The sequence below is a fragment of the Dermacentor andersoni genome, chromosome 1 (genome assembly GCF_023375885.2).
Source record: "Dermacentor andersoni chromosome 1, qqDerAnde1_hic_scaffold, whole genome shotgun sequence".
NCBI classification, from domain to species: Eukaryota; Metazoa; Arthropoda; class Arachnida; order Ixodida; family Ixodidae; genus Dermacentor; species Dermacentor andersoni.
The window spans coordinates 196,408,503-196,696,860 of record NC_092814.1 but is presented as its reverse complement, the minus strand read 5'-3'; the positions used below and the strand labels follow the sequence as shown (position 1 = coordinate 196,696,860).

The following is a 288,358-nucleotide window of genomic DNA, read 5'->3' as shown; positions in this document are numbered from 1 at the left end:
TCACATTGGTGATGAACCACCACACAAGTGGACAATATTCTGCGATTCTAAGGCGGCACTGCAGTCTCTACTGTCACCTTTACGACGCGGACCGCACGAACAACTAATATTGCATATTACAGAGACGTTACAACATATAAGTGATGCAGGCCATGAAATAACCTTTCAGTGGCTTCCAAGTCACTGCGGGATTATCGGCAATGAACGGGCGGATCACGCTGCCCGCTCAGCCCATACTGAGGAGCGCCACGTCCCAATTCCTTTTTCTAGAACTGACGCAGCACGGAAGCTCCGCCTACTTGCTCGGCAGTGCACCGCGTCGCAATGGAATGAGCCACATTTAAGAAATACGCGACTGTACTCACTCGATCCCACACTAAGTCTTCGAGCGCCATCACAGCTTCGCGGTAGAGACGCCACGCGTTTATATCGACTTTGGTTGGGCGTTGCCTTTACCAAAGCCTATGCATTCCGCATAGGGATGACCGATAGCCCAACCTGTGACCACTGCGGCCATGAAGAATCAATTGGCCATATTCTGTGCGCCTGCCCGCAGTACAGTCCACAGAGGGCATGCCTTCGACACGAACTTGACCAACTAGACGACCAACCGCTATCCGAAACAAGAATTCTACAACATCGAAAGGACCTACCGTCACAGAAGAAGGCCGTGCAAGCGCTATTGCGCTTTTTGCGATCTACCGGCCTGTGTGAACGACTTTAACTGAAACGCCTTTTGTGTGTGTGTCTCCACGTGTGCGTGTTTTTTTTCCTTTTTTTGCGTTTTCCTCTCTGTCATCTTTCTAACCCCTATCCCCCATCCCCAGTGTAGGGTAGCAAACCGGAGACTCATATCTGGTTAACCTCCCTGCCTTTCCTCTTCATTCTCTCTCTATATATATACTTTTTAAAGACGTGAATAAATACGTAAGAAACAAATTGCTATCGCTTGAAATCCGGTGCCTACATCATAGAACTCACGCACATGCCTACATATTTCTGCAATTTCTATAGCTTTAGAGAGAGAGAGAAAGGTTGTACCATTATAATACTTTGCCAGATATTTGGGTATGTTCTTGAGTAAGGCTGCGCAATATATTGAAATAAAAAAAAATCAAATACCGTGTTCATAATAACGACGCCTGCTTTTCGGTTTGTTCACTACAGACCAATACTCTTAAATTAAGAGTGGTGTTCCAGACAAACAAATATCTTTTATTCCCGCCCTTGGTACAGACAGGAAAAGCTTGTCGGAAGTTCTAGTTTAGAAAGGTAGAGTGGTTACCTTGTGAAACGTTTTTGAGCCTTTGGAATGTTTACAGTATTGGAAGGAGAGGCACTTTTCTTTTTCTTTTATTTCTGCACATCGAACGCACACATCGCAAGCTACGTAAAGTGTAGCTTTGTCTATTGGTGCTGCGAATTTGACAATATGTAAAGACTGGTTTGGTTTGCCGAGTTTTATGTAAGAATCGTAGTGGCCCAATATGGAGTATCGGCCTACAACAGGCACACACCCTGAGTGGCTAAATTAAAGAAAATAAAGCACATAAAAGAGCCCGTTATATATAAATCACCAGTCCATGAAGAGGTCGGTTTTCTTAGAGATGCTTGTAAGCCGACATTATATGCTCTGGTTTTATGTAAGAAGTTATTATTTTGTCCTACAGAACCGAGATGGGCATACTAAGCAAGCAAGGGTTGTGTAAGCCAATATATTTTCCAAGATAGCGACCCATCCACCAGCCGGACAGTCGCGCCATACCCGTGAATTTAGGCAAAGCAAGCGCAGCTTCAATAAAGGTAAGGAGTCGGTCTGTAGTAAAACTCCTCTAGCTTGCTGCTTTCAGAATCAGAATCGGTTTTTATTGAGATGATTAGAAATATTACAGTATGTTAATATACAGAAGGAGGTCCCGAAGTCAAAGACATGTAATCGTTATAATAGTGTAATTATTGTAGATAAGTGGTAATGTTAGAAAAACAAACTTCTGATAGGGATTCGAATCATGAACCGTGCTATGGCAGGCAGATGTCTGTCAGAGCCACACACACACACACACACACAAATGGTTACGTCACTGTCTCCGCGTCAAGGTCGTAACAAAAAAAGAAGCTAACAGACGTAATCGTTATGATAGTTTAACAGTAGATGATTGGCACCGTTAGAAAAAAAATCTGGTTACGTCGTCGCAGCCGCGTCAAGGTCGTAACAGAAAAGGAAAACAATAAACAGGAACAAAAATCTATGGTATAGCAAAAGAAAAAAAGACAGTTGGGATGGCGTTCTGGCTAAGTAGATACGATATATTTCCAAAATAAATGCATAATTGGTCAAGTTAACACGTGTAATCGTTATAACAGTGTAATAGTCGATTATTGGTAGCGATGGGTAGACATGCATAAGCAAGCTAAATAAGTCAGCAAAAGCGGAGTAGTAGACGAGCCAATGAAGGCTTATGCAGTAGTAGACAATTCTCAGAATTTCTGTAGCATTTTTTATTTATTTCGCAGCGACAGCACTTGAACATAGGTACGTTCATCTCCCCTCACGAAGAAGCAGCTTGTGCAACGTCTTGTGTTCCCAGAAGCATAGGCGCCCACTACGGGGGGGCTTCGGGGCCCGCACCCCCTCCGAAGATTTCCGGGGGGGGGGGGGGAAACGAGCCCCCCCCCCCCCCGCGCGATGCCGCAGCCTCCCCCGCCCTCCTACGCACACGCCTAGAGTGCCATTACCAGAGCTTTGTCACCCACATCATTTGAGGTTTCTTTTGACTTTCCTCGACCTTCTCCCTTGAAATTTTACTGGTGCTAATAGCTTTCTGCATAATTGTTGGTGCGGATGTGCATGGGTTTTAATTCATACTTTCGCTTTATTTCTGCAAATTCTGACAATAGGAGAACCCGCTCATTAGAAGCACTAGCGGTGGCTGCCTCATCCGTATTTTCTCACTTCAACATTGTTTTATATTTCCACATTAAACACAGTGCACATACACATTACATTTAAATATACGCACAGGGCAAAGTTTATTATATTTTGAAAGAGATGAAGGTAGATAGAAGAAAAAGAAACCTTATTAATGAAGTCGCTGGAGGCAGCCAATTGAAAATTATTACTAAAGGTGTAGACAGCCTATGCCTAGTAATGAATATGTTACTGTATGTTCATCACGCTTCACACTGCTTTGCGTGCTTTTTTGACCATGTAAAAAACCTATAGACTTCAGTGACCCCTTGAGCAGAGTATTTTTCCAATGGCGTGTGAAACGCACATGAATGTTGTGTGTCTCATTATTGCTTCTCTTTCCAGTAAGCAATTCTAACGACTTATATGAAACATTTACAATAATATACCACATTTATTATGTATGTAAACATCGTCAGTCGCATGCAAATGTCATAAATATATGCAGGGTGTAGTGATTAACTACGATGCGCGAAGATTAAAAAAAAGATAAATGCATTATGAAAGTAAACCTAGTGCATGTTGTGTACAGTATAGTGAAGTAGCTGCCAGTAATTTTTCTTTTACTGAGATTTAATTAGGTAATTGCAATTATTTATCTAACTCGACACGTACTATCCTAATTATCAAGGTATCAATGAGGCGTTTGAAGGCACAGCCAAGAGACATCTAACTACGGTATTTTCAGCGACGTACTAATTGCTTACTCATTTTTTTCGTGTGATAAATAAACCCCACGAAATATGCAGAATACCACGTGACTGCGCTCCCACACGGATTATAAAGCAGCGCCCTCGAACAGGCTCCCTCTGAGTTATCCAGAACGAAATAAAAGAAATAAAGAAAAATCGTGATCGAGCTGTTGTTTTATCTGCCGTGCCCCGGCCAAAGTAACACGTCGCATTTGGTGTTAGTTGGAAATAAGCTGTGATAGCTGTTGTCTTGCGTAGATAAAGTGCACCGATGTTGCTTTTTTTCTTTTTTCCACAAAACCTATCACTACAAAAGCGAATTGACAACGTCAGGGCAAAGTTTTAAAGGTGGGTTTTGTTTCGTCCCAGTCGCCATGTCTTTCTCTAATGAGCAGAAGGCAAACATGATCCTGATGAACAAACAAACAATATCTGATGAAGCGATTGCTAGGGCACATCGTCTTGGCTCTTTTGTGGTCGGCAAGACTCGCCCCATTATTATCAAGTTTTCATCATTCAAAACAAGAGAAAAGATCCTGTCACTGAAAGGCCTAATAAAGGCCACAAAAGTATCGGTGGGAGAAGATTTCTGCAGGGCTACACGCCAATCTCGAAAGAAACTAATTGAATTCGGAAAAGCTAGCGGGCAATCATTTTCTTTGCGGACAAATAAATTAGTCATGAACAAGAAAACCTATGTGTATTCTTCTGTCACCGATACTATCTGCGAACTTCATTCTTCCGATTTCGCCGCTGAAGTAAATAACGATGCCACAGGTCCTATAAATCCTTCCTCTCATTCTGCATAGCTATCTTCGAGTCGACCTTGTCAAAATAGCCTGTCTGTTCTTTCCACTAATGTGCGTAGCCTTTCCAACAAGCGAACAGCTTTATCTTCAACTATCGATTCTTGCTCCGCTGACGTCATTGTCCTTACTGAAACTTGGCTTTCCGCGAAAATAAAGAACAGTGAAATATTCGACTGCGAAAGTGCTTATAACATCTACAGGTGTAACGCGATATCCGGTCAGGAGGGGGCGTTTTGATTGCCATCAAAGATAACCTAAATTCATCTGTTATTGACATTACATCACCCCTAGAATTAGTCTGTGTGCGCGTGAGCATTTCAGACCGTCCCTTTATATTCTATGCATGTTATAGACCACCAAATTCGTCCTCTACATTTTCTGCAGATTTCCATGATGTCCTTAACAAATTGATTGTTAGGTTTCCCAACTCTCCGTTATTTATTTTGGGGGACTTTAATTTTCCAGATATAATATGGGAGACTGACTGTGTTAATTTTAAACGTGCTTCAGCCGAGTTCATTGAATTCTTAAATTTGTGCTTTGACTTCAACTTAACCCAGCTGGTCCACAAACCAACCCGAGTCACTCCAACATCTTCTAACACACTTGACCTAGTGCTGTCTACTACCCCCGACCTAGTTTCCTCCTTAACTTATCTTCCTGGGATTCATTCATTGCTGCAGCTTGATTTAAAAACACGCTTTTCTTACAAAAAGAAGGTTACGACAATTCGCCATTATTCCAAACCTGATATTCCCGCAATTACGCAAGAAATGGAGCATTTCATGGATGCAGTGATGCCCGATTTCGACCAACGAACACTTGAAGAAAACTGGTCCCTTTATAAATGCAAACTGTTATTCCTAATTCGAAAATATGTTCCGCAACGAAAAGTACACTGTAATCCCCAGTCGCCTTGGTTTACGGCCGCCTTGCGCCGTCTTCGGAACAAGAAAAAACGGTTATTTCGTTCCGCAAAAAACTCTAACAACCCGATTCGTTGGTCCGAATATCACCGCATCAACGATGAATATTGTAGCGCCATTTCCCAAGCTAAGCAAACCTTTTTCAACATTACATTACCATCATACTTACATGTCAACCCACGTAAATTCTGGAATGTTGTTCGTGGTAATACACCAGCCGCAATACAATTGTCCCAGTCTAACACCCCTGTTCAAAGTGATCAGTGTTGCACAATTTAATAATATATTTGCTTCCTTTTTTCATGACGCTGCACCTATGCTTTTGCCACCTTCAACGACAGTTTAAGATACCCAAATGGATTCAATTCTTATAGACTGGGTGGGCATTAGAAAACTAATCGCTAATTTGAAAATATCTTCGTCGGCGGGTTCAGATGAAATTATTTCAAAAATACTAAAGTGTACTGAACTGTATTCATCAAATTTTCTTTCTAGGATATTCCAACAATCATTACACTGCTCATCACTACCAAGCGACTGGAAGGTGGGGAAGGTGGTTCCTGTTCACAAATCAGGTAACACACATTGTCCCGAAAACTACCGTTCCATATCACTAACCAGCATTCCCTGTAAGATTCTGGAGCACATAATATATTCCCACATAGTTGATTTTCTTGAGACGAACTCTTTTTTTGACAACAGTCAGCATGGCTTTAGGAAATCCTTCTCGTGCGAAACGCAACTATCTTGCTTTACTAACGACCTCTTTTCTAACACGGACTTAGGATTTGACACCGATTGCATCTTTATCGATTTTGCTAAAGCCTTCGATACCGTATCCCATAACCTACTAATCTATAAACTTAGTCTTCTTAACATTGACCCCCTAGTACTGGACTGGATTAAAAACTTTCTTGCTGATAGAACACAATACGTAATCGCTAACAATTCGTCGTCTGCGCCCCTCGCGGTAAAGTCAGGCGTGCCGCAAGGGTCGGTTCTCGGTCCTCTACTTTTTCTAATCTATATTAATGATCTTGCTTCCTGTGTGAAATTTTCAACTATTAGACTTTTTGCTGATGACTGCGTTATACATCATAAAATTACTCACCTCAATGATTCTCGTAAACTCCAAGACGACATTAATAACGTTCTATTATGGTGTAACAAGTGGTCTATGAAGCTTAACTTAAGCAAATGTAAATGCATGGGGGTATCACAGCGTACTAATACTACTAATCTGCATACATATTTCCTGAATAATAGCCCTCTCTCAGTTGTCTCGTCGTACAAATACCTTGGACTAAACATCACCAGCAACCTTTCCTGGCACATGCATGTCGACATTATATGTAGCAATGCCAATCGCATGTTGGGCTATTTGCGCCGAAACTTCTCATCCGCACCATCGTCACTGAAACTAACTCTCTACAAAACATTAGTTCGCTCCAAACTAGAATACGCATGCGCCATTTCGGACCCGGCTAACATTACACTCATAAACAGCATAGAAGCCATTCAAAATCGTGCAGCGCGTTTCATCTTATCAAACTACTCCCGACATGCTAGCGTTACCTCAATGAAGACAACACTTAACTTGCCAGAACTTTCTTTCCGTCGTAGATGCTTCCGCCTTTCGCTATTCCATAAAATCTACCACCACAACCCTTTGTTGAAAGAACAGCTTATCACCCAACCGTCATACATATAATCTCGCTCTGACCATAGTTTCAAAGTTGGTATGCCGTCTTCACGTACTAAACTTTGTAGTAATGCATTCATCCCTAGCACAAGCAAAGATTGGAACCACCTTCCCGCCACCGTTGCAGCCATCCTGGATACCGACACCTTCAAAACCAGCATTCATGAAACGCCACGTTGAATCTGTCTTTGTATATTGCACAAATGTTTTGTTATGTTCACCCACTCCTTTCTGTAATGCCTTCGGGCCCTGAAAGTGTCTTAAATAAATAAATAAATAAATAAATAAATCTGCAAATGGGAGCAAGAGGAAGGCCGCAAATATATTTATCATTCATGGAAGTGTGGTGGTAGACTAAACGCATCGACTATCATCAGAAATGATGAAAACTTGAGACAAGCCGGCAGCTCCAAGAAACAGCGGCGTAGGACTCCATCTTTGAGTCCTAGCATACGCATGGATGTTCTAGCATTTATGGCATCAAACCCTCATGATAGCGTGCGAAGACGTGGCCGCCCAAGTATCAGTTTCCAAGTCATCAGTTTGGAGGATCCTAAATGACAACCTTTCGCCCGTACCACCTTAACTAGCACCAACGTTTAGAAGATAGGTACCGGTAGAATCGTCTAGATTTCTCGAATTAGGTCCTCACAAAAGCCGATGTGTCAGCGGACTTTTTGAGCAACATCATGTGCACACATGAAGCCAATTTTCAGAGAAACGCCCTGTTAAATTTGCATAATGCGCACTATTGGAATGACTACAGTGCACACTGGGGAAAGCGCAATCGGCCCCAGTACCAATGGTCGTTAATGTGGGATGCGAAATTTACGGCGGTGCTATAATCGGTCCCATCTTCTTCGATCACACACTGAACTGGAGGGCGTTCAAATCCTTGAAGGAGTGGTGGATGAGTTTCTCAGCGAAGTCCCGCTGTCACGTCTTCCATTTCTGTGGTATCAGCAAGATGGGGTTAGGATGGATAGTTGGGCGTGTTGGTTAAGCATGATCTGAAGTGAAGGCGTGACAACAACGGTGGACGAAGAGGGAACACACACACAGAGCGCCACTTCCACCAATGTTTAATCAGGAAAAAACGCCACTAATTTATACAGGGAGCGCAATCACAGTTTCCCTGTGCGCACTCGCGTTCAGGTAAAGCAGTTCTTTGCGTGATACTGACATTGATGCAGCACTTACGCACTTATCACCTGCCTCAATGATCGTTTTGGCCTCAATTATTAATCGAACCCATTTGCCATGGCTTCTGGCAACCACCATGTGTGTTCCCTCTCCGTCCACCGTTGTTGTCGCGCCTTCACTTCAGATCAGCAAGATGGGGCATGTGCACACAGCAGCAGCCAAGCACGAAACTGGCTGGATACGACATTTCATGCGCAATAGATTAGAAAGCATGGGCCTGTAAATTTGCCGGCTAAGTCAGCTCACCTCGTTCCACTCGTTGTCTTTCTTTGGGGTTATGAGAAAGATCATGCTTGCATAATCGAGACGGACGTCAGATTAGTTCAAGGCAAGGATGACGAATGTCTGCCGTAGAATTCTGGCGTCGGTCAATAGGAAAGCCACTGAAGATGTGATAAAACGAACGTAGTACTGCGTAGCTGCACAAGACCTATATGAACACGTCCTATAGGTTGGTGCTCAACGGAGCTTGCGAATTCATAGATAATAAAGGTACACGGAAATATGATGTTCTTTCCTCGTCTTTTTTTCTTTTTTTTCTTTTTTTGTGCAGACATCCTGATTGCCAATTCGGCTCATCTATAAGGGGCATACTTTCTGTCTTGAATGCATCCGTTTTGCCTTTTATCTACACGTGAATCGCTTCCCGGTCTATCTATTTCTGTTTTATTTTTTGCCACGAACTTGTTTTTCCAGCACCGTATGAACTCTACTGAAAAATAAAAAGCAACACTTGTCTTCAGTCCGAAGCAAGCGTCTGGCGCGAAATCTAGCTACGCGCGCACTCTGTCGATGCGGTGCGAGCAAATCCGGGATTTCTAAACATTCTATGCCTATTCCATTGCTTTTCTCGTTTCGTGCGTGGTCAGAGCGGTGCTTCAGCCGCGTTATCAAGCGTCGTTTTGTTATCAATGTGATCAGTCGGCCTTGAGAGACGGATAATAAGTGTGACGTAAAAATGAGAGGAAGGAGGAGGAGGAGAAACATTTATTTTAAAGAAAAGAAAGGACAAGCAGGTGTCTTTCTTCTTGTGCGGGAGGCGCCCTTAGTCCAGGGCTCCTGCGGCTCTTGCTGTCTCCCGACCCCGCCGCACCAGTTGCTGCTGGTTACGAGGGTCCGAACTAGTCAGCACGGCCTCCCACTGCTCGGGTGTGGGGTTGGGTATTTGCAGGGCCACCTTCACGTCGGGGGAAGCCCATGTGGTGTGATACAGGGAGGCGTAATCATTACAAATGGGACATTTGTATGAATATAGTGTAGGGTGTATTGCGTGTAGTCTGCTTAAATGGGGGTATGTATTGGTTTGTAGTCGCCATGTTATGGCGTCTTCACGTGAGAGAGTCTTGTGTGGAGGTGGGTATTGTCGTCTGTTCAATCTGTGGTGTTGTAGTATGGTGTTGTATTGTAAATACGCGGGCTCCATGGATGCGGCCGTATCCCTCTCTTGTGGCGCCCGGGAGGCATGTGCTCGGGCTACAGCGTGCGCACGCTGATTTCCATGGAGGGACTCGTGTCCTGGAGTTCACACTATTTCAACGTCCGGAAATTGGGAGGCTTGTTTCAGGAGTCGGTGGGCGATTGAAGATATTCTGCCTCTCGCTTAGCTACGGCAAGCTGCCTGGGAGTCAGTAATAATTGTGACGTACTCGTTGGTCAGACTAGAGGTGATGGCCAAGGCGATGGCTGTCTCCTCCGCTACGAGGGCGCTGGTACTGCGGACCATCATCGAGACCACCTCTTGTAGGTTATAGTCGACAACGGTGGCCGTCATGGCTGCTTTTCGGGGTACTGCGCAGCATCTGTGTATAGTGTGGTGGGGAGACTGCCATATTTTGTCTGCAGAGTTCTTGCGCGAGCTTGGCGACTATCGGCATGATGTTCCGGGTGCATGCTTCTGGGGATAGGGGCTACCTTGATGTGCTCCCGGAAGTTGGGGGCAAGATGCATAGCTTGTTCGTGGCCTTTGCCGTGTGTGGCGTAGCATAGGCACGCTAGGACTGTTCTTCCTGTTGGTGTGAGGGCTAGGCGTTCTCGTTGGCTTGTGAGGTGGGCGTCTATAATTTCTCTTATAGTATTATGGACTCCTAGGGCTTCAAGCTTGAGTGTCACTGTTCCCGGGGGTAGGCCGAGCGCTTGCTTGTAGTCTTTCCGAAGAAGTACGTCTAAGTGAGCTATCTCCTTGGGAGTGAGAGGCAAGTACGGAGCAGCGTAGGCAATGCGGCTGATTATCAGGGCCTGGACGAGCTGTATTATGCAGTCTTCTTTCATTCCGAATTGTTTGGTGGTGATGCAGCTGACCACTCGCATGATTTGGAAGGTGGTCTCCTTGAGACATTGGATGGTGTATGCGCCTCCGCCGTCCTGTTGTATGTGGAGGCCGAGAATGCGGACGCGGTTTACTGTGGGTATTTCTTTGTCGTCGAGGGTGAGCATGATGTTGGGTAGTTTATTGAGTTTTCTTCGTGATTTCTGTCGAACGACGAATAGTTTTGACTTCACGGGGGAGCACCGGAGACCACTTGTTTTTGCATATTGCTGGACGACGTCGGTCGCTTGTTGAAGGGCGTCCTGTTTCTCTCCTTCGGAACCAGTGGTGGTCCAGATAGTGATGTGATCGGCGTATATTGCATGCTTGATTCCTGGTATTGCGTTGAGTTTGTCAGGTAATTTCATCATAGCAATGTTGAAAAGGGTGGGTGATAGAACAGCACCTTGCGGGGTTCCTTTGTTGCCGGTAGGTAAAGTAGGAGTTCTGAGTGAGTCAATGTCTATTGTGGCCGTGCGGTTGCTTAGAAAGGTGCGCATATAATTGTAAGTATTACGACCACAGTTCGTGAGCCTTAGGTTTGTAAGGATGGTATGGTGAGCCACCTTGTCGAAAGCGCCTTTGAGATCGAGTGCTAGAATCACTCCGGTGTTGTGCGGTGAGATGTGGTCAAGGACTTGTTCCTTCAGCTGAAGAAGGATGTCGTGGGTAGAAAGGTGGGGCCGGAATTCTAACATTGTTTCGGGAAAGAGGTCGCTGGATTCTAGGCAAGGTTGAAGCCGGTTCAGAATGACATATTCCAGAAGCTTGCATAGGCATGAAGTTAGTGAGAATGGTCTCATATTTTCTAAGCTGAGAGTTCGCCTGGCTTCGGAATAAGTATAATGTCCGCGTGCTTTCAGTCTGCTAGTAGCGTACCCGCTTCCCAGTGATGATTAAATAGGTCAGTAAGAGATTGAATGGTGCCATCATCCAGATTGCACAGGAGCTCGTTATTTATTTTGTCCTTGCCTGGGGTGGTGTTTGGCTGAGTGCATGGAGTGCTTGTTGCACCTCAGTGATAGTTATCGGCTTGTCGAGGTCGTAACTGTCGCTCCCGCTGTAGGTTGGAGGTTGTCGTTGGGCGGGTTCGAAATCGCCTACGTACCGCGCCCGCAACTCCTCCAGGATTTCGACATCAGAACACGGATTGTTGTGGAGGATACGTTGGATTGTTTGTTGGCTCATTGCTTTGCTTCGTGCGGGGTCAAGAAGATGGCGTAGCAGCGACCATGTTTTGGGCGTGCTAAGATTGCCCTGAAACTTGTTGCATAGTTGTCGCCTGTTGTGACCGGTGAGCTCCCCAGCATAACATTCCGCGGTTGCCGTGAGTTTCGCTATACGTAGTTTCAATTTAGGATTATGTTTTTGGTGCTTCCATCTCCTAACAAGGCTTCGACGTGCTTCCCAGAGGTGAAGAAAGTGCGGGTCTACGGCCGGTATGTCTGTGGTGAGTGTGATCTGTTTTGAATGTCAGGCTACGTCTTGTTGGAGCTCTCGTACCCACTGCTCGAGATACGTAATACCCGTTGAGTAGTCATCCGCTCACTCTTTGCGAAAAACTGTCCAATCTGTGAGTGTTTTTTTTTTATCGGGTCGCGTGTATGCGTAACCTTCAATGGGGTGGCAAGTATGCAGTGGTCACTGCCCAGAGTTGCCTCCGTGTTGTGCCAGGCACTAAAGGGATACAACAAGCTGCCTGGCTCAATGAGAGAAAGGAATAGCTGCGAAGCCACGAAACCTGCTTTTGGTGCTCCTTCCATACCGTTATGAAGTTGATGGGCTGTATCTTCGGGTTTACGATAGGCGAAGCAGTTGATTTCGATCAGCTTATTTGATGGCGCTGCTTTATGATGCGAGGGCAGCGCAGTCACGTGGTAATTTTCATTTCTCGTGGGGTTTCTTTACCAGTCGAAAAACATTTTACGCAATTAGTATGATGCTGCAATCACCGCCGTTAGATGTCATTTTGGGGTGCCTACAAATGCCTCATTGACACTTTGAACATTAGAACAGTACTTATCGAGTTAGATAATTAACTGCGATTACCGAATTAAATCTCAGTAACGAAAGAATTATTGGCGGCTACTTCACTGTAGTGGAAACAATATGCACTTGGCTTTCTTCGAGTAACGCAACCGCTCTTTTTCTAACTCTTGGTGCATGATAGTTGTCGAACACTGTGTAATACACTCAGTAACCGAAATAGGGCTGAGCCAGATTTACTCAAAATCACAATCAACAGCAGTCATGCGCAGCAGTGCTTATACTCGGACTCACAGAAAAATAAAAGAAAAAAAAGAGAGAGAGAGAGAGAGGCAGCAGTATCGCCGGAAAGGCGAAGCAGTATTAGTGGTAGCCAAGTACGCGACAATTACACGAAGGAAGATTACGCCACCGAGAGGACTCAGGTTGTCCTCCTGCCTCAGCCTGTCTCCTACTATGAGGTCTTGTATATACTGATATAACGCCGTCACTTCAGCGCTCAATTCTTCGAGGACACAGGAAGTTTCTTCAAGTGCGATATAATATATATATATATATATATATATATATATATATATATATATATATATATATATATATATATATATATATATATATATATATATATATATATATATATATATATATATATATATATTGAAAGGGGGTTTATTGCAGCTCGTATGCGGGATCGCAAGTGGCTCTTGATCGCGAGTCCTAGCTGTTCGCATCAGCAGCCCGAGCTCGGGTCTCGCGCAGCAGCGGTGGCAGTCCGCACAGCGCCACATGCATGTTACCCACTACAATTGCCCCCGCGGTGAAGAGGAGCCATCCTGGCGACCTAAGGTGATGACACGATAAGGGGGTCGTGGTACGGCTTCAGGCGGCTGATGTGAACCGTCTCGCGGCCACGGCGGCGTTTGTCCGAAGATGGCGTCACCGGTTCGACCACATAATTCACCGGCGATGTACACGCGACGATCCGGTACGGACCCTGATATTTCGGAGCGAGCTTTGGGCTAAGGCCTGGAGATTGGAAGGGCAGCTGAAGCCAGACGTGAGAGTCCACGGCGAAGGACTGTGTGGGCTGCCCGTTGTCGTGGCGTTCTTTGTGGATTCCTTGGGTATTTGACGTGAACGAGCGAGCCAGTTGGCGGCACTCTTCAGCATGGCGAGCAGCTTCGGAAAGAGGGGTGAATTCAGAGGCATCCGGATGATATGGTAGCATGGTGTCGAGGGTAGTGGATGGTTCACGTCCATAAAGAAGGAAAAATGGGGAGAAGCCTGTGGTAGCCTGAACGGCGGTGTTATACGCGTACGTCACAAAAGGGAGGACATCGTCCCAATTGGAATGATCAGACGCAACATACATGGTGAGCATGTCACCAAGAGTGCGGTTGAACCGTTCCGTTAGACCGTTAGTCTGTGGGTGATACGCCGTAGTGGTGCGGTGAATAGTGCGGCAAGCGGCGAGTAGCTCATTAATAACTTCGGACAAGAAGACACGGCCTCGATCGCTGAGCAGTTCTCGTGGTGCGCCATGCCGTAACATGAATGCGGCGACGTCGCGAGCAGCAGCCGAAGCAAGTGCAGCAGTTTCGGCATATCTTGTGAGGTGGTCTACTGCGACAATTATCCAACGATTTCCTTTAGCAGTGGATGGAAGAGGCCCATAAAGGTCAATGCCAATCCGATCAAAAGGACGTGCCGGACACGGTAAAGGTTGCAGAGGGCCTGTCGTATGAGGAGATGTCTTGCGTCGCTGACAGGCTACACATGACCGAATGTATTTGCGGACATAAGAATGCATGCCGCGCCAGTAGTAGCGCTGGCGGAGCCGCTCGTAGGTTTTCAGGACGCCAGCATGAGCTTGTTGTGGGTCGGCGTGGAAATACGTGCATATGTCGGAGCGCAAATGGCGAGGGATGACTAGCAGCCATTTGCGACCGTCCGGCTGATAGTTTCGGCGGTACAAGATGGCGTCCCGTAGCACGAAATGGGTGGCTTGGCGACGAAGGGCTCGAGGGCATGTAGCCGTCGAAGAACTGTGAAGAATGTCAACGAGAGACACAATCCACGGATCTTTCCTCTGTTCAGACGGCATGTCGGTAACAGCAAGCGTAGCAACCGGGCACTCTATGGGTGAGGGTGGCGTTTCGTCGGATCGCATGGGCGATCGGGAGAGTGCATCGGCATCAGAATGTTGGCGCCCGGATCGATAGATGACGCGAATGTCAAATTCTTGGAGCCGAAGAGCGCAACGTCCAAGACGGCCTGACGGGTCTTTCAGTGACGCAAGCCAGCAGAGCGCGTGGTGGTCGGTCACAACATCGAACGGATGGCCATACAAGTAAGGGCGAAATTTGTTTAACGCCCAAACTATAGCCAAGCATTCTTTCTCTGTGACAGAATAATTGGTTTCTGCCTTCGTGAGGGCACGACTCGCATACGCAACCACATATTCCGGAAAGCCAGGCTTGCGTTGCGCAAGGACGGCTCCAAGACCAACGCCACTGGCGTCCGTATGAACTTCGGTCGGTGCAGTCGGGTCATAGTGGCGTAGAACAGGCGGTGAGGTAAGCAGACGACGCAAAGTGGTGAAGGCTTGGTCACATGCCGGAGTCCAATGGCGAAGGTCACCGGGGCCAGCCAGGAGCTTCGTCAGGGGAGCGATGATGCAGGCAAAATTGCGCAGAAAGCGTCGAAAATAAGAGCAAAGGCCGATAAAACTTCGGAGCTCTTTCAGTGTAGTCGGCCGCGGAAATTCGGCGACAGCGCGAAGTTTGTCAGGATCGGGAAGGACGCCGTCTTTGGAAACGACATGGCCAAGTATGGTCAGCTGGCGGGCGCCGAAGCGGCACTTTTTTAAGTTAAGTTGAAGGCCGGCGGTGGCAAGGCAAATAAGGACTTCGCGTAGACGAGAGAGGTGAGTGGTGAAATCAGGGGAGAAAACTACCACGTCGTCTAAATAACACAGGCACGTCTTCCATTTGAGGCCTCGCAGAATATTGTCCATCATTCTTTCGAATGTCGCGGGCGCATTGCAGAGGCCGAATGGCATTACTGTAAACTCACACAGGCCATCAGGCGTAATGAAAGCTGTTTTCGAGCGGTCGGATTCATCCACTGGCACTTGCCAATAGCCCGATCGCAAGTCCAAAGAAGAAAAGAATTCAGCACCATGTAGACAATCCATGGCGTCATCTATGCGCGGTAGAGGATAGACATCTTTTCGTGTAATCTTGTTGAGGCGTCGATAGTCCACACAGAAACGAATCGAGCCATCTTTTTTCTTAATGAGTACTACGGGCGATGACCAAGGGCTGCAGGATGGCTTGATAACACCACGGTCAAGCATGTCTTCAACTTGCTCGGCGATGACACGACGCTCGGTGGATGACACGCGGTACGGACGCTGGCGTAATGGTGCGTGATGTCCCGTATCAATGTGGTGAGAGACGGTACTTGTGCGGCCTAATGATGCTTGGTTCCAATCAAAAGAGGCGTGAAAATCATTTAAAAGAGTAATTAGTCGCTCACGTTGTGTCGGCTCGAGGTCATCCGCAATGGAGCGACAAAAAACATCCGGTGGTACTCGGTTAGATGGCACATGGGGTGTCACTGCTGCTACGTTGGCAGTATCTACGTCGTCGGCCATAGGGAAATGCACAATAGCGTCAATGTCGACAGACTCGACGGTACCAATAGTCTCGCCACAGTGCAAAGCCAAAGTGTATGAATTTGGGTTTGAAATCAGTATTTCTGCAGCACCATGGTGAACCGTGAGGAGGGCGAAAGGCAACAATATAGGTTGGCGGCGAATGAAGACGGCAGCGGGTGTAAACATGACCGTCGCTTCGGCAAGCGATGCACATGAAAGAGGGACAAATACAGCACTGTGAGGAGGAAGGTCAGTATCCGAAGCTACACAGATCCTGCTAAGATCCTGAACTTGAAAGTCGTGACATGGCAAATCGCACAGAACGGAGAACTGAACCTCAGCACGTGCACAGTCAATGACGGCATGATGGCGCGACAGAAAATCCCAACCGAGAATGACATCGTGGGAGCAACAAGTTAGCACAAAGAAATCAATGGAATACAATATGTCTCGAATCAGCACCCTGGCAGTGCACATAGCGACTGGCTGAACTTGTTGTGCACTGGCTGTTCTAAGCAATGGAACCGAAGGTTTCATGGTCACTTTCCGCAATGCACGACAAAGCTTCTCACTAATCACGGATACAGCAGCACCTGTATCGACGAGCGCAAGGCATTTGATGCCATCAACGGACCCTTCAATAACGTTAGCGGGGGGAAAACGAGGACTTTGATGTTCCGACGATGACGCAGTTCGTGCCTCAAGAACTGCGGAAATCAGTTTTCCGCCTCAGTAGTACTGGCACTGGGTCTACGACGCATGGGTGAGAGTGAGCGCCGACGAGGGGAAGGCGAGCGACGAGTGCCGTAGAGCTGTGACTGCGGTGCCGGTATGTCATCAGCAGCGTAGACTTCCGGTGGTGGTCGCTGAGGCATACGGAAAGGTCGGAAGTCGGAGCTGGGTCGTCGCGGGGTGCCCACGAAGGCCGGCAAGCGCCGGCGGCAGAAGCGCACATGACCCGGGGTACCGCAGGCATAGCATATTGGGCGGTTGTCAGCAGTGCGCCAAGGATGTGGCCCCTGCTGCTGTGCACTGGAAAAGGGATCCACCGGCTGGCGAGGCGAAGGCGGAGGAGAGAACACCGGCGGGCGAGGCGCTGAAGGCGGAGGAGAGAATCCCTGTAGACGAGGCGCCCGTGCAACGGCTTCAGCATACGTCAGAGGCGCGGCCACGGGAGCCGGCTGACACGGAGGTGGAAGAGCTTCGGTCACTTGCTCTTGAATTATCTGTCGGAGCGCTGGAGCCAAACATTGAGAAGGCTTCTCCGTGGTCGGCAAAATCGAGAGCTGTCGTGCGACCTCCTCGCGCACAAATTCTTTTATTTGCGTCAGCAAAGTTGTGTGGTTGTCGCCAATAATTAATGCGGCTAACGAATCTTCCGTAGGCGGTGGGCGCCGAGCTAAGATGCGCTGTTTCCGTAGCTCGTCAAAACTTTGGCACAAATTGATAACTTCGGCCACGGTACGCGGTTCCTTCGCTAACAACATCTGAAAGGCGTCCTCATCAATGCCTTTCATAATGTGTTTTATCTTGTCCTGTTCTGACATTGACGGATTCACGCGCTTACACAGGTCAATAACATCTTCGATGTAACTTGTGAAAGTTTCACCGTGATGTTGCGCACGCCCACGTAGGCGTTGTTCTGCGCGAAGCTTGCGCACAGCGGGGCGCCCGAACACTTCTGCGAAACTTGTTTTGAATGTGCTCCATGTGGCGAAATCGTGTTCGTGGTTTCGGAACCAGAGGTTCGCGACGCCGGTTAAGTAAAACAGCACGTTGTGCAACTTGGTGACGTCGTCCCACTTGTTATGCTGGCTCACCCGTTCATAAGAAGACAACCAATCCTCCACGTCATGATCATCGGTGCCGCTAAAGATGGCAGGATCACGCTGGCGCAACACACCGGAAACGATGACCGCAGGAGGCTGTGGTGCATCTTCCTGGGTGGTTTCGTCAGGCATGGTCGTAGCAGTCGGTAGCGTCCGGCTTCGGAGTTCCAGTTTCCGAGGTCTACCCCGCACCTCCACCAAATGAAAGGGGGTTTATTGCAGCTCGTATGCGGGATCGCAAGTGGCTCTTGATCGCGAGTCCTAGCTGTTCGCATCAGCAGCCCGAGCTCGGGTCTCGCGCAGCAGCGGTGGCAGTCCGCACAGCGCCACATGCATGTTACCCACTACAATATATATATATATATATATATATATATATATATATATATATATATATATATATATATATATATATATATATATATATATTCTTAAAGACACTGTGTGACCTCGACGAATTTTTCACTGAAGTAACGGACGCACATTGGGGGCACGTTAAACATCAGCTGGTGGCCAAAATTAATTCAGAGACTCCCACTAAGGCCTGCCTCATAATTCAATCGTGGTTTTGGCAAGTAAAACTCCAGAATTCATTGTATGTTTCGTAAAATATGCGTTGTTGGGAAAGTCGGCACATATGTAGAGGGTGGGAACGAACATAATATCCCCAGGACAAGTGGTCACTTGCAACTGGGCCCATATTCACAAAAACGTTGTTGCACTATCACTGTTCTTAAAGGTGCCCTGCACCACTTTTCATTGAAGAGGAGAAATGCATTTAAAGTTAAAATAGGCCCATTTCAGAAATACTTTGCCACAAAAAGTACTTCAATGCCTTCAGCAGAAGCGGAGTTATGGGCAATCAAACACGGCCTTCGCAGTGCTTTCGCTCAATCTTCAATGCTTTGCACTGCGAAGGCTACGGCGGAGCGGGGCGTGCCCCCAACGCTCCGCCTTCTAAATGTCACCGTGGCGCGCAATTAAAATTTGATTTTGGATGTTAGCATAGACGCCACTACTTCTGATGTTGGCGCCTATACTACGCTCCAAACGTAAGCCAAACGCGGTTTTCCTCAGCGATTCGCAGTGCGCTTAGCCAGTGGACTCTTCGCGACACCCCGCGTCGGCCGCGGTATCTCCGGTACGTGGCTGGCCGCAGCTACATGCAACGGTAGTGCGCATGCGCAGCGTTTGCTTTGTGTACGACAGGGCTTGAGTGCGCGCTCGTGCTCATATGCGGCAGTCTGACCGTGCTACGTGGTGCGAACAGGCTTCGTCCTGCACCAGCTTGACCAACGGATAGTTGCCACATCCAACTTACGCATTTTGAAGTGCTATCAATAGCTCTATACTAAGTGAAATCTGCCAAGTACCTACAAGGAGCGGCATAGAGAAATAAATTCAACAAGAGGGGACACTCGGCGAAAACTGGCAACAGGAAATACGTCACGCTAGTATTAATGTCGACCGTTCGCTACCGCGAGCATCGGAAAAAAAGATAGAATGTGAAATGAGGTTAACAGACAGTTTCATTTCTTTTATTCTTTCACTACCAAAACTAAAATATCTGTATATAAATTAAGTTACACTTTGCGGCTTACTTGCGTTGCCTAGCGACAGGTCAATGACGCGCCAGGTGCATGCGTCATGCGTCAGACACGCCGCCGAAGCGAGCGAGGCCGGCTGCGGATGTGAGCGTTGGCTTGTTCGGCGACCCGTCTGCTTGTTTTTATTTTTGTGGATTTAGCCTGATTTGTTGAGCTCCCGGCGTATTCTTGCAATTCTTCTTCACGACATGGCACCACTGCACGACTGGACAAAAGCAAGGTGAGAAAGTTTGTTTGAGAGTCTACGGCGCATTTAATGCAATTAGGCTTGCGGCACGGAACCTAGACTTGAGACGCAGTTAGTGAAAAACAGCTCAGCTATCCTGGCGCAGTTAATTTGAGTTAATGACTTGAACTGGGAGATGTTTTCGACGCTTTCTGTGAGTCCCACTTTATTGTAACTAATTTCAGTAGTTCTTGGGCACGCTCGCCGCGACTGGTTTTGTGATGCAGTTACTGAAAAGCAGTTCGGCCATGTGACGTTGTTAGTTTCGAGTGTACTGAATCATACTAGGACAAGTTCGTGATGCTTTCTCTGACCCCGAGCATTATTGTAATTAATTTTGTTACTTTTTGCGATACTTTTGAGGCACACTCACCGCGCCTGGCGTTGTGACGCAGTCAGCAAAAATCAGCTCGGTCGTGTGACGCAGTTAGTTTCGCGTGTACTGAATCATATTGAGTCAAGTTCGTGACTCTTTCTCTGACCCCCAAAATGATTTGCTACGTTTTTTTTTTTTTCGTTTGGTATAATATTGAGGCACACTCGCTACGCCTGTCGTGGCGCAGCAAAAGGAAACTCGGCCTTGGTGACATAATTTGGCGAGTACCTAATCACAATGGGACAAGCTTGTGACGCTTTTTATGGCCCCGCAATTACATATACTTCCTTTCGCTACTCACGCTTGTCGAAAACGCGACGAGCGATTGCCAAGAGTGATAACACGGGAGTGTGTTGCTTGCACCGGCAGAACTCGCAAAAGATAACGCCAAGGAGCTCAAACACCAGGAACTTGAAAATTTTGCCTTCTGAACGACTGAAAACAGGCGTTGCACCCACGCATTTGTCTTGAGTGCGAGTAGAAAGAACTCCATAGAGTAACATAGTAAACAACAAGAGTGGACACTCGAGCCGTTCCGAAGCTGAGCTATGGAGCTTCGCCGATTCCGCTAGGTGGCAGAGCACTTCAAGAAAAATGTGGCTGTGGCTGCGGCTAGCAGTTTGACATGCGGCAGGCGGCACGACCCAACATGTACGAAGCCTATTCGGGCGCCATCGCCGGACTCTTTCTGTAAAATGCGCCCGAGGATCGTTGTTGGGGTCTACTGCCAGCGTTTTGCATTACTGCTTCGTCGCCTTTTCATGGTAAGGCCATAGAGTAACATAGTAAACGTAAAGAGTGGGCACTCTCCTGGGCGCCTGCGGCCGACTTTAGAGTCACTGGAAAAAATTTCAGAGTACCGCATTCGTTTTCCCCGTGCCGCCGACGCGTTCATTGGCCCAACCATACCACGTGACTTTGGTGTGCCATATACCTTCCAAGCGCCGGGCGAGCTGGCTGAGTTAGAGAGCAGGCAGCGCAGGTACCCTACGTTTTTGTGTGTTCCGATTGTCGCGCTCGCGTTTGACTGCAAGGAAATCATGCCTGGCTGCTGCGCCTTCGGACGCAGCAACCGAACCGAGTCTGGAAAGACTTTTTACTCGATTCCGACCAGGAAAAATGACCGAGAGCGTCGTTCTGTGCGGTGACAGAGAATCCGCCGGGAGAACTTCAAGCCTACAAAAAACACCCGCGTGTGCGAGGTACAAGTACACCTTGCTTGTGCTTTTCGGCACTGTTTTAGAAGATATTTAAGCGAAGTGCACGCGGTGTTAGCGATGCTACGAAAATAGGAGTTCATTGCAGGGATCGTTCGCGTCTTGCACGCTTGACGCAGGTACACGGGTACGCGTTTGTTGCTCAACACACGCGGTTATTCCGTGCTCGTGGCACGTGAAGGCACACTTGCCGCGCGAGAATTCCGCGTCCTCACGTGCACCAGGTACTCGCATGATTTCTCCGCGCATGTGAGCGCGCTCTCGCCTCGAGTCACTCGACCCATATGGCACTTGTTTTTCGCAGATCGTGAGGATCGCAGTCAATAAAAACATGGTCAATACGACGCCCACGATACTTCCTTTTTTCCACTTATCCTTTGCTCATTTATACATACGCATTTCGAGCTTGAAACCAATGGCCAGGTGATATTCACAACACATGCTTCAAATTTTCAGCTTGTAACCGAGCACACGCAATGAACTGAAGTCAGCATACATATTATGTTCTATGTTGAAATGCTACGGCGCATACCCAAATAACGTTGTGCTTGATGCATAGCAAGAAATACAAAACAACAGAACTTTAGTTTCACTCTCACTCTGCATGTTACATAAACCGCTCTAAAAGCACAAGAATGTTATATATCGCCTATGTAACTTAGAAAAAAGGTGCTGCGTCACCAACGGGCGTTCCTGCTTTTTTTTTTTTTACGCAGGCAGCAAATCTTCGCAGTCTAAGAAAACAGTCATAAATAAGTTGAGAAGAGTAGCCGCTCATGCACGCACTAGACAGCCGCGTTCATAAATCGCAATGTAGCAAACTCTCGCTCATTATCAGCCTACAGAAGTACTTATACGTTGCTGTAATCACGCAAATGGCTCATATTGGCCTTCCACAAGATTTAGTGCGCAAAATGGTCATCGAAGTTGGTTTTTACGCCTGCTGTGCACAGATCGTCTTACGATCACGGCCAAACACATGTGCGCAGACGGCAGTCGCAGTGTGTCGTGCGTATACGGCGGACGAAGTCGCCCGGCAGAATCGAGAACGCGCGGTATCCATTTACAAACTAACTTAAATGTATAAGATTTAGCTTGTAAAATTATACAATGAACGTACGTGCCTGTGACACTATCACGTGTTAATTTCGTCCTGCTTAGAAAAATTAAATAGAAGCCGACGGTGGTCCACGATGTTCCTGCCCAAAAGCACAAGCTTGCCTCATTCCTGCTCGAAGTGACGAAATGTTTCCTTTGTAGCTCGCTCCGCGGAAGTGAAAAAAACGCGTGCATGAGCTCCCGATAGCAGCGCTAAGCTGCTGCCCACAATCGTAGCACAGTTCCAGCAGTAAACACGATCGGCGTGCAAAACAACCACCGGCTGCATTACTTCGCACGAAATAACATTTTATTTTCGTTCTTAGCAACCGTTATCTCCGGGCACAAAGTATTTATACTTCAGTAAACACTCAACCCGATGTGTCACCGAATATCAAGCTCTTCCAACACGGCGGCCTTCCCGCGACGCAGTCCGCTTGGAAGGTAAATGGCGGTTGCTGCTCAGTGTTGCCAGTCAAATCCCAACCTTTGCGGTACTCTGAAATTTTTTCCAGTGACTCTAGCCGACTTTGGCTCTCAGCGCACCTAGCGGAATCGGCACAACGCACCAGCCTCCAAGATGGTCGCGCACGCTGCCAAATCTCGGAGGCTCCAATTTCAGTTTCGTTTCTTGTAATTTTTTTGTGACCCATACCTTTGCCTAAATCGCGTGATTTCATGGCGGCGCTTGTGCCGTTGTTTATCTGTTGTGACGACGAGCGCACAAAGGTGTTTCACTCATGTTAGTTTCATTTAAATTCATATTTGCTGTTTCAAGCTGTAACCTTGCGCAACAATCATGCCAACTGTTGAAGTAGAACTTTATCGCTTATGATATTGTACGTCTAGTAACTCACGCCAAAAGGTGTATCGTAAATAAACGTGGCGTGTTCCTTAAATATAAATGAACTTGCTGCACACTCAAGAACACGAAAATAGCAGACAACAATTTATTGCAGCAAGATTGTAAGAGGCAGATACATGAATACGGGAAGAAACAGCGAAATGCAAATACGGGTGTCACACGGCGCACTTTTAAAGGCGATCCAGCCCAATCCAATTTGAATGTCTGTCACGATTGGTTATTTTGCGCAAGCTGCGCGAAAGCGCCAACATCAGTCGCGAATTTCAATCCGGATCGGACTTGTTCGTGATCGAAATTGGTCGTGTGACACCGGTATAGTGGATAATAGTTGGAAATGAATGGCGTGATAGCAATAACTTTGCACAAGCAAAACACATGGAAGACGTGTTGCAACAATCCAGATAATGAAAAAGAAAACTGCAAATACACGAAAGCAATTAAATCGCTCAAAATGTGATTGTTTTAGAAGGAAAAAAATAGGATGTTTTTTCTTGTACTTCTGCGAAGGAGGGTGAATTAGGGCCGCAAAATTATGTGAATGGTAGAGTGCCGAAATAAAATGGCTGCAAAAAAAGTTGAGCACGCACCAACATCTTCATCTCGAATGTGTAAGCCAGTGTGTCCGTCATTAAACAGCTGCAATTAAGCACTTTGTGTTGGGGGTCTTCACCTGCTGTCTTCGAAGCCTTGCAATCGTCTTCTGCTACTTGGAATTTTGCCCTTGAGTATGCATGATGTCCTTTGGCTGTGCAGTGTATATTGAGGAAATGGTGGAGATTCCTGCAATACGTAGAATGACAGACAGAAGGTAAGCAATACTGGAGGCTTCAAAGCTATTGAATGTAGACGCTACGTTCCTTCGTATAGGCAATACTGGAGCCTGCAAAGCTTTATAATGTAGATGCTGCGTTCCTTCATGCAATGCGTATTTTATATTATTTTCGGTTAAGGAAGCACTGTTATAAAGGCTAAGAAACAAGGAACTTTCTACGGTAACGACTCCATACACAATTAAAACATGAAAACACGTATTTTCAGCCCAATGCAGAACAGCTAACAATGCTCGAGCGCACATAGCCTGCTACAGAGGTTGGGAGCGAGCGCATTATTTCCATACTGCAAATATTGCACGTGTACCGCTTTAGAAATAACCACATGTCTTTTGCAGAAGTAGAGCCCCATACTCTTTCAGCAGCCACCACGCGTATCATGAAGCTCTCTGCCCCGAACGGCATGTGTTCATAGGCCATATTTCTTAACGAACCATTTTATTATTTAACTTCGTCATTGTCTCGAACGTGCATCGCAGCTCGGACGCTGCCGCATCGCTGTTATCGCTAGCATCGCCGCTCAATGCTGCGCATAAAAAAAGAATACGAAATGAAAGTCAGCGTAGCAATTAAATGGGCAGCAGCTGTTCATGGCTGCAAGGCCGCTGTCACTCGTTCGTGCGGCTAACAGTGACATAACGAAATGCGAAGAGAATAAGTCGTTAACAACGCGCAAAAGAACTTGCTGTGGCCTTATCATGAAACGGCGACGAAAGAGACGCTGGCAGAAGAACCCAACAACGATGCTCAGGTGCATATTACAGAAAGAGCCCGGCGGAGCGGTCTGACAAGGCTTCGCACATGTTGGGTCGTACCCAGTGGTCGTGCTGCCTGTCAAGCTGCTAGCCGCAGCCGCAGCCACAGCCGCATTTTTCTTGATAGGATCTGCCACCTAGCGGAATCGGTGAAGCTCCATAGCTCGGCCACGAAATGGCTCGAATGTCCGCTCTTGTCGTTTACTATGTTACTCTACGGTAAGGCCACAGGAAGTTCTTTTGCACGTTGTTAAAGACTTATTCTCTTCGTATTTAGTTATGTCAGTGTTAGCCGCATTAACGAGTGACGGCGGCCTTGAAGCCATAAACAGCTGCTGCCGATTTGCTACGCTGACTTTCATTTCGCATTCTTTTCTTTTTATGCGCAGCAGTAAGTGCTGATGCTAGCGATAACAGCGACGCGGCAGCGTCCGAGCAGCGAGGCACGTTCGATACAATGAAGAATTTAGAAAATAAAAGAAAATGGTGGTTAAGAAATGCGGCTTATGAACACATGCCGTTCGGTGCAGAGAGCTTTATGTTAAGCGCAGCGGCTTCTGAAAAAGTAGGGTGCTCCACTTTTGCAAAAGAAATGCAGCTGTTTCTAAAGCGGTACACGTGCAATATTTGCAGTATGGCAATAATGCGTGCTCTGTTAGCCTCTGTAGCAGGCTATGTGCGCTCGAGCGTTGTTAGCTGTTTTACATTGGGCTGAAGATACGTGTTTTCATGTTTTAATTGCGTATGTATTCCTTACTGTAGAAAGTTCTTTGTTTATTAACATTTATAACAGTGCTTCCTTGACCTTCCTTGATCTAACAAAATACGCATTACGCGAAGGAGCGCAGCATCTCCATTCTAAGGCTTCGAAGGCTCCATTATTGCTTATACGAAGGAACGTAGCGTGTAGATTCAATAGCTTTAAAGCCTCCAGTAACGCTTACCTTCTCTCTGTCATTCTACGTATTGCAGGAATCTCCACTATTTCCCCAAAGTGCACTGTACAGCCAAAGGACTTCATGCATACTCAAGGGCAAAATTCCAAGTATCAGAAGACGATTGCAAGGCTTCGAAGACAGCAGGTGAAGACCCTCAACACAAAGTGCTTAATTGCAGCTTTTTAATGACGGAGGCACTGGCTTATATATTCGACATAAGGACGTTGGTGCGCGCTCAATTATTTTTGCACCCATTTTATTTTGGCTCGCAACCCTTCACATAATTTCGCTACCTTAATTCACCCTCCTTTGCAGAAGTACAAGAAAAAGCGTGATATTTATTTCCTTCTAAAGCAATCCTATTTTGAGGAAATTATTTGCTGACGTGTCTGTGCAGTTTTTTTTTTTTTTTTTTTCATTACCAGGAATAGTTGCAACGGTTCTTGTATCTGTTTTGCTTGTGCAAAATTTTGCCATACCGCAAATAATTTCCGACTGTTCTCCATTATACCGGTGTCACACGACCACTTTCGGTCGCGATCAAACCCGATCCGGATAGAAATTCTCGACTGCTATTGGCTCCGTCGCGCAGCTTGCGCGACGGAGCCAATTCACATCGGATTGGGCTTGATGGCGTTTAAAAATGCGCCGTGTGACACCCGTATTACTTGCACTTCGCAGTTTCTTCCCGTTTTCATGTATCTGCCTCTTACAATCTTGCTGCAATAAATTCTGCCTGCCATTTTGGTCTTCTTGACTGTGCAGCAAGTTGATTTATGTTTAAGGAACTTGGTACATTTATTTACGATACACCTTTCGGCGTGAGTTACTACACGTACAATACCATAAGCGATAAAGTTCTATAAAGTGGAAAGTTGGGCTAGTTGGTGAGTAATCATCATACCTTGCTGGTGAAGCAGCGCACTGACACGGACACAGTGAAGACACACAAGAAAAGACGACACTCGCTGCACTCGCAACTATTTTATTTCAGAACACATACTTCATATTTATATACCTGCGTACCCTCAGGCGTCAAAGATGATCAAGGCAAGATTAAAGGCATTTTTTAAAAATCATTTGCCCGCGCATACTCGGGCGTCAAAGAAATGGCACCTATCTATCATGGTGTGCAATCCTATCGTAATTTGTTGCAACCCTAACAACCATTTTTATTACACCATTTTTTTTCTCCTTCCTTTTTAATGTGCTTCCAAAGAGGCAACCTCACCATGGCTTAGATGTCCAGATGGCTGACTGATACAACCCTGTCCCCTCTTGTGAATATGAAAGGCTTCGATTATTTCCCTGGTTAGCTGGTCCTTATGGTGCGATAAAACTGTGGTATCATTGTAAAGCGGCCAGCACCCATGTTGTGAGCAGTGCCCCTTAATGTGGGAATGAATGTTTCCCCCCAGTGACCTTTTGTGCTCCAAAAGTCTCGTGTTTACACACCGACCCGTTTGGCCGATGTACACTTTTCCACACGATATGGGCAAACAGTCGCCTACGGATGACCTGCACTCGACAAGTTTTTCTTTATGCTTGACCGTGCACTTACGACCATCTACTTTTACTTTTGTTGAAACTCTACGATCCAGTCCGGCACATATTTTTCCGAGTTTGTTCGGCGGTGAAAAAACTACTCCTAGACCATATCTGCCACCTACGTTTTTTCAGTTATGCGCAATTTTGTGTGCATATGGTAGTGACACAATTTTTTTGCTGTCAATCTCTTTTCTGTTGCGCTCTTTCTGATGGCCATTGCGCACATAACGAATCAACTTATAAGCTGATGTGCAGAGTACATGTTTTTCATATCCTGCATTCTTTAGTCTGATAACCTGTTGGCTGAAAGTGTCTTATTTTTTTCCGGACAAGACTTAGTTAAGGCCGCCCTCAGGCACGAGAAAGCTATGCCACTTTTTATAATTTTAGAGTGTCCCGAATTATAGCTAAGCAAGGGTTTTTTCTGATCGTGGATTGTATGACCAGCAAACGTGGTCCGGTGTGGAAGTTAACGCCAAATCTAAAAACTGTAGCTTGCCATTCTTCGGCAACTCTACAGTGAAAGCCAGTGCTTGGCTGTTGTCCTTGAACACTTTTAAGACTTCATTCACTCTTACGACCAAAACACCATGTTCGACTAAAACCAAGAAATCGTCCACAAAGCGGAACACCTTTACCGCTAGGCCTTTAATGTTTGCATCTATCGCTTTGTCTATGCTAACTAAAAAAATTGTGCTAACTACCGGAGCTACGTTTGAGCCTATACATATACCGGACTTTTGTCTGTACATAACATTATTCCACATTGCAAAGGTGGACTCAAGGTAAAAGTTTAATAGTTCAAGAAATGTATTAACTGATACGCCACATTTGCTGACAAAATCCATCTCGTCGTTGTCTTCCGTTATACAATGCCTAACACTCGATAATAAGGGACCATGCGGATTATTGTAATACAGATCCTGTACATCTATGCTGAAGAATTCACATCTTCCAGGGTTAGACGTGCTTAAGTACGTTACTAACGTTTCAGAGTTTGGTAAAACGAACGGATCGGTAACTATCAAGCCATTAAGGTGGTTTTGAAGAAATGAAGAGACAACCAATTGCCACGAGTCCCTTTCTGATACTATGGCTCTGAACGGAACGCCAACCTTCTGTGTTTTTTCCACGAATCTTGTGTGTCTTCACTGTGTCCGTGTCAGTGCGCTGCTTCACCAGCAATGTATGATGATTACTCACCAACTAGCCCAACTTTCCACTTCATTTCCATTACAACGGGCCCTTTTATATGTTCGAAAAACTTCAAGCAATATGACCCTAGCACCCTGGCTACAGTTATGGCGATATGCGTCTGCAAGGCAAGAGTGGCATCTTGGCATGTAAGGTACAACGTGTGCCCCCAGGAACTCGAAACCATGTGCGGTTTCCTTCAGCCATCTTCAACACACTCAAAACGAATTTGTAGGATTGTGAAAGCCGAATTATGGAGACAAGCAAGACATTACAAGGATTCCCTGAGAGTAACGTGCGCCTTGCTTCACGATCGAGAGCACAACAGACGCTTCAGGGAATGGTGTAGGACGTCCGACAGTTTGGTGGAATGGTTGTGGGCGACCACGAGACCACACCTACCTAGACCAAAGAAGCACAGACCACCGGAAGGCAGGGTAGTCACCTTGGGAGACACCACCGTTCCCGAGAACTACAAAAGGGTTCTTGGACTCGGTCCGAAGTTCTGCTTCGAGCCGGCCTTCACTCCACCAGAAGAAGTATCAGGGACCAAGACCATGGCACGTCGTGTGGCCGAAGAAGAGCGTCCACGTTTCATCACAGAGTGTATGGATGAGCTTTCCAGGACAATGACCGCCGACAGAAAAGAGCAACACGTAAGGAATCTAGTGAACTTTGGCGTGAAGAACGATTAACGGTTTCTGACTTCTGATAAGGAAGGTTGTTTTGTAGTCGTGCCTGAAGGTCTTTTCCAAGAGAAGGCGATGACAGCGGTCAGAAAGAATTTCGTACGTGAGCGATAAAAAAAAAGGTGAGGGATAAAGCAGTCACATTACTGGCAAGCAGCAATGTTGAGCGACTTGCTTCAGCAGTTAAGCGCTCGTGCAACCTACACCTCGAATCGTTTTTCGTGGCAAAAATACATAAGGTTTGCGTTCCGTTCAGAGCCATAGTATCAGAAAGGGACTCGTGGCAATTGGTTGTCTCTTCATTTCTTCAAAACCACCTTAATGGCTTGATAATTACCGATCCGTTCGTTTTACCAAACTCTGAAACGTTAGTAACGTACTTAAGCACGTCTAACCATGGGAGATGTGAATTCTTCAGCATAGATGTACAGGATTTGTATTACAATATTCCGCATGGTCCCTTATTATCGAGTGTTAGGCATTGTATAACGGAAGACAACGACGAGATGGATTTTGTCAGCAAATGTGGCGTATCAGTTAATACATTTCTTGAACTATTAACCTTTTACCTTGAGTCCACCTTTGTAATGTGGAATAACGTTATGTACAGACAAAAGTCCGGTATATGTATAGGCTCAAAAGTAGCTCCGGTACTTAGCACAATTTGTTTAGTTAGCATAGACAAAGCGATAGATGCAAACATTAAAGGCCTAGCGGTAAAAGTGTTCGGCATTGTGGACGATTTTTTGGTTTTAGTCGAACATGGTGTTTTGGACGCAAGAGTGAATGAAGTCTTAAAAGTGTTCAAGGACAACAGCCAAGGACTGGCTTTCACTGTAGAGTTGCCGAAGAATGGCAAGCTACAGTTTTTAGATTTGGCGTTAACTTCCACACCGGACCACGTTTGCTGGTCATACAATCCACGATCAGAAAAAACCCTTGCTTAGCTATAATTCGGGACACTCTAAAATTGTAAAAAGTGGCATAGCTTTCTCGTGCCTGAGGGCGGCCTTAACTAATTCTTGCCCGGAAAAAATAAAAGACACTTTCAGCCAACAGGTTATCAGACTAAAGAATGCAGGATATGAAAAACATGTACTCTGCACATCAGCTTATAAGTTGATTCGTTATGTGCGCAATGGCCACCAGAAAGAGCGCAACAGAAAAGAGATTGACAGCAAAAAAATTGTGTCACTACTATATGCACACAAAATTGCGCATAACTTAAAAAACGTAGGTGGCAGATATGGTCTAGGAGTAGTTTTTTCAGCGCCGAACAAACTCGGAAAAATATGTGCCGGACTGGATCGTAGAGTTTCAACAAAAGTAAAAGTAGATGGTCGTAAGTGCACGGTCAAGCATAAAGAAAAACTTGTCGAGTGCAGGTCATCCGTAGGCGACTGTTTGCCCATATCGTGTGGAAAAGTATACATCGGCCAAACGGGTCGGTGTGTAAACACGAGACTTTTGGAGCACAAAAGGTCACTGGGGGGAAACATTCATTCCCACATTAAGGGGCACTGCTCACAACATGGGTGCTGGCCGCTTTACAATGATACCACAGTTTTATCGCACCATAAGGACCAGCTAACCAGGGAAATAATCGAAGCCTTTCATATTCACAAGAGGGGACAGGGTTGTATCAGTCAGCCATCTGGACATCTAAGCCATGGTGAGGTTGCCTCTTTGGAAGCACATTAAAAAGGAAGGAGAAAAAAAATGGTGTAATAAAAATGGTTGTTAGGGTTGCAACAAATTACGATAGGATTGCACACCATGATAGATAGGTGCCATTTCTTTGACGCCCGAGTATGCGCGGGCAAATGATTTTTAATAAATGCCTTTGATCTTGCCTTCATCATCTTTGACGCCTGAAGATGCGCAGGTATATAAATATGAAGTATGTGTTCTGAAATAAAATAGTTGCCAGTGCAGTGAGTGTCGTCTTTTCTTGTGTGTCTTCACTGTGTCCGTGTCAGTGCGTTGCTTCACCAGCAAGGTATGATGATAAAGTTCTACTTCCTCAACAGTTGGCATGATTGTTGCGCCAAGTTTTCTTTTGTTTATTTGTTTACAGTACACTCTGCAGCGCCGAAGCATTATAGCAGCGGAGTGGGTACAACATAAAGTGACTAGCACGAGAATATAATCACACAAAAGGGAGGGATGACAAAGGAGCATTGCAAAGAAAAGTTACAGCTTGAAACAGCAAATATGAATTTAAAGGAAACTAACATGAAGTGAAACACCTTTTCGCACTCGTCACGTCGTCACAACATATAAACAGCGGCACAAGCGCCTGCATAAAATCACTCGATTTAGACAACGTTATGGGTAACAAAAAAAAAAATAACAAAAGAAACGAAACTGCAATTAAGGCCTCCGAGATTCTGCGGCGTGCGCGACCATCTTGGAGGTTGGTGCGTTTCGCCGATTCCGCTAGGTGCGCCGAGAGCCAAAGTCGGCCGCAGGCGCCTACGGAAGTGTCCACTCTTTACGTTTACTATATTGCTGGAAGCTATCTGGAAGCTATCTATAGCGGTTCCACAGCCACCGTAATCCTCCACAAAGAAAGCAACAAAATCCCAATAAAGAAAGGCGTCAGACAGGGAGATACGATATCTCCAATGCTATTCACAGCGTGTTTACAGGAGGTATTCAGAGACCTGGAGTGGGAAGAATTGGGGATAAAAGTTGATGGAGAATACCTTAGCAACTTGCGATTCGCTGATGATATTGCCTTGCTTAGTAACTCAGGAGACCAATTGCAATGCATGCTCACTGACCTGGAGAGGCAAAGCAGAAGGGTGGGTCTGAAAATTAATCTACAGAAAACTAAAGTAATGTTTAACAGTCTCGGAAGAGAACAGCAGTTTACGATAGGTAGCGAGGCACTGGAAGTGGTAAGGGAATACATCTACTTAGGGCAGGTATTGACCACGGATCCGGATCATGAGACTGAAGTAACCAGAAGAATAAGAATGGGCTGGGGTGCGTTTGGCAGGCATTCTCAAATCATGAACAGCAGGTTGCCACTATCCCTCAAGAGGAAAGTGTATAAGAGCTGTGTCTTACCAGTACTCACCTACGGGGCAGAAACCTGGAGGCTTACGAAAAGGGTTCTGCTGAAATTGAGGACGACGCAACGAGCCATGGAAAGAAGAATGATAGGTGTAACGTTAAGGGATAAGAAAAGAGCAGATTGGGTGAGGGAACAAACGCGGGTAAATGACATCTTAGTTGAAATCAAGAAAAAGAAATGGGCATGGGCCGGACATGTAATGAGGAGGGAAGATAACCGATGGTCATTAAGGGTTACGGACTGGATTCCAAGGGAAGGAAAGCGTAGTAGGGGGCGGCAGAAAGTTAGGTGGGCGGATGACATTAAGACGTTTGCAGGGACAACATGGCTACAATTAGTACATGACCGGGGTAGTTGGAGAAGTATGGGAGAGGCCTTTGCCCTGCAGTGGGCGTAACTAGGCTGATGATGATGATGATGATGATGGTGATGATGATGATTATGATGATGATGATGATGATGATATTGCTCTATGGGAATTCTGCGAGCGCCTAGCATGGTCTGGTTAAGCGCCTGTGTTGTGGCCACCTCTGTGTATACGTAGCGTACTATCGCGTCGGTTGAAGCCAAGCTGTTTTGGAATTGCGCAGTCACCCGTGCATTTGTGCTCTTAAAGTACAGGAAATAAGGCCCGCAGGAATGGGGTAATGCTTGGAAACCGGGGAACTCGGATGTTTTCGTGATATGTTATGCGGGGTGTTGTTAAGGATAACGGGTATTTTCTACGCCATGTATGTAAAAGCGAATTGCTTTTGTTTGTTATGCCACCCATTCACCACTTTCGCATGCTTCGCCTCTACACGCATATTCCTATAAGGCCTAACTACCAAAATGACACATGCTTGTAATTTACTTTTTTCAGCTGACGTCGTCCGGTGCAGCTTTGTTCGGGAACTGCTGCTGCTTACGGGGTGTCACAAAGTTGGATGACGGCACAAAACGCCCGGAACGAGCATTTATATAGAGCAAAATTAACATTTCCTCATTTCAAAATGCGTCTTGCGTCTTGCGTCTTCTTCGTGAAATTTCACGTGGCACATATTCGATGCAGGCTTGTAAAAATCATCCGCAATCATTTTTGCTTCTTAATACAACGATTCCGCACCATGACCGCGCGAGGTTGAGCAACAGAAGTAAACAAAAAATAAGGAAAAAATAAAAAAAAATTCCTCACTGATCAGCGCAGCCGGCGTAACACGCTCCAGCTAGCGTTGAGAACACGCGCGCCTAAAACCGAAATCGGAAGTGTGGGCCAGGTGTTAATGCCGGCGGGTTGGAGTGCTACAGTCAATTCGCCCGTTCGGCTCTATGAGAGTGTCCACTCTTGTTGAATTCTTTATCTATGGGAGCGGTCACTAGTAAGCGCGCGTGGTAAGCGCGCGTGTGGTCTGACCTGCAGTTTCGCGTCGTTCAAGGCTAGTTGCCCGTTCAAAAACTAGTCGAAATTAGCGAGACCCGACGGCTACGACACCGATAAGCAGGGTGGTCAAAGCTTCATTCCTGCGCGGGTGGCTGCGGCCGAGCGTGAGCAGACAATCGTCGACTTCTTCCAGAAGTATGTAATTATTACTGGAATTCGAAAGCACATTTTCACTTACTTCGGCCCGTTTATTGTACGTCAATAAATATACACAATGACAGTAGGAAGAAGCACACTGATCCAAACACCCTCCTTGATTGACGTCAGCTATTGGCCAATAGCAGCCGCGTGTGGGAACGCGCTTCATTACGAAATATAGAGTCCAGAAGAGAGTGAGGAACAGGCTTTTGTTGAAAAGAGCGTTTGAGAGAAAGGTGCCTTGCGCTCCGTTTGCGAGCTGCACGCGCTGCGCATTGACCTTTTTGGCGAAGTAGTTTGCTCTATATAAACGATATGGCGCTTTCGGCGGCACGCCTCGCGTTGCGTCAACGAAAGCGCGCGAATACGAAACCATTACCTCTTCTGCCCTGGTTTTGTGCGATCAGCTGTAGAAAATGCAATTGGGTTTTCGCTAACGCACTATGCTCCAATCATGCTGCAAAATCTGGAGCGGTGGAGGGAAGACGTGCGCAATAGTTAGCTGCAAAAATTGTGAGTGGCATATTCAGGCATGAAATGAATCTGTGTGTCCAAGTTCACGAAGCGCTACTATACATAAGGACTGGCTGTGTTGCCGGCTCTTCGCGATGCACGGCTTCTCTCGAGCATAGAAATAATCGCTCATGCGGCAGCACTGCAGTGCTAACCTCCAAAGAAAGGACTTCAACTCCAGAACGTCTGCACGAGTGAGTACCGCTCGCTATACGGTGACAAAGGAAGTAGCACCCCACCTCACACGCAAACTTAAGCCCACTCTATCGCCAGCGTATCACGACTAAGTGAGCAGGCGCACACTTGAGTCAGTGCGCCGAAGCATAGGTGAACGCGATTACACCGACACCGCTCTAATGTTCGAAGCTGAACGTTTCGTAATGGTCCATACAGTAAGCTATTAAATAGCGATAATACGTGTTTGCTACGAGCTATTACAACGTACAGAACATTTCGGTTACAAGCCTTGTGTACAGCAAAAACAAATGTATCGCAACTGAGCACACCCGCGAGCGATCAGGCAGAAAATAAACAGATAGTGACCGCCTGGGGAACTTTACCGAGTGAAAAACGTGACAAGCCCTTGCTTAAAATTATTTGCCAAATAAAGAACAAAGAGCTTAAGATTCTGATACTGATTAAATTCATAAGCGGAAAGATTGGGTAGCTTCGAATATATCGTTAGCCCCGCTTTTATTGGAACCTCCGTATACGCTTCTCGCGCCGTTTAGACAAAGCGTGATGAGCTCCGAAAGCGCTTACATGTCCTTTGAAGCTTTAGCCAAAGCTTCGCGTGTCGTCCCCTCACCAAATTTTTATAGAAAGTCTATAGACAGTCTATAGACTCATGGCCTTACACTTTTTATAGACTTGTCTATGAAATGTCTCAGTCTATAGACGCTCTACAGACTGTCTACAGACTAATGAAAATTCCGTTTGTAGACAATTGTCTGCAGAATGTCTATAGACAAAAGTGTATAGGGTTATACAGTTCTACTTTTGTAGACTGAAGCCTATAGAATGTCTATAGACAAATGTCTATAGATAGTCTATAGACATTTTATAGACTTCAGTCTGCAAAAGTAGAAATGTATATTCCTATACACTTTTCTCTATAGACATTCTGCAGACATTAGTCTACAAACGTGAATTTTCATTAATCTATACACTGTTTGTAGAATGTCTATAGACTCTCACATTTTATAGACTAGTCTAAAAAAGTGTAACGCCATAAGTCCATAGAAGACTGTCTGTAGACAATTCCTGCAGATAAGTCTATAGCTAATCCATACACTTTAGCCTTACACAATTCGTCGATTATTGTCGATACAGGGTGTCCGAGCTAACAAATTCAGTGAAGCTGTTAAACGAAGAATAATGCAAAAAAGACGGTACAGTAAGATCCGAATTTAGGACTTGTGGAACTCAGCCGTCAGAGATCTGACTTGTAGGGTTCTTTATAATAGTATATCTTGCACCGCGTTCTTTTAAATCTTTTGTTTTTATTGCCCAGATTGGCTAAAGTAGCCGGGATCGACACCCTATATATTAGCTATATAAACCACATTTTGCCAACTATGTTTCGATTATATATGAACACTTGCTGCTGGGGTTGTTAATAAGCAGTGTATTGGAAATATCTAAAAATGTACTGCATCCAGAATGCATATGGGAGCGTACCCACCGAACTGTACATAGAAAATCACGCATGCGGATGGAAGCAGTCGAAAAATCTCAAATGCATGCAGCCGCGAATCTTTATGCAATGCTGCATGAGCATTTGTGCATGAGCACATTTAACAAATATTCCAGTTGAATTCAATGCATCCGCTTAAAAGAAATCTTCTAGCTGTCTGCTATGAACAAGTTAGTTAACATTTTGCTTTATATATAGCGGCAATAAAATTTGAATGTATAATGTGATGTTCACGTGTTGCTTCTTATCTGTACTTAGGCATTAATGTCGATAGCTTAATAATGCTCCTAAACCAGCTGCACTCTCATATGTTGCATAAACAGAAGAAAAAATTTAAGCAATTCCGCTAGTGCTGAATCATGCAGTGCAATAAAGAAAACAAGTGCACCGATATTGAATTAACTCGTTTTATTGCGTGGTATATTAATGTTCTTGAATGCAGGTCTTCCGCTATGATCTAAACAGACATTTTACATATATACAGACTATTGCCCCTTAGCAAGCAAGGCCGCCAAGCCGGCCTTGACCTTCGTGTCATATGTTCCAAAGATGCTGCAAGTGTATGCTGCATATAAGTAGATGCAACCATGTGAGGTAAAAATAACAATTGTGTATTCTTCGTATGCTCATTAAGCAGCTTAATATATCTACTCAAACCACTTCAGTCAATACTCAATGCTGTTTAAGTATGACTAATGGCTGCTTGTGAATACAAATCAGTACTATTATGCAATGTTTCATTTTATGGTATGATGAACAATTAAACAGACCCAACTGCGGCTGGTGCTACAGCAACAGTACGTTGCTTGTTGCTTTTAAGACAAGTCCATATATGACACATTATTGTAATGATCCCAAACGATGTCTATAATAATTGCTGAAACAAGGTTGCCGAATTGGACTGTCTGTGCATATTTTGGCTGGTAATTAAATATGCCAGCGCAGAGTGATATGCTCAGAAGAGTGACTAGAGTATTGACAGTATCAAGCCAAAGATTGTAATTTATTTTCCTTAATAAACATTTAAATGTCCTTCACATACTCTTAAATGAATGGGTCATTGACCATAACTTAAACAGAAGGCAGATAGATTAATTGTATTGATATGGTCACTTACTTTCTTACAGATAGTGAGACCTCTTGGGCATGCTAACATGGTTGCAAGTTAGGTATACAACATGGGCACTCGAAATACCACGCGAGCACTTTCTGTGTCATGGCACGGCAGATATGCACCTCCTGGGAAACAAAACTAAAACTATAGTTCGAATGAATGCTATCACAAATTATTTAAGGTGCTCTGAAAGATGAGTAATTTTTATAGGGTTTCGATGTTCAGGACTTTTAGTTAATGCAAAAAAAACTGAGTAAAAAATGCCATGGCCTCACTCTTGTTTTTTTTTTTTTTTTTTCAAAAAATGCGACCAATTTGTCTTAATTCTTTGTGAGGTGAAACGTTTTAAAAATATGTTTAATAGAGAGATTCTCTGGAAACCTTGTATGACATAACAAGACAGCATACCTAGGTAGACGTCTTCAAATTCCCCGATCTCTTTCCAAGTCTTCCCTTGCTGTTTTCATGAAAATTGCCTGGCAATCTATCACACCCGCAGCCTATGTTATGCTTATATTATGGCTTAATGCTTGCGAAGTACTGCCAGTCCATAATATTTCGATAAAACGAATAACACGTCAGTCACTTGACATGCATTGTTAGATTCAGTTGAATTGAATCTATTTTTTAATAAAGCTGACAAGGGCTTGGGCAAGTTCGTAATTCACGGCAACACGAGCACAGCACGGAAGACAAGGACACAGAAAGACACACACGCAAAGCAAATGCAACAATGTGAGGGAAAAATATTCAATGAGTTATGTTTACGGTTCATTAGTAGCCTTATATATAATTTGCTCTCATCGCTTATGACTCTAGTTAACTTGATTTACCTCCGACTAAAAACTACGTGTCAGTATGAATCAGTACCATTATGATGTCTCATTATGTTATACATACAGTGTGATGAGCAGTTAGACAACCGTAATGGTCGCCGGTGCCAGCAACGGTACGTTTCGTTTCAAGAAAGATTCATGTGACACACAGTGTACTCATCAAAATAAGAAACAAATGCGAGAATCTCAAACAATTTCCATAATAATTGCTTAAACAAAGATACCCGGCTGGACTGTGCACATTTTTCGGGTGTTAATGCAATATGCCCGTGCCGAACGAACATACTCAGAATAGTGACTGCAGTTTTGAAGAATCCCGTTAAGAATTGCAATTTATTTCCGCTTAGACAGTCTGCAATGTCTCTTTTCTCATACTCCGAGATTAATACATTTGCCACACTTTCAGTAGAATGCACATGAATGGGGTGTATTGATAAGGTTACTTATCAGGTAAAACATGTTACGATCTCTTAAGTGTGTTGATAAGGGTAGAACAAGTGCAATGTCCACTAAATTATTTGAATAATCTGTGCGATTATCTACTAAGAAAAGACCACCAAATGGATAATCTGGCTTTCTTTTTTCTTTTGTACAGCGCACGTAGTATAGTCTGTCCAAGATGACGACACTAAATGCAACAGTAATGAAAACCGGCATACTTAATACGCACGACAAGAGCTTCATACCATGCACGATTCGCAAAACGCAAATCTGCGCCAGCGGCTAACAGCACGTGAACTGCATAATGCCGAAGCATGGAAAGGCGCTTAACGCTTTTCAAATTGACCGAAAAATAACTTCTGCTGCTAAACTGCTTATATAAGAGACAAAAAAAAAAAAAGAAATCTTCCAACTATCGTCAAACCCAATGCCTTCAGTTTGAAACGTGTAGAGCTGCTTCCCCGAGCGACTAATTTATTGTTGTCTAATTTTTTCCGGCTAAGTTGCGAAGCTGCGAGTGACTGAGCTTATCGCAGGTTTCATGCTCCAAAAACTTTTGCGGTTGCATATATTTAGATTGGGTAAATCTAAATGTATGCGTGAACATATCCATGCACCTTATCGCTTCGGGTTGTCCCTTTATTCAAGTCTAGTGTTTTGCTTGCGCTAACTTGCAAAATTATTTAGACTGGTTGCCAGGAGCCTTTAAAATACTGCTACTTTACCCTATACGAAAACGGCAGCGCACGCACTGCTGATGCATGCCCCGAAAACACAGCCTTTCATCCGAGTACGCTAGCAGTTATTCAACTATACGTCTCTGTTTGAAAATTCCTCACACGATAACACAATTTCGAGATATATACGTAAAGCGTGTCACGAGAATTTCAGTACACATGCGGCGCAGCGTTCATGGTGGCCGGATCGAGCGCCACCAAATGAGATCTACCGACACTGGCTGCTCAACACACACAATCCGTTTAGTAGCTGCTCAGTATTAAGGTAAAACATGGTGTATTTTCTTTTTATGCGCATCAACTATGACGCTAAAATCAACAAGCATCAGCGATCGCTCGCCGTAAAACATTCCATATAGCAGAAGCGAGAACAAGAGCGCGTTATGAAATCGTGTAAACGACAAACCGACACCTTGTCTGAGTGCCTTACGGTACATGCAGCGGTTCGCGCTACGAAATGCGCACACCTGTTGACTATTGAGCTATTGACGGAAAACATCTCTGCTAAAACTTACCGTTCAGTGTAGCTAACGTGTGATGCCACAAAGAAGACACGCATGCACAGACACCAAGGTGCAGGCAGACACCGCGCTCAGCTGCACCAAGCGTTTATGAGCCTGGCGCACTCGTTGAGAATTCAAATTGACGCGGACAGATGGCGCACCACCGTCGCTGCCATTGCGCATGCGCAGGAGCTCATGGCGACGAGGGTGTGCGCGCTCATAGAAGTCCGAGAGCCTTTTCTCTCTCTGCGCGCCTTGCGCGCGGAACGGGTTGCTTTTCTTTTCCATTTTTCATTTTCTTTCATGGCTGAAGGAAATGCGCTGGCACATTGCATTATCAACGCTGTGGCCTGTTGTATGGAACTGGAACGCACACTTGGATGAATGCGCTGTTTGTAAAAGTCGTTACAGGGCCTGTCAGGCGTTTGCATTATCGCCAGCTACGATGAGTAATACAGTGCATTTCTAGCATATTTTCCAGCGTACCGCCAAATGTGATACCCGCACATATGTTAGTGCATATTTTCTGTTGCCATGATAGGTCAAAGCAATCAATACAGCAGTGACGTACTCATATGCGTGGCCACGCAGGCATACCGCCTGCGAAATACAGGGTGGGCTCAGAGGATTTGGCAAATATTTTAAGTGAATGAGAAACTTTGATGAGCTTATAGTGCAGGATATCAGTCAACGAAAAACCATCCGATGTTACTGATGCAGCTAAGATATGAGGACAACGTGAAAAGTATCTGAGAATCGCACAACCCAGAACGCACGCACCCCACGCGCGACATCGGTTCATCGCACACTCACAAAGTCTTCGTTGTCAGCTAAAAACATTACTAGTGTCTGTGCTGTTAGCCTGATGCCTGTTTGGAATCCGCTTCAAGCTAAAGCTGCCGTTCATAGCATCTATTATCACGAGTGGATCGGCGTTTTGTTTTCTGTATTCTACTGCCCCAATAGTCATGCTGTGACAACTGTGAAGACTGTCTTGGGATTGCCGATAGCGACTACGTAGATCATATGTCAACAAATCTGATATGTCTGACCAATGTCTACGAATGGGCTCTACAGCGATCTCAGCAGTATACAACTTCAGTGGCTTATATTTAACATAGCTCCGTATTATCCACCGGTGCCCTGCGCTTGGTGACAGCATATATGCACGGGTTGGGCTGAGATCAACGACTTTTGTCTATAGACGGCAATCTATAGACGGCATGTAAGCCTGACGCTTCACTGTCTTCCTTTCTTCTGTCCCTTTTCAAGACATGTGCTTTGCGCCACAAAGTATACCTAGGAAGCCTGTAGCAATAAGGCTTTTACAGTATCGGCTGTTTTCTAGTTCATCTCACGTACGCCTTACCAGAATCGGTGTACGGGCTGTTCACTCAAGTTAACATGACCTTTGGTGGCGTCCCACCCTATGGCCTTCATCGGCGGTGATATAGAAAACCGTGGAGAATAATTCGAATTGCGAAGAAGTGTACGAGGTGTTTCACTTAGAGCCAGACCTTAAAATATGCAAATGCTACATAGCTGGAGAGAACTAAGGTAATATTGTTTGCCGTCGCTTGGAGATGCTCAGATTATTTTTCATCCCCCTGCTTAGATCATTAGTAATAATTAATGAACTTCCCAATTATTATAATTAGATTAAAAGTATCGATGACAAAATTGCAGAGCAACATGAGAAACTCCCGATGCAGCTTTCGGTTGCTCAACACGTGCTCCATAAAAGTGTGTTTCCGAGCTTGAAGAAGCCCGCGATTACACGCAATGTGCCTCGAGCGGCCTTTCGCGCAGCCATGTGTGTGTGCGTGTGCGTGCGTGCGTGCGTGCGTGCGTGTGTGTGTGTGTGTGTGTGTGTGTGTGTGTGTGTGTGTGTGTGTGTGTGTGTGTGTGTGTGTGTGTGTGTGTGTGTGTGTGTGTGTGTGTGTGTGTGTGTGTGTGTGTGTGTGTGTGTGTGTGTGTGTGTGTGTGTGTGTGTGTGTGTGTGTGTGTGTGTGTGTGTGTGTGCGTGCGTGTGTGTGTGTGTGTGTGTGTGTGTGTGTGTGTGTGTGTGTGTGTGTGGGGGGTGAATATACGTGTTTGTGAAGAACTACGTAAACTGGGAGCAGACACAAATAAACAACACTTTATCGACTCTCGGCGATAGACAGTCTAAAGACCAAGAATGAACAACAATAAATATAGACTGTATCAACTTTCGTCTATAGGTAGTCTATAGAGGCGAAGTAGACAAAAAAAGAAACAAACACCTTATCGACTTTTTTCTATAGACCGTCTATTGACTGCGAGTAGACAAAAAGAAATGGAAACATTATTGACCTTCGTCTATGAAAAGTCTATAGACAAATAATAGACAAAAATAAACAGAGACTGTACCGGCTTTCGTCTATAGGTAGCGTATAGAGTGGAAGTAGACAGAAAAGTAACAAACACCATATCGACTTTTTTCTGTAGACAGTCTGTAGACTGCGAATAGACAAAAAGGAATAGAAACTTTATCGATTTTCACCTTTAGAAAGTCTATCGACAAATAATAGACAAAAATACATTGACACTGTATCGACTTTCGTCTATATGCAGTCGATAGAGGGGGAGTAGACAAAAAAGAAACAAACAGCTTATCTACTTTTTCTATAGACTGCGAATAGACAAAAAGAAATAGAAACCGTATCGACTTTCGTCTATAGACAGCCTATAGACTTTGTATCAACAAAAGACCAAATCTATAGAAAGGCAACGTAGTCTATAAAAAGTCTATAGACTTTTTATAGGCAGTCTAAACTCATTTTTGTAGGGGTCCATTCAGTCACCGTCTGCGATATCCGCCGAAACAGAGGTTTGAAGAGCTGCCTCGGCGTTATGTATATGCATTTTAAACACGGAGACAACGGAGGCAGCTGAGGGAAGCAATGGATGCGTCACCACGGGATCAAACATGGCAGCGCCTACGGGATCACCGTGAAAAGGGTCAATACGACAGCAAAACTTGGCTGAAAAGTTCACAGCAGCGTATGCTATCCGCTGCCTATGTTTTTCACCAAGCCCGAAGGGGTATTCAGGGGCGCTATAAAGTGAGTGAGTGAGTGAGTGAGTGAGTGAGTGAGTGAGTGAGTGAGTGAGTGAGTGAGTGAGTGAGTGAGTGAGTGAGTGAGTGAGTGAGTGAGTGAGTGAGTGAGTGAGTAAGGTAATTAAGTAAGTGAGGTAAATCAGTAAGTATGGTAAGTAAGTAAGTGAGGTAAATCAGTAAGTATGGTAAGTAAGGTAAGTAGGTAAGGTAAGTAAGTAAAGTAAAAGGGCTTTATTTCCCATAAACAACATACATTTGAATATGGACAGGTCTTGAGGCAAAAAGCTGAGTCGCCAGATTGACGAAGTCCTAAAATTCATTTTATGGCTGCAGCAGGAGGGACAACAGTGCATAAGGAATGGTAACAATAAAGCAGAATAAGACGAATAAAATAACGCGAAAGAAACAAACACAAGAAATGATAAACCAAAGCAAGTTACTTAGCTTAGATAATAATAAGAAATCAGCAATATGGAGAGAGAAAAAAAACGACGCTCAGATCAGTCATGTTTAATAATAACAGATTATGTAGCAGAAGCAATATTGTGATCAACAAGTGCAGAGTATTAAGCATAAAACCAGCGCTAGCAGCAATAATAATTATACAGACTAGTTAACGAAGACTGTAAAACATCGATATCATCTGCGATCAGTGTGCTGAGCAGGGCACGCAGCGCATTAGCAATCATTTGCTTTCGGGAATTAGTGCGCGGGTGCGTTACGTACCAGTATTCTGGAGATTGTGTTTGATAATAGTATATGTTCAGTTTAAGGTTAGCTATGGAACGGATATAACAATTATTCGATTTACACTCCCTAACGTATGCACGGACTAACCTGTAAGGGTATAAACTTTGCACTTAGGGTATTTTCAGTTCTTGGAACAGAGGTTCACTCAGGGAGTCTCATGGTACATCACACATCACACGGAGAATTTTTTTCTGACTGATAAATAATCTATCAATATTTGTCACAGATTTGGCACCCCAGACAAGGCTGCAATAATTCAGATGACTGATGAAAAGGGAGTTAAATATAACCATTTTTACGTTGCGTGGAAGGTACCTAAGGGAGAAAAGTAGTCCAACTATCTGCAAAAGTTTAGGGACAAGTGATATGTGGCTATTCCATGACATACCGTGGTCAAAAATGAGCCCTAGGCTGTTTACTGAGCTCACTAGCTGAATTTTCTCCGAATTAAGTGTGATATCAGCAGGTAGCGTGGCGTTTTTGTTCTTGGCTTGGAATATTATGGCTTTAGTTTTAGCAATGTTAATTATGAGACAATTTTTCACGGACCACACATGTAATTATCTAGTACTGCATTATCAGTCCTTAACAGGTCTGAGGTATGATGAGAGTAAAATAGTAGTGTAGTGTCATCAGCATAGATGATGTATTTGGTGTCATTGTCAATATTGACAATATAATTAACATAGATATTGAAAAGGAGAGGGCCAAGTAGGCTCCCTTGCGACACTCCTATTCTTGTGTTCCTTAACTGGGAGGAGACGTTATTGACGTGTGTAAACTGAACTCTGGAGTTTAGATATGATCTAATTAAATCAAGGGCAACGCCACAAATTCCATAGTTAGTCAATTTATTGAGTAGAAGTTAATGATTAATGTAGTCGAACGCTTTCCTAAAATCTAATAATACTGCAAGTGTGAGCAAACGCTCTCCATTGTTTTTGAGAATAAATTCTTCTTGATCCAACAGGGCAAGCTGTGTTGGCTGGTGTTTACGGAAGGCCTACTGACAGTCAGTTAAGAGGTTTTTACTTTCCAGAAATGCAGAAAGACGTTTAAATATAACCTTTTCCAGGCCTTTTGAGAAGACTGGCAAAATGGATATGGGCCTGTAATTTGTCATAAGAGTCCTCTCACCACGCTTGAATAATGGGATTACTTTAGCGGCTTGCATTTTATGCGGAAAGGCTCCGGCATCGAGGCATAAGTTGTATACGTATACCAGCAATGGGGCAACAATGTCTAGGGCATACTTAATTGGCTTCATCGGCAGATTATCTATATCCAGGCTACGGCTGTTGCTCAGCTCAGAAAAAAGGCATGTTAACTTTGATTGATTGGTCGGGTGCAGGAAAATCGTGTCTGAAACACTTGTTCTTATGAAATCGCAGGCACTCATGCATATAGGAATATTATTATTACTGACTAGAAAATCATTGAATGCATAAGGTAGTGACTCACCGGTTATTTGAACGTCATTACTGACAATGTGCACACGTGACAGGGAAATAGGTGCATAGTTTCGCAGAACATTCAGCTGTTTCCATGTCCTCTGGCTGTCACATTCACAAGAGTTGAACAAGTCAGTATGATAACGGTTTTTCGCGCTGCGTAGCTCTTTCGTGAGACCATTCCGAAAACGTTTAAACTCGTTCCAGTCGTTTGGATATCGTGAATTGATAAACTTATCGTAAAGGCTATTTTTTTTATTTGATGGAGAAGTTTTTTGTGGCCCATGGCTTGCGTATCCTGGAAGGTTGTTTTTTCTTAATTGTAAAGGAGAAATGTCTGTGATAGCATGAGAAAAATAGCCCAAGGAATCTTTCATATGCGACATGCGGAATTTGCCAGGCATAAACATCCGTCCCGTCCGTGCTTCCTAATTCGGCACGGAAATTTTCTAACGCATTCTGCGTAATCGCTTGTATGAAGGTATCAGTAGCACTTGATCGTTGACATGTATGATTCAGACTCAGAAATATGGCCATATGGTCACTAAGGCCGCAGGAAAACAGCCCCGATTTAATCTTACTGAAAGCAATGTTTGTAATAAATAGGTCGATACACGTAGGTGTATTATGAGTAGTTCTAGTAGGTGAGGATATGACATTGAAGCAAACATGTGCGTGTATAACAGCCTCAAAATTTCGCGTCATGGGATTGTCGAGCATCATATTGATATTGAAATCACCACCCAACACGAGCTTAAATTGTAATTCACCCACATAAAGGAAAAACTTTTCAAGAAACTGAAAGAAATGGTCTAAATTACCGCTTGGTGGACGGTAGAAAAGTGAGTAGACAGTTCGAGCACTCAAGACTGATAGGACTTCATAGTCATCAGTAATACAGCAAAATTCATTGATGCACTTTGCATCGATGTTATCACGGACAACCACTCGGACACCACCGCCGCGCGCCGTTTCTCTGTTTTTGGTAAAGCATTGATATTTAGGCAGTTGCCATACGACTGAGTGCTGGTCATATCACGTTTCAGGCAGCATAATGACATCAAACTGAAAGGTCAAGTTGCTGAAAAAAAGGTCAAGCATGTCATGCTTGTTTCGCACTGTTTGGCAGTTGAGATGGGAGCATCGAGTGGATTTTTTATGGTCTCGTTCAACAAAATGCACGAAGTCAGACGAGGATAATGAATTAACAAAAGCCATGTCAGAATGGGAAAACGTGTGGACAGCACTTCAGTATCACACTTTGAGGTTTTCGAGACCGGTTGCGGTCTTGATTACATGTACATAGGCATGTTCTTCTTTCCGGACCAATATTCTTCCATTGCGATGCCCCACAAGTTTGAAATTTTTTAGGAGTGGCCATTCCTTTGCAACTGTGTGCAACGATCTATTACACCCGGTTAGGTTTTCGGATATGCAGGCATCAGATTCTACCCTTGATATAGCTTTTCTTTCTTTCGAGCCATTTGTCTATTATCGACAGTCGCGTGAAGTGAACAACCATAATAACCTATAGCTATTATTAGCTTTTCTATAGGTCGTGGGATCGAATCCCGGTCACGGCGGCCGCATTTCGATGGGGGCGAGATGCGAAAACACCCGTGTACTTAGATTTAGGTGCACGTTAAAGAACCCCAGGTGGTCAAAATTTCCGGAGTCCTCCACTACGGCGTGCCTCATAATCAGAAAGTGGTTTTGGCACGTAAAACCCCATAATTATTAAGCTTTTCTATTCCGATTCTGCTATCAGCCCTCCACGATTGGTCAAAAACTTTTTTGGACCACCCCCACTTCTCCTGTCTGTCGCGCGACGTCACGAAAACCGCGACAGCTCCCCATCTGATATGACATGTACACACTGATTATGCGTGATTGCATCGAGCAAAAGAAAAATAGTTATTTCTCATTCGGTGAATTTTTGCTATAAGCCCACGGCTATCGGTCAAAAGTTTTCAGGTTGCACCCACTTCACCTTCAGCGTTGCCTGTCAGGCAGCGTCATAAAAACACGCAAATTCACCGCGTCAAAGTGACGGGTATGCGTTAAAGATATATTAATATGCCGAACAAAACTGAATGTTCTTCTGAATAGCCGTAGGCTGCCCCGTTCCGAAAGGAATAAAAGATGGCAGCCGCCGATCGCTCAGGCAGTGGCTACTTGCATATTTATTTGCGTATAATAAAGCTTTCTGCGTGGACGTGTAACGTTTTCGGGCACTTTCATCACGTTTAAGACATCGCTTTAGTGGCATTCTTAACCTTCCGTTGCACGCCGCCGCGATTTTCGACCAGCCACCGCAAGCTAAGTAAGGGAAAGCGGACCAATCGTAGACGCTAGCACCACCCTATTCATCCAGTTATCTATATTCAGTACGATGACTCGGCCCCATCGAAACCCTCTCCACTTTAGCGTGCTCCTCGCTTCCTGGCAGCCAATTGCAAACGAAGAACCGCTCAATCCATGTTATTCGTTTTGAAAGCAAAGAAAAGTGACCTCCTGTAAAGTAAGAGTGTGTTTGATTGGGCTGTTGAGGCAACACTGCGAGTCGCCGCCCGATGCTTGCGTCGGCGGTTGCCCAAATTTGACGTCAGGAGATTGGAATAAAAACACATTGGAATAGTTTTGCGTTATAGGCCCCGGGACCCCTTTAAAGGCTGATTCTAGCCAATCTTGGTGCGGGACGTATAATGAAGGCGGACGGCCAGTGGCAGAAAAGCACTTATGGACGAAGGGCTTTGCGAATTCAGCCGCTGCCGTTTATTGACAAGCACCCACTAAATGTATTCAAAGAAGCTTATCAGTCATATTAAAGTCATATTTTCTAAGCAAAACAAGGGTGTCGCTGATATACGCATTGTTCCCCGGAATAGTGATACGTGTATCAGTTACACCAGTGTTTTGACTAGAAAAACTGAGTTTGGTGATCAATAAGCTTCTTTGAATGCATCTGGTGGATGCTTGTCTTCTTTGTGCCCTTACCTGAGAATCACAGAGAATGTCATTTCATTTCATTTCATTTTATTACCTTAAAAGCCCCATAGGGGCACCACGTAAGGGGTGGGCATACATATATTTATTATACATCATTTTAAGAATAACACAGTATAAGTTAGTATAACCGAGCATAAGTTACAAGACACGTGAAAATTAAGTACATAATTCCATCTAGTACACACAAAGATAGCATATCCCGTTCACTTTTTTATTCTAAAAAATGGTCTGTTAGTTTTTGCATGAATGTAGGTGCACAGGTTATTGCGGCAATTTGGTGGGGCAGATTCTTCCAATATGTTGCTGCGCGAAAGAAGAATGAGCCCGAAAAAGTGGTGGTGTGAGTGCGAGGGCGGCCAACTTGGTACACGTGCCGAGTGCGATGTGATATAGGGGCAGCGGGAGTAATGTATGGTGGTTGAATAAGTGAAGTATGATAGAACTTATGAAAAAGAGAGAGAGTTGAGTTGCGACGGCGATCAGCGAGTGTAACCAGTCCGGATTCTTTTTCCAATGATGACACGCTGACATCATATGAATACGTTGAATGGATGAACCTTATGGCACGGTTTTGCACCGATTCAATTGCGTTGATTAGATGTGCTTGATGAGGGCTGCATACGGCACATGCATATTGGAGTTTAGGTCTGATTATGCTTTTGTAGGCTAGTAATTTCACATGCTTGGGTGCTTGCTTTAAGTTTCGTTTGAAGAAACCAAGAGATTTATTAGCAGATGAGATGAAGTAATATGTGTGCTCCAAGTCAAGTCATTAGTAAGGGTAACACCAAGGTATTTGTAGGACTGCGCAGTTTCTACGTCTACGTTATTTATTGTGTATGGGTAAGCTAGTGGGTTACGTCGGCGGGAGAATACCACTACTTTACATTTATTTGGGTTAAGTGTCATTAGCCAGCAATCGCACCATTGTTGCAAGCAGTTAATATCCTCCTGAAGGGAGATTTGGTCAGACATGTTAGTAATTGTTTGGTAAACGACGCAGTCATCTGCAAACATGAGAATATTGCAGGATACATGCAGAGGTAAGTCGTTAATATATATTAAAAAGAGGAGAGGCCCGAGGACATATCCTTGTGGAACCCCAGAAGTTACCGGTAGGGAAACAGATGGGCTGTTGTTAATGAGGACAAACTGTGAGCGGTTACTGAGGAAAGCTTCAATCCATCGCAATATATCGGGGCCCACGTTCGCCAGAGATAGTTTTAGTAATAGTCGTTGATGTGGTACCTTATCGAATGCTTTCGCGAAGTCTAGGAATACTGCGTCTGTCTGCTGGTTAGTATCTAGATTAGTGTGAAGATCATGAAGAAAAAGTGCCAATTGCGTCTCGCAGGAAAATCCCTTGCGAAATCCGTGCTGTGAAGAATGAAAAACGTTTCCTGCGTCTAAAAATTTCATAATTTCTGTATAAATGACATGTTCCGTGATTTTGCAAGGTATGCTTGTCAGTGAGATGGGGCGATAGTTAAGTGGAGAGTTCTTGTCACCTGATTTGTAGATGGGAACAACCCTCTCCCCCTTCCAGTCATGTGGTATGATGCCAGATGAGAGTAACTGCGAGAACAGCAAGCACAAATAAGCAGCACTGATGTCTTTAGTATTTTTTAACACTTTTGAGTTTATGTTATCCACTCCGGCTGAAAATGTTAGTTTAAGATTGTCAATTAGAGACAAAATACCATCGGCAAAGAAGGTTACTGATGGCATGACACAAGTTGACTTGTTAACTGTAGAGGGAAATGACAAGCTAGGTTCATGGGAGAAGACTGACACAAAAGCTGTATTAAAAAGATTAGCACATTCAACATCATCGACCGTTTTACCTGTCTCGTTAACTAACGCAATACTGCTTATTTCCCGAAGATTGATCACCTGCCAGAACTTTCTTGGATTAGTGACCAGCATGTTTGGTAGATCTTCGTGAAAGAAAGACTGTTTTGCCTCACGAATAGCTGATAAGTATGCACGTTCCGCTGCGTAGTATTTATCCCAGGCGCATGTCTTTGTCCTGCCGTTTGCTGCACGGTACAAACTTTTTTTTTTTTTTTTAATATTATCAAGTCTCTTCAAAGAATTGGTGAACCATGGCTTCTGAAGTTGCGTTTGAAACGTTATCGTTGGAATGAACCTGTCAGCTATATCATTTATTTTTTCTTTAAACCTTTGCCAGTTGGTATAGATATCGTGTTTGTTAAAAGATGCCTCGAATGAAATAAAGAAGTCGTACAGATTATCGCGTATAGCCTCATAGTTGCCTTCGTTATAAAGATGTATTGTCTTTTGAAGTTTCTGGCGTAGAATTGGCGCGAAGTGAAAGGAAGCGTGAATAACCTTATGGTCGCTAATTTTCTTCAGATAGGTAATCGACGATAAACTGTCTGGTCGACTTGTTAGTATTAGGTCTAATACGTTAGCTGTGTCTGGTGTGACGCGCGTTGGTTCATATACAAGTTGAGCGAGGTTAAAATTAAAACAAACATCAAGGAAATTTCTTGCTTCTGTCTGATTTACGAGAGACGGAGCTATATTGTGCCAATCGATATCTGGAAAGTTAAAGTCTCCGAAGAGGAGGAGGTCAGCTTTGGGGTACTGAAAAGTTGGTTTGCAGAGTACATTGCTAAGTTGGCAGGCAAAATCTGGGCTACTGCGAGGGGGTCTATAGCAAACGCCCAAAAGAACATTGTGGAGCGGCGTGACAATGAATGAAAGGATTTCTAAGTTGGATGTGACGCTAACAACAGAACACGATAATTGTTGTCTGACAGCTATAAGGACGCCTCCTCCTCGTGTTGTCGTGGGATCCTTCCAAAACAGGTTGAAATTCGGTAAATCAGTCAGCACTTCCGAGTCTGGAATGTGGTCACTAAGCCAGGTTTCCGTGAGCACCAGCACGTTGCTTTAGACGTCAGTGAAAGGTTAGACACGTGTTTGCGTTTTGCAATGAAGCTTCGTGTGTTAGTAAAGATTACTGAAATAGAAGTGCGTGACATATCTGCTATTCGGGGGCGTCGATTTATTTTTTGATTACGAAGTGGTTGCTATACTTCTTTAATCGTCTGCGAAGCTTCATCATATACGTAGCGCTTGGAACCTATGAATAGTGTTTTAAATCTTAGGGAGAACGGCACAGACTTAGCTTTTGCGAAGCGACAAGGTGTTTACGAGCATTCGTAACCGCCGGCGAAAAATCTTCGGAAACGCTGAAGTCGGTGCCTCTAAGATTACGGCCATTAGAAGCGACAGCTTCCTTTGTTTTAAAGAATACAAATTTAACTATAATTGGGCGCTTGCGATCAGGGGAATACCGACCAATTCGATGCGCTCGCTCTATTTCTTTAGGCTCAAGCGGTACTTTCAGATGATTCGAGCAGAGGCGTAAGATAATTTTTTCCGATTCGTTTGATGGCTCTGATACTGATGGATCGGGGAGGCCATAAAAAACCAAATTATTTCGCCTTAACCGGTTCTCAGCATCACCTATACGGGCATCCAGTTTATGAACCAGCTGCGTCGTTCGTTCACTGTCTGCCCGTATGGATTGCATATCGGCTTGCATGGATAAAACACTTCGGCAACTGCCCTCCAGGTGCGTCAGCCTCTCGCTCAGAGCCTCTAGAGATGCAGTCGTAGCCAAGTGTTTGCTTTTGAGATCTTGCATCTCAGCGATAATCGTATCTTGGCCATCAGATACCTTCTTCATTTCGGCAAGTAATGCGGCGTAATCCGGACCGGGATTACTTTCAATATCCCCACAGAGTAACAAAAGGTATTTGATAACACATAAGCACTCAGAGACAACACACAAACAGCACTGCGGGCTCGGTAGCTGCACAAGAGAATAATTATTGGTTTTCTTAGCGTAAAGAGAGTTTGGTTCACAGACCTGCATGATGAACAGCAGCGGGTTAGTGGATCGCATCGTGGCAATGCCACCGAGCCCACAGTGCGGCAGGTGTAGTCGCTCCTCTTTTATAGGCAGCTGGATGGTTGTTCACGTTGGTAGTAGGGCCAGCGGCTTTTCGCCGAGGATCGATTCTTTCACTGGCGCCGTCGCCAGATGGGTTGAATCCATGTTGGTTCTGATGTCCCATGTTAATACGTCATCGGAGCACGGGTGCGATCGTCCCAAAGTGACACTCGTTGATTTCACAAGAAGAAGCAGCATCATTCGCATGATAACTGACGTCAAAACCTGCATGAAGAACAGCAGCGGGTTAGTGGATCGCATCGTGGCAATGCCACCGAGCCCGTCAATTTTGACGGGCTGGTTTTAATAAATATATCTTGTAGGTGAGCATTTGTCATGTGTCCACTCGCGTCCCCGTCAATTTTATGCTCGCTCCCAGCCCCTGTGAGATATATTAAAATAAGTTTTCTTTTAATGAATAGAACTCGCCAATGTTTATTAATATAAAACACTGCGTTACGGAAGCTATCTTTAACGCAAACTGATCCGTAGCAACGCATACAAGCGTAATATGTGATCTATACAGCCTTGGTTTCTCGTCAACAGCTAGTGGTCCACTGTTTTCTTCATTGATAAGGCCGTGTTGACACTTCGAGTGCCAGCAATCAGTGAGGGTCATCCGATGAATGTAAGCCAACTGCGCACAGCTCTCAGATTTCCAGGAGAGTCGTATTGCATGGCCAGCCTCCCGGACTCGGATAGTGCGTTGATTCTACTGAGCGTAAGCTACGTTCCAGTGTCGCGTCCGACCCCCACTACCACATACCATACCTCACGTAGTTGTCAGCCATGTTGGAACACGTACTTTATTTAGCAGCCGCAGGGTTGATTTTAACGTTGACAGCGTTTTATATAAAACGTGTGTACTTTAAGTCTAACTGCATTCGTTCTTACCCCATGCCCGGTGATTACACGTCTAGCTGGAATTTTCTCGGAGTGGCAGGCAATCTCCTGACTGCAGGCTTTGATCCCAGTATGGGTAAGTGGCGAAGCTTGTAATTACATTACAATTTGTAATTACATTACTACTTTGTTTTGTGACCCTATAAGTGTTTTTCGCACTTTTCGTCGTTATGTACCCCTAAATGTTAGAGCGATAGGCGCGCAATTAAGGAAATAAAAGCGGATAACTTCTTTAGGAAGCCTGCACTTTCCACCGTGACTTCAGATTTTATACTGAGACACTGAAAACAAATGAAAAAATGGTTTATAGAAAGTGTGTGAATTTGTTGTTGTGACGCAAATGTGAAATTATGTCATGAATTCAGTTAACAAAGTAAAATGGATGCTATAGCGCATGCTGATGTGGTTTCTTGCTGGGCTGCGCAGTAAAGCTCAAAAGACAAGGCAAACTGCATCAGCAGGAACCGAAAGGAAGACAGGGAACCAAATGAGTCGGTGGCATGGCCTGTGTTATCTCAAATGTAAGTCTGCACGATCGAAGCATGGCCTGAAAATGCTGGACCTCCAGCAGGGTGTATCCCTTGTTTAATGGAGAGCTAAAAAGCTCGCACGCGAGCAGACAGAACATTGTCCTCAGTCTAATCAGTGATCGGATAAACTCGCGCCATGACACCATGAAACACAACTAATCTTTTCCACGCTATGCGCAGCATAAAGGTATTAGTAAAATAGCGAAGCGGAGTAGCCCTTCAAATTTTTCCTAAAGAAAGCTATTAGAATCGATGAATTGTTGATATTGTGAAACGTTGTTTAGGCATTTTATTAACGTTTTAAAAAGGCTATAGTGTCTATTTTGGCACAGAAAGAACAGCTCCCACTCGTGGATGCAACGAAGTTAGCATCATAGCATGTGTGAAAAAGTATGCAAAGGAAACGAAAACCTCGCTCCAAGCATCATACATTATACACGAAACATACACTATACTCAAATACTGAATGCAGCAGAGCATGCCCAGATGGGGCTCGGCCAATGCTTAGCGAGCGGCTTCTATAAAAGCACTATGCACCAATTAACAAAAGCATTATGCGGAATGTATGGAACTGCATTGAAGATAAATGGTAAGGTAAACTGTTACACTGTATATTTTAAAAAATAATCTTACATCCAATTCGGTGTGCGTGTGCGTGTGTGTGTGTGTGTGTGTGTGTGCGTGTGTGTGCGTGCGTGCGTGTGTGTGCGTGCGTGTGCGTGCGTGTGTGTGCGTGCGTGTTTGTGCGTGTGTGTGCGTGTGTGTGTGTGTGTGTGTGTGCGCGTGTGTGTGTGTGTGTGCGTGCGTGCGTGCGTGTGTGTGTGTGTGTGTGTGTGTGTGGTGTGCGTGTGTGTGAATAAACAAAATGGCTGGCGTCGTACTGCTGTGTTAGCGTCGCTTCCATATCTTTGACAGTGCAGAACGACTCCATGACGAATCGACTACTTCGTATCTCTCTTTCGTCCGCACGCGGCGCTCACGCCAACTCACAACCCCGCACAGGCAAGAAACTCCCATTCGAGGTCCACCGTAAAGATATCGGGTTATCTACAGTGGCGTGGCAAAGTCTTGCATTCAGGTGAACAGCCGACGCTGACCCCACAGACCGATTTACATACTGGATGTTTTGCTTCCACTTATAAGCACAAAACCTCCGCCAAACATACGAACCATGCAGCCAAAGATACCCAAGCAATTTACTTGAGTTCTTGAGCCACTAAATCCACCCTCCGCCCCCTCACTTGCTGACAAGAAAAGCTCCGAATTCTAAACGAATGCTGTGCAAGCAATACCACAAGATTCATTCAGCCTACAAAACCTCTGCACTAACGAACCCAATACAATGCATATATTTGTTTCTCTTTCATCATCCTTTCTTTTCTTTTTAAGAATTAACTTGCAGGTTACTGTCCTATCACGGACTCGCCTGCAGTTCTAGTAGATAAACATAAATACCCCAGAAAGTGGATGGAAAAACGGCTTAATTCCTTAATTGTTTAATTGCTAAAGCTTAATTGGTAAGAGCATCACACGCGTAATGCGAGGACGTGGGTTCGTATCCCACCTGCGGCCAGTCATTTTTTCATCCACTTTCCCTGCCATTAATTTATCATTTAATTATTTCCATTAGTAATGAAGTAATTTTTCATATGCTGTCCCTGGTGTATTTGTTTGTTGGCTTATTATGATATGACTAATAAAAAAATCAGGCCTCTCGGTTTCCTTTCACCTCGTTCATTACACAGCAAAGGCTTCGAATCCGACAGCATTGATACCTTCAGGTAGCATGTGTGGATTTATTGACCAGTTGCCTTCAGCTAAAAAATTCACGTACACGTGACTCCTCCGCCGGAAAGGACGTTGCACATCCGCCGCCATGGCTTGTGAGTGGTGGTGCTGGCTAACACTCCCAGAGTCAGTTCTAGTAGATAAACATAAATACACCAGAAAGTGGATGGGAAAACGGCGCCGCGGTAGCTTGGTTGGTAAGAGCATTGCGCGCGTAAACCGAAGGTGTGGGCTTTCTCCCGCCTGCGGCCAATTGTTTTTTTCATTCACTTAATTTCCGTTAATTTATCCTAACTTTATTTTAATTCAGAAGTATATATATATATATATATATATATATATATATATATATATATATATATATATATATATATCCAGCATTTACAGAATGTTGGAGGCCACCTTGGCAAGACAGCTCTATAACACAGCTTGACGGGGCCACTGGCAGGTGACAAACACAGCCAGACATAAAAACTGTAGTATAGTATACAACGGTATACAAGGTTAACAAACATGTGATTTCACATTACAAAATTCACTGACGATTGCAATAATTCCTAATGCGAAATTTGAGCGCAGCTCTCTACGTGGTTTCATTTCATAGTATATTGGGTGGCGCGGACAATCTATCTCATGCGGCTCATTGCAAATGGTGCGAAGTGTAGCGCGACTGCCTCGCTAATCGGGAGATCGCAAGGCAGCGCGTGGGCCGCGCGTGAACGCGATTCGCAGCAACCGCCGCAGACAGACCTCCGCTCATGCAGCTCTTTGTTTCCATATATGGTATCGGTGGACGCGCTCGCCGCATGCCATCGGTGAACAGACGACGGCGCGTTACTCTGGTGTCTTCTGGGAGCGGTTGTCGCCGCAGAGCTCGTCTTGCGTATCACAATGATTTTTTTCTCACGTTTTCGCCATACCCTCCTCCTCCGCTTTCCTCTTCGGACTGTCTTCGCTATCACCGTCTTTTATCCCCCGCTGCGTTCCGCGTTCACTCTTTCATCCTTCGCTGTGCGTGTTTGCTCGGTTACGCCGACAGACACCGACGCTAAACGCAGGAACGGGCGCCTAAGAGCTGCACTCTAAAAGCACATGCTATCCTATACAGGAAAAAATGGGTGCACTCATACAGTCACACATCACAATGAAACTACAGGTGCCGAGTTTATTGCAACCAATAGAACGTATTGTGTGCATAGAATGAACACACATATGTCATACATGTAATATATGTATTTAAAAAAAGAGAGCATGGTTCATTGAGACGTTTCTTTACTCAACGTTTAGGTGGGAGGACCGTCCTTTATCAAGATTGTTGATAAAGCCTCATGATAAACACTCTTGATAAAGACCGATCCTCCGGCCGAACCGTCGAGGGAAGAAACCTCTTAAGGAACCATGCTCTTTTTCTTTAAATAAGTTGTGCAGCAAGCAAATGCCCGTTGACTCTATTACTCTAAGACTACATATATGATTGAAAAGTTGATGCATGGCTTAAAAACACTGTTTACTATATCGATACGTCGGCCAGAAAGGCTAGTCTCCGGCCGAAACGTCGACCTCATAAAAAGTTGTTTTTAAGAAGTGCATCAACTATTCAATTATAACCTTGTTGCCACCGAAGGTATTCGTTGCACCTTCAAGTCATATATATATATATATATATATATATATATATATCAATGTGTTTTTAGACTGTGCAGCATAAAAAAAAAATACCTGTGGCAGATAGCATAGTTTTGATTCTAGAACTGGCTTGCCGGAAGAGGAGGACAACTTCCACAATAAACTGAAATGCATAGTTGACTTAATGGACTATTTTAGTTTACCCAGTTAAATTTATAAAATACTTTACTACGATGAGCAAAATGACAACAAGGTGAAAGCAGGCGCCAACGTTTTTACAAGTGAACTTGTCTTTTTAAAGGCCTTATGTCATCTTGTCAAAACGTTGGCTCCTGCTTTCACCTTGTTCTCATTTACTTCATCGTCTTGAATTTGCATCTCCCGCATTCCCCGTGTTTTCCCAAAATTAATTTATGGCACATATTGCAATTTATTAATTGTAGTTGGCAGGCACATACCCAGGATTTTTTTTCGGGGAGGGCCCAACCCAAGGTAACTTTTCTATGCAAATGATGGGGGGGGGGGGGGGAGGAACCTGTACTAGTACAGATGTGAATAACGTCCACCATTCACCATAAAGATGCGCAATACCGCAAAAAAGAAATGAAATAAGGGGCGCTATAACGTAAAACTATTCCAATATCTTTTTATTCCAATCTCCTGACATCAAATTGGCGTAACCGCCGACGCAAGCATCGGGGTTACCAGAAGGGTTGTCTGAATAGACCAATCAAACGACCTCCTCGTTCATAGGAGGTCACTTTTGTTTGCTTGAAAAACGAATAACATTGCCTACACTAAGCTGGTTGTCTTATCTAAATGGCTGGCAAGAGGCGAGGAGCGCACTCAAGTGGAGAGGGATTCAATGGGGCCGAGCCACTGCACTGAAAATCGATAACCGGACAGAGAGGGTGGTGCCGGCGTCTGCGATTGGTTCGCTTTCTTTTGCTTAGTTGCGGTGGCTAGTCGAAAATCGCGGCGGCATGCAACGGAAGCTTAAGAATGACGCTAAAACGGATCCTCAGCAAAGAAGATTTGGCAGAACGAGGTCGTAAATGGGCCGAAAGTGCTCAAAAACGTTACACGGCCACGGCGTGACTTCGCGTGACAGACAAGTGAAGTGGGGGTGGTCCAAAAATGTTTTTGACCAATCGCGGAGGGCTGATTGCAGAATTGGAATAGAAAAGTTTGGAATAGTTTTACGTTATAGCGCCCAAGGTGTATTTCACAGGTACGCCAGTGAGATACAACTCTTCTTTAATTGGCGAACAAGGAACCGCGTCAAATGGACTCACGCAGGAAAGAAGCGTAAAATAAAGATTACTATAGTAGAATACAAATTAAAGAAACCGCAGTTGGCAGCCAAGGCAAACGGACCGCGCGGGGTTGTGTTGCTCCGCCAGCCGATCATAGAACCTAACAATATCGTGGTCATGCGGCCTTTTCAAAATGGTGTCGTACTTGATGCATCTGGAGCTTCTGCACTCTTAAGCAAAATTACACCCTTTTGCCACACAACGATAATCGTCATCTGTCTTGTCCGCATTTCCTTTGTTTAACGCGGCGAGCCCGGTACTTCCCAGTAACGAACGGCCTGCGCGTTATCAGCGTGACATAGCATTCCCGACAGGAAAGTAGCGTGCGCGGCGTTTTCAAGAAAGGAAACGCAAGCAAGGGAGATGACGATTATCGTTGTGTGGCAGAGATACACCCCAAAGGGTGTAACTTTGCCTAAGAGTGTGTTGTCCTTGAAGAGTCTTTTTATCGGTGGAAGCAATGAGGTGTGCCACAAACAGGGACAAGGTGTATGGAGTATGAGCATTTCACTCTTCAAAAGTCTGCGGTACAGTTCATTTCACTACTGAACCCATTTTGTTCATGAAACTTCACTTCCAACTGAAGTGAAACTTGACAATAAATAGTTGCAGCGAAGCAAGCATTTTATTTCAGTTCAATAAAGAATTAGGCTTTGGCCATTCCACTATAATACGCGAGGGAAAACGTATAAAATTATGCTCTAATAATTTTATTTTTGAAGATACCGCCTTATTACAGGAAAAGTTTGAAGTACGAATTATTTGCAGCCTCGCGGGGGAACAGTGGCTGGCGGTTATGAAGGTGTGGGTGGGATTTCAGCGCCGCGGCGAGCCGTCATTCGGTGAAATAATGAAGCGAAAGGAAAACCTAAACGCAACTGGCGTTTTCTCCTGCCGCGCAGCTCGTTCCGCGAGCATAGAGACTAGCTCACCGCGAACCGAATCCCTTTCCTGGTCCCTGGATTAGTTTAAACAAAGAAGGTTGAACTAACGAAGCAACAGCAATGCGCGTGACCGTTCAATACATCGTGGCAACTTAACGCATCGCGAGTAAATCGCGTGGACGCCGAATCGATGAGAAAACTGGCCTTCACACCCCTGGAGATTTCGATAACTACCGCCATCCAAAAGGAGGGAAGAAAGGCAGCAAAATGTTGACTGCCGAATGGCTATGAAGTCTCAACATCGATTTGGCGGCGCTTTAGGAATGTGTGTGAGGAGTGATGATGTGGGTGGGGACGGGGGTTATGCTGCTGAATTTCGGGGGGGGGGGGGGTTGCCCCCCCCCTGGGTACGTGCCTGGTAGTCGGCGAATTTGCAAGGCTGTCCACTTGAAGCGAATTCTGAGGTTAAAGCGAGCTTCGAGATATGCGCGGCCCTACATGCGGTAAAAATGCGCGGTTGACCCACTTATTCTTGACAAAACACCGTTTTATTCATTGAATCATAAAAGTAACTGGAACGGCAATATATGCCATTGCCCATTTTATGAATGAATATTGGTAAAGTGGTGTCATCCTAAGATCTGCGAACTAAATTGATACGTCTTGCCAACTCACTGACTGCAGTTGGTCAATTGCAGCATGTAGCGTAAAGTAATTTTTTAAGAACTTAGTGAAATTTTGCTAATTAGTCAATTACGAATATTGGTTTCTCGTGCAATAATGCCCACCTCCCCTAAAAAAAACGTTCCATATGCGCTCCAATAATTTCATATGTTTTGTCGTACGATTCTTATATAAAGTATAACAATAGTATGCGGAATTCATAAGTAGTCCGTAAAAATTACAAAGAAGGCATACGAAAAATACATACAATTATTGAGCTGGCATACGGAAAGTTTCAGAAAGGTTATTGTATACTAATTCTAATGCTGCTAAGGAAGAGAATTGTGCTATCTGTCACCATGTGATTTTTTTAAAATTCTCTGTAGTCTTAAAGAATACCGCGGTGTAATGGGACATGACATGATAACGTCAGTGCTATGATATCAGTGCGCCCTCGAAAGGTACAAAGGAACCTTACGAGCTATCAGCGCGTTACAGGTAACTACGATGGACCAAAAGTACCATCGCCCGAATTCTGCAACTCATAGGTTAGCTACGTATCAGTTGTAAGCAATAATATAAAGTAGAAGCACATATCAGTATGGTGGTCAAGTGCAGGAAACGAAGCATACTATATCAGAAGAAACAAAAAAATGTAGTAATGATGCATACGGAATGCAGGCGGACGAAACGGAGCTTCGAGTTCAAGTAATTATGGTCGCGTTTAATGCGCACCCAATAAAGGCTCGCGGTTTTTCTATCTTTCTTACTCACACATGCATATACGCGCGCGCGCACACGAAGACGCAATCTCTCAAGCTATTAGGAAGCTGGCGTTACAGCATAGTATATTCAGAGCTGCGCGTTTGCGTTTTTGATATTTTTTTTTTAAATCCAGCCTACTTTTTTCCCGTCTTCTTTGACGACCATTTTTTTCACGGCAAAACTTACCAGAGTTTTGTGGTACTATAGTTCCCATACTTACTGGGGTCTTCCGGTAACTATTTACGTTGGCTTATTTTGTAAGTACTTCCAGATGTAATATTTCACTTAAAACCACTTACGCCCTATAGGTGCTTGCGTTTTTTTTTTTTTTTTTTTTTTTGCATTTGAGGGTTGCTGCGTCTACAGAAAACGCACTCGGAGTGGGGTTGGGGTGGGGGCGTCGTCAGACTGATAAAGCATATTGAATCTGTTGGAAAATTACTACTTAGTCATTAGGTAAATGAGAGGGGGGAAAATCCGCCAAGAAGAATCTGAGGCAGCGAAAAATCTACGCAACAAGTGAGCGGTCCACCTTGCCGTTTTCTTCATATTTGCCGCCCTGTTTTGTTGCCAGCTAAAATATTAAACTCAACCACCTAGTCCAATATTTCGTCTTGTTCTGATGAGTTCCACGTATACATTATAACGTCGCCTTAAAAGAGCGGAATTGTATGTTTGCTGAAATTAGCGTAATGCATTGCAAGAGATTTCACCATTTTAGAAAGGCAACCTTGCTCGAAGTTTTCAGAAACAGCTTCTTATACATATGCAGATATGGGAACAAAGGCCTTCCTTAGTGTTTTCAACCCTCACCCTCAACGCTAAAATCTAGTCCTCGCCTCACCCTTTCCTTGTAACGTTTACCTTCCCTCTCTTGCCCTAACAATGTACGAAAGTGTCGCATCCGCCCCAATCTCTTTCTCTCTCTCGTTTTTTTTTTCTTTTTGCGTTTCATAATCAGTTTACTCGTTCCTATAGAGTAGGAGCTACCCCTGTGTGTGGACATTAGTAAATAATAAGCACACTTATAAAACTTCGCACTAGTTAAACATAGTGCTATGAAAAGACGGTCAGAAAGATTTTTTCTAAGACTTTTGGTAGCCAACCGGACTCTTGACTGGTTAACCTCCCTGCCTTCCTTTCATTTCTTACTCTCTCTCAGCCCTGTCAGTGACGCACTGCAATATCGAACGGTTGGAGAAAATTCTCTTCGTACAGCTCAGGACAACATTCATTTGGGCTAGATGGTGCATACTTGAATTGGGAAGGAACAGCGCCAACTAAGACGATCACGAGAGGGATCGTCTTAGTTGTACAGCAGCCGCTTGATTTTAAAAAATGTGGTATGCTTTCATTCCATTGAAAATTCTAAAACATCAAGCCGGACGACGACGTCACTTAGCTTACAGGCGCCTTCACCAATATCTGGGTCCGTATCCACAGAAAGCTCTTGTACTAAGATTGCTTGTAAATGCAAATCCTATCCAATCCTGATGCTGGAGGTATTATTAGCGTAGTCAACAGCCGAGGAAAACGAGCCCTTACGAACGAAAATCTTTTGTGAATTTAGTCCATGCGTAGTCTGCTAGGCTCGCAACGTGATCACTGCTCCTGCTTCAATATATTCTCCATTGACAAAAATGTACTTGTCCAAACATGGAAGGCAAGAGGCGAAAGAAAACGTGACGTCAAAGTAAGAAAATTTTCGTGATTTAGGGAACCAACTGCAGCAAAAGAGGGAACGAAAGTAATGACGATCGTTCAGCAGAAATATCGTTAGAGTGCGAAGAAAAAGCACCCTTGTGGTCACGCGGATTGACTGGATGGCGCATCTTGCAATAACGACTGAAAACCATCATTTTAGGTCGGTAACTAGTCGCCGAATATTTCAGACCGGTTCTACGGAAGTTGCGGGAGAGATTAAAGAATTTTCATGCGAAGAAAAAAAACTGTCATCCATCTGACAATGACCAATATCCAAGGCCGGTATTCGCGAGAAAAAGTTATTACGCTAGTTTTGTTGGTAAGAGCATATGCTAGCCAATCAGGATAGTGAAAATACTATTTGCGAAGTCGGCCGGCGGATGGTAAACAGCTTTTACGAATGAAAAGCTTTGTCAATTAGGCCCCATCTTCATAAACAGTAATGAGTCAGTTATTCTTTAAGGGTCTACGTAACAAGAAGGTGCACCTTGGAGGCAGAAAGTTTACAGGCCATTCGCTAAGCAGAAGCGTTCTTTTTTTTTCTTTAACCATGAATATATATAATACACTGCTCGTTGTCTTTGAAATGCGAGTTTGGGCTACGTACTTAAAGTTGGCTGCATAAATACCTGATCCAGGACCTTGTTTCTTCGTGGCGATCCTCAGGTGTGCCTTAGAATTAGGGGATAAACTCTATTGTCCGAACCGCTTATTGTCCGAGCCGAGAAGAATAAATGACTGCGTCGTTTCACATCAGATCGGGGAATGCATTGAAAGTTATAGCATCACGAAATGCTGTTAACATACACATCTGGGGACCAAATTCGCAAAGCTTTCCGTTAGCAAGACTTGTTCGCCATTCAGCTGCCGCCTTTACTAACTATATACTCACTGCCACTATTGACTTGTGCTTGTTCTTACTATCTGATCTAGCGTATTAAGAGACAGAAGTAAGGGAAAATACACTCTCTTGTTTCATGAGTAATGGTTGCAGCTATTCAGAACCTGCTCCGTCGGAACACGCTCATTGCATGAGGAAGTTGGAAGCGCTATCATGCGTGGACACGAACATGTTAATCGTTTAAGAAATGAATGGGGTGTTAATTCTTGGAGGGCAATATTGCGATCCAAAATTAGAAACACGTGCACTGCATGGTTTACCTGTGACAGGACACTCGTAACGAATGACAGTGCATAGCCCTGGATTAGAAGACTTTTTTAAAGTGTAGTTCGAGATTTGCCGGCTCCATCACTGTTGTTTTGTTATCTCCTTATTCATTATCATACTACTCGTTATTCATGGGTCCACTAACTACTGCGGGCATTTGCATACTAGTCAGTTTGTATGTATGGCACCGGAAGAATTAAAGTGTTTTTTTTTTTCTTCAAGCAGCATGCTGACCAAATATGCTACTGACCAGAGCATTCTGTTTTAGCTCTCTATTACTGCTTACACATTCAGGCATAATCTAAGAGTGACGCACGAACTTCACCCAAAGCCCATGCTCGTGTCGCAAAACATACACACACGAACGCAGTTTCGATTACGCTTCCTCGATGACAGGCAGTGCGACAGTAAAAAAGATGCAACCACCTATTTTCCGGTGTGATGCTAAACAGTGCAAGGCCCGTATTCACAAAAACCTGTTACGCTATATAGAACTCTTCGCAAGAGAAATTTTCTGCCAGTCCGGAAGCTGTGCATTATTAAAATCATGAGATCCACCCAACCACAGAGAGCCCTTAAGAACGCAAGGCTTTGTGAATTCTGCCCCAGCTTATTTCCCCCCATACCAGAACACGTAGTCACAAAACTTCTCTTGCATAAGACCGCTTCCTCATTGGCCAGCGTTCTGACGCCAGCCGCTCATGGTAGCGACCGAAGTGATAACGAAACGATCATCGCGGTGATGGCGAACCGCAGAAAGCACTTTCGAAAGAGGACCCGTATTCACAAAATGCTGTTACGATATAATTGTTCGCAAGAGAAAATTTCAGCCATTCCTGGTGCTGATTCTACATTAGCGAAATCGGCCAACCAATGGGAAATGAAAACTTACGAACAAAGAGTTTTCTTTTTATTTGGCATGAAGACTCATATTCATAAAATGGTTCTAACGCTAGAGCGGTACGTAAGAGCAAGTGTCAGCCAATCATTATGTCGGACATCTGATTAACGAAGGAGGCCAGCCAATCGTAAACAGCACTTTCGAATGAAAAGATTTGTGATAATTTAGGCCCGATAATTTTTGTGATTATGGTCCATGACTACCACAAAACTGTACGGGAAGCGAACAAATTCCTAAAGGCCAAATCTCCAAGAGTAATTACCACCGCGCTGATTTCCTTGCGGAAATTACCGATCCGTGACGCCAGCGAATCGAAAACAAGAAACGTGCAACAAAATAACAAATGAAACGGCCGAGCACGAAAACTGGCGTAAATTCACAAAGCTGCGCCTTTCGCACGCAATTTCTTAGCCAAAAATTTCTTACGCTTAGATAAGGGTGCAACCGAGGTGTCAGTGCATTTAACTTACGGCGTCGTGCCAGAGCAAGGATGAAGCAAAGCTCGGATTAAACGAAAAGAAATGAAAGAAGCGCTGTCAGCTGATAGCATCATAGAACATCACGTATTTGTAGGTGGGGCTATATTCTTACGGTAAATCACTGCACACTCCTATTCGACAGTTTCCTTTTCCGGGCGCCTGGTACAGCGTCTACAAGCGCAACCGCGCTCGCCCGTTCACCGTACCACCGTCACACGAATCCCCGTCTAAGTGTAACGCATTCTTCTCACATTTCTGCGAGGGACAGGACTGATGGACACTTTGTGACATATTTGACGCAGAAAGGGACACTTAGGCGGACCAACTGCAGGCCAGGTCTAGCAGGCTAACCTGGTCTGTAGCAACATGACCACCACCACCACCACATTGCAAAACGACTATATGTCTTTATATCAATACTAATTACGGAAAGGAAATAGAGAAAGCTCCATAATAAATAGTTCATGTGGCATCAAGGAAAGGCCACCAGCATTAAATTATGGGGTTTTACGTGCCAAAACCACTTTCTGATTATGAGGCACGCCGTAGTGGAGGGCTCTGGAAATTTCGACCACCTGGGGTTCTTTAACGTGCACCTAAATCTAAATACACGGGTGTTTTCGCATTTCGCCCCCATCGATATGCGGCCGCCGTGGCCGGGATTCGATCCCGCGACCTCGTGCTCAGCAGCCTAACACCATAGCCACTGAGCAACCACGGCGGGTGCCACCAGCATCCGTACGCTCAACGGTGTGGTATGGGATCACGCTACACACGGTTGCAGGTGCGCTTCTAAAGCCGCGCATAGACTCAATATCAGCTCCCTTGGACGCCGGTACCGTATAAGGTGCAGGTTGGACGAAATACATGGGCGTTCCAGTTACTTTTGTGCTTTAATGCATAAAAGAGCATCTTCCTAAAAAAGTAAGTGGAACAAAATTTTTACGGTATGTTTGATGGCACATATCTCCAAAGTGGCGTCATTCTCGAAATTCATTTCAAGTGGACACGTCTTGCAAACTCACCGGCTACATTTCGTAAATTGCAATATGTGCCGTAAAGTAACTAATTCAAAAGATAATAAGTGAATATTTGTTAATTGGTTGAATATGTATTTCGATTTCTTGTGCTAGTAATGTCCGCCTCTTCCAATAATCCAGCTGAAGGACTAGAATTGTGTTATCTGCAGTAGGCGATCTTTACAATGTTCATAAAACTTAGAAATGACCACCCTGTATATTGAATCCCAGGCCGCTTTACGACGACACCCTGCTCACCTATTACGCTACGCTTCATGGCGCCATGAATCTTTGTAGTTCATCACAATCGAGAGGTATAGACCAACTTGACAGGCTATGCTCGCAAAAAAGTTGTCACCCACATAGAAGACGCTTTCCCTTAACACGATTGGCTCATGCGACGATTATTCGCTACGTTCGTGAGCGGTATTTTATTTCGTAGCATCACGCTTGTTCGAGCAGTCCACATGATTGTCGTATCAGTGGTGGTACGTGGTTTTATGCACCATTTCTCTTGTGTGTATATATATATATATATATATATATATATATATATTCAGTAACTCAGGAAAAGGACCTTATAGTGTTGAAGCAATGAACGACAATCTTATGGGTATCATTAAGGAGTGTGCAATAGAAGTCGGTGGTAACTCCGTTAGACAGGATACCAGTAAGCTTTTGCAGGAGACGAAAGATCTGATCAAGAAACGCCAGTGTATGAAAGCCTCTAACCCTACAGCTAGAATAGAACTGGCAGAACTTTCGAAGTTAATCAACAAACGTAAGACAGCTCACATAAGGAAGTATAATATGGATAGAATTGAACATGCTCTCAGGAACGGAGGAAGCCTAAAAGCAGTGAAGAAGAAACTAGGAATAGGCAAGAATCAGATGTATGCGTTAAGAGACAAAGCCGGCAATATCGTTACTAATGTGGATGAGATGGTTCAAGTGGCTGAGGAGTTCTATAGAGATTTATACCGTACCAGTAGCACCCACAACGATAATGTGAGAGAGGATATTCTAGAGGAATTTGAAATCCCACAAGTAACGCCTGAAGAAGTAAAGAACACCTTGGGAGCTATGCAAAGGGGGAAGGCAGCTGGGGAGGATCAGGTAACCGCAGATTTGTTGAAGGATGTTGGGAACATTGTCCTAGAAAGAATGGCCACCCTATATACACCATGCTTCATGACCTCGAGCGTACCGGAATCCTGGAAGAACGCTAACATAATCCTAATCCATAAGAAAGGGGACGCCAAAGACTTGAAAAATTATAGACCGATTAGCTTACTGTCCGTTGCCTACAAAGTATTTACTAAGGTAATCGCAAATAGAATCAGGAACACTTTAGACTTCTGTCAACCAAAGGACCAGGCAGGATTCCGTAAGGGCTACTCAACAATAGACCATATTCACACTATCAATCAGGTGATAGAGAAATGTGAGGAATATAACCAGCCCTTATATATGGATTTCACTGATTACGAGAAATCGTTTGATTCAGTCGAAACCTCAGCAGTCATGGAGGCATTACGTAATCAGGGTGTAGACGAGCCGTACGTAAAAATACTGAAAGATATATATAGCGGCTCCACAGCCACCGTAGTCCTCCATAAAGAAAGCAACAAAATCCCAATAAAGAAAGGCGTTAGGCAGGGAGATACGTCTCTCCAATGCTATTCACAGCGTGTTTACAGGAGGTATTCAGAGACCTGGAGTGGGAAGAATTGGGGATAAAAGTTGATGGAGAATACCTTAGCAACTTGCGATTCGCTGATGATATTGCCTTGCTTAGTAACTCAGGAGACCAATTGCAATGCATGCTTACTGACCTGGAGAGGCAAAGCAGAAGAGTGAGTCTAAAAATTAATCTGCAGAAAACTAAAGTAATGTTTAACAGACTCGGCAGAGAACAGCAGTTTACGATAGGCAGCGAGGCACTGGAAGTGGTAAGGGAATACATCTACTTAGGGCAGGTAGTGACCACGGATCCGGATCATGAGACTGAAATAACCAGAAGAATAAGAATAGGCTGGGGTGCGTTTGGCAGGCATTCTAAAATCATGAACAGCAGGTTGCCACTATCCCTCAAGAGAAAAGTATATAACAGCTGTGTCTTACCAGTACTCACGTATGGGGCAGAAACCTGGAGGCTTACGAAAAGGGTCCTGCTTAAATTTAGGATGACTCAACGAGCTATGGAAAGAAGAATGATGGGTGTAACGTTAAGGAATAAGAAAAGAGCAGATTGGGTGAGGGAACAAACGCGGGTTAATGACATCTTAGTTGAAATCAAGAAAAAGAAATGGGCATGGCCAGGACATGTAATGAGGAGGGAAGATAACCGATGGTCATTAACCCTTTACTGCACCTTGTTGCATTTACGCAACATTCTGATGAATGGCGTTAAAAACGGAAGCAAAGTCAGTTTGGAGCTGCACGTACACGTTGTTGCATATCCGCAACATTGGTCTGTAAAACGCGGCACCTTATGCTGCAATCTGTGCTAATTCTTCGCATGTTCTACCAAAACAAACGTGGCGGAGGCTGCGCGCGCCCGCGAGCAGTGATATAGGTAACTTTCACAAATTGTAAATGTATTTCTCCATAAGACAAAGCGCAAAAAAAATTCTTACGCTATGCTCCACATCCTTCTGACTCTGTAGGTTCAAAAAAACATTGTAATTTCGGAATAGTTTGTTCCTGGCGAACGAACGTTGCTATGTTGCACAAATGCAACAACGTGTACATGGTTTATTTTCTTCGGAATAGTGAAATAGCTCCGAAACGCTGGTATGGCCCAGCAATTCCTCCTGATAGTGAAGGCAGTGACTATTCAATTAGTCACGACAGCCACGAGTGTAAGTCCGTTTCCATTTAATATGTGGACGAGATATTCTCTAGTCGAATTTCCTTTTTTCTTTTGAAAAGTACGCTGCGCCTCCGCACGTTGCCGTGTCACGTCGTCACGGGCACAGCTTGACGTCTGTGCTTCGATGTTCTGCATTTTGACAATAACCCGAAAACACTGCATTGTTTCCTGGCTCGACGGGAATCTGCATGACGTACTGCACGAAGTGTGGGAACCACCTGTGCTGCACAAGCATGTACAAGTGCTTCTCTTTGTTCCACACTAAATCATAGGTGCACCAATGATTGTCTCGTGCAAATAAGCATCGGAGTATGAGTCACACTAAATCTATCTTTTACTTTCAACTTCTTCTTTATTTGCACGTTGTTGCAAATATGCAACATACCCTTTTTCTGCAAATTGAAACCACAGACATTCGCTAAAGTTAGTTTCTATGGGAGTACAGGTACTGTTATGCTTCCCTACAACTCCATGAATAATATTTTGAGGAAGCAAAAAATTGTGCAGTAAAGGGTTAAGGGTTACGGACTGGATTCCAAGGGGGCGGCAGAAAATTAGGTGGGCGGATGAGATTAAGAAGTTTCCAGGGACAACATGGCCACAATTAGTACATGACCGGGGTAGTTGGAGAAGTATGGGAGAGGCCTTTGCCCTGCAGCGGGCGTAACCAGGCCTATGATGATGATGATGGCATGACCGCACTCATCAAAGAGTTAAGTCTTACCTGCAAGTCCAAAATGCTAGCCGAGCAACGTATGATGCAGATAAGCGTAACGGGCATGAATATAAGCTTCCTCATGTTGCCTCACTGCCTCATGTCGCCCCCCTCGTCCTCAAACACCTCCCGTCACCGATCCTCACCTCACCGCTTGGGGGTGAAGGCAGTTGTAGGGGAGGACGCCCTCCTAAGTGCTTGCTCTCATGGTGGAGCTCGTGCCTTGTTACAGGATTGCCTTACTTATCTTGCAAAATGCCTTTTCATGTAACCAGTTCAAGCATTCTTTGTAGCGATATGGGAAACTTCGAAACTCTAAAGATAAGTTATTGAACAGGGCCCCGCAAGATTTCAATGCAGGAAATAGAAATGTACAGTAGGCAACGTACAACATTCACCAGTGATATAACAGCTTCTACACAGCAGTCCACCAGGTTCCTTGTGATTAGTCATGACGTGAGAAACCGTATATATATATATATATATATATATATATCTATATATATATATATATATATATATATATATATATATATATATATATATATATATATATGTACCGTGCAGCTTGGGCCCCATTGAGATAGTGTCACGTATGCTGGGTTCCAATGAATTATGATAAAATGAAGCCGTAGCCCGTCTACACACATCGTCTGAACGGCTTCGCGGCTGTGTGCAGCGCGTGCGGACGTGCTGCAAGAAGGCGCGTGTCCTCAGCGTCACAATTCCCTCTTGGCGACAGAGTGGAGTGCCGCGGCACGAGGCGCCGCGATTGCGTTCCCGGTACCTTCTCCGGCCCAACCCCGGCGAACCTAAGTGCCCGCACACCGTGGCGCGCTGGCGAGGCCCTTTCTTCGACGGCTGACTGACCCCGGAGTCAGCTGGCCAAGTTTACAACTGTGTTTCAGAGGCGCGCCGCTGAGCGGAGCACCGATCCAAGGCAGGCTCAGCGCGCGGCCGGCGCTAGGGCCGCGTTGCTTCTCCCGCGCGCCTTTCTCTTTCCCGCCGCCTTGTCGACGTTCTTTTTCTGTTTTGCTCTCGGCGGCCCCGGCGCAGTTCGTATTCATTCATTCAGAACAAGCTAGGAAACAAACCAAACCGGATAAGCGCGCCGAAAAGACCGTCCGCCGAGCGAGAGCGCACGAGACTCGGTGGCGAGCAGCGCCTAAACTTAGCTCCGGGTAGAGACGCCGAAGTGGGTCAGGCGGGGCCTACGTGCCTCGGGGACAACGAGGAAGGGGGCCAAGCCCCCTCGCCAGCCATCGGAGAACCCTCGCCTCCGCCGATAAGCGCCCGCTGCTATCAGGAAGCCAGCGCTATGGCGAGAAAGGCAGTACACACACATAGCGAGCCGCCGCTGCCGTGGCCTCCGGCGGCAGGCGGGGGGTGGCTGAGTGCGCGCGCGCGCGCTAGGGCCAAATTAAAGAACCCCGACGGGAAGTGCAGGCCGCCGCCGCCGAACGCGCGCGTAGGCAAGGTCTCCCCGGAGCTGCCGGTCGCAGGGGCATGCCGTCGCACCCGCGAGACGGCGCGCACAACGCCACCACACAGTATGGCTGCGGATGTCGTGCGCGGCAGGCAGCGCTTTCCTTCCGGACGACAACATGCTCTGGCATCTGCCCAGAAGATATCGCTGACACGTAGGAAAGGTGGGGAAGCGGAAGATGGTGCTAATTTGCACCCACAACAGGAATGACGATGACCAACGTTGCCACGTTTCTTTCTAAATAAAAAAAAGAAACTCAGTTTTGACCGAAAGACGAATCATCGATTGCGATAGCAAATTAGCAGACAGCTATACGAAGTAAGGATATTAGTGTTATCGTCCGTATAAACTTAGAAACATTGGCTTACTAACTGAATTTACAAGTATGGTGTCAGCGCGCACAAGCAAGCATGAACACATCACACTCGATGAGCGTGGACACTCGCGGTCAAAACGTTACTGTGAGCAAGCGCGGCAGCAACAGCGAGCGAAGTGACCTTCGTGTGGTCCATCGTTTCAACGGTAGAGCGGCGAGAACACAGCGCGCACAAAGTTATGAGCCATCTGCAGATCCCTTTCAAGATACGGCGCGCGCGCCCGCGCGCGGCTGTGCACAGTACGCACTTGTTTGCGGAGTCAAAGCCGCGCCCAACCACCCCCTCTCTCCTGCGCTGCATCCCCGCTTTCCTCCATATATGGTGCGTGAGATTTAGCCGCGGTCGTCTGTTCTCCTTTTGCCCGGTCGCGAAATGCGCAGTTGCTGCCGGAGCACAACGCCCCCCCCCCCCCCTCCCAACTTCCCACGGCCTTTCGCGCGACGGAAGACGGCGCGTTTGCTCTCCGCTTTGTTCCGTCGCGCGCGCCGGATTGGCCCGTGATCGTCGGCTTCCCTCGCGTGCTTTCACTCGCACATACAGAGTACGACGCGCGGCGGCGGTGTTATCGCCCTTGGACTCGATATGGACCATGACATCCACGGCAAAAAAGCGCTTAAAGGAATTCCTTATCGTTGTTAGGGAACTTATACTCCATTGCATGCATACAACGCTATGGAGGCTAGAGAGACTTCTTGCAATGGCTTCGTTCGCACTTGAATATAGTTCGATGTTTTTTGACCGCAACTGTGGCCGACTGTTGTTTATATATACTCAGTATTGAATGAAACAAGTTTTAATCCTTAGAAACTAACACACTGTGGTATACGGCTTCTAATGCGTTAATTTAGGTCATTTGTTATTTTTCTTGTTCTTTTTGTGTGTTTTTTTATTTGCAACCCGTCGCCAGGAGCGTCACGTGCAGCTTGCGCGAGCGAACGCTGTTGGCACGCAGAGAAGCATGGACGAAGCACAGACGGAACGCGCGAGGGGATAACTTTTCTTGACCGAACTTCTTGCGTAGCTTCCACAGCGTTGACTGCTACGTATGGAAATGAGTATAGTGCCCTCAAACCTACGGCCAAGCTGTAAAGCACGGGGGTATCCCTTACACTATTTAACGGTGAAATTTACGCGGCTTAGTCTTCTTCGATGGTATAGAGTATCTGAGCGAAACGCAACTTATCAAGGCTTTTATCAATATTAGATGCTCAGCAGGACAAAATCTGGTAAAACGCTCGCTACACAGTATTCCGCGGACTGTTGGAAGTCGAATGATTCCAGTATGCATTCAATGCACCTAGCGTGACTGCCGACTGGTTGCTTAAAGACAAAGTTAATAGTGCAAGAAGATTATGCGATTCTACTTTTTAGGCGTCCCACTGGTATCTATGCAAGACAACCAAAGCTTTGTGAGACAACCGAATGACAAGCGCAAAAGTTGTACTGTCGCACAGCTTCATATAATGGCTATCTCGTTTGGGCAAGATTTGTATCAGCTAACCGTAACCGAAGGGATTACAGTGTTACAAAGCGGGTAATTTTTTCGCTGCAATGCAAGCCGAGTACTTAAGCTCGACTACCGCAAGAACCAGGAGCGTTCAACTCTTGTTATAACTTTTTACCTTTCCATACACAGAAAGAACGGGTGCCCGTATTCACAAAGCTTTTCGTTCGTAAGTGCTCTTTGGCATTGGCCGGTCGCCTTCGCTAATGGTATGGCCAGTTTCAAGACCGGCTAGAGTTTCCCATTACGAAAAATTCTAGCGTAAGAGCTCGTTGCGAATACGGACCGGGATGGGCCTACACTCTGGCAATAGGTGTTTTAAGGTCTGGTATGTTGCGGTAGCATGTTGCATGGCGGTTGTGGTTGCGATGGTTGCAACAAGTGCAACATGCAATGTATAGATGGTCGCGTCACTTCGTGCTGCCTGAGCTTCTGTTCTCTGGACAGCTTGCGAAGAAGAGTGTTTTATTACACGTGTGCTGAACAGGTAGTCTTTCCTGAATGACTACAGAAAGTGCTCAAGGAAGTGTTGCGCATTCTGCTAACTTTCTTTTTTTTTTTATCGGGAGACTAAATTGATGGACTTGTAGTGTACACATATTCGTAATAGAGAAAGAGGGACTCAGGCGGAGCAATTGCCAGCCCAGTCAGCTAGGCTAACACCGCCTGTAGTAGCAACACCACCATTACATGACCTCCATATAGCCCCCCCCCCCTTTTTTTTTGTTCATTTTCCTAGTTAATGAGGAGTTTCCATTGCGTTGTCCTGAGAGTGGAGAGTCCAGAGAATGGAGTTACCACGCAGCTCCACCCAGAGAGTGGAGCTGCGTGGTAAACCGACGACCTTAGATATCAGTGCCCGTATTCACTAAAAAGTTCGTATGCTTGAACGTACGCAAGAGAAGATGCTGGCCATTTCTGTCGTTCGGCGTATAATTACTGAAAGCGCCGGCTAATGAACATCTCTTACGACCGAAAAACTTTGTAAATTGGGCCCCAGATATTAGAAGCTTTACTGATGCTTGAGGCAAGACATTAATCACCGTGAAAGAGTATGTAATATTTTTTTATTTTGTGCGTTCTGTGTTTGTGAGCTCCAATGCATTTTCTAGCCGCAGACTTTCAGCTTGCTTTGTATTGTGAGAGAGCGATTGAGTGAGTCACGACATATTTGCCGATGAACCAAAAAGCTCTACGCCTTACCTCAACGCTTCAGAGGGAAAAAGGTCGGGAAAGTGGTTAGGGCGATGAGTTGAACAATTGATTTATTGCGTCGTGAAGAGCGCCCAATTGGCTCTGCAGTACGAAGGCAGTGTCGATGATTCTGCCCTTCACATATCATTCGAAACGCACTTTACAAGCTCATCCGCGCTTGTTTCCCATTCCATTATTCTTCCTCTACTTATTTTTCTGGAAGATTGATGCCGTTATGTGTTTCAGCGAGACGCGTACCAGCGGTTTGCCCACGATGGCGGAGCACAGCGAGACCCCGTGTACTGTTCAAGCCACGGAACTGGCCGGTCGACCACCGCTGCTATAGCCCTGGGCATATAAGCGTGGTCACCCTTGCGTTCACGGTGACCTACCCCCTCGTTTACTGCTCCTGTACGTAACAGCACAATAATGCCGGAAGCATATCACTTAGGATCTATCCATGTGGTTCCCCAGTTGACCCAATCCTACCCAAGCAGGGCACGACGTGACTGGGGTCACAAGTAAGTACAGAAACACAGTGTCACTGGGCCTGCTCTTCGTTTCTTGAAGTGTTGGCGGATCGTTAGAAAACGGTCGTTTTCTGAGCGCACTATCATCGTGTGCACGCTTTCAACGAAGACGAAAAGAAATGAAACACTGAGACAGCGAGCGCCATGCACGCGACCACTGAGGATCAGGCGACGTCGCCATCTATTACGCTTCCATATGCGTTGGTGCAAAACGGCCAAATGGAAGGTGCACGTCTTTTGACCCCCGAGGCTAGCGTATTTTTCTCTCTCTTTTAACCCGTGCTTAGCGACTGCTGATGAAGTATCAGTCGGCCTACGGCTTCAGAGAAATAACCCTGCCCTCTGGTTTGGTTTCGTGGGCGCCGAAAGAGGTCACCGGTTTGCATCGTTGCTACCGTAGGCGAAAGTCACGCTTTATTCTCAAATAATGCGCGCCGAGGCACACAAAAAAAGGAGGAGGAAGAATAGTGCGTGCAAAAGGAACAGGCAAATGAAAGGGAGATAATCCGTCTACAGAGTTCACCCAGGGAGGAAGAGCGTATAGCAGAGGGCGCGGCTTTGGGCGTGCGGCGCATACGACCCATTGGTAATCGTCTCGCTGGGAACGCACGGCATGTCATACTTCTCATCGCCTCTGCAGCTTGGTGTGCAAAAATAGCCTCTTTCCCGCCGTTTTAGCCATCTTACATCTGAGTGATGTTTAAAGAACACGCACGCACGTGGTGTGAGGGAAAAAAAATGAAGAGTGAGAAACTTTCCTCTCACACGTGACGCGCTACTGTATAAGGGGGCTGCTGTCAAACTTGGGGGCTACAACCCAAGCAGAGAAGGCGCGGCATCTATTATGGGAATACTAATGAGGTATATTACTCGTGTTAGCTGGTGCGTCCCTTCACACCCCGAAAAGACATAACGATCTGCTGAAGGAGGCTAACGCCGAGTGAAAAGGAATACTTCCTGTGGCGAGGTTTTAGTGCTTACATCTATAAGAACGACAAGCGACGCCTTAAAAAGGAAGTTTTTAGCAAAAGATGTATATGCAAATAAAGCCGGCGCCCTGTTTTACGTTTCTCCTGAAAGCTTCGTTATGTACACAGCATGCAAAGCGCACATGATGTTAACACACCACCCCGACTCGCTTGCCGCGGAAAGTGCGGCACCTCAGTGTTATTTTTTTTTGTTGTTGTTGTTGTTGTTGTTGTTTTTTCTGGTACGGAGCTGTCGAGGAGAACACTGCAGCGTTTCTTTCCTTTTGAGAGTGTGCCTTAAAGAGGAGACCAAAAAGATTTCGAGTATATATATATATATATATATATATATATATATATATATATATATATATATATATATATATATATATATATATATATAAGAGAGAGAGAGAGAGGCAGGATTGAAAGCATTCATAGGATGGTGACCATTCCAACGTTGAGCGTGCGGCTCCTGCGCTGCAAGACGCACGCGCAGGGGCGGCAACGGTAACAGGATAAAATTATGAAGCAAGGTCTATGCCTCGCGGCATTACTAACATCCTCATGGATGTCATAAAGACATTATACGCCAGAAATGCAGGCAAGGGAAAGGAAAATGGAAGTGAGCAAAGTGCACAAGAAGCTCGTCGGCGCAATGGCATGAGCAACCATATCAGACAAATTGTTCATATAATATTTAAGAATGTCGATACCTTAGATAACGCTACGGGCGTTTTTCTGCGGTCACTTTGCAAGTGACAGCGGTACATCTTAGCCACTGCATGATAGACCTCAACGAGGAATGAGGAACAAGTTTAACCAATAACAATTTTGCTCAACAACGAAACAAGAAACTAACAAATTTTGCTGCGAGCAGATTTAGTATTTCATTGCTCAGAATCTCTTCAACACTCGACCTTTTGCGGTGGCCCAGTGCCTATTCCGTTCTGCTCCTTAGAACGACATCGTGAGTTCGACCCCAGGCCGCAATTTCGGTAGCCGCGGAATGCAAGAGCACTCAGGTACATAGATTTAGGAGCACGTTGGTGAGCCCCAGCTGGTCAAAACTAATCCAGAGCTGTTCACCACGGCGTCTCCAATCATCCTGGCATTGGTTTAAGGCGTTCAACCGTAGGAATCAGTCTCAAAATGCCGCAGACACTGCGGTATGAAGCTGTTCTTCTTTGGATCAATGACAGAATGTTCGAGTTACTGCCGCGCCACAGCTAGAAGTCGTAAACAGCGGGTGCTCAAGAAAAATGACCAGCCTTCATTTCACTTTCAGCAGGCAGAAGGTCGTCGCCGCCACCACAAGCACCTGTGCTAGAGAAGCGTGCCGGCATGAAACCAGCAGCAGCAGAAAGGAACGTGACCTAGATTCCTTTGTCTCAGAAGCTAAGCGCTGTTACTTCATGTTTAATACCAGTGTCCCACCTACGTCACGCCCTCGATCGTGCGTGGGAATCCTGAGTCAGGTGGATAAAGGAGCTTGCAGCACTGCGCTGTCCGGAGGCCCTGGTTAATCTGCTGCGCCCGGCGCTGGAAACAAGCTGTTATGCCATTAATCACAGCTTATACCCAAGGTCGCAGGGCTTGCGTACCCGGGTGAGCTGTATTCTAGCCGCGGGGATAAGTAAGAAGGCCCTTCTTGTTTTGTTTTCTTAGTGTCCTGTGATGCTATGCAATTATTCCCTAGCCTTGAAATCTGCAATTCTGCCCCACATTTAATCACGGGGGGCACTCCCGCGCTTGCCCCTCAAATTCTCAAGGAGAGCGCGGGCGTCCCCACAAGTTATCTCGCTACTGCAAGAAAACTACCAGAATCACCAAGCTAAGAAAGTAAAACAGAACTGCACGACGCGTGGGTTGCAAGCGGCTTACATTCCTGAGGAGTAACGCCGGTCACAGCCGCCAAGTGGCGCCAATGTAGGGCAATTCCTTTCGTCTACTGAAGCCATAAAATCTACTCGAGTAAAAGAAAGTACTGGCACAATAACATCCGGACTATGTGAACGCCATAATTTAATTCACAGCAATGCTACAAAGCGATGAAACCAGATATATAGACAAAACATTTCCAAGGATTGCGTTGTACTGTTTAATATGACGAGAGCATCATTGCTGTTTCAAGGTGCGGCTACTGTAGAACAAGCTTACATTAACTGCCGGCCTTTTTAGCCGAGATTGAAGAAAACACCACACAAATCAAAAGTTCTCTGGATTGTAAAAACAGTCATGTGCGATTAACAGTTTTAGTTGTTGTGTGTTGGAGCTCTGCGTATGTGAATACCTTGATTCATGAAAATGCGCATGCACAGAAAGTAGACAGCCTTCTCCTGTCTCTCGTACGTACGTTGAATCCGTTACCTCGCGTTGCTTGCCCTACGTACGTAAAGCACGCTACGTGCGGCTCTGGCGACAAACTGCCACTCAACATGGCTCAAGAGAGCGTCGATTAAATTAAATTATGGGGTTTTACGTGTCACAACCACGATATGATAATGAGGCACGCCGTAGTGGGGGAATCATGAATAATTTCCGTTTTAGAGTGGGCATGGTCGAGCGGCTGAAATGCAGCCTCCTAAAAGCCCGCGCCTTCTGTTGATCCAGATCCTGTTGCAGGCGGGGCCCGGCTTGTCTTCTGTCAGCTGTCATGAATCAGGCGCAGGAGGATATATGCTGTCGCCGGCAACGGTCTTCACACGGAACCAAGCATCACTGTCATCTGAGGTCGTACATATGGAAGTAGAAAAGTTGTGCAGCTTGCCTCAGCCGGTTCCGCCGTTGAATGCGCCTACGGCACCTACTTGGCAGTGTCCCGCTTCGTCGATGGCACATGAGCTAGCCTTGGTGCCCCCTTCGATGTTTCCCCGTTAACCGACAGCGCCATCGATTCGCGCCCAGTACAAAAGTTCCAGCGGTTCTCGCGCACCTTCAGTAGGCATGGTCGAGTGGCAGAAATGCAGTCGCCTAAAAGCCCGTTCCTTCTGTTGATCCAGTTTGGTAACGCTACATCGACTGCCACGGAGCTTGCTGCTATTCGTTGCGCACTTCGTGTAATTTCGGAAGAACTACCCAAGAAATGGAGCGTGTTCAGTGACTCCAAGGCTGCTCTTCATTGTTTGGTTTCTGCCTTACGCCGAGGACCCCACGAACAACTAATTATAGAAATCAGACCGCTGCTTCAACACCTCGTCGAGCAAGGACACGACATCACGTTACAGTGGATTCCAAGTCACTGTGGCATAATGGGCAATGAACATGCCGACGCAGCAGCACGATCTGCACATGAGGAGGGCTTGCAAGACTCCATTCCATTCTCAAGAACAGACGCTGCAATGAAAATTCGTGTGCTTGCAAATGAAGCCATCAAAACTTCATGGAACACACCAAGCTTGAAGCATACACATCTACACCGACTGGACCCATCCCTTCGACTTCGACCTCCATCTGGACTCTCTCGACTCGAAACAGCAGTGCTTTGCCGACTGTGGCTTGGTGTCGCCCACACAAGATCTTTCGCCTTCCGAGTCGGTATGGACGACAGCGCGGCTTGCAGTCACTGCGGCGGTGAGGAGACTATCGAACACGTGCTTTACCACTGTCCTCGATACAGCGCGTACCGGCTGTCACTAGCGACCGCGTTGGCACGCCTTGACGACAGGCCACTTTCAGAACAGTCAGTTTTGGAATGCCGATATGAACTGTCGTCGCAGCGAAAGTCGGTCAAGGCTTTGTTGACCTTTTTACGTGACAGTGGCCTATTAGAAATACTATAATGACCCCATTCTGTCCTTTTTCATATTTTTTCTCACGATTTCATTTTTGTCACGCTCTTCTTTCCCTCTTTACTTCCACTTTCCCTTCCCCTAGTGCAGGGTAGCAAACCGGAGGTTTGCTACCCTGGTTAATTTCCCTGCCTTTCTCTCATTTGCATCTCTCTCTCTCTCCTGGTAATTCTGATTCCTGTTACTGTAAAAAGTCAAACAATGTATTCCTGCTGCTCGTGCCATGCCCTGGCACTCTTTATGTAGTAGCCAAAGAATGCTTCGGTGCCGTAAAGCTTTTGCTAAGGTGTGGTGATGTCGGACTTTACCCTGGCCCGAGAGACAGTGCTAGCGGCCTATCTAAAGAACGTAATAACATGGTAAAAGCGATTAATGCGGATTCGGAGGCGCGCCACAATGAATTAAAACGAATTCTTGATGATGTCAAATCAACTCAGGCAGTGATGAAACAAGCAGTTGGTGATATTAACACAAAACTAGGGGCAGTCGAGACCAAGGTAATCACTCTATATCAGTCCCAAGTAACGGAATTTCAACAGGTTGTGGCTGATGCTATTCAACAACAAAATGCTGAACTACGAACACGGCTTAATGACTTCGAAGATTGGTCGCGTCGCGATAATCTTATTTTTTTTATGGCGTGGCTGACGGCAAAAATGAATATTGGGCACAATGCGAAGAAAGAGTACGGTCGCTTGTCGCTTGCTCACTTGGTGTTCAGATGCCTTAAGGCGGAATTTCACGGGCGCATAGGCTAGGTAACTATGTCACTAAGAAGTGTCGTCCAATAATTGTCATGTTCATCTCTTTCAAAATAAAAGACTACTGTTTCGGCTAGGGTGACGTTCAAGGCATGGAATCCACCAAGCCCATCGACTACGACGTCAAGTTCTGGGAAATGAAGGAGGAAGGGTTTATTTAGCTTGGTTACACGGCTCCAGTGCGGAAGCACTCCATGCAGGTCATATTTATGTTTATTCTCTTCTTCTCCAACTCTCCTCTAGAATCCTTTAATCCCATTCCCCATCCCTATATAGAGTAGCATGCCAGCGGTTGTATACGCACCGGCAAAATTCTCTGTTTTTCTAATAAAGAGCCTCTCTCTCTCCATGCAGGAGCAAGTTAATGTCTCAGTTCTCATAAGGACCCTCTGTCCACACTCTCGAAAAGTACCTGCTTTTAATCCCGTCGTCTTCTCTAAGCGAATCGACTAGGGGAATCTGAAGACTGTCCAGCAGCAAATCATATTCGTCGGCTGCGTTGCGATACCATGCCCTTGCTTCATAACCCTCAGTAACTCCGCCTCGGAAAAACTGGTTTGGAACTTTCGGAAGAAAGAAATGATCCGGCGCCACCTGGTTCGTTCGTCGTTTTCGATCCATCCCGTTCTCGGCTCAGCCTGCAAGGTGATGCGCGGGCTGAGGTCCTTTCGTGTATTGATTTGACTCGTCTAATTAACTGCGCTTATCCATTCGTTGTCGTGGTTCCCTCCCGTTTATCCTTTTCTCCGGTTTCTAAGTAATGGAGGGGTGAGCGCTTGTAGTCGTAGTCCGCACCGCGCTGACGTCTGGTTAGGAGGTGCGGTGGTTTGACACGTGGCAAACGTTCAATTAACACCCTTTGTGATGTTGAGACGTAACACTGCATTCTTGCGGAGGAAAGCAAGCTAACAGGAACTGGTGTGTCGGTAGGTGAAGACTTCTACGACGAAACACGCAATTCTCGCAAAATTCTTCTTGATTTCGGAAAGTCGAGTGGTGAGCATTATACTTTGGGATACAACAGGCTTTTAATTAATAAAGAATGTTTTGTATACTGCGCACAAACGGATAGCGTTTGTGAAAGAAATCGGAAAACTGAGCCAGCGCCTACAAATGGGCACGCGTCAAACCCGCGAGCCAATAGCACCGCCGTCATCATATCTATCGCACGTAACTACGCAGTCTTCAGAAGTCAACCAAGTTTCATTTGTTTTTATTAATATTAGAAATCTATTCAATAAACGAAATTACTTGTCTTCACTGATAGACGACTGCTCGGCTGATATAGTCGCGCCAACTGAAAAGTGGCTATCGAGCAAAATTTGAAATAGTGAAATTATTCATTACAAACAAGGATACAACTTTTACAGATCGGATCGAACTACAAGAACGGGTGGTGGCGTTCTCATTGCAGTATCTCCTCAGTTTCAGTCATGTCTAATCCCCACAAATTTTATGTTGGAAATTGTCTGTGTTTGTGTCCATGTAGAGCACTGTGATATAATTTTGTGTGTGTGCTACTTGTGTAAACAGGGTCTCAGCATATCACCAGAAAAATGCGCACTAGTAGCATTTACTCGCAAACCGATGACGCCTTATGTCATCTCAATCAATGGGCGGACCGTTTCCTTTGTCCGAAGCCACAGATTCCTTGGCGTAATTATTGACCGAGACCCCTGTTGGAGCCCGCACGCGGCCTACATGAAACGGCGCCTGACAGCAACTTCCCAGTTGGTTAAATACTTGACAGGAAAGACATGGGGGATGTCAGTAGACGCAATGCTTAAACTCTACAGAGCTCTCTTTCTCGGTTTTCTAAGATATAGCCTACCTGTACTGAACAACACCTGCAAGACAAATATTCGTGTTCTGCAGGCAGCCCAAGCTCAAGCACTCAGAGTCTGCCTTGGTTTGCCCAGATGCACGTCAACAGAGGAAACTCTTGCGATTGCTCGGGACCATCCAATGCGAACTCACATTACGGTGGAAGCCCTGAGAACGCACATCAGACATTTTGCACGTGCCCCCTATCACCACCTTGCAGCACTACCTTCAGACAGGCACCAATCATCATTCTCTAAAACTATCATCAAGTACAACGACAAACTTCCCTCGGGCTTCACCGCTGCATCTAAACCATCGATACCCCCTTGGTGTCTTATCAGCCCCACAGTCCATCTTAGTGTAACCCGCCGTGGTTGCTCAGTGGCTATGGTGTTGGGCTGCTGAGCACGAGGTCGCGGGATCGAATCCCGGCCACGGCGGCAGCATTTCGATGGGGGCGAAATGCGAAAACACCCGTGTACTTAGATTTAGGTGCACGTTAAAGAACCCCAGGTGGTCGAAATTTCCGGAGTCCTCCACTACGGCGTGCCTCATAATCAGAAAGTGGTTTTGGCACATAAAACCCCATATATTATATTATATTATCTTAGTGTACCAGGAATCGGGAAAAAGTCTGAACTGTCGTCGCCTGTGCTGAAACAACTGTCTCTGCTTTTTCTGCACGAGAGGTACGCGGACACTGAACACACTTATACTGATGGTTCCACAAACATCCAGTGTTCGTCCGGTGCTGTGGTTGTCCCAGCAAAAGCTGTTACCAACAGCTTTAGGACTGACCACCCAACAACATCGACATCTGCTGAACTAGCTGCTCTTCGCGCTGCACTTCGTTTCGTCAATCGGGAGCCACCTCGACAATGGTCAATCTTCAGCGACTCAAAGGCATCCCTACAATCTGTACTACCAGCTCTGCGTCGCGGGCCATTGGAACAGCTCGTATTCGATATTAGATGCCTACTCCATACATCACAGGAGAAAGGACACCACGTGACGTTTCAGTGGCTGCCAAGTCACTGTGACGTCACTGGAAACGAAGACGCCGATAATGCCGCTCGGGCAGCTCTTGAAGACGCACAAGAAGAGGCCATACCGCTTTCACGATCCCACGCAGCTAGCAGACTTCGAGTGCTTGCACAGGAGATCACGCTCTCTCTATGGTGCACACCAAACAGCCAGACCAACCAGAGCAACCGTCAATACCACCTGCCCTCTTTGATGCGTCTCTATATGCCTACTGGACTCCGCCGAAGAGAGGCGACTCTGCTTTATCGCTTATGGCTAGGGGTGGCTTTCACGAAATCTTGCTCCTTCCGCATTGGAATGACCGACAACGCTCTCTGTAATGCCTGTCTTTGCGAGGAGACGCTGGAACATATTCTGTGCGACTGTCCTGAATATAATGTTCAGCGACAGTCCCTGGCATCTGTTCTAGCGCACCTTGACAGTAAACCATTGTCCCTCGACACGATTTTCACATGCCGCCGACAGAATACATCGCAGGTGAAGGCGACAAAGGGACTACTTCGGTTTTTGAAAGAGACAGGATTGGACAAGCGGCTGTGACAGTGATATCACGTACCATGCCAGATTGATGGAGTCCAACGGACGATGTGTGTGTGCTGTGCTATGTGCTCTCTCTCCCTCTCCCCTTCCCCATCTTTCATCTCCCCCATCCTTCTCCCATGTGTAGGTTAGCAAACCGGTTAAGCTAAACTGGTTAACCTCCCTGCCTTTCCTTCTCTATTTTCTCCTTCCTTCCTTCCTTCCTTCCTTTGTGTGCGTGCTACCGGCCTCCTCATCCATCTGAATCTTTTGCAATGGCTTTCATGACACCCTACACAACCTTGTGATTTAGTACCCGAATTAGCTTATATTTATGTTGGGTGATTTTAATTTCCCGAACATTGTTTGGAAGTGTGATGGTGTCACGGTTACATGCCGCACACTGGAGAGTGAAACGTTTATTAATATCTGCAAAAATTTTAACTTGTCTTAGATTATCTATATGCCTACACGAACTAATGCTACTTGCTCTAATATTTTAGATTTGATTTGTACTACAAATCCTGACTTAGTGTCTTCTGTTCATTATTTAGATGGGTTAAGTGACCATCGTGTGATACACTTTATTTGTTCCCTTCAGTCGAAGCGGCGAATGCCTTTTACTACTATAATTAGAGATTATGGAGCCATTAATACTCAAATTGTAATTTTTACTGAAAACTATATATCGGAATTGTTACGTCGGAGTGTGGACGTGAACTAGACAATTTTTAGACATAAGATATTGTCACTTATTGATAAATACGTGTCCACTCGCTCTATTCATGCTGCTTTTCACTCTCCTTGGTTCACGTCATCCCCTCTTTGTTTACGGAAACAAGCACTCGTACCGCAAGGCATTATCATCTGACACTCCTGAAAGGTGGGCAGCTTATCGCTGCGCAACATTTTAGTACAAAAATGAAAGTGCCGTAGCAAAGCACAACTGTTTCAGCAAAACCCTGCCGTCTATTTTGCAGAGGGACCCTCGAAAATTTTGAAATGTTATTAACGGTCCCAAAAAACACGAGATTGTGCTTCGTGATGATCAGGGAAAGGCTATTCCAAACAACAGGTGCTGTGACATATGGCAAAATGTATTCAAATCATCATTTTCTAACGGTATTAGTATCGTCTTGCGTAAGTATGATTGTCCTGATTTAACTATAATGGATGCTATTATCATTGATGCATTCGGAATATTTAACCTAATACAAAAACTGAAGAACTCTGCACCTAGTGCTGACGGAATTACCCCCAATTTCTTAAACAAACCGCTCCATGTTGTTCAATTATTTTGGCACAACTCTTTTCACAGTCTTTAGAATGGGGAGCGTTACCTAGCGACTGGAAGGCCAGAAGAGTGATATCTATTCTCAAACAAGGTGACACAGCTAACCCATTAAACTACAGGCCCATATCGCTACCAGTGTCCCATGTAAACTCTTAGAACATGTTATTTACTCGAACCTAGTTGCCTTTCTAGAATCCAGTAACTTCTTCAGTAGAAGCCAGCATGGTTTTAGGAAATACTTCTCCTGCGAAACTCCACTTTTACTTTTTACTAATGACCTGTTTTCTTTGTTGACATTGGTTCTTTTATAGGCTGCATATTTCATGACTTTCAGGAAGCCTTTGATACAGTTTCCGATCATCATCTTCTTCTTAAGCTCACTACACTTGACATTGACCCGCAACTGCATAAGTGGATCAAATGCTTCTTAGGCAAAAAAATCCAATACGTAAGAGCCAACGGTAATGACTCGCATATTTCTCCCGTAACTGCTGGTGTGCCACAGGGCACTTTTTGGGGCCACTATTATTTCTCATTTATATTAATGATTTACCTGCGTGCGTTTCCTGAACTCTTAGATTATTTTCTGATGATTGTGCAGTTTACCAAGTAGTGACTAAGCCAAATGACTGTACCGCTGTTCACTTAGATTTAGATAGTATTTCTTCATGGTGTAGTGACTGGTCGATGAACCTATATATTAATAAATGCAGAGTAATGAGGATTTCGCGCTGCAGTGTTCCTCAATATTCGTTTTCTTACTCTCTTAATGGCTCGAAATTAGTTTCCGTCCATTCCTACAAATATCTTGGTGTCCACATTTCCAATGACTTAACATGGCATCAGCACATTCATTATGTAATTGAAGTAGTAACTTCTTAGCGCGATAAAAACACGTAAACAAGAAAGGCGGACAAGGACAAGCGCTGTTTGTACTGTTAATTATTATGTACTTAACAGTGTGAACCGCATGCTTGGTTTCTTGCGCCGCAACTTTTCTTCAGCCCTCGGCTCACTAAAGCTAACGCTCTACAAAACGTTAGTTAGTTCCAAACTAGAATACGCATAATCGATCTGGGATCCCCCATCATAAGTGCTCATTTCGTCTCTTCAGGCCATCCAGAAACGTTCAGCTCATATTATTTAATCCAATTATTCTCGTACTTCTAGTGTGTCTGCAATGACATCTTCTCTTAACCTTCCTCATCTATTTTGCAGACGAGCAGTTGACCGTCTCTGTCTTTTTCATAAAATATTTTTCATTAACCATGAGCTGAAAAGCGCTCTCTTGTATTTTCATTCATTCGTGCCAAAGACGTCATCGGAATGGAATCAACCTCTATCAACCGCCTCCATCGCCAGCAACCCTGATCAATCTTAATTCAAGGCGTACATCTGCAATAATGTGCCACAACTGTACCACTCCTCTCTGTAACGCCGCAATGGCATTGAGAGATTTTCAAATAAATAAATAAATAAATAAATAAATAAATAAATAAATAAATAAATAAATTGGACCACCTCCGATTTTTTTTAACGTGCTCTTAAATCACGGCTGTTTTTTTTTTTTTTTCAGTTCGCCACCATCGAAATGCGGCCGGCATGGCCGGGATAGGGCGTCGATTTCCTTCCGCAAGAACACCGATAGGAAACCACGATCACAAATGAACCTGCGAGGCATTTTGCATCTCGAAAGCATTCAATGACCACAATACAAGCTAGTACGCAGAGTGTATTTATTAAAAGCATGGCTCATGCTGGAGTTCGAGCCATGCCAAGTTTGTCCAAGACACAGGTCGGATCCTGCTCCTTCACGCCTGCCGACATGGGGTGGGAGCATCCCTGAGTCAGAGGGGACGGGGTCATAAGTCATTACCGCCACTGTCCAACCTGCATGCCCAAACGTTTGCGCACATAGAACTGCCAACGTGTAACGCACGTAGTAGTCCCCCGTTAGCGTGCACAAAGCTTCAACGCAAGAATTCAAACTGATTTTTTTTTAATTTGTGTTATGCGATACAAATAAGCAAGTATTAAATAGACTCTCGGAAAGCCGGCGAGAAAATATGATACTTGGCTATTAGTGCAACAAAATGGCCATACAAAGCGTATGAACGTAAAACAAGGCATTGTATATTTTTGCTAAGGGGTAACACTCGCATTGACACCGTTACAAGTGAATGCGATAACAAGCACTCATCCAACAAGCTGCGCAGTCGCGCCGCCTTGACGACATTGTGAGGATGTGTACGGTTATTAGCAACATTTGTATCAGTGCCCCTGAACAAGCGACAAGTCAGAGGGCCAGAATTAGGGAGGGAAGAGTGGGAAAGGAAAACAGACGTTGTTCAGTGATTATTTCTGTTCACTGGCCTCCTCTAGTAGTGAAAGTATGACAAAGTAATAAAAGAAGACTGCAAGCTACATCAATCTCTGCAATGGATATTTCATTTCGTTTTATTACCTTAAAGACCCGCGAAGGGTGTTACATAGATGAGGGAACATTCAGATGACTTATAGTGTTCAATACAATGAAAAGTGATTTACAATAATTTCCGCGAAAGTGGATGAGGACGTAATGACAGCGATGTCGTTGGATAGGTCATTCCAGTATGCTGGAATGACCTATCCATAGATCATCCATAGATCATCCATAGAAGGATGACGCGTGCGGTGAGATATGCGGGCTGGCGGGACAATGTTGGGTGCGCAGCATTGTGAACTGTGGAAAAACTTGTGAAATAAGCAAAGACGGCGAAGGCGTGAAAGTTGTAATAAACCCGATTCCGCTTTCAAGGACGATACACTGATGTCGTATGAATACGAAGAGTGAATAAATCGGGCTGCTCTGTTTTGAAGTGATTCAAGTGCATTAATAAGGTAGGTGTGATGCGTGTTCCAAATGAGGAATGCGTATTCTAACTTCTGTATGACAAGCGTTTTCTATGCTAGTAATTTTACGAGTTGCGGGGCATGGCGGATATACGAGCATATATATGTCTGTGTGGTGCGAATGACGGTGATTTGCTCCGGAGCAACGTCAGTTGCACTTCGCTCCTCGAAGAAGCTGGACTTGTGTCGAGTGAGCTCCTGAACAACACACTGCACTGCAGAGCCAGCAACAAGGGGTGTCTTTCGCCTTCTTATCGAGACTGAATAGTAATGGAATTGCCACTGACGGTTTCGCGAGCGTGGCATCACAGGCCAAAGAAGTGAGAAATGCGTTCCGGAAACGAAGCCCTTGCTTGCACAACTCTTATCAGCTTGAGATTCTTGTCTACCTGGCCGCGCGAATAGCCTTCGAAGAGAGTCCCCTCGTCCTTCCTTGCCCGCGCATCTGCCCCACCGGTTGCGAAAAAGGTCGCTGCGCCGGAACCTGTGGTTACGCGCTGAAACAAATGAGCCGTGAGACCGGCTGCCCGATGCTATCTGAACATCCGCGCGACATCGTCGTGGGCCTGATGGGAGGGGGACCCCTGTGTTGCTTGCGCTCGGGACGTGCAGACGCAGTTTCGAAAGGTGTAAGGGGGGGGGGGGGGGGGGGACCTTCTAGCGCTCTCGTCAAGCGCTGCTGCCAGCAGCCAGTGCGCACAGCCGCATTCTTGGCCCTCGCCCTGGGACAACCAGCTGCTCCCGCACTTTCTCCGACAGGCAGATGTGGGCGCGAGACGAAATCTAGGAAACTAGGCCGACGGAATTGAGGTCGTCGGTCTCTCCTCAGCTTCTACCGCTTCCTCCTCGCCCTCGCGCCGGTTCGTGGTCCAATGTCTTGGCGAAGGTCTCTCATCGGTGAGAAAAAAAAGAATTCCTAACGTTTTACTCGCCTCCTCGCCACTGCCAGTCTTCCGCCCCTTCCTCTTCCACCGTTTGTGCATACTCGCTCATCCATAGAGGGTCCCGCGAGACCGTTTGCGGCATCTACGTATATGCGCGCTTTTGGCTCATCCAAGAAGGGTACTTCACTGCTGCTCAGGTTCTTTACAGCCGGCTGTCATTACTTTCTGGTTCCTCAGAATTTGCTTTCATTTATTATTGCGTTCCGCGTCGCTTGCTGAAAGCTGCCGTGAGCGCACTGGTGTGCCTTTCCTCAGTGCATATGTGTGTGTGCGTGCGCGCGGGCGCGATAAGGGGAAAGTTCGCGGCTTGGAAATGTCTCGTGTACTGCTGTTGATCCTAAGCCGGTTCTCGCTCTATGGTCAATCAAAACGACGCCATCAGCAAAAATTTCGCCCCGTCACTGCCTCACAGCTACTTTGTTTCGTTTTTCTTTTGCTTTTCTCCTGGGAGCGAGAAGTGACTTCGTGACACTTCAGTGTTACATTTCTTTACCTCAACCATAATCATCCCGTCCCCAGAAAGGAATTATCCGCCATTGAGTTTGTTTTATCTCACTAAAAAGATAAACTAGACGAAAGTAGCACTCTCAGAAAGAAAGAAAGAAAGAGCTGACTCACGGCAACGAGGCCTCCCTTTTCTATAGATTACGTGCGTTCGCTTCTGCCTTCCAAATTATTTGGCTGAATGCACTGCTTCGAGTACTGCTATAACCTGCATTCGCAACAAACCTGGCACTGATAAACTATATTAGGCCGCAGGATCAGGGGCGTAGACTGAGCACGTGCAGCCACCCGCGCCACCCTCGGCCATAGCGATACCTGGCATAAAACAACAAGCGACATCACCCGCCTGCTCCCCTACCCCCACCTCCCTCTCTCGAAAAAAATTCCTGGCTACGTCACTGGCCGTGATGCTGTCTGGTTAAGCTCCGACAGAGTTGTACTCTTCTGGATCGCTTTCAATGGTTGTGCGGCCGGAAAATGTGCCTCATTGACAGAGGAAAGAACATCTTTTCCTCAGTTTCTATCGCTTCTACACGGTAATACCAATGACGTGGTTGCGTTACGCTCTCGGGTTTTCTTTCTGCAGGAATATCTTCAATCACTTTCCGGGTTCAACTTTTTCTAATGCTCGATTATTTTTGTTTCCGAAATTGGAAATTAGGCAGCCTCAGTCGAGACATTGGCATATACGATAGCCTGCCATGAGGATCTCGTTCAAGAGCTTAAATGATGTCACCTTTGAGTCGATTTCTGGCTTGTCAACCTCTATTGAATGCCAAGAGCATTGCGTATCTTATTAATCCAGCTGGGCGTTAGGCATGCTTTAACATGAGCTTATAGCAAGATAATGTTAGCTGTGCTTTGTAAAACTGCCATTTTTTTTTGCATACGCCACATACGCTGTTTAAAATTTTATATGGTAGAATCTAAAAGCAACCTGCAAAATGGAATAATCTACACCGTCAAAGTATCGCGCTCACATGTTTCACTGGTTGCAAAACTTGCTTTACCATCATACTCGTACTGCTTATGTCCACGCTGGATGAAAGCTTTTACCAGCGATCTCCAGTTACAAATGTCTTGCGCCAACTGAAACCACTCGGTGCCTGCGAATCTCCAGATTGCATCATTTTACCGAGTCCTGTCACGCCATCGACTGCGCTTCAATTATGTTGGCACCCATATTGTCCCATTAAGGCACCACAATTCTCCCGCTGGATGCATCATATGACCAGACCAAGGCTAATTATTTTGCACAACCTCAACTAGAAGATCATCTTCCCCAGACTGCTCTCTAATTCACGCTGCCGTCTTTCTTGCTATTAATGTTACGTCTGTCATTTGCCGTTCCAAGGCTCGTTGTGCGGTCCTTAACTTTTCTTTATTTATTTGTGATCCTTCATGTTATGATCCCATAGGTTGGTACTCCTAGAATTCACTAAATATACAGTTTTCTTCCCCGTGAAAGATGCCAGTAAGCTGCCGTTTATGATTTGAGAGTGACTGCCATATTCTCCACAACCAATTTTTTATTAGTCTGGAAGTTCCATTCTGATAACATGGGGATCCTGAGTGACTATTCGGCCTATAGATAAAAGTACTCCTTCCTCGCTTTTTGGAGCACGGCTACCAGTCACGAATTCTCGTTCCATATACAGGCGATTTAACGTTCATTTAGGTTTCAGCATAATAATCCTCAAACCTGCCATACTTATACTTAGCGGGCTTATGTGCCCTATCGTTCGTTGTAAATCATCTCTAAATTTACTGAACAGCACAATGTCATCTGCCACGCGCAGACTGCTGCGAATATTTTCCTGTTACTCACAACACCGAACTCCTCTTCATCTTCTTTCTCCTTTTATTCCCTTTACCCCTTTCCTCAGCACAGGGTAGCCAGCCGGTACTTACACTGGCTAACCTCCCTGTCTTTCCTCTCCTTTGTCTCCTCCTCTTGTCAATCTAGCATCTTGGGTACTTTTTTTGCAAGCGTGCAGTAAACAACAGAGCAGACATTTTGCCGTCTAGCCTTACAACCTCTTTAGCCGATGTTTTTCCGTTATCTTTGTAGCGAGTTACTATAGCTGCGCAGTCCCTGTACACATTTCCTTCCATATTCACGTGGTTACGTGCGTTTATTCTACGTCATGGCTGCGCTATGCTTCCATTAGTGATGGTACCTCTACTCAGTCGAACGCTTTGTTGCAGTTCATAAATATCATGCACAGATGTTGGTTGTATGCATTCTGGATACTTTTCGATTATCTGACGAATTATATAAATTTCGTGCGTTGTTAAAATCAACAAAGCCAAGCTGTTCTCCGGGTTCTTTGACGGTAAGTGTAACGTTGCTTTCCTGGGAAGTCGATATAATGAATATTTTGGTCATTACCGACAGCGAGCTAATTTATTTTGGCGTTTCCTTTCCTATGCATTAATATTGCTTTGACATCATTCCAAGTCGCTCTTGCATTTTGGGTCGTGAGGCACTGCACACACACACGCACACACACACACGCACACACACACGCACGCACGTACACGCACGCATACGCACGCATACACGCACACGCACACAAATGCGAGTTTTAAGAGTGTTATAACCTACCGTCGTCTATTAGATCCATTATTATCCCGTCTTCTCATGTGCCACTGAACTTCATATGAAGTACGCGTCAGTAAGCTGAACATTCCGACTTTCTAGTTTATTGTATTACTATCTTGTCTTTTTTTTCTGTTGACCTTCTTTTTTTCTTTGAACCGGTCTATCTGTGATGCGTCTGGTTTACCTAAGTGAGATGGAGTACTCTGAATATTCCATGATGGTAAACTCACCTACTCACACATTTATTAATAATAATAAAAAAGAATCCTTAGTCCGTATTCACAAACTCCTTTTACGCTAGAATTACTCATAGGAAAAAAATATTAGCCAATCTTGATGACGGATATTTTATTGCCGAAGGCAGCTGGCCATTCGGAAATAGCACTTACGAACGAAAAGCTTCATGCATTCGCCCCCTTGCAATCTTGTGTAGTTCTTACCCAAGAATTTTCATTTTCGAGCCAGCTGTTCTAAACAGTTTACCACTGCACCGCGGCAGTACCATTAAAGTCACTAATAGCAGGGGCCTGTTATGCAGCTCCATGTACTTGCGGCGAGGCGATTAAACACGCTACTTTGCTCATGCTTTGTTAAAGACCAGAGTGCGGCGTTGCAATACGGCTATACGCGACACTGCAATTGCACACTTTTTGTGTGTTCAGCCAGATTCTTCGTGAGATGAATAATAAGCTTGAAACACTTGCCACAGGGAATGTCAGTGAATGAGCAGTATCTAGGTATTATAGTATGCCGTCAACACCTTGTAAGTGACATAAACGCGCTGTGTGCTTGTGTGAGCAACTTGCTCTCAGGAAATATTAATGCCCCTCAGCTTTAGTCACGACATGGATTTATCTCGCAAAATCCAAGAGTCCCGTATGCTTTCAAAGCTTATTCTACGGCCTCCGTCGAATTGCGAAAGGAGGGTCTCAACCCACTTGCCCTATATATGCACATATACGGTATATTCGCTGCTGGTCTGCGCTCTATATTTAGTTCGGGAAGGGCGGGCCACGCTGGATCTAGGAAGTTCTTACGTGGTGCTGTCGCATTACGGCAGCCTTTATCACCTCTTTCCTGCTGCAACAGAATGAATTCAATCAGCTTCTTGATGATGCAACACCGGCAGAATCAAGTGATGGCAGCTGTGACTAGAATTACTGAAATTTATTTTTGGAGTAACTGATTTTTATCTGCCTTGTTTATTTACTGATTCTTGCATTTGCAAAAAACAAAAAATTAATGAAGCTATGTTTTTTGAGCGTGGAGCCGAATCTGTAGTATTTAAATAGCTTACGTGAACAAAATGTTGGGAGGCGATTCAACCGTTGACGTCGATCAAAGACGATGTCTTCCTGGCAGAGTTCAGGGTAAGAAATGGGTAGAGACACTGCGCATGACACTACACGCCATCCCTCGCATGAGGGGAGTAGGAGGAGCGTCAGAATGCTTAAATGTTCGGCAAGCACTTTATTCGGGGTAGGTCCAGATTTTTAGACTGCACTATCTCTAGGATCGCCCCACGAAAGAGGCTATACACACGCATAACCGATGCGGAAAAACTGGGGTGACTGGCGGTTAGAAAGCTAGTGCTTTTAAAAAAGAAATCATTAAACATTTCGTCTTGCTCCCACGGAATGCTGCTCCGGCGGCGGCCGCATATGGCGCGGCCACGCGGTCCCTATTTTGAAAGCAATCTGCGATGGGGACAGAGTTCCCCGAGTGCTGATAGCTTCGTGTGCGCTGCACTCTCACCGCTTAGTTCGCGTTAAAGGCTTCCTCACTCGAGCGTTTTGACAGCGAGTGTGCGCGGTCATCGAGTGAGATGTGTTCATGTTTGCTTGTGTGCGCGTGACACGATGCTGCTTAACTTAATTAGTAAGCAAATGTTTACCAGTTTATATGACCGATAAAACTACTATCCTTACTTCGTATAGCTGTCTACTAATTTGCTATCCTAATCGATGCTTCGCCTTTCAGGCGAAACAGCGACTTCTTTTTAAATTGTGTCATTGTTTAGCTGCTTTACTTATGTTTAGGAGCGCCTCGCACAAGCAAATGTTAAGAAAATTTGGATAGCCAGCGTCTAATCATCACCTTGTCTGAGTTCTAAAGCTATACTCAACCTGGTGCTCGCAAACTTCTTTTTACTGTTGCCCGAAGACAGGTAAAAGCAATGGCCTGCTTCATCAACTTAGAATGAACGCTGTCTTAAGGGCGGATACTGTTTTTAGCTCTGGGCCGATATGCCCAACACACGTGACCTCTGGAAGAGGAGGAAAACAAGGAAGGAAAGGTAGGGAAGTCAATTAGACGCACGCCCGGTTTGCTACCCTACACGAGAAGAGGGGGCTTAAGGGATGGAAAGAAAGAAAGTAGAGGGATGTAAGAAGGTATTCTCATTGTGAACACCTGCGGTTGTCCATTTTTTCAATAAAAAATTAGTCACTGAGACCGTTTACACCCTCTGCTGTGGCTTAGCGGCTATGGTGTTGCCGCTGATCCACCTCGCCCGGGATTTGGTCCCGCGACCTTGCTCAGCGCGAGGTCGCGGGACCAAATCCCGGCCGCGGCTGCCGCATTTCGATGCGGGCAAAATGCAAAAACGCCCGTATTCCGTGCATTGGAGCACGTTAAAGATCCCCCCAGTGGTCGAAATTAATCTGGAGTCCCCCCCTACGGCGTGCCTCATAATCAAATTGTGGTTTTGGCACGTAAAACCCCAGAATTCAATTCAAAGGCCATTTACTTGCTCCAACAAAGACTCAAACTTTGTGAAACACCACGATTTTCTCGAACTGTCGTTTCCGCCGGCTTGATCCTGCACTGAAGCTGCAGATTCCATTGCACTTCTCCCACCGTGACGCAACTTTACTGTGCCGCCTCTGTTTAGGGGTGGCTTCTACGAAAGCCGATTCAATCCATATTGAAATGTCCGACACACCTATCTGTGACTCATGCGACTGAGAAGAGACGATTGAGAACGTGTTGTGTTTTTGTAATCTCTATGACATAGAACACGACGTCCTTCGCAGTGTGTTAGACTGATTGTACAGCAGACCATGTTTAGAGGCAAAGACTCTTGGACCATGACGCCACGCTTTACAGGCTTACAAAGCGACGCGGGCATTGGTACTATTCCTGAAATCGTCACCTCTGGCAGTAAAAAATATATGAAGGTAGAGGAACTAATTGTTAATATTCTGAGGCATTTCGTGTGTGAAATTAGAAAGGAACAGTGCTCTGTCCGTATTTTGATTTTTCGCACCAATTTATCGCGTTGTTTCAAGTATAAAGATCGAAGGAAGGCAAACAACATAATCACGGCAAAACTGTGACACGCTTAAGTGAGTTCAGCACCTGTGAGCTCAGCAGTGAGCACCGCACCTACTTAACATAGAGCAATGTGGAGCTGGCTGCTGCAATGTCTATTACTTGTATTTTTTTTTTTTTGATTTCGCTGAGGCTTAATGCCTTCAAACAAATCTACCGTTAGAAATGTGCGTAACTCGCAAAGCCGCAGTCACTCCTACGAGCTCGCCATCGAGACTGGAGTTCAACTGACTTCTTTGCTGCACATAATTTCGTCTTAGTCCGCTACAGTATTGCCGGCTGCTGCTTCAGAAATACATCCATAGATGCCGCCACTTTCAGAGTCAGCGTGCCGCACAAAACCCCGCGGAAGTAGTCGAGTGCTGATGCTGCGCGATAGCGCAGTCCTTAGCTAGTATTTAGCTCTCAGCTGAACATCGCTGAAGGCCATGATATGTGGCAGTTCTATAGTTTCTTTATCGCTATTGTCGCGCCTGAATTGAAGGATATGGAGGTTTCCTGACGGACGATAATAATCGGGACGGAAAGGACGGATGGGTGGACACAGCAAATTCATTTCTAAGCCTGTAATTTTAGTAAAATACAAGGATATCAAAAACGTGGTTGGATTTGCTGTGGCAATTCATATGCTATGGTGGGCAAGAAGTTTCTTTTTCTCTCACTGTTTAACATGAACGGTCAAGCTTTGTTTCGATGCCCTGCGATTACCACAAGACAACGCAAGTTGCGTACAAATCCTGCTTGTCTCCACCCTGCTCATTGGGAGACCTGCCACCTTCTATAGGGACATGTGTCACCCTAAGGGCAAAGCCTTCTGCATAGGTGGAACATGTGCAGGATGATATCAAGCTCCCCAAGACAACGAAAATTAGTAAAACCATCACGCACACGTTGACTGTAAATATTACGCCCTTGCCGTTTTTGCAGGACTGGGATTTGCTGTAATTAATCTTCGACAAGTGGTCAAAGTTTTGGCGAACTCGGTAATTGTGATGTTATTCTCAGTGAAGTGAATAATGAATGTACGAAGATATGAACTTTTTGCCTCTTAAGTACACTTTAAACTCTGTCAATTAATTTATTAATCTTGTCCAGTTGAAAAGTGTGCCGGCCCTGGCTCTCACAGCGAAAGCAAGTGTGATCTTCCAAACGTTTCCGCGCAACCTTTCTCGCCCTTAGGAGATCCTCGACCGTGGTGTGAACGCTTGTGAGCGCAGGAACATGCCTCCCCCTTGCGACGTGTTTGCAGCTTAGTGTGAGGAGTGCTGGCTCATAATTCCAATGTTGTGAAAGATTCCTGCGAATGTCACCTCGTCTTTTACTCGACGGCAGCCAAAAGAAATACGAACACACCTGTCCCTAAAGGCCTGCTGCTTTGACTAGCTGCCCCAACAATGCCCACAACTTGTCATAAGCGTTGACAATAACATGCTCGACTTTCCGACTGTTTGAAGGGGCTTAAGCTCAGCCTGCGATGTTTTGCTGGGAGGAGTTGGGATTGCAATAAACGGATTTGCCACACGTATTCGCTTCTGATTAGAGAGTGCACCTAGGTCAATGGACGGCCGATAAGATGTATGACATATCAAACAAAAAAATAAAAGAAAATACTTCGAAGACAACCAATATTTCCATACACGAGTAGGTTGGCGAGTGTGTTTAAGTGATTAAGTGTGATTAAGTGGTGAGTGATTAAGTGTGTCGCATTCTGACGGCCAAGCAGAAAACTTCTAGCGTCGTGGCCTACGTCAAAGTTAATATATGGAGCACATATATAATGGGCAAAAATGCAATGAACTCGATGGTAGTTCTCTGATCTCAGTTTTGCAGATGCGGAGACTTCATATCTACTATATTTAGGTTGACAAAAGCACACATGGCAATGCTCTAAATTTTAAGACTTGAGGCATAAAGAAACTTCGCGCACAAATATGTTTATTTTTCTAGATAAATTTATGCTACTGCTGTCTGTCGTTAGTAAGACCGTTTGAATGCTAATTGTACTTTTAAATATTTAAAAAGAAAACCTGTAATTTTGAACTGAATGTTTTTTCTTTAATAAGTGCCAAAGCTTTCGCTCACGCATGCATTCGTACCTTTAAAACCGATTGCTTTATCCCATAATGGTTTGTATGGCTACCTATAGTATGTGCAATGAAATAAAATTTAAAAAAAAACATGTCAAGCGTATTATAGGAATTATGCAATTAAAAACACAGAAAAACTGCGTTTTCGCAAGGCGATACTTTGAGAAAACAGGCCGTAATATAAAATGAGTGGAATTCAATAATCCTAGGTCATTGGGCGCCTTGATATACCGTGTGTCCCAGTTAACTTGGACCAAGATTTAAAAAAAAAAACTCCAAGAGCTCTAGAGAAATCGTACCGACTGCATAATAGCCGCAGTCGTGTGTACTGACAGCCAGTATTTTTTTCATCACGAAGTAATAATTATATATTTGTTTTTAATTGTTGAACTTTTCATTTATTGATTGAATCGCAAACATGTCAATTAGATAGTTGTAGAGCACCTTAAGTAACCTCCGAATCACGCATTTATTTCGTGCTGAAGTGTGCCTGGTTGTTTTTTTCAAGAAAAAACAAAAGCCCGAGAAATACGCGAAATATTAAATAGATGCGCGCGCGCGCCGCTCCTCAAGCGCCTCCAAGCAACCTCTGAAAGACATACGGCTGCATTCGGTTATCGCCGCATGGTACAAGGCTTCGTCATGTAGGATGGCTCGAAAGCTTTCGCGACCTAACTAGCATGGTGCGATAAGCGCCAGCATCTGCGCACGCAAGAATGTTGTGCTCGAGCATGAGGCACTCGGGATAGCTTTTGCCTTCGCGTATCATAAAACAAAGCTGCAAAAGAAATTCAACAAAAAAAAAACGCTGCGCAAAAGAACACGAAAAAGGAAAAAAAAATGCAGCTGTGTGCATTTTGTGTGCATCTTCTGCAAAATGCAGAAAATGCACACAAAACAGCTCCTCAGAAGTTTATTCAAATAAAAAATTTACCAAGAGCACGTAAGGCGTCTCAGCCGCACACAAAGAAACAAAACACCCAGACATGCAACTGGTTTAGTCATTTGCCCTTTCTGTCTCTTGAACTCCGGCAAAGAGGAAAAACAAAGCAGTTTTTTTATCTATTTCTATCTTTGCCGCAAGCTTTTTTATGTATGGATAGGTTGACATCCATGACGGTGCATTAACCAGTCACGTCTTACATCAGTTTTGAGCGGTTATTTTCCACTGCCACTTATAGCACGCGCTCAAATAGGTCACCGTCTGAAGCCAATACAGTTGGTGCCACTTGCTTCTTTCCTATACTTGTGCTGTTGCAGCTTTGACCAACGACGTTGGAATCTCGCCGCAGACTCTGCTTATTTTTGCATTTAGGGCGTCCGGTGACGTAGTTTGGCTGCTATACAGGTGATCTTTCACGTAGCCCCACAAAAAGAAGTCCAGCGGTCTCATGTCCGGCGACCTTGCGCGCCTGGGTACAGGTCAATCCACTGTCCAGGAAAAAGCTTGTCGATGCACGCTCGCGATTGACTACAACTATGCATAGCAGTACCATCGTGTTCAAGCCAGATGTTCCGCAGATGCACAACGGGAACATTGCCACAGACGTCGTTCACAGGGTCCTCGAGGATGTCGGCGACGTAGCGTTGCGTCGTTAGTGTGTTACCAAAAAAAAGATGGGTCCGATGACGTTCATCAGTGTAGATATTTGGGCTTGTTGGTGTAACATTTTGCAGCTTTTCCTGTAGCAGAAAAAGCACCAGGACGTAGAAGAGAAAACATACATACGCAGGTGCTAACTTCCAACAACATGATGATGATGATGTTGCCATGAGAAATACCGCGCCACACATTAAACGACCACTGGCAGGCACGTACCCAGGGGGGGGGGGGGGGGGGGTCGAAATTAAGCAGCATTCACGCCACCACTCCTCACACACATTCCTAAAGCGCCGCCAAATCAATCTTGAGGCATCGCAGCTATTCGGCGGTGAACATTTTTCTGCCTTTTTCCCTCCTTTTGGATGGCGGTAGTTCTCGGCCTCTCCTGGGGTGTGAAGGCCAGTTTATTTATCGATTCGGCACCGGCGCGATTAACTCGAGATGCGTTCAGTTCTCACCATCTATTCAATGGTCACGCGCGTCACTGTTGCTTCGTTAATTCGACGTTCTCTGTCTAGACTGATCCAAGGACCAGGAGAGGGATTCAGTTCGTAGTCAGCTGGTCTGTATGCTCGTGGAGCGAGTTGCGGCTGGAGAAAACGCCCGTTGGTTTAATTTGTCCTTTTGCTTCATTATTTCCTCGAGTGACGGCTCGCCGCGACGCTGGCAGATCCTCAGAACCACATACTCGCGATGTGGGTTAAATAAGGTGCAAATTAAAATAATGCGAAACAGCGTTCATCATCAAACCCTGCAATAACCCTTAAACCCATAAGCATATGACTGTCACCCGTTACATCGTCTGGTTTTTGCCTAATTGTACAGCACTTTTCGTGCAAATTTGGCAAATGGAAACAAGAGTCGGTAGGAGTTGAGAATTTAAGATCTGCTAAGGGAGAGAACCAAGGCAACAGCCAAACAGGAAGGAAAGCGAAGATTAACAAATTTAACCGTTGTTTGTGAAAATATTTATGGATCAAATTGCTTATTTGAAAATAAAGTAGAAAAAACGCCGCTGCAAGTGGAGAATGCGTATGTGTGTGTTGAATGGCGTTTCTACGGTTATCAGTCGAACCGCCCGATACTCCTCTGCTGTGCTTATGTGGGTGTTTTTCTAACCTTCCGCGGTGGACTCAGTGCTTCTAAAACCGCAGCGTCCTGCGCTCTACGCGGTTGTACGGGACTGGCGGACACGCATCGTTACGCAACTTCCCAAATAACAATACGAGTCGGTTTTGACTCTTTACCTAGTAGAGCAGTAAACGAGGAATCCAAAAGAACTCTAATTGTTCCGCAAATATATATTTCTCTATAATTCTTCCAGAGCTAATCCAAAAAAACGCTACTAGAAATCCTTATTTTACACTTTCGCTTGTTTACTTGTGCTTGGCAGTGTTCTTCCTGCGGTCCTTTCCTGGGCGAGTCCATTTGATGTGGTTCCTTGTTTGCCAAGTAAAGGAGAGGTGTACCTCACAGGTACGCCTGTTAGATTTCATTTCTCTTTTGCGGGTTTACGCGTCTGTATGGCGAATGATGGGCATTATTCACATTTGCGCTAATTACGGTACCCCTCCCCCCACATTTGCATAGAAAAGCTACCTTCTGTTGCCCCCCCCCCCCCCCCAAAAAAAAAAAAAAATCCTCGGTACGTGCCTGACCACTGGTATTGGTGTTTTGTTTGTGCCAGCCAGTGGGGATTCCTATCACTCCAGTAGTGCGCGTTGTGAAGATTAACTTGTGCGTTTCGGGACAAATTAGCCTCATACGTGCAAAGCACGTGAGGGAGAAAGTCCAGCTCATCTTCACATTTCGTGAAAATCCAATTGGCAAAGTCAAGTCTGTTTTCAAAATCTGGGTCTTCAAGTTTTTGATGAAGAGGCACATGGTACGGGTGCATATGACCTTTCTTTAATATCCTCCGCACTGATGACCTTGAGATTCCGGCCTCCGCACCGGCGTCGAGCACACTACCGTGAGGGTCATCAGCAAAGAATTCCAAAACATCCGTTTCCGCTTTTGAACTACCGTCGCAGTCCTGTGTCGCTTTCTTGTGAAGCTACCCGTCTCGCATAAGACTTCGTACGTAGTATTGTCCTTCACAATGGCACATCCGGAATAGTTTGGCTGCCTTCCACTTGTCGCCGTGCTCCGCCCCCAGAGCCAGGATCATTTTAGCCTTCTGATCATTCGTGAAGGGCAAGACTGTCTTCTTGATGAGCCGGTCTCTGGCTTGGTATCGTCGAGATCTCCCGTTATTAGACAGTTTTAGTTTAGCGTTTGCAACCAAATGTAAACGCATTACGTACGTGAAGGAATAGCGTTGTCATCACTGCGCAGGCTCTGAATGTTATTGGGTTTCTGCTGTTTACGTGCGATATGATAACTTACGTTGTTTGGCTAGTTTAAAGTCCGAATTTTTACGTACGCTAAGAAATAGCGTTGTCGAACATGGCGGCACCCGTGGATTAAAAAATCGCACCCGCGATTTTTTAAGGTTTTTAGAAGGACATGAAGGGCCTTTGTTTAAATAAATGCTTACGTGGATGCCCTGTGTAGCTTTCGGAGTCTTGAGTCGGTTAAATAATTCTGCCTCGATATTGCAGACAACGCTCACTGTTATGGGTGTAAACACGCCCTACCAAATCGTCCGCTTCATCTTCAGACTGTCACTGACACGTTCTTATTTTTGGCGGTGTTTTTCACACGATCCCCCATAAAGAGCCTCTAGCGAATCGTCTAATAATGTTCCCAACAGATCCTCTGGAGACGCCTCCAGACCCGCTCTCTCCCATCCCCTCAGCTGCTATCCCACTACTGTGGCATCTCCCCTACATGCTCCCTATGCGGAGACCCTCATGCCACACTCTCCCACATCCTTTTTGGCTGCCCTGCCGATCCTCCCCCGCAGGGACAGCCCGCCATCTCAAGCTGGGAGGACTGGGAGGTCCTGCTCTCGTCGACGGACCCGACATCGCAGGTTACTGCGGTGGCTCGGGCTGCCGACGTCATGAACAAAAGGAGCATGAACGTTTCGACATAGGGCGGGACCGTGCGGTGGTCCAGGGACCCAGAGGAGTCCAAACTCACTTGCTATGAATAAAGTTTTTCTGTCTGTCTGTCTGTCTAATAATGTTGCCTGCGCAAATACCGACCACTTACATGCCACTGCCTTACCCTCGACGTGTTTCTGAACAACATAAAGGAAAAACATACACAGAAAAAGAAGGAGGAGCCATTCCATTCTGTGAAGGTGGATGACTAGCGAAGCTTTAGCACATCACACAGGGTTGTAGAAGGATACATGTAATAATTTTCATCATTTGGTAATGGTAGTGACTATAGTTTTGTGATTACTGTGATGTGTGCACTGATTGGTTCGGTTACAACCTTATAGACAGATTCTTGGCCAAAATTAAATCTATACACGACCGTTGTTCAGTAGTTGAGTGACTTGGATTGGTGTGGCACTTCAAACCAAACTCTTCTATATAGCACAAACTGAGTGAACCATTTTTGTCTGGTTTTGAAATGTCCACATTGAAGTCTCCAACGATGTTCATAGGGGTAATATCATGACGGCTAACCCCGATACAAAGTGTGGGGTCATGGACTTCTCGATTAATCGAGATACTTGGATTGGTGTGGCACTTCAAACCAAACTCTTCTAGCACAAACTGAGTAAACCATTTCTTGTCTGGTTTTAAAATGTCCACGTTGAAGTTTCCAACGATGATCACAGGGGTAATGTCATCACGGTTAGCCCATACAAAGTGTGTGGTCATGAACTTCTTGATATCAGACTTGGCTGTGCGTGGAGATAAGATGCACAGTGGATATCACAATTCCGCCATTCATTTCTACGGAACAGGCATCCCCACAGTCGGTGGCGTTGTCCTCTTGCGAGTCGAAGGTGTATGGTTGTACATACATTTTGTCCTTTGAGTAAATGACAATGCCTCCTGCTCGGGAGTCCATGTACGGTTCACAAACAATTCCAGTATAGCTATCGACTTGAATAAACGCATCTTTATTTATTATTATTATTATTATTATTATTATTATTATTATTATTATTATTATTATTATTATTATTATTATTATTATTATTATTATTAGGGGCGGAGGTCACACCTGCTTCACCTACGCTGCGGGTCGGCCCGGTATTGCACTGTCTCCGGGATCGGCCCAAACTCACCTTTTTTTCTTGTTGACGTACAAACACGAAAAATGTATGGAAGCCTAGCTATATACAGCTTCGCTGTAAAAGGACATTTTCTCTGAGCGCTTTAACGTTACCTATACCAGATAACAATGGATATGGTTAGGACTCTCGCTAGCGGTGGTTATCATGCAGTCAATAATTGTCTTAACTCTTGAGACCAGAGGGCAGCTCACGGATATAGTCGTTTTCCTAGTGGTTTCTTACAACCTACCGGTGTATACTAATGGTGCTGAAAACGGCCTCCATATAAGTGGGGAAATAATCATATTTTCATGTTTTACAGCTAAGCTGTTTCTGGCTCGCTGATTCGTTAATCCATCTGTCGCCTGTACGCCGAAAACTCCTCCGGCGCAACCCCATGCGCATGCGCGATAAGAGGCGCGCGATTGGCTACGCCAGCAGTGACGTCGTTGCTCTCCGTCGCAGCCGAGCGCACGCGCAGCAGTTTCTCTCCGACTCCGAAACGGGTACGCAAATTTTCATAGGTACTCCCGAGGAGCAGACAGCTTTCGATCATCAATGCCGCTTGCAGAACCGAGACAACCTCCTCTACATCGTGCCGATGCTGCAGCCCGGGCACAAGAACAGGCTCGTGCAGCTGAGCCCAAGCAGCAACTGCGAGGATCCGGCAGCCTACGAAGTCGTCGGTTAATTAAAAAGAAAATTAAATTATGGGGTTTAACGTGCCAAAACCACTTTCTGATTATGAGGCACGCCATAGTTGAGGACTCCGGAAATTTCGACCACCTGGGGTTATTTAACGTGCACCTAAATCTAAGTACCAGGGGTGTTTTCGCATTTCGCCGCCATCAAAATGCGGCCGCCGCGGCCGGGATTCGATCCCGCGACCTCGTGCTCAGCAGCCCAACACCGCAGCCACTGAGCAACCACGGCGGGTGCCATCTTTTAATGAACCGTCAGGATTAACCCACTGATAAATACCGGAGCCGCACGTTTCAGCTTCGCTGGTTAACCATCTCTATGGTGCGTTTTAGGCGGTGATTTTTTTAATTATGTTTATCAAACAAATATGCTTGCCTTTTATGATAAATTACTTTTTCTTTACCTGAACATGAAGATGAAGATGTACGGATCGTCTGATGGACTGGTTTACTTATGCTGCATCCGGAAATTGCATGCCATTTCGCGGTATTCATACGCTTACGGACGCTTTCCGTCGTCTATGCCTACACAACGGTCTAGATTAAATTAATGTCAGTATTTTCGAAAGTTGAAGGCCGCGCAAAGGAGTAACAGCACTTCTGCACAACTCCGCGTGCGTCTGACCATATCCGGGATCAATATCTTACGTAATCGCCTCGGCGTTAATTTTGAAAATGATTGAATGCAGTTAGCAATATAATGTACCATGGGTCTGAGGAGGTGAGCGTATAGCCCGTACAAATCTACTGCCCCGAGAGCAGGCGCGGTCTTCCTCCTCCTTGGACGCACACGCGACGTCCATCGCACACGACGGCTCGCCTTCGCGATTCCTACGTGCCGCTAGTGGCGGCCACGCGGTGTGCCAACGCGATCAGTTCGGTGCAACGGGTCGGGCGGTTCGACTGTCCGGCACCTCTCCCAGTTCACCTCTGGTTAGCAGCGCCAGCGCTGGGCACATACGCGCGGCGGCGGTGGTGCCTCAGCTGACATCATATGGAGGTCATGCACTTCCGCGTTCTGCCGTCGGTTCCGATTCTCGGCTATGTGGGTCAGCGGCGCTTTCGCACGTTCCCGCGGTATTTTTCCAGTCGCGTCTCGCTCTCGGGCCGCGCGCGCTTCTTTTTACACCAGGCCACTCCTCGTTGCCGCCGCTCCTGGGGGAGGCACATCGGAAAGTAGTCGGGAGGGGCGAGTGCTGGGGAACGCGCGCTTGACACGTCCGCAAAGTGGACTAGCACCCTTGTAAACACGGCCTTTCAAGGGACGCAGACACAGCGGTTTCCGAGAGCGGACTCGGCAGGTGCCCCCGTGGCAGCCCGGCCGCCCCCGCGTATCCTCATTGAAATACAATGCACGGCGGGCGCGTTCGTCCCCCGCGCAGCCGCCGCCGTTGTTCCCTGGCTGGGCACGCTCCTTGCGGGCTGAGCGTGTTGACCGGTCAGCGCACGCCCGGCTGCAGCAGCGCTCGTGCAATTGCGCGCGCGCGCCACTGCGTGCTCTTCGCGCCAGCCGGTCTTGAACTGAATCCTTTCGAGTTCAATGCTAGGAGCGCAGCAGCCGTCCGCTTGCCCCGTTCTAGGATATTGTTCACTGGCTTCCCTATTATTGCGCGGCCGCCGAGCAAGCCCTTGCCTGATTGCACTAGTTTCCTCCCAGATACGGGTATATGGGCGAACGCTGACGTAAGTCGACATGTTGAGCCAGAAAACGCCACCCACCGTGGCAGACATGACTTTTTCGTTTCTTGCTTTTCTTTTTGTCACGCAACGCGCAAAAGTGCGACGCAATAGCTACAATAGCATGGTGTATAAATATAACACAAAAACGCGGTGCAGATTTTCTTTGTAAAGCGAAAAAAAGAAGGGAGCTGCTCAAATTTCATAATAAATTTCACGTGTCGTTTGAGTCAGAGTAACTAAAGAAATTTTCGATCGTCTTGCATGTATAACTTCAACTTGAAGAGCAAGCTTCTCTTTGATTCTTGTCCACAGTACTTCCCAACTGCTATATTTTTACTCTCCGTTTTTGTCTTTGTTTTGTTATAGGGGAGGGGGGAGGTGGCTGCCACAAAGATAACTCACGATTGGTTAAAAAGTGCAAATGTCGAGAAATCTATTGAGCATTAACCAGAAAAAAAAATAGTAGCGTAAATGCAAATTCTGTAACCAGCGGCTAGCTACGGCAGCAGCAGCTTGAAGTCTGTTTTTGAGCAACACTTTAAAGGTAGTGCGCTAATGGGACGGTCCTTTTTCTGTTTTGTTATTTTGGAAGAAGAAATGAGCATTGTCAACTGCGTAGTCAAATAGAAGACAAAGTGACGCCTCGGTAATCTAACAATAACACATAGCACATCCCACTATTTCACCATCTTGTGCTTGAGAACCAAGCTTTACAAGGTAACTCTCTAACAATAAAAAATGAAGTGGTTCTAACCAGGGCCGGGCCTTAACGACGAGCAGTCGTCCTGGCCCTGCAAGGCATTGGTAGTCAACGGTAACGCAGGAATTCAAGGATGTCATTTTGGGCAATCAGACTGTGTTAGAGTTTAGCACTGACGAGAAAAGAAAACGCATGTAATGCGCTATCCGAGAAAGTACTTTTCTTCTCCCTTGATGCGTTAAGTTCGTTGTTTTGCTCTACGGCTTACAGAAGTTAGACGGTGGGTAGTTTTTCGAGGCCTCTTCGAAGGAAGGCCCAGAGGGGCTGCGAAGGTTATTCCATCTCTCCTCTCGTTAGCCACGTCCTGGCTTCTTTATCTGTTTTCTTTTATTTATTTATTTTTTGCACCTTATACGAGCAGTAGGAATTTTCGTCTTCCGCCGTGGTCGGCGCCGGAGTCATGTGGGTATACGCGCGCTTTGGTCGCACCTCCATACTTTGGTTGTTGCAGCACGCGCTAAACACTTTGAAGGGGCTGCATGGTAATAGAAATAAGGGCAAACGCACCCCTGCGATCGCGAAGATGAGGAGGTGTGGGGGGCTCAGCAACGGGTATACCCTCCCACGTGCGTCAGGGCGTGCGTGCTTGCAGGTGTGTTAAATCGGAACTTGAGGCAAGGAGGAGGAAGAGGGGGTGGGGGTCGCGTTTCCTGCACCGCGACTTTCGTCACACTTGCAGCATGAGGAAGTGGTCTTGTGACATCGGCGCGCCGCCCACTTTGGTTGGCGCGCGGGGGTCCTGCGGCAACTTTCCTCGTGTCGGCCCGGCGTGCAGCGCCGAATGCAGGAAGCGGCCCTTACCTGGCCGATGTGCGCAGCACTCTCGGCAGCCGTTTATTTTTCCTTTCGCTCGCCTTTCGCTTTCGTTCGGCATTTCGTCTTCCTGCGCACGCGCTGCGCGTGCCTCGGCGGCAGCGCTCAGGGCGTAATCGTGGAAAGAACATTTTTAGGCGAAAGATAAATGCGCCAGTCTGCCGCGGGCACGCGATTAATTCACCTCTCTCGGGCTGTAACGCTGTAACCGCCGGCGTTCTTTTCGGAGTCCCAATGTAATACTTGCGTTGACCTGGCATCGGACGGGAGCGCCGCGCGCGCCTCGTCGTCCTGCCCTCTAGCGGTTGAAAACGCTGAAGGTGGCGCACTGTCACAGCTATCTCCGATTGGCCTCGGTTGGGATTAGTTTCGAAGATTGCAGAGCTTGCGTCATATGGGGGCGCCTGCTTTTTGTGACTGGGCGCCTAGCGGCTCTCCTGGTTCCACGCGTGTTGTATACAGGGGGTGTAAATCACGCTTGTCTAGACATAGGGGAAAATAAGAGATGAAAGGCAGTGAGAATAAGCAGAGCAACTGTCCGCTTTGGTTACATACGCCCTTGGTGAAGGAGAAACTGTAGAAAAGACGCCGGAGAAATGAGAGGAATCTGACCGCAAAAGCACGAGGAAGGCAACTGTCAACAACTACGGTATTTTAAACTGTCCCAGTGCATTTAGGAAAGACACACTAGAAATTTCAGAGAAACTCTGGCTCACGTCGGCTGGGACCAGGGTCCAAGAAGTCTGTTTTCAGAAAGGGGAAGGTTTTCAAGCTTGTCGAGCGTGGTGCAGAGCCCTTTTACTTCTGCACAGAAACGGGGACAATCTAGAGAGGTCGAGAGACCGATTTGGTCGCCTTCGCTTGCGCGAAAGAAAAGCCGAAAAAAGAAAACTCACTGCCGAATCAGTATATAATTAACCGGTATTCGCTAAATAACTTTATAATCATCAATGGTAGGTCCAACCATTCGATGTTTGTAGCTAATGGCGAGCGCTCATTGCAAATTGCCTTCTACAACGTATCAAAAGCCCTTACATAAGGCGAGCTGGCGCGACGAGTTCCCACTAATTTTCTGCGTGAAACCGCAACCGAGCGCGTCAGGAGCGAGCGGAACCACGCTGCGTCAAATTGCAAAAGCCATGCGACAAAGTAAAAGGAAGAAAGCCTTGCGGCGCCTAAAGGCCGTTGGCTGGAGAAGCAGGCCTTGAATGCACAGTCATGTGAACGCGTTGTGAACCAGCAAAAATAACTCTTTGTTTCTATTTTTCTAACGTACAAGCACAAACCTAGCGTGGGCCGCCAACCGAGATGGCCTCGCATGGGTAAGTTTGGTGCTGCGGTCAGCGCGCCACGCGATGTCACATATCCCATTACGTCACCGCGTGACGTAAACCTTTAGGTGTGGTTGCTCGCGGTCCTGATGCGTACAGTTTTTGCTGAATATAGGTCGGAACTATTGGCGCCAACATGCTTTAAAATAAGGACTATTCTTTTTATTGTATCATTAGAAATAAATAAGACGAACATGTTCATAGACACATTGCAGAAAAGAAAATGTGCAGAAACAATCAACAATGATTGTCGGTGTAAGCGAATGGCCCGAACGAGTGAGTGTCTGAAAGAACGAGAGAAGGAGAGAGAGAGGGTGTTTTCCTTGCTCAGTCCGACCACCGACCACAGACTGCCGACCAACCCCGAAAACTGCCGAAAGAGTCGAAGAAAGCTATTCGCTTTAAAATCTACGCTGACGAATGCAAACATCAAAGGGCTTCAGCGGTAAGCATTGCCGGGCTTTCGTTCAGTACAAAAAGTGCGCTATTGAATTTTAAGACAATATATTATTCTCGAACCTTCCTCTTACGGTGCGACTGGAAATTTGCTTCCATAACTGTAGCCTTTATTTTATTGAATTTGTGACCGACTCCCAACAGGCGTGCCACAACTTTGCTAGCGGCAGAATTCATACCACTACGCTCAAGATCATCAATCAAAAGCCACCAACGAGATTAGTGATGATCATCTGGGCGCCAGCTCATCACGGCATTCCTGGCAATCAGGTCGCCAACAACGTGGCTCAAGATTTTACCCATTGAGCCGACGCCGACGAATCTCAACCCGAGCGCATGCACCCTCTAGTCTCGTACCAAGACATCCCACAACACTACAAGCTAACCCGCAGAACATATGCACCCTCACACAAGTCACTACCTAGAGAGTAGGAGGGACTCCTCCGAGCTCTGCAGGTTAATACATTCCCCCACCCAACCAGAAATCACATCACAGCCCCTACACAATTCTCTCCGCAATGCCCTCCCAGCTTTTCAAGTTTCTGGGCGGAAAGACTTGGGGAATGTCCGTGCATGATGTTGGAATTGTACGGGGCTCTTTTTCTGGGCTTCTTGAGATATAGTTTACCCGCACTAACCAACACTTGCCAGACAAATATTCGTGCCCTACAGGCTATTCAAGCTCGGGCTCTCGGAGTTTGTCTTGGTTTGCCAAAGTGCACGTCGACAGTAACGACTATTGCGATCGCCCGGGACCAACCCATACAAACACACATTACGGTGGAAGTGTTGAGAGTGCACATTAGGCACGTTGCCCGGGCCCGTTCCCACCTTCTGGCAACACTTCCGTCAGAGAGGCTGCAGGCATCATTTTGTACTGCAATTTCGGATTATTACACCTGCCTTTCATCAGGCTTCACCCCCGCAACCAAGCCATCGATTCCTCCATGGTGTTTGGCTCGACTTGCAGTGCACCTCACCGTACCAGCAATCAGGAAAAAATCTGAGCTGTCATCACCGGCTCCTAAACAACTAACTCTGCTCCTTTAGCACGAGAGGTACGCCGACCACGTACATATTTATACTGATGGATCGGCAGCTCTCCAGTGTTCCTCTGGAGCCGTGGTTTTCCCAGCGTTCGAAGCCACCACCATCAGTTTCAAGACACGTCACCCAACGACACCGATGGCTGCGGAACTTGCAGCTCTTCGCGCTGCACTTTGTCTCGTCAGCCAAGAACAACCTGGAAGATGGTCAATATTCAGCGACTCGAAGGCAGCACTGCAGTCTTTGCTATCAGCCCTGCGGTGTGGACCACACGAACAACTGGTATTCGAGATTACAGAACTAATCCATACCTTGACTGAGAAAGCACACCACGTGACATTTCAGTGGCTTCCAAGTCACTGCGGCGTCATAGGGAACGAACACGCCGATAACACTGCTGGGTCGGCTCTTCAAGGCGACGAAGAGGAGCCGATACCATTATCAAGGACAGATGCCGCTAGAAAACTTCGAGTGCTCAGCCGTGATATCACGTTCTCCTTGTGGAATGCAGGAAGTTTTCAAAAGAACCGGCTGCACAACATAGGCTCTTCTCTACGCCTTTGCATTCCAGCTGGACCCTGCCGTCGCGAAGCTACCCTGCTTTGTCGAATATGGCTAGGGATGGCGTTCACCAAGTCTTTTGCTTTCCAGATCGGATGGGCAGACGACGCTTCGTGTGATGACTGTGGTAACGAGGAGACTTTTCAACACCTTCTCTGTGACTGTCCTCGCTATGATTTAGAGACGAACGCTCGCAAACGCGATAGCGCGCTTTGACCAAAGACCTCTAACAGAGGAACTTATTTTAAAATGCCGCCATCACAAGGGGGCGGGGGGGGGGGGGAGGGCATCGCAGCATAGGGTGACGAGAGCACTGTTGCAGTTTTTAAGGGCAACAGAATTGGACAAGCGGCTGTAGCATGAACAGATGGTTCATAGTGCTGCAAGTGCTACTGTGCTGTGAGGTGACAGTATGCGGCGACGGTGACCGACTGTGATTGTGTGTCTATGCTCCTTTCTTTCTTTATCTCTACTTTGTTATCACTTTACCTCCCCCTCCCTTCTTTCCCCAGCGTAGGGTAGCAAACCGGATCTTCCCCTCTGGTTAATCTCCCTGCCTTTCCCCTTTCCTCTGTCTCTCTCTCTCTTCGCAATGCCGCTTCTGCGAAGAGCCCGGGTCCCTCAGGCACATAGTAGGGAGTTGCAGAGCGCCACCATTAAATCCTCCAAACCCTTGCCACACCAACGAGCCTTGGGAGAGAGCCTTGCCCACCTCCGACCTCGAGGATCAGCAACCACTGATTGCGAGGGCCCAGGACGCGGCCCGAGCTCAAGGCATTCTGGAATGAGGACGCCTATCCAAAGCTGCATTTACCTAATAAAAATGTTTATTGTCTCTCTCTCTCTCTCCGGAATACTGCTTGTTTACGTCCTCGGGGCTACTGATTTTGGCGGGAGATCAAAAAGAGTATGTCAGGCTTTCATTTTATGCGCTAATGTATAATCATTTCGCGACACAAAATGCAGTGCAATTTTGCGGTGCAGTAATCCACGAGTTAAGCTTGGTTTAGTTTATTTCTTTGGTGCCCGAGTTTGCAAAAGCTATTTTGAAGCGTCACATATGCCACTGTTTTATGTACACGGGACATGATGGCAGTAGATTTCTCTACGTGGTCTGCTGGCAATCAGAAAGCTCTGCGTATAGGCACATAGTAGGGAGTTGCAAAGCGCCAACATTAAATCCTCCAAACCCTTAACACACCAACGAGCCTTGGGAAAGAGCCTTGCCCAGCTCCGACCTCGAGGATCCGCAACCGCTGATTGCGAGGGCCCAGGACGCGGCCCGAGCTCAAGGCATTCTGGAATGCCATGGTGGCATTCCATGCCACGAGCCATGGTGGCAGTAAATTTCTCTACGTGGTCTGCTGGCAAGCAGAAAGCTCTGCGTGGAGTGAATATGTAGTAACCACGCATTATCGTGCGCAGTAAGACGCACGGCAAGCGTGACACTCTTGTGCTTCGGAAGGCGGCACGCAGGACGCGTGGGCGTGTCATGTTTTATAGGAAGGCTGAGGCAAACCGCCGTGGTTTTCAACAGAGCCAACAATCATCCGACGTGGCTGTTCAGTGATGGGCAGACGGCGCGACGCGTGCAAGATTCACATACATTCAACGTATTAGGATGAACATTGACCCTACAGTTTTTATACAGGTTGCTGCTTCCATGGGCTATGTTGCAGAGCAATTGTTATGGCTCTATGCTAGGGGATGTGCTAGTTTCTGTCAATACGCAGTGGGTTTCAGCTTACTTGTGCATAGCTTGAACAAAAGTATGTACACGCTACGCAAATGCCACCACATCAGCATTAAGCAAAACGTTTCCCGCGATTTGTTGAATTAATTAATTAGCAGATTAATTAAATCAAGAGTTCGACGAAAACTCGTCTGGTCTCGATTTCTCATAGTCAAAGGTAAAAAACGGACGCCCACCAAAAACTATAAAAGAAAAGAAAACAAGACGTTTCGGCTCCCATATGGGGACCTTGTTCACAGCAAGAGCAAACGAAGGGAGGAGATGATTATGTACGTGTGAATAGATGGCGCAAACAGCGAGCGTAAATGGATAGAGATGGCGCAAACAGCGAGCATAAACGGATAGAAGGCTGTCGTCATTGCAGTTCATTAGTAATGATTCGAGATGCAAACGCGAGGTTAGATTACTTCCAATGGCTAGCACATGCGCACTACTCCAGTCATTGTAATGCCTTCTGTTACGGAATGCTCGGCAAGAGCGTTAGAAGAGACTTCTTGTTTTTTGACATCATGACAGTGTTCCTTGATCCGCCTTTGAAGATTACCCGTCTCGCTGATGTAGACGTAACTACAGTCTGCAAAAGGAATATTTCACACAACACATGGGTGCCTTTCTTTCGGAAATTTGTCTTTGACATTTACAAGCACGTTTATCAGTTTTTTTCGCGGGCACTCAAAAGAACGAAGCACTTGGTATCGCAGCACGTTTACGAGGAACAAACGTGGTAGAGGAAGAACTAGGCGGGCGGCATACGTGGCGCTGCACTGAAGCCACGTGAAATAGGATAGTTGTTAAGTAAAACCTCAAGATGAATGGCCTCCAAGTATTTTTCTAAATCCTTAGGAGAAGTGTAGGTGTTTGTTGCGAATATTGTATCAGCGATGCGGCGAAGGAACGTTTGTCATAAGCAGGATGAATTGACATGAAGTTCAAGTCGTGTCCCGTGGGCGTTGGTTTTCGGGAACACATTGAAGCAAAGTCATGACCTTTCACGTTGCACCATAACATCAAGAATTGATGAATGAAAATTTGAAGTTAAGATTAAAATGTAAGAAAAACCTTCAATGGTGATGTAGAATTTATCTAAAAATACTCACTAGGATGTTTTCTCTAAAAATGTTTGTTGTCCGGCTCAGTTTTGCGCATATCTAAATTCCGTGAGTTCCTGAAATACCATCACGCGATCAAGCAGCGGTGCGCAGCGATGTCAATGCCCTTAAAGACGCTTCGAGCGAATTATTGGTGCTGCACGCAGGCACGATGTATGAATAGGCTGCCATTGGAAAAAGTGGTTCCGAGGCGACGGACAGCGTTATCAAAACCATCGCCATCCACAGCCAAAGCCTCCACCAGCGAAGCAGTCCCTTAATAGAATGGGCGCCGACAGTGTTCAGAAGTGGCCACGCATTCTTTATCGCCATCTTTCGCCGCCCGACCACTCCAGCAGGCATGTTGTCTAGACGAAATTGGGGTCGAAGACAAGTGTGTTCAATCCATGAGGGCCATCACCATTGCCTACGCCTTATTCTACATCATGTCTGTGTGCAGCAGCGATTGTTCATTCGAAGCACGTCTCAGGGCACTAAAATCCCTATGCGGAAGCACCAAGTCACGTGGTCATTTTTCAGATGTCGCACTCTTTCTCGGCAGCTCAGAAAAATTAAACCCAGAACGAATATCTTCATGAAAACAAAGACGTTTCTTTATGTTTCGTACCACGCTCTCCATCTTCATGCAGTGAAGCTTTTTCGTTTGAGTTGATGGTTAGAACTATATATAATTAATTCAGGCTGATTTGTGAATAATTGCTCTTCCACAAAAATAGTACAAGTTGGTCACGCGAACTGTAAATAATACTGTGCTTGCGGAATTCGCATTTTTCACACCATTTTTTTTTTCTCATAGCTTCACGGAATCTAGGGGAAACAGTGCACGGAGTGTCTCACGTAACTTTAGCCAAACATTAAAAATATGCAAATGCCACGTAGCTGGACAGAACCAAGGTAATGTGGTTTGCCATTGCTTGGAGATACATGTTTTATTTCTTGCGTTCCGTCTAATTACATAATTTATCTTAATTAAGTAGTCTCAAGTCTCAACTTCTCAATTGCTATAATTAGATGAAAAGTGTCAATGAGAAAACTGTAGAGCAATAGGAAAAACTCCCGGTACATCTATCTGTTTCTCAATGCGTGCTACAAAAGAGGTGTTTTTTTTTTGTCAAGCATGATAGAAGGTACACATGAGGCATACGTGAATATCTTGAGAAATATCTACAAAGATTCCGCAGCTGCCTTGGTTCTCTACAACAAAAGTAGAAAATTAGCTATCAAGAAAGGGGTCAGGAAAGGAGACATAATATATCCAAGGCTATTCACTGCACTATTAGAAGAAGTAGTGAAGCTATTAGACTGGGAAGCTTTAGGAGTGAGAATCAACGGTGAATATCTCAGTATCCTTCAATTTGCAGAAGACATTGTCCTGTTCAGCAACAGTGGAGGCGAATTACAACAAATTATCGGGGAGCGACCTTCACCGAGGAAGTGTAAGAGTGGTGCTGAAGATTATTATGCCGAAAACAAAGGTAATGTTCAATAGCCTGACAAAGGAACAACTTTCTAAAAGTGCCGAGACATTAATTCATCGACTGCGCCTTGGGAAAGCATACACCAAGCATTTCCTACATCGAATCAAACGGGCTCCTTCCCCGGCTTGCTCATGTGGCCACGACGATGAGGATGTCCGCCATCTACTCCTCGAATGGCCCATATACGAGATGCAAAGACGGCAGCTGGAACAAGAGCTACACTCCCTTGATCCTCATCGGCTTTTCTCACTCGCGAAATTGCTGGGCCCATGGCCATCGAAAATAGCACAGTGAAAAGCATTGAACGCACTTGAACATTTTTATGAAGACACAGGCATCATTAACAAATACTAGGTATTGCACTGAATAATCGCACGATGTCACTGTAACATTCTTCTATTATTTGTAATTATTAGTGCTTGTATATTACGTGTTATACATTTTTTTTGTGCGTGAATTGTTCCAACACGGTGTAATTCTCATCTCATCTGTTTATATGCTCATCGAAGTTTACATCACGGCCGTTTGTGTGTGTTTGTGACTTTGTTTACGAACTCATTGTGGTGCAACTTGCACTTGACTTTTATACTGTTATGTTCATGGGCGTATATGACTGTGCTATAGATTTCTGACCGTATGAAGGGGTTTCTGTTTATTTTCCTACATATTTTTTTATATTGTTGTTTCCGCTACGAGAAAAGGAGTAGCCGTCACCATTATAAGGTGACTACTTCTCTTTCTTTTATTTTCATTTCAATAAAAAAAAAGAATTCAGGATAGCTAGTCACCCAGTAGAGTGTACAGAGGAGTACGTTTATCTAGGTCAATCACTCACAGGGGACCATGATCATGAGAAGGAAAGTTACAGAAGAATAAAAATGGGTTGGAGTGCATACGGCAGGCATTACCGAATCCTGACTGGGAGCTTACTACTGTCGTTAAAAAGAAAAGTATACAATCATTGCATTTTGCCGGTGCTAAAATATGGGGGAGAAACTTGGAAGTTGACAAAGAAGCTCGAGAACAATTTAAGGACCGCGCAAGGATCGATGGAATGAAAAATGTTAGGCGTAAGGTTAAGAGACCGGAAGACCGCGGTGTGGATCATAGAGCAAACGGGGATAGCCGATATTCTAGTTGTCATTAAGTGAAAAAAAATGGAGCTGGTGAGGCCATATAATGCGTAGGGTAGATAATCGATGGAGTGACAGAACGGGTGCCAAGGGAAGAGGAGCGCAGTCGAGGACGGCAAAAAACTAGGTGGGGTGATTGAAATTAGTAAATTTGTAGGCGCAAGTTAGAATCAGCTAGCGCAAGACAGGGGCAATTGGAGATCACAAGGAGCTGCTCCTGCTGCTGATGATGATTACTATACGGCCGATAAAACTGCTAACCTTACTTCGTATAGCTGCCTGATAATTCGTTATCGCAATCAATGCAGACCCTTTAGGGTGAAACTTCGTCTCATTTCTTTTGTATTCTTCTTAATTGCATGAATAGTCAGAATTAATTAACCAACTTCGCAAGTACTAATTTAGGGCAAATCTTCCAATAAGAAAGTTGCACCGCGTTCTAGAAAACATCTAATTTAACAGCTTCTAAATTCTCTATTTGTTACTTCATATATTTTCTGTCCGCTAACGAAGCGGGGGAAATGTGAAAAGAAAAAAAATCTCGTGACGTACCCGCTTCGCGCGCTGTGATTGCAGTGATCTCAAACGTGCAGCATATGAACGAGCAGCGTATATTTAGCCTGGTGGGCTGCTTGGTCGGCTTATACCGTGAACGGCCTCGAGGGAAACACATCGCCGGCGTAAATCGTGCAGTCAACGCGTTCGTCGCTATCATGTCACTTTTTAAGCAGCGTCACACCAGGTTCAATGTGACTATGATAATCGGTGCATCAGTGTACAGAAGAACCGCAGAGTGGCCACTCGGGAATTGCAATGGGAGTGGAATTATGGTACTGGTCCGGTACATGGAATGGGAATGGTATGGAAGCCCAAATATCAAGGAGGCGCGGTAGAGAGCTGGGCTAAATATGTGTGTCCGTTTTTATGTCGGTAAATGTGAAATAAAAAAAAGCAGCCGACTTCATCGTTTCATTCGGCTCTGAACTCATTTACTGTGACAGCAACATTCTCCTTGAAAACCGCCATCTTAATTTTGCTTGCCTGCTTTTACCTCAGATTATTGCAATCAGTCACTACGGGGGGACATGGTGTAAGTATATTTGTATTCTGATTTATCCGAATGGTTAATAATTAGAGACTGCAAAAAACAATGCTCTGAATAAATAAGAGGCCACGCATGATGTTTCTTCTTGTGTAAAAAAAAAAAAAAAAAAACATAGTACGTAACATTATTTGTTGCGCTGCCAAGACTTCAAAAATCTGTTTTGTTTGTTTTTGTCGCTGGGCAGGCAGGCGTAAGTAGTAAAAAATTATAGAGAAAGCGTTTTATTTACTGGAATTAGAGGAATGAAATAGATCAGCTCAGCTACTCCAGGTGTGGGAATGGTCGAACTGTCACCATTGCGAAGAGTTCAAACAGAGTAAAATTACGGGAATCTCCACTCTTCGCAATGGAGTGGGATTGGAATTGGGGGCTCCATTTCGCAATTCTCGTGCACAGTCAGCTTTATATGCCTGTACGATCTGTCCTTTTCAGAGTGAACGCAAAATAAACGTTCGAAGCGAAATGGGTCGGGAGACTTGATTGTGTGACACCAATTCTAGCCAGATTAACAAAACGTTTCATAGGTCATTAAAATTCCTGATTTACCAGGGCCGCCTCTATTGACCAGTAGTCAGCACAATCGTCGGCTATTGGCCAGCGCTCAAGCACCGCCGATTATGACGATGCCCTCCCATGCGCATACAAAACATTCCGGGTACACCGTGCCATTCTTAAATAGATTGCCACATATGCACCTTCCTTAAACCCGAGCACATGGACACACGCGTAGCGCTCGGCTACTTCACACTGGAAGCCTGAGTCACAAGAAGCGTCCGGCCACCAACGCGCACTGAGTCACGATGAAACTGACGCATATTTTCCCGAGAATGACGTCATGGTTAGAAGCAGCGGTGTATCGGAAGCGGCGCCTCCCTCCCTCGAACGGCGCAGCCGGCGGCGCTTGCAAGGGCGTTCCTTCGGAGTCAGGGCTGCCAAGCAGCAGCAGCTCAGCCGACCACTTCCTGTCCGGCCTGGCGTCACGCTCCAGATTCCAGCGCACCACTAGCAGGCGACGCGGTACGGGCCGAAGGGATCTTTCCGCGGGAGAAAGCGTCCACACGGTCGAATCGGTACACCGCTCGCGGACGAACCAGGTCAGGCAGACGCGGCAGCTTTAGCGTGCGCCCACGTCAAGTTCATTTTCACGGACGCCACAGGCCGGCCTGGCCACTAGAGCACACCGACCCATTCGGGAACACGCGAGCGAGCACCGAGGCGAAAAGAAGAGCACGTGTCAAGGTTCACGTGCTCGGAACGGTACCGAGGGGCGAGGGGTCTTTAATTACCCGTCATCTCTGGTTTGCATGGTGAGTGAGAGTATATGATCCCGGAGTGCGAAATATGGTGGTGCAATGGCTGATGCGGTGTGGTTAAGCATTTCCGGAGGCACGAAGATTCACTTGCTCCACCGTCACACACTTTGTGCAGGATGATCTGTCGCAGCCAACATTTTAACCTTGAGAGCTTTGCTTTTCTCTTCTCTGTCGGGCGGATTTAACTTGCCTGGTTAGATTTGTGCTTTGTTCTGTGTTTCGTGCATGAACACATCAGGTGCGCTGCTTCCTCAATAAACGTGCGGTACCAACTGAAAATGATCTCTCGAAAAAAATAACGCTATTTGAAAAAGTTGTACTTTGCGTATTAAGAAGTAACGATGAGCCCCGTACTCGAGATCTAAAGCTGCGCAGCCAAGCTTAGCAAAATACGGATACCTGCGCCTGCACTCTAAGACAACCACGTACTCCTGAAGGTCAGGACAATAATAATATTCGGGCTGTTTCACAGGGCAAATTAGACCAAATAGACCAGTGTCTACCCGAAAATGAAACCAATCTTTTCCCATCAGAACATTACTTTTTTTTATTCAAAAATACCCCAAAATGCCCACATTAGGAGGGTAATACATGGGGCGGGGGGAGGCGATCACAGGCGCTGTTCATAGATTATACATCATTCAAAAACAAGAGAATATAACAAAGTAATAATAGAGTGAAACATAGGTAATATACAAGATAATTAAGTCATAATTATTACAGAGAAAACATTAGTACATATTATGAGAGCATTAGGAAACTGCAATGAAAAGCAAACAGCAACAAACATCGAAAACACTGTAAAAGTCCCAAAATAATAATAATAAGATTAGTTGACAAGTCGTGAGCGAATTAAATCTTGAAACTTAGTCAAGTCTGGTTCCGTGGCATGTCTGATGGTAAGGCGTTCCATTCAGTTATTGTGCGCGGTAAGAACGAATATGCATAATGGAATGACTGGCAGTTGATGCGTTTGACTTTGTATGGATGGTCACGACGTGGAAAGATAGCTGGTGGTGACTGAAAGAAATCTTCATGAAGTGATGGATGGTGATAAAGCTTATGGAAAAGTGATAGGCGAGAAATTTTACGGCGAAGTGCTCAGTTGTCCAACTCAGCTCTATTCTTTAACGAGGCGACGCTGGTGTAACGTGAATAATCTGAAAAAATAAATCGCGCAGCACGGTTTTGCAAGGCTTCGATGTTACTGATGATATAAGTTTGTTCGGGATCCCAAATGGCAGACGCGCGCGTATTCTAGTTTAGGACGGATTAATGTTGTGTACGCTAGTGTTTTAACATGCATTGGGGCTTCTTTTAAGTTATGTTTGATAAGTCCGAGAGTACGGTTTGAGGAGGCAAGGGTAAGATAAATATGATTATTCCATGATAAGTTTGACTGAAGATTGATGCCAAGGTACTTGTAAGTTGTGGCGAGTTCCACAGCATTGTTATCGAGGGAGTAGGTGGTTGGAATGCGTGGCCTATTGGTGAAAGACATGACTTAAGCTTTGGAAATATTTAGTGGCATTAACCAATTAGAACACCATGCACTTATTGCCTCCAGGTCAGGTTGTAGTAAGTGGTTATCCGTGTTACTTGTTACACATCGATAAAGTACACAATCATCTGCAAATATTCTGATTTTGGATGACACGCAACTGGGTAAATCATTAATATAGATTAGAAAGAGTGACGTGTGTATAGTAAAGAGTAAGAAGTGTATAACAGCTGTGCCTTACCACTACTCACCTACGGGGCAGAAACCTGGAGGCTTACGAAAAGGGCTCTACTTAAATTAAGGACAACGCAATGAGCTATGAGAAGAAGAATGGTGGGTGTAACGTTAAGGGATAAGAAAAGAGCAGATTGGGTGAAGGAACAAACGCGAGTTCATGACATCTTAGTTGAAATTAAGAAAAAGAAATGGGCATTGCAGGACATGTAATGAGATGGGAAAATAACCGATGGTCATTAAGGGTTACGGACTGGATTCCAAGGGAAGGGAAGCGCAGCAGGGAGCGGCAGGATGTTAGGTGGGCGTATGAGATTAAGAAGTTTGCAGGGACAACATCGCCACAGTTACCACATGACCGGGGTTGTTGGAGAAGTATGGGAGCGGCCTTTGCCCTGCAGTGCGCGTAACCAGGCTGATGATGATGATGATGATGATGATGATGATAAAGAGTGAAGGTCCTAGTACGCTGCCTTGTGGAACTCCAGACGTAACATCAGCATAACATGAGTCGGAATTGTTAACTGATGTAAACTGAATTCTAGATGAGACAAAATCGGTGATCCATGCAATTATAGTATGGTGAATGTTAAGCTGTGAAAGTTTAAGTAACAACCTATGATGTGAAACACGATCAAATGCCTTAGAAAAATTTAAAAATATTGCGTCAACTTGAAACCCAGCGTCTATCAGTGCGTGTATGCCGCTAATAAATCCGGCAAGTTTGGTGTCGCATGAATAGCCCTTGCGAAAACCGTGCTGATGCTTCAAAATGATGTTATGGTCTTCAAGGAAGTTGATGACTTGACTGTGTATGATATGTTCAAGTAATTTACAAATAGTGCTGGTTAAAGAGATGGGACTATAAGTAAGCGGAGAAGCACGATCACCTGATTTGAAAATGGGTATTATTTTAGCAATGCGCCAGTCAATAGGAATATCGCCAGTTGATAGTGACCGGGAAAATATATCGGTTAACATAGATCAAATACGATTAATAATACGATTAATAGATCAAATCAAATGCCACGCAGTTTTCCACCGGATTAAAAAAAATCCGCGTCTTGATAAAATTGCATAAACAGGCCTGGAGTGTGGCCTGATCCCGGTGACCAAACCAGTAACGCACTCCCTCACCAGAGCAGGATTGGCCACCCTGGTGCAGTACTTGGCCACAACCTCCTATATGAACACAACAATCAAACCCCAGCCCTCAGTCCCCAGCAGCTGCGAAGCAACTGACCACGGCGGCGGTCAGACCTACGGCGCAGCAGAGGGTGCTAAGAATCCCTGGTTCCGGACAGGCCGCCATTGGAATCTGAACCTGGCAACGTTTAACGCTAGAACGTTATCTAGTGAGGCGAGTCTAGCAGTGCTATTGGAGGAATTAGAGGGCAGTAAACGGGATATACTAGGACTCGGTGAAGTTAAGAGGATGAAAGAAGCATATACAGTGCTGAAAAGCGGGCACGTCCTGTGCTACCGGGCTTTAGCGGAGAGACGAGAACTAGGAGTCGGATTCCTGATTAATAAGGATATAGCTGGTAAAATACAGGAATTCTATAGCATTAACGATAGGGTGGCAGGTCTTGTTGTGAAACTTAAGAGGTACAAATTGAAGGTCGTACAGGTCTACGCCCCTACATCCAGTCATGATGACCAGGAAGTCGAAAGCTTCTATGAAGACGTGGAATCGGCGATGGGTAAAGTGAAAACAAAATACACTTTTAGCCCCGAGAACGAACTACAGGGGCGCTTCTGCTACAGTTCGGGTACAGTGATTATAGTTCGGGCGGTGTCCGTGTGCTTTCTGCAGTGTTTTTGTTTGTTCGCCCTCGTTCTCTCTGCTTGTTACTTATGGCGGTCGTCTCAAATATATTTTTACGACGTCTTAATTCGCAAAAATTTATTCAAAGAGCTCATTTCTTAGACGACAATGCAGCTCTCAAAGGCAACGCTACAGTGCCAGCCGAAGGAGCGCAGATCAGCCCATTGCAGGTTTTTCATGCGCGGATCGACAACCGCAAAAACATAGCATATAAGAACCCAGTTATGATACCATACCTGCCGCGGTGCAACAAGTATGTCACAATTAAACGCTGGCTATATATGACATCTACAAAAGTTACCTTGATTTTAATCCGCTAAAACAGGTTTTCTCACGACGAGTGGCTCATGGTATATTATCGAATGTTTACATTTCTTCACAGAAACGCTCGGCAGTAACACGAGGATTTAATGCTGCAGTTTAGATTCTAAAAGCACCACTTGCTTCTTTATCTGGTTCTCAAAATTAGACGGTTCTTCACGTGTTTATTTTAAGTGTCGGTAATTTGAAGTAGAGCTAATGAAGTCTTACAGCTATTTGCAGAATACGAAAAGGAATGTATCAATATATATTCCCTTTTCTGTGCTACATGTTGAACTCCCTTGAGAAATTTACTGGTGTTTGTTGCTTGAGGAATATACATGAATCTGTTTGGCGAACTGGCAGAGGCTGCTCGGCCCAAATTTTTTTGTGAAATAAGCCTTTTGGACCGTATGATTGCAGCCAAAAAGAAGTTGAAGTGTCAATCATTCGTAGTATGGGACATATTGAGGATATCATAGTTACCGGGTGGAGGGTCAAAAATCAAGTGAAATATGTAAGGCTTGTAGTGTTTTCTTTATGAATGTTTGCGAGGTTCTCTTTTATGTACCGACGAAACGAATAGTTTTCCGTTTGTATAATTAAACAACGCTGGATCGAGCCATGGTTAGGCAGAAGGTGCTTGAATTTTCCTTCTCTAGGCAATCTAAGCTACGCTGTAGTACTTCGAGAATACTTTAGGCATTCCAATTGGCGCTGTAAAATATGCTTTCTGGTATTAATTCGAAGTGGCAGTGAACTGATGGCTTTCGCGAAGAATGGGTGTCTCGCCATACCTACAGTCGGGTGCTACCGCTGCATGAGGGGTGTGCCATATTGTCGATAAAGGCTACTGAGGACCATCATGAAACATTTCATCGCTTGCAATTGATTGGTTCTCGATCTTAACCATGAAACTTTTCTCTCAGGTGTTTGCTACTATGGTATTTGTTAATTAACTACGTAAATTCTCTACATGACGCGCCGTCGAGTTAGCAGCAATGAGCAACTCGTTTTTTAGGGGCCTGTTTCAGAGAGGCATGAAAGTAGCAGCAAACGTTTGCGTAAGAAATGCGCGCCTAATTCTTTCTTTTAAGCATGAATAAATGGCCCTTCTTGACTAGAACAGCTCACCAGAGTAATAAGAATCATGAAGACAGCTTCGCTGGACAGTGTCTTTCTAACGCGGATAACATGTTGACGCCAGTTACCAAGATTTTTCTTCCATGTAAAATGCAATGTCTCTCATAGCTAAATAGCAAGGGAATGTTAAGTGTTTAGCGAAGCATCATACGCAACTTTGCGTGTTGAATTTGCAGACATTATTTTTACGCAAAATTTTTGGACAGACACGGCACATATATGCATTGTAAAACCAGTAGACCCCTTCAACGCTACATAGCTTGCCATATCCAAGCCGTAAATTTTCTCGACTCACGCGGTTTCGAAGAAAGAATTGTGGTTCAGGCATGGTAGCAGAAAGAAGCCGACATACCCTTCAATAAGTACAGCTCCAGCCATCCAAACGCCAAGTATACACGAAGGGAACGAGCGCGCGCGGCAGCTGAGCGAGCCGCCGCGAGTGGCGTCCTGGCCGTGACGTCACTCGCGAGAGGGCGCCACTCCAAATTCTCGCCGCGAATACTGATCGGCGACTTCAATGCCAGAGTAGGCAAGAAGCAGACTGGAGACAAGTCAGTGGGGCAATATGGCATAGGCTGTAGGAATAGCAGGGGAGAGTTATTAGTATATAGAGTTTGCAGAAGAGAACAATATGCGGATATTGAATACCTTCTTCCGCAAGCGGGATAGCCGAAAGTGGACGTGGAGGATCCCGAATGGCAAGTCTAGAAATGAAATAGACTTTATACTCTGCGCTAACCCTGGCATCATACAAGATGTGGACGTGCTCGGTAAGGTGCGCTGCAGCGACCATAGGATGGTAAGAACTCGAATTAGCCTAGACTTGAGGAGCGAACGGAAGAAACTGGTACATCAGAAGCCAATCAATGATTTAGCGGTAAGAGGGAAACTAGAGTAATTCCGGATCAAGCTACAGAACAGGTATTCGGCTTTAACTCAGGAAGAGGACCTTAGTGTTGAAGCAATGAACGACAATCTTATGGTCATCATTAAGGAGTGTGCAATAGAAGTCGGTGGTAACTCCGTTAGACAGGATACCAGTAAGATATCGCAAAAGACGAAAGATCTGATCAAGAAACGCCAATGTATGAAAGCCTCTAACGCTACAGCTAGAATAGAACTGGCACAACTTTCCAAGTTAATCAACAAGCGTAACACAGCTGACATAAGGAAGTATAATATAAATTGAATTGAACATGCTCTCAGGAACGGAGGAAGGCTAAAAGCAGTGAAGAAGAAACTAGGAATAGGCAAGAATCAGATGTATGCGTTAAAAGAACAAAGCCAGCAATATCATTACTAACATGGATGAGATCGTTCAAGTGGCTGAGGGGTTCTATAGAGATTTATACAGTACCAGTGACACCCACGACGATAATGGAAGAGAGAATAGTCTAGAGGAATTTGAAATCCCACAAGTAACGCTGGAAGAAGTAAAGAAAGCCTTGGGAGCTATGCAAATGGGAAGGCAGCTGCGGAAGATCAGGTAACAGCAGATTTGTTGAAGGATGGTGGGCAGATTGTTCTAGAAAAACTGGCCACCCTGTATACGCAATGCCTCATGACTTCGAGCGTACCGGAATCTTGGAAGAACGCTAACATAATCCTAATCCATAAGAAAGGGGACGCCAAAGACTTGAAAAATTATAGACCGATCAGCTTACTGTCCGTTGCCTACAAAGTATTTACTAAGGTAATTGCAAATAGAATCAGGAACACCTTAGACTTCCGTCAACCAAATGACCAGGCAGGATTCCGTAAAGGCTACACAACGATAGACCATATTCACACTATCAATCAGGTCATAGAGAAATGTGCGGAATATAAGCAACCCTTATATATAGCTTTCATTGATTTCATTTCATTGATATATAGCTTTCAAGAGAGCGCAACGACTGCTGATAGCCTTCCTGCGAGACACGGGGCTCATCGACACCTGGTGACACACCCCTGATCTCAACTCGAAGGAGGATCAGGCGGAACAATTGCCGGCTATGTATGCCAGGCTAACCCCGCCTGCTTCAACATCACCACCACCACCACCACCACCACCTTTGATTCAGTCGAAACATCACCAGTCACGGAGGCATTACGGAATCAGGGTGTAGACGAGCCGTATTTAAAAAGACTGAAAAGATATCTATAGCGGCTCCACAGCCACCGTAGTCCTCCATAAAGAAAGCAACAAAATCCCAATAAAGAAAGGTGTCAGGCAGGGAGATACGGTCTCTCCAATGCTATTCACAGCGTGTTTACAGGAGGTATTCAGAGACCTGGAGTGGGAAGAATTAGGGATAAAAGTTCATGGAGAATACCTTAGCAACTTGCGATTCGCTGATGATATTGCCTTGCTTAGTAACTCAGAGGACCAATTGCAATGCATGATCACTGACCTGGAGAGGCAAAGCAGAAGTGTGGATCTAAAAATTAATCTGCAGAAAACTAAAGTAATGTTTAACAGTCTCGGAAGAGAACAGCAGTTTACGATAGGTAGCGAGGCACTGGAAGTGCTAAGGGAATACATCTACTTAGGACAGGTAGTGACTACGGATCCGGATCATGAGACTGAAATAGTCCGAAGAATAAGAATGGGCTGGGGTGCGTTTGGCAGGCATTCTCAGATCATGAACAGCAGGTTGCCATTATCCCTCAAGGGAAAAGTTTATAACACCTGTGTCTTACCAGTACTCATGTACGGGGCAGAAACCTGGAGGCTTACGAAAAGGGTTCTACTTAAATTGAGGACGACGCAACGAGCTATCGAAAGAAGAATGATAGGTGTAACGTTAAGGAATAAGAAAAGAGCAGATTGGGTGAGGGAACGAACGCGAGTTAATGACATCCTAGTTGAAATCAAGAAAAAGAAATGGGCATGGGCAGGACATATAATGAGGAGGGAAGATAACCGATGGTCATTAAGGGCTACGGACTGGATTCCAAGGTAAGGGAAGCGTAGCAGGGGGCGGCAGAAAGTTAGGTGGGCGGATGAGATTAAGAAGTTTGCAGGGACAACATGGCCACAATTAGTACATGACCGGGGTAGTTGGAGAAGTATGGGAGAGGCGTTTGCCCTGCAGTGGGCGTAACCAGGCTGATGATGATGATGATGATGAGATCAAATACTATGCAATGTATTCTTTAAAATTTTATTATTGAAACCTAGGTGGTCGGCTCTAGATGACGTTTTAAGATTGGTTAGTAGAGTTAAAACACCAGACTCACTGATGACTATCTCGTGCATTGTGGTTCCCACTAATGTCTTTAAAGAAGGGAATGAGTTAACGTTAGCGAAAATTGTTAAAAACGTATCATTGAAAAGTTGAGCGCAATCTGAATCGTCTATAGGAACACCATAAGAATCAGCAAGACTGATGTCGGCGCGAATTCCAGGGTTCACAACACGCCAAAAGCAACGAGTATTATTTTTTAGCATGGTTGGCAAATCATGAGAAAAAAAGTTATTGCGAGTAGATTTTAGCAATGCCTTATAAGCCTTTTCACACGCTTTGTGTTTATCATGGGCACTCGCGAGACCAGTCAGTTTTGCCTGCCTGTACAGTTTTTTCTTTTTGTTATTAAGCCGCCGAAGCTTGTTGGTAAACCAAGGAGATCTGCTTTTGTAGGAAATGGATAACATATGAATGAACGTGTCAATGAGTGAACTGAGGGTGGCTTTAAAGAGGACCCAGTTCTGTTCAATGGAGCGTGAATGAAAATCATGCAGATATTTATCTGAAGATGTTGTTAATTCATTGTTAATTGCGTCGAAATTGGCTCTACCGTAACATCTTATTTTCTTTTTGGTAATTGCTCTTTTGCTCACGCAAAAGTTAATGCATCCAGTTATAACATCATGGTCAGCGGTGCCTTCTTTATGAGTTATGTCGGAAAATATATCAGCATTGTTAGTTCAACTAAGTCTAGTATATTGGCAGAAGTTTCAGTGGATCGTATTGGTTGACTAATAAGTTGGGTTAATGAAAAGTCAAGACAAGTGCTGAGATAGGTACGTGCGGCCGCATCCGTGGCCGATACGGAAAATTCCCAGGAACTGTGTAAGCTTCGATGTAACCACCTCCAGTATCGACAGTCAGTTATTATTTCTGTATTTATTGGAAGCACCCTGGACCATAGTCTTGTAATGGTTCGCACTTATTACAGCGGATGCTTTCTTGTAGAATTCACGCTTCAGAAATTCGGCGTTTTCAAGCAGCCCCCAACCCCGCCTTCTTTCAAGTGGGTAAATAATAAAAATCTCACTATCTGTAAATACGAACATTTTTGTAATAGTTTTAGAACACTTCACGTCGGCTGCGTTCAACCAAACATAAACTCGGAGCAAAAATACAATAACTTTCATCGGCGTCGTCATAGTAGGCATAAAACATGAGAAGTTGCGTCGTGGAGACGTCACTCAGGGAGCCTGACTTGACGGGATAAACAGCGATAATTTGCACTCTCCGAAGAATCTTGGGTGCGCTAACGAACGTCTTTGTTCCTAATGTTCAATTTGCGTTTTTAATCTACAAGCCTTTATAACGTGCACTCTAATGGCAAAAACTTTCTAACGTTAATATTATAATGTTAACATTGTGTGAATAAAAACAGCTGTTCATTATTCGAAAACTATTGAAAAAGTAATCAATATTAGATTCGATTAGATCACATTCTGTCACTATTCGATTAACTTACGATTCGGTCTCAAAAATTACTATTCGCACACCCCTAAATATTACTACTGGAGCCAGAAACTAGGTTTTTAGCTGCCGTAATGATTTTTAACCTTTTCGGAATTGATTCCATTGAGAAACAGTTCTCCACCGACTTCAAGGCAGTACTAATATAAAGTGATAGGCTGCAATTTTTCATTGACTAAAAGGCATACTAGTTTCCAGGTTCAAGTTTTAAGGCTCGATCCGTTTATCGCTCCCACCTGCGCGAGGAACTTCCATCAGGAAGATCTCGGAGGTCCAATGCTCAATGACACCTTTCTTGGTTGTAACAGAGATGACGGCCCTGCGGAATCACCGAAACAGTGCTTTAAAACATGACTGATACCCACGCTGGAATATGTTTATTTAATCATTGAACAATTTATGGGGTAGTGGTCTATATGGGCTCCTGGGAATGGTCTATGAAATTGGAACTTTATTTATTTATTTATTTATTTATTTATAGTACCCTCAGGGCTTACAATGAAGCATTACAGAGGGGAGGGGCTAATAAATACAGAGAAGTATGCAAGAAAGGAAAACACGAATACTAATCAGATGACACTGCATGGCACAATGTAAAAATAACGCAAGAGCGACAGAAAAAAGCATGTTACGGTAACAAAAAATAATTATACAAAGAAAAACGGTAAACTTCGGTAATACAGATTAAATATATAGATACATGGTATATAGGACAAGTTAGAGTGAGACAATAAGGACAGAATGATAGAAATAAAGCATAATACAAAATACACTGTTTGTAGATTAGGTAGATAATAAAAAAAGAAAACTTATAAACAATACTGATCAGGAGAAAACGGAATTGCTTCGTTATACATTCACATCAAAGCATACTAGATAATATTAGTAAGTACCTTAGGGAAGTTATCTGTGTTAGTTATCTAGACTAGTGGATCCGGTAGGTGATTCCATTCCTGGCATGATTTTGGAAGAAATGAATTACCATAGGTAGACGTTTTGTGGAGGGACTAAAATGCTAATGTAAGTATTTTTTTTACCGCCCGAGCGGTGTTTCTAGCACTCTCTTGTAGACTTCCGCTCCGCGTAAACTACGTTATCGCCGGACATGGAGCGCCCTTACCTGCCCACGTCAGGCCGAACGGGTAACCGCTTCTAACCCGTTTGTCCCCTACGCGGGAAGCTTATATAATGCTGTATATACTTTCGCTACCCTTTATCTCATCTCGGCAGCAATACTACTGAGGAGCTGACCATCACTAAAGAAACCGTGATTAAAGCACATGTAATGTTCATTTTTACAGCGAAAGCAGTATATGACTAACCTGCCGTAGTTTTTTCGGCGTCCGGTAATAGAAACGGACTTAGCGATTTCTAACAGACCCATACACAATGGGTTTCATTGTTTGCTTTGTGTTTGATCACGTACGGGTGCAGTGCGACGGCGCAGTTGTCAAAAGGCGGAACAAATTAGAACGCTCGCCGTGAACAATAGCGTGGTGTCAAGGATATCGCAGTATATAAGCCGGAGAGGTATCGGCGCTAAAAACAACTGCGTTATCGATGGCGCGAACACGTATAGTTCGTACACCCGAGGAACAGCATGCGTACGAGGAGCGCCGGAAAGAACAGCAACGAACATGTAAACGGCGCCGGCGCGAAACGACCACCAACGAAGAACGTTCCCGCGATTCTGAACGAAAGCGACAATCGGGAGCCCGGGCCCCTCCGAACGAGCAACGACGCCAAACTCGCAACGCAAAAAAAAAAAAAGGAAGACAACCATTCCACTGTGTGAAGATTGAATGGTTGTCATTTTTTTAAAGAAAGGGGCGAGTGCATGCTTAAGTATTCGTCTAGTACACCCCATTCTAAAAAATAATATGAACAGCGCCTCTGGCATTGCAAATACTGTAAAACCCAATAATTTCGTAACCCAAATTGTCCGCTGATCAGGGACTTAGGGCATATTCGTGGCTACTAAACTTCGCGATGTGCCATGCGGCTCACTTGGGCCCGAAATACTTGTTTCCATTTTTTTTTATAAATGCCTCTTTCTTTGAAACAGTGCAGTCTGATTAACCTTCTACGTGGCACTTCAGTCGCATGCTTATTTCATGCATCACTTCTCATGCATCAGTTCTCGTTCATGGGATGCATGAGCTTGTGTTTGCGAAATCAATCGCTGTGCCTGCGCGCACAGTCTTATTTCCTTTGCACACAGGATTCCACAGTCGAGAAAATCGAATAAGACACGTTTAGGGGGTACAGCCAGCAGAACTATCCAGAAAAATAATTTTGCAATATGCGGCATACAGTATGGTTATTTCTTCCCTGGAAGGACCGCGTGCCCTTAAATTTAGTGACATTTTCCCACCTCAATATTCGTGTAAGTTCCGGGCGCGAAAGGAGGTTTTACAGCACCTGTTTCTATTATTTATATCCGATTTTGTTGAAGTCTGGCAGTTCCTTTACCGTCGACTATTTCACTTTTCTCAGTTCACTCAATTAAAGAAGTGGAGCTGAAAAGCAACTGCATGCCTTGATAATGATCAACGCATACACTTTATTTATCCTTGCAGCACTGGTGTTTCGGTACTTATTATGTTGTGCTTCTCCCCTTTGGCGTGTTTCGACTGGGCCCCGCTCGAAACGCTAGTTAAACCTACCTTTCGCACGTGTGTCCCCTCCTACTCTGCATATTGCACGGTATCTTCTGACTTACTTCTTTTATACAGGGTGTCCCAACTATCATGCAACAAGATTTTAAAAATATGAAAATGCCACGTAGGTGAACAGAACCAAGGCGACGTTGTTTGCCGTCACTCGGAGATACTCTGATTATTTCTAGCATTGACCTTTATTAAAGTTTTGCATCCATCCATCCATCCATTCTATATCATTACATAATTAATCGTATTAATGAAATAAATAATTGATCAACTCCTCAAATATTATTGTTACATCAAAAGTGTCAATAAAAAAAAGAAGTTGTACAGGAACACCAGAACTCCCGAGAAAGCTTTCTGTTACTCAATGCGGGTTACTTAAAAATGTTTTTCCGAGCGTGAAAGAAGACCGCGAAGGCACACAAATTGCCTCCAGTGGGCAGTCGCGCGGCAATTTTGCGTGCATTCGCGGGCTTTTTTCCCGCTCGGAAAAATACATTTATGCAGCTCGTACTGAGCAAAATAAAGCTGTATCGGAAGTTTTTCATGTCGCATGTAATTTTTGTCATTTACACTTTTCATATAATTATAATCCTTGAGAAGTTGACTAATTAATTAAGACTGATTAGCTAATTAGGCGGAATGCAAAAATATTCTGAGCATCTCCAAGCGACGGCACACATTACCTTGATTCTGGCCGGCTACGTGGCATTTGCATATTTTTAAATCTGGGTGCATGATAGTTGGGGCACCCTTATATATATATATATATATATATATATATATATATATATATATATATATATATATATATATATATATATATATATATATATATATATATATATATGTGTGTGTGTGTGTGTGTGTGTGTGTGTGTGTGTGTGTGTAGACACTCGCGGAATAGCCGCCTCCTCACAGGAAGGATGTGGTCGGCAAGCGATATTCAGTGCACATGACATAGTCGAAAAAAAAAAAAACAAGTCAGAGACGGCTTTCCGAATTCAGACGCAGATGATATCCAAACGTAATGATATTCAAGCGTAATGTAAATCACCCAGGCCCCGAAACGAAAGTACATGTTTACCTACGCTTTCAAGCGAAGAAATAAATATTTATCGCGCATCATTTACGGTTGCACCAGGAGCGATGCGCTAAGAAAACCTGACGGGAAAAAAAAAAAACAGGGAGAAGATCGCATAATCTGCCACAGCTGCTTTTGCGGAACTCGAGAGTGTCAGAGCCTGTAGCAAACTTCCGTCGTGGAATGTTTTCCATGCGTGAGAAATATTTATTTCCGTTTTTTCCTGGTTGTCAATTTCTTGGCTTCCCAGAGCCAGTATATATCATGTCGGATACTTTTTCAGCCTGTACATGGTGCATTCGTTATAGCTTTAGGTGCTTTTGTTAGCGCCTAACGGGCGTGCTTTAATTTGGCGCAGTGCACTGTCCTTACCTGGATTATCCAAGCATAATCTTTGTTATCTAAGTATGCCACGTAAAGAGCATCAGATAGGAAAAGCGCTTATCATCACTATTAAATTCCGAGTCTTTTCTTAGAATTAAACAGTATTTTCAGGCCTCCGTGCCAATTGCGATTTCACGTATTTTGATAAATTAGGCGAGTGCATCTTTTTAAAGCGGATATCTGGACACGCGCATGAGTAGGTTAAGGAAAAGGAGACAGTGAGTGATATTAATGAAGTGTCGAAGTTGTTGAAAAGTGAAAGCATACGTTTGAAAATTTTTTCACCTGCCAAGATGGATCCATCGATATGGCGTTTGGAGGCTGAAATGAAAGAAAAAAAAAGAACTCACTCATATTTAGATTCTGGCGCAGTGCAAACAGACCTAGGCGGTCAAAATTTGTCCGCAGCCGTCCACTAAGGCGCGTCTCATCTCCAGTGTTGCTTGGGGACGCTATACCCTATGAATCAATCAATAATACAATTACTAAATCTAGTTACTTGATAAGCGGAACGAAAATGTGTTTATTCAAGCATTACTTTGTTCTGTAATAGTAGTATGTTTGGCACTTTGTCGCTCTCGCAAGACTTCCCATTTTAACAAATTTTGCGCACTCTGCATTGACAGTCCTTGTTTCGCATTTTCAAACTCTCGGAGAAAATTAAACATTTGTTGTAAATAGAGCCTGCTATTCCCTACGATTGTCTCTGAAACTTATGCAGTGTAGAGCAGAGTGAACCAAAAGTTAATTATTACTTGATATTATATTTGCGGTTAGGGTTGGGTTGCTGCAATCGAGTTTAACCTGTTCGTTTCGATGAGCGGGCTTTTTCTATTCTTGCATACATACTGGCACTTTCCCGCGCGGCTTCCTGTGAGGAAATCAATACGTTTTTGTGCGATTGTTTTGGTATCATTCTTAACGAAATAAGTTTATTTGCGCCTTAACTAGACGGGTATCATATTCGACACCAGCGATATTGCTTTCGCGAAACAGGTGATCAATACAAGTGCGGTTGCAGTGCTTACTCACGGTCTGCATTTTACAAGAGCACTTTACACCCACAGAACAGAGAAGCCTCTTCTGACGTATACTCAGGTAACAAGTACGGTGCAAGTAAGCAACGACAGTAAACAAATGAGTAGCAGTTATTGTTTTTCGCAATACCATATTTAGTAGTGCAATGTTGCTCGAGTATAGCAGCTTTCAATGCACGCTAAGACATCTGCCTTGTTTTACTAGCTGTTGCAATTATAGTATACCAGTAAGGTATGAAATAGGGCTAGGTGGATGCGACGCATACCTCAAATCAGCGCAGAAAACGAAGGAAACATGAGCAGAAGCACAGGGGACGAGCGCTGTTTGTTAAGAACTGCAGTTTACTTTAAGAGCAAAACATAAAAAGCTGCCGTCTTGTGTCCTTCTTTGAGTGTTTCCTTAATTTTCAGCGCTGATTCCAGTTTTGAAATTATATTACATTTCTCTGGTGCGTAAGCTTGTTTTCAGTTCAAACATTTTTTGCTCTCCACAGTAGGTTAAGTGGCAAACACTAGGTTTTCTTACAATATGCTTGTTAGACAATGTTGCACAGTGCGAGTAAATGTTTCATCTGGCACTCGCAGGTCCCCGTCAATGGTTATGTTCAGTGCTAGAGAGGCTGTCATTTATGCCAGACGCGAAAATTCTGGCTCCAGCTGAAAGCCAAAGCAGCTGATGTTGGGAGTAGCAAGCTTTGCCAGATCTCCTGGCCCCTCTTACTATAAGCGGTGCTCATCGTCGCGATGGCGCTGAAAAGGGTTCGGTCCAGAAGGTCCATGGGCTGCTGTTTGAGAAAAACTCTTTGATACAGTCCTCTGACGATCGCTATTGCGTGCAGCACTGCAACAAACGCCATAAAGAGGGACAGATAGAGAACAAGAGCTGAAAGGTAGAGAGGTTAAGCAGAAGAATTTTCTGGTTGGCTATTCTGCACAGTGGAAGGGTGTAAGGGCAGAAAAGATCAGAAGAAAAGAAGAGACTATAAAAAGTATCAGTCCCGATACTTTTAAAAATCACACTAGCGCTTTTAAAGCAGTTCTGGACGACATCGACGGGGGCCAGAGTCCCAGAATTCTGGCTTCCTAAAAGAAATGATTGTCAATCTTGTCGAGCGTAATGCTGAGTGCGTTTCTTTGTGCATTGAAACGACGACAATCGGACAAAATGTGTGCTATTGTCTCTTTGCACCCACAAACTTCACATTCCAGATTTCCGGCCATTGCGATGAGCTAGGAGTAGACAGTAGTAGATCATAGACGAGAAATCCACAGATGACAAATCTAAGTCACCACCAGCTGGGATAAGCCGTGCGGAAGGGGAAGCTTTAGGTGGGGATCCGAGCAACAAAGGCGCTGGGCCCGAATCCACCAGTCCTTCTTACGCTAAAATCGTCTGTAAGAACCAATTTCAGCCAATCTGTACGCAAGGAATATTATTAGCAAAAGCGGCCGGCCAATGGCAAGGAGCAATTACAAAAGAAATGCTTTGTGAATTCGGCCACTCCATGGTTTGTAATGTCTGCAGAATTCCACTGGGCCAACGTAACCTCGCGTGCGAGCTGATGAAGCTTTCCCACTGCATCAGGCTCTTGCTATCGCGATGGAAACGCAATTACCACCGTCATCAGATCATCAGATCGAGCGTTTGCATCTGCTTGCTCAGTTACTTGGCATGCAATAGAAGTTCTCATTTCTATATGGCTTTTACAATGGCTGACATTTCAGTTCACTGCGGCTCCGTTCGTATAATCGATCGTGTTGTGCTGATTTCTTGAAGCTGTGGCTGACTCAGAAGCACCGACTGCTGCATCATTGTAGAAATGTGTTCTTCATTGTGGTTGAGAAATTTGTTGTAGTAGCTTTTTTCTGTATTGGTTGTGCGTGCGTAGCTTCTTTTTGTCCATATGTTTGGGAATGGGGAGCAATTATTGGTAATGTTCTGGCTGCTTTAGTAATAGCACCCACCTCAAGCGGCGGGAGGTCTGTTGGTTGGAAACCTAGCGTGCGGGAACCTGTCTACCACACCGAATTCTTAATAAACTGACTTCCTTCCTTCTCTTGTCTACTCTGATTTGAATGGACAGTACGAAGGATCGAAACTAGAGAAATTTAGGATGTCGAAGTTTCAAGGGGCCTTTCTTTCCTCGCGAAATGAGTGATGTTTGAAGAATCATGTATGAAGAATCAATACGGCTTTAGACCTGATTTTCAACGGTAAGGGTCTTATTGCACCAAAAAAGTTTATTTTACGCAACATTGATAATAAACTGCTAACACTGTTTTTTATTTGACTTTTCGAAAGTGTGCCAGCGGATAAACCCTATCACTATGTTAAGAAAGCTGTGTTGTTATGGAATTCTAGGTATTGCAGCTGATTTATTAAGTAGCTACTTATCAAGAAGGTATCAATCAGTTTACATTGACCGAGAATTATCAACAGCCCGTGAAATTAAATCTGGCACTCCACAAGGCAGTATCCTGGGGCCGCTGTTGTTCGTTATTTATATAAGTGGTCTTGTAAACATTGAAACCTCAGCTAATTACATAATGTATGCAGACGACACAAGTATCTTTCTAGCAGGAACAGATGCTAATGACTTAGTAGAACGTGTAAATAAAATTCTGCATAAACTAAATGCTTGGTCTGTCGAAAACTCGCTATTAATATTCTTCTTAGCAAAAACTGTTTTATTCCGCCCAAAATCCGTACCTTGTATACGCGGTGACGTCCTACACTTAAATCACTATGTCATTGAAAACTCTCCTGTAGCTAAATCCCTGGGAGTAATATTTAACGAATTTATGCTTTGGGACCACCACACAGAATTCTTGTGTACTCTGGTTTGAATGGCCAGTATAAAGGATCGAAACTTCCTGCCTTCTCTTGTGTACTCTTGTTTGAATGGACAGTGTAAAGGATCGAAACTACCTACGAACAAAACTTTCGGAAGCTTTAGGCATGCTAAGGAAGTGTATGTATTTTCTCCCAGTCTCCCAGAACCGTTTAGTATACACTGCCTTGTTTGAGTCGCAGTTGTGTTACTGTCATCTCGTATGGGCAAATAGCACTGAGGAAGCTCTGTATAAGCTTATTATAATGCAAAAAATGCTCTACGAGTGATTGCCAAGCAGCCATATGATGCGCAAACATCTCCGTTGTTTAATAAACTTAAAACTTTAAAATTATACAGGTTATATGAATTTAAGCTATTGTCTGCCTTTAAATGCGAAATATGTAAGAATACACACAATCTGAGAACATTCTCGAACTTGCAATATAACGCTTCTTTACGCTCCTTGAGGCGCACAGAACTTTTGAATATACCAAGGTCTCGCACCAACCATTTTTTTTTATATGATGCAGTTTAGCGTGCCACAGATTTTAAATGAATTCCATCTGAAGTTAGAGAAACTGCGCGTACTTTCGAGAAATGACTTGTATGCGCTTTTTTGCATAATGCCTGTTATCATTTGGTTACATAATGCAGTAGTTTCCATACTATATGTATTATTTAACAAATAATGCTGCTGTTAATTTTTGTGTGCATGTTGTATTTACTTCTGTTAAGGTGTCCGTTATTCCTTAACAAATAAGCATCGAAACTCTCACAGTCTCTGTGTACTTGTATTGTTTACTTCCGCTAAAATGTCCGCTGCTGGGTACTGGGAGGTGGGGCCAGTGAAGCTACATGCATGTAGCTTTTATCCCACTTTCCCAGCCACATTTCATGCGCAATTTTCTTGTGTACTTTGTGTGTGGTGAATAAATAAATCACTCAATCAATCATGTGATCGGCAGGACGTATTTAGATCTGGTTGAACATGGCAGCCAGAACACCCTAACTGGACTATATTCTGTTCGGTTAACATAGGCGCGCCTGAGCCGCCCGCTCATTTTTGGCTTACACGGAAGGGCACAACAGCTGGCAGGTATGCCCCGTGTGCTATAAGTAATTAATCGAGGCACATAGACAGGTTCCACTGGCCGCCGCATTGTCAGCACTCAAAAATTGAAGCTTGTAATGACTAGAAAAGTGGTTGACCTTCATTGGATATTTGCAGGAAATTAAGCAAGGCCTGGGAACTATTACTTCAACAAGGAGACAGCAACTCCTACGTAAGAGCCTGCTAAATAGCATGTCAACATCCTAATGAATTCAGAAGGTGGCTGTAGGTTTAGCAGTGCCGAAAACACCCAGTGCACGAGAGAGGAACACAACGCTGGAAATCGGGTGGGATGTGCTCGCGCACCGGCGTGTAGACAGTTAATGAGGGCGCATTGTTAGCGAAACGGGAGCGGATCACATGCTGCGAGAGATACCACGATAATCAGAATATAAAGAGGCGTCGTTTGACTGTCTTTCGCGTATCGTCATGCGCCGTCAAATATAACGCAGGAATTAAAATATCAAATCTAATTGAAGGATGCATCCTTAAATTATATTGGATATGTTGTGTACCTCGTTAACACGAAAAGGGACAGGACAAAAATATGGATGGGTGGTAGGGAATGTGCAATCTCAAAACGCGTGCACCTGAAATCGGCCACCTTACGAGTATGTGAATTTGTATGTGCTCATCAACGCGAATGTGCATGATATTTATTACCCACAATGCGCGATCACATTCAGGCAGCTTGTTATATATATATATATATATATATATATATATATATATATATATATATATATATATAAATGAAGAAAAAGAGTACGACGTACGTTGAATAAGCACAGTATATTCCACTGACGTTTCGGCTGGTGGACCAGCCTTTGTCAACTTTGACAAAGGCTGGTCCACCACCCAATTTCCTACAATTTTCTACGCAACTGCCGCACATTGGCGCACAAAAGACGATGATACACTTGCAGACGAATAATTCTAAACATAATGGCAACCGCCTGCTTCATGGCCAATCCCCCACAGTGGGTATGCGCCAGTGTTTGGGAGACAAGACAAGGCCTATCGATCTAACTAGGCTTAATATTTTCCTTTAGTATCCCTTCAATGGAATAACAGTATGATGATTCAATGAAAAACGCTGCTACTTGCATGTGGCATTGCTACGACTGAAATGTAGAGCTGATGATGCGTGTAAGCAAATAAATGCATTACATGCCAAATACAGAAAAGCGGATGACTGAGTAATAGAATTAGACGTGTTGCTTACAGCAAGGCTTGCTTGCCAATAAGAAGAAAATAACACAGCTACGCAGGGGCCCTATAACGTAAAACTATACCAATATCTTTTTATTCCAATCTCCTGACGTACAATTTGCGTAAGCGTCCACGCAAGCATCGGGCAGTCACCCGCAGGGTTGTCTGAACAGACCAATCAAACGCTCTCCTCGTTCATAAGAGCTCACTTTTGTTTGCTTGAAAAACGAATAACATTGCCTACACTGAGCGGCTTCTCTTATCTAATTGGCTGACAAGAGGCGAGGAGCACGCTCAAGTGGAGAGGGATTCAATAGGGCCGAGCCAGTGCACTGAAAATGGATAACAGGATGAAGAGGATGGTGCCGGCGTCTGCGATTGGTCCGCTTTCCCTTACTTTGCTTGCGGTGGATGGTCGAAAATCGCGGCGGCATGCAACGGAAGGTTAAGAATGCCGCTAAAAGGGATCCTCAGCAAAGAAAAGTTGGCAGAGTGAGGTCGTAAACGTGCCGAAAGTGCTCGGAAACGTTACACGGCCACGCAAAAAGTTTGATTGTACGCAAATAAACCCATGCCCTCCGGCAGGTGCGACTAGCCAGTGCCGGAGCAATCGGCGGCAGCCATCTTTTATTCCTTTCGGAATGGGGCAACCTGCAGCTATTCAGAAAGAAATTCAGTTTTGTTCGGCATATTAATGCATCTTTAACGCGTGCACGTCACTTTGATGCGGTGAGATTTTGCGGTTTTGTGACTTCGCGTGACAGGCAGGTGAAGTGGGTGCAGCCCGAAAACTTTTGACCAATAGCCGAGGGCTAATTGCGAAAACGTGTCGAATCACAAATAACTATTTTCCTCTTGTTCGGTTCAATCATGCATAATCAGAGTGTATACGTCATTTCAGATGGGTAGCTATCACGGTTTTCGAAGTAGGTGCAGTCCAAAAAAGTTTTTTACAAATCGCCGAGGGATGATTGCAGCATTGGAATAGAAGTGTTTGGAGTAGCTTTACGTTATAGCGCCCCTTAACACTACATATGGAACAAATTTCAAAATTTCGAATACGAACTAGTAAAATTGTTTTAATAAATCTGACATTTCCTGCGCATTTCTCTTGCGATGCAGACTATTCAGCCATTAAGAGGCACATTTTAGGTGCACTTATGCGCCTTTGGAGATGTCAACGCTCACATATACTGTAGCGAGCGTCGTGCGAATCTGCATTCCGCATCTCAACGACGTTGCATGCTCATCAGCCTGCGTCGTCTCGCGACAGCGTCATTGTTTTTTCGCCTATTTGCTGTCTCGCTCCTTGTAGGCAGGTAGTTTTGGGTCCTTAAATACACGAAAACTTTTCCAGTGCCACGCAGCACAAATGAGATAAGAGCCCCCCGAGTTGCGCAAAGGCGCTCGCGATAACAGCGTTACGAAGGAGATAAGAAAGGAGGACGAGCTGAGACGTCCGGCGCAGGACACGCCGGAGAGCAGCGTAGACCGGCCTCCGCTTTAAAAACAAACAAATCTAGAAGAGAAGCAGCATCTGCAAAAACGGTGACGAGGTGAGAGTGAGACGGCGGCATTGCAAGGCTGCAATGCCCCGACGGCCGCAAGTCGAAAACTCCGGCGAAAACGCGTTTGCCCCGCAAGGCTCGGGTCCGGAGCCATCCCCGCTGCCTCGTAACTGGCGGGTCAGCTATTGGGCGCCCCCTTGAAAGCGCTGCCCAAAACAGACAGGTGGCCCCAAGGGAGCGAGTAATATTCACTCAGGGGGCACCCAGCTTATGGGGCTGCAGAACGCGGCAGAACAGTCGACTGGTTTTCACAACCAATAACGAAGAAGGTAAAGGGCCGGATAAGCTCAGAGGCCGAGCAGAAAAGAAAAGGGAACAGACGAAAGGAAGAAGAAAGAGCGAGCCAAGAGGAAATAAGAGAAGGATAATCACGCTGGCCTATAGCCTGAGGAAAGAAACTCGCAGTTGCCAACTTTCTATTTTTGGGCACTTCCCAGCGGCTTAAGAAGAAACCAACAGTAAAAGGGCCAAAACAGACAAAAGTCCCCCCCCCCCCCCCACAGGCTTTCTTCCCTCTCCCCCCTCTTCGCACCGCCATGTTGAATTTTTGCCCTTTCCCTCTCCGTCCCTCGTAGTGCGGCGCTCTAACAGGACGCCGGCGAGGAGAGTCAACGAGGAAGCCCTCCACGGAGAGGTCCTCACGGTGACGTCACGCCCGGTTGGCCCCATTGGCCTAGCCGCGGTCACGTGGCAGGCGGCCGTCTCGAACAGACAGTGCTCCCGTTTGCGGGGATTACATCAATGCTTTTAGTACGGTCCCCGGTGCGTTTCCTCGGGGTGCTGGTGGTGTAGTCGTGCAACGTTGTCTGGGGGGCCTGGGACACGCACAGGAACCGCTCCACTTCCTGGGGCCGCATGCCTTATCGGCGTGGAGGAGCCCATGCAATGCCGACGCCGAGAGCATGGCCCCGGAGGCCGGCGCCCCCGCGCCGCCGCTGCTGCTGCCCTCGGCTGCCCCGGTGCCTGCTAGGACCCCGCGACGACGACCACTCGACGCCCATGTGACGGCCACCCCCGTTGGCACCGGACGCGAGCGGCGCGTCACTCCCGGCCGACGACCATGTGCGTCTGCTGGGTGCTCCCGGACTAGCGCAGCGGCCCACCTCAACGAGCCGGCCTGAGCGGACAGTCTCCTCGGCCGGCGGACACTGCCAACCATGTCGGCGGGCGGCGAAGCCACCCTGTTTCCCATGACCTTGACAGGCTTTCTGCCCTTCTCGTCGCACCGAGTCCTGTGGTCTCTAACCTTACTGCTCTCGTGTATCGTGCCCGTGGCTGTGCACATCGCGCGGCGTCGACGCATCGCCGAGCTCATCTCCAAGATTCCGGGTCCCACAGCGGCGCACCCGATCCTCGGCAACTTGGACGTGCTGTACGAGCTCAAAAAGTACAGGCACCTCCTTGCGCCACATATACGTAAGTGTTGATGCGTGAAACGCCATTGCTGATGTGCATGACCCGTGAGTGTGTGCGCGTGAGAAGAACGCGCGCCCAGTCGTGCCTGGTTTGTTCGGGAAGACCTCCCGTTGAACGGTTACCGGTGCGTGCACGCCTGCGTGAACGGCAGCGGTGCCGTTCATGCAGCGCATGCAGTGCACCGAGCGACGCGCGAAGGCCGCGCGGCTACTTGTTTCCGGCGCCGCCTACGAAGACGCACTTTCGCTTGTCCCATCGACACACGTGCGCCAGGCGCACGCCGACAAAAATCGCAAAAGAAGGCCGCCACGCGGAGCAGCGCGCCGGGATCCGTCGGTTCCAAAAAAAGCGGGCAGTGGCGCTCACTTCCTCGCGGATACCCGCGGTGTCCCGATTTCGGCGGCAGCCACCCAGTTGCCTTCGGGTCATACGCATGACGGTCGGCAGCGGCCGGCCGCGCAGGATCCGCTCTCGCAGAGAAGAAAAAAAGCAGGAAGCGGCCCCGCGCGAAACACTCCTCCGCCGCGAAGAGAAAGAGCGAAAGCAAAAACAATAAAAAATACAGGCTTTATCTGCTGTTCCCGCCGCCTAGAGTGGCTGCAAGGACGGCGCCAGACAGCGCACTGCAGAGCGTTCACGACTCGCGGGCCGAAACGAGTTCCCCTGCCTTATGGAGCGCTGCGTTTCCCAGCGGCTGCAGTGCTGCGTTTCTTTCTCTTCCTCGGCGGTGTTTCGCTAGGCTGGCCAGGACAGAGAGAAAAGCTCGTCGAGCGCTTGAGGAATGGCCGCCTCTTGACGTCTTGAAGCGCTCCCCTCCGCCGCGCTCTTTTCGTTTCTCTAGGGAGGCCAATGGAACGAGCCGGCGCTGCGTGCAAAGCCCGCGTGGCTTTTTCTCCACTTGAGCGAACGCTGTCAAGCGCGCAGACTGCCTGCTGAGCTGACGCGCAGTGCAAAGCGGGGGAGGTCAAACAAAGTGCAGTAGCCGTGCTCAGGAGTGGGCCAGCGGTGTACGCTGTGCCAGATCACGACTAGGTAGAATTCGGCTCGAGTACAGAGACCTGTTCAAGCACAGGAGGCTTAAGAAAGGTCGTTTAGGACGCAGGCGGTTTTCTCTACCCTGCCTATACTGCGGTATCCTTAAAACGCCTTTATCCGCTTTGAGATTTTCTGAGCACAGGATCTGCAGCCCTGATAGCCTGATATTTTCACACTGCTCAAGTTGTCCCAGAGTAACAAGGCTGCTTTATTTGATGTAATAAACGAACACAAGAATACGTGTGTCTATGTAATGTCGAAAGACCTGCTACGCAATGCGGGTGGTCATAGTGGCTTAGTTACACAACATGGGACATGCCCTTTGGCTATGATACTGTTTTGTTGTTTTGTTCATTTTCGTGCTATGGCATTTTTGCTGCGTTTGATCGGGATTCTATTACAAAACACCTACACTAGGTATACATTCCTGTGCATCCTTCTTTGTTCGGGTTGAATAGTCGAATGTCATGTTCACAGAACATCAGTGAATGAATAATTTCGTCCCGTGAGGTTTTCCGCATAAATAGCATAATTTTGCGGCTTGAGTTGCATAACCGATCGAAGAAAGAAACTGTCGCACTGAAGTGTATATATGTAAAGCGTCTAACCTTGTGGGCCTGTGGTCGCAAAAGGTTCCAAGGCGAACTTAAACGTTAAATTTCTTTGAGCATTTGTGTAGCAAATCGATAGACCTTTGGCGCTTCAGTTGCTTTGTTTCGCTATGACATCTGACGGCTTTATAAGGTATAGTTTTGCGTTTTGCTGCAATCCGAACTGAGGGTCTTCCATTTGTGTGGTTCATCAAAAATTGCTAGCAGTAGAAATGACATTTCGCCTGCTCAGCACACTAACAACTAGTCCATGTAAACGATTGTTATTATCCTCTATCAGAAACGTCAAAAGCGCAAGACAGAAAGAAAACTGCCGGAATCAGATTACCTATTCGTGAACGGGGCTTCATCCACGTTAACAAAATACAGCAAGATCGTTAATGCTTAATGCTTGTTGCTAGTGGAATTTCACGAGAGTCTTATTCAGGAATCTATTAGTCGTCAAACTGTGCGGTTTTCAATTACACTATAAAAGGGGTTGAAAATATTTCCGGTATGGCAGCAGCGTTGTCCATCAACGGGAAAGAACCAAGGACAGTTATGCGAAGTGACTGCTCTAAACATCCGTTCTCTTTGGAGAAGGCTTTTGTGTTCCCTAAGCCCCCCTTCCTTGCGCCTTTTCCTCGATTCTATCCCCGATAGCATCCGACGCGCATCGTTCCATCACCGGCCGCACCACTCTCCACCTACTCTCCACCTCAGCGCGTTCACGCTTTCACCTCCGCTGCGCAGAAACTATTTCACCGATGTTGTTCCGCTGGAAGGAACGTGCGGTGTTGATTGTTTCATTTCCTTTTTTTTTTTCTCTCTCTTGTCGTTATTGTTGTTTCAGTGCGCTTCCTGCTAAGAGTTTCTGTCGCTAAGCGTTCGCCCCGGAGGTTTCCTTTTCGCAGAATGTAGGCCACGCAGAGAGAGCGGAAAAAGAAACGAAAGGGCCATGCGGCGGCTGAGTATAGCAACGACCATGTAACGCTGGCCGCCTAAGGCCGTTCCATCGGCCTTACAGTCGCCGGCTTCTCCGCCGAAGCTTCCCGCCGCGGAAAGAGGCACGCAGTGGCCAACCTCTCAACGAGGTGGAGCCAGTGCGCTTAGCCGCTTTATGAGAGGAGCAAAGCAAAGACCACAAAGCGCTCTTGACGCGCCGGAGAGGACGCGGCTGCGGGGAAGCGAGATCTTGTCGATAAGATAAGCATTACGCATAGCAGTTTTTCTGGCGCATTTGGTCGCCGCCGAGGCGTGCTTATTGAATGGTTGTGAGCGATATGACATAACGAGGATGCAATTACGAGACCACTGGGAGGTTTCTAGATGACCCCCGAATGGGTCCGAGCTTTGCGCTTCGTCGGCCTCTCCCGTCCTCCCCCCTCCTCTCCCATTCGCCATCTCTCATCTTTTACGTTACGAAACACTAAGAAACGTGCGCTACGTACACAGATGACCTTATGTGATTGAAACTTAGACACATTCCAAGGCAGTGCGGCTTGAGTTCGGAATTATCCCAAAAGATGAGGCTCCCGGCAGTGCAGGCAACGAGTACATGTGCGTTTCGCTTTGGCTTTCCTCCCGTTTGCAACACATGAATTATTGGCTGCATTAATGTATATGTTTCAGATGTTTTCTTTTACATTTACGGCACTATTTCAACACGATTGGGAGACTTCTATACGTCACTTTAGTTCTTTCAAGTATGCTACGTAGTTCTTTTATGTACGACACAGCCGAATTTTGTGGCTCTTATTCCAAGCTCGAGAAACTTCCCTCCCTGCACTTCAGTCACCGTCAGTCGTATTTTTCTGTCCCAACTGTGGTCACGCTGACAAAGCCAAGCGCGAGCTTTGACCAGGCCTCGCACTTTGTTTTGAAGCAGCGGGCTACTCGGAGGATTCACGTAGAGAAACCATAACGTCGTAGACGCAGACAAAAATTTCGTACTGATATGCGCTATCGACGGATGTATCAGTCTGTCTTGTTTGGCTGTAGAGGAAAAAAGCCCTGAAAATGCCTGAAAATGCCTCGAAGCGCCTTCTGTGAACTGTTGCTCTTTGCTCCGAGGTGGCAATAACAATGTCTCTCATTTCAAATGTTTCAAGTCCTCTGCGGCACTGTAGATTCACGATTAGGTGCTTCAAGAATGCACTGAATATGACAGTGTACGCGGGATTTAGATGCTGAAAGGCACATTAAAGGTACAAGTTTCACGTTCAGTATATATTTACGCATTACTTGAGCTCCAGCCTAGTTGCTTAATATAAAGATTACGTAAGTGTTTGGTGGTAGTGACATGAAAGATGAGATGAATGGCAAGATTTCGGTGCAAGCTTGCTTTCCTTTTCCAAATTGGAATAGTGTAACAAAAATATTATGGGACCAGTTGGTGGATTTAAGCTGCAAGTAAAAGAGCAGAATACAACTTGAACAAAGCGTGACGCCGCGCTCGTCTCTGTTATTTCTGTGTCTCTCTTTATCCGCGTTGCATTGCGCGTTTTGCTTGAAGCTGGCAACAGTGCTTCTCAAAATCTGTGAGTTTTCAATGGAACATCCGTCATACGTACGCGGTAGTCTTTCACAAGCATTAAAAATCTGCACTAGAATTGCATGCTGGTGACAACAAAAGCACTTCAATTTTTATCATACACAAAAAACAAATTAAACTTGCAACGAAAGAGTACATGCAGACAGTTGCAAGAAAGATGCGACAATATGGTTATACAGGTAGCAGAAAAGCCACCCGACCGTAAGCTGGCATTCCATGTTTTGAAGCCTTGGTTGGTCATTTATTGGAATGAACCATTCAGCAAACGACTACAAGCATGGAGCGGTAATTTCTCACTTTACTCGTTTCGTTAAAGCTATGATATAACCTCTCGTGGGCTTTAACAACATTGATGATTAGGAGAGCACAAACAGTTTGTAACTGTCGTCGTCGACGGAGTATACTGTCGTGCGACGTACACCATCACACTGTGCTATTAATTAGACCAAAGAAACCTCAACAGAAAGATGAAAGGTTCAATATTGAAACGCTAGTATATACGGAACAAGGTTGGCGTCAGTGCGACTTTCTCTGAGGGCGAGAGATATAATGATTGAGAAACATCATGAGAAACAACGATGATTCACTAATAAAACAGCACATTCGCGCTGGCCGTGAATTACTTTCTAGAGTGGGAAAAATTAAGATCCGGTAGTGTGTTCATGTATGCAGTTAGGCAGCTGGCAGAAACATCGCCAGCGACCTGGTAAATACAAGTAGGCCAGGAGGGGGAGGGGGGTGACCAAACTCCGCTTCCGACACGCAACTCACGAACTTGCGACGTCAGCAATCTATGGACCCGGCCGTTTTTTCCCTCAGCGCACACGGATGGAGGAAAAAGTATCACGCGAGCTTTCGCTGCCTCAGTTAACGCTTTTTTGTCGCGGCCCCTCGCTCAGCTGTAGGCACGTTTCCAAAGAAACTCAAGGCGAGAGAAATGAGAAAGAAAGAAAAAATACAGAAAGCGGCCTCGGAAACAACCCTGTGTAAAAACACACAACACGAAAACGGTTTCGAAAAATCGGAAGCTGCATGAAAGCAGGAGGAAGCCGGAGCCAAGCTGAACACGTAGGGCTGCTATTGCGCGCGAGCACTGCTCATCCACTTCAAAAGTAATAGTAAATTGTTGCAGGCTGGCGTTGATTCCCAATGAGAAACAGCGATACTACTGTACAAAATGGACAATTTAAGCCCCTCGCTTTCGTAAAGTTATAAGTCAACGAAAATAGCTATCACAACATCACGAGGGCTTCGAAGGGACAATCACTATACATGGTGGTACAACAGTGGCCCCCAAATTATAGATTTATCTAGGTTTCAGCTGGCGGCAGTACTCACGAAGGTAATATGCCTTTCCATGGACATAGATCTAGATCTCCTCTCGTAGGAAACTTTGCATGCGTAGTATGAGTTCGCCAAGCCCATTCATGAACACAATGTTTATTGCATGCTAGTGAGGCCATAGCTGAAGTCCTCGAATAAATATGTTTTGTTGTTTTTCCAACATGATGTCATGTACGGCCCAGGTTACGCATAGCAACAGGAATTTACTACAGTGAGCTATTAGTGTCCCTAATATTAGGCAGGCTTTATTACACGGCAGAGTTCGGAACTTTTCCATATTTCTGCAGGAGTCGGCTAGCTGCTGCATCACGAAGTAGCTTTCAGTAGCAATGAATGTCGTCTGACTGAGTTGTCTGATGCCGATAATGGTTCCTTAGCCTTCCAGTTCTGAAGCTCTCTAGGCATATTGTGCAGCGTGCATGTTGTGAATTTTTGCTGTGCTAGTTATTTCTATTATAAAACAGCGATAAGCTGTGTTGTTGCTTTCTGTGCAATTGTTCCCGTACCTTACAATACCAAGGAGAAAGAGAGAGAGAGCGTCCCAACTGGAAAGAGGGAAGGACGTTAAGGTCGACAATGTAAGGGCATTTGCTTACTTCGTGATGCTTGACAGAAGTGCTTCGCCATGGTACTGTATTTCTAGAGCGAAAACAGCTGTCAAGTGAAGGTGCTGAATCAGCCACTAAACCATTGATTAAGTTCGTGGAGTTATCCGACATCACAATGCCAGGCCAAGCTTGTGACATCGGCTGACTTCATGTCATATCTCTCGGTTAAGTACGTTCTAATGTTAGAGCACTTTAAAATTTCTTTATCGTCTGAATTTTTTTGACTTTTAGAAAAGCCTGTGAAAGTATTACGCGAGTACAGGGTGTGCGTGCTACATTCACCGGTCCAAAAAACTAACCTGCCAGTGCATCTAAATGAGTGATTATGTTAGTACAATAGCATTAGGAACTTTTTGCTCTAGATTTAAGTTTTCTTCCGAATCACGGATGAGACCAGTCTGCAACGTATTTCTCACCATGTGAATGTCACTTCGCCGATGCTGCAACGTTATCTTAATTCTTTCAAGCCAGCAATGTAAGGGCAAGCCAAAGTCAAAGAGAATTTATATACTCCAGTCATTTTAATTCGTTGATTCTACTTCATCGCTACGCGAGGGGATCCGGTGGCGTGAACGTTCACGTTGCTGAGAGGGCTGTGTTGGTCCTCGAGCTAAGAACGATCCCAATGAGTAGATAGGGATTCACTGCATACTTTCGCTGCTGCATCTTCTCGGCGGCGGCGAGTAACCTTGCGGTTTCCAGAAATGAGGGGCTGCTTTGAGGGGGTGGGTAGGTTAAAATAGGGCGGACATGGTTGGAAGCAACATCAACATAATTCCTCCCTTGATCCTGGTGCCGATGTCCGCAATATGCGCCCACCTTAAACTCATTGCACGTATTTGTGCTGTGAGCTGTCTTCGCGCCTTTACTGATTGTGCGTTCGTATATGGTTAATGACAGTGGTGTTTTTGCTGCTTACTACTGAATTACTATGTTTGCCAGAGTCATCATGAACACCCTACCTCCCTTTCTCTCTCTTTGAGCACGGGCCGACAGAGATTAATCAAATGGCTCATTCGTTGAAGTTGCCTGAAAGCAAAAAAAAAAAAGTGTTCAAAGTATCCTTCATGAAAGTATTCATTAAATATTCTTTCATGGTTCAAGGAGAATTTTTCTACGCAGTTAGTGAGAAAGCGATACTTACAACAGTAGCAAGCACACGAACGCACATTGATCAAAAGCGCTGACATGATTTCAACCATAGTATCGTGTAATACTGAGGTCCGTCGGCAAAGTGATTAAAATAGAGTTGTAAGAATTTCTGCTTACGAGAAGCTGAAGCCTGTATCGACTGTGATTATTCTTGCTGCAATATACTGAGGGATCATTTTTAAGTCTTACAGAATTTTAAGTCACCTGTGGCAGATGGCTTAATTGTATTCTTGAGCTGGAGCGTTAAGAAAGGTGGATATTTTTTGCACTAGAAATTGAAACACATATATAACTAATTAAGAGAACTTCACTACATAATTCATTAATTACTTTATGACACACATTGTAATTTACGAATTGTAGCCGGTGAGTTTGCAAGACGTATCCACTTGAATTGAACTTGCAGGAGGACACCAGTTTCTAGATATTATTTCCCAAAGTGTGGGATGAAATACATGGGCGTTCCATTTACTTTTGTGCTTCAATGCATAAATGAGCGCCTTCTTAACAAAGTAAGTGGAACAACAGTGCATCTTTACGCTGAGTTTGATGGCGCATATCTGCAAACTAGTGTCATTCTGGAAATTCATTCCAAGTGCATACTCCTCACACACTCACCGGCTACAATTCGTAAATTGGAATATGTGGCGCCAAGTAATTAATTAAATAGAGTAATTCGTGATTTTTGTTAATTAGTTGAATATATGTTTCCATTGTTCTTTCAAGTAACGCCCGCCTGCCTGAATAATCCCGCTGAAGGGCTAGAATTACGTTATCTGCAACAGGCAATTTTTAAACATTCTGTAATCGCCCCGCACATATCACGGAGGACAGCGTGGCGTTGTAAAATTGATTGATAATGTTCGGCACAAAAAAATATTTTGTTTTGTTTCTTCGTGTACACTAGAAGAATTAGGCAGACAATATCAGTTAGCCCCATCTTCCAGTTTGTAGCGCAAATAGTAATGCTAGCAACTAATATTTGTCGGCGTATCAACGACGATAAGCCTTTTATTAGTGAATAGGGAGTTTTAGTGAAATTAACCCATCAGAAGTTTTATATACATACTGTACTTCTTGCTTCAACGATAGCTTAAAGCAAATGTACAGGGATAAGGGCCACATAAGTGTAAACGTAGGGTACGTGTTGCCAGAAACCAATGATTAAATTAAATTCTGAAGTTTCACGTGTCAAAAACCATAATATGATTGTGAAGCAGGCCGTAGTGGGGGGTTCCCGACTAATTTTAACCGCCCAGAGTTCTTCAACGTGCACTTAATCCACAGCACGCGGGTTTTCTTGCATTTCGCCCGTGTCGAAATGTGGCCCCCACGACCGGAATTTGATCCCACGACCTCTGGCTTAGCAGCGCAACCAAGCAAATGATGGATTGCATTTGTTGATCGGAAAGAGTTGCGTGCCTTCGAGCGAGCGCCGCAATCGATATGTCTAAGAGGAAAGTGAAGGGGGCCGCGTAGTATACCTCTAGAGATTTCGAGGCTCGGTATACTGATCAAACGGTGTGTAACCTTCGCTCAATTTGTGCTTATATAGCTACTAAACAGCCAAAGTCATGTAAACATCACTGCTTCTTCGTCTGGTTGGTTCGGTTTCTTCAGCTCCTAATCGTATTACTCTTGCTTTGCAAGAGCAGCAGCTGTAGCAACGGTGGCATTTAACACAGTCAGGCGTGCCGTTATGTACGTACAGTCCTTAGTACATACAGTCTTGTCCTTAGTTGACGAAAGCAAGGCAAAGTGCTTTTTGTTTCCGGCTGAATTTAAGTTTTGGCGGTGGAAGAAAAGATACCAATGAGCTGTGAAGCTAGGTGACATGAAAACAACTACAGGAAAATTGTTCCATCTCGACCATGAAAGTACAAGTTCCCAGCAGCTGAAAGAAAAAGAAAGATGCTGCTCCGGATCGACGTCTAAACTTCACTACGGTTTCTTAAATCTGCCATGGTGCTGTCGGAATAAGTGAGTTAACTAAAAAGAAAAAGTCATCCCCCCCGCCAACAAAAAAAAAGAAAAAGAAAAGCTCTGATTAAAAGATTTTTTTCGGTAGCACGATTGCCAAATAATGCACAGGTACATTAACACGACATACTTCATGCGCCATTGTAGCACGTCATCGCGGCTATAACCAGCACAGCAATGTTTGAACATCGACAGACGGTGCATGCATGTGAAGCATACTGCATCTTAGCCGCACCATCTTAACGACACTGATTAAAACACGAACCATATATATGTGTTGAGCGGAATCGATGCTAAATAGTCGCAGACGCAGCAAGGGGGGATGAAAAGAAACGCTTATCCGTACATGTGTATACACCTAGCCATGCATAAGCACATAATCAACAACACATATCACATACACATTACGCATGCGCATTAAAGACGACTGCTCAAGAATTCATATTCGGAAGCGTGAAGTGCATTAGACGGTTCACTGATGCAACAGTCTCGGTTCATATATATAAGGTTTGTGAGTGGTGGCGCTGGCTAGCACTCCCAGGGTTCTAGTAGGAAACATATATACCCAAGAAAGTGGATGGGAAAACGGCTTCGCGGTAGCGCAATTGGCAGAGCATCGCACGCGTAATGCGAAGACGTGGGATCGTTCCCCACCTGCTGGAAGTTGTTTTTTTCTCGTCCACTTTCTTTTCCATTAATTTCAAATTTCTTTAATTCGTATAGTAAGTACAAATAACTTCCCCTATGTTGCCCTTGGTGTCAATGTTTGTTGACTTCGTATGCTATGATTAATAAAAATCGGGGCCCTCTGTTAACTCCCTTTATTTTGATATATATATATATATATATATATATATATATATATATATATATATATATATATATATATATATAAACCGAGACTGTTGCGTTTATATGGCTGCTTAACAGCCAATATCACAATATCATTATACCAGCGCTGCTTCTTTGCTGGTTGGTTTGGTTGCTGGAGCTGCTAATCAAATTACTTTCGCTATATATATATATATATATATATATATATATATACAGAAACGCTTGTGTTCCTCCCCACATCCTGCATCTGTGTGCGTATTCGTTAGCTCTGACTCTCATCAACACTTATGCGAGACCATCTAGCTCAAGAGCTAGTCCTTCTACAGTCAATATGTGATTCGCATAGCTAGTGCACATTACGAGCTGCATTTGTTGAACCAACAGATCGTCTACTATTATACATTCAGAAAAACAGGATGGCTGACAGGGCTGTGAACTCACCATGTTCAAAAAAGTAGTACGTCATAACAAAGTCTTAAGACATGCCGTTACATAGAATTCGAAATCGCAAGTTGGACGGCATGGTTGTGTTTATACTAACTCAACAGTCTTTTCAAGTGGATAGATCCACTTTTCTCGAGTCCTCGTCTTCCCCCAAAAGCGGACTTCTGGAAGGAATAAATTTTTGATTTGGTTTAATAATAGATTATGGAGTTATCAAGCTAATGTGCTTAGCAAAAAGTTTGGAAGAGACTGAAATAGTATACTCTCTACCTCTTAATAGTTACTAAGAAGCAGTTAATCAATTTTATTTTCGAGAGGGGTGAGCAGTGATATTGAAGGCCTCTGAATTAATTTATGGTGTCTGAAGTACTTTATCACGCACGGTACATAAGTACACCAGCGGTTTTTCATTCCACCCCCTTGAAATATGGCCACCGTGGTCGGGAATTCGCGATCTTCAGCTCAGTAGCGGAACGCTATGACCACTTTTATAAAGCGCTAGGTCAACGATGCAAGACAGCAAACTGCGTATGTCTATTCCTGATGTGTCGTCACAGGCAGTGACGACACACCACAGTGCGCTGTGTAATACCGCTTAGGGGCCTTGCACCTGTGGTTCTGGCAATGGCCATGTTGTCGCTCAAGGCGATGTTAGCTTTGCACACTGTATCGCTGTGTACCGCTGTACCGCTGGTACGCTGTGTTGAAATCCCTTGCTTTGCAAGTGCTTGCTTATTCCCTTCTTTGAGCATCGAAGCTCTGTTGGGACCACATGCAATCTTCTGCGTGAAGCCCTCTTCGTGTTATGTTTATTCCAGCTCCAAACAGTAGTGATCCAGAAGAACGTGTTAAAATCCCTTGCTTTGCATGTGCTTGCTTATTCCTTTCTGTGAGCACCGAAGCTCTATTGGTACCACATGCAATCTACTGCGTGAAGCCCTCTTCGTATTATGTTTATTCCAGCTCCAAACAGTAGTAATCCAGAAGAACGTGTTCAAATCCCTTGCTTTGCAAGTGCTTGCTTATTCCCTTGTGTGAGCACCAAAGCTCTGTTGGGACCACATGCAATCTTCTGCGTGAAGTCCTCTTCGTGTTATGTTTATTCCAGCTCCAAACAGTAGTGATCCAGAAGAACGTGTTCAAATCCCTTGCTTTGCATGTGCATGCTTATTCCTTTCTGTGAGCACCGAAGCTCTATTGGGACCACATGCAATCTACTGCGTGAAGCCCTCTTCGTATAATGTTTATTCCTTCTCCAAACAGTAGTAATCCAGAAGAACGTGCTGAAATCACTTGTTTTGCAAGTGCTTGCTTATTCCCTTCTGTGAGCACCGAAGCTCTAGTGGGACCACATGCAATCTACTGCGTGAAGCCCTCTTCGTATTATGTTTATTCCTTCTCCAAACAGTAGTAATCCAGAAGAACGTGCTGAAATCACTTGCTTTGCAAGTGCTTGCTCATTCCCTTCTGTGAGCACCGAAGCTCTATTAGGACCACATGTAATCTACTGCGTGAAGCCCTCTTCGTATAATGTTTATTCCTTCTCCAAACAATAGTGATCCAGAAGAACGCGTTGAAATCCCTTGCTTTGCAAGTGCTGACTCATTCCCTTTTATGGGCATCGAAGCTCTAGTGGGTGTATATGTAATCTTTGGCGTCAAGTACCTCTTTGCAACCTGCGCATAGCTGACCAAAAATCGCGCAGCCCTATCGTTAACACCCAAGATGGAACGCATATGATACTGTCCGGATTCGACCCATCGCCAGCCTTGCAGGAGTCCTTTACTGAGTAGGGCTCGTGTGACGGCGCCCATAGGTTTTATAGCAGCAGGCAATTGTTTTCTGTTTGGGGACCTCGACAGTGCAATGCGGGCGTGAGCAGCTGTTTTTTTCGTTATTTCCAATGCCTACGTGGGGGGCTATTGAAGCACGATGTTAAAATATGTTTGTGTTAGCTCTTTTAGTTGACTAAGTGACAGTCGACAAGTCTCGCTGGAAGGCAACTGACGAGGTAGGAGGTGGAGACTTGAAATGTGCCTGTATGACGGCGTTCTTGGGACGCACTAATGTGAGTAGTGCGGTTACTATGGCGGTATTATGTGCAGTCGGCGTTGAGATCAGCCCGTCGAGGTGGCTAAACCATGTAGCCTCAAGAAACCGGGGTACTGAATCTGAATTTCAGTGGTGCATCCACATGCATCTACACATACGGGCCCGTCTGCGTTGACTAGGAGATAAGCACTTTTCAATCGCTCCAGCACCAATGGAAGAAAGTGTCGAAAGGGTAGAAAGTACTTGAAGCGCCGCCGAGCAGTTTCGCCACCGCTGTTAATGTCTACAATGCGTCCGAACTGTTGAATTCCTTCTAGCTATTTTCATTGTTTCATGCCGAGAGCATATAGTATTCTAAGCGCCGCGTGAAAATGAGATGGAGGCATGGCGTTGATCCTTCGCATGAAAAATTGGACGAGAGCGCACTCACGGTACCTTAAATACCAAGTTAGCAGTGACTGAAACTCCGAAAAGCAGAGTGGGAGGGGCTCGGGTTACGCGCATCATTTTCTTGCTATAAATGCCACGTAAGCAACGCCATAGGACATACGAAGAAATTTCCTGTGAACGATATAAATAAAGCTGTTCTTATCTTGACTCTGCGGTGCAGCTATGCCTGTAATTGATGATGCTCACTGATCACTAGTGCACTATGACACGTGGCGGTGGCTTAGCGGCTGTGGCGTTGCGCTGCTAAGCACCAGGTCGCGGGATCATATCCCGACCGCGGCAGCCGCATTTCGATGGGGCGAAATGCAAAAGCGCCCGTGTCTGGTAAATTGGGGTCCCGTTAAATATTACCAGGGGCTCAAAATTAATCCGGAGTGCCCCACTACGGCGGGCCTCATAAAAAAATCGTGTGGCTGGCACGTAAAAACCCAAAATTAATTCGTTGATCGCAGATGCAGTCAGCAATTTAGAGTGCGAACTGCGTGCGCTAAAGCGTGATACATGCATTCAGTGCGCTTCTGCTACTTTGTGCCACTGCTGTTACAATGCGAAGTCTCAACGATGTTAGTGCAGTGCGGTCGAGAGCTTATTGCCGGTCCACTGATCTGGATGATACCTAGAAAGAAACGCTTGTATCGCTTCGAGCTGGATTCGCTCAGAAATTCACTTGGAGGCGTCAAGATTCTCGTTATTATACATCATCATCATCATCGGCGGCGGTGGCGTCGTCATCATAATCATCATCACAATCATCATCATCATCATCCTATGTTATGCCCACTGCAGGGCGAAGGCCTCTCCCTGCGATCTCCAATTACCCTTGTCCTGCGCCAACCGATTCCAGCTAGCGCCTGCGCATTTCTTAATTTCATCACCTCACCTAGTCTTCTGCCGTCCTCGACTTCACTTCCCTTCTCTTGGCACCCATTCTGTAACCCTAGTCGTCCACCAGTTATTTAAACGACGCATTACATGACCTGCCCGGCTCCACTTATTTCTCTTAATGTCAATTAGAATATCGGGTATCACTGTTCGCTCTCTGATCCACTAGGCTCTCTTCCTGTCTCTTAACGTTATGCCTAACATTCTTCGTTCTATCGCTCGTTGCGAGGTCCTTAACTTCTTTTCGAGTTCCTTTGTCAGTCTCCAAGTTTCCGCCCCATATGTCAGCACCGGTAGAATGCATTGATTGTACACCTTTCGCTTTAATGATAATGGCAAGCTTCCAGTCAGCATCTGAAAAGGTCTGCCGAATGCGCACCAACCCATTTTAATTCTTCTGTAAATTTCGTTCTCATGGTCGGGGTCCCCTGTGAGTAATTGACCTAGGTAAACGTGCTGCGTCACAGACTCTAGAGGCTGACTTGCGATCCTGAACTCTTGTTCCATTGGCCGGCTATTGATCATTATCTTTGTCGCCTGCATATTAATCTTCAACCCCACTTTTATACTTTATCTGTTAAGGTACTCGATCATTTGTTGTAACTTGTCCCCAGTGTTGCTGAATAGGACAACATTATCTGCAAATCGAATATTCGCCGTCGATCCTTACTTCCAAGCCTTCCCAGTTTAATAGCTTGAATAATTCTTCCAAGCATGCAGTGAACAGCATTGGAGAGATTGTGTCTCCTTGACTAACCCCTTTCTTGATAGGTAACTTTCTTCTTTTCTTGTGGAGAATTAAGGTAGCTGTGGAATGTCTGTAGATACTTTCGAAGATATTTACGTAAGCGTCCTGTACTCCTTGTTTACGTAATGCCTCTGTGACAATAGCTCACAATTTTTTCACCGACCTCACAGTTTGCTTACTGGCAAATACCTACCTCCCACAAGGTGCCTGAAATGGGGCAAAGAATAATTTGGATTAAAATGCTTCTGGGTTAATAATGAGGTAAAGAACTGAGTGATTGGCCTGAAATAAAGAGGCTACACCTGCCGTGGTACCTTAGTGGCTATGGCGTCCCGCTGCTGCGGCTATGGTGTCCCGTCACTGGTTCGATTTCCGCCGAGGTGGCCGCATTTCGATGGGGGCGACAATGTAAAAACGTTCGTCGGTCAAAGTTATTTCGGAGTCCTCCACTACTGCGTGCCTGGCAATCAGATCGTGGTTTTGGCATGTAAAACCCTACAGTTTAATTTACTCAATTTTATCGAACAAACTACTCTTCGGACTGTGGTGACTACGCTTGTATTCGGCCTGACGCCGAAATACACCTGTCACCAGCATGACATAGCGTTCAGATACAGCCGACAGCCGCATTAAATACATGTCTATCTTTCCTCCGGGTGCTTCTAATGTGAGCGCAGTCTCTGCGGAACACGAAACGAAACAGGTGTCACATGATTACTGCGGCCTGCAGGTGATTAATGTTATCAGCCTGTGGCACGTAGTCTGGCGCTTTGGATAAATGCATGAAACGGTAAGTGATGAAAAACCATCTCCCCTGTGGTGGTCAACACGAGTCACAAAGGCGAATGCACTTACTTTTCCGAAACCTCCTTTGGGCCTGACCGTCAGTGAGGGTAGGCAATGCGAGGCTATGTAATGTTATGTGCACTGCACGTAGCTGGTAATGTCACAATGTACTTCATTTATCTTGCCACTAATAGTCAGTTCAGGTTATTAAGTGCATGCTTCCTGTAGTGCTCACACTCTGTGTTCCCCTATTTTTCCCCTGAACTTCGAAAATGACGCCGCCCATGACATTCTATAGACTCGTAGGCTGACGCCTGCGCTCTGAACACCATTGAAAAAGGTCAGAAACCCATGTTTTTGTTTTTATAACAATTTCGTGAACGTTATTTTGCTCATTCGAAGAAGGCCTCGCAGCAAACCCCCTCTGGAGCCTTCCGAGTACTACCTCCAACTCGCAGAGGGAGAAGGTTGTATTCATTATGGGAGGCCATATTGTTGGTAGATGGCTTTTGTACTTCAATGACCGAGCGGATGCGCACATGTGAACATCTTCCGCGTTGCCTTCACTTGAGGCTGGGATTTGAAAGCACCTATGCTGACGAAAAAAAAATTATGAGGTTTTACGTGCCAAAACCACTTTCTGATTACGAGGCACGCCGTAGTGGAGGACTCCGGAAATTTCCACCACCTGGGGTTCTTTAACGTGCACCTAAATCTAAGTACACGGGTGTTTTCGCATTTCGCCCCCATCGAAATGCGGCCGTCGTGGTCGGGATTCGATCCCGCGACCTCGTGTTCAGCAGCCTAACACCACAGCCACTGGGCAACCACGGCAGGTCTACGCTGACGAGACTTTCCTGCAAGGTCACTAACACTCCAAAACCTTAACATCAAGATGAACATATCAGGCTGCCAAAGACGTTCTGCATTTTTTCTCGTCTTAATTTTTTAGATGAGCTACGAATAGCGGAAGTTATTCTTATGTGGGCCGTCACGGTTCGTGCTAGTTCTCCTTGTTTCTGGTCGATTTGCACTTCGCTGCGGTCAGCACAAAGTTTAGCTTTGATTTCGAGAAAAGGAAATGATCGTGTAATTTCGGAAATGTGGTAGCTGCTTTCATGATGTGCCAGCATATATGCAGAAAAGTTGCAGGAGGACTCGTGGAATGCCCCCTAATGCGTCTTCGTTCATGTAACTAAGGTCCTTAGCAGCTGATTTGAAGACGAACAGTACTCGTAGAAAATTCTTACTGCCCAATCGATCTGGAGCTGTCGTTGGCAATGCCACCACCTTCGTCTAGTGTATTACTGTCTAGTGCAGTGGCCTCGAGAACACAGGTTATCTATCCTTTGCCACACAGAACGCGTTACCATCTAATTCGTCAACAAGTTGGTTCGCTAAAACATTTATGCGTTCGGCAGCCACCGCCATGATCATCCAACAGAGAGAGTTACAATTTTGAAAATGAACCCCATAAAACTAAACTTTACTAACAGCACATTTCTGCATAGGATACTTGAAAGGGAAACGAAGGTTTCCAGAGCAAAATTTTTTGCCGCAAATGAAAGTTCAGGAGGATTTACGTAGCGATGATATCCGCCATGCCTTTGAAGAAAACTTTGAGCTAAAGTGTAGAGTGGAATATTAAGAAGGTGACAATGTGTGAGGCTACCTCTAAGCAAACGTAACATTCAGTGGTCTTGGCTATCATCATCCCGCCTTCTGAAATATGTCATTTTCGCTTTGCTATGTTTGGACACACTCATGCGTGTTATTGGTTTTGCAATCGCTAGCAGATATTAAAGATGGACAGAAATTAAAGAAATATCTGCAATGTGAGCTGGCGGTATGCAAGGAAATGGTTCCATGTGCCTGGAGCTGTGCTTTTTGGTTTGAAAGTTTTCTCGCATTGCTTTTTGGTTTTTGAAAGAACTACCACAAGGACTAATTTCAATCACCTCAGGCTTGATGGGTCCAATATCCGCAATGATAAAGACACAAAACGAATGGACGAAAACAATTATTATAGTAACGTAATTGTAAACGCAACAGTGAGACTCGGATGATTGACTGATTCATTTATTGGGTTTAAGGTCGAAGCAACAGACAGGCCACGAGGGACGCATTATGGATGGGTCCGCGTTAATCTTAGCCGCCTTTGGTCTTTTAGGTACACCTCAAGCTCGGTACGCGAGCATCTTTGCACTCAGTCCCGACAATGAGATTCGGACGATTGAAAGTGGGATGCAATACAGGTTGAACGTGAACGACAAAAGCAATGTTTTCCTTCCTTTCACGAAAGGGTCGAGGAGGTAGCAGATTATAAGCGACGCTCCCGAAAGCACTAACGGAAGAGCGTGCCCCTTATGCTGCGCCGCCGGTGGCATGGAGCGGCCAAGCGATGTGGCAAAGAGGGGCACCCGCTGCGGGACGTGTGCTGGGCATGCGGAATGCGAGCGTTCCATGGAACGCAGTGCACGGACACGCACACTCACACACATACGGGAGAGGAGCGCGGACAATAGATGAAGACGGGCGTCTAGACTGCGCTGTGCGCGTTGGGCCGCCGCGACGGCACAGCGGTGAACGAGAGAGGGAAAGGCGAGAGCACGGCTAAATCGGGATCCGGATAGAAAGAGGCGGTATTAATAACGGGGACCGGTTTTTCACCTTCATTCGGGGGAGCATCGTCCTTGCCAAGAATTAAACAAAAACTCGCCGCGCCGTCCCGGTTGACACGTCGGCAGCAGGAAGTCGAAGCCGCTCCGTCGGAAGTCACTCCCGAGTCGGGCTGCTGCAGCCTGCGCGCGAATGTCTTCGACCTTGTCCGGCAGTACGTTCCCGTTTAGATATGCGCCACACGGCGGAGTCTGGTGGAATGGCTACGATGTACAGTGAAATGGACGCGAGCACTGAAGAGCATTTTTGTTTGCCTCGCCATCTAGGCTGGGCTTCTACACAATACTTCGTGCAACCTCGAAAAGGATTGACAACCGGTCAGAAACAAAAAGAGCACCCCGTTAATATCTTCAACCAGGGCCGAGTGCTGGAGGGAACCAGTTAGATTACAGACAATGAAGTAAAACGTTTTAATATTTGTAAGTGACGAAAACCTGGAGATGTGTCATTTCTAGATGTCTACCTTTACAAAGGTTAGGAACTGTAACTTCATCGTCTTTTCTTTGTCTGTAGTCTTCGCCACCTTCTTGTGGAAACGAGAAGTCCACGTGTTTGTCATGTCGAGAACATTTCCCCAACTATAGAGCCGGAAGTAAGCGGCCTACTTTTCTATTTATATACAGCAGCTAGACACAGTTTCTTAAAACATAATAATAAAATTTAATATTAATCACAAAGCTCATTAATCTAACAGTAGCGACACATTGCGATGATACTCTTAGAATGAATGTGTCAACACAGAACATCTCTACGCACTGCAGACAAATGCTGTCAAAGGATTTCTGTTTTTGTCCCTGAGGTACGTAACACTTTCTGTTGACCACTCGTAACACATACGTGCGTTGTATCTACTAGAATATATGATCGCATCAAGTGCTGCATTTCGACTTGGCATGTTACTGAATAGCAACACGCACAACGCACCGTTCAGTACCTTGTAGGTAATGCATAAGAGAGGCCACAGACCTCCCTTATATCGCGGCGCACAGTAACTGTTATAGCTCTTATTAATTGGAACTTTTCAAGTTCGTGACTACACTCTTAAACAAAATTGCACCCCTTGCGTCCTATCTTGCCACACATCGATAATCGTCATCTGTCTTGTCCGCATTTCCTTTCTTTAACGCTGCAAGCCCGGTACTTCCAAGTCACGAACGGTATGCGCGTTATCAGCATGACAAAGCATTCTCGACAGAAAAGTAGCGAGCGCAGCGTTTTCAAGAAAGGAAACTCAAGCAAAACAGATGACGATTATCGTTGTGTGGGAAACATACACCTCAAAGGGTATATTTGTCTAAGAGTGTACATACACTCGTAGAACGCTTCGGGGTGTACATTTGTTCTCGTCATATGCTTTGCTTGCGGTTCCTTCGTTGACAACTTGACGCTCGTTGCTTTCCTGTCAAGAATGCTGTGTCACGCTGATAACGCGCAAGCCGTTCGTGACTTGGAAGTGCCGGGCTCGCAGCGTTAAAGAAAGGAAATGTGGGCAAGAAAGATGACGATTATTGTTGTGGAACGAGATGAGCCCTATTTAAAGAACGTGCACCCTTTGGGGGGGGGGGGGTGCAATTGTTTTAAGAGTGTACACTCTTAAAGAAATTTACTCTTTTCGGGCTTAACTTGCCACGCGCAACAACAATACTATATATATATATCAAGTTTAACGTGCCAGAATCACAATCCGATTATGAGGCATGCCATAGTGGGGGACTCTGGCTTAATTTTGAGCACCTGGGGTTCATTAAGGTGCACGTAAATCTAAGTGCACGGGTATTTTTCCATTTTGTCCCTATCGAAACGTGGCCGCCGTCGCAGGGGCTTCATTCCGTGACCTCGTGCTTAGCAGCACAACACCAAAGCCACTAAGCAACCACGGCCGTGTGCAGTAAGTATGCTAGTTTGTTCAAGCGCTCCCTTCTTGGCCGCCATTTCCACGAATTCTAGTGGACGCAAAGTAATCCTTGCGGCACTAAATACACTGAATAAGGTGGCTCGCGTGACGCACTGCGGTTTTGTAATTGCAAAGCATTTATTTCCTTCAGCTTTAACTAAGGGGACGCCTATTACTTCGCGAAGAAAAAAAAAGAAAAAGAAAACATTCTGTCATTGGTAGTACGCAGATGTCCTGTTACACAAAAAGCTAAGTTAACACACAAACACACACGCGGTCGCCCTACACGCACACCCTACACACTCACGCTACATGCACACGAAGATACGCGCGTGTTTGTGTATGCGTGTGGGTGTATATGTGGGAATCACCTGACTTCATTGCTTCATTAATGCGACCAACACTTAGGTGATCGGGTATGCAGTAATAGCGCTTGACGGCGTGAGCTACGGCCCGTTTCCCTCCCTTATTGATGGGCTATTCATGGCCTCCAAGATTGGGGAGCCCGCGGAGGTGCGGGATCTCGGAGGCTCACTCAAGGTCAATACACATTCGGGTATATGCTCCTGTGTGTGCTCCTGAGCGTCCTTGCTGCGCATGTTGAAGGTTGTTCTGGACAGAGCGCGTTTGTCCTTTCGAGTCCACGAGGCAGCAAAAAGGAGGCTGCCAACGTGCTCGTAGAGAGCCGGTACAGAAGCCTCGGAAACGATCTCCCTGAGGCTGTTTTCTACTTAATTTCCCGGCCTAAAACCGCCACTAAACAGTAAAAACGCAGCTAGGGAGCACATCACCAAGCACATTATCGTGATTAGAATGCGGCAAAATTGATTTATTCATTGCCCGTTTACAAAAAATTACAATATATTGATACTTGACATATTTTATCCGTAGGCAGAACGCCTCAGTCGAGCGCCCTTCAGTTTTTTAGGGCACTAAAGACGCCGGAAACCGAAGTAAATGGATAACTTCAATAAGTGTTCTAAACACACGGAACGTTCCTACCAATAGATAGATTTACTTTAACGTGTTTAGCGTGACAGTGGGCTTGGCGGATTGGCGGGTTTGAACTGCGCATGCGTAGCACGCTAAATGACTCATAGTGTTTAGCGTAGGCATGCTATTTTTCAGATTTAACGTTACCGTCATTGCGTGCTTTACGTATTGCTTACGTAACACATGGCAGCGGTCCCAGCCGCCCGCTTCGAACTGAATTTGAAGTTCTTTTTGTCGAATGCACTTCGTTCGTAGCAAATGGCGGTGTAAACGGTTCTTGCTTAGTCTCAGGCCTCTTCGACGACCGAGTATTATGGATAATCTTGCGGAGGTTTCGAAATCGCTTCTCGTTTCGAGCGCGTTGAGGCCTAACGAGAGAAACTTCCCGGATGGCAGTGCCTCATATCGCCGAAGTCGGGAGATAGGCGCGCCGGCATGTGTCCTCCGAGATGTGGAAATCTCGGAGGCTATGCTCGACAGCTTCAACTTAGTTTGCCACGGATCGGCAGACGCGCAAAGTACAAATACAACGCTCCCGGCTATCATTGCGCTGCCTCTTGCACTTTCGGACACACACGCAAAGCTTCGCGAATAGATAGAATCCCTCAGGCGCAATGTGTACGCGAAGTTTAAAGCGTAATCGAATAGCGTCCCGCACGTTAACTATTCTATCACGCTATACCAAACTCGCTTTCTGCAAAATTCGTTTGCGGAACGGTAAGGCTATTGCGCTTAACCCCGCTATTAGGCTAACGTTAAACCAAAACTGTCTACGTTGCCAACATCGCGTGGCCACAGCCCACACAAATATTGGAGCTGCTCCGAGCTTGAAGTTGTAGTACCACCACGGATTGGTCCCTCTCGGAGCCGAACTTGCCGACGAAACCAGCCGAGAGTATCTCGAACGCTCCGTTTCAACCAGCTTATTCTAATGAAGTACTCATTGCGTGAGAATTATCTCTTCGAAAGGATTCTGAACTGACTATCTTTGCGATAATACTCAGCCTCGCTTGTTTGTTTTGAATAGTTAAGGCATGTACAGGTGCTTTAATGCACCTCGCTCGAAGGCACAAGTTAACGAGTCCCAACTAGGAGCGATCAGCACGGTGAGGCCAAACTCTTCATCTCGGCCAAGAACTTCCGCGATAGCAACTATGTTTTATTTCTTCTTGCCGAGCTCCCACAAAAAAAAAAAAAAAAAAAAAAATATTCGAATTAAGCTAGAATACCTTAATCAGTTGCGGGAATCCAACAAGAATTGCTGCCTCAAATGAGAGACCATCTATTAAGCAGGCATTTTCACTTATTGCAAGCGTCAGTCATTCTGCTAGCGACAACACGAATAGTTATTAGAAAAACACATCCTTGACGTCTATTTCTTATGCATTAGCATGCTTTGGGGTATTTCACGCTCTGTGCGATGACTATCTATCTATGTTTCTATCTATGTACGCTTGTACGTTTGTGTCTAGCAGTTTTCCCGCTAACCTGTGTCCTTGTGTAGTTCATGGTTGAGTGGCTAGAGCATCGGACTGCTGTCTTAGAGAACAGGGGTCGAAACAAACCGGCGTACCAACTTTATACACTGAATATATGGCAATGTGTACGTATGCACCGTTCTTCAACGAACCTCCTTCCCGCCGACATGGGTCCCTGTAGATGCGGAACTGGGTATGTACCGCTCTTCATTGAAACTATCTGACACCGACTTGAAGCACTGGCTGTCAACTAATCGGTCCGTGCTGGTCTTCAATGAACATATTTGATGCCAGCTTGGGTCGCTGGGTATGTGCCAGTGGGTATGTGCCAGTGGGTGTGTGCCGCTCCTCTATGAACGTCTGAGACGCCAACTTGAGTAACCAGGTATGTGCCACTGGGAATATGCCGCTCTACAATGAAGAAAAAGATCCCTTAAATCTATCCGAAGCTGTGCGAAATCGAGCCCACAGCGCAAGGGTTCCACAAGCACAGCAACCCGACGCATTAGCAGGCTGTGCCACACGGTCTGTGCCGCTTTAAATTAACGCCTTCCACGCCAACGCTTTAATTAACAAGCTGCGCCTTGAATGCACTGGTATGGGCCTCCCTTCAATGAACCTTTCACCAAATTTGGTCCCTAAGTATGTGACACTGAGTGTGCAGCAAGCGACGGAACAATTCTCAGTGTTCGCAGGACCGGCGCGACGCGATTCTCGTCTCCTAGGCCACGCGCGCATTTCCCACTAGATGGCGTAGCGCATCGAGAAAGAAGCGCGAGAGAGAAGCCCGGTTGCTGCATGACGCGTTTCTCAGCGTTCGCACGCACCGGCGCGCCACGCATTTCGGAGGTCACGTGCATGCTTCCCAGCGCTGGAGCTAGATGGCGCCGAGCGTTCTTTAACAAAATTTATGGGGTTTTACGTGCCGAAATCACTTTCTGATTATGAGGCACGCGGTAGTGGAGGACTCCGGAAGTTTCGACCGCCTGGGGTTCTTTAACGTGCACCTAAATCTAAGTACACGGGTGTTTTCGCATTTCGCCCCCCGTCGAAATGCGGCCGCCGTGGCCGGGATTCGATCCCGCGACCGCCGAGCGTTCTTAGGGAAGCGTTAAAGAGCAATCGCGCTGCAGTGCACGCGTCGAACATATTCGGTTTCGACGGTGGTTGATTGTTTCGACAGTGATATTGATTCAATGCTAGCACATTACCGTCGACAGTCATCGTCAGAAGGGTTCGGCAGCAGTTTTTTTTTTCTTTTACCTTCAAACATTTCTTTACATCTAGGTCAAAATGTTTACTGTGTACCTATCTAAAAATTATGTGTGCTTCACAAATCAAAAATGCCCACATAGTTGGGGGGTCACGCTTTTGCATAACTTTTCTTCTATGCTGTCAATGACAGTGCTCCAGAGAAAAGTATTGCTTCGTTACAAGACCATGCAGCGAGGAAATAGGCTCGCATTTGAACTTGGGCATAAATAATGTAATTCTGCTATGAATTCGAAAATGGAGTAGTTATATTGTTTGTAGTTTTCGTAGTTTGGAGAGTCGTGCGGCTATCCACTAGGTCCACCTTCTACAACGTTGGGAACCTATCTGTAGAAAGGACAGGTGAAAGTGCATGACAGAATTTACGCACAGTCGCCTTTTCCCGTGTATTCACAAGTTCCACTAGCATAACATGGAATGTACTCGATCACACGCGGAATATTTGAGTGCCCTAAAGATACGCCGAGAAAAAATTGAACGAGGTGCACTTCAGGTGTTGGTAAGAAGATTCCAAAAAGTCAGAAAAAAGAAGAACGTCTTTCTCGCACAGTACAATTCGGGATGGAAAATTTATGGATCACATGTGCGTGTGACAAGTGGGTAATGAATCGGAAATTGTGTACGACAATAACAATAAAAACGAACAATGTTTCATTGGCGTGCACCGTTGTACCACATGCGAAATGCTTAAGCCTTTCGATGCTCTCTTCCATGATGATATGCTCCTCAGTGCATAATTTATATCGCAATGATAAAGCCAAAAGCGTGGGCGAGTCTGCGTCATTTCTTGTACATATATAGAGCGGTAGAAAGCGTGAGAAATTGCACTTATCGTTGGATGCTTTTGCGAAAACTCTCAGAAATAAGGGTACTATAGAACGTCGGCCTATTTTTATGGATAAAGACCAAATCAATTATCCCAGACGAAAGCGTATTTCGAACGCTAGAGAAACCTATAAGACTGTACTTTGTAAATTTCAGTAAAAATAGGTGCACTGTCAGCCAGAAACGCAACATGCACACGCCTGTCAGCGTTTCACCACGAGAGGGATCAAGACGGAAAGGCAGAGAGAGAGAGAGAGAGAGAGAGAGGGATGTAAGGAATGCAGGGATGTTATGTTAACCAGTCAAGAGTCTGGTTGGCTACCCTACGCTGGGGGAAGGGAGAAGGGGAAGAATGAGAAGGGAGAGAGAGAGGATATAGAGACCCTACACTTGGGGAAGGAGAAAAGAAAGATAAAAATGAAGAAGGAGAGTCATTGTGAGCACAGCGGCAGGTGAATGTTCACTCACATGGTAGTACATAGTCACAGGCGCTCGTTTAGTCCAGTCGCCTTCAGGAATGGCGCGATCGCTTTGGTGGCCTCATGCGTACTAGAGATTTTCGGCCAAAGTCCCAGCATCTTTACTTCTGAGGATGGTCCGTAGTATAAGCAACGTGTAGACTATTATACAGAGCGTGTCGTATTGCGAAAGGTTAGGCAACGACAAACTTCGTGCCGTTTAGGTCATGCACTGAAACTGGCGCGTGAAGTCAAGCCACCTTACTCAGCGGCATCATTATCTGAACGAAAAGGAAGGATTACCTTTAATTTTATGTTCACTTTATACTGGCCAATGAGCGTATATCTATTGGCAGCAGCGCTTGTAGAAGTTGATAGCTAATGTCGCAATCCACACATCTAAATGAACAAAGTCACGGGCCCCATAAAGCGGCCAAGTAGTCGAAGTTGGTTACGTTTTCTTTCTTTCTACTGTGTTGACTTCACTTCCACCGTTTTATTCGCCTTGCGTGCAGGTCCAGTGTAGGAGGCCCGCGGGCAGTACCTAGCTATTGAAACGCGATACGTGGAGCCCGTGGCTGGCGGCACTTTAGGCGCTGGGGACCCCGGGCTGATACATATTTGTATCATGCGGAAGCGAGGGTCCTTGTGCGACGCATTGTGACTGCATTCGGACCCTCAGCGATCACACAGTGCTCACGGGGGGCGGAAAAAGCGCCGGCCACCATGCGGTCAAGATATCACTTTTCAATCGCTGAGCACTGTACATCAATAGAGCTACGTTAGGGTCAAGCCGAATATCTCTTAGATAATTTTTCTCCAGTGAACCAATAAACAGGTCGATTGCTTTCAATGCCAAATATGGCATCCAAGCTTTCTGACCAACGCCATGGGTTTGCGGAAACCGTATACTCCATAGGCAAAACTTGGCTTTAATAGATCGCCGTTCTTCCGGTTCTCCGGTGCCGCCTTTTTTTTTTTTTTTTTCTACCCTACATGAAACGCTACAGTTTTTCTGTTCGCGGCCAGTCACGTTGCGTGACCTTTGACCTGCACCAATCTCCTTTTTTACCCCCGGTTTTTCAAATAGATGCTAAAAATTTCAAAGCGAGATTAGCGCGCGGATAGGCTAACTTTTCCTCGCTGGTGCACTTTTCGTTCGGTTCCTAATCAGAGGCGGCGGTTGCCGGTGGCTTTCCTGCTACGCTTGGAAGCAGGAAACGCTGATCATCGCTGCGCCTGTTCCGCGCACCGCCCTGGAGGATGTGTATGTGTGTGCGATTGCCGGCCGCTCACTTCCTGCATTACCGGCGGCGCTCTTCGGTCCGGGGCTAGTCGTCGCGGCCCGATGCCGCGCACTCGCTTTACAGCCGCCCGGGAAGCCGGCATCGGCCAAGCAAGGACCTTTCTACTCTCCCACAGCGAAATGCCACTGGGCAGCAGGCAGCGCCATCTTGCACGACTATTCTGCGGCCACGCCGCCGGGCGCGCTAATGAGTGAAGCTGACCGATATCAGTCCTCGCGGCAGCGTACACACAGTCCTGATCGTTTCACAGAGTACCTTTAACAAGTGTTTAGAAGGTACACGTGCAACTGCGAGCGGTGTACAGTGGCGACGTGCACTTCTAGGAATGTGTGTACAATTTTCTAACTTAGACTGATTTCCTTCTTTAAGACAAACTAGTGATATCTTTTAACAACGGCTAATGAAGAGGAGCGAGAGGAAGAAAAGGCTAGGTAGCGAGATTAACTAGCTTGTACCAGGTTTGCTACCCTATGCTGGGGGAGGGAGAAGACACAAGGACACGAAAGGGAAAAGAAAGGTAATAGAATTGGTGGGCGCGCTCACGCAACAGCATTCACCGTGGATAAAAAGGCGGTCACAGAGCCCCGTCGTCTTTAAAAAAGTCTAGCTGGACTCTGGTGGCTCTATGCGCAGGTTACGATCGAGTCCACGCTCCTGATGTATTTCCTGCTTTGAACGCTCTCTCGTCCAGTCAGCTTAATACAGCATGCAAAGTCTGTCTTTCGTGGCCAAAAGAAGAGCAGTAGATGAGGATATGAACAATGGGTCTCGCCGCAATGAAGAAATTCGCACAAAGCATTGTCGATTTGCTAATGCAAAAACAATATGCCTTTGTAAAAACGACGCCCAGCTACAAGCTACAAACGAAAGTTGCGCCGCATCGAGATAGACTAGCAGTAGTCGATGGGGGAGTTAAGGGTGAATAGAGTGCAGTCGTGAGTTGGCACATTCCGCCGAATTGCAATGTTCTAATTTATCACGACGACCAAGTAGGTGAAGTTGCCACCCTGTATTAGGCCTTGACAATGGCACAGGTAGACGCTGGATTTGTTGATGGGCGGAGCGCACTGCCTCGTCGGTACTTTCTTTGCCGATGATGCCGTTTCGGCCCAGCAGCCACTGAAAGTATTATCTGTCCATTTTCAACGACAGATAAGTAGTAGGGAACCTCTGACGTCAGTACCAGCTGTTTATAATGGCCATAAAATAGGCTGGACTGTAGAGATTAGAGGGCCATCTTGGAAGCACAAAATATGGTATAACGGCTAGGTGACTGTTGGTCGATGTAGCTACAGCAGCTCTGAGAGCCGCAAGCTCAGATCTTATCCATGTTGTGGTACGAGAGAATCATGATGGGTTGACCACCGCACCGGATGAACTCTTTGCAGTAACACAATCATCTGTGTTGACGTGTGCATAATCACACTATGATTGATATAAGTGCTTGAAGTGATTAAGTCCTACTTGCTTCAAAGATACTTACTGCAAGTTGACCTTCTTGTTGATTTGCCTGAGGCACCATAAAGCAGTCGATGGTCCAGCCGAGGGTGTGAAGCATATGTCAGTCATGCCCGGTGAGTAGCTGCAATGTTGGGGAATGCAGCGCGTGGTCTTCACGTTGGCATAGTGGATAGATGATGAGATTGAACGTGGGATAAGTTGCACATGTGAACTGAGATAAGTTGCACATGTGAAGTGAGGGCTCCAGGACAGGTCTCCATCGGTAGTTACACCAAAAACGTATTACAGCATTATGCTTGTCGTGGCATCCCACAGGATGAGGTGTTGAGTCCCACTCCTTTCAGTCTAGTCCTTGTAACAATCACTGCTACGGATAGTTAGATTATCAAATTACGTTGACAGTATCTGTATTTGGGCATACGATGGTGGTCGTATACTTTGTGTAACCAGGACTCGAAGTATCAGCGGAAAAACGCCCAATGGAGCTTATAAGGCGAATGCGAAGATTTGGAACTATAGAAATCTAAAAAGCGCACCTGCTCACATATTGAAAACCGGCATAAGGTTGGAAGTTACTACGATGGGGTGATGTTTCTTTTGAACGCATTCTGTCAAATGGGATGAGAGAAAGGGCGCAATAAAAAAGCTTGCAAACGCCTACTTTCATGTCATGAAATGATTGACACGTTATGCACTAACACATCGCTCTCTTTTCAAACCGTACGGCATGCATGATACACACGTAATGTAATGTGGTAGATTTTAAAAGAAATGTAAATAATGAATCTGCACCTCTGTAAGAAACCCCATAGCTGTCGTCTGCACCAACTGTGTCTCGTCTGTGCCTTATGCCGTGAAATGGACTGTTCGGTAATATTACATCATTCGTACACACCACACCCCATAAACGTTTTGCTGCTGCCTGCGACTTTGTTCACAGAGTTACGGACTATTGCCGAAAGGTAATCTGGTAAATAATGCACGGAATATTTTACAGCGGGTCATAAGCTCGCGTATGGATGCAAAGTCATGCGTTATCGACTTCGGCGCTAAAATTAAAAAAGAGGTCACAAAAGAACTCCTCTGGAAGTTGTCTAAATATGTGTAAGCATAGTGCCACTTGCTCAGCACCACGAAGCCCGCTGTCATTGTCAGTGTTATGAAACTTGATCCGTTATGAACCTTACCGGACTAGATCCGACCCTTACGAACCCTTATCGGTTGTTATCAGCCTTATTATCGAACTCGATCTGATCCTTATCAACCCTTATTGGTTGGTATCAATCTTATTGCAATCGATCTGATCCTCATCAACCCTTATCTATCCTGATCAACGTTATCAAAAATGATCCGACCCTTATCCACTATTATCGGTCCTTATCAACCTTATTAGACTTGATCAAACCCTTAGCAAATATTATCGGTGCTTAATAATTTATCAGAATTGCCCCGACCATTATAAGCCGTTATCGCTCTTTAGCGCCTTATCCATCCGCGTCGAACCATTTTCAACCGTGATGAGACCGATATAACTCCTTATCACTCCTTAACAAATCATTGACTGCTTATCTGTCTGTGTTGTGCGACGTGAAGCGCAGAAGCCCGCAGAGATCGGTGGCATTTTCACAGCTCAAGGAACGCCCCAACGCAAGGCGCATCCCGCGATCACCCCAACGCATCGGGGGTGTGGCGTGTTTGGCACTAAATTTTAGCAAAATCGGAATTTTTGTGATGTCCACAATACTCCAAGGCGACTCTACATGTGGTCCTAGAGATTAATTTTGTTCCACCATCACGAAAATTTTTTTTTGCAAGAAAGCCTTCATAGCAAGTGTTCGCTTTTGACATTTGTTTAGTACCGCCGGTACAACACATTCATATGGTTCAAATGTATTCACCTTCTGCGAGCGCGGGTGTATAGCCCAGCGGGTAAGACACTGGACTTCTGCGTCGGGGATCGTAGGTGCGAAAATGACCACCGCGAACGTTTTTCCTTTCGAATTTATTTGGTTTTATATATTAATTTCTTTATAGCGATTCGTCTTGCATGACAGACGCACGGACAAGTTTCATCGTTGGGCGGCATAGCAATGCTTATGCATTTAAAATTTGATCTCTGGGGTTTTTCGTGCCAGAGGAACAATTTGATTATGAGGCACACCGTAATGTGCCTTATGTGTGTTCAGAAAACGCTCATTTCGACAAGAGACGATACGAACACTGAGTCACAATCGCAGCACAATTACACCACGACGACAACACATAAGACGTAGGTCGCCGTCCGGCGTCGGATGTCGTTTCGGCAAAAAAAATATTTCCGAACCACCCATACCCAGGCCATCCATGTGACGCGAGGAACTTACTGAACTAATTGAATTTCTCAAGCGAGAATACGTGGGAAAACTACGACATACACGCAGCCTACAGAAATGATAGCCCTCGGATTGTAATTTGACTATACGGGGAAACATAATTCTGTTACGCGAAAACTCAAGGAAACCCCTTTTCCAGCGTTTCTACAATTTACAAACCGGCTGCGGCGTCCGCCATTTGCGCGCACCGGCGCGCGCGTGTCTCGGGAGCCACGGAGCGGCGCTCTCGATTCCTTGCAGTGACTCTAGCTGGCGCTCGCCTCCGCCGCATCGCGGCCCGCGCAAGACGTTTCTACGAGAAAGCCCGCCTCCGTGCAATGCGTTCGCGGCCAGTGTTTTCCCGGTAAACATTACGGTTACATACGCTCCAGCTTTCCCGGGAAGCGTGAGAAGCAGCCAAAAAATTGGAGGACGCTTAAGCTTCGCCTTCAAGAGTGGAACGCGACAGCTTCCCGTCGACCCGCCAAGGGGTGTAAGACAATGTACTACGGCGCAGCGATCACTTACGAGGCGCCCCGCATCGGACTTTGCGCCCACCTATCACGCGCTGAGCGTCGAGCAACGCAGCGTTCGGCGCGGCAATGAAACGTGCGCCTGAGCAAACGGAACGAACCAAAGAACTCGGTGTCTCGGAGGCGGAAACTATCTACGCCAGCCAAACGTCGTTATCGGCACGGGCAGAGAGATAGGTAGATAGTAATCTAAAGAAAGGAACGGCGCTTGATTCTGCAACCCGTGTGGGAGCACGGCGAAGCGTCGTCAGGGGAGAGGGAGTCGGGGCCGCGACGCGCCTGGCACCGGTCCGCGCACAGCCCCAATGCGCGCGTGGCGCGCCATCTGTCGGGGCAGCGCCGTACATTGAGAGGAGGGGGTCTTCTGTGTTTGCCGCAAGATGGCTCTGCGTGTGTGGCAAGCACAGAAGAAATGTATCGGAAACGTACTTCGCTACTCGTGTAAATGCCACTTGTGTAAGTTACATGCTCATAATTACCGATATACACCGCAGTATAACTTTCTACGGCACGTTTCTAAGGCAACACCGCAATCACTAGAAGCGCTTTTGTACCGCTTTCAAGCGTGGAACTCGTGGCTGAGTGGTAGCGTCTCCGTTCTTTTTTTTTTTACTGGTTCGATTCCCACCCAGCCCATCTTGGAAGTTGCTTTTTATTTATGAAGTGCCTGCCATGATTTATCGCTCACGGCCAACGCCGCGGACGCCGACACCGACGCCGACGACACCGGCTTTTCTGCGACACGAGCTTCTTAACGCTATCGCGTTAAAATCTTTGAATGCTATTGCGTTCCACTTTTAAAGGCAAAGCTTAAGCGCCCTCCAAATTTTTGACCAACTGGATACTTAAACGTTTTCGACGATGGTCAAAAATAAGATAACATATCCCTTTATTAAGATAATGTCCTCTCCACCACTGAGGCATCATCCTCACCTGCATTATATTCTCATCGCACCTTCTCAGCATTTGTTGGTCTATTCAAGAAAACGCTGGGCTCACCTTCATTTTTCGGCAATCTGACAGTCACGATGCGCGAGGTTTATGTTCCGCTTTTACAATTAATGGACGTTCAACAACTGTCAGACTCATAAGGCGGTGGTCTGCCTGAGTGATATATGTGCTCACGCTGAAGCTAACCGTCACCTCCTTCTTCACCTCCTCGCTTTCCTCTTTTTTCGTCTCTATGCTCAAATTATCAATGATGGTGGCACGCAAAAGTTGCCCGCTAAGGATGGCGCCAGGAAACCGGGATAGCAAACGAAATGATAGCGAAAGTAGCGGCTATATGATTGCTTACGGTTAGTTTGTTGAGAAAGGGGCCTCTGTTTTACACGACATGGAATGCCTTCATGCTTTCGAGTTCGAGTTAATCTGGCAGGACACGATTCCGGCTATGAAACAATCACAATATCGTGGTGATGAATTCGACAGCGACGAAATGTTCAGAATAAGGCTTTAGATATCGCGTTCACATTGGACAAACACTCTTCTCTACGAGAAGTAGGCGAGCCGCCTGAGACTACTCTGGAAAGGGAGCCAAGTGCCTCGAGTAAGAGAGGCTGGTGCCCTTCTTTTTCCTTCGTTCTTTGTTCGAGATACACGACTGGCGCGGAGCGAAGTGGGGCTCAAAAGCGAAACGACGCAGCGTCGCTGGCGAGAGGTCAGAGGTCAGCAAATGACGGAGGTCACACAGCAACGCCTACCGACCGAAAAGGCCATCGTGTGGTTTATTATTATTGCATTCTTTTTCGCGCGTACTAGCAAGGCCGCCCGAGATTGCGGCAGCTGCAGCGGCCAAAAGGGAAAGAAGAAGGAAAGGGTGCTCCTCCCACATGAAGAAGATTCTCCGCGATCACTGAATGCCCTGCGCTACGCCGCCGCCTTGGTCTTGGATATCAAGCCATGACTATGGCCTCAATTCCTTGTCCCTTGGCGACCACGAAGAGAAATAAACAAAACAAAGCAGACACACACACACACACACGCACACACACACACACACGCACACACACACGCGCACACACACACGCACACACACACGCGCACGCACACACACGCACACACACACACACACACACACACACACACACACAAAATAGTCCTTGGTTGCTCGTACGATGAATAAGTTCGTATGCATGCATCTGTATTCATAAAGGCATTACGTTCGGTCAGCGCATGCCAAGAAAAGTGGACGGCAGTAGGGTTTGTGAGCGCTTTTGCTTAGCGTTCATTAGGCTTTAAGAGAAGGCGAAGGAGCGTTCGTCTCTTGCTATGCGAACTGAAAAAAAATTCTTTCAGTTGTTGACTTGAATGGATACAGGTACATGATCGCAGATCTTGCCATTGCTTCGCCGGTGGATTCAGGCTAATCCTAGAGACATAAGCTTTAAAAGCGTCTTCTGTATAACTCTGCTTCTAGTCCATTATCCAAAAAGCTTGTGGTGAAGTGTTCTTTATAAGCAAATGAAGAATTATTAGAATGCCCCAACGCACCCGCCCCGGTGGCTTAGCAGTTGTGGTGTTGCGCTGCATAGCATGAGATCGTGGTATTTATACCCGACCGCGGCGGCCGCATTTTGATGGGGTCCAAATGCAAAAACACCCGGGTCCCCTGCAATGGGGGTACGTTAAAGATCCTCTGGTGGTCAAAATTATAACGAAGTTCCCCACTACGGCCTACTTCATCATCAAATCGTGATTTTGGCAAGTAAAACCCAAGAATTTGAAGAGTGACCTAACGCATATCTATAATAAATCGCCAGTAAATCTAGTATGTAATGACAAAGCACGTGTTTCCCTTATGAAAACGAGTAAGAAGTAAACTTATATGCTCGGAGTTAGGGGCTCCCGTGACTGCTGCTTCGCTCTGCGTGTCCTTTTAATTTTTAAATCTCTTTTTCATTGCTTCCAATACGCATAGACTACGTAAGGAAGACCGGTATTGTCTATTTTCTATCTACTCGGCACAATACGTATCTTCTTATTAAAGAACAAAACAATACTGGTACACTCGACATTTTACGAAAAAAAAAAAAAGGTAATAGGACTGCTTGGCTGCGCCATTCCGTTGGCTCACATTGCATGCCTGCACGAAAGTGCTTGTCAATTTTCGCTACCTCGACACCTACCTGTAGTGGGCTCTGTGCACGTAACTATCAATCGCAGCCGTGTCGAGCAGGTGACAGAGACGTGAGATTGCGACAGACGCTCCGGGGCCTGTCTGTACATCTCGCCATCGTCAGGAGAGTGCTGCTTGGAGAAACTACGGGTGGACTGAAAGGTCTGTACGATGTGTCGCGTTTGGAGGGACGACGGTGTACTTGAGAGAAGGATGTGGGCTGCTCCTGGCGGAACTGGAATTGACTCGAAGCAGTTTTGCACGGCTTACCAAGGTAGATAAAGCAATCAATGGGGAAGCCGCTTTCCGGGGGCCTTGCGTGGCATTCGCGTTAAAAATAGCGCGTCGGTCTCGACCCAAATAGGCCAGCTGTTTGCCATGGTCGCGCCTCTTGAGACCGCGGCCTGTCCAGGACTGATGGGACTGAAGGATTGGGAACGGCCGCGAGGAGGGCTAGTGTGCGGCCCTTCCGCGAATGAGATGCGGCCTGTCGCCCCTGACAGCGTGCTCGATGATCCGGCTGATGAGCGGCACCGAGCGAGACGATCGCCAAGCCACTCCGAAACGCCCGCAGCGGACCGCCGGGGGCGCCTCCGGTCACGGACTCATCGTGCGCCTTCTATCTCTCTCTCTCTCTCTCTCTCTCTCTCTCTCCCGCTTTTTTTTTTATAGCCACGGTGCGGTGAAACAGAGAAAGCGCACATAGCAGCGGAAATATAAAAGAGGATGGGTGTATATGAAGCAGCATGTTCAAGCAGATTCGTGATCCACTTTGCACATGGCCAGAGCACCTGTATATTTGTAACGCACGCACGCACGCACGCACGCGCGCGCACACCCAAACACACACACACACACGCACAGAGAGAGAGAGAGAGAGAGAGAGAGAGATGCGCACGAGAGGGACCAAACAATCATAAACAAATATTCAGGGTGTTGCACTGAGACAGAGGTCAGTTAGTGCACCACTGGACATACGATGCAAGGACAAATGAACGGTAGCTGAGATGGCCACGAATTGCAAGCCACTCTCAGGTGTGAATGTCTTTCTGAGTCCTTCTCGTAGCTTACTGTCGCATTCAACAGACGTGCACGAGAAGCGTGTCTGTTGCAAAAAGAAAAGAGCTGCGAGATTATTGATGTGGCCTAATTTCCCAAAGCAATGAGGGGCTATAATAGACGGTGCAGTACGTGTAAATCTCTGAATTAATTTCGTCTTGTTAGGGTTCATTCACGTGCACCAGGAGCACGGTATACTAGCGTTTCTGCATTCCGTCCCTGTCGGAATGTGGGCGGGAGTTGAACCAGCGATATCATGTCATTTCGACTGAGCCACCACGATGGGCATTGCGAGAAGAGTTCGTCTATATTAGCTCAATAGGCTTGGTTTGCATGTCAATCATGTTTGGCATTCGCATGATCCAGAATTCCCGTAAACGTAGTGTTTTCATACATTCGCACAAATGGTACTGTATTCCTGTGTTCTGCTGGAAACCAATAATATAGTAGCTGTTAAGTTGCGGTGACAAGAGTCTGGAGTCTGTGCCGACTAGATTTATAATTCAACAAACGCTCGATGAGGCTAATGCACGCCTACGGCGTGGCGACGTTATCCAGTCTAGAGACGAATTTGTTCAATTTTGCATAAAAAAAAACAATATGAACGCCCTGCAAAACGCTGTGTTACCACCCTCATGCATGTGTAGAGTGCAGGAGTGGTTCTTTCTAGCAGTTGGTTGTGTTGGTCAAGAGGAGGATCGTGGTTGGAAGTGCCTAATATAAATTACCCGCTGGACACGCTTCGGAGACTTGAAGTCGTCGCTATGCGAAGGAAATTACTGCTTCGGCTGTCGATAGGTCACAGGTGATGGTTGAGTGCGCTTTCATTTCGCAGCCTATGAGGGCTACTGTAACTTCGCGAAAGGAGCTTTACGAGCCCTGCACAGCGGTAACAGCGACACAGCGGCATTGTGCACGGCATTATCGAGTATAGAAGGCACGAGTGTATTGCTAACCACACCGCTAGAGCGCACTCTTCTCACAAATAGCGGATAAGTCAGGAGAACATTAAGAAACGCTCTCAAAAAACTGTCCGAAATGTTCTTTTTATTTCTTTTTTGGCACGAGGACATGAATTTTCTCCGAATCCGCCACGGCCATGTCTGACTGGCATAGGCATAGGCGGCGACAACGGGGGGCTCCGGGGCTCTAGCCCCCCCGCAGGAATATTCCAGGGGGGGGGGGGGGGGGGGAGCGATGCCGAAGCCTACCCCCAACCTAACGGGTCATTGCTAGAGTTTTGTCACCCACATTATTTGATGTTTCTCTGCACTTGGCTCGACCTTTTCACTTAAAATTTTATTGTGGCTAATAGCTTACAGCATCATTGTTGACGCGGACGGTCACGGCTTTTAATTGTTACTTTCGCTATATTCCTCCAAATCCTGATAATAGTAAAACAAGCGCACTAGCAGCACTAGTAGCGGCTGCCTCATTCGTATTTTCTCACTTCAACATGTACTGTTTTAAATTTCCACTTTAAACGCCATGCACATACACTGTATATTTAAAGATACACACAGGACAAAGTTTATTATATTTTTTTGAAAGAGAAAGGAGGCAGCCAATTAAAAATCATTTCTTAAAGTATGGATAGCCTATGCTTAGATATGAATATGTTGCTGTATGTTCACCTCGTTTCAAATTGTTTTTCTTTCTTTCCTACCCTAAAAAAAAAGGAACCTGCAGAGTTCAGTGACCCCTTCGGCAGAGTATTTTATCAATGGCGTGGTAAATGCGCGTGAGTGATATGTGTCTCAGTATTGCTTCTCTTTCCATTAAGCAATGCTAACGACACATAAAAAAAAAACTCTTCTCATAATTTACAACATTTATATGGAATGGAAACATCGTCACTTGCACGCATAGATTATAAATATGTAGAGGATGTCCCAGTTAACTATCATGCACTTAATTTGAAAAAAGTGCAATTTCGCTTCTCGAAGAAAACCTAGTGCATATTATTTCCGGTACAGTACAGTAGCTGCCAGTACTTTTTCATGACTGAGATTTATTTAGGTGATTGTAATTAATTTTCTAACTCAAGACGTAACATCCTAATTATCGAAGTGTCAGTGAGGAATTTGCAGGCACAGCCAAGGGACACATAAGTGTGGTATTTTCAGCGACTTACTAATTCCGTACTAATTATATCCCACGATAGATAAACTCATCGAAATATGAAAAATACCATGTGACTGCGCTCCCACCCGCATTATAAAGCAGCGCCTTCGAACAAGCTCCTTCTGAGTTAGCCAGAACGAAATAAAGGAAATAAAGAAAAACATCGCGATGGAGCTCGCACCATACCTGCTGCGTCTCGGCCGAAGTAACACGTCGCTTTTGGTGTTGGAAACAAGCTGTGATAACTGTTGTCTTAGCGTAGATAAAGTGGACAGATGGTTGTTTTGTGTGCAACAAAAGCTATCACCACAAAAGCGAATTCACAACGTCAGTGCAAATGTTTAAAAGTGTGTTTTGTTTCGTCCCAGTCGCCATGTCTTCCTCTAATGAGCAGGAGGTAAAAATGATCCTTGTCTTGGGAGCAGCAAATGACAACAAGAGGAAGGCCGCAACTACATATATCGGTCATGGAAGTGTGTCGGTAGACCAAACGCGTCGACTACCATCAGAAATGATGAAGACTTGAGACAAATCGGCAGCTTCAAGAAACAGCGGCGCAGGACTCCATCTTTGAGTCCTAGCCTATACGCACGGATGTTCTAGCTTTTATGGCCTCGAACCCTCATGCTAGCGTGCGGGACGTGGCCGCCCAGGTACCTATGTCCAAGTCATCAATTTGCAGGACCCTAAATGACGACCTTTCACCCGTACCACCTTAACCAGCAGCAATGCTTAAAAGATAGGGACTTGTAGCTATATTTCTCGAATTTTGTCCTCACAAAAGCCGATGAGTCACCGGACTTTTTGAGCAACATCATGTGCACACATGAAGCCAATTTTCAGAGAAACGCCCCGGTAAATTTGCATAATGCGCGCTATTGGAGTGGCTACAATGCACACTAGGTGAAGCGCAATCGGCCCCAGTACCAGTGGTCGTTCAATGTGGGATGCGAAATTTACGCCGGTGCTATAATCAGTCTCACCTTCTTCCATCACCCACTGGCCGGACAGCATTATGTCGACGTAATCCTTGAAGGAGTGGTGGAGGAGTTTGTCAGCGAAATCCCGCTGTCGCCTCTTCTACTTCTGTGGTATCAGCAAGATGGAGCACCAGCACACAGCAGCAGCCGAGCACGAAATTGGCATGATGCGACTTTTCATGCGCAATACAGTAGAAGGCACGGGCCTGTAAATTGGCCGTCTAGGTCACCTTACCTCTCTCCACTCAATTTCTTTCTTTGGGGTTATGTGAAAGATCGTGCTTACATGATCTAGATAACGTCAGATTAGCTCAAGACAAGGATAACAGATGTATGTAGTAGAATTCGAGCGTCGGTCATCAAGAAAGCCACAGAAGATGTGATAAAGTGGACTCAGTACCGCGTAACTGCAGAACCTATTCGAACACGTTTTCTAGGCAGCAGCTGGTATTCAACGGCGCTTACGAATTTATAGATAATAAAGGCACATTGAAATCTAATGTACTTTTTGTTCGTTTTTGTGCAGGCGTCCCGATTGCCAGTTCGGCTCATATATAAGGGGTTATTTACATTAGTAAGATCTTATTTACTTTCTTGAACGCATCGGTTTTGCCTTTTCTCAACACGTGGGTTGCTTCCCGGTCTGTTTATTTCGCTATTATTTCGGGCCATGAACATGTTTTTTGAAGGACGAAGAAGAATAAAACACAGAATGATTTGTCTTTTTCACTGTCGATGGTCGGCAAGGAATCACCAATGCTGCCTCGGTTCGGACAAGGGACTCCGAAATTGCTCAAAAAATGGCTATTGCACTAACCCTGCTGGATAGCTAACGGGATGTCATCTATAGTGGGTCAAGGTCTGCAGTCAGAGCATTTGAATAAGGCACCGTTTCCAAACAGGCCCTCAGACTTCTTGGGGGCAAGGCAATCACGCACCATTTCATTTATTGGTTTCCCGCACATCAGGGTCAGATAAAGCGCGCTCCTCCCAATCTGAACGAGTCGACTTACGGGGCTGCACGTTAACTTGCCCACCGCGCTACCCTCGACCAATCGGAAGCCGACTCCCCAGAGAACATGGACGCGACCTCCACCTACAACGGGATTACTAAACACTACTGTCTCAGCCGTAGTACCTACTTTGTTCCTCATCGGCGGCTCAATAGAGCTCAAGCATTAACGCTCCGTCTACTACAAACGAATATATATCCCAATCCGTTGTTCTTACGTAAAATCTATCCGGATACTTACACCAATGCTACTTGCCGCGATTATGGAGAAATAGCCACGTTAGAACACATGCTCTGGCGGTGCCCGGTCACGCTCTATCATCGATAACAGCTCGGCCAGATGGGAGGCGGTTCTCCGCAGCCCTCTTTTGGCTGGCCAACTCTGGGCTGTCCAGCAGGCCCACGATGAGGTCGAGAGGCTCGGCCTACCAGTTCCCACGTGGGAGCGGCCCGCTTCGTGAAGACTCATGGTCTGCAGGACTTCAATAAAATTTTACCATACCATACCGCGAACCTGTTTTTGCAGCACGTATACATTCTCATGAAAACTAAAACCGTCACTTTAATTTGGCTTCGGTTAGAAGTAAGTTTCTGGCGCGAAATGTAGCTGCGCGCGCACTTTGTCGATGCGGTGCAAGCAAAGCCGGGATTTTGAAACATGCTCGGCCTATTACATTGTTTTTCGCGTTTCGTGTGGGGCCAGAGCGGCTTCGGCCACGTTATCAAGGGGCTTTTGTTATCAATGTGATCAGTCGGCCTTGAGAGACGGATAATAAGTGTGACTTAGAGAGGGAGGAATAGGTGCAAAGACGTGAAACCTGCTGTTCGTGCTCCTTCCGTACCATTATCAAGGTGACGCGCTGTCTCTTCGGCTTTGCGACAGGCAATGCAGTTGCTTTCAATCAGCTTATTTGAGGGCGTTGCCTTATTGATGTGGGTGGGAGCGCATCCACGTGGTATTTTTCATATTTCGTGAGGTTTGTTTGCCAGTCGGAAAAAATTGCGCGCAATTAGTACGTCGCTGAAAACACAGCAGTTAGATGTCATTTGGGGGTGCCGGGGGGTGCCTACAAATGCCTCATTGCCACTTTGATAATTAGGACGGTACTTCTCGAATTACATAATTATTTTCAATTGTAGAATTAAATTTCAGGAACGAAAGAATTACTGGCGGCAACTCCGCGGTACTGGAAACAATATGCACTAGGTTTTCTTCGAGTAACGCAACTGCTCTTTCTTTATGTCTTGCTGCGTGATAGTTGGGGCACCCTGTATAATTTCCTCAATAACCGAAATGAGGCAAAGCGAGAGTCATTCGAAATCAGAATCAACAGCAGTCATGCGCAGGAGCGCTTATACTCGGACTCAAAGAAAAAGAGAAAAAAAGAAAAGACAGAGAGAGGCTGCCGTTTCGCCGGAAAAGTTAAGCAGTATTAGTGATAGCGAAGTATACGCCGATTACGCGAAAATGGATTACACCACTGAGAGACGCCAGATCCGTGGTTGTGGGAGAGGACTCAGGTTGTGAAATTGAACTGTCTCCTACTATGAGGTCTTGTAAGTACTGTACTCATATAAGGCCGTTACTTCAGTGAACAATTCTTCGAGGTCACACAAAGTGTCTTCAAGTGCAAGCGATACATCATCATCATCATCATCATAATAATAATAATAATAATCATCATCATCATCATCGTCGTCGTCGTCATCATCATCATCATCATCATCTTCTTCTTCTTCTTCATCAGCTTGGTTACGCCCAGTGCAGGGCAAAGGCCTCTCCCATACTTCTGCAACTATATATATATATATATATATATAGTTGCAAATATATATATATATATATATATATATATATATGGGCTTCGGAGAGCTGGTCGAGCCTCAGCTCCACCGGATCAATGGACACTTTCCGCCTATGATCAGAGGCGACACGCACAAATAGAGAGCTGGGAGACTGGAACAGTGTTGACAGGTGCTTTTCTTTTCGACACTATGGATTTACGTCCTGCTTTAACTGCATCTCTCGCTTTGTTATTATCAGTTTATAATATTTATCGTTTCTATCCACGAAGAGATAAGCAGCATCAGTAGAAAAGTCGATGCGGATAGCTATAGGGGCTTGTTGGTACGGCATAACTTATTTTGTTATAGCGCAAGCTGAACGACAAGGACAACAGAAAGGCACATCTGACATACAGCGCTACATTACACGCTACATCTGACAGATTAGAGCTGTGTGTGTCGATGTGGCTTTCTGTTGTCCTTGTCGTTCAACTTGCCCTACAACAACATAAGAGTAGAAAAGCGGTGAGTCATTTTCTAAATACGTAGACCCTGGATGAAGTTAAGACAAGAAATTGAAAAATAATTTAACATATTGTGTTCTTTCGGAAGGCATTATGCACACATGTTCTTTGCCTTTTACAAAACGTACGAAGTGCTTAATGCATTGCACATGTGTTATTTTCACTCTGTAGATGCGTCATCGATGCGGAGTTTTTTTTTAGTCTTAGATGTTACAGTGCTCTGAAAGCGCAAAAATCTTCGACCAGTCAAATAACTTTGGAAGAGTTGAAAGCTCTCCGTTCTTAAAGGAATACTTTTCTCTCTGTATAATTTCTTCAAATATATCCACAGACGCGCTGCCTGTATGTATGTGCTTTTCTGAGGTCAGCTTGTTAATAATTCCCGGTTTCTGACGGCAAAATCCGCATCGTTTAGGCATTGAGGATTGCATGTTCTAGCTTTTGCTTGACCCGAATTCCTCAGAAGCTTACAAAACCACCAGGAAGATGTAGAATGTATTCCTTAGAGGATGTCACAAGCCTTACTGATATTAATGCTACTGGTGAGGTATATATTGGGCGCTTTGTCCATGCTTTATGCAGTTACGTAAACGTTGGTTGAGTGTTATACGATCAGCCATGCGGCGGGCGTCAGAGAAGTTACCGATATTTAGATAACACTCAACAAATCGATTTTTATTACCGTATTCAAGGACGCTAGAGAGATAGCAGAAATAAGTGAAAGGCAGGTAGGTTAACCAGTAAAAGGTCCGGTTAAAGATGCGTATTCGCAATACTGACATCAATGTTTGGACGTTCGTGCTTGAATTCAAGGCACACACCGCAGGAGACTCAAGTGCAGCGTTAATCGTTACTGCATGCCCTTCTTCGAACGTACTGATGGCGACGTTGGCCGGTAGTTTTCCAGTTTGACGGATATTCAATTCCATTCAGCTTCTCTAGAAACTGCCTCACTGTAATGTTTCATCTGTTATGTGCAAAGGGTCATTATTACATATTAGGAGAAAGGAAATAAATTGATTATCGAAAGCGTGTTTTAAGTGCATTATCTTTTGCACTAAAATTTAGTGAAACCGTCCTATAAACACCACATATCGTTGTTGTTTTTTTCCAATACGAGACATTTTTTTCCATTTTCGGCAACTAGAATTGCAGTGCAGAATCTGCGGATTGCTAACGCAAATTGCGGTCCTGTCTTCGATGGTTTCATAGTAGCCCTGGGTCTATGCATATTTCTATAACATCGTTACCTTCATTTCCTGGGACCTTTTTCATAAAAAAAAAAAAACGTTAGTTCGCTAGAGTTGTTAGTAAGTGCATATTCTAGCTAATTGTTGTGATGGACACATTATTAGTCAATGCGGCCAGTCACCGGCAAAAAGGTTTTACAAGCGAAAAGCTTATTGATTCGGCCCCAGTTTATTAAGTAATATCTCCCTAAACTTCTCACTTGTGAAGCTGACCAAATTTCCACTGCCGTTTCAATACATACTTCATGAGAGTAATTAACTCATTGACCAGTGTCTGGAGCTATATTTAGCCAGTAATGTTTACGTTCGTATTTCCTATCATCAAACGTGGTAAAGAAAAGTAAAAGCAAGCAGCATTCGAGAATAGTAATTGCGCCACCAGAGGTTACTATGGCTTTATAGGTGCGGCTATAGAAATCTGTATCTCGATGCAAAAAGGGAAAGCGATAGCAGAGAAATGTTTGGCGAAATCAAGAAAAAAATGTTTTGCGTTCCTTGTTCCCAAAACAAAAGGGCTATTTAATTTTTCTTTTAATCATCATGACGCAGCTACCTGTAAAGAATTCCAGCGTCACGGCTCCTCCTTACAGCTCGTCACTTCCCGCATATGCGCTACATGCCTCAAACGCCTCTCTGTGGACTAAGATGATGTCTGTCACTATGGCTAAGCCGCCACGACGTTTTAGTGCTAAAGACAATTTCGGGAATCCATTATCGGCTGCGCCAATAGCATTAAGACGGGAGAATTATGCAAGAAACTGCCTCAGTTCTGAGATATTGGCGCACGTTAAAGTGTTCCAGGTAGGGAACCATGGCCGCGAGACATCCACTAGTTTGTTTGTTAGAGGCGGAGCGTAGCGTACGTTGTGGGCCTAAAAATCCATCAGTCAGTTATGCTGTCATGAGAGCTCATTGCTAGCCGGTAAAAATTTGCCGGCTAGCAGCGAATCTAGGAGAAAATGTACAATGGAGTTCTTGTGCGCTCTGTTGTAAATAATGCGGCATGATAAACGATTTTCGAATAGGAGCTTACGTCAAGAATGTCAAAGAATTCAATTAACATAAACTCGCGCGCACGCAAGCACATATTTCCCATGCGGAAAATACGAAGGGCGAAAGCTGAGAGGCGCTTCTGTAGAATCATGCGCCAATCTGTACGAAAAATAGCAAAATGAAAAAAAAAAAATGTCCGTGCAATGCTCTTGTTGCTAGAAGAGTTCAATGCAAGCAGCAGCTCTTAGCAGAAACGTTGCTGGCAACTGCTCTGCCCTCACTTGAAACATCAGGAATGCAGTTGCGCGTGCAAGAAGGACAATTTTCGTAGCATATCTTTTTTGACTAATGAACGTAAAAAGAACGTTGTAATTTTGTCCCTCGCTGATATCTTCATTGACTTTGGCTTTCTTGTGTCGCAGCGACGCAAGTAACTGTCTTCAGACTGCTTTGAATGATCGTGTCCAGAAAGTGACGTTCGGTGCGTTTTGTGACCTACGTAGTGCATGCGTAGCTGAATTTTTTAACCTGTTCGTCTCCTGTCTATAGCACATTATAAGAACATGCTTTGACTGTTATTAGCCTGACAGCGTCAGTATACGGTGTTTAATATACGTGTATACTGATATCACTTAAAAAGAAGCTTCAGCTCCAAGTTACCTATTGAAACAGTCATCGAACACAGAAAGTGTCTCATTAGACGACAGCTTAACCTATGTGAATTGGTTCAGTAGCTATGTAATGAGATTCTGAGCTTAATTTAACCGACTGTTGCAAGCAATAGCTTCATTTAAGGCCTCACAAATTGTTCGGAAATTGTCGACAATTAGTAAAATAATAATAATATTAGGTACAAAATTTTGGAGCAGCGTACCTGTGCACACACACACACATAAATGAAAGTACCATTCTGCAAACTACCAGCCAGTATCCATATTCCACGTCTACCCGTTTCGCTTCTACCAACAGCTATTTACTACCAAAACCTAGAACTAATTATGGTAAATTTACTACTAATTTTTCAGCCACATTACTTTGGAACTCATTACCGTGTCATATTAAGATATTCTCTCATTTTTACACATTCAAATCAAACCTTCGTAAATTTTTGCACTCAATATAACAATTTCATCGTTATCATTATATTAATAAGTGTTTTGTGTCGTTAAATATTTTACAGCGTAAGCTAGTGACTAACTTAATATGGTGTCTTTTGTGTTTGCATATAGCTGCGTTGTATTTATATATTCTACTCATTTGTAATGGGAGGTCCCCTGTACAGTCTGTTGACTATGGGACCTCCCTCTGTATGTATGTATAATCCCCATTTGTAACCTGATTATTATAAATAAAGAATAAATACGCATAAACTGCCTCTGTGAGATTCTGTAAAGCACCTAAATATTATATATTAGTTCAGACATTATGCTAAATAAATTGCATTGTTTGCACAAGTTCTGCGAGTGTCCTGTCCTCAAATTAGCAGAAAGCTTCTGAGCCGTAGCCGTCTATAATATACAAATTTCGCCAGCTTTACAATATCTGAACAGGCGAAGGGTAAAAGTTCGTGGTATAGTAACTGATTTTTTTTTTTACTTCTTAGTTACATCACTGTAGATGTCGTACAATACTGTCCTGAAATTTTGTTTTTAGGAAATTCTAGCAAACAAATTGATGGGCAAAACAAAACTAACTTTCGCGTTTAAGTACAATATACTTCGACAGTTGGTCGATGGATGTCCAAGGATACAAATTTTGTATTCGCATGTATTTAGAAAGGAGCCCCCGAGGCAATGTTTCTGCATAAGCTAGCCGCAAAATCTGGGATTAAACTAGCCCAGAAAGAGATACGTCCATATTATTCAAGTTTGTGTAGTCGAAAGACCTCAGGTCCTGTGTCCACCTACGAACTAAGTGACATCCTCAGTGTTTTCTCTACTTTGTTTTCATCCCTTAAAGGGACACTAAAGGTTACTATGAAGTCAAGTTAAAGTGATAAAGCAATGCTCTAGAACGTTTAAGGCATCAATATAATCGCGAACAGAGCTTTAGTAACCGAGAAATTGAGGTAAATGCATGACACGATTTCAGAAGCCCCAGCGACATTCCGGTGCTAGCCCGATGACGAAGGCACTCCTCATCATAATTTATGTCACTAGTATTCAACTACTCGCATTAAAAAGATCATTTTCATTAGGTTATAAGACGGAAGAAAATGCTACTTGGCTACTTCTGTTCGACTCTAAGAAAAAACAACATTTTGACGTTACCCTTCAGTAGTATGGGTGGCCGAAAGGTTTCGTTTTCGCTCGACTCTGCGCAGCGCGCGCTTTGGAGTTTCAGTTGTTTCGTTATCGCGTCGTGCTGCGCTGGTTCTGATGGCTTGCAAACTTGCATGTCGTGGGATACGTGAGCGGTCCGCGGAACTTGGCCAAGGGCAGCTGCAGCGGCGAATCCAACGTTACTTATCACTGTGTGCCAACGAGTGAACCACTCCGTTCGAAGTGGTTAAGTGCCGTACCTCTGCCACAGCGCGTAGGCAAAGAGCCGAAAAATCGCATAGTGTGCTCGCTGCACTTTCGTCCAGAGGATTACGAGTTCAACGCCGACTTACTGAAGTCGTGTGGAGTGCCTTTCAAAGCAATGCTTTCCCGTAGCGCTGTTCCGTCGGTCTTGCCTGCATTTTCCGAAGCTTAAGAACAACTGCAGTTCGAAGACAGAGTGTGGCATTTGGTTTTCACGAGGGAAAAGCTACAAATGTGCGAATATGTACAGCCATGACATACAGTTGCCGTCGTAGTACGCAACGATGCCAGCAGCGCGAGCCCTCAGCTGCAGGTCAGGTTCATCAGTGCTTAAATCGCTGAAGTCAAGCCCAGCATCGCGAGCCAATGTGTCGTTGTCAGGGTCGTGCATTGCAACGAGCGTCAAAGTTGGCGTCATAAAATAAAGAATCAGCTTATCGTCGCGAGCTTTCCCCTTCCGCTAGCCACGATAGTTCCTCTTTCGCGCTGCTGTCGGTTCCGTCTTGCCTCTGTTTCTGGCCGCGCGTTTGCGTTTTGCGCAGAAAAGCCGTAGCGCCGTCTGCGGGCGCCGTTTTACTCCCCGGCGGTGAACGTCACTGTGAGACTATGACGTCACCACTCCTCGATCGGAGGGCGATCAATTTGAACTGCGCTAGAGGTACGCGGAAGCATCAGAACGCATTTTGTCTCAAAATAAGTCTCTTCTTGGCACGAAACAAGCGTTTCGAGGTTTCTGGGATAGTATTTCAACAGTCCACGTTGACTTAATATTAACCTTTAGTGTCCCTTTAACCCCGTTTGCCCTGCGTAGGGTAGTAAATCGGACGTCCGTCAAGTTGACCTCTCTGTCTGACCTACCCTGTCTCTCTCTACAATATGTCGGGATATGCGAAAACATGAAAAGAAGTATTTCGAAGTATCCGATTTGGTCCCTTTATTCTTTTTTGAATATGGCGATGGAGAGAGCGCTTATGCTTTATATAACGTAGAGCTATGTTTTACGTGGTATGCCAACACCATGGGTGCCAATTTGAAATTTGTCTGGGGTTGTTTCACCAATATGCATTAGTAAACTCATTATCACTAAATTGTTGTTATTATTATTATTACATCTCAGTAGGATATGTTCTGCCGTAGGAAATAACTACTTTTAAGTTGAACCGTAGAAAAGGAGATGAATGGTATGGTTATGCCTTTTGTCAGTTATTTCGCTTGGACGTTCAACGGAAAGACCATGCTAGTAATTACTAATGAGATGTTATTTTGTCCTGTTGACAAGGCGCAAACGTTAGCCTCATTGAAGAGCGCAAAAGAGCAATTCATATACCTTTTTTTTTTGTCCTAGTCGGAGGCTCTCGTTCCTTTTGCTAAGCTTGGGGATTGTGTGCGTATCTACCGGGTTTCGCCTCGCACGTGGCGCACGTGCGGGACAAGAGCGCAGCATTGGCTCGTGCAGCGTGGCGTCCGCGATATGCTGGCCGCCGCTCGAAGCCAAGCCGGGCCATCGACGGCCACGAGTGCGCGGCACGTGCGCGCACATGGCGTTGCGCTCGCGCAAAAGGTCAGAGGAAGCGGGCGCGTCGCGCTACCGGGCGCTCTCGCGGTGGACATGGGCGCAGCGGGGCGCCCGGAAGCTCGGGCCGCTGCTCCCTCGGCGCGGGAGCCGAGCGAAGGCATCACAAAGAAAGCCTGCCGATGGAATCTGGCGCTTGTCTGGCCCGCGCGATGGCCCGTTTTCCTTGGACCCGCTTTCCCTTTCTTTCCCCGAGGTCAGTGTTACGTGCGCGCGTTTTTTCCTCCTGCGCTGGAAGGCTCCCCGCTGCCACGGGGCCACGTAACTGTCCTTCCTGCCTGGCACTCCCGAAATAGAACCCGGGAAGCGGGTTCGCTGGAAATGGGGCCCCTTGCTCTAGGAAGCGCGCGGCGTAGCTCTGCGGCGGCGCGTGCGCTGTGGCCGCCGTGCCGGCCGGAATGCGCCGCTGTTGCTGCTGCTGTGCGCCGAAAGGGGGGGCGGCACACATGCGAGCCCACGCTGGCACTTCGGCAGCCACGCGTCCCGAAGACAACGCCCTGCTCGTGCGGCCGCGAGGCGGGGACAAGCCGCTTAACCTGCGCCGACACCGCACGACGTGCTTGGCGGCGACGGTGAGAGTGCATGGCGCGGCAAAGCCTCGAGCTCGTGCGCTTACACAGGGGGCGAGAAAACGTGCGCTGCTGCGTTTAGTTTTTCTCTCGTTTTCTTTTCTCTCCCGTGTGACAGATTCGCTACGGGCAACAACATCTCAAACCATTATGATAGTGCAGGAACTAGTGCAGGAACCCTTCTTTACACGAAGACGCTTGGCATACAAAACTGAACACGCAGTGAGACAGAGCTGAAATGTTATAAAATTTGTTGGGCCTAAGCTGCTCACTAGCTTCGAGAGACGCCGCAAAGAGAATGGCTCCTAATTGACTTCGACCGCGTGGGGTTCTGTAATGTGCCTCGAAAGGAGGGTAACGATCGATTTTGCATCCATCCCCGTCCGAATGCAGTCGGCGCGGCAAGTATTCATCCCGCGACCTCGTGGTCAACAGCAGAGCGCCCGAGACACTGAGCCGCCGCGGCGGGTAAGCCGAAGTGTGGAACTCGGTAGTTTGGATTTGTGACGCGTCAGTAGTGTCATGGGTGACAATACAAACTCCCTTTGATACGAGCAAGAGGAGAAACTCGCACTTACATATACGGGGTGTTCGTTTTAAAGTTCTAGGGAATTTTTAAAATTCGTGTGTGGGTAGGTGGCATAATTATTATCCTTGCGCTGTATTACTTGTAGAGGCAGATATTACTAGCACGAGAAATCCCAACACATCTACTAATTAAGGAAAATCCACCAATTAACTTCTTCATTAATTATCTTACGGCACATGTTGCAGTTTATAAATTCTAGCCGGTGAGTTTTCAAGACGTATCCACTTGAAATGATTCCCCAGGACGGGACCAGTTTTGAGCTATTGTCTCAAAGTGCGCGACGAAATACATGGGCCTTCCAGTTACTTTTGCGCTTCACCGCATAAAAAAGTGGTTCTTTAGAAAAGTAAATGGAACAACTGTGCATTATTCCGGCGAGTTTGATGGCGTGTATCTCCAAGCTGGTGTCATTCTGGAAATATATTTTTAGTCGATACGCCTTCGAAACTCACCGGCTACAGCTCTTAAATTGCAATGTGTACCGTAAAGGAATTATTTAAGATGTTAATTAGTTATTTTTGTTAATTACTTGGATATATGTTTCGATTTCTCGCGCAAGTAATGCCCGCTTCTCTGAATACTCGAGCTCAAGGACTAGAATTATCTGCTACAGACTATCTTTAAGAATACCGTAAAAGGAAAAAATGATCACCTCATCTGCTACCCTGCTTTCTTGGCATAGCAAAAATTACCGTTTCAAACAACCTATATTCGCTTTTACCTTCGTGCATCTCGGCAAAAAACGTTGATTAATACGAGAGTGCACGAGAAGTAAAGATGGTCTTTTCCTAACAAGATATCTTTGGCACATGGTGACGTAAGGCCTTCTCGAAGAATTACGGATTACCTTTATTGCGCTTACTGTAAATGCATTAATAGACAGTGACAAAGAAGACCTATGGGCCCCGGGTGCCAGACGACCTAGCTACGCCACTGGCAGAAAGTATCAACGCTTTTTTTATAGTTATTATTCGGATGAGTTGTTTCTTTTGGCGCTGCTAGGCGTAGAGGGACGGCACCCAGGCGGAAAAGTGTGTCGATTTCTATCTAACAGATGGCGCCAGGGTATTTAGTGTTGGTATACGCTGTACACTCACGTGGCCTCGTCCTCCGGATTTGAAGTCGGTGTCTCGCCGTGCAAAGGTAGCGGGGGAATCTTTCACACAGCTTTGGCGCGGACAGGGAATGCACGAAAAACATCTACAAGACAAGTGACATTTACAGAGAACATCTTTCCGCATAGACTTAGCCAGGAGTTTTCGCCGGCACGCGGGTCGCGAGTTGGGGACAATCGATTGATCGTGTGTTTCCTGCACCACTGTATTTCATACTTCTCTATGCATTAGCCTTTGCTCTCAATGATTCCGTCACCACGCGCTAAATGTCGCATTAACCTGCGAGTCATCGCTGCACCTACGTCGCATGTATACCATAACGCCATATAAACTTGCGTTTGCATTTAAACTGGAGGTGCAACGAATTTCGCAAGGATGAAATAAAATATAACTGCACGCATGATGTGCCTCTTTGAATAGCATTTGATTGAAACGATGCAAGAAACCTTACCTCAACGTAGACTCCAAGTGCGATGGATCCGTTATAGTTTGTTTTGTCATGCGTTGTATCAATCGAGCCCCCATTCGCGTATCCATGTCATCACTCGTCCAGCACTATCTAAACGTCTTCGATGCCTTTCTTGTGCAGTAAACACGGGAAACAAAAATCTGCTAACGCTAGCTAATGGGCGCCGAGTAAGTGAGCTAGCAGCCCAGCAGTATGTTGCGATGGCGTGATGTAGCTTTGAAATTTCAAGCACTCGTCTATTTGACTAACGATGAAGTAGACGAGTGACCTCGCTTTTAAAGAGAAAGTTTCTTTGCCCAGGCTTGACGTGGCTGCTTGCTGGGTTGGTCGGTTGCTATCATAGCGAATAGATTTGTGAATATATATTATATGATGGTGATATATGCGCCGAAAGAAACCTCTAGCAAACGGATTTATACTAACCCAGTGTTCTGACCGACAGTGTAGCGCCAGTGAGCGCACCTTCTGTTTTGCATAATAATAATAACAAAACCCCAAATAATACCTGATACATAAATTTCCGGCTCATAGATATACCTGAAGCACACAGGCCTCAGAACGGAATAGCGTATTATATTCAATCATTTCCTTGTTTTACTTTGATTTTCTTTGATTTTCTTTGATTTGACAATTGCATAAGTGCCACTGGTTATGTGTCCATTTCTGGCCCCAATCCTTTAGAATGGATATGGGCCACTGTACAGTTATTAAACATAGGTACAGTTCAGCATAGGTAAGCATAGGCACAGTTCTTAAATGTAGTGATACATGTCTCCTACTTCTCGGTGCATACACCTGTCATCAGCATTCTTCCCTCGACAGGCATCATATATCGCCTTTGTCCTTGTGACATCGCTGTGTCGACGTCTGACGTTGTGCATCTGCCTGACTTGGTGTTTACATTTTAGCATAGCTTGTGAACTATGTAGTTCGTAAAGAGTGCGCGAGAGTAAATGTTGCATATCATGAAAGTAAACACACTTGTAGACATCGCATAAAATTGTATAGCATTTCATTAGCCGCTTCACTACAGCTTTACTTCGCGTTGACTGTAACCTTTGTGTTGGATCTGCGTATTTTTTTCTCCTTAGAAAACTCATTTGAGGTTATTTTTTGTTTCATTTCTGTTTCTTTTCGCGCTAGTTCACTACGTTTTGTTTTAATGCAAATGTGCATGCATTGAGCCACCAGTTTGTCTTTTAGCAATTACCTTCGCGCTATATGGTGGAAACCATTTCCACGTGCATCGGCGGTGATATATTACAAAAATAGGAGAAAAGCTGAGCATGTGCCTTGCCTTGCAGCGCCGTTACGACTTGTACATGCGTACTCATCGTGAAAAAGTTGCATTTCACTAAGCTCGGGCTACACACAGCTAACTTTTACGACGAACTTCGCGCCTCAGAAAAAGGACCGGCGGCACGACGCAGAATGTGCGATTGCTTGCGCTACATAGAGCAAAAAAAAAAAAAAAGAGTCGGACGCCGCCACGTGTTCATCGCGTCGCTGTCAGTGCGACCAGAAAGCGCAAAAACATTTTAATATCTATGCAATGGACAAAGCAGAAGCTTTTCGTATCACTCATGGTTTGATAATATGCAAATAACTTTCCAATTGCTAATATGTTTCCTATTGTCCGTGTATTTCCCGTGTGATTGTGTTCGTTGCGAGCCGGAAGCCACAAAAGTGAAGTAAAAAGAAAAACTATGGGGGGCACCTAAGGAATTCTTATGATGTGTAAATGCGTGAGCTTAACTTGTCGCTGAGTGTTTCGCTGAGTTATGTCGCTGAGTTTAGTGCTGCATTATGTTTCTGAGGTTGATGTTGCTGCTTATGAGGTCACAACAATGCAAGACGACAAACCGGCCATATTGCAATCTCTGAGCTTAGTTTTATTGATGGAGTTCTCATTTAAGAAGTGTTTCACGCACATTGCGATGAGTGTTCTTTCTAAGGTGACACCACTTTTCAGCACGATGACAGCACTTTTGCCGAGCGATGACAGTACTTTTGCGAGCGGCACCATGGTGTTGACACTACATTTATTCATCGGGTTTGTAGGCGAACTCCACCTCATACTCTGGGTAGATGTCGCTGTCGTCGTCCAACGGGTACCTGAAGCGCGTTGCATCTTATTCGTAGTCGTCGTCCATGGGCTCAGACGACGGCTTCTGCGGGTCGAAGTTGATCGACTGGGATCGGACAACGCTCGCTCTGCCTTTCTCGTTGTCGGGGACTTGGGTGGTGAACGTTGTTTCGCTGCTGCAGCTCGCTTCGCATGGTTCGCTGCGTTGCGATGGTCCCGTACTTCGTCGGCAGTGAACTGGCCCCTCCGGCCACGCTTTGCTGTCTCGTCTGATGATGTAGACGCGAGCGATTCTACTTCGCACGATGAAGACTCCATAGCGCCGACAGTGCCGCCACTCCTATCACGCGCCATTTAGGGAATCACCCGCCAGGCAGAGCCCAACCACGTGCACGGCCTCGAAGATATTCGTCACTGTCGCCTGTTGAAACGCTGTTGCGGTGCAACGCTGGCGTAGTGGTTAACGCGCTGGACTACGGAGCGGAGCGTTGGCAGTGTGAGAGGGCTGAATATTCATCGTGGGCACTTTTTGTTTTAGTTATATGAAGATGGCGTATTTTGTGTGCCGGTTTTCATGCCACGGCTCTCTGATGACGGCGGGGTCGCACAATGATCCAAGTAATGCTCTCGCGTAAAAAAGAAAAGAAAAAAAATCATGAGCCATTTCACTCTGTGAAGGTTGTTTACCAGCGAAACTGTTTAGCACACGACACGGAGGTGACACCTAATTTTGAACAAAGGTACGAACTCATTTATTGTCTTGATGGGTGGTCATCGTGACGAAAGGTACGCACACTCATTTATTGTCTTGATCGACTGTTATTATTTCACTCGCAACTACTATCACATTCTTTCATAATGTCAAATCGTTGCACGTATGCCACTGGGTGGTCGGTTGGGCCGGAGCAGTGTGGCATCGCAAGGGATATGTCTGCAACACGGAACGCGTAATCCGCTCCCTTTTTGGTACCGGCACATCCTATTTGAAATCACCGACAACGACAACAGGTGTAGTGTCATCGCAGCTAATTCACACAAAGTGAGTAGCCATGAACCTTACGGGACTATAAGTCTTTGCATTTTTTGCTTGGTCACGGGGGTATGAGCCATTGCTCACGGGGGTATGAGCCATTGACGATCACAGTTTTCGACATGCTGTTCTGTATGTTGTATGCATGATTAGAAAGAATTTAAGCACTGTTCGCATCACTTTACTGAGTGCTTGTAGCCTCTGCCTTACAGGGCTATGAGCCATTGCATATTTTGCTTGCCTACGGGGGTATGAGCCATTGATTATGGTAGTTTTTGTTCACGGAGAACAAAAATGCACGGAACCCTAGCTATATAGAGCTGCGCTGTAGAAAGAAAAACAAGCACTGCAACCCATATAGCCCGGCTGTTGTTTCCGCTTCCAGCAAGTATTTTGGACGAAAGTGATAAATATTATAATGGTGTCACTGTTCAAAAGAATAAAAGAATATCATGCGTGATTCCAAAATATGTGCATTCCAGATGGGAGGCGGTGACTGGACTGCCAGTGCAATAAAAGGAAAGTCAAGATGGCGACTCCTTAGCGGAGGATTTGTCACGCCGTCAGACACGTTCAATAATCTTGGTAACATTCTGCCCGATGTCGGCTTGTTAAAGTATCCTTCCGTTGTCATTGTAAGCAAATTATTCCCAGAACTTGCCCTTATGGCATAGCCGGAACCTGCGGTCGCTGCTATATAAATGCGCCTATCGTCACAACATTCGGAGAATCGCCGTGTCAACAATGAACACCGAAGAGTATTGCGGCATCATAAATCGAGTGAGTGCCTGCTTCGGGACGCAACTGCATCCTTTCTGATTGCCTCTTGGCTGAATAGCGCTCGAACTGCATACGTGACATGGCGTCGTCGCTTGAAGCTGCAGCTTTGCAGCATGCTACCACTCGCTATGTTTTTTTTTTCTTTTCTTATTTCCGACTTCACATTCAAATATAGTTGCACCGATCCGAGATCAGGCCATGCTTTCTCGAAAACGTAAGATTGGGCGCCATGCGAGGCGCGTAATTAAGCGGTAATTAGACATAATTTCTGTTCCTCTCCCTGTGCAAAGGGCTGCCGTTACAAGAAGAGGAACCGGAATCCAAAGCATGAGTGTAGGAGCAATTCTGCACGCGGATTGGCACATGTTCGACGGTGCTGTTGGACGCTTCCGGCGACGGCGTTCGCCCGACAAGAACATCTGTCCAGGTCACATCGGCGGCCAGCGTCAACTATTCCAACGCCGGGCGTCTGGCGATCGCCGCCGCACGAAGTGCAACGCTCGAACTCCGATAGTTCGCTCCATGTACTCCAGGCTTAGGGTCAATTGTCGTCTTTATTAAAGGGAACACGTGAGCGCGCGGCAAAAAGCCTCGTCGTCAACATGTCGCGTGGCGTAGGGGCGAGAGGTGAAAAGGAGAGTGGTGCCGTGCCACTTCTTCGACTGCCTGCAGCTCTGTTTGCACGTTTCCATCTTTCCGTGTTAATAACTCATGCGAGCGGAAAACAGAAGAATCTCATAGGACGATCATGTTATGCCCATATCAAATCCAAATGAAATAGTTCTTGTTTGCGGGCGTGCAACAAGAAGAATTAAGATAAAGGAAGCATTCGTTACGGGGTTGCAAGCAGAATACGGAATGCCGTCCTCAACATGCCGCGGGTGAGGTTGCATGCTTGCCACGCGCTACAGCGTACCGTACACACGCTCGCGTGAATCCTTTCATAGACATGACAACTGTATGTCCAAATTAGCGGGGAAAACGTGCGTGGCATGCCGCGCTTGAGAAGCACGCGCGTGGCAGATCCGTGCCACCAAGGTCACACACTGACCCGCTTTTTGCGGTACGCAGAAGTCCTGTGACACCACTTGACCATTCTTGGACAGCGCAGATAAAAAGCGAAACATGACAAAAATTACAGGACAAACGTTGGCGTGCTGTTCATTTGAGACAGCTCGAGAAAGCGCATGTTTTTATATACACTTGGCCTTTTTCGGCATCTCGACAGCAGTAGACAAGAGCCACCATGCTTTAGGCCATGTGACGTGATTCGCTTCTGATTGGGTGTTCGTAACTAAGGGTAACATGGTATTAAAGGTACGCAGCACACATAAAATTGGCTTTCAGATTGGTTGGAACTAAGCGGCCATCACTGGGAAATCGGAGCACTGGGACGACCAGACACAAAGGAAGAGGACACATACAGGCACTCAACGTACAAATGAAATTGCACTGCACCCAAGGAATAACATACACATTGTACATGTCGCGTGAGCTAAAAAAGAGAAAAAGAAAAACGACGAAGTCAAGTACCTTACAATGATCAATGTAGTAGAACTGTTTATAATAAACCGACAACGAAGGCTGGCTCACATGGGCTGGTCAGGATGTCCAGTGATGAAATGCGAGCTTTCTGAACTATTCATTTTATTCCAATAACCCGCCATATTGAGGTGAGGCGTTGTGCGTGGTATGAAGCACACAAACGCATTGAAGCATATAGTCATTCACATAGGACAGTTGTTCCAAGTATGGTTATGCTTTTTTTTGTGTGCGTACAGAAGATAAGCAGCGCAAAAGCGAAAGAGAAGGTTTCTTTGAAGGAAGCTCTGAAATACCGCGCTCTAGCCTGTTAGCCTGCAAATGGGGAGGGAGAAATGGGACGTATCAGTGCTCACTGATGAGCCTTGGGTGGTACTGCTAAGGCGTAAGTGATTCATGGTTACATACCCCCCCCTCGCACCCCTTTGATTCCTTGTGGCTAAGTGTCCGCATAGGTCTATTTGAAGAACGTCTGTCCTCTCTATGTCTTGCTTACACAGTTATATTATCCCCCAATACATGTATGTGACATTCCATGGTATTTACACGTGGTTAGAAACAAAGAAGACGATTAGAGGCTAGGGTTTGTGTCGCCATGTTGCCTTCTGCTGTCTTTCCTGACTTATACGTAGTAGTGGTATTTCGTTATCCTGCTGGTGTGGCCACGCGACGGGGTGTTCTGCTGAAGCGTTCGGGTACGGTACGGGTACTTCTGCTGAAGCTGAAGTGTTCAAAGGTGCGTTCCAGGTTGATAGGCATCGTAGTTTCGTTGTAGCATCGTAGTTTACATAATTTCATAGCCTGGTAATATTTCCGTACCTGCTGAACTCTTCTGAAAATAACCGAGCAAGGTTGACTCAATCGATTGTCCATTAGCATCTGACTTGCTATGGTAACTTCGTTCACAGAAATGAGGAAGAAAGACCTATGTTTGAACATGTGTGTAATATTGCACGAATTGTGAGCGTATGCCTTATAAGTGCACGTGTTATCACTGCACTTATAACGGCATTAGTCGTTGGGGGCTGGCCATCTCAAGGAACGAAAAGTTATGTTCAGCTCCAAAGCGTCCTTGAAAAGTACAAAATTTTCATACTATCTTGCCTACTCCCTTGCTAATAATTCGAGAAAAGATTTCGCTCAGATTTCTCATCATGTCTCTCGTCCAAGTATTCTCTTTCTTGATTCTTAGAGGTTTCCATGGAAAGACGCACAACGTCGATCGGTGAAATTGCTGAACATGTTGAATCAGAGGATTGATGGTAACACACATGAACTTGTAACAGCTTACAGTCAAAGAAGCTCCAATCGCTTCTCGAAGAAGCCGACACATTTAGGATGTTGCTGAGAACCCTCCAGAGAACTTAGTCAGCTTTGCACTGTACAATATTTACTTACGTTTCATCGTCTCTTTTTTAGCCTGAGTAGTGTTGGTCATATCTACAAAAAAAAAAAAAAGTTCGCATTACGGTGTTCATGGACGCGAGGAGAGCATAAAGCATCTCGGTATCACGCACATTGTTTAGCGCAAAAGTAAATGCGCTAATTGAAAAAGAGATAAAATCATTAGAAAGACAGGTAGGTCAACTAGAAGGTATCTCCGGTTGGCTACCCTGCACCGGGGAAGGGTTGTTTCTAGACGGGCTTAGCTTAGGAGATAAAACTGAAGCTTTAGATGTCCACAAAGTTTAAAAGGAGGCGATCAAAGCCTTTAATCAGCCTTGCCTTTGTTGTCGTTTATCTTCAAACAGAGAGAGAGAGAGAGAACGTAGGTACGTTAACCAGAAAAGTATCTGGTTTGCTATCCTACCCTGGGGCAGAAAAACAGTGGAATAGAAAGATCAGAAGGATGTAAGAAAGGAAGGCGCGGTGAATACGGGCACGCTCGTGGACAGCGGCATTCAGTGAAAGGGACCTTCACAGGGAAGACATTGTGAAAAACCCAGAAGTGCTTTCACTGCCTTGTCGGCCTATGATCGGTGAGGACAGTGTTGCACTAGCGTCGGCACGGACAGCGGATGATCATACAGTCCTCCCCATGCATTGTATAGTGATTGTCGTTGCAAATGATATCGACGACCATGCCACAAGAAGTCTTAAATGTTCTCTTCGAAGCCGCAGACATCTACTGCATAAATGTCGGCAATTCCATGAAGTGCTGAATGAGCTTTGACGAGGGAACCGACACAGAGGTTTTCCTTCGCTCCGGTGCCGTCAGGGGTGAGGTCAGAGTTGCAGAGAAGTCTTTTTACTTCGTCAGTCTAATGCGCATTATATTTGCGGTATTCCGCTCGGTTAAACAGAGTATGGGTGTCAAATGGCAAACTGTGTCGCAGGATATATTCTAGAAAATTGAATTGGAACGCAGTGGTCTTCTTTCAGTGATCTTCGAGCACAAGGATGGTGGTACGCGTTTGAGCAAATCGTAGTCTCAATACTTAAATAATTCCAATGGCCGTGAAGTTTCACTTCAAGAAGGTTGGATCATCGTTATTTTGCTTTTTACTAAATACTTTCGAGAAGAATTATTGGGCAAGATAATTACGTAACAATGAACTTTTTGTTGTCATTGGACCATCAATTGGACTTTCAGAAGGCGCCTTCTTGGCCAACGCCGCTGAAAATGCTTACACCCTTTGGGGCTTATCTTGTCCCACAATAGCAATCGTCATCTGCCTTGCTTACATTTCCTTTTTTGAAAACTCAGCGCTCGCCACTTTCCTGTTGAGAATGCTTTGTCACGCTGATAACGCGCAATCCGTTCGTAACCTGGAAGTACCTGGCTCGCAGCGTTAAAGATAGGAAATGCGGGCAAGACAGATGGTTATGTTGTGAGACAAGATACGACAAAAATGGTGTAAATTTTTAAAAGAGTGAACGTAGCATTTAATGCAAATTAAGACTCGCCACTATTGACATCTTTAAAGAACAAGCGTGTTTATGTACTAAAAAAAATAGCGCAAGCTGTGAATTATTGCAGAAATGAAAGCTTAGTTGAACGTCAGGCAGATTTTTTTTGCACTGAAACAGGTTACCTTAGTGTGAAAGCCCATTATGGGTAACTGGCACGTTGCTTGGAGATAAGAAATGCTAATTACGAAATAAGAACGCTTTGTTACTGGGGTATCTGTAACACAGTAAACACTATAATAATATAATAAAAGAAATTATATAGTAATACTATAATAATAATATGATGAAGTAATGGCCACTAATATCGCTGTTTTGGGCTGGATGAATGCAACGGCATTTGGTGAGGTGTAGCTTGATCACCCCTCTCGATAGGTGTTCCTCACTGGAATTGTCTGGCACCACTCACGGCGCAAATTTATATAGAAAATTCAGACTACCAATACTGTCAGATGCGTATCATGTTCTACGCGTTTTCCAGCCGCATAGAACGCACAGATGGTCACAAAAACTGCAGATATGGAATCCTAGAGAACGACTTGAAGATGTCGGCAAATATATTTGCTTTTCGTTTATCGCTTTGCGCTCTGCACGTATTGTCATCCAGGAGTCCTTATTTTCTTGTTACAGAGAGGAAAAAGGTATGTCTAGCTTCTTGCTGCCCAGGGCTGCAAATTGGCAAAGGGGATGCTTTACCTCAGGAATGCCATAAGGCACGCAGAAACTTTGCTTTATGGATTATCTGTGAAGACATAAGTTGTTTTTGACATTAAGAGTAACAAAAAAAAATATTTTTAAAGCATCGTAACCCACTTCACTACGCAGCTGATTCCATTATTATTACATTCATCTCAGTGGCACACGAGCTTTTCTTCAACCCACACCTTCAAACGATGCTGCCCGTGATTTATGGAAAGAGCGCGTAGCGTTTATGACGTCATCTTTCTGGATAATGCCGGACGTTCGAGCATCTTTTGCTATGAAAATCAATGCAGACCATATAAAGTAGCAAAACTGTGAATGTGCGGTTTTCATTAAATTTCTCCAGAATAAAGAAAAAAAACTATGGGGTAAGAAAGCAGTGCAGGAAAGATAGCAACACTTCCCGTTTAGTGATTCCTGAGGTTTTTCAGATGTGCACGTAACCAACGCTCCAAACTGCACTCCTGCTTCTCTTGAACCACACGCACGAATTCTTCGTTGACAAGAAATGATCGGCGCCTTAGTTCTTAGGTGCGAACGGTTTCAAGCCCTTCCGAGAAGTTCCTGACCCATGTTCTTACTATTTCATAGTTCAGAAAGATTTCTCTGAACACTAAACAAATATCGCGTGTACTGGAATTCACCTCACTCAACGAAACGATAGCAGACCTAATTTCAGATGCGGAGGACTGGTCTGCAACATTGAACATGTCAAATGCAATAAAAGACGCGTCCAAAATACGACGCGTGTTATTTTCCACGCTTAATTCGCTGCGCAATGCATAAACACGCACGCTCAAATCTTCTGAAGTTTCACGTGTACGGTATTATTTACAGTGTGTACCTTCCGGATAAACTTCAATTGTTTTTCTGGCTGCTCATTGTCGCTGATGGCAGCGTCAGCCAACAATTGAGAGAATTACACCAAATAAACAATTAGTCGACATCTCTCTACAAAGTTGCAGTTCATCACAAGCTTACGTGTATTATGAACATTGGTTCGAAACTTTCAGTTTACGCTATGCTGCTTGTCAAATTTGCTTGATGTACAACCGAAAATGAGCAGGCTTCAGCGAATTTAGCTTGAGGAGGTGCAAAATCTTGCCTTTGTTCACCCTATTGCGAGGGTGATGCTGGGGGTGAGGGGGTGGGCTGACGATAACAGCCTTCGTCGTTGGCGCGACGGGCGGATGGGCACAGGCAACTCATTTTCGAGCTGTCGCATCAAAATCACCAGTGTTGTAACCGTTTAGTCACGCAGTTTGCGTCCTGCGATGACACTGATCTTCTTGTGGATACATGTGGGCCACGGCAAGGCGGATGGTTGTATTCATCGCATGATCTGTCTTGTTATCGTCGATAGAGTACTAAACTCGGGCAGGGTCATGAATTATCCCGGATTGGGGCTGTTCTATGTTTTTGTACGGTCACTCCTAAAGGGGCCCCAGTAAAATAGCTCTACTCCTTCCTCACGCCCAACCGTACATTTGGATACTATACACTTACTACCCATCTCCATTTAGTGAAGGGTTAAATGCCTCTAACAGTATTTATCGCAAGAAATGTGTAATAAATATGTTTTCAGACAGAATAATTAAGGCTCCGAACTTTCCGCCCGTCCTACGCGCTCCCTCCTGTGTAAGTTGAATTGGTTGGGTGCTGTGGAAGCGGGGCTTCTACCAATATTACAGAAACAGACAAATAAAAGAAGCGAACTACGCATGATTTCGGAACAAGGAGTTTATTATCGAATGACGTAGGTAATGCAGCAAGATACAAAAAAAAGAAGAAGGTTACGCAGGTCCCAACCACTCTGGGAATCCATGCAAAGCATTTGCCTCACAGCGCATGTGGTGAAATGGTTTACGGTTTACGTTTGTATGTGCTTCACTATAAGAAGGGGCTATCAGAAGCAGATTGATGCATATGCTCTAAACCGGGGTCGTACACAGTGAGATTGTTACGTGAACCTCCCTAACACCAACTGTTGCCGTAATGCCATCTAGAGTACAATGCACGACATATCTGCACAATCAGAACGAGGAAACATCCCACACAAGCGCGGCGCTAAACTAGACGCATTATCTGCTGTGTATACGAGAGAGAACGAAGGAGAGAACACTTGACGTCACTCACTAACAGATGCTTGCACAGCTTGCACAGGAACTTTGTGGAGGGTGCGATTGAGGGAACGCCTAACGCCGTCTGGAGCACAACGGGCGATGCATCAGCGCAGAGAGAACGAAGAAAAACACGCACGCACCACGCGCCAGTGAAGTGGATGCATCACCTGCTGGGTGTTTCGTCTTGGCTGAACTGGGCTGATTCCGAAGTTGGTGCAATATCGCATAGCCGAATAGCGTCTCAAAGAGCTATCACGAGAAGGAGGGGGAAAAAGTGGCACGCGCTTACTTTCATAATTGGTCCTAATTGGGCCAAGCGCCTGATAGAGCTGGATAGCTTGTGCCATAGAAGAACTGGTACAGTTTTCGAGCTATGCTTGTGTCGGTGGCACTATTGGTAGAGCATGGGGTTGCTCCTCTGGGGGCCAGGATTTGAAACCAACTATTCAACAGTTATTATTATTATTATTATTATTATTATTATTATTATTATTATTATTATTATTATTATTATTATTATTATTATTATTATTATTATTATTATTATTATTATTATTATTGAGGCTGCGATCAAGGCTACCCAATTGAGTGTATGAAGAAGCCCGAAGATAGATCATAATAATGGTTCATATTAAAATAAGCACAAGGTAGCAAAAAAGAAAAGAAAGATATCATATGATGCAATCAGCGAGAGTGACACATCGTGCCTGCGCGGCAGGGTATGGGCAGCTTAACTAGCCCCGAAACCCAAGCACTGCCCCGGATCTACGCAACCTCGTCTTCTGACTCGGCAGATTTATGCGTTACTGACTCAATTTTCACATTCAAAAAAGAAAGAAATGACATTTCTACGATTTGCCGCAGAAGCACTGTACACTGCGATCTACCGAAATGGCACTAAACTGCCATTTTCGGCCTTGCACATTTCCAACACAATTTACAGGTCTGCATGTAGTCATTGGTCTCGTTGTCTACATTCGCCTAGATGACAGATACAGGCTAGATAAATAAAACGGGTGAGGAGACCGTTGAGGCGAAAATAATTTGTCTAAACGAAGCAACGAGCTCAACGAAGTTTACGCAGCCTGCACGAGTGTACAAGAAAAGCCTTTCGGAGACAGCGAGAAGAATGCTTTCTAGGGGTCTCTGCTTGAGTAATTAATAAGAGCTGCTGCCAGGATTGCCCTTGGAGCTATCTCGTTGCACGTGGGTTGAAAATGAGATTGCGTTGTCCTCTCATGTAGACCTTCATCATGAGCAACCGAATGCCATGAACTCTGAGGTGTAGCCCACCTTACCTTGGGCTACACCTTCGCCTGTGTAGCGGAATGTTACTATTCATTCCTACTTTCCTTAACGCTTTTTCATATAACGTGACAGCACGCCATAAAATGGTTATTGCAGCAGAGCGAAAGAATACTGGAGTACGTCAGCTTTAAGTAGAACCGCAAAAGGGTGAGTAATCCCGCTTGCGCTCACTTAAATCTCTGCTTCAGGATGCTCCCGGTATTGTACACTTCAGGACTAAAAAAAAAAAAGATGGTTCAGCAGTACAACGGGAGCTGAAAGGGGAACAAATGCTATCGTCAGAACATTCCCTCATTTAGAGGAGAACGCAATCATTTCTACGTCGTCGGGCTGCCTCGCGGGTTCGCTGAGTAAAGACTGGTTGATTTTTATAGCTTGTGCAAAACTAATACTAAACACTGGCTTGTGCAAAATAAACCGGCCAGTGCATGTTGTATAATAAAAGTTCGGCTTCTCGAGGTCACTCTCGCTAGCGTTTGCCTAGGCAAATACGCTGCGTTCAGTAGACGGCCCCTTTTTCTTAAGAATAGTGAATATCCGCCTAGTGGTCAATCATTTGGTATTTTGAAGCCCTAGACATCCATGCACTGTGGCGAAAAACTTTCCTTTGTCTTTCTTCAGCATGCAAGGCGTCAATGAGTGACTTTATCCCGACGCGAGTCTCTAACAGCTCGTTATCGTGCCTATCCGTTCCTTTTGTCAAGTAAAGTTAGATAAAAATTCCTGTAGCCGCAACTCCATTTGAGCGCGACGTGATGCGAATAATTGTTCTTTGGTGATATGAAGGGTTCTCACGAGCCGTGTTAATCTTAAGGAGTGAAACGGTGACCGCAGTTGTAACCTGTGTGCAAACTAGTGGTATGTGCTGCGAGAATGGCACAGCGATTGTTGAAGATGAAAGGCATTATTACTTCGAAGGTAACTTCGTGTACTGGGTTTGGGTGACGTAGCCTTCATGTTCGGCGATCCATTTTCGTTCCAGTAGGTCAGCGCGGGCCTCAGGCGCCTGAGCAGTATAACGACGACGCGCGGCGTCGGCGCGCTTACCCTTACGTACTTCGAACTCGGCTGCAGGGTGAGAAGCTTCTTCGGGTGAGGCATTCGAGGCGCAGCGCGCTAAAGCGTCGGGCTGCTGTGCGTGGAGAAACACCTAGGGTGCGCACTCGATCCCGCCCTTGCGCCTCAGGAATTTTAAAAGCATTTTTTTTTTCGTTGAGTGCCGCGAAAGAGTAGAGACGAATCGGTTGGACATATGGCAGGAACAATCCCCAGTTGTCGAATTGAATTGAAAAGATTTTATTGTATAAGGACAGGGTTGTGGAAGCAGGCAGGTGGGCGCCCTAGCCCAGGGTCCCACCCACCTGCTTGCACAACCCTTTCCTTATACTTGTTGAGGAACCCCGACGCGCTTTTCTTCGGAAGACAAGAGCCGAGACTGCACTACCTTCGGGATCGGCCCACGAGAACCGTCGGGAAGATGGCAGAAAATGTCCTGCTGTACTCGATAAGAATGCTTCGCATCAATACTAGCATTATTTACAGCGAAGCTGTTAAGGGCTACTTTTCCCACTATCGTGTCCGCGTGTAGAAAAAAAATCCCGAAGATAGTGCAATGCTGGGCCGACCCGCGGCGGAAGTGACGCAGGCGTTAAGCACTCTCCATACGTGGGCCGATCCTGAAGATAGTGCGATGCCGGGCCGACCCGCGGCGGAGGTGCAGTTGACCATTAAGGGGCCTACATACACAGCTTCGCTGGTCATCCTTCTTCACAGAGTGGAAGGGCACTGAGTGTTCTTATTGAAAGACGGACACGTCGATGACGTTGTCCTCGTTGATGCTATGCTTTGTCGTCATTGCGGTCGGTATGATGCCAAACACGGTATGCGATGTCACAAAATACTTGAATAAGATTGACTTAATGGCTTTTGCATCTGAATTATGTTTGCGACAAAGAAAGAGGAGTCACTGTTTAATAAAGTGCTCGGCTGATTTTTATTTTAAGTGCAAGTCTCTCAAAATAGTATCAGTTGCATTTTTGTTTTAAAGTTGCGTACAGGGCTCTTCTGTGATTCTCCAACCATGAATTGGAACACCGAATGTTTGGCCCATTCCATATTCAGGAAGTTTACTTTGTAGGTGTGAAGTGCCTCTTTACTTCAGCCTCATTAGCGGTGTGACTTTATTCCATGTTTCACATTACACGATGACTATATACAGTATCGGAACGAGTATAAAAGTCAGTGATATATTTTAATTACGGTGCAAAGATTTTAGGCATAAGCGCTGAGAGACTAGCAGGATGATTATGGAGTGCACTGCGTTCAACGGTTCACTCGATCAGAAGATGTAAGAATTCCCATCGACATTGTGATGTTGCAGGGACGTAAGCAGCTATGCATTTGCACTATCGAATGCCTGACTTCGGCATTTTCATCGTCGGCACGTGTACATAGGAAACAAATTTTGCGATAGAATCTTCAATTTGTTCTCCTTCACCTTTTGCACCGGCCATTTCATGGTGACCAATACATTGCCAATGTCCCGTGTATTCACAGAATCTAATTATTACTTAATTCCTGCGTCGCGCCCCATTATAGCATACACAAACTCAAGCCAGTGATTGAGAGTACCTGGCATCAGCTGTGCCGTGGTACAACGGCCTGGGTTTGATCCTGACAGTCACTAGAAAATAATTCTTGTTTTTTACTTTTGTCAAAGGAGCAACCGTGTTTGTTTCCAATGTTTGCCGTCTCAGGCGCACAAATGGGCGAATTGCACACTTAGCGGTTGCATAGGACTAGCGAGAGAGTGCGCTTCGATAACATCATGTTTTGTGGAAAGGCCGCGATGTTTCGTTATCTTCCTCTGCAGGTCAAACAGGAGACGGCAGGTGTAGGCAATCGTACAGTTTGGAGGGTGTGGCGTCATCTTTATCTTTGCGACTACTCATCCGCCGTAGTCATCAGCGCCGTGCATCCGCATCTGGCGCGAGTTCGGAGTCTAGGTCACGCGTTCTCGCTCTGGACTGGGCTGGTAGCCGCAGCCGCCACGCCGCTCTCCGCCTTCACCTTTCTTAGGAAATAAATGTAGGGACGTCGCCATGTCTTCCTACAGAGGCTTTCCACGTACGAAGTAAATTAGTAAAAAAAAGTAAACAATTTTTTATGTAAAGTATTTATCTAGAAAATGAGCCTGTTCTGGAATAGGAAGCCAGACTTATACACTGCAATCCGTCTGCAGAAATAATTAGCTTCTATCCCATGGGTGCAAGGAGTGCCTAGTGTTGACCCGGCGTGGGAAACCGTTCCTTTGAGAGACAATGCATGCGTTCGAACTGATCGAAATCGTTGCTGTAATACACTAATGCATTTGTTGTGATAGACGATCTTTGTTTGTGTCACGTGGGCGTTGGGCATGAATAGTGTGAAAGTTATTTATCCACTTCTTTTAACGACAAAAAAGAAAAAAAAAGTGTAACAGAACTGTTTTTTTTTTCTTTGTTACTTATCAGTAAAGACTGGAATTGTTTACCTGCAGCTGATATTGAAGCCGTGTCTATTAGTTTTGAAAAGCTCTTCATAATACATTTACCCTTACAGCTATCCTACTTGTTTGGAAATAAAGACACGAATAAATGAATGCTCATAATGGAAGTAGTAGGGTATTTAGTCGATTTATTTCGCGGGCATTTGCCCCGTGCGCACCGTTCGTATTTCAATTATCGAAGAAACCTCGAAGCAAAAAGAAAGAAAGGAAGAACTCGGATCGCGCAGTGCAGTTGTGATGAAACCGACGTGAGTTTTTTTTTTTTTTCACTACTATGTTAGTAGTTTAAATAATATCCCTTTCGGCTGTGTCACCTCACATGAAATGAACTCATTGTGGAACCTGAAATTGCAGCTTGCATTAGAAAATTGTCAGGCCATTTTTTAACGCATTGAATGATTACCGTCACGTCTAAAGACTAATTCTTCAAGGACGTTGCCGTGCGCATACAAGGATTGGTAGTAGCTGACAACAGGTATTTCTCACTACGAGAGGGTTTCACATAACCACCTTTTATCGAGGTTGCAACATGTGCTGTTTGCACAAGAAGTAGATGTCTTATGGATATCATCACATTCAACGGGAGTCAAACGTGTTTCTTCTGTAGCATGAAAGAACACACCGTGTCGTGTGCCTGCAAATACACTAAAAAACGTTAGCGCGCCACATGCAGGCTGCACTGGGTCGGTCCTCTTTCTCGATCAATCCGCTCACTTCTTTTTTCTTGCTCCCGTATTTATCTAACCTGTTTCTGCTGCTACCGCTTATGGTAACGCAAGAACCCGTTCAATAGCAGCGATTTATTCTTGTGACGCACACGAAGGTAATACGACGAAGCTTGAAACATGTAGAGCCGATGCCACCTGCTTTGAGGAAGAGGCAAATTTTTTTTATTGCGCACAATCAAGATAATGATGTCCCGATATAGTCTTTGACTATGGGACCTACTCCTGCATACTAAATACTTGTAATTTGACCCAACTTCTAACAATAACTTCTGATTCTGATTCTGATTCTTTGTTTTAATAAAGGATTATTTGTGCCGGCTGTGATAATCACCGACTTTTCCTGTGTGTGCGATAATCAGAGAATGGGTAATCAAATAATATTAGCTAAATATTTTAATAATTGTTTTATTGAACATGTTTCAGTTCCGAAATTGCAATGGTCAGAGTTCAAGGTATGTTGACATAGTGTAAATCCTGAAAATATCACCAGATTTCAAACATTCGTCCCCTAAATGAATCACAGAATTGTTCTTCCACGTAGTTGCGTCTCGCAGTGCGCAACGAAGCCAGTGTTGGTAAAAAAAACGACTGAGCATCACTGGGAAAAAATCGCTCTATTTGGCATACAAAGCAATGGTAGGTGGTCCGACAACAGTGGTGGCAGGAATATGGACAACAACACGACGTCGACGATGGCCAGCGTTTGCATGATGACGAAGACAACGACAATTAATGACGAACAATGACAGTGGGTGCACGATGAAGACACCACTGGAACACAACGGTTGACATCTTGGCGTGGACAAGTGTTCTTTTCTGGCGATTTCTGCACAGGAGAAGCGATCAAAAAAAGCTATGATCATACCAGAGGAGAGAAAATTTTACCGAAGTACCCTTAGCAGTTATCGCGGTTGTATGCGCAACGCTAGTGTATTCTTCGGCAAGTATGTACAGTAATAGTATATTGAAACTAATGCTAGTCTTGGGATTCCTGTTGAATGAGCTGGATTTGAACTGACAGGCTTAAATTTTGCAATTGCAACATTGTGTTAAAGTGATAATGGAATGAAATTAACTAGTCACTATTGAATCATTACTTCTTCATGCAATCAATTACGTATGTTTACTGGTGGCGAACTACTCGATAATAAATACCATGCCAAAAAAGAAGCATCAGTGTCTCCACCCCACTACATTGTTTTCAATAAAACTTACTGTTTCTCATCGGACTAGGTAGTCGCTGTTAAAGGCATCAAGAAACGTCTTCAGCGAGAATCTATCGTTGGTTCAATTCCACTTCATGGAGATGTTGACAAATAGTCTTAGGGCTGGATGAATTCCTATTCAAGTACAAGGACATCGTTGTTGATGCGGCGTTTCGAGTTAACAGCTTTTTGTTCGGCGAAACGTCCAGTGATCATGAAGAAAACATCCTAACAACGGTAAAATTTTCACTGCCATATGTCCCTGATTTCTGCATCACTGCAAAATGACAAGAAAACGATAGGTGTTCTACGCAAATGGTAAAAAGATTTATGCGGTCGTATAGTACCGGGTCATTGGATTGTTGCCGCCAAGATACGCTGTAAAAACTCGCACTCATTTGCATTTAGATCCTCAGTGCTTCTGGTGCTAAAATCGATGTTGCAAAGCCAACAAATTTCTTTCCTGAATGTCACCCCAGTGGCCGTCGTAATTATCACACATTACGTATCGAAATTTTATGCAAGGGTCCTGAGTCAGCTCAGTTTAGCTGCTCTTTACAGCTGTCATTCAGTATGAAGCTTTTATATCTCACAAGTTTCAACAAAATCACGTCAACCCTGCGCATCCTAGCGTTTGCCACTAGAACGAGGGGAAACGGCGCCTAGTGGTGGTCGAGGAACTAGCTTATAACATCAAAAGTTTTCAGTTGTCGTTCTCCTGAGAATATCGAGTAATTGAATAAGAAGTGTTTTTTCCCCGAGGATGCTTTATTCCTTAGAAACGGCATTACTTTGGTCTATTGCTTGCTGTTTTCTAGGAATGAAAATCTGAATCGGGAGTGAATATGAATCCCAATAGCCAGTTGTTCGGCAATGTGCAACAATGTCCAATGTAATTGCTTGCATTAGTTGTTTCCTATGAGCCACGTTTGAAAGCAGGCGTCATCATGACAATTTCTTGAAGCTTTATGTTTGAAGCTATACTATTCAAATTTAGGTGTTAAGAAAGTAGGTGTTCTTTATCCCATGCGTATCTTTTGCCTGTATAAATCACACTATCGGCACAGAATTACTTTTTTACCCCAAACTGGCAATTTACAGGGTAACCGATTCCACTACACATTACGAGACCACGAATTATGAGATGTCCCACGGCCGCGCACAAATTATAGAATTCAAGCATGGAAATATGCTCTTCCTTTAACTCTTAATAATCATAGCTTAAATTATTTGTCTATTAAATACATTTCTTCTGGAAACATCAAGAAAATTTGTTTCTGATTTCTTTCTGCAGTACTAAAAGTTGCTGGCGTTATGTTTAGTTTTGGATTTCCGTACGTCATTACTGTATTAGCGGAATGTACTGTTTCCTGTATACTTGTCGAGCAGATCATCCGTCGGCATGCGACTGGCTGATGTACTTTCGGGAGAACGGAGCTTTGTCAAGCCCCAATACAGTGTTTTTTTTTCATCTCGTCAGTCATGTAATCTAGCACATGTCTTAAACCAATAAAAGTTTAAAAGGAACGACTCAGAGTGCATCCCAGGTGGCGTTCGCACGTTGTTCATACTGCACGTGTTCCGAGAGTGAGAAGAGGCGGTTTTAATTCTAATCCATTTACTTTTTTATTCGAGGCTCTTTAAGCAGCATCGGAGTGTGTGAATGAGGAGAAATTATTTCAGGAGAAACGGAGACGTCGGCCTGAAGTAACAGTCCTGTAGCCCGCTACTCTGCAGAAAGTAGGGGAAAGGGAAAAAAGAGGGCTATGAAGAGTGATGATTAGGATAGACAGTAGGATGTGACTATCTACACGTTCGCATCTGAAGGTTCTGCCGATGTCCACGTAAACACATGTGAAACAAAAAAGACGTTTCTCATGAACACATTGCTGCATAGGGGGACTTGGCTTCCAAGTCACTCGTCGTGCCTTTAGCCTTGTCCCCAAGACAATATGCACAAATATCCTTAAATAAAGTCAATAACAACAACAACGACGACGACGACGACGATAACATCATCGTCATCCTAATCCTCCTAATTATCCTCATCGCGATTGAAGTGTTACGTTAAGTGGCTATGTCGAACATTACGTAAAGCGAACGAGAGCGATCAGCGTTGGGGGCAAAGACCAGGAGCGTCGACGGCTCGTAGCGTTGTGCGTGCTGTACGTTCTCAGCGCTCAATTTGCGTTGAAGCGATAAGCAGCACGAAGGTCACTTTTATCGCTGCTGCTGCCGCGCATCCTCATGCCAGCGCTTTGACAGCGAGTGTCCACGGTGATTGAGTGTGACGTGTTCATGTGTGGTGTGCGCGCTGACACCATGCTTGTTGATTTAGTTAGCAAACCAATGTTCACAAGTTGATACGACCGATAAAAGTACTATCCTTACTTCGTATGGCTGCCTGCTAATTTTCTATCGCAATCGATGCTTCATGTTAAGGGCGAAATTGCAACTTTTTTTAATTACTCAGCGAATTAACATCTTCTCTTGCTACTAAACCTTCGCGCGTCTTTCGAATCTCACACAATCAGTGGTCTTTGAGCAATCCTTCGGTTATGTCCGAAATCTTTACATGGCGCTCGCTCAAAGGGCGCCCATCCAAGTCAGCGCTGCTACTGTGGACCCTGCGTCGCAAAAAATTCTTCAGCTACACCAGACGCTACATTCATTGATTTCTTATTTATTTTACTTTTAATAGAGGTGGTTGCTTCCCGTCTACTCTGCACACAGAGTCCGCAGTCCCGAGCCAATGAATGAGCTAACCAGCCACAATATCATGCAGCCCTTCGCGCTATTTACCAACCCCAGTCTTAGACCGAGCAAATGTTTGCAGAAGTAATGCTCAAGATTGGGCTTCGCTCGAGTGCCACTGTGCACAGTTCAGCAACCACTGTCGCTTTGCGCTTCCGCAATCGAACAGATCCATGCGCCAAGTAGCGGTTTGCTTTATCGGTGTCATGTTTAAGTGCATAGTACTTCGCCGTATCAGATGCGTTACTCAGGAGCAACCCCTCCAATGACGTACAGCTTGACACGCAACAAAAAACAGGGATTGTGACTGCATCGGCTTTGCGTCTGGGGACTTGGACTTGAACAGTCGCATACTGTGGTGTGTACATGAACGATTCATGTGTAAGTGGTAGGTCGGGAACGCCAGCATCGAAGCGGCCTAAAGCGCCGCGCCATAAATCTTGGGGGCCATGCAATTGGCTAATACTATTCTGTACGCTCCACTTGATAGTGGTCGTAAAAAAACAAGAATAGCGTTTTTTTTTTCATTTTCGCATATTTAGAACGTTCAGTCACTATAGTGACTAAATGTTCAGTCGCTATAGTGAATTTTGGCCCTCAACCTTGTGCTGCAGCCGTGAAATGCCGTAGCTTCTGAAATACCGCCGCGTATCCATAGACAAAGGACATTCTGATAGCCGAGGCCCGGACAGCGTGCCGAGCTTTCGGATAAGCTCCTACTCGGGCAGAGGTGTTCAATGTGTATGCTAAACCATACCTGCTAGCTCTCCCAAATTATTCTAAAACTTTACGAATTTGAGATCGTTTCACGATTTTACGAATGATGCGCCAAGTTTTACGAAAAATCCTGTTTGCAAAAAAAAAAAAAGATATGTTTCACTCGTCGCTCTTTGAACATACCGTGGGGAGTTTTTCTATCGCGAAAGGGTCCAGGAAGTGCGCTTTAAGCAAGTTGATAACGACGAGTTGCTGTAGGGGTTTAAACCTGCAACAGCGATGTCGCTGAATGACTGACTATATATATATATATATATATATATATATATATATATATATATATATATATATATATATATATATATATATATATATATATATATATATATATATATATATATATATAATGACTTAAGTATTTGTGATATTCCAACATTGCCGTTGCGTCTGAAGCTAAGCCATCGTAAATAAAGTACGTACGTATTCTACAAAAGGCGTGTGCTCAGAGAAAGCTTTAGATAAACAGGTGGTAACCCCACCCCACCTCGTTGGTTTGGTGCCAGAAAATTTTTTTTCCAATTGTTTATATTCGCAAGTTAGCAGGTGCTGCTAAACTCTTGCTAACAAGCTATCTCGCGGCAGTCAGCATCCGACATTTTGCACAGTCACCATTGTCGTTTCTGAAGTTAATTGCGGGTGCCCATTTTGTCATAACAGTACTTTGTAACATGAGTAACCTGGACGGTTAGCATCCCTGAAAAAGCGTGCTCTGTTTGGCAGAAGCCTCGTAAACTACTTTTCTTTCTTTTTTTTCTGAAAGAACGAAGACAGACGTGTTTGTACTTCATCATCATCATCATCAGCCTAGTTACGCCCACTGCAGGGCAAAAGCCTCTCCCATACTTATCCAACTACCCCGGTCATGTACTAATTGTGGCCATGTCGTCCCTTCAAACTTCCTAATCTCATCCGCCCACCTAACTTTCTGCCGCCCCCTGCTACGCTTCCCTTCCCCTGGAATCCAGTCCGTAACCCTTAATGACCATCGGTTAACTTCCCTCCTCATTACATGTCCTGCCCATGCCCATTTCTTTTTTCTTGATTTCACCTAAGATGTCATTAACTCGCGTTTGTTCCCTCACCCAATCTGCTCTTTTCTTATCCCTTAACGTTACACCCATCATTCTTCTTTCCATAGCTCGTTGCGTCGTCCTCAGTTTAAGTAGAACTGTTTTCGTAAGCCTCCAGGTTTCTGCCCCGTACCTGAGCACTGGTAAGACACAGCTGTTATACACTTTTCTCTTGAGGGATAATGACAACCGGCTTCTCATGATCTGAGAATGCCTGCCAAACGCACCCCAACCCATTCTTATTCTTCTGATTATTTCAGTCTCATGATCCGGATCCGCGGTCACTACCTGCCCTAAGTAGATGTATTCCCTTACCACTTGCAGTGTCTCGCTACATATCGTAAACTCCTGTTCTTTACCGAGACTGTTAAACATTACCTTAGTTTTCTGCAGATTAATTTTTAGACCCACCCTTCTGCTTTGCCTCTCCAGTGTTTGTACTTAAAGTACAGCAATGTTCAGGTTTTCTGAAACCGTAGAATACTGCCACTAAACAATGAATGCCGGTCAGAAGCCGATGGAATAACAGCTGTTCCTGCAAAAGGGCTGCAATTAAATCGGGAAATGCATAAAACTAAGCCATGCTTATTTGATGCAGGGCAAAGTTGCCATGCTTATTTCATGCAGCACAGCTGTGGAATAACGGTAGCGAAAAGTGAGAGACCCGCATCAATGGCACAGTGGCTATGGTACTCTTCTGCTGAGCAAGAGGTCGCGGGTACGACTCCAAGCCGCGCCGGCCGCATAGGGCGGAATGCCAGAAAGCTCTTGTACTGCGCTTCGGGTACAGGTTAAAGAACTGCAGGTGGTCTCGTCTAAACGGAGCTCTCCGTTAAGACCTCTCTGATAGCGACTATCTTGCTTTGGGATGTCAAACTTCATCAGTGAATGAGACGATCGTGAGTGGAATGTGTGCGTTTATCTGCGGTTGTCTTTCTTTGCGCTTGTCCATCGTAATAGTCACCGAGTGATCGGATTGGCTCGATAATGACATGGCTGAAAAAAAAAAAAGACTGCATGGTGCTACTAGAAATAGGTAAAGAAGGTGTTTACAGTACTAAAGTGCTCCGTCACGGTGAACGAAGTAACATTAGCGATGAGCATCATCAGTACACCTTGATCATATAATAAGGGGCAATTCGTGCGTGCACCTGCTCTCAGACACCATCGACAGCCATGCTTACAGTTAAAGCAGCATCCGACTATATCTATAATTATGGGTTTGCATAGAGCATGTCATCCAGGTCCGGAATGTTGCTGCGTCGAGCCTACGAAGGCCTAAATAAATTGTGGTGTTTTGCCATTTTCACACTGCACAGTGGGCTATGAGAGACGCCGTAGTGGAGGCCTTCCGTTTAATATTGACCACTTGTAATTCTATAGTGAGCACGTAAGCCTGATTACACGACCGTTTCACTTGTAATCAAAATGCAGCTGCCGTGGCCGAGAATCGAACCTGCGGCCTCTTGTTGAGCAGCAGAACGCCGTACCCACAGTGGCAGGCGAAGACTTTACAATATACGCAGCTTTTCACATAAGCAACAGGAGCGTGCTTTAAGCGTCTTTTCATTTTTTTTTTCTGAAAACGAAGCATGAATGTTCTGATCGGTGTGTGGCGTGAATACGAGCTAGGTTTGTTTCCTTCACAAAAGTGCCAATGTTTGCCTCTTCCTGAATACATGCTGTACAGTCACAATAAGCTCGCCCTTGCGTGTTCTGTTTGGATGTTTGTGCGCACGTGCAATCCTTACCATTCTGAAAAGGTGCTAAAGTTATTCCTGGCAAATTTGTACGTTGTAATCTGAACGACATTGTGCAGAGAAGCGTGAGGAGCTGTGAACGGTCATGACTTCGAACGTGGTAACAAACAACAAAGTGAGGCATCCTCGAGCAACAGATCCAACACAGTTGTCTGTGGGACATATGCGTTCAGCCCCCTCCAGCTCTGTAACCTACTAATGTTTTCACGCCGAACACGTGGAAACTGTATACGGGTGACAATGTTGTGTAGCATGATCGGCCACAGTAGCCGCGTTTACATGAATGCGATAGTGTCGCATCGCATTGCATTTCTAGCGCATCGCATTCATGCAAACAGCGGTAATGCGCTAGGAAGGCGCATCGCATTAATGCGCCAGGCGAGGGTAGATTTACGGGCGCGAGTCGACTCTCGCGGAGCATGTAAACGCAGGATCGTTGCATTAAGAATTATGGGAAGGAATTAGCTGCGGGACTGCCACGCTGGTGAAGCTGCGAGATGTAAAATGGCGTCCCCCATGACAACTTCGCTCGCCGCAGCGTGCTCTACGCGAACCTGTTTCTCCGCAGAGGAAGCCACTGTATCCCGGCCATGGCGGCCGCATTTCGATGGGGGCGAAATGCGCAAACACCCGTGTACTTAGATTTAGGTGCACGTTAAAGAACCCCAGGTGGTCAAAATTTCCGAAGTCCCCCACTACGGCGTGCCTCATATTCAGAAAGTGGTTTTGGCACGTAAAACCCCATAATTTAAGGAAACCACTGCTTTCCTTGCCATCATATCTGAATTAAATATTGGTACGCTGTTAGATCATTGACGGCAGAGCACGTCGCGAACCCTCTTGCCCGCAAAAGTGCTTTAATGTAGGCCGATCGCATCCGACGAGGTCGCTGCTCATGCCGCATGCATCAGCGTACAATATGACGTGAAAGTTAGCCCATGCCGACAAAAGTAGCATAAGGTGGAGACGGAACTCTGCATTCCCAAGCATTTTGCACAAGCGTCAGACTCTCGGTAGTCGGTACAGTCGGCACTCAGCCACCAACGTGCACTCCGCCCACTACCGGAAACCAGTCACACCGGAAGTCGGCTGCACTTCCTTTATACGACACCATGTGGCTCTACGTTCTCGCGAGAGTTAATCCGCTACATGTAAACGGTGTCGCATCGCCTTTCCCAAATGCGCTTGGAAATGCGATGCGCCACTGTCGCATTCATGTAAACGGGGCTAGTGGTTGTGAAATGTGACGCACTAGAAACGCATGGCGTAGAAAATAAATGGTGATGCGTAAATTACGGACTTCTGAGATCGTCAGCTTTAGTGGTTGTGGTAACTTCTTATTTTGCAAATGCTCTTTTGTGGGGTTTTCTTTTTTTGGTGTCGCGTAGGAACTGCTTTTCCCTGCTAAGAAAAAAGTGGCTTCCCGGTAAAACAACCATTTTATTTTGGTTCCGAAGAAGTACTTTATAAAGATAACTGCAAAATTTCAGTCATACTCGCATTCTGTCATACATTTTAAAGCCACCAAATTCAAACTAGTGCTACATATTATGGCTCATAATTTAACAAGGTGCGAACAGACCAAGCAGACGTTGTACCCGTTCAGTCAATGCTGTAGCACCTTGCACTGATGTACTCGTTATGCTATAGTACTCGCATAAATTGAAGCTACCATTTTGTAGACCACACTTTCAACGAGTAGGGAATACATTTAAAAGTTGCATTGGGAATGTACTACAGACCAAGACAAGGAAGTGCGTCCATCAGGCATTTTTGTTCTTTCTCGTCTTTCGTCCCGCACTCCAGCCACTCCCAGCATGACCAAAAATTAAGCTTTTTTTCTTACGCGTTTATTCCATGCACCATGAACTTAAATTCTCCATCGACTCTTGCTTTGTTTTTTACAGTGCTGCTGCAGACCATGTGCGGGTTAGCACAAATACACGACAAAGACAGAATCTTCAGGTTCTGGCTGGGGTTCAGGCCTGTGGTATCTTTCTTCAAAGCAGAAACAGTAGAGGTGAGTTGCTTCATCGCGCCACGTCGAGGCCAGTGTGCTGGTCGTTTTCCGCTCTGCACGGGCCGATTCACTAACGTGCTTTTTTCCTTCCACTTTTTCAGGTCATATTAAGTAGTAATACCGTTTTAGATAAATCTTTTGACTACACATTATTACACCCCTGGTTGGGCACAGGTTTATTAACAAGGTGAGAAATCTTTTTCCTGACATTTCTTGAAATGCAATAACAACATAATTAACTAGAAACGAGAAACTATTAACATTCTCACTAATTAATAGATATTTAAGATGTGTAATTTGTCAGAATTCTCACTATTAATTCTCTTTTTTTTGTCGACTCCAAGACGGTCACAATAAACGGGCAGTGCGACTTCATATTGTGCTGTAATCGCATGCGCTGTCACTTGCGGAGTAGCCGCGCCGGAAGCAGTGTTGGAGCTTACGGTAATGGAAGCTGAGAATACATGAGGAGGCCGACTCACGTATGTTTATCAGGTGCTGTTTGTTGAACTGGAAGGGAGGGGGGCGAGAAATCGCCGTAACAAGCTATCCACGCGAGAGTGTGCAAATAAATAACATTCATCAATTCACGACCACGATGCAGTCTCCTGTTCAAAATGATGTTTCACATTTTTACAGCTTTCTATAAGAATACTTTTTTTTTATAGTTGGATCACGATTTGGTCGTTCTCATATCCGCTAGCGAGGAGCAGGAACATGGCGCTTTGTACACGTGAAAATACGCTTCTTTTTTTTAAAGAAGAAAGAGCCAAACACCGTCAGGACTAGTCGTATCTCATACAAAGTGAGCTCCAGCATCTTAAATATGTTATTTCGTCAAAACAGGGGAGCCCTTGAGAATTCTTTGAGAATCAACATGTTATTGGTCGAATTCCATTGCACGGGAAACATCGAATAGACGGCTGACAAATGAGGTCTCCATTTTCCGGTTTCGTCTGCCTTTCTTCGTACAAAATGAAATGCTGAAATAAAGTACAAGTTGAATTTCAGAAAATTCAAATATGCTACTCCACTTTAACGAAACGAGGCTCTCATTTTTTTTATTGCTGAAATTCGTTGCGCCTGCCTCTGTCTGTGTGTGCGGAAAGTGCGGCTGTCTGACGTGCCCTGCGGTCTCCCAGTTCAGGCAACAAATGGCGGCGGAGAAGAAAGATGCTAACACCGGCCTTCCACTTTCGGATACTGGAGGACTTCATTCCGGTGTTCAATGAGCAGGCCGTGATATTCGTGAAAAACCTCAAGGAGCAGCAGAACAAAAAGTACATCGACATTGTTCCTCTGGTCACACTCTGCACGCTCGACATCATCTGTGGTGAGCTGGCCCCCGACACTCAACCCGCAGTCGCAGCGCGTGTCTCGTTCCTAGTCAGTTGGCAGCGGAAAGGTAAAAGAGAGCGGGTGCCCTTACTTCTTTTTTTGAGCTGAACTCGCTTGTCGTAGACGTTGGCGAAGAAGGTGCTTAAGTGCTTTATAAAGGGACGCCTATTGAAATGAAGGCAATGTCACAGAATTGTGGATAAATGACACAGTGCACAGTGTACTTGTTGCTTTATTTCTTTGTTCGTGTGAATCTAAAGGAAGGTATGGCACGTTTAGTGCCACCGGCTACTCCACGTCACTAGAGGAACGAAAAATCAAGGCACGAGAACCATAAACAAACAATGAATCCACTCTTAGAGCATGAACGTTTAGCAAGTTGCCATACAGTTTCTTTCTTTCTTTCTTTCTTTCTTTATTTCTTTCTTTCTTTCTTTCTTTCTTTATTACACACACATACATTTCGTTATACAAGATACGCACAATCTGTATGGTCCCATAGCCATTGGCTAGTACGGGAACCATTTCAAAATATACTCATAGGAAATTGTTATAAAATAATGCTTCTAAAGAGTTTCAAATATAATAACAAAGGCTTTAAAAATACAACACTTTGCAATAGATACAGGAATTATGAGTAATAGTAGTACATGGATTTGCTAAATGAAAACTTATTTATAAGTATTATTATTAGTGTTTTCGAAAAGTTAAAATTAAATTATGGGGTTTTACGTGCCAAAACCATTTTCTGATTCTGAGACACGTCGCAGTGGGGGCTCCGGAAATGTGTACCACCTGGGGTTCCTTAACGTGCACCTAAATCTAAGTACACGGGTGTTTTCGCATTTCGCCCCCATTGAAATGCGACCGCTGTGGCCGAGATTCGATCCCGCAACCTCGTGCTTAGCAGCCCAACACCATAGCCACTAAGCAAGCATGCCGGGTTTTTCGAAAAGTTAGCAAAGAGAGCAGGAAAATTGCAACACTTCGCAATAAACACAATAAAAACCTGATGAAATAATAGTTGTACATGGTTTAACAAAAAGACAACATAAGTATCAGTTCAAGAAGCAGAGAGAATAACTTCCAAATAATACCTTTTCATTGCTCACAACAAGTTCTGCAAGTTTTTTTATATAATGCGGAATATCATTCCGTACCAATTCGCTCTAGCATACTGCAGCAGTCGTTTGCCACAGGTGCTTTTTATTGGCGGGATATTTAAGTTACCGAAAGTTTGGATCCTAGTGTGGCGTTGTGGGGTGCAGAGTAACAAAATAGGAATGTCTCGTTGTGTCTTACAATATTTTTAGTACGTGTGGCTAATCTTAATTCCCGTACGAAATCAAAAGGCAAGATTTTTTAGCATAGGAAACAGGGGTTTGCTTAGTTCATAGTATCGCGAGAAAGTTATCGTATGTATAGCTCGTTTTCTCAACCGTCGTACGGGTTCGAGGTAGGGACAGTACAGGAATGCACAGAAGGGAGTACAAGGACACTCAGAAACATGCGCAGTTTTGTAAATCACTGAAAATACAAAAAAGGTCCAAGAACACGCTCACAAATGTTAGCTTTTGCCGGCGAGATGTTTAACATAGGCAGGTGTAACTACTTAACTCAATACATAACTACATAGCTTCATGCGAGGAACTGAAGTTAGGACTAAACACATATGACCTGCTATATTTATATAATTGTAACTGTGCGTTCAAACATGAATGTTTAATTTGAACCTAAGAGTTTTGTATTTTGCACAGCAAAAGAAAAAAATTAAAGTACATCTGCCTTTCTTTTTCTTTTTTTGAAACTGTCATGTTGGCCATGGGCCAAAGATTTTTTAAGCCTGAGTGATCGATGGTCTACTAACATTTATTCTGTCCCCAGCGTTCACCTTTAGTCTCTTGTCATGGAAACTCGAGAAGGACGTGGTGCGCATCTTCGTCAGCGTGGCCGCAATGGCACTGCGGACTTTGTAATGCATTGTATTCCGTGCAAAAACTGACTCGTATGCATGCTGTGTCAAGTCACAGTCGATTAGAGCTGCACATGCCCGGGCATTCGCGATGTACTCGCCAAGCTTTGTAACTTGATTTCCAGACGTTAACGACTGTTTAGAGTGTAGCGGGAGAAATTTGGTTTGATGAATATAAAGCAATACTGTTCATTGACAGTATGCGGTAATTAGTGCTTGCTTACTGTTAAATGCTGACATACGCATTCTTATCTTCGTACTTTTCAGAGACTGCAATGGGGGTGAAGGTTGATGCTCAATTAAACAGTAATTCTCACTACGTTCGCTCCTTGTACGAGTAAGTATTTCAAGACACAAAATGCATGTTCTAATCTTATTCCTCTTTTTAACATAAACTAGTTTTACGCGAAGCCAGCATATTTTAACTAAATAAAAGGCCGAAGGTCGAACCAAATATTGAGCCTGCGATAAGCGTGCCTCACTTAATATGGATTGCGTTATATTCATTTCTTTTAGTCTTATAGGGCTGCAGATTTATTTATGTTACGTTCTGTTGGTACTTGTAAAACCATATGATAAAATGAAGGTTCTTACACGTGTTAAACGGTTTCATAATCTTGGCACAAGACCGTGGAACCCATTACACTAACGATATGTAGCTATGAACGTAGGCGTGCGCGAGAATGGTTATGTTACAAGTGCATTGTGACTGCAGTTTTCTCAATGTCATCTCTTTTACGAAATTGCAATTTACACTAGCCAGATAGAGCCCTAAGATCATGAACAGAATTCCGGAGGATTGAGTCACATAACGGTACGTCTGTCTAGTTATTATAGATAGGGACTGTCTAATCCCCCAATAATACATTATGAACAAAAAAAAAGTAATTCTTATTTTCAAACCTTTCAAGTTCTTCGGGGAAAAAAGCGAGTAGAAGCGTGTATGCTGGTTCTTGCATGTAAGAAAGGAAACCTGACCTCACTTCCTTGCTCTTTTCTGCAGAGAACCAGGATATAATAGTTCTTGCAGCCCCCTTTATTTATGTATATGCCGCGCCGTTTGAAGAATATTGAACTACAGTGGATGTGAAGGTGCTTGTTGCGACCACTGCTTATTTCGCAGGCGCGTAAATGCGACAGAAGGGTGTCTTGCGAGTAATGAAGTTTGCAGAGAAGTGTATTTCAATGAATGGTGAGCAGGGCGACAAAGCCTTTCAGCGCTTGCCTGAATGTCCATAGCGCGAGGATACTAGGAATAGCTTGTGACATCGGCATTTCATATAGCAGCTTGAGTCACTGCAGATAGAACTCGTAGTTCACAGCTATAGCTGCTAAGCCTCATTGTTGAGCGCGCCACGTCTGATTGTTGAGTTGTACTCAGTTACGATTCGGGATTTCGATGACACTCTAAAGGTTTGATGCATATGGACTTGGGAAAACAAACTGCCTGCAGGGCAAGGGTATAAGAGGGTTTCAAGAAAAAGCGTTTTGTTATTTAGACACGCGGCAGTAGTGCATTGCCGCTCTTTTGCGCTGCCATCATTAAAAAGTAAGTCCACAAATAAATAAATCACCATGCATAGATGAAAAATTTTGTGTACTTCGCCAGTGACGAGCCACTCTTGTCGCATTTACGTAGGCTCTGCTATTTCAAATAGCTCAGGAGGGCACGAACAGGTATTCATGTGTTCGACGTTGCCCCAACGAACAATCGTCCGTTGTAGCTCGTTTAAAATTACGTAGGAAGAAAAAAGTGGAGCGTCATTTAGTTCTGACATAAGCGGTTCGTTTATAATTCATGATTCACGATGAATATTTTAATATCAACTGCACATGTTTGGACAGCAATGAATCTTTTGATGAAATCAAACATGGTTTTGTCATCTGTTCTTACGCGTTACTTATTCTGAACAATAAAATAAATGAGGGAACGGTTGCGGTGAGAAAGTGCAGTTTTGGTGTTCGAGATGTGACCATAGATTTCTCTTTATTTTATGCCGCGCTCCTTTTTTTTTAAGAGTGGGCGAGACCTTCATGGCAAGAGTGATGAGGCCATGGCTATGGCCAAACTACGTCTTCTACATGTCCTCATTTGGGAGGAAGTTCAAGGACAACCTTGCGCAGCTGCACAACTTTACCAGAAAGGTAAGGACATCGCGCGAGAGTGAGGCAGTGCCGCCAGTCTGTAACATTAGATGGAAGCTTCGATCTTTTGTGTTTGCTATTAGATTAATAGTATAATATGTGCCATTTCATCCAAGTTGCGCAGTTTTTATTGCAAGTTTATCCAAGTTCATTCTAAGTAATCCACGTTTATTTAGTTGCCTCCATGCACATGACATTAGTTTGTCATACTTTTAGCATGTGGCATGTGCTATGCAAGTTGACATGCAGTTTCTGTTAATAGAGACATCTAGTGGCAATACTGTCATCGGTATGCGTGTTTTTCTTCAAATAAGGAATAATTGCCGACTAGACCAAAGTTGTAGGCATGAGTAATTTGTTGCGTGCATGGGAACTTTAAGAAGCTAGTTACCATCTGGTAACTGCATTAGAATTGGGTATTTTTGTTTTGTCCTGTATCTATGTTGTGTGACAAGAAGTCGCCTGTACCACTCACGGGCGGTAAGACTTTTTTAGTAATGATCCATGTCCGCAAAACTACTCACTTCTATGGTTCCTTGGGCGCCCTGGTGATCCAACTTATGTCAGGCGAAAATGACAAAGAGAAACGAAATTACCCAACGGTTATACAAATCATGCCGCTTATACTGTTAGCACACTTCATCCGAATAACACTAATATTGCAGGTGATACGTGAAAGAAAGGCCGAACTCCTTGAACAGAAGGTTCTTGATGGCCTCACCATCGGAGAACCAGTGATCGGACAGAAAAGACGACAGGCATTCCTGGACCTCCTGCTAAGCCATCACATCCAGGATAGCAGCCTCACGGAAGAGGACATCCGGGAAGAAGTAGACACCTTCATGTTCGAGGTAGTATCATCCCTAGAAGTAGGCCACAATTTTAGTGGAGCTGCCATTTTTCTCTAAGCGTGTATCACATTGACAATAACTGCGCCGCGTCAAGGACTGTTAACGGGACTCCTTTTCCAAGAAAAATCTGAAGCAGCCACAAGCCTTCTTCGTGGGAAGTAGCTGGTAGCACATCCTGTGATACTGGCCATGTACAGTGATCGATAGAACACATGGCTCATATAAATGGTACCTTTGCTTGTAGATTTAGACCGAGGCAGGAAGCCTTTGCTCACACACCTCGCCCAGACGTCTGACCTGGACGAAACTACTCAGCTGAGATGGCTTCCTGTGCATGGCCTCATGAAGTTGCAATGAGAGTTATCTGGAATATTTAGACTAAATTTATTAATGAGATACCTTTGGTCCAAAAAAATAAAGAAGACACGCCTTTCTGCCCCAGATCAACCCACGGCCATGCTTGTACCAATAATAAAAAACTGCACGGCATACATATTAAAAAGTGGCAAGTTGCTAAGAACTGCATGTTCTCTTTATATTTAACTTACGTCTGATCAGATCTCTTGGAATGCATAAGTGGTGAAGCCAACTGAACAGGCAGGTCTGACAGCCACTTGTACTTTTTATTGGCATCGTTCCTTTCTCGGTTATGGCAAAATAATCCACTCAGATAACAAAAATTCCAACGTTCTTCGCTATTTATCCTGCTTTTTTACAGTTAGATACTATCACCGGTATGTTCAATCGTTAAGTGTAAGCCGAAATATTAATTAAAACTCAATCTCGGATATATCATGCAATGCGCTGAACTCAAAGCTGAAGAAAATGGGCTATGGCGGTGTTCAACAGCATATTGGTGACAAAGTACATTAGTTCTACCCTCACGAATAACTGCAGTAGTAGACACTGTCCGCCTTGCTCTGTTCTCGTTCCGTCAGGGTCACGACACCACGGCCATGGGTATCTCATGGGCAATGTACCTTATTGGACTCTACACGGACGTTCAGCAGAAGATTCACGAGGAGCTGGATGCAATCTTCGGAGAGGATAGAGAGCGTGCCATCACTCCTGACGACCTGAAAGAAATGAAATACCTCGAGTGCGCTCTGAAGGTGCTTGTTTGTCGTTTTTCTATTTAAACTTACCACCCAGTATTCTTGAAACACCCTTTATTTTTATTGCTTTAAAATATTAATTGTGAAACGCCTACGCGTAAACAAGATACCTTTTGCTTTCCGTCGGCTATACAACAGGAAAATGCTGCTGTCTTATTGCGCCTTTTGCAGCTCCAACCGCTGTAACCTAAACTTCAACATAGCGCTCACACGAGGCAGGAAATCGACGAACCATAAGCTGCAAAAATGGGGCCAGGAATTGTTGTAAGCATAGCAGTTGATAAGATACAAATTTCCCCGTCAGAGGGTGCGTGGCTGAGGCAGATTATAGATATAATTCACCTAGGAAAAAAGCAGACTTCGATGGGTGTTTTGCCCTAATTTCAAGCGGCAAACATATAATACAGTACATAAATAGTTGTAGCTGCCAAAAAGGTGACAAAGACAGCTGCATCTGTTTCGATCTTCATCGTACAACCAGATGTATTTAGTCTTGTCACGTTATCACTGGAAAGCAAAACTGGACACTTTGATATATGTTTCAGGCATAATTTGCGAGCTTTGAATTTTCACGCTGTAGCTTCCTGACGCTCTCCTTCACCTGGGAAGCCGTGAAAAGGAAACTAGAAAAACAAAGTTTTATTAAACAGCCCTGTTTGCACGAAGTAAAGAATAAATTACATATGAGCCTCTGATTTTCTTCTTAATTGAGTTGCTAATTGATGGTTTTTGTGCCAATTCTTTCCTCTTTCAGGAATCCCAGCGACTATTTCCGTCAGTGCCATTCATTGGAAGGGAGCTAATGGAAGACGTGGTAGTGAGTAAGTAAAAGATTTTTCTTTTAAGCCTATGAAGATAGCGAGGGCCTGGAATTTGCGCTACTCATATGTTCACAGCTGTTCTCCATGAAAATTCCCAGGTCGTGTAAAATGCAGCGGAAAAGTACCTCTTGTCAGAACACGTGCTTGCATAAGAGTGAAGGCAGCTACGTTCGGCGATGGGGGAGAACCTCCGTGAGAGGCCTCTTCTCGGAGAGGAGGCATTCCGTGTGAGGCTGACGTGACAATCTGCGACTCCTGCAAGTTGAGGAACGGTACACTGTTGATGGCGAATTAGAGCTTTCCTCTGTTATTTCTGCGTGCCAATATGACAGTTGAAAGTTGGTTCAGAGCAGGCTCCTCCTTTAGCCCTTTTTGTCCGCTCTTAACGTCTCCAAGTACTACTTCAAATTTCAAAATAAAAAAGATAGAGGTTTTTAATAGTGATAGAGCCTTATCCATCCTTAAATGGGTCATAATTTCTGCTAGAGTGCTCTAATAAAAGTCTGTAGTCACCGACTCCCTCTCTGTAGTTATTGAGGGGTATTCCTATAAGACGAAGTTTACTCTCATTCCGCAGATATGCTTGAAATCTGCATACTTAACGAGCACTCGTGTTTGAAATTAAAACGTTACGCGTAGTATTGTGCAGTACTCAAGTTGAACCGAGCAGCATCCGCCTATAGCACGAAGCATAGAACGTAGGGTAAAGTAAATAAAAGTACATTACTCTGTGTTACGCCGTGACATGCCCGTTGTAGTAAAAAGGGCTGGAAGCCACCTTATATAATCGGGTTTTATTCATTACTGTGCAGCTGCATAACGCCCGGGCGATTAACGAGAAATTCAACAGCATTTTATGGCCCCCTGACCTGTTGATGCTGTTGTTGGTATACCTGGCCTGATGCAGACTTGGACGCCATATTTTTAGCATGCGGCGGACGCCACAGCTTTCTACAGACAAATGAAAGATATAGCGCAAGAACTGAGTGTGTCAAAGGAGCTGGCTTATAGTTACGATTTGTAATATGTACGGAGTCAAAGACGTGTGGTCGGTCAAGAGCCAACTTCAAAACACCTGTTGATATGCAAATACTAAGGCAACGGTGCACTCCAGCGGGTGCCGCAAACGTCCCAGCGGCGACTGGTACATTATTGTGCCATTCGTGAAGATAATCTGTTCCCTTTGTGTTATTTTGGTTAAATCAAATGAAATCGACAACGAAGTTCAGAAGAGCTGGTGATATTTAAAGATGAGCACTGCATTGAGGGCCCGATTATGATATACCAACTATATCTTAAGCCTGTCGCAGTAGCTGGTGATTCATAGCTCTATCAGTCGAAGGAAACTGATTGCAAACATTGCGTACTTCGTATAAAATGATTTTGATAATTTCTCTTCGCTCGCTCCCCACCAGACGGCTACACGGTCCCCCGGGGCACGACGTGTTTCCTCTTCACATTCATGCTCCATCGAGACAAGGAGATATTTCCCAACCCAGAGGTGTTCGACCCAGACAGATTCCGGCCCGAGAACTGTGTTGGAAGGCATCCGTTCGCCTATGTGCCGTTCTCGGCCGGACCGCGCAACTGCATAGGTAAGTAAATAATGGGGCGACGCATATAACTAACAGCATTGAGGAAAACAAAAGCGCGCAAGCACATATATTATCTATTGGACGTCGCGCATAAGGCTTGCTTTCATCAGATTTAAATAGGTGTGTGCCATCTTGTATATATAGTCCCCAGACGTTTGGGGATGTAAAGCACTGATTTTTTTTTTTATCACTGTGGCCTGTGACGACTATCATGGGATTTTATACGCGACGCATTCACAAGAGCACAAATGCATAAGAAAGAATGGACGTATCTTGTCTAGCTAATGAAATCTATTTCTGAATATAGTTGGAAAATTAAATTGAAACTAGAGGTATTAGCGCAGTCAGAAGTTTAGAGCGCTGCTTTGGGTCATACCGTGAAAGATGAAACAAAGCGCCCAAGTAGCGCACTAATCGCTAAAGCATGCGCGAAAGAGACGCATATATCAATCAAATAGCTTTAGCATGCATGAAATTGCTGTGCATGATATTATTCTTTGATATAAGCGGTTTTCTAGTCGCAAAGAACAGTTTTCTTTTTCAATCATTCTAATTTCTACGCCCGATAGTCCTTTTCTCTAGTTGCCCGGTGTCACAGTTGGCAATTGCCATATTGCTTACGTATCTCAAGGCGGATGGTGAGTTAGGAAACGAAACTGTGGGTGGTATGACGTGCATTGTGATCAAGCGTCACTTGCCATGTGCATGTGCCGTCACCACAAAAACCAGGCAAACGGCTCACCAGTTTCTCTGTTCGCAGGTCAGAAGTTCGCCCTCATGGAAGAGAAGGTGGTCTTGTGCTCTGTACTGCGGAACTTTTGCATCCAATCCGTTGACTTCAGGGATAAAATTCACCTCGTCGCGGAACTGGTGACGCGGTCAAAACATGGCCTAAAAATCCGGTTAAGGCCGCGCTAAGAAGTGCGTATTTTTCTCGCTGTGCAACGCAACGACCTCCTGGGCGGAACGCGGAAAAGCAGACCTCCATCGCATCGAGTCACGAAATGGCGAAGGCAGTGTCCATGCTTTCTTCCAAGCGCCCCCAAGTAAGGCAGCCAGCATGCAGAGCTTTCGGATCACCGGGGAACGTGTGATAGCCACGGTAAAGACAGCACCGGCCCAAAGTCCTGGACGGCTCTTCCCCAGTCGCATCGGAGCTCGAGAGAAAACAAGCACCTCTTCCGTGCCTGTTTTCGCTTCTTTTTTTTTTTATTCAGGTGGCCGATTCGTGTTTGGTCGGTCATCAAGTGATCGCGACTGTGTAGGGTGTGACGCAGAAAACCTCAACCGAGATGTGCCTCCGCCTCTTGCCTGGAACTCTTCCTCGTTCCCCTTGTAAATATGTTCACCCGCCCTCCCTCGGACTGATTGCCTCGCCAACCCGCCATCGGCATGGAGCCGCTTTCTCACTCCTTCAAGCGGGAAAGTTATTTTACGCAGTCTGTGTGCGTGTACGTAGACTAACCCTCGAAACTAGGATCCGTCCCGGTGTGTATGCGAATTAGGGAGTGCATGCGCGCGCGAATGTGTGTGGATACCTGTACCACGAGACCTCAAGAACCAGCGTCTCTGGTGGGGAGTGCCTTCAATTTCCTTGTGGGTGGCTGACGATTCTAGCAGCGTCTCCCAGATTCCTCATGTATCTAAACAAAAGCAAAAAAGACATCCCTCTCCGGTGCGCATAGTGCTAAGTGACACCGCACGTCTTCCAACTGGGACACAAAGGCAGCATTTGATCAGCCAAGATTTCTCGTCAGATGAGTTTTCTCTCCACAGTGTGCCAACACATCGACTCGGCTCGTTTGAGGATCAGCCCCTCACCCTCAAAGCAGCTCCACAAATGAAAAAAAAATGAAAACGTGCACACCTTACCTGTTTAACACCAATAACCACACTTCAGCGTTCAAGGAGAAACGACTTACGCGTTGCACCTTTGTCTATATACTAGTCCACTTTTGTTAATGAAATATTTTCTTTTTGTTGATTTTTTCTGCGCGGTGTGGTTCTTAATGTTTGCGAAAGGCAATAACATCATAAAAAAGAAAAAGAAGTCAGACGAGCAACTTGTGCGCAGCGCAGGTCGCGTTTCCAAACGTCAGCTCGGCGTTGCGGAAAGTGACCCAGCGCTAGACCGCAGGCGCTCCTGAGACCAGGCACATCCTTCTAGCAAGTCGCAGCGCCGTAAACGGAATACGGACTACTTGCTCTAGAGACCCTGCGCAAACTTCTTGACATGGGACTTTTTGTTTTGCACATACACAATACTTTGACTACCAAAGATAACCGGAGCCAGCCTGGAAGCTCTCAAGAGTAAGAACGAAACGCAACTTTCTCGCTGTGGACTTTCTTTATGTTCTTTGGGGGATTATAACCTTGCAGCTATCGCCATGACAAACTATGACCATTGTGCTACCAAGCTCACTGACCCAAGCAGTTTTTTTTCCTTCCTATTTAGGCCCTTTCTATTTTTCTAAAAGTGCACGTCTCCACATCTACCGATGCATGTGCCGCACGTTTACCTCCCGAGAACGGACTAATTCGCTAAGCACCCACAAACAGTAATCTTGGCGCCTATTTAACTGACTACTTGTTTCTTGTTATCTTCTTCCTAGACAATGTTCCAGTCAAAGGTGTGCTTGTCTGTCTATTTATTTTGTTATATGGTGGTGCGTCAAAACGTCCCTCTCTTTGGCTGAATGAAGACAAGAAAGTGCTCCGCTGCTGTTGTGAACGAAAATAATAATAAAAAAAGAACAATCACGACACGCCGGCACGCAGTATCTAAATGCGTAGCTTAGGTTGGGTAGAGGAGGTCACTGCGGGTTGAGAATAGTTATAAGACATAGGTGGGGAGCCAGCGCGATTCAACGAACTAAATGCATCGTGTGGAGGTAAGAGCGAACAAGTGGGGGCTTTGCGCACACTTGACGGGGTCAAAAGACGTCTCTGCACGGTGTCCGTAGAATGCCATAGCAGCTGTCACTCAATAATGCTTTTGTTGACAAAACTTGGGTCCCTGCGCGACACTTACAAAAAGCAAGATAAAGACCAGAAAATAACCCCAGAAATTTGCGGTGATAAAATAGATAGTATTCGCTCTTTTATTTAGCTATTCTATTACGTAAAACTGAGGGGAATTAGTTGTTTTGTGGCAAGCTATATGCGACAGACCTTTAAAAGCCTCATACCCTGCGAAGAAAAGAACGTGTATAATCCAGCGCCTATGATAACTCGTCCCCCTTGGAGAATAATAGCTAGCTTAGCCCTCGCAATAGATTTGCTTTGATCCTTGTGCACAGCCACAAGGAGGAACTCCACGCCCTCTTACGTAGTTAGGTATCAATTGAGTAGTGGTTGGAGCAACATTTTTGTGGTTTCCTTCGCAATAAACCAGACTAGAGTCTGCTCCCCCCTACCCCCCCCCCCCCACCTTTACTCTTCTTTCTTGTATAAAAACACAGGGCATTTCAGCAGTAAAAAATACATATATTTAATTTTAGAGGCAGGACATTAGGTATACGTTGAACTTTCCGGTGCATCTTCCGCTTCCATAGTGACGCCGCAGAGAAATAAAGCTAGATGCCGATTCTTAGACCCTATAAACGACAGATTAGCCTAAAAAAATACCTGAGCAAAAGCATCGGCTCCTTCTATTCAATATTTTTATTAAGTAGGAGGAAATTCAGCGAGGCTAAAATCTAATTCGTGCCGCTTACACATAGAGCGAGCACAAGAAAAGCATACGTGAGCCGCTTTACGCGTCCGACACATTGGAAGGTGAGCTCGTGGGCCGCACTGACAAAGAGCAGTGAAACTGGACAATTATCACCTGCATATTCAAGGAGGCTAAATGGTCTCGACACCACCTAGGTAATATGAATGGGGACAAATTCAAGCTTCCGAAAGTTTGCTACCGGAGACTCGTGTCTTGTAATACTGATGACGCTTGTCGGGAGGGGAAAGTAGGTTTATTGCATTGAGATTGGTTGCAAAAGGTGCATGAAATCAGGGCTAAAAATTGCACCTATGATTAGCCCCTTACCTCACTTGTATTTTCACCAGCTCGCCTCGATTTAAGAATACTTTCCTTACTGGCCTTACCAAAGAGCGAAGAAAAGCATCGTGCCTGTTTAAAGAGAGACGGTGATGCTTGGCTGACGCCGATGTGCAGAGTGCGGATAGGCTCCACGAAAACGCTTTGCGCACGCTTTTCAACGGACATATTACGATTGGCGCGGAAATCTTACGCTCTCCAACAACGCTGGTGATCTAACCCGAAGTGCCAGTACAGTGTGGGTTACTTACGAACATTGGTTTGTTTTTGTTCTAAATCATAATCGAGTGTTTAGTAATCACACATAATCCTAAAGAGCGCTGTCCCATCTACAGCTGAACACTGTTGTCGAGTGGGATCGGCGGTGCTCATAATGACTACTAGTCTGCTGTACATAGACAAGGTTACTAGGCGCTTCGTTCCTGTCTCCATGAACACAAAACCGGTATAGTCTTAAAAGAAAGCGACGCAAGGGGACACCCACCCGGTGGATGAGAGCTAGTTTTGCATTCAACAAGTGAATACCTGTGGGGCCGCTCGTGTATATATCTACATGTGAGTTTTATCGGGGGGCGTCCCAGCGCAGCCTAATCCGACCTGAGCCACGGTGCTGTGTTCGTAGATTGTCCCGCGTGATCGGGCGTGCCCTGATATGTAAAATAAGTTGCGTTTAATAAATTGTGGCGTGAGTATTTATGTAACTACCAACAAAGCTTCGTTGTCGTCTGCGTTCAGGAACAGCTACGGCTAGATTCACAATGTCCAGTGTTTCCAGAGTTTGTGGATCGGAGCAATGACGAAGCACACAAAAGGTTCCTGGGCCCGTGTTCACGACACTTGTCTTACGTAAGCGCCGTCCGCCATAGGCCGCAATCGTCGCAGTGATCGTCTCGTCACCACGTTGACCGCTGTCGTGAGTGGCTGGTGCCCGAACGCCGCGCGGTGAGGACATGCTCTTACGTAAGATAGGTTCGGTGAATGCAGGCTCAGAAGAAACTCTCTGCGAAAAGGTAAGACTCCACTTTTCAGGCTTGGCACTCGTTACAGGTAACGGAAAACGGCTGCGGTGCAAATGACAACCGTGGTAACACTCGCTCTCTTTGCGCCTACTCTACAAAATGAATTTGACGGCTTCAGCGACAACGGTTACGCAAAGAAGCACCATAGACGCACTTTAAAAGACGCCGTGTTTATTGGATAAATTGTAATTATACGGTGTATTCGCTCTAGATCGAACCAAGAAATATAATGTTCTTGGTTCGTTCTAGTGTCGTCACAACTAACGGCTGTAATTCCTTTCCGTAGGGACACCGGATACATGTGCCAGAATTTTATGTGGTTGCTCAGTCGAGCAATTTGATTAAGGTTTTTGTTGGTTAGACCTAATTCAGGCCAGAAAGAAGAAGACTAAAAAAAATGAAGAAATAAATTGCATTTAACTAGAAAGACAAGAAAAAAAAAGATACGCACTCCCAACATTAAGCTGGGGTGTCATTCATGCCTAATAAGCGAAGTATACGGATTCACATTTGTGCGCCCACTGTTCTGGGTATAGGGCAACACGAAAAGAAAATCAAGTTGATAGTAAAATTATTTTTATTGTTTATATGCTTACGCTGTCAGCAAATTACTGTTTGTTGCGCTACTTTACCTGATCTTACCGCCCTAATGTTTGACAATGTACATATGAAAGTGAGTGTAAATTTGGTGCTTTTCAAATGCTCACGTATACAGGGGCCCTACAACGAAAAACTATTCCAATATGTTTTATTCCAATCTCCTGACGTCAAATTTGCGTAACCACCGGCGCAAGTATCGGGCGGTCACCCGCAGGGTTGTCTCAACAGACCAATCAAACGCTGTCCTCGATCATAGGAGGTCACTTTCGTTTGCTTGAAAAACGAATAACATTGCCTACGCTGAGCGTCTTGTCTTATCTAATTCGCTCACAGGAGGCGAGGAGCACTCTTAAGGGGAGAGGGATTCGATGGGGCCGAGCCACTGCACTGAAAATCGATAACCAGATGAAGAGGGTGGTGCCGGCATCTGCGATTGGTCCGCTTGCCCTTACATAGCTTGCGGTGGCTCGTCGACAATCACGGCGGCATGCAACGGAAGCTTAAAGATAACGCTAAAACGGATTCTCAGCAAAGAAGAGTCGGCAGGACGAGGTCGTAAACGCGCCGAAAGTGCCCGAAAACGTTACAGGGCCACGCAGAAAGTTTTATTGTACGCAAGTAAACCCATTCTCTCCGCCAGGTGCGAGTAGCCAGTGCCTGAGCGATCGGCGGCAGCCATCTTTTATTCCTTTCGGAACGGGGCAGCCTGCGGTTATTCAGAAGAAAATTCAGTTTTGTTCGGCATATTAATGCATCTTTAACGCGTACACGTCACTTTGACCCGGTGAGTTTTTGCGGTTTTATGACGTCGCGGGACAGGCAGTTGAAGTTGGTGAAGCCTGAAAATTGTGGACCAATAGCCCAGGGCTAATGGCGAAAAGACGTCGAATCAGAAATAAATATTTTTCTTTTGTTCCATCAAAGCATGCATAATCAGTGTGTACACGTCATATCAGATGCGGAGCTATCGCGGTTGTCGTGACGTCGCGTGACAGACAGGTGAAGTGGGGGTGGTCCAAAAAAGTTTTTGGCCAGTCGCGGAGGGCTCACTGCAGAATTGGAATAGAAGAGTCTGGAATAGTTTTACGTTATAGCGCCCCTAGTCTATAAAAAAAAACGATGGAAAAAATGGTGGGGGGGGGGGGGGGGGCGAATGAAAAGGGAAATGAAATGAAGATGAAAAAACAATCCAAGTGGCGATAATAATTGCTACTCGTCGATTGGAAATTTTGCTGATTAGTGGTCCCTACTGGAAGTGAGACTTGTGAAATAGGGAACCGGTCGATGAGCAAGCTCTGGGATAATACTTTTACTCAACCAATGCACCGCCTCTATATTGAAATATACTGCCTTCTGCATAGATTCTGTCGAAAAGTACGTGCTATTCTACTTGGGTATTCCGAGTACGCATGTTGAAAACTTTGGGGACAAAAATAATCAGCGCCCCTGTCACCGCGACGTGCAAACGAGTACGGTGAGCCCCGTTTTACGAAAATTGTAGTTATTGGCGAATGAGCAGAACAGGCTAATTCTACACTTAATATATTTTTCACGCCTAGACGCAAGTCACACATGTAATAGTACTGTTCTTTTTTTATTCTTTCGACCGTAAACAGCACTGAAAAATTCATACAATGCGAGTTCGTGGTTATCATCCAAATGGGCATGCATCTTGGCGCAGAAAGAAGGCAATATTCTAAGAATATACGCTGCTGCACGCCCGTCACCCTATCACACTCAAAGATCAAGCATTCAGCCTGCAATAGCGTCGATTCTCGAAATGACTTGGCAGTTATTAGAAAAGCCTAGTATTCAGAACACCGAACGGTATTCTGTACACTGTCGAATTCCACCACAGTATTCAATCCTGGGCCGGTATTTTGTAGCGATGCCTTTTCCGATTCTATGCTTTTTCAGGTTTTTCGCGCTTGGCCAGTGGTCAGAGCGACGGTCTGCCCACATTATCAACTGGATCAGGCGGCCGTGTGTGGTGGATGATAAGAATAGCATAGAATAAGGCATAAGGCATCGCTACAAAATAGCGGCCCTGGCGTGTTTACTCTCTAGAGGCAGCCTCGGAGGACGCGAGCACTCAGAGCAAGCAATATGGAGAATATGACGGGGACAAAATTTAGAGAACAGGGGCCCTATAACGTAAGCTATTCCCAATCTGTTTTTATTCCAATCTCCTGACGTAACATTTACGTAACCACCGACGCAAGCATCGGGCTGTAACCTGCAGTGTTCTTTCAAAAGTCCAATGAAACGCGCTCCTCTTTTATAGGGCGTCACTTTTTTTGCTTTCAAAGCGAATAGAATCGCCTACATTGAGCAGATTTCCTTATCAATTTGGCTGTCAAAAGGCGAGGAGCACGGTCAAGTGGAGAGGAATTCGTTGGGGCCGAGCCAGAACAGTGAAAGTAGATAACCGGCTGAGGAGGGTGGTGCCAGCGTCTGTGATTGATTCGCTTCCTCTTGCTTAGTTTGGTATGGATGGTCGAAAATGGCGGCGGATTGCAACGGAAAGTCGTTGAAACGGATCCACAGCAAAGAAGAGTTGGCAGAGGGATGTCGCATACGTGCCGAAAGGGCTCGATAATGTTATAGCGCCACGGAAAAATGTTTGTTATACGAAAATAAATCCATGCTTTGCGGCCACCCCCAGTAGCAAGTCCCATAGCAATTGCTGGGCAGCCATCTTCTATTCGTTTCGTCATAGGGCACCCTCCGGCTATTCAGAAAAAATAAACTGTTCTTTCGGCGTATTGATACGTCTTTAACGCGTAGACGTCACTGTGACGCTATGAGTTCTCTCGGTTTTTGGACCTCGCATGACAGGCAGGCGAAGTGGATGCAGCCCTAATACGTTTAATCTATGGCAGAATATTATGGCAAAAAAGGCATCGAATGAGAAATAATAATTTTTCTTTCGTTCGGTTTAATCATGCATAATCAGTGTGCACACGCCATATCAGATTGGGCGTTTTCGCGGTTTTCGTGACGTCGCGTGTGAGACAAATGAAGTAGGAGTGGTCCGAAAATTTTTTGATCAATCATGGAGGGCTGATTGCAGAATTGGAACAGAAAAGTTTGGAATAGCTTTACCTTATAGCGCCCCAGTACAGCACGGCAGATGCATGCACGCATGACTATTACAACACAGCTCGTGAGAAAGCGTCCCCGCCGAGCGCTTTTTCCCCATGGGTGGAGTTAGGACTACTTAATCAGCTAAACGTGAGTTCCTTAGCTCGGTCTCCAGCACCCGGTCAATTATTTGTTCCATGTATCACTATTCAGTGCATCAATATGTCGCATGGCCATAAGTCATTAATTGCATCGTGGCGAAAATTTTAACTTCTTAATGAAGGTGATGATGGCATGATGTGTGCTGGTGGATCCGACAAAGTATATGAAGTTTTCCGAATTACTGCTCACCCGCCCCAGACACACACACAAAAAAAGTAAATATAGATTTAAGCATCATAGGGAGAGCAGGTACACGTTACTTTAGAGTTGCATTCTCTGTGCCAAGATGATAATGCCGTGGTAATGATCGGCATCACGTCATCAAGCGAGCTATCAATGCAGAAACAATAAAGAAAATGTGAAGCACCTGAGCCGGTTTCAAAGCGGGCGCCCTTCCTCCACAAAGTAACGTTCCAAGTAATTAGGTGCGCACAAGAAGAACATCAGCAACGTGAAAGGGCTGAGATGCGCAATGCCACCTGGGGTTCACTAAAGGGCGCCTGAGTCTATGTACACCACCGTTTTTGGCATTCCGCCTCTGTCGGAATGCGGTTGCCGGGGATCGAATCCGCGACCTCGAGCGCAGCAACGCAAATAAATAGCCACTAAGCCACCGCGACGTGCCGTTGCACTTTCACACATGCAGCAGTGAGCAAGAAAGGAGAATGAATTCAAAGAATTCCTAGAGAGTATGGCACGTCATCTTACATTTGGTCGTTTCCCGCTGAATATGTTGCACAACTCTGGGCATACCCGGATTGACACTAAACCCAATCGCGAGCAGGCTACAGGCCGCTGTATACTTTCCCTTTAACGAGCTTGGGGCCAGTCCGGAACGCTCTAGCGTTCACTCGCACCTGACAAGTGGCAGGATATTATATACAGGGCTTTCTTATTATTTTTTTGCTGAAGCAAATAAAGGAATTGCCTTTGACAGAGAGCACAATTTTTAACCTTGATCTAAATTACTCGATGAGGCGACCAATCCTTATGCGAGAAATCAAAAATGCTTCTAAATAAATATTTTACGGCACATACTTCTATCTACGAATTGTAGCTAGTGAGTTCGCAAGGCGTATTCAGTTGGAAAGAATTGTCTAGACTCCACCAGTTTGAAGATGATAATTTTCAAAGTGTCCGACAAAATGCATTGGTGTTGCAGTTAGTTCTTTGCTTCAATGCATTAAACAGAGTTTTCCCAAAATAAGGAACTGTAATGCCAGTTAATTTGGCCGGACACTTCGAAAATGAATGTATTGAAACTGTTGCAGTACAGGGAAATCGTTACAAGTGGATGCCTTGCGAACTCGCCATTTATATTTCGTAGATTGAAATAAGTGCCGCAGTGTAAGTAAAGAAAAGTTTAGTAGCGTAACTATGTTAATTATTCAGTTACGAATTTTCATTTTGAGTAGCCGTTTAGATCAAGGGTTAGAATCGTGCTATCTGCCACAGGCAATTTTTTTAAATTTCGTGCAGCTAAAAAAAAAAAAAAAAAAAACCTACATATTGAGACTGACATCACACGGACAGCGATGCACGGATTGTCCGCGCGTCGCCCCAGATGTTTACGGCAATTGGCGCTGCGTGCAATGTCGGACTATTTTATTAGTGCTTCTCATATCGCGGGAAAGTGCAATTTCTATTCACAATCGCCTTGCGATACACTAAACGCAGGACCCATGACTAATTTATATCCAAGTTCTGCTGTTACACACGCTGCAGGACAGCAATTTCAGTCGAAGCGGCACCAGATAGTTTAAACAAGGGGATTCTCTGTAATGCACAGTAATAGAGAAAGCGAGTTTCCGAAGACGTGGACCGGAAGAGCGTGCAAAGGTAGGAACGATCGCCACGGAAATGGCTTCACAGAAAACGTGCTTTGCTCTGAAGGTCATATGAACGCAACACGACTTGGGAACACGTGTGTAAAATACGAATAAATACGCGTTGAAAGAACGCGCACCCGGAAAGCACGGAAAGGGAGCGGGAATGAAGGGTGGGCATGGGGTGTCGAAAACAGAGCGCAGCTGTAACATCTGGGAGGAGCAGCTGAAATATGGTAAATAATGTGGGAAGTAAGGCGCGTCCAATCTTATGAGCGATTATCACGCTGGAATAATATGCTCTTTAATTGTTGTATGTTTCGTGCATATAAGAACTTAAAAATTAACTCCTGTGGTTTTACGTGCCAAACCAAGATATGACCATGAGGCGCACTCCGGATTAATTTTGAGCACCTGGGGTTCTTTAACGTTCGCCGAACGCACGAGACACGGGCGTTTTTTACATTTCATCTCCATCGAAGTGTGGCCGCTGCGCCCGCGATTAGATCCGCGCCCTCGGGCTTAGTAGCGCAGCATGATAACTTTTTGCAGAGTATCATGTTCTAACAAATTGAACTTTCTCCACGGTATTTTCCTCTAGAAGAATAATTATGGTCGCTTACACAAGATCGTCGCAGTATCTTCTAATAGAAAAAGTTTTGTACGTCGTCTTAAACTTTTCGCCAAGTTTATCTATCTCACATGCAACCCAACAGGCAACAATCAGAACGCATAAAGATAGTTATGCGTGCTGCAAGTGGCAGACATGACGAATGGTTTTCGCAGCCGTTTTCTATTAACTGGGTAACAACATACATTGAAACTGCAGAACAAAGTGAGTTGGCAACGAAAAGTGCATAAATTGTTTTACACAACGAAATGGCATAATTGATTTTACGCAATGAATTAATTCGATAATAAACTTATACTTGCGCTGTGTATTTGTGCGTGTGTGCTCTGACTGGTGCAACGCTTCGCTCTCATGTTTGTATCCAACTACAGCTATTCGGGGCAAAACATTCTGTTTGCTCAGGTAAAAAACCATCAGGTTTTTGCGCCGTTAGAAAATGCTCATTTTCAAACTGATTAGTAGAGTCAGGCACTTAAATATAGAAGGCAGTTTCAAAATAGGGGACCACAAGCTTGTCATGCCCTCACGAACAGTGTGTCACAGTTGCATATGATATGAGCACAAGGCTAAGCAGCGGGTTTGCGTTAGCGTTTATCCTAAACCGCCAGTTCTGCGAGAAACAGCTCTGCAAGATTTGTCCAAGGGAACGCTGTATGGGAAGAACGAGTTAAAGTCGATGGATAAGAGATGGCCGGGACTGTGCGCGCGAAAACCTTGCAACCGCATATAAGCAATGCCCTGTGACGGCGAGTGTACTAAATACTTGAAATAATGCCAGTAGTGCTTGCATTGCAAATATAATATTGATTTCTAAGAAAGGAAACGTTGAAAATTTGGATAATTATAGGTCCGTTCACTCCGCTGGCTTGCTTTCGTCATCGTACAACATAGTCACTCTGGTATAATTTCGAGCATAATGATGAACACTTGCCGCTCGCAATGGTGATTCTCGGCGAAGCAAGCATCGCGTGCTTAGTCCCATGCTTCGAACACTCTACATTGCACCAGCGTAGATGAATCGTCCAGTAAGCGTGGGATATTATTAGTATCACATACCACCGGCACAGTTTATCTTTATGTCACCAATTCTTTGCGATGAAATACTCGGCACGTTCTCAGATTATAGGACGCTAAGCTTGTCGTGAACAATTGCCGTTTAAAAGCCCTAGCTGCCCGCTCTGTTCAGGTACGACACTCGCGTCCAGGTACTGCTCGATACGAATCAGTAACGCACGTAGTGGCTGCTTTGGAAGCTACGTGCTCATGTTTGCAGCCTCCGAGAACGAGCAGCGTGAGCGAGCTTGTTTTCATCCAAAATGCTTGTCTCATTGAAACTGAACTATGCGGATCACTAGCAGTAGTAGTTAGTGAAATACTACTCATGGTAACATTCCCTCTGTTTTGCGCCATATTGTTTTCAGGACATATTAGCAGCGTGGCGCACAAACAAAATGCCCATCAGAATCCACCTGAAGTCGGGATTTTTTAAAATTTATATCTCGCCCGTCCAGCCTAACCTTTGTCCTTTTGTGTAGCCGCTTCTGTAGCCTTTGATCCTGTTTACTTTGAAAGGGAGGCTAAAAGGTATACACTGAACAGAACATAATTTACCGATGTTGCAAGTGTGTCACGTTTTACGCAGACATATTTCGTCAAGATGAATCACACAGAAACTTGAGAAATCACGATGCTTGTGCAAAGTAACGCTAACAGAAAAGTTAGCAGGTGATTCATTCACTAGTTGACGTCGATCAAAAACAATACCTTCCTGAACGACTTGGGCCCGGTGTGAGAATGGGACGAGGTGACTCCGCACGGCACTATCGCGTCACCCCCCGCATGAGGGGAATAGGAGGAGCGTTGGACTGCTTAATTAATAATTTTTTTTACTCCGCTGTCTTCGCGACCAGCCCACACGCCTAGATGTCACATACCCACGCGAAGGGCCCACACTTTTATACTGCACATACCACGAGAACGACTGCAGACTGCGCTACCTTTGGGACCAGCCAAGATTTTTAGTCTGCAGAATCTCTGGGATCGTACGACGATAAAGGCTAGAAATACACATATCCGATACGAAATAGGTGCGTGTGTGGACGGGACACGGGAGGGGGGGGGGGGGGGGGGGGAGGGGTGTCTTGCTAAGAAAGTTCTTGCCTTTAAAAATAACAATGTGCACCTAGGCCGCCGCCATAACTTGGTCTTATCATATAATTTTCGCAGTGTAATCGTTGTGCGTAGTCCTTTAACCTTATCCCTTAACTTTACACCCATAATTCTTCTTTCCATAGCCCGTTGCGTTGTCCTCAATTTAAGTAGAACCCTTTTCGTAAGCCTCCAGGTTTCTGCCCCGTACGTGAGTACTGGTAAGACACAGCTGTTATACACTTTTCTCTTGAGGGATAATGGCAACCTGCTGTTCATGATCTGAGAATGCCTGCCAAACGCACCCCAGCCCATTCTTATTCTTCTGCTTATTTCAGTCTCATGATACGGATCCGCGGTCACTACCTGGCCTAAGTAGATGTATTCCCTTAGCACTTCCAGTGCCTCTCTACCTATAGTAAACTGCTGTTCTCTTGCGAGACTATTAAACATTACTTTAGTTTCCTGCAGATTAATTTTTAGACCCACCCTTCTGCTTTTCCTCTCCAGGTCAGTGAGCATGCATTGCAATTGGTCCCCTGAGTTACTAAGCAAGGCAATATCATCAGCGAATCGCAAGTTACTAAGGTATTCTCCATTAACTCTTATCCCCAATTCTTCCCACTCCAGGCCTCTCAATACCTCCTGTAAACACGCTGTGAATAGTATTAGAGAGATCGTATCTCGCTGTCTGACGCCTTTCTTTATTGAGATTTTGTTGCTTTCTTTATGGAGAACTACGGTGGCTGTGGAGCCGCTATAGATATCTTTCAGTATTTTTACATATGGCTCGTCTACACCCTGATTCCATAATGCCTCCATGACTGCTGAGGTTTCGACAGAATCAAACGCTTTTTCGTAATCAATGAAAGCTATATATAAGGGTTGGTTATATTCCGCACATTTCTCTATCACCTGATTGATAGTGTGAATATGGTCTATTGTTGAGTAGCCTTTACGGAATCCTGCCTGGTCCTTTGGTTGACACAAGTCTAAGGTGTTCCTGATTCTATTTGCGATTACCTTAGTAAATACTTTGTAGGCAACAGACAGTAAGCTGATCGGTCTATAATTTTTCAAGTCTTTGGCGTCCCCTTTCTTATGGAATAGGATTATGTTATCGTTCGTCCAAGATTCCGGTACGCTCGAGGTCATGAGGTATTGTGTATACAGGGTGGCCAGTTTTTCTAGAACAATGTGCCCACCATCCTTCAACAAATCTGCGGTTACCTGATCCTCCCCAGCTGCCTTCCCCCTTTGCATAGCTCCCAAGGCCTTCTTTACTTCTTCCGGTGTTACCTGTGGGATTTCGAATTCCTCTAGACTATTCTCTCTTCCATTATCGTCGTGGGTGCCACTGGTACAGTATAAATCTCTATAGAACTCCTCAGCCACTTGAACTATCTCATCCATATTAGTAATGATATTGCCGGCTCTGTCTCTTAACGCATACACCTGATTCTTGCCAATTCCTAGTTTCTTCTTCACTGCTTTTAGGCTTCCTCTGTTCCCGAGAGCATGTTCAATTCTATCCATATTATACTTCCTAATGTCAGCTGTCTTACGCTTGTTGATTACTTCGAAAGTTCTGCCAGTTCTATTCTAGCTGTAGGGTTAGAGGCTTCCATACATTGGCGCTTCTTGATCAGACCATTCGTCTCCTGCGATAGCTTACTGGTATCCTGTCTAACGGAGTTACCACCAACTTCTATTGCAGACTCCTTAATGATGCCCATAAGGTTGTCGTTCATTGCTTCAACACTAAGGTCCTCTTCCTGAGTTAAAGCCGAATACCTGTTCTGTAGCTTGATCCGGAATTCCTCTAGTTTCCCTCTTACCGCTAACTCATTCATTGGCTTCTTATGTACCAGTTTCTTCCGTTCCCTCTTCAAGTCGAGGCTAATTCGAGTTATTACCATCCTATGGTCACTGCAGCGCACCTTGTCGAGCACGTCCACATCTTGTATGATGCCAGGGTTAGCGCAGAGTATGAAGTCTATTTCTTTTCTAGTCTCGTCATTCGGGCTCCTCCACGTCCACTTTCGGCTATTTCCCTTGTGGAAGAAGGTATTCATTATCCGCATATTATTGTGTTCTGCAAACTCTACTAATAATTATCCGCTGCTATTCCTAGAGCCTATGCCATGTTCCCCCACTGACTTGTCTCCGGCTTGCTTCTTGCCTACCTTGGCATTGAAGTCGCCCATCAGTATAGTGTATTTTGTTTTGACTTTACCCATCGCCGATTCCACGTCGTCATAAAAGCTTTCGACTTCTTGGACATCATGACTGGATCTAGGGGCGTAGACCTGTACGACCTTCAACTTGTACCTCTTATTAAGTTTCACAAGACCTGCCACTCTCTCGTTAATGCTATAGAATTCCTGCATGTTACCAGCTATATCCTTACTAATCAGGAATCCGACTCCTAGTTCTAGTCGCTCCGCTAAGCCCCGGTAGCACAGGACGTGCCCGCTTTTTAGCACTGTATAGGCTTCTTTTGTCCTCCTAATCCCACTGAGCCCTATTATATCCCATTTACTGGCCGCTAATTCCTCCAATAGCACTGCTAGACTCGCCTCACTAGATAACGTTCTAGCGTTAAACGTTGCCAGGTTCAGATTCCAATGGCGGCCTGTCCGGACCCAGAGATTCTTAGCATCCTCTGCTGCGTCACAGGTCTGACCGCCGCCGTGGTCAGTTGCCTCGCAGCTGCTGTGGACTTTGGGCCGGGGTTTGATTGATGTATTCATATAGGAGGTTGTGGCCAAGTACTGCACCAGGGCTGGCATTCCTGCTCTGGTCATAGAGTGCGTTACCGGTTCTGCTCACCGGGATCAGGCCGCACTCCAGGCCTGTTTATGCCAATCTGAGCTCGAGACGCCTAAAGCCCTCTTCAAGGTGGGCGTCCCCTCGACCCTGCGCAACTGATCGGCACCGCAGTTAAGAAATCGAATCTCTCGAAAACCCTCCGTTATCAGTTAGGCTTTGACTGATATTTGAAAAGTGACATCTTTGGAAAGTGCGCGCCAGTTTTTTTTTTTTTTGTGTGTGTGTGTGTGTGCGTGTGTGTGCGTGTGTGTGTGTGTGTGTGTGTGTGTGTGTGTGCGCGCGTGCGCGCGCGCGCGCGCGTGCGTGCGTGCGTGTGTGTGTGTGCGTGCGTGCGTGCGTGTGTGCGTGTGCGTGTGTGTGTGTGTGTGTGTGTGCGTGCGTGTGCGTGCGTGTGTGTGTGTGTGTGCGTGTGGGTGTGCGTGCGTGTGCGTGTGCGTGTGAGGACTCTCTCTCCGTGACAATCGTGATACCACATGCTGGAACACGGTATTTTGGCTAACAGTGCGCGTTGCAACTTGGGGTGCGTTGATAAGGTGTCTTATTAAGGCTAAATGAAAAGGCTACATTACTTGAATGCTAAATGCATTAACATCGACAGTTATAGTAAGACCCGTTCTGCCGGAATTTTCTCGTATTTCGCGCAAGCTTCAAACCTGCGCACTCAATTTGTAACGTTTCATACGACAGGATGTGGCTGCGTTGCGCCACGTTCTGAATATAGCGTATCTTACGGTTGTGAGGGTGCGAATAAATTCTTCGTGTGTCATAGCCACGTAGGCCCGACGCGGGAAATGCCTCGCAAGTTTGTTAATAGTGGTTCGAGCCTTGCAGTTGCCCGTGCCAAACATATACTATATCGCAAAGTATGCGAGTCTGCGTTCCGGTATGTCTTTCCCCGCGCCAAGACGTTTGTTCGTGCGCGTTTTATTTAAAATGTTGATGCATGAAATTAGAAAGACAAAAAATATAGAGAGAAAGTTTTAGTTTGTGCAAATCATCTTCGCCGTTCGTATTAGAAAGCATCGTCCAAGTGCACAACAGAACTGCGGACTTCCTCTTAAGTACAGACCCAAAAAAATAAAGAAAAATAATCCTAATTTGAACTAAGGAAGTCAGAGAGAGAGAGAGAGTGAACTTTAATGAGCACCAGCAGTTCAGTCGGCTGGGCCTAGGCCTCCCACGATGGGACGTCGAGGTCTTGCCTCTTCGCCGCTTCGTAGGCCTGCTGGGTCGTCCAGAGTTCTCGTCTAGCGTGTTGTGGATACCTAATTGTAGTAGAAGTTCCGTGCTGGTGTGGTTGGGTAGTCCTAAGGCCTGCTTATAGGCTCCCCTGATGATGATGTCCAGTTTAGTCTTTTCAGCTTTGTACCAGTTGAGAAAGGGCGCAACGTAAGTTATGTGACAGACGATAAAAGATTGGACAAAGCGGGTGAGGCTTTCTTCCTTCATACCCCCTCGCCGGTTGGTCACACGTTTCAGCAGTCTGGATGTATTTGCGGTCTGTCGAAGTATCTTGGAGATAGCCGTAGAGCTGGCTACGTTGGCTTCTATGGTCATACCAAGAACGCGGATGCTAGGGACCACGGGTATAGGTCTGCCATCCCTCAGGTTGAGCTCTATTTCCTCGTATTGCCGTTTATTCGTGGAGCCCCGCGGGGGGCGTCCACGGAGTGTGGGGCGGTGTAGGAGAAGCTCCGACTTTTCAGGGGAACAGCGGAGTCCCGTGCCTTCAAGATAATTTTCTACGACGTCAATGACGTCTTGTAGGGCAGTTTTGATTTGGCCGTCACTGCCCTTTGCAGCCCAGATTGTAATGTCGTCAGCGTATATGGTGTGTTCAATGCCGTCGAGTTTTTGTAGTTCTTGTGCTAATACGAGCATAACTAGATTAAACACTATTGGGGAAATGACAGAGCCTTGCGGTGTGCCCGTGCTGCCGAGGGAGAGTTCTTCCGATCGAATGTCTCCGACTGACAGGAAGGCCTTCTGATTGGATAGAAAGTCTCTTACGTAGTTGTAAGTGCATTCTCCAAGGTTGAGCAAGGAGATGCGTTCGAGGATGGTGGAGTGCCTTATGTTATCGAAGGCGCGCTCGAGGTCGAGGCCCAAGATCGCCTTCGTGTGACGGGATTTGCCATCTAGGATTTGATGCTGAAGTTGGAGCATAGCGTCTTGGGTGGAAAGATGCTGTCTAAAGCCAATTATCGAGTGGGGGTAAACACATGTGTCTTCGAGGTGAGTGTTTACACGGGTTAGGAGTGCGTGCTCCATAACCTTCCCTACACATGAAGTTAGCGATATGGGCCGGAGATGGGCGAGGCTAGATGGCTTACCGGGTTTGGGGATGAGAATTACTTAGGCCGTTTTCCATGTCGGGGGAATGGATCCCTGGCGCCAGCAGCTGTTGATGTATTCGGTGAGTTGTTGCACCGAGGGGTCATCTAGATTTCTTAGTGTTTTATTCGTAACACCATCTGGGCCTGGCGCCGAACTGCTGTTCAGCTTATGCAGGGCAGCACGAATCTCTGCCACGCTGAAATCTTCATCAAGGGCAGGGTTGGAGGTCCCTGTGTATGGCCCGTGAGGTTGAGAGGGCCCAGATGGGATGTACTTTTGACATAAGCTATTTTTAACGTGGTCCTGGCAATCCGTCTTGCTTTCTGTGAATAAAAGCTTGGTGAGGCGATCTTGTTGGTATGAGCGGGTGGTGGTGCTATCAATCAAATGTTTGAGGATTTTCCACGAGCGGGGGTTGTGGAGTTGCCTGTCTAGAGAGTGACAGAGCTCTGTCCATTGCTGTTGACTTAGAACGCGGCAGTGTGCTTCAATTTCCTTGTTGAGAAGTGCGACCTTCCGTCCGAGTCTTCTATTGAGCCGTTGTCCCTTCCATCTAGAGAGGATGGATGATTTGGCCTCGATAAGGTGGGCGAGTCTACTGTCCATGCGCTCAGTCGGGGCGTCTTTTGTGATTATGCGGGTGGCCGATTTAGTATCAGACAGTAGATCGCATGACCATGATTCTATGTCGGTAATGGGAGTGTCCGTCGTTGCTGTTACACGGCGTTTACGGAACGCATCGCAGTCCGTCCAAGTAAAGTCCTTTGTTCTTCTCATAACGGCTGTTAGGTGTGGGAGGGTAATTTCGATGATAGAGTGATCACTCCCGAGGTCGTGTTGGGTGTTGCGCCAATGGGCGTTGTCTGCGTTTTTGGTGAAAGTGAGGCCTGGTGCCGTGTCTCGTTCAGTAGAATTGCCGAGGCGAGTGGGAAGGCTGGGTCAGTAATGAGTGTAAGCCCGAGATCATGGGAGTCTTGCAATAAGTTACGACCTGCAGCAGAGCTGTGTCTGTAACCCCATCCTGTGTGCGGGAGATTGAAGTCACCTCCGATGATAAGGGGGCTGCTGCCTGCGATGTTAAGGGCCTTTCTGAAGAGGGTTAGAAATCGGCTCTGGCGTTGAGATGGAGTATTGTAGATATTGAGGATAAATATTCCTTCCTTTCGTTTTCTGTGCGGGATGAGCTCAATGAAGAGGTGTTCGATGCGCCGATCGTTGAGATCGTGTTCGATTGCGGTAATTCTTTTTCGAACGAGTGTGGAGACTCCGTGTGGAGCGTTGTTCGCAGTGAAAGGTTGATATCCTGGAAGGTTGACCGGAGTATGGTGCGTTTCCTGGAGTAAGATTACGTCGCGTTGACATGAAGTGGTACGGAGGTGTTGACGGAGAACGGGTTGTTTATGGAGGTAGCCTCGGCAGTTCCACTGCCACAATGTTGTGTCAGTGTTAGTGCGGGCCATGATGAAGGATAGGGGAAGCCACAGGTGGCAGGGTGGCGGCGACGGTTCCTGTGGTGTCCATGGCTACGGCTTGAGCGGTGGAAGCGGTTTGTGTGAAAAAGGTTTGAATATTAGCTTCCATGGTGGTGACTCTGTGCATAAGGGCCATTAGAGAATTCTGTAAAGTTTCAACCGTGGTTTGGAGTGTTACGAGCATATCCTTGACTTCGGAGCGGTCTTGGCTCTGAGCTCCTTCTTGGAGGGCTCACTTTTTTGGGGCTGGTCTTGAGAGTTCTTCGGGTTGGCTGTTGGTAGCGGGTTCTGGGGTGTTAGGTGTGGGTTGGGTTTTGGGTTGTTTGAGGCTGTGAACCTCCTGGGTAAGCTTTTGGATTAAATCACGCATAACTGCGTTTTCTTTCTTAAGGTGTTCGATATCTGTGTTGTCTGTGTTGGGTTTAGGCAGTGGGGGAGATTTTACGTGACCCTCTCGCGAGACGCCCGTCAGGGCCTCTGCGAAGCTCACCTTTTCTGAGGTATATCTGGCTCCTGGAGTCGACGTGAATCTTGATCTGGACCGACCTCGGTCTGGAGAGGGAGCGGGACCGGGACCGGTGCTTGGTCTTCATGGACTAAGGCAGAGAAAAACAAAAGAAAAGCGAATTCATGGACACATTTAAAAGTGAATCACGAAATTAATTTAATAAATTATCACGCGCGCGTCATTTTCCTAAAAACTAGATCAACGTGCCAATATTTACCAATGAAAATGAATAATAAGATTAAAATTTTAAAGCAGGCGCAGTGGCGTAGCGAGAAGGTGGGAGGAAGGGGGGCAAGCTTCATTAACGCCGTGAGCACAATGAGAAACAGCTTATGACTTTACTTAAAATGGATATCAGGGAGGAATATCTGCGTTCCATGAAAACCATCAATCACTGGCTGACCCTGCTGTACGGAGCAACCGCTAACGAATGACATTTGTGTTCATGTGAATGGTTTTCTGGGAACATATCATTTACTTTGAGAGCATCGTTTGAAATTCTTGTGAAGGTGCCACGGAGGCCTATCAGTGCAGCTTTTGTGGGTACTGGGAGATAAGTGGCGCTGGTCAAACGCAGAGCACGAGCCACCATTTAGTGATTATTTCAGCGTTATTCCAGGAGTAAAGTGAAATCAGGAAAGAAACGCCTCTATTGTAATAATACTGTAACCAGCCTGTTCAGTGCAGTATGGGTGGCAGAAAGATAAAAATAGAGTCGATAAACACGAGCTGAATTCGCAAAAAAAAAAAACGCTTTTGTTCGCAAGAGATGTACCGGCCACCATCGCTAAAATGTTGACTGTCATGACTGACAAGATCCATTTCTTACGACTCTGTCTTAGCGTACGAATTTCGTTCGATAGTGCGAGCCATGGAATCTTCAGGAACAATGCTACGCGCACTGCTTCGGCGCGTTTTTTTCCTGCGTTACTTTTCTTACTGGTTCAACCTGGCCGCGCTGAAAACTTCGGCAGCGTAAAAGAGATCTAATGCAACCGCTTGGTTTGCTGTGCCCGGCCATCCATCCACTGTGATAGCCTGCTGCTGTCGTATAATATATAGTAAATGAGTTCAGAGCAGTGGAATTGCTGAAGTCTTCCTATATTTATCGCTGATGCAGTAAACAAATCTGTTTAGCTTCTGTCAGTAACTTTGTAGTGTAACCAGGCCATATTTATTGTTTACAAATTTATTCGCTCGCTAGAACTTGGGCTGTACTTGTTTGACGAACTTGCCGTAACTATGTTGGTTGCGTCATGAGTGCTTGTCGTGCTAGTCATATGGATGGAGGACGCGCGCTATGATAGTCTCCCTTTCTTCCATTTCCATTCCATGAAAATTTATTCTTTCATGGATTATTATGGATTCATGGAACTTTACCCGCCGTCGTTGCTCAGTGGCTATGGTGTTGGGCTGCTGGGCACGAGGTCGCGGAATCGAATCCCGGCCACAGCGGCCGCATTTTGATGGGGGCGAGAACACCTGTGTACTTAGATTTAGGTGCACGTTAAAGAATCCCAGGTGGTCAAAATTTCCGGAGTCCTCCACTACGGCGTGCCCACAATCAGAAAGTGGTTTTGGCACGTAAAACCCCACAATTTTTTTATTCATGGAAATTTATTACAGGGCACAGCCGCTTCCATTTCCCTATGTATCATGTAGGCATGCGCACTGATAGTTCTTCTTTCTATAAGCTGCTTTGCCGGAGTCTCGCTCACTACGGCGTTGACTGCTAATAGGCGCTTTTTTAGTGACAGACATGAAGCGCGTGACTGGACTGCGCATTTCCGCCGCAAATTACTTGTCCAATCTCAGCCGTCCAACAACAATGTGTCTTCTTAAGCTTATTCGTTTCATTAGCCCCAACTTACCGCAATATTCCAGACTACTTTTGCAAGTTGCAAGTGATTGCCATTCTCTCTGCTTTCGGAAGCGTGCTCATAATTTCACCTTTGCCTCCCCATATAGTCCTTGTGTGCAGCTTTATTTTTTTCTGCAGTTATACTCATAAACAACTTTTTTGACTATACATATCATAACACGCAGACGAAGTGTCTGTGAGCCAGGACGCTATTTAACTAGCTCAGCTGTTTTCTCTTTATTTCTGCGTACATCTTTGGAGAGCCGGTATGGTTCGTGGCGCGAATGCAAGTTAACGTCCACGTGCCTCTGCCGGGAACGGCGGCTTCATCGGCGGCTGCGTCTAGGAAGTGGACCGGCCTCCACAGCGACAACGACGGCGATGACACCAGCGCCTACTGGCGCAGCAGTGAGGACTTCTCCGATGATGCCTTGGAGCTTGTGCGGAGCCGCAAGGCGAAACGAAAACACACCACCAGGGCATCCATGTGTTTGAGCACGCCAACGGTAGAACCTACTCAGAATACCGCAGTCACTGTGATTCTATTTGTACCAGAACTGGCTACCGACAACCTGAGGCGATTCATCAGACAGTCTGTATCGGTGCAACTTGAAGCGGTGGCGCCAAATCGGTGGCGCCAAATCGGTGGCGCCAAGACGGTAGTGTCTACACACAAAAAAAAAATATGTGTTGTCTATCGACGTCACACATAAGACTGCGCTGAGATATTTGACTAATGTTACAGAACTAGGTGGCGTTAAGCTCCGCTCGTACATGCCCCTGAACAGTGGTTCCACTACTGGCGTCATCCACGACGTGGACGTTTCCATTTCCGGCGCTGGCTTGCCGATTCTAGTGAAGCCTGCCGTTGATGGCGTCGCCATAACGCATGTACATCGCCTCGGCACATCCCGCTGTGTAAAAATTATTTTCAACGACGAGTCTCTCCATTCGCACGTCAAGGTGGGCCATTTTAGACACCCTGTGCGACCATTCATCCCAAGGCCACTGCAATGCCGCAATTGTATGAGGCTGGGTCGTGTGCGAGCACACGAGAATTTGCTCACGCTGCAGCGAGCCCCACGCTGCAGACTCTTGTGCAGCCACGGTTCTCAAATGCACCAATTTCCTTGGGTCCCATGATGCTTCCTCGAAGGACTGCCCCAAAATGAATGGAAAAGGCGATCTTGAAGACGATGGCGAGGGACGATTCGTCTCGTCGGGAAGCTGTTGCGGCCGTTAGAAAGCGACGCTCCCGACTCCATCGGACTTCAAAGAACGCTGATGCCTCTGTGAAAAGTACGCCCCATCCGACAACACTTCTTCCTCTTCCCCCTAGGCCTGGCGAAATTCAATCTAAATCTGACAAGGTCATCTTGGAGAACAATACAACTTGGGGCGCTATAACGTAAAACTATTCCAAACTTTTCTATTCCAATTCTGCAATGAGCTCTCCTCGACTGGCCAAAAACTTTTTTGGACCACCCCCACTTCAGCTGTCTCTCACGCGACGTCACGACAACCGCGATAGCTCCGCATCTGATATGACGTGTACACACTGATTATGCATGCTTTGATCGAACAAAAGAAAAATATTTATTTCTCATTCGACGTCTTTTCGCCATTAGCCCTGGGCTATTGGTCCACGATTTTCGGGCTTCACCAACTTTAACTGCCTGTCCCGCGACGTCATAAAACCGCAAGAACTCACCGGGTCAAAGTGACGTATACGCGTTAAAGATGCATTAATATGCCGAACAAAACTGAATTTTCTTCTGAATAGCCGCAGGCTGCCCCGTTCCGAAAGGAATAAAAGATGGCTGCCGCCGATCGCTCAGGCACTGGCTACTCGCACCTGCCGGAGAGAATCGGTTTACTTGCGTACAATAAAACTTTCTGCGTGGCCCTGTAACGTTTTCGGGCACTTTCGGCGCGTTTACGACCTCGTCCTGCCGACTCTTCTTTGCTGAGAATCCGTTTTAGCGTTATCTTTAAGCTTCCGTTGCATGCCGCCGCGATTGTCGACGAGCCACCGCAAGCTATGTAAGGGCAAGCGGACCAATCTCAGATGCCGGCACCACCCTCTTCATATGGTTATCGATTTTCAGTGCAGTGGCTCGGCCCCATCAAATCCCTCTCCCCTTGAGAGTGTTCCTCGCCTCTTGTGAGCCAATTAGATATGACAAGACGCTCAGCGTAGGCAATGTTATTCGTTTTTCAAGCAAACAAAAGTGACCTCCTATGATCGAGGACAGCGTTTGATTGGTCTGTTGAGACAACCGCCCGATACTTGCGATACTTGCGCGATATCGAGTTGGGTGACCGCCCGATACTTGCGCCGGCAGTTACGTAAATTTGACGTCAGGAGATTGGAATAAAAACATATTGGAATAATTTTACGTTATACGGCCCTTGGTCCGCACTACTAAAGCAACAGCAAAAGCCAGAACAACAGCAGATGTCACAACCGAAGCTGTAGCCGATGCCACAGCCGGTGCCGCAGCCGGAGCCACGTCAAGTGATACAGGTGCGCACGGCTGTAGAGTGCACAACGCGGGTTCCTGACAAATTGCTCGAAGAAGACCAGCAAGTGGTTATGATGCTCCGGTCTCTGATGAATACTTTTCGAATGCTCTTCAATAGCCTGCGCACTCCGTCAGCGCGAAGTGCAATGCAAGGGCTGGATGCTTTCAATTCAGTACTTGCAACTCTTGAGTAAGCATCATGGCTCACCCACATCATTCCATTCGCACTGAAGTCAAAAAGTCTGGGGTTCAGCTTAACAATATACTGCCACGCACTGCAACGTACTGCTACCGCCCACCGGCTTCTTGGTCTTCACTGGTGACTTCAACGTGCATCACCAGCTATGGGGAAGCACCAAGATTAGCTTCAGACAGCAGAATGACGGCAGCCTAACGTATCGGCGGAGCAGTTGCTTGGACTTGACTGATTTCCAGGCGCTTTGCTGCGTGCACACACAGTGTTCCTGCTGTCCCGCTTTCCTCTTTCTGTTCCCCCTTTCCCTTCCCCCAGTGTAGGGTAACAAACCGGACGCTCGTCTGCTTGACCTCCCTGCCTTTCCTCTCTTTGCTATCTCTCTCTCTCTCTTAATCCCTTCTTGTCTTTCCTCTTTCAAGCAAAGCTTATATTGCCTCACTCGTGTCGGCGTCGGGGTTGGTGTTGCCGTACGAAAAAACCCAAGCCGCGCGAAAACAAAAAAATGCTTGTCGTGCTCTGGATTCGAGCCAACCACCTCCAGGCTGCGAGACCACCCCGCTGACCGATTCAGCCACTGTCGGTTCATCATACGCGACCTTTAAAGCGGGGTTTTATATGCATGAAGAAGTAGACGCAGCGCAAGACGCGAGACAACCGCAGGCGACCCCTCCCTCCGGAGGAGGAGGGAAAGAGTATGACCGCGTGCTCCCTCGCCGCGCACCAACCGTTTCCCGCCAGTTCAGGCCCGGCAGTAGGATGGGGAAAGCGCGTTTGGTTCGTTCTGCCGAAGAGCAGGCTTGCTTGAAGGAACGGCAGCGAGAGCAGGCCGCGCGTCATGCGATCGGCCAAAGAACAGGCGGCGTTTGATGAACACCGTCGCGAACTTGCTCGTGAAAGGGCTCGTCGTCGACGTGCCGACGATACCGTGAGGGAGCGCAAAGCCGAGGCCTTGCGACAACGAAGAGCCGCAGATCCCGAGCTTCGCTGGCACCCGTCTTCACATTACTGGAAGGGCGGTCAATTTTTGTTATACCTGTCACTGTAAGACTCGTGTACTTAGACTCATGTACTTAAAACCCCAGGTGGTTAAAATTAAGCCCTCCACTATGACCTCTCTCATGGCCTCAATGTTGCTCCTGGACATTAACCTCCGTGAATCAAGGGCCTGCCTCCGTTTGTTTTACCATACCAGTCTTAGGAATACACCGGCAGAACCCTCTTTCACATTAATTTTGTATTTGTTCCTCCCTGTCTTTAATAGTCACTAATATGACTTCTGTAATCAGCTAACGTTCTTACCGTTCTTTTACAGGCAGTACATGACATGGCATTACAAAATATGTGATCTGCCTGCTTAAGGCAGTGCATGATAGCCGGTTTAATCTCTGTTGTATAGGCAACGATAATCTTAACACAGAACAATCGTCATATTTTGTACCATGTATGTCGTTGTTTCCTGCCATACTTGCCTCATTTCAATACGTGATTTCCAGGATATTCACTGTACACTATGCACTGTCTTGTCTACTAAGGTTCCTTTAAAGGTACTCTTCAGCCTTTCCTTGTAGTATTGCTCGTTTTCATTAGATCTTTATGCTCCTACCTATGCTGTTTCCGGGTTCCCTCTGATGGCCCGTGTTCCATGATGAAATCAGACTTGTCATCTACGTCTTTTCCTTCCGTTTTATTTTCAAATCTGGTTACTTCTCCTCCTAATCCATCTTTTGTGCTTCCTTTCCGTCTTCCTTTTATCTTTTCAATAGGCGTTAAATATGGCCATCACAGGTGATCTGGAGCGAGCTATCTAACTTTTTATGCGTTGAGCCATTGGATAAAGTTATGCAACAACAAACACATGTTTTCCTGGTTATGAGTTGCCCTCCTGAAGGAGATCGTCAGCATACAAGAACAAATAACTTTAGAGTGTCGTTAGGCTTTTGACGAGCTGTTGATTTGCCTTTCCTGTTGTTTGATAGCTGCAGACAACTAGGAAGGGGAGGTACACTTGCCCACAAAATATTGCGGGGTGCGCGAGCACGTGGCGAAACGACCCTCCTCCTTTTTTTTAGCGGCGAACCCCTGGTATCGAGACCGACACCTGCACGCATGTGCCACTCTCCGAGACTGCAAGTGTGCATGTTTCCGCGCTTCCTCCTTGCGGCGCCGGCGATATCCGAATGTAGCTGCGAGGTGCCTCTCTTGCGATTGGCATTGTGGAGGTTTCGACGGGCGAAACTATGTGAAGCGTGTTTAGAAGCGTGAGCTTGCGCGCGCCACTGCGGCCGCTTTTTGTCGAGTAACGAGCGCTGACGCATAGGGCCCTGTGGCGAACGCAACAAGTCTTTTTTTTTTTTTTTCTGCGCTGCACCTTTTCGTGGCCAATCTTCGTTGTTTCTTTCTTTTTACGAACGGGGCGTTCTCCCGCAAAAGAGCTTGGCAGAAAACGCGCTCTATAGAAGGAGACAGGCCAGACGAAAATGAACTCTTGATTTCCGTTGTATAAACCAAGTTCTGCCCATCGAAGCCGCCACAGCGCATATCGCAAGAGGGGCACCTCGCGGCTACATGCAGATATCGCCGGCGCGCAAGGAGGAAGCGCGGAAACATGCACACTTGCAGTCTCGGAGAGAGGCACATGCATAGGCAGGTGTCGGTCTCGACACCAGTAGTTCGCCGCTGAAAGGGGAGGAGGGTCGTTTCGCCACGCGCTCGCGCACCCCGCAATATTTTGTGGGCCAGTGTACATTAGAGCCGGCTATCCCTACACACTGAAGAAATTGAAACTGCCCACTTCCTGATAAACACGCACACACATACGACAAACTAGAATATGTACTACGTCAAGAAAAAATAAGCGTAAATGCAAACAATTCAGAAAACGAAGACGAAACAGACCAGGAGAAGCACCCTATATCAATCTACGTTAAGTTCATGTCTTGTGCAGAATATAAACACTATTATATGCGGAACACACGAATTTCACTGTTCAAGCAATCCTGTCATGTAACACTAAATATATGTACACTTCGTGAGAATGTACAACTCAAGTGATATTTCTGGCCTGACAGAGATGTGATCGCCCTAAGCGACCAGCGTCAAGGGGCCAGGATTCTCCTCCGTCTGCTCATCTGCTTCGCCGTGTGCACGCAAGCTGCAGCCGGACGTCCCGTGACCTTACGACCGCCGGCGCGTCCGTCATGCGTGCCCGATTTTAATGAAGACTGAACGCTCATACTAGCCCCTTACTGACGATGCACAGAAAATTTGCAGTTGGCACCGGCTCGGGTTGGATAAAGCTGCAGTAAACCCAGGAGGTGCCGGAAATGCTCCTCGGAAGCCACCGTTCCAGCTCCCTTGGCAACTGTATAGTCATGCACACAAAGACAGACGCTCATGGACAGTGGGTATAGCGAAAAATACTCCCTTCGTAGCCTGTGGATAAAGTCAGAGAAGTTTAACTAGAAGCTGCATGTACAAAGCACCTATAGTGAACGAGTCAGTTGTTGGCTGCCGAAAATTCCGCAACACTTAGCTCAGAGAAGCTTGCCTGTGGCGTAGCACTAGCATCGTCGTTGCGTATCCTTTCCGCACACCTGTTCAGCCGTCCCCACAGTGCACGAAACAGTGTTGAGGAAAAACCTGAATACTTCGAAGGCGGCGCCCTCTCACCTGAGACTCTGTCGTTCCGATCTTCAAAATTCGCGGCGGGCCACGACGCGAGAGCGTCACACAGACGGGCGTGTCCGGCAGCTAGGCCGCACTATCGGCCGACAATGGATCGCGCTCGCCACCGACACGCGCATGCGCGCGAAAGTTGCCGTGCCGGCCGCGGCGAGCGACTGACTAGCAATCAGGCGGGCTCGCCGGCGGCCGACCATTGAGACGGCGCGCACGATGTTTGCCCTTGCACTGCAGGTGATTCTCTGGTTTATTTTTGTCGCGTTCGTTGCGCTGGCCTCTGTGGTCGTTGCTGTCCTCGGTGCAGTTCACGTCGCGAGGCGGACTACGTGGAAGAAGCTCTGTAGTTTACCCGGTCCCAACGAAGACATACCGCTGCGATGGGTGGTGCAGCAGCACGCACATGCCACTTCCGTGAAGCACCGGACGCCGTACAACGTGTGTGAGTTCTTCCGACACGACGACTTCGCTCCGCTTCGACCTTGCTTGTCACCCAAATGGCGTTAAATTCCCGTACTTTCAGGTATCGTCGCTCATGTCCGGAACTGCAGGTTATTAAGAAGAATGTGATGTGTCACTGGAAGAAAGCGAAACGCTGAAAGAAGCACAAAAAGCTTTGAAATTTGCACTGTCACATTTGGCGTAAACGCTCAAAAATGATCGTGAGCAAGAAAGTACATGCGCGTCTATATTCAGATGTGCTGCAGTTCGAGAAAGTATAAATCCCCACAGTGGTAGCCGGTAACTACTGAGCAGGAGGTCGTCGATTCGTATCCCGGCCGTTGCGACCCTACTTCGGTGGGGGCGAAGTGTCAGTACGCTTGTGTGCTTATATTTAGGTGCACGGGGGAAAAAATAAAAGAGATGTTTAAAATTAATCCGGAGTCCCCCACTCCGGTGAGCTCATAACCGAGTCCTGGTTTTGCCGCGTAAAACCGACGAGTTAAATGTGATGTAAATTTTCTGAGAGTATAAATATATAAAGATAAAATGCGTCATATGCCTATTGTTCTCACTCCTGCGAATTAGCGCAACGAAGACTGGAAGTGTTTGTTGTGACATGCTGTTAGCCGTGCTAGTTTTGTACCGGTTATCTACTTTACACTGCATAAAAACAAAATGGTTGCGAGGGGAAACGACTTGCTTTACACCAGGTGCCTTCAACTGAACAGCTGATATAGCGCTCCCTTGCCCAAATTTTTCAATTTCTTTTTTGCCTTTGACAAAGTTGTGGCACAAAAACCACGCAGTGTTCCTCAAGATTGGAGAATCGCTGCGTGAGATATATTTACTGAATGCAGTGCCGTTTAGGGGATCACTGTTATCCATCTGAGGAACTTCTATGTGCTCGGCATTTTACAGTACGAGCGTAACGCTGTCATCGAACTGTCAGCGAGCTTGGCTGGTATAACGTAGTGACACTTCTCGCTCGATTGTGTTCTTTCTTATCATCCACTGCTCGTGACTGCCGATTGTAGCGATAATGTAGGCAGCGCGTACCTTGGACCATAGACTTTCATACAATTACTAGAGAGCGAACTGTGGCACTAGTGTCTCAGTAAATTCAGCTAGCGTGGTAACGATGGTATATATATATATATATATATATATATATATATAACATGGATCTGCCTAAACTTCGTCCTTGTGGATTTAAATGGCTTCGTGGCGTTGCAAGGCGATCGTTTTAAAGAAGGTACTGCATTATAAACGATGAAGTAAACATTATTAAAATTTTCCGACGGCAGGATTCGAGCACAGGACCTCTAGCTCAGAAGCCCGAGATTGAAACCATTACGCCACGGACGCATTGACCAGTGGAACAATTATCAGCAATTATGCGTCCTTGCAGGGTCCTATACCTTCCGCATTAAAAAAAGTATGAATCGCTTTGAAATTGAGGCCAATTTAGGTCCTGATAAAACGTAATAAACGAAGCCACAAGAACGTCTGAAGCTCCAAGCACGAAGATAAGACAAAACCCTGTACTACCGATTTTTTTTTTTTTTTTGCGAATTCCATGTATCCTCCTCTCACGCAATACTCCTTAGAGAGCCTGTGGGGTAACTGAACGAATAAACAAATAAAAATAAATAAATAATTAAATAAATAAATTCCCATGGTGGTTGAAGGATCGCAGCGCCAGAGTTGCCTATAGTAATTGTTGAAAACTCTTTGGCTTGCACCACTGACGAAGCGCTAAAAGGAAAATAAGTGGAATACTGTGCTTACATTGTCTCTCCCCAGGTCGTCAACTGTTTTTTTTTTTTTTTGTTTTTTGTTTTTTACGGAGAACGAGGAAATTCTTTTTTGGCGGTGTTCTTGTTTTTTGATTCTGGAGTTTTAAATGACAAAACCGGAATCTTATGATTGCGGTTTTGAGGCGCGTGGTAGTGGAAGACTCCGGATTAATTTTGACAACTTGGGGTTCTGTAACCTGCACCTCAATCTAAGTATACGAGAACGTTTTCGCATTTTGCCCCCGTCGAGATTCGGCTGTCGTAGCCGGGTTTGAACCCGCGACGTCGAGCTCAGCTGCGCAACACCATAGTCACTGGGTTACCGCTGCGCGTGAAAAACAAAGTGTGACGCGTTTTGAGAGAGCTACCAACAACACGCTGCTTGCATGTAGTGTTGGTCAACTGCTTCCGTAGTATGACATTGCTGCAAGGCATTGCTAATTTGGTGCCCCACGTTATGTCGTATAACAGTGCAAGCAAGTTTAAGCTAATCACAGTGGAGGGTTTAGACGAACAGTGCACCCGTCATAATAACAATGCGTGGCTAAAACAAAAAAAACAAAACAAATATTATAAGTAAAAAATAATATACGTTGCCCTTCCCCCTGCAACTTAGTGTTGCAAGCTTTGTACATATACACGGGAGTCTTCAGGGCACAATTTTGAAGCAGTGCGGGACATTATTTATATACGCCCACTTCAACCGGTCACTTTAGAACGCTTCAAAAGTCTACCACGTGCTCATCTGCTCGATATCGGGCACTCTCATAACGTTCAGCTGTTCGTTTCCGACAGCCTGGCTCTAAGTGGGAGCTCTCCAAGGAGCTCTCCCCTTCCAAATAACAGCGCGCTCGAGAACCTCGACGGTTCTCGAGCGCGTTATCGCGAGCCTCTGCTGTGCTTTCTAAGCTCCGTTAGGTTCTGCCGGTGAATATTCAATTATTGCTTGAGAACGCCCTATTCGCACCTCAGATTATTTACTCTATGCTCTAATATGGGGAGCCATACAGGGTGTCCCACATAAGTTGAGCCAAGAAATAAAAAAATGAGAGCCGCGTCGGAAGCGAATTGAACCGAATGCATACTATTTGCAATGGCCTATAGTAACTGAGACATTTTTTTTATTTTCCCCATAACTCATTAAATAATTAAGTTTAATTACCCAACTTTTTAATTATTGGCTGATGACCCCAAGTATGATACGCAGATTTGTAGAGCACATTCAGAAACCACCGATCGAGTTGTTTCCTTTACGCTACGTCTCACGTAGCCCTTTTTTTCTGGTTGGCTGAGGACCCCAAGTATGGTACGCAGATTTCTAGAGCACATTCAGAAACCACCGATCGAGTTGTTTGCTTTACGATACGTCTCACGTAGCCCTTTTTCTTTCGGGTTGCAAAGAAAGCCAGCGAAATATGAAAAACGCCACGTGACGGAGCTCTTGCGCAGTGGTATCGTGCTGCTGCTCTCAAGCGTGCGTTCGGTGAACAAGGTCGGCTGCATCGTGACTGGCGACGGTGAAGCGGCAGGGCGCTCTTTATCTCCTCGGTAGCGCTCGGCCAGCAGCATGCATTTTCGCCGTCATCGGACGGGAGCCAACCTTGTTCACCGAACGCTTTTACCGAACGGCAGCATTAGCTTTGTATGGCCGTACATCAGCGCCAGGACCTGATGTAATTTCCGACCGAGCTCTGTGTCACGTAGGTGAGTGAGCGAGAATTGTTCTCCTTGAGCTGTACAATGAATCTTGGAGAGATGGCATGCTCCCAATAAGCTGGAAGACAAGCCGCCATGTTCCACTACTGAAGCCTGACAAGTCGCCGTTGGAACTCTCGTCATATCGCCCGATCGCTTTGGCAAGTTGTGTGGCAAGTAATGGAGAGGATGGCACTTGGACGCCTGGAGTGGTACTTGGAGTTCCAAAACACCTACCCGGATGCCATGGCGGGCTTTCGACGTGGTCGATCATCGATCGATAACGCCGTCGACCTGGTCACCTACGTTCAGCATGAGAAATGCCGTAAACGTCTCTGCGCTTCTTTGTTCCTCGACGTCAAAGGGGCGTATCACAACGATACGCATGAAGCCATCCTCTGTGCAATAGAGAGGTGGGAGTGGGTGGTTGGATGTTTCAATGGATACGCAGCTATCTCTCCATACGATCCTTTTTTGTAAGCACCGAGGAAAGTCATAATTTTCTACATTATAGCTACCGCGGCGTCCTCCAGGGTGGTGTACTTAGCTTTGTGTTAATTAATCTAACCGTAATTGCTCTCCTTCAGCACGTGCCAAGCACACACAAGCTGTCAGTGTACGTGGGTGAAATTTGCATATGGGCGTCTGCAGTAACACGCCTACAGTTGCAAGCGAGAATTCAGAGAGCTGCCCCCCAAACTGCCATCTACTTCGGTAATCGAGGCCTGGAAATTTCCTCCGAGAAATGCGCACTAGTGCTATTTACGCGCAAACCCATGGCAAACTGCAGCGTAATGATAAATGGCAAAGAATACCATATGTTGGATCGTACAATTTTCTAGGTGTCATAATCGACAAGGACTTGTCATGGAGCCCTCACGTATCATACGTGAGAAAACGGTTGACAGGCATCTGCCACCTTTTCAAGTTTTTCACTCGCAAGACCTGGGGAATGTCGACAAGAGAGAGAGAGAAAGGCAAAGGAAAGAGAGGGAGGTTAACCAGAGATTATCTCCGGCTGGCTACCCTGTACTGGGGGAGGGGCAAAGGGATGCGATAAGTGAGAGAGAGAAAAGAAAAAAGAAAAAAAATCCCAACAACATACACACACACGTACACACGATACACACGAACTGTTTCTGTGTGTGGGCACTGTCACGCAGTCTGCGAAGGCGTTCCTAGTGTTACGCAGTGTCACCGTCGAATCCTGCGTCTCACACTGTACAGTCACAATTTGTCGGAAAGTCCCATGTCTTCCCAAGTACCGCAGCCGGTCCCAAGTACCGCAGCAGCGCCTTCATAGCGGATCGCGCTGATGTTCGCCAGTCCTATGCTACAACTATACAGGGTACATTTTCTCAGCTTTCTGCGGTACGGTACAGCTTGCCAGCAATAACCAACACAGGCAAAAGGAATCTACGCACAATAGAAAGTATTCAGGCTCAAGCGCTCTGGATCTTGACATGAAAACTGTTTACAGCGCAAACACATGCAACCACAAAGTATAAGGAACAGGACACAAGCGCTGACTGTCAACTAACTTTTATTAACGGAAGACGGGTGCCTTATATAAGGGGAAAGGCAGAAGTGAAGGGGGAAGGGAGTGATACAATCGGGGAAAATGACGATGCGCATCGATGAACGAACGTGCCAGCATTCAACGCATTCAGACGCGAAGAAACAAGAAAACGAAAAAAAGTAGACAAACACTAACAAAAGGCGAGGGATACTAAGATACAATGAAATCAGTAAGCAGCCGCTTCCAAAAAATTAAGCTCTGCCGCAAAAAGCGATACAGAAGGGGTGCTTACGCACCCCTTCTGTATGCCCGAAATGCCCGAAATTTAAGCAACTTAAAGGACAAGTACGCACATTTGGTCGCGCATGTAATTGGATGCACAGGATGCGAGGCTCGTTTGGGAGAGACAAAGATTCTCGGCAAAAGTGCCGACGCGACGGCGCGCGTCAGTTTGGAAGCGTTCTACATACACAAATATGGCAGCAAGTGCGTAAGCACCCCTTCTGTATCGCTTTTTGCGGCAGAGCTTAATTTTTTGGAAGCGGCTGCTTACTGATTTCATTGTATCTTAGTATCCCTCGCCTTTTGTTAGTGTTTGTCTACTTTTTTTCGTTTTCTTGTTTCTTCGCGTCTGAATGCGTTGAATGCTGGCACGTTCGTTCATCGATGCGCATCGTCATTTTCCCCGATTGTATCACTCCCTTCCCCCTTCACTTCTGCCTTTCCCCTTATATAAGGCACCCGTCTTCCGTTAATAAAAGTTAGTTGACAGTCAGCGCTTGTGTCCTGTTCCTTATACTTTGTGGTTGCATGTGTTTGCGCTGTAAACAGTTTTCATGTCAAGTATGCACCAACTCGCCCAGAAAGAAGTTTTAATAATGACGCTCTGGATCTGTCTAGGCCTGCCTCAGAGTGCATCAGAAGTGGCGACTATAGCAATCGCTAGAGACCACCTTGTCAAGACTCACATTGCAATTGAAGCGTGGAGGACCAATATAAGGCATCTTCCCAGGACTCCTCGCCACCCTCTAGCCTCTCTACCAGCCACCAGAGCATGCACCTCTTTCAGCCAAATGATAACCGCACGTGGCGAATCATTGCAAGCTTGTTTCACTCCTGCTGCGAGACCTTCGATTTCTCCATGGTGCCTCGCTCAGCCAAAAATCAACCTGACAATAACTGGCATCATGAAACAAGATAATCTATCATCACCAGCCCTTAAACAACTCACATTACTACTTTTGTACGAGAACTACCGTCACTCTACGCATATCTACACTGATGGCGTCTGCGTCAGCAGGCGTTTTGTGTGTTGCGACACCACGTACCCGAGCACACGAGGGTTGGCCCCTCCCGCGTGTAGCCGTGTGCGGCTTAGCCGTATCTGAGGAAAGGGAGATCCTGGGGGTTGAGCCGATGCTGGGTGTTTGGACCTTTAAGGCCCCCCGGCGGAGGCAACACACCCCTTGGGCCTCTGCTTCACATATACGCCACCTCCAGACTGAACCACCTGGAGGAAATCGGCAGTTGCCTTTTCCTGTTCTCTTCAATCTTCGTCTTTTTCTCTCACTTTCAATCTTTCCTGTCTTCGCTTCACTTCTTCTTACTTCCATATTTCCAGGTGGCAAGGGTTAACCTGATGTGGTTATCCAACCTCGGGTATATTATATTAGGTTATAGTGACTATGTACAGCTGGCATCTTCGTTGTATTCGGGCTTCGTAGACTCCCCTTGTTGGGCTCGATGTTGGGCGGCTGGCATAGCTACCGAATTGATATTTATTTTTATGGCTTGACTCCCTGATCGCCCTCTTTCCAGGAGAGGGCGCACCGATTACTCCCTGAAACTTTTCGGCGAGACCAAAACAATTTACCCAAAGGACCATGTCTTAAGTTGTGAAAATCCTGATAAAACCGCAAGAACTCGATCACCATTTGTTGTCGCAAAGTGTCTTACTGAGAAACTAGGTCCCGGCTACAAGGTAACAAAAATGGCCAGCGGCGATCTGTTGCTCGAAGTTAGTGCCAAGAAACAGTACGAGAAGCAATCTGGACTTGGTGAAATTAATAATACCCCCATCTCGATAAACCCGCATCGTTCTTTGAACAGTACACGCCGAGTCGTATTTGAACAAGATCTGCTGGACTTGAGTGAAACCGAGCTGCTTGAAGGCTGGAAGGAACAGCACGTGACACATGTCCACACAAAAAAAAACAGGCGGTATGACAAAAATATCCCCACTAAACACCTAATTTTGACATTCTGCACACGCACTTCACCAGAATATATTGAAACAGGCTATATGAAAATCCAACTTAGACCCTACATTCCGAACCCGCACCGCTGCTTTAAGTGCCAGCGGTTTGTTCACTGCTCTCAGAGCTGCCGGGGCCATACTGCGTGTGCAAAGTGCGAGTCGCACGAACATCCTGCCGACAATTGTACTGAGGCACACGGCTGCGCAAACTGCGAGGGTGACCACCCTGAATACTCTCGCTCATGTCCTTCTTGGAAGAGGGAAAAGGAAATAATTACACTCAAGGTCAAGGAGAACATTCCTTTTCAAGAAGCGCGAAAGCGTATTTTTTTCCTCCATACCGCAGGGTATGCTGGTCCGGCGCGTAGGGGGGTCACACCGCAGCAGACTGGGGCATCAGTACAGTCCACAAAGAGTGTGGCCACGGCAGTGCCCCCCAGCCCTCCAGGCGACAGCAGCGAGCGCTGCTGCGCCGCTCTAAAGGAGGGCCCATCAACCTCTGGGTTGGTGGCCTCCAAGGCTCTGCTTTTCGAGGCAAGGCCTACCTTGAAAACACCCCGCTCTAGTGAGCGGAAGTGCAGCGGCTCCCAGGAATCGATGGACACAACCACAAGCCAGGCGGCGCATTCAGCGCCTCGGGAGCAGCGCATTTCTCGTGACCACTCCAACAAAGACAAAACCCGGATCACAGGGCCTGGAAAGGCTCCATAAGTCAAATGGCTCCTCTTAACACACAGCACATAAACACAAACAGTATGGATACACAAATAGTACACTGGAACGTGAGAGGTCTGATCCACAACCTAGATGATATCAAAGAACTCTTACACAAATGCAATCCAAAGGTGTTGTGTGTTCAGGAAACACATCTTAAATCTACGCAAACAAACTTTCTCAGGCAATACGCTATTTTTAGGAAAGACCGAGATGATGTTGTTGCATCATCCGGCGGGGTAGCAATAACAGTCGACAGAGGCGTTGCTTGTCGGCAACTACAACTCCGAACTCCTCTTGAGGCAGTTGCTGAAGAAGCAGTGCTATTCAATAAACTAGTTACCATCACGTCTGTATATATCCCCTCAAGTTATGAACTCTCTAGAACATTTCCAAGCTTTATTGATGAGCTCCATCACCCTTGCGTAGTCGTCAGTGATCTAAACGCGCATAGTACACTGTGGAGCGACTCCTCTGTGATGCGAGAGGACGGTTTATAGAAAACATCCTATTCTCTTCAAGTTCCTGCTTGCTTAACGAGAAAAAGCCAACATTTTACAGCTCTACACACAAAGCATTTCCTTCCACAGACCTAAGCATTGCGTCCAGTACAACTGCGCCATTTCTAGAGTGGGATGTCATTAATAACCCTTATGGAAGGGATCACTACCCCGTCGTTCTAAACCTTAAAAAGGAAACTGAGTGTCCTCCACGTTTTCCTTGATGGAAAGTTGATTCAGCCGACTGGACGAAGTTTCGCAAACACAGCTGCCCTGCGATGATATCTGTGCACTTAGTCTAGACGATGCAGTAGCATACATAGCAGCGTTCATTATTGATGCTGCATCAGTATGCATCCCCTAAACAAATGGGTCGCCCTCGAAACGACGTATTCCGTGGTCTTATGAGAAGTGCAAGGAAGTCCGGAAAAAGCAAAACAAGGCTTTGAATCTGCTCCGTATCTCCCCAACCGCAGAGAACCTAATTAACTTCATGGCGATCAAGTCGCAAGGTAGAAGAACGCGCCGCCGCGCTAAACAGGGAAGTTGGGAAAACTACATGCATAAGCAGCATCAGTTCTTATACATACGAACGAAAAGCCTGGAACAGGGTGAACAAAATAAATGGCCGCGAAACTCATCCCTTACCTTTAGTGAATACACAAGGAGACACACTTGAGGACCAGGTAGATTGTATAGGAGCACATTTCGAACACATTTCCAGTGCAGCTCCATTACACAGATACATTTCTAAAACACCAGCGACTAGCAGAACAGCTGCCTTTGTGTCGGAAAGACACATCCAATGGAGTATACAATCGTCCATTTAGAATGGCTGAGTTCCAGGCCTGACTTCATTGCTGCAACAAGTCCGCTCCAGGAAGTGACAGAATAATGTATGAGATGATCAGACACCCCGAAACCAAAAAAACACTACTGTCACTCTTCAACTCCATGTTCTCCGCCGGCTACATTCCGTTTGCCTGGATAGAAGCAATCGTAATCCTTATTCTCAAAGAAGGCAAGGACCCTTCCTCGCCTAACAGTTAAAGGCCTATAGCTCTGACAAGTTGTCTATGCAAACTATTTGAGAAAATTATTAACCGTCGCCTCATTCATTTTGTTGAAAACAACAAGGTACTCGATACCTTACAGTGCGGTGTTAGGGAGAGTAGATCCACTACAGATCACCTTGTCCGCATCGAGAAAAATATCCGTGATACCTTTGTCCAGAAACAGTTTTTCTTGTCATTATCCTTAAATATGGAGAAGGCATACATCACAACCTGGCGCTTTGGAATCATCCGTGATCTGTCTGAAATGGGAGTTCGAGGCAACTTGCTGAACGTGATTCAGAGTTATCTCTCCAATCGCACGTTCTGTGTAAGAGTTGGTAGCGTTCTGTCTCGTCCATTTACGCAAAAGGCTGGTGTTCCACAAGGTGCTGGGCTGAGCTGCACTCTTATTATTGTCAAAATGAACTCAATCCAGACTACCATACCACGTACTATGTTTTATTTTGTATATGTGGATGACATCCAGATAGGTTACAAGTCATGTAATCTAAGTATTTGCGAGCAACGAGTACTACTTTGCATAAATAAACTGTCTAAGTGGGCCGACAAAAATGGTTTTAAACTAAACCCTCAAAAAAGTACGTGCGTCCTGTTCTCTAACAAGAGAGGTATGCTAGCGGACCCCGTAATAGATCTCAATGGAGAACGGTTATTTTTGAGCCGTGAACACAAATTTTTAGGGATCCTTTTAGAGAGTAAGCTAACTTTTGTGCCACACGTATCTGAAGTATCTTAAGGCAAAGTGCCTCAAGACTATGAATTGCTGAAGCTATTGTCACGCACAGCTTGGGGAAGCGACAGGAGATGCCTTATAAAGTTGTACAAAAGTCTAATATTAACACGCTTTGACTATGGAACCATAGTGTAATTCTGCTGGAGCTAGTACTCTGAAAACACTAGATCCTATCCACCAATTAGGCATTCGCCTTGCTACAGGCGCCTTTAGGACTAGTCCTGTGCAAAGCCTTTACGCCGAATCTAATGAATGGTCTGTATACTACCAAAAGACATATTTAAGTTTTTCGTATGCCTTGAAGGTAAAATCAGCGGTGGATCATCCAGGTCATTCAATTATTCACGACTTCTCCACGGCCAGGCTGTTCCGTAACCGCCCAGGTATCCGGCCTCCTCTGTCCCTCCTGTTGGAAGCACTCTCCGAAAAAACAGGGGTCCCTCTTTTAGAGAATGTCTTAATGGCCCCCTCTCGACTTACACCGCCTTGGGAGAGGCAAACTATCCAATGTGACATCTGTTTCTTAGAAATATCGAAACGAGCACCTGAGGCTCACTTACAATCCCATTTTCTTGAACTTAAAAAGAAGTATTCCTGTGATGAATTTTATACAGATGCTTCGAAGTCTCCTGCTGGTGTTGCTTACGCAGCTCTCGGACCCTCATTTTCAACATCTGGGGCACCAAACCCACACACCAGTATCTTTACAGCAGAACCATACGCTATACTTTTGGCTATTAAAAACATAAGGCTCAGAAATGTCGCTAACGCTGTTGTCTTCACAAGCTCATTAAGTGTCGTGAGAGCCCTAATTAGTTTACGAAAACATAAGAATTCTGTTTTGAATGAGCTGTATAGCTTCTTATGCTCCGAATATATGTGCAACCAAGCGATTATTTTATGCTGGGTACCTGGTCATAAAGGTAAAAAGGCAACGTAGCTGCTGACGAGAACGTTTCGTCAGTGAGTTTTAGCGACACAGATGGTAATCTTTCTATCCCCGCCACAGAACTGGAGTCTTTTCTACGTCGTAAACTGAGGAGTCATTCGCAAGGAGAGTGGGATACACAAATATTGAATAAGCTACACGTGATAAAACCAAAACTAGGAAACTGGATAAGTGAGAAAACAGCACGGTACAAGGAAGTACTTCTTTGCCGATTCAGAATAGGGCACACTTACGGTACTCACTCTTGCCTCCTGAGTGGGGGCCATCCTCCGACTTGTAGTAAGTGCGGCAATAGCCTGGCACTCCTCCATGTTCTTATTCAGTGCCCTGCAAAAGAAACAGAGATGAAAAAGTATTTCCCTTCTGCATATCGCGAAAATACACTGCTTCACCCTGCATTTTTTTTCTGAGCAATGAACCACTTTTTAATCTGCAAATAGCCTTAGATTTCTTAACCGAAACCGACATCCTGAAAACAATTTGGCCAGGTAACTCTAACACATGATGAACAGCAATTGTGTTTGTGGGCCCTCTTGAAGCTCTAGTGTCACTGTTGTTTCACTGTCGTATGTTTTTACCAAAACACATTTGCCATCGTCCACGTCCCTAACTAATCAGTGTCATTATTTTAGTACCTATATATTTTACGCCATTTACAGCGACAGTGTTTAGGCCCTTTTACAGCCATGTCACATCTACCATGATGAATTCGCTGTCCATGTCATTAGCAATACATCGCTAAGATTACCATTTGTGATGGCATTCTTTTGCCATACCTGGCCCTTGCGCCATTAAACACCACATATCATCATCATCATCATATCTACACTGGTGGATCTGTCCTACCAAAAAGCTGCACTGCGGCAATCGTGATACCAGCGAAAGTTACAACCATCAAATTTAAGGCGGCTCACGCGACATCAGCGACGGCAGCAGAGCTCGCAACACTCCTTACCGTCCTTTATTACATCGGTGATGAACCGCCACAGAAGTGGACGATCTTCCGCGATTCAAAGGCGGCGCTGCAGTCTCTACTGTCACCTTTACGACGCGGACCACAGGAACAGCTAGTATTTGAGATTACAGAGACGATGCACTATATAAGTGATGCAAGTCATGAAATAACTTTCTATTGGCTTCCAAGTCACTGCGGGATTATCGGATGTCCTACAACGCAACCTGTGACCACTGCATCCAGGAAGAATCGACTGGTCATATTTTGTGCTACTGCCCACAGTACAGTCAACAGAGAGAATCCCTTCGCCACGACCTCCCAGATGGACGACCGACCACTATAGGAAGAAGGAATTCTACCCCATCGACAGGACCTAACGTCACAGAAGAAGGCCGTGCATGTGCTCCTGCGCTTCTTGCGATCTACCAGCCTTTGTGAATGTCTCTACCTGGAACGCCCTTCGTGTGTGTGTCTCTGTGTGTGTATTTTTAAATCCTTTCCTCGCTGTCCTCTTTCTAACCTCTACCTCCCAACCCCAGTGTATTGTAACAAACCGGAGACTAAATATCTGGTGAACCTCCCTGCCGTTCCTCTTCATCTCTCTCTCTCTCTCCGACATATATTATACACTCAAAAATAGATGCTCTTGGCTGTCTCCTTTTTGAAGAACATGATATGGAAGCAACAGGTTGAAATCGTGCATAGCTACTCTTTTAAGTGACCTAGAATATGATAAACATATAAGGGGTTCCAGCAAGTACGGACGCGAGCATGAGTAAAAAGAAACGGACAGGACAACGCCGGACTTACAACTGAAGTTTATTGGGAAGACATTCCACAAATTTCCGCCACGCATGCGTATACACCCAAGAACAATAACAAGGTTTATAGTCAAATATCAACAAAAGATATACACGTGCACAAAAGCCAAGTCACACCCCTTCCCGACAAGGGCAATAACACTTGAATTAACATGATAAATTTAAAAATTGAAGTTCTTTATCATTGATATGGACCGAAGGTTCACTCACACATGTATGCGCGCCTATCTTTTTGATGTGGAACGCTTCGCTTATTTCCCTTGCTAGTTTACTGCGTTCTCTCCCCACAATCGATACACTATGAAAAGATGGTCGGCAAACGTGCTTTTTGTAATGCAATGGTAAGTTCCCTCCTGTACCTGTAGGTAGCAAATAGCGATGCTCACGCATGCGGTCATTAATACAGCGACCTGTTTGGCCAATATAGGACAGTCCGCATGAGCGAGGTATGCGATATACGACCGAAGATGCACACGTTTTGTGAAAAAAAAAAAAAAAAGTGGTGTGCTTTTTTCCACTGCCACTAGTCGCATCTTTCTTCTCTGCTGTGATGCTTTTGCACAACTCAACCAGTTTGCTCGGCACCGAAAACACTAGTGTGACGCCATTCTTAGTGGCCACCCTCTTAAAATTATGAGACAAGCCATGCAAATACGGCATCACTACGACCTTCTTTCTTTTTCAAGATTCCTTGTCGTCCTCGGTTTCCAGGGGTTTCTTTTTTTGTCAACTTTCTAAACATGGATTCAGCCACAGCCATCAAAAGCGAAACCGGGTATCATGCCGACATTAACCTCGGCTTCTGGGCTTCAGAACTCTCCTGCATTGAGTGGATGCAACTCTTGTTAAGAGCATTCGTCAGGCACTGTTCAGTTGCAAACTTCAGTAGTAAGTCCAGTGTTGTCCTGTCCGTTTCTTTTTACTTGTGCTCGCGTCCGTACTTGCTGGAACCCCCTATACGTTCACCATGCACCAATTGGCCCAGCAAACCACACTACTAGAATATGATAATATACATAAATAAGTTATCCCGCGATATTTGGAACATGTATTTACCAAACCGCTGGTGCTCTTAAAAACATATAGAGTGCGGGACATAATTTGTAATTATGAATACTATATTGTTACTTCCATATAAATATTTGTCATGCTATTTTTTTCTTGATGTCTTTTACTTTCTAGTACTTTAGTGCTATTTTTTCTGTAACAAGGCGTGCAAGTCATCATGCACACTAGCTCCCCGAAACACAAAAACGTATATAAAAATAGTTAATTACTCCAAATCATTGGAAACCGCACGCCACTAGCAAACAGCCGGACTACCACTCCTTTGTGGCCTATGCAACCGCCCTCTTCCTTCGTGCATGCGCACAAGGGCCCTTTGGTACCCACTGAAGGAAAGTATGATTTAACGTATTATATGTATTATATAACGAAAGCAGTGAGATTGCTTGCGGATACAGAGCTGCGTAGTGCACTGTGAACAGTAAATGGAGAAAGTCGACATCTTAAACTGCAACAATGCTCTCTGGCTTTCGGCGCCAGCGAAGTATTGTCCAATGATTGTCCGATGATCTTCATTACTCCGAACGTTCTCGACTCCAGGTGATAAAGGTGATAAACTGTGCTTTAGAGTAAAATTTGTGGGGCATCGTAGCGGACACAGATGCAGATGAGAGGACACTCCCCAGCTCTGTATCTGCACGCAATCTTACGGCTTTCGTTATGCAATACATGTAATAAGTTAAATCATACTTTCCTGCAGTGCATGGTACCAAAGGGCCAGACAGAGCTGCGTAGTGCACTCTGAACAGTAAATGGGGAAAGTCGACATCTTAAACTGCAACAATGCTCTTTGGCTTTCGGCGCCAGCGAAGCAGTGTCCAATGATTGTACAATGATCTTGATTACTCCGAACGTTCTCGAATCCAGGTGATAAAATGTGCTTTAGAGTAAAATTTGTGGGTCATCGTAGCGGACACAGATGCAGATGAGAGGACACTCCGCGGTGGTGCAGTGGGCTGTGGTGGTGCGGTCGGCTGTGTGACCTTGCGCTGCTGAGCTCGAGGTAGTGTGTTCGATCCCGGCCGCGGCGGCCGCATTCTAATGTGAGCGGAATGCAAAGATGCCCGTGTACTGGGGTTGCATTGGCTGCACATTAAAGAACCACGACTGGACAAAATTAATCTGGAGCTTTCCAGCCTACGGCGTCTCGCAGAAGTCATAACCCACTGTGCACTTTCGGGACCTTAACACCCACGATTATTAAATTGCAGATGAGAGTATCGATGGGCTCAACAATTTCCCAACTGCCACATGATGGTGAATTACACATACGAGTAAGGAAACAGTAAGCTTTTGTCAGCGCCATTCCTAGCCACAAGCTACAGTGACCTTGCCACGAGCAAGACAACGATGATAGATTCCGACGGAAAGGATGTCGCTGTAGAAGCAGCGTCACCGAAGGATCGATGGCGCGCATACAACAATTAGATGCGGGGAGTTGCGACCAGCTAGTTAGATGTGGCGAGCGTGACCATTGATGGCGCTTCCTTCACGAAGAAACTCTGTCGAAGATTGATTGCCTTTTCCAGCACAATTTTTGTTTTGGTTCTTGCCTGGCTTCCTATTTTATGATAAAAACTACGTACAGCGCGAAGAATAAGGACTGCGGGAGACGACAAACACAGCGCAGTGCTTATCATCTCTCGCAGTCCTTGTCTTTCGCTCTGTATGTCGTTTTTATAATGAAATAATATCTAGCCTAAGCAACCACCGTAGTTCCTATTTTAAAGCGTATTGTTTTCGAAATGTTATTTCATGAGTTTGTTCGGCATCTTACGATAAAGTGGAAAAATAAAGGACTACCGAATGCCGTTTCGTACAGTTATACAGCATCACCATTTTACAAGGGATACCCGCAATATTAAGGGCAGACGTACACTGAGTCGGCATGGACTTCCGTTCGCCTTCCGCACCCCTTCCGCATGCGTATGAATGTGCAGACAACTGCACACGCAGCGCGCAGAAGGACAAATTTCAGTTTTAACTGCTCGTGCGGACCCAATGTATACCGAAATTTGCGCACCTGTGTATGACACGTGCGGAAGGTCATGCGGTTTGAGCGTAAGTCAGTCCTTACACTTCCAAACACGGGTTCGTCCCGACTATTGTAAACAGCGTCCGGGTTACAGAGAGTCAAGCACTGCTTACACTTCCTGGTTGTCCATAAGATAATTTGGCTTCTGAGCTCAATAATTCCTGGTAAGCTGTCATAACACAATATACCTTCAGGCATTTGGTTCTCTATTAAAAAGAAAATTAATTAAGTATGTCTACAGCCGAAACCTACTGGGCTGCCAGTGGGTTCTGGGCTCAGCTTCACGCAGAATCTCAGCCGATAAGAGCTTTTAATGCGTCAGAATTCGTTTATACAATCGAGGATTTACAATGTGTGGCTCAACACAGAGGCGACAATTGCCTGGGCGCTTGCGCGCTGCTTGCGCATACTGGTCGGCTTTCTCCAGGTCCACAGCTTAGCCTTGGTTGTTGTCAAGAAGCCGCAGCAGGAGTGTGCGTTCAGGCCTTCCTGCCCCCAAGGTACTTACTCTTGCCAGGTTCGGTCATCACGTATCTTTCGAACGGCATGGGCTGCCCTTAGCTTGTGAAACGGCACTGCAGCGCTGGGCTTATCCCGGAATGGCTCAAACTTTGAGTACCGGGCGATGTTTATCATCTTAACAAAAAACTGCGTGAAAAGACGTGGACGAGCAAAGTAACGACGAACATGGGCGTTCTTAAGATGGAACCACACCAACTCGCCCAGCTCTCAGTTTTGACGATGTTTATCATCTGGCCCACAAAAAACGGTCAGGCACGTTGCGAAAGTATAGATGCCATGGCTTAACTGGGGCGTCGTTGCCTGTGCTGCCGGAACTCACGCAGTGAATCATAGGGGTAGCCACGGAGGAAGTTGAAATCACGGTTGTGAATCCGTGGTTATCAATTTTCCGGACACCGTTTCGCTTCCAGCGAACACGTACAAGACATAGAGCCGAATGGCGATGCGTTACGTGGCGCAGAAAAACGGCCCCATCCGGGTTAAAATGTGCCGTCTGGAGCTGCTCCCGACTGTGCTCGGGACTTTGCGCATATTAAATTACAGGGGGGCAAGCGAAACAAGAAATTCTACTTGTGCACAATGGCGGGGCTGGAAAAGAGAGAGATAAAAAGGATAGGAAGAGAGGTTAACCAAGCTCCCGCCAAGTTGGCTACCCTACACGTTGGGAAGGGAAAAGAGAAATTAGAAGGAGAGAAGAAGGATATTCATTGTGCGCCCGCCCGCAGATGAATGTTCATTGACAAGCTATCATCTAGTTCGTCTGTTTTCAAAAAGCGCAAAAGTAGCACTTTGGTGGCCTTGTGCATACTACAGGTCTGCAGCCAAGGCCCCAGGATCTTCCGAGAACGGTTTGTCGTCTAAGCGGCTCAAACTTATACGCTGAACATGTCGTTACGAATTGTAGGTTGGACATTGGCGCATAATGGGTTTTATTGTCTTACCTCATTCGCAACACTTACATACGGCACTGTTGGCCATTCCGATGAAGAATGAATAATGAATGTGAATGCGACGCCCAACCGTAGGCGGCACACTAAAGTTGTTTCACGACGGGAGAAACCCGGTGAGCGGCGAAATAGCATGTCAGGGACCAGTGAGTATAGGGCGCTAAGGGGCACTTAACTTTTGGATTACGATGTCTGATCACTGCAGCAATTGCCCGGCCAAAGTGTCAGGCAATTGTGAGCACAAAGAGAGGGGAGCCGTTAGTACATCTCGCAGCATTTGCAATGCGCGCAGTGTAAATTCACTCCATAAACAACGATAACAATGTGAGTGTGATTATGAATAGTAGTTCAAGGTACTGGCAATACTATCGTTTTTTTTTTCAAAGTACTTGGACGTCTTCAATGTGACATAAAATATGTAGCAAAGATGAATGCCCAAATACACCAGCTTCAAACTGTGCATGTCCTTCTTGCAGCCATGCTCGAAATACGGATGGCGTACTTCTACTTGTTCCAAAAGCATGGACTCTTTAGGTTTTACATAGGACCTCATCCTACAGTTGCAGTTTTCAAGGCTGACTACATTGAGGTATGTGCTGCTTTTATTTGTTTCAACACATTTTTATTGCTTGTTTATCCTTCAGAGACTCACATGTTGCAACACATTGAAATACCATTGGTCAAACAAGTGTCATTGAAAGCAAATCGACCCGCCGCGTTTGAGTAGTGGCTGTGGTGTTGGGCTGCTAAGCAGGAGGTCGCGGGAACAAATCCCGGCCACGGCATCCACATTTCGATGGTGGCAAAATGCGAAAATACCCGTGTACTTAGATTTAGGTGCACGTTAAAGAACCCCAGGTGGTCCAAATTTCTGTAGTCCCCACTACGGCATGCCTCATAATTGGATTGTGGTTTTGGCACGTAAAACCCTACAATTTATTTTTTCTTTAAACGAAATCACAATAGTGTCGACGTACGGCTGCAAAATTATTGCGTTTTGTTAAACATCGGTCCTTGACTCTGCTTAAATTCGAATTGCACGTTTATGTTACCTTGGGCATTCGTTGCTTTCCTATTCATGTTGTGATTTGGCATAGATAATCTTGCTAAGTTGGTTTCTATCTTGCGTCACTGCGCTCCTTTCGAACCAGAGACGGCGTTAGAGTACTGGAGGGTAAAAGAAGCGAACGTGATGGCAAAAAAAAAAAAGAAACGTGGCGTGCGCTTAGCAGTGACTGTGCAGTGAGCGTGGGCAGCTGTAATGTAGGCAGGAGCGGAAAGTACGAAAGGGACACAAGTTCAGTGTTCATATGTGTAGCCGACCGAAGGCACTTGTTGACAGCTTCGCATGATTCCTAGAAATAATTTCTTCAGCTTCGATCTTCCGAAGTTACTTTAAGGCCGTGTTTGTTATTTCTGCGTAACATCTTGCGTTGTTATTTTCGTTTCGTGGGTGAATGTTCTAGTTCATTGTACCAACTTATCGCTCAACAAGTTTCAGTGATTACGTTACAGAGGTGTCTTCAAAGCTCGAGTTCAGGTTTAGGTTTCTCTCAGGGAACGTAGCTGAGTTCATCATACAGACGACATGCCGAGAAGTATCTTAACATATTGATATTTTGATACTTTTTCAGTTAGTATACGTTTATTACGTATTAGGGTAGCGAACCGGATATTCCCCTCTGGTTAACCTCCCTGCCTTCCCCTTTCCTCTGTCTCTCTCTCTCTCTCTACGCTGATCATAGGTGCGTTTGTATTCCTGATTGAACGCATTCCCACTGACCAACACTTTGGCCAAGAAGGAGAGACAAAAGGGGAGGAAAGACAGGGAGGTTAGCCAGTGTAAGTACCGGCTGGCTGCCCCGTGCTGGGGAAGGGGCTAAAGGGAACAAAATTTGATAAAGGAAACACCGCCGGTAAGCAACATAGATTCATTACACCGAAAAAAAAAACATGCTTAGGATGAATAAAAAGAACAAATAATCTGCTATTTATTCTTACCTCGATGTTACTAGGGCAGCCGATGACCCGTTATCTTGCGCTATGTGGTAGGGTGTTCGCAAACGTATTTCGGCAATTAGTAGAGCACCATCGGGCAATGTTCTTTGAACCTAGCGCTGAGCTGCGCTCTTTATAACTCGGTTCACCTGTACCTTAATGTCCATTCCCGATGAAATTAGTGCAATCAGCCACCGTGAAGCCACTGTGTAGAGACCTTCAGCCTGATTTACAACAGCTACAACGTCTAACAGAAACGAACGACACATACATTTCGCCAAATCTAGTCATCGCTCAATTAAAGGCGTATTCGGGACATTTGCAACAAAAGACGACAAAAAAATGACAGAATGACACTCGTGCACGATACTTTTCAAACTAGATTGCATCCACCCGAGAGGTAACACACAATTCGCTACGAAACAGGTGCTAAGTAGCTTTAAAGGCATCTTATGTTTTGATGCTATTAACTAATACGGAAGAATGTATTGCTGAGTAACTATATACGCCTTATGGATGTCCCGATGTAGAAATTGCCTGATGTGCATTTTTAGATTCTTCATGTTTTAACCTGAACGTAGCAATTCGTAGCGTTAAGAGCGCGATCAGTATCGCAATGTCCGAGGACTACCTAATCGTCCACAAAAGCTGCTGTACGTAAAAGAAGGAAGAGTAAGATGATGAAAGAGACGCGTGGTGATTTTTTGCATAAACAGTGAAGACTTGCTGGTGAAAGGCTGCGTTCGGCCAACTGTAGTCCTCATACATCCCATATCATCACCCAGTATACTTCTAATAACGCTCACTTGGATACACAGCAAGACGATGACAGCACGATTGATTGAAATATTTGTTCCTACTTTACCATGACAAGCTGCGCATAAATAAGGATGCGTCCATAGAATCATTTCAACGCCGATCAACGCGATCCGAGCATTAAAAAAAGCAATAGTAAAAAACAGAGAGTATTCCTGCAAGACACAAACTTCTAAAAATTCATTTTTTTTTTGCGCACAGTCACTCATTGCATGGAATGCTCTGTCTGTAGATATAGTAAACTGTAGAACTGTCCAATCGTTTATGACAAAACTGCGATGACAAAAACACACTTGATTTCTCTTTTTCCTTTATTCTTTTTCCATCCATCATTTCGGCTGACGTAACGCATGCGTACTACCTTCCAATTTATGTACCACGTTTTTGTGCTTTTTTGTACGTTTTAAAGATTTCATTGGCGTCGGTTGCATTATTGCGTGTTTACAAGGCTTTGTATTTTGAAAGGTTAGTGATCTTGCTCCACTTAGGAGATTTTTGTTGCCGTTTATATTCTTACGTTATTTTTTCTGTTCTTTTTGTTGTCTGTGTACGCGCGAAAAACTTATGAAATGTAGAAGTACTATCGTTATAATTAAAATTGTTCTAAAGCAACAAAGTGTTCAGTTTGATGAACTGGTGTTCAGTAATAAATGAAGTTTTTCGTGACATCTGCATATGTGGACTTGCGATGCGCAAGTTTTACTCTTGTATTACCATATCTGTTCTTTTTTTATGTATGACCCACTCCTGCCTAAGGTTTCATGTGATAGGCCCGCAATACTCATGAAATAATAAAGATAAACATATTTGACGCTTTCAATCCATTTAATAAGACTCATTACGTTGGGCTCAAGGTTTAGTTACTTTCTGCTCTATGACTTACTTTCTGGTTACACTGATGTTTCCGCTTTTTGCACTAGGGAGCCTGCAAGGCCATGTTAAAGCGTCGTTTTAAAGAGCTGCATGGTTTAAGGTAGTGACAACTCTATATAACACTGGTAAAGGCCGCTAAACTTGTCGGGAGGACGTTTTAGCAACCACTTCATCATACTGTACGTGGGACGCTGTCTTATACTGCAATACGTGTTAGTAAAAAAAAAAAAATATGATCATCGTGATTGGTTGGTTAACGTCCACTGCAGGCAAGGACCTCTCGTAGAAACCCCACCCATCCCTGTGCAATGTCATCTGTGCAACTGCAGATATCGTGGTTTGGCCGTTGGTTTGCCGCTAGTTCCTTATTTAGTCTTGTGGGTGGGAGCCTTGACTTCAAGTAGTGAATGTAAACGTCTAATAAAATAATAAAATAATAGCTTACTCCTTGTACCATGTCTCTTTCTGCTGCCGATGTAGATTTTGATGATGACAGCTTATGTGACAGCAGCAGTATACTGACTATAGTTGGTCACCGGATAGAATTCGCCAGCTGTAGCGTTAATGTGGTGTTTTACGGCAACAGATTGCAAAGTTACACATGGCATACCGCAAAACGCGATGTCTAGCAAGCAAGAATATTTAGGCTTAGCTCGTTGAAGCCCATTAGGAAAGAGTTCAAGCTGTTCCTTTTGTGGCCACTGTATTTAGCTCCACATGACTAAAAGGAAAGAAAGTATGTTCGAAAAAAAAAAAAGAACTGCCGCACTGACAGTTTATTGAGAAAGCGTTGAGTAAAAATATTTGCCCATTGTCGAGAAAATTATGGGTCTCGCGAATTTTCGTGAATTAACAAGTTATGAGTCAATCTTCACCATAAATTGTCTGTTTGAAGATTTTTCGCCTATAAAACTGACAAGCCAGGCAAACGTTTTACTGATGGTTAGTCTTAAATTCATTTCTATATCGCCGCAAAAACGACGCACAAACAAGGGCACAAGAGTTGAAACATGTGAACGCGTGAATTCCGATTTTCAGGCATGGGGGCTCATCCTTCTGTTATAGATTTGCGACAGATATGTGTGCAAAACTATAACCGTTGCGGCACGAGCACCAGTTGGTAGTATAATGATGGTCCAAACGATTTACCATGCATAACTGGATTGCCGCTTACATCAGCTCCCTACTGTCGTGCGTAGCGTTAAGGGCATTAAAGCAAAACCATTTTTATATTGATACTGCTGAAAATGCAACAGATGAATTCAGTGGCGCAAATGTTACGCTAATCCATCACTAAGAAGAATCGCAATCCGGTGTTGACGCTCAGACAGGTACAGCTAATCCGTACGGTCATGTTATTAACTGACCCATGAGCCTTGTTTAGTTTGTTGCATCTGTCTATGTTCTTTCAAATTCCTACACTCTCAAAAAAGTTTGCGCCCTTTGGGGCTTATCTTGTCCCAGAGCAGACTGTAATCTGCCTTTCTTGCTTTTATTTTCTTGAAAACTCCGCGTTTGCTACCGTACTTTCGAGAATGCTATGTCACGCCGATAACGCGCAATGATAACGCAAGATAGATGACGATTATTATTATGGGACAAGATAAGCCCCAAAGGGTGCAAACCTTTTTAATACTCTAGTTCTTGGCTCGGTCAGCGAATACGATAGTCCTTTATATTGACAATTGCAAACCTCGTTTTATTCACCTCAATTTTGATTTTCTTTATATATTGTTGTCCTGTCTTGAAACTGTGCTTACCAGTATTCATTTATTAGTATGAACCAACTAGCCCAGCAACGAAGTTTGCGTATCTGTTTTTACGTGAGCGTGATCATTGTGATGAGTGTTGATAGAAATTACTATCAGAAAACTCACTTTGACTATTCATTTTGGCTCTGGTGTTTCTAAAAAGGCCATGTCCCCAATTTTAAACGCTTAGTTTTAAGAACATGTTAAGACGACAAAAAGAAACCGTAGCTTTGGAAGCGCATTCTAGCATGGCTGCCAGAATGCGCTTCAAGTGAAGCGCTGAAGTGGCGAAAGGGCATTGCAATACTGCTCTTTTTTTTTCCTACTGTCGTTGGCGTGTGACCTTGGCTTTTCGTGTTATCTTTGTGGTGAATGCAAGTGAAGTGAGCTGTCCGGCTATCAGCATTACATCAAGGCAGGGTCTGAGCGACGTCATTGCCAGCGATTACAGCGAGGGAAGTATCGCGTTCTGCGTGTATTGCACACGCGCTATTTGCAGCTTAATTTAGCAATCGCGGATCGTCCTTGTCCATTAGCCGATATTTATTCTGCTATGTCTATATTTTTCAGACAGTGCTCAATGGTCAAAGCACAATCGAAAAGTCGGTTGATTACGAAGTCCTGCATTCCTGGCTAGGCACTGGTCTTCTAACAAGGTGAAGTGAGGCCCACCTTGCACAATGCGTTTAAGCTCTGTTTCGTTCAAGCGTCAGGACTCAATCACATTGAGCCAAATTGCCGTATATATTATGTTTTAGCGATGCAATGTTTAGGTAAATTTTGAGGTATAAAATAATTTCGCGTAGATTATAGGTAATTTTGAGAAGATTCCAATTTCATCTATTGTACGCCGGTCTGCACCTTGAATTGAAACAGCGCAGAAGAACAGGACTCAAGAAGGGACGGACAACGCCGTCGTCTGTCCTTTTCTTACGTCGTGTTTGTTTGTTTTTTTGCGCTGTTTATGCGTTTTTTTGCGCTGTTTTTTTGGCGCTGTTAGTTATGAACAAGCCAGCCATAATGCGTACTCTTCTGCATTCTTGCCTCACTTGCCTGGCAGGCCCGCGGTCGTGGGAAAAAGGATGACTGGGTGGAAGACGCCAGGGTGCGCTTTTAATTGATTAATCTGCCTTCTTGTGGGTTGAAGGTATAATGCAAATAAATAATGCTATTTAATATTTCCATGCTACCTTTGATGTGACGCAATAAAAGAATTTTTTTTTTAGCGTAGTAAGGCTATGGCGCAAATTTTTCTCTTTCCAAATGGGAAAAGACCACGAGGACGAGTGTTATTTTTTATATATTGTGTTTTCAGGTGCTGTCTTTAATGTGAGTCATAAAAGCAATTTTGTACACTTGAATATTAAACCTGTAATGAAAATTCTTTTCACCGCAAGAGCAGTGCTGAAGTGTAGTAGTTGTAGAACACCCATCTCAGTGACGTGGGCGTCTTAGTTCAATCCCATGTAAGTTTGTTCACATGTTTTTCATTATTTTCGTTTCTCAGGGCTTCCACAGTGATGTTCCAAGCAATCATAATGTTACAGTGATATCCAAACAGCGTTTACAGAAAGCTATATGTAAGGAAGACAGGGACGTTAACCACTCAAGAGTCCGTATAGAGTGCAGTAAATTGATGTCTAGCGAACTTTGGGCACAGCATAAAGAAGCATAACTGCCCTAAATTAACCCGGAGACCCATTCTGCGTCGGCCCTCATACAGTCGATGTCTTTTTCAGACGTTCAATCTCATGACTCAGTCACACCTGTAGCATCCAAGTGGCCTCCTAATTGCACGTACAGCTTTGTAAAGTGATAACGAGAAGTAGGTTGCGACGCACCCGCGAAGGGGAAGGGTGGAGTGGAGTCAGGAAAATCTAGACGAGCCTTCTTTCAGTTCGATTAAACAGCCAGTGAGAGTGAGCAGATCTTTGGGAAGCAATTATTTCAGGTAAGCTGGAATTCTTCCGAATACCACTGCTTCCTGTAGCAGTGTTGTTATTGTAATATAAGTTGGTCAATAAAGAACGCAGTATACTTAGAATAGAACACACATTTCTTGGCCGGGAAGACCACCCTTACCTTGTAAGGTAGGTAGTCCTTATTATTTAAACCTACATCTATCTATGGAAACAATGATACTTCTCGGACGTTGGAAAACGAAACCTTTGCTCTATTAGCATCACGCAAAATATGCCTAAGCGTGAAGCACAAAACAACATCAGCCGTTAAAGGCTTCACTCCCGTTAAACTTTTATTCCTAAACAAGAGTTATACTACTTATAAAAGTTCCTGCCAGAGAGCTTTTTTTTTTCAATTGGGGCTAAGGCGTGTTCGATGCACTATAACCAAGGCTTCATTAGCGTAAACCATTTTTTTTTCTCTCAGCGCTGGTACAAAATGGAAGACGAGGAGACGCCTGTTGACACCTTCGTTTCACTTCCGCATTCTCGAATCATTCGTTCAGCCAATGAACGCACGTGCTCGAAATACTGTGGAGAAGCTGAGACAGCACTGCGCAGAACCCTGGATCAACATTGTGCCACTGGTGGCTGAATGCACGCTGAACATCCTGTTGGGTACGTGCGTCGTGTTTGTTCACAGGTTCAACAGACGGGCCAATACTGTCATTCAACTTTTTATCAACATTCAGAGACCATCATGGGGGTGACTCCTGAAGAAAACGAGAAGTTCTGTCATTCTTACGTTCAAGCAGTTCATTAGTAAGTATACGACATTATTAATGCTCTTCAGCCGTAATGGCGTCGAGATCCTCGAACCTTACGCTGATAGGAAAGCATCGTGGAATCTGATTTCTCTGACGTTATAACACACCAATAAAAATGAAAACCGGTGAACACATACGGGATCATTCGATGGAGATTACGTAATGCTCTATACTTATCAACAAATGATGCGTAATGGAAGTGGTCTGTTTATACCAAGATGCCACATTGAGCCGCGTCCACCGAGCTGCCGGGAAAAAAAAATATGTCATTCAGGGTTCTTATCTTACTTTTCTGCAACCTCACCGTGTGCTTGTAAACGTTGTGTTGCTGTAAATGTCTTTCTTTTCACTTCTACAGTTTGTCCAGTCAGATTACTTTTCGGGTGCAGTCACCGTGGTTACTCGTAGATGCCATTTATTTCCGAACTTCCTACGGAAAAGTCTACCAGAAAAACACAGAAATAGTTCACAACTTCACAGCAAGGGTAAGAAACGCAATTTATATGTCATGGCAGCAAACGCTATTAGTTATTCCTTGTGTCAAACAACCATAAGTCCTTAGATTTGGTACTTCATTGCTCATATACTTATTTCAGGTTATCAGAGAACGCCGAAAAGAGCTCATGAAAAATTGCGATGAAAACAATGTGGTGGAAGAGGAGGACGAAGGGGTCTACAATAGAAAGCGACTGCATACGTTCTTAGATATTCTTCTGCGCTACAGTATTGAAAACGACGGCTCAATCAGCGACGATGATATCAGAGAAGAAGTGGACACGTTCATGTTTGAGGTAACTACTACTTCTCGGTGCAAAAAGTGGCAGGAACGCAAGTGATTAGGCACTGAATAATATTCAGGAAAGCTGTGTGTTATAAAATTGGGCTAGTTGCAATGGATACATACTTGAAAAGAACGACGGCAACACAGGATAATGCTCTACGGGAGGAACAAGGACAAGTTCATAACCGAAAGCGCTCTCTGTCTGTTAGACTTTCTGGCACAGAAATTTCGTATTTTTACTAGGGCGACTTGTAGTAGCTAGAGATGTGCAGTCTAATTCATGCTAACCTTGAGAGAGAGAATAAGCCAACATTTTGGATAATATTTGCTCCGTAGTTAAAGTTACGTTTCCTGAATAAAAAACAACGCACATTTTTTAACAGTCTGCGTGTAATGCTTGTATTAAAATGAAGCTCTATAAATTTCTTGCTATTATTCATTTTTACGTTGCAGATAATTCTTCTTCCAGCAAGCGATAGTAACTGTTGTAAAACATCTGTGTGCGGAAATTTCTTTGAGCCAGAATAATATCCAACCATCTAAAATTGCTTTTTTTTCTGTACCCTTTCAAGGGTCACGATACAACGGCTGTGGCAATATGCTGGTCACTGTATATGATTGGACTGCATCAAGACCACCAGAGGAATATTCACGTGGAAGTGGACTCTGTTCTGGGCAACGACACCGAAAAAGACGTTACCACTGAGCACATGAAGGAGCTCAAGTATTTAGAGTGCGTTATAAAGGTCCGAAAAGTAACTTTGTTCTCAGATATCAGCAAAAGTTGTCACCAATCAGCGACAGAATAATTATGTGAAACGTTATCGCTATCGAAAAAAGGAATCGATAGCGTCGGCGCTACTTTCCTGCATTCTCATGCTAGTGCTGACAGACTGCGTTAGAGCTTTCTCTCTAATGTGATACTACAGTAGTCGTACTTGTTCTGTGTGTAATGCAGTGGATATGCGAATCTATCTGAAGATTTGAGAACTTTTGCCAGGGGTATGGAGTCATTCATTCTTTCCTGTTCCAGTGTGCACGCGTACATTACTGTTAACAAATGTGATGGTGAGAGCAGTTTTACAATCTTATTTTCTTTTAGGAATGTCAGCGACTGTTCCCATCGGTACCAATTATTGGCCGTGAAAGCGTGGAAGACTTCAAGCTAGGTAAAGACCTTAAAGGCTAACTTCAAATAGGGTAGGAGCCTACGGTAGCTTCCACCTTAAGGGAAGAATAAGCATGCACTTTGTTGTCATTTCACAACTTGTGTGCCTTCTGTTTCAGGAGACCACATAATTCCGAAAGGCACAACGATCGACGTTTTTATTTACGCGCTTCATCGAGATCCAGAAGTTTTCCCCGACCCCGAGAGGTTTGACCCCAGTCGCTTCCTGCCGGAGAATATCAGCAACCGTCATTCACACGCTTTCATTCCGTTCTCAGCTGGCTCAAGAAACTGCATCGGTAATTGCGGTTCGATCACGAAAAAAGTTTTCTTGCAGTACCGGTCCACTAAACTTCTTGAATTTAACAAGAAATGCGCAAAAAGAAAGATTGAAAACCCAGCATGTAGCAACTGGCGGTGCTCCTAAGAGAGAGCGAGAGGGAGAGAAAGGTCATGGAAATACAGGGTGGTTAACCGGCTGATGTGTCCGGTTGGCTGCCATGCACCAGAGAAGGGGAAAGGGAGGCAGTAGATAAGAGAAAATGAAAAAGAAAAGAAAGCTTCAAAGCTTCAATTAGGGGCATATGCGAGGACATATGGCTTACTTGAATAGTTTAACTGAAAGAAGAAGAAAAAAGCTCGACACGCATTCGATCAGATCCCGTAGAGTGCTGTAGAAGAATATGGCAAGTAGAGTAGACAGCTGAGTGTCATGATGTGAGCAGACACGTTTTGTAAGGGTTTACATGCACTAGCATTCCTTGCGTTCGTTCACTCGTCATGTGGTCATGTGTCGGTGGCCTGTAGGGATAGCGAATACGTTTATGTATCTTCGAGATCCAGAATGAGTACTTTCGCCGATCAAAATGCACCTTATATACCTCTCACACAGGGTGCCATAGCTGTGGTGACATGATGTTAATTTGCACCGTTTTCACCAGTCTATCAAACCTGCTTAGAATATAACGACGTATAGTCTTAAGTATTGGTTTTACATGAATGGTCACTGCTAATTCCTCTTCAAGAAAATAAATTTGCCGAGCAGAAAACTTGGCTGTCTACCTCAGAATCATCGGTCAAATGAAGGAAGTTTTCTCATAGTCAACCACTTAAAGAATGCGACCCGTTCAAGAAGACGAGTGCGAGAAGAAATGCAAGGTGTTATGCATGCGCACCACGCCAGTCACTTGAGTGACTTCCATTAATAGCACACGGCTCGAATGAGTGACATAAAGCACCTCGCGTATCCGCCAGGCAGCCTGCGAGATACCACCATCGCATCGCTATGTCGAACGGCGCGTTGCGGTGGCTCGTTTGTGTTATTACGCATGTGTCGTGTTTAGCATGATCCAAAATCAAGCTAGGCACACGTGAAAGCAAACCACCGCTCATTTTTCTCTCCTCAATATTGGAGGCTTAATTACACACGTAGCCGTCCTATTATAACCATAGGTATATATTTTTTTAATCTAAGCTTTCGTTTCCCAAAGCCACGATGTGATTACGAGGAGCGCCTGTAGTGGGATACTCCGGATCAACTTTGATAACGGGGCCTTTTATTGTGCACCCGATACGCGGTACATGAGCGTTTTCGCTTTCCGCCCCATCGGAATGCGGCCGCCGCAGCTCAGCAGTGCTCAGTAGCGCAACGCCATTGCCACTGAGCTACTTCGGCGGGTACGCCATATATGCATTTTGCGAATACGTGGTATACCGATGTAATTTTCAAAACAATTGACACGTTTCTGTCGCTTGTTCTACATGCGGTTACTGCTTCTCCCCCTTGCTTAACAATTGTTCCAGCTTTAATGAAAGTGCGTGCTCAGGCTTGTTTCCAAATCCTGGCCATATTTACACATTTAGATAATGTTGCGATCCTGTGCGATTACTCTGTGCAGAAAGTATTCACCGTTTTTCTCTTACGTTCTCTTTACAGAGTACTAGCCTAAATAATTTTCTGGCAAGTACAAAAGAGAAAAAAAAAAGGTACTTGCATTTGGAAGCAACAGAGATATTAAGGTCGTAAAGGTTAGGGAAAAATCTGAATATTGTTAAGGCTATGTTTGTTTATACGACTACCTCAACCGCTAGAGGTATGTAGTTCATCAAGGCGTTCAGATGGCGCGCCCAAGGCTCAACATACACTTTTCTGCCTTCTAATGCAGGTCAACGGTTCGCAGCAATGGAGCTGAAGATTATTCTCGCCACCATCCTATGGAACTTCAACGTGGTGGCATTGGATCACCGTGACAAGTTACTGCTTTCCAGTGACCTCGTGTTGAGAGCAGCTGGTGGAATCAGGCTCTCTTTTACGCCAAGGTCTTTTTGATGATTCCGAAAGTTGCCTCTTGTCAGCATGTCCCCATATTTGTTCAACGCGTCCTCATTGCTGGCGCTTGCCAATGCAGAATTGTAGATATGTAAATCATTTTGAATAATTTGGAATGTGAATCCCTTGATGGGCATGACAGACTAACTATGCCAATACAGCCATACAAGAGAGCATGATTTCCAAAAGTGACAAATAATAATCACTCATTAGGCCTTATGTTTGGTTAGCATACAGAGAAGGTAATCATGTCAATTTCTACCACTGTATTTCGCAGAACATTAGCTCAGAAGATACTCCAGCTTTTAAAATTCTAGTTTTCTTTCTGGTTAAAGTAAAACTGAACGCAGGTTCTCAAATAGGCGCAAATCATAAAATACTGCTTGGAAAATGCACGTGTAAGGCAAGTTCCAGAAACTTCATTTATTAAAGAACGTTGCCTTTTCAATCACTTAACTGTTGCGGTCATTTATTTCAACAGTCCGTAATTCCTTATTAACGTTCATGGTGGGTGAAATCGTATCGCGAAGTATTTGAATTATAAATTAGTGCGTAGCGCCGAGCGCAGGTCAAGGCGAAGTCCGCGTATGGTCATGTAGATTTTTGCTGTTGTTGTGGAAGTGTGGTTCCCAACACGGAGCTGAACATGATGCGTTCTTTCGTTTAAAAGTTCTGTGTGCTTTAGAGATACTTGAGGCGACATTTCATGGCCAGCTTTTATGTCGTGATTTAATGATTTATTACGCCGAACACAGATGAGCTCACTGGCATTGTTTTGGGAGTCAGCGGCGTTCCATATAAGCCAGTTTACTGTGTCCTACTCCGTTAGACAGCACGGAAGGACGTGAATCCCAGCAGACTAAGCAAAGAAAGCTTGGCCGTTAAGATGTACCGCAAAACACTGGTTCACATTATACATTAGCTAATGGGTGGCTTGGATGCATAACTCCCCTCTTGATAGGCAGTTGCGCATTGAAGAGTACTGAGTTAATGGATGTGGCATGAGTATACGAGTACAGTTTGACAACCACAACCACTAACACCACCAAGGGCAGAAAGGACAAGTCACGGTGAAGGCTGGTCGACGCTGCGGAGCCCAGGAAGGATGCAACGTTGCAGCTTATCCCTCTCAGCGCAGCCTACCTACCCCCAGTGGAAAGG

At 45.4% G+C, this 288,358-nt stretch overlaps 2 protein-coding genes and 1 long non-coding RNA gene across 5 annotated transcripts; 2 read left to right on the top strand and 1 right to left on the bottom strand.

Annotated features, from left to right (window-relative positions):
* The first annotated feature begins 52,846 nt into the window (after window positions 1–52,846).
* LOC126546973 (cytochrome P450 4c3-like) lies at window positions 52,847–230,555 on the top strand. Its single transcript, XM_072288718.1, has 12 exons — window positions 52,847–53,163; window positions 140,633–141,218; window positions 217,843–217,955; window positions 218,057–218,142; window positions 219,098–219,288; window positions 221,533–221,602; window positions 223,284–223,410; window positions 224,076–224,261; window positions 225,200–225,373; window positions 226,131–226,197; window positions 227,613–227,792; window positions 228,553–230,555. The coding sequence occupies exons 2-12, from the start codon at window positions 140,960–140,962 to the stop codon at window positions 228,708–228,710; spliced, it is 1,611 nt and encodes a 536-aa protein (XP_072144819.1). The 5' UTR covers window positions 52,847–53,163; window positions 140,633–140,959; the 3' UTR covers window positions 228,711–230,555.
* Window positions 226,217–256,823, bottom strand: LOC140218966 (uncharacterized). The gene is made up of 3 exons (XR_011895160.1): window positions 256,717–256,823; window positions 248,448–248,553; window positions 226,217–226,452 (listed from the first exon to the last, which is right to left on the bottom strand). It is a non-coding gene; the product is annotated as an uncharacterized lncRNA (long non-coding RNA).
* Window positions 256,824–256,882: 59 nt separating this feature from the next.
* On the top strand, window positions 256,883–287,648 carry LOC140212833 (cytochrome P450 4c3-like). 3 transcript variants are annotated; one of them, XM_072288719.1, is made up of 11 exons: window positions 256,883–257,167; window positions 275,230–275,342; window positions 280,762–280,847; window positions 282,580–282,770; window positions 282,845–282,914; window positions 283,278–283,404; window positions 283,516–283,710; window positions 284,273–284,446; window positions 284,803–284,869; window positions 284,988–285,167; window positions 287,034–287,648. In XM_072288719.1, the coding sequence occupies exons 1-11, from the start codon at window positions 256,942–256,944 to the stop codon at window positions 287,195–287,197; spliced, it is 1,593 nt and encodes a 530-aa protein (XP_072144820.1). In that variant the 5' UTR covers window positions 256,883–256,941; the 3' UTR covers window positions 287,198–287,648. The 3 variants fall into 3 exon arrangements, with proteins under 3 accessions (XP_072144820.1, XP_072144822.1, XP_072144821.1); XM_072288721.1 differs by having other exon boundaries at window positions 256,911–256,962; XM_072288720.1 differs by having other exon boundaries at window positions 257,078–257,248.
* Window positions 287,649–288,358: the final 710 nt, after the last annotated feature.

What these genes read in the sequence shown, in the direction of transcription:
- LOC126546973 (XM_072288718.1), top strand. Translation starts at nt 140,960, where the DNA reads ATGTCGGCGGGCGGCGAAGCCACCCTGTTTCCCATGACCTTGACAGGC. An exon ending in TACGTTCGCTCCTTGTACGA is followed by an intron (nt 221,603 to 223,283) that starts GTAAGTATTTCA and finishes TTTTTTTTTAAG; the next exon opens with AGTGGGCGAGACCTTCATGG. An exon ending in TGCACAACTTTACCAGAAAG is followed by an intron (nt 223,411 to 224,075) that starts GTAAGGACATCG and finishes CTAATATTGCAG; the next exon opens with GTGATACGTGAAAGAAAGGC.
- LOC140212833 (XM_072288719.1), top strand. Translation starts at nt 256,942, where the DNA reads ATGTTTGCCCTTGCACTGCAGGTGATTCTCTGGTTTATTTTTGTCGCG. An exon ending in CACGCTGAACATCCTGTTGG is followed by an intron (nt 282,771 to 282,844) that starts GTACGTGCGTCG and finishes ATCAACATTCAG; the next exon opens with AGACCATCATGGGGGTGACT. An exon ending in CGTGGAAGACTTCAAGCTAG is followed by an intron (nt 284,870 to 284,987) that starts GTAAAGACCTTA and finishes CTTCTGTTTCAG; the next exon opens with GAGACCACATAATTCCGAAA.